This window comes from Bufo bufo, chromosome 2 (genome assembly GCF_905171765.1).
Source record: "Bufo bufo chromosome 2, aBufBuf1.1, whole genome shotgun sequence".
NCBI lineage: Eukaryota > Metazoa > Chordata > Amphibia > Anura > Bufonidae > Bufo > Bufo bufo.
In genome coordinates this window covers 330,857,055-331,107,793 of record NC_053390.1, presented here as the reverse complement: position 1 = coordinate 331,107,793, position 250,739 = coordinate 330,857,055, and the positions used below count along the sequence as shown (strand labels likewise).

Here is a 250,739-nt window from a genome sequence, read left to right as displayed (position 1 = left end):
CCACTTCCCACAGGGGCAGGTAAGCTGGTAGACCACGTAGGATGAATCACAGGTCAGAAATTGGGTGATTTTCATCATCCCATTTGATGCCGGATTAAAAAATGTGTCTCCCTTGATCATTAAATTTGCAATTTATGCAATGATAACAAGGGTAGCAGCCAGTGCGAGTGGAGCCACACATTGCTCTCACACTTGCCCTGGCACTACCCACGTCAGCCCTCACCACTCTGTCACCCAAATTCCTCCCTCTCCGGTAGGAAAACAAAGGGGGCGTTTGGAATTCTGCAACATGGGGGAAACTATTCCCAATCAACCTCCAATGTCTCCGAATGACACCCGCTATTTGCGAACTGTCAGTAGAAAAACTGGAGATGAAGGGAATGCGTGGATTTGGAGGATCACTCTGATTAATGATAGTGGGTTGAGTCTCCACTCTCGTGATGGTATCCCTAATCAGTTTTTTAGGATATCTACGTGTGGCAAATTTGTGGCCCATTTCCTCAAGTCTAGTATGTCTGACTTGTCTGTCTTTGACTATCCGTTGTACACGTAGAAACTGGCTGTAAGGTAGAGATCGGATCATGGAACGAGGATGATGGCTATCATAACGTAGCAAGGTATTCCTGTCAGTGGGTTTCACAAACAGATCTGTACTCAAACCCCGTCCCATGATCCGGACCTCCGTGTCAAGGAACTGAAGCTTATCCGTGGACTGAACCATGGTAAATTTCACAGTAGGATCAATCTCGTTGAGAAATTGATTGATCCTACTGTGAAATTTACCATGGTTCAGTCCACGGATAAGCTTCAGTTCCTTGACACGGAGGTCCGGATCATGGGACGGGGTTTGAGTACAGATCTGTTTGTGAAACCCACTGACAGGAATACCTTGCTACGTTATGATAGCCATCATCCTCGTTCCATGATCCGATCTCTACCTTACAGCCAGTTTCTACGTGTACAACGGATAGTCAAAGACAGACAAGTCAGACATACTAGACTTGAGGAAATGGGCCACAAATTTGCCACACGTAGATATCCTAAAAAACTGATTAGGGATACCATCACGAGAGTGGAGACTCAACCCACTATCATTAATCAGAGTGATCCTCCAAATCCACGCATTCCCTTCATCTTGTCGGTGGGTAATAATTCAATTAAGAATTATTAATTATGGTCATAAAAATTATTAATCATTAAAAAATTAAATTTATAAAATTTGTCATAAATTCTTAAAATCATGACCTGGTGAATTGTAGACAACCTAATTGATACAATTCACATCTGAGTCCGACTATTTCCTCAGATAAATAAGTTCTTTTTGACGTGAGATGATGTTAATGATAAAATGTAGTTTTGCATTATACAATAATACACAGGTATTATAAAAATATGCAGATTTATTGGTTACAAGGTTATACATATATAAGTAAATAAACACAAAGATACATGCAAATAAATATATATAGCGTTAATATAAAGCATTACAAGCTTAACAATACATGTGAGTTGAAATAACTTGTCACATTATTATCAAGCTATTATTAGGTTAGGATATCAAAGCAGGAACATAAGTTATATACATTACTTCTGTTCAGAGAAAACGTCATGATATCAAGATGGGCATGTCTAATCCTAGACATCAATATAGAATGCTAAATACATTCTGCCCCCCCTAACCAACTACACATCACATGACTTCAAGATGGGCAAATCCATCCAAGGATATAATTTAGAAGAGATAACTTTATCCTTCCGCCCCATCCTGGACTATTTTCACATACGTAACTTTGGTAAGACTATTAAGACAAATAACTGGGATCTAGGATCTTAAATGGGAAGGATTTCACTTAGCTTGGCGAAGAATGTTCTATCAATATAATATATATATATATATATATATATATATATATATATATATATATATAAGCAATTATTTAATGCTTTGTTAGATTATGAGTCTAGATTCTTCTGCAGGTAGAATGAAGCCTCACAATATCCTAAGACTACATCTCAATATGGAGATGATCAATTAATTTAATCATTTATTTATTCGCCAATCTAGATGGTATAATTTCACCCACACTATCAAATTAGTCTTAATAAAATGAAATATCATTTTTTGTGTCTCTTACCAAGTCCTAGTAGGAATCTCACTTCTGCTCCTAGGAAAGCTGGGTGGTCCATCATAGCACATCTCACCATGGCTTTCATCTTGATAGACCTCAACTTCTCCTCTCCTCTCTCTCTTTTTTTCTCTTACTTTCTCTCTATGGCTTATGATCCCAAACTTATCAGTTAGACACACCTTCCTAGTTTGGGAACTTTCCAATCATTGTCGGATGGGTGTGACCATTGATAAAATGTGACATCATAACCCTACCCAGAATGCATTTTTGCTACTGTTGTAATGTCACCTACTGACACATAGGTGGCACTGCTGTATAATCTATTTGCATCATAGTATAAAGGGTTAACTTATGTAAGTCTGAATATACATCTTGACCTCAGAAGCTTTAATTCAAAGCTATAGGGATTAATTCTGACACTTGTAGCAATTAGAGACAGACCTCTAGGCGTCTCTTTTGAATGTTTCTCACACTTAATTTATGGCTCGTAAATGGCTTGTTTTCTCACAGAGATATCAGTACCTCCTCTGTCATACCAAAGATGTGATTAATTGTTACAAAATACACATCTTCACAGACACTCTTCTAATGAGAAATATATACAATATACTGGATACATGTTGTCTTCGTAACATATAACAATATAATATAAAGTAATATATATATGTCCTACTGATTGTCTTATGCTAAGGACTAACTAAGGCTCAATAAATGAATACACACATATTATGTATTTTGCTTCATTTATAAATGCCTAATTGTATAGGTAATTATCACCAGCTGCATAAAGCTTATCTTTTACTCCCGTCATAAATTTAAGTAAGTAAACAAGGATGCCTCTTCTCAGACTGGTATACTCATGGGAAGGATAACACTGAAAAGTATAAACCTTTGTGTGACCTTAAATTGGCCTACTCAAGACATACAAAATTGTAACTATAGTCGAGCATGGCTCTTAAAGGAAATGAACATCCATTTTGACAATAATGAATTGGATATCAATGCATTTACCTATAAAAAGGCCCAACAATCTCCAGTTTTTCTACTGACAGTTCGCAAATAGCGGGTGTCATTCGGAGACATTGGAGGTTGATTGGGAATAGTTTCCCCCATGTTGCAGAATTCCAAACGCCCCCTTTGTTTTCCTACCGGAGAGGGAGGAATTTGGGTGACAGAGTGGTGAGGGCTGACGTGGGTAGTGCCAGGGCAAGTGTGAGAGCAATGTGTGGCTCCACTCACACTGGCTGCTACCCTTGTTATCATTGCATAAATTGCAAATTAATGATCAAGGGAGACACATTTTTTAATCCGGCATCAAATGGGATGATGAAAATCACCCAATTTCTGACCTGTGATTCATCCTACGTGGTCTACCAGCTTACCTGCCCCTGTGGGAAGTGGTATGTTGGGGAGACCACGTGGGATGTAAAGACACGGCTGAATCAGCACCGTTATTCCATCAGGAAAGAAAAATTGGATCTACCCGTGTCTAAACATTTTAAAGAGGCGGGACACACACAGAATGACTTGAGATTCCGTATTTTGGAGCAGATCGAATTAGGGAAACGGGGGGGGAGACAGGCAAGCTCTCCTTAAAAAACGAGAACTGTATTGGATTTATAAGTTGAAAACCTTGAGACCCAATGGGTTAAACGTGGACTTTAAGGTGTGATTAGTTTGCTTTATATTGTTCACGTCTTGTGTCTCTCTCTTGTGATTGTTGGATCCATATTTCTTGCTGTGGGTCAAATGCACATGTTTATATATACATACACTAGTATATTTAATCAAGTGTAAACTCTATATGAGAATTATGTTAAAATATTCTTTGTTTTTAGATTCGTCTTCTTCTCACTACCGTGATTGGGGCGCTGTGTGATACGTCGCATACCGTGGTTGCAGTGGGCTCCTCAAGCTTTATCCATTCTACCCCCATATAATATATTTTGTTTATTCACATATTATTTATGCAGTTTTTTGTCCAATGTGTACTGGATGCCTACCCATTTAGTCTATACATATACTTATTTTTTCTATGACACCTGGATTTTTATTGTCAGTCTTTTTGATTTTGATATTGAAATGTATGGGCGAGATAGTGATACACCCCTATGAGGGATTGATGGCGGTTCGTGAGGATATCCTGGCGACGCTTATCTCCCCCTGGAATTCATACTGATGGCCCTTTAACTTGTTCCATCATTATTGGGTGACCCACTATCTCGCTACATTTTTGCATTTTGTATACAGTCAAAATAATACATGGCACTGCCCATGGGTCACACATGCTCTGTCAGGTGGACCGGTGGGTGGCAGCGCCGATATACCTTTTTGATTATATATTTGTTGACAGTATTAGGATCCGCGGTTTTGTTGTTATCTTGCTCCATGACTACGTCTACGTAGTGACTGCTGGGCGGCATCGATTACCTCTAGGACATGCGCACAACACATGTGAGACCGCCGCGGCCATCTGTGTTTTGGCTGCTATTCAGTCTTTGGCTGTTGCGGTAATCGCAAGACTTGTTTTTCTCGCGCATGCGCAGTTTGTGAATGGAGACGCCACTGCACACGATCTATGCCACATACGGTTCCCCACCGGACAGTGAGTTTTTAATTCACTTCATTAATATAAACACCTGCACTCATTATGTTTTTTTCACAGTAAGCACGATATGCTGCATTAATGTTTTATAATACTGTATACACTATATTCGCCGGATCTTGGCAGTTTATCACATGTAATTTTTGTAACCACTAATAATTTCTATGGCTTGTATTTTTATTATAATTTATTCAATTGATGCTAATACATTGTGGATTGATATCCTTATTTAAACCATGCTTGTATCACATGTGCACTATGCTTGATAAAGACAGCAACAAGCTGTTGAAACGTCGCTTGACTTTGGGTCTAATAAACCACCGTTTGCTTTTGACATCCTGGAGTGCTGCTGGCTATTTTTTACCTGTATGTGTGTGTGTGTGTGTATGTATATATATATATATATATATATATATATATATATATATATATATATATATATAAATTTTTTTTTTTATATAAATTTTATTTTTATATAAATGTGTGGGGGTTTTTTTTTTTGGGTTTTTTTACCACTTAATAGTCCCACAAGGAGATTATAACAGACAACATTTTGATTAATTTTAAAATACAATGCACTATCCCTATAGTGCTTTACCAACCTGCTGTAAAATACTCAAGGCTGGTTTGGGGCCTATATCAGACCCCAGCTAGCCTTTACACACATCGGTACCCCGCGATTGCATTTGTGCGGTGATGATGGGAGACAAGGGAGTCCACTTCAAGGCCTATAGTATGTTGAATATTGGTATATAGGGATATAATGTCTAACAATAAAATCATTATCTCATCTGAGACATTGGTGGCATAACGAGAAGATGCCCGCCTCTGGGACCTGCCCCTATCTTCAGAATGAGCCTCTAAAAATGAGGGTGCACTACGCATGCATGGGTTACTATCTATTTATTTCTAGGGGAGTTCCTAGAATAGCCGAGCAAGTGTGCTCAGCTATTTTCAGAAGTCCCATAGAAATGAATGGAAAATGCACAGCACAAGCGCAGCAACCACTCCATTCACTTTTATTGGGCTGCCAGTCCCATTGAAATAAATAGAGGGCGGCTGTGCATGTGCGGCTGTTCTCCACTAATTTCTGAGGGGGGGGGGGGGGGGGGGGTTTGTTCTTGAGATAGATGTGGGTCCCAGAGGATAACCCCTTTAAGTGAAAGTTCGCAAGCTATGGATAAGGATGAGTTCACACTTTAGATATTTGGTCAGTTATTTCAATCAGTTATTGTGAGCCAAAACTAGTAGTGAAGCCTACGCAGAGATAAGGTATAATGCAAATTTTTCCACCTGTTTTGTGTTTTTGACCCAGATCTGGTATTGGCTCACAATAACTGATGGAAATAACTGATCAAATAACTGAAGTGTGAACTCACCCTAAGGGGAGTATGGCCGTTTCTGAACGTCCATTCAGAGATCGCAGCTGCACGCTAATTGTGCAGCTGCAGAGCGGGTTGCCCGCTGTCAGTGTCAGCAGGGCAACCCAAAGAGAAGGCTGGCACAGTTCCCAGGTGTCCCTGCCTTCTAGATCTCTGTATACACAGAGCTGGGAGAGTGCAGGAGCTGTCCGGTCTTCCACAGACCTCGATCAGCCCTGCACTGAGGCTGTACAGCGTTGTATTCTGCTGTACAGCCTCTCTGGGGGTGTATTTCCCCTGTAACTGGGGCTACTATGTCAGCCCCAGTTACAGGAGAAATCAATAGTGAAAAAAAAAAAAAGTGAAGTTAAATGTCCCCCCGCTGTAAAAATAAATAAATAAAAACTGTGCTAAAACAACCAATGTTTTGGTCACCTTGCCCCATAAAGTTTTATAATGAATGATCAAAAAATCATATGTACCCAAGAATAGTACCAATAAAACTGGCACCTTATCCCCTAGTTTCCAAAGTGGGGTAACTTTTTGGGAGTTTCTACTGTAAGGATGCATCAGTGGGGCTTCAAATGGGACATGGCATCTAAAAACCAGTTTAGCAAAATCTGCCTTCGAAAAACCACGTGGCGCTCCTTTTCTTCTGCTCCCTGCCGTGTGCCCTTACATCAGTTTACAACCACATATGGTGTGTTTCTGTAAACCGCAGAATCAGGGTAATAAATATTGAGTTTTGTTTGGCTGTTAACCCTCGATGTGTTAAAGAATTTTTTTTATTAAAATGGAAAATATGCCAAAAAAGTGAAATTTTAAAATTGTTTTACTGTTTTAAGTAACTTGAAGGGTGTAGTTTTTTACAATGGGGTGATTTATTGGGGTATCCACTATGTAAGCCCCACAAAGTGACTTCAGACCTGAACTGGTCCTTAAAAAGTGGGTTTTGGCAATTTTCTTAAACATTTTAGTAGAAATTGCTTCTAAAATTCTAAGCTTTCTAACATCCTAAAAAAATAAAATGACATTTACAAAATGATGCCAGCATAAAGTAGACATATGGAGAATGTTAAGTAATAAATATTTTATGAGGTGTCACTTTCTGTTTTAAAAGCAGAGAAATTGAAATTTAGAAAATTGCTAATTTTTTCAATTTTTTGGGTAAATTTGGGATTTTTTCATAAATAAAGGTGGAATATATTGACTCAAATTTATGACTATCATGAAGTACAATGTGTCACGAGAAAACAATCTCAGAATGGCTTGGATAAATAAAAGTGTTTGAAAGATATCAGCACATAAAGTGACACATGTCAGATTTGCTAAAAATGGCCTGGTCCTTAAGGTGTTAATAACTACTTTATGATGAATCACTATGCATCTTAAAAGCAGAGAAATTCAAATTTAGAAAATAGTACATGTTTACACTTTAGGTAAACTTGGAATTTTCTTTATAAATAAAGGTAAAACATATGGACTGAAATTTACCTTTAACATAAAGTACATTGTGTCACGAGAAAACAATCTCAGAATGGCTTGGATAAGTAAAAGCGTTCCAAAGTTATTACCACATAAAGTGACACATGTCAGATTAGCACAATTAGGCCTGGTCAGGAAGGGGGTAAATGGCCCGGATGTAATGTGGATAGTCCTGCAAATATGAAAGCAACACTAGGACATATAATGGGACAAGTTAAAAGTTAGAGAATTGATTCCAGATAATATCCGTTGACCAGGTGGGTTTGTTAGTGATTTATGTATTTAGGTAGGTAATAGAATATATGTGTCTGACAATTTGACATTGTAAGGAGCTCACATTCTTTTTTATTCAGTAAATGGTTCGATATACTGATGAGGTTAACTGTAAGGATCAAACTCTGTCCTCTTAAAAATTCTCAGACAAGATTCTGAGTGCCTCTTGAATATTTGATGTTCTATCCAATATTACTGTAGCGCCTCCTTTGTCAGCAGGGCGAACTACAATCTCCTGGTTGGCTTTCCCTCACCTTTGGTTGAATTTTTTTAATTCAGGAGTTCGAATACTGATCTAAAGCTCTGAAATCTTGTAGGACTAAAAATGCTTTGAGAACGGGTTCAATTCAGTAGCTTGGTGAATGCACTATCATGATTGCTACACTATGCCTAAGGTATTTGAAGTTTTGGAAATCGGGGACAAGTGTGCATTCATCCTCATTAAGGGTATGGCGACAATGGTGATGCCCCTGTGATCAAGGCTGTGTCCATTGTAGCCATACCCTAACAGTGGTATTTACTTGGGAGGGGATAGAGGCCAACTGTATGGTATCAGATCTTATACTCATACTTTCTTTTCCGTTCTCTGTTATTTGTAAAACAGGAACACTTTTTATCCACTGTACTATATATAGTCTTTAATATAACCTCCTGCTCTGTCAGGTTATATTATCTCTTCTCTGAAATTTAATTCTGTGTTGAGACATGAATAACTAAACTCTTAATGTCCTGGGGAATATGCTGGCTGTCTTCCCAGAGTACAGAACCATATGTAAGGTGACCATATCAACCTGGATGTCAGGCTCACTACTTCTCGGGCTCTACCTAAACCTGTACACCTTTTAAGGACACTTTCTATGGCTCAAATTGTTTAGGATTTACCTTCTGTAAATATTATAACACTTAATGTATGATGCATGGTCCTTGGCTTTAAACCTGCATTATTGTAAATGTACAGCGTGGGTTTACAGCTCCTGTTCCTGTCATCTAGCAGAAGTAGGTCAGGTCCTCAGAGAAGACAGAACAACCTGATGGTAGTTGGGGTGCTCTTGGTGTTATGAGTGTTGCATGGGTACAAGGAGATGTAGGTACTGTGGCCGGCATATGGTGTATGAGTCAGAAACCAGACCAGTTGTAGAAAATGAACTTCTCTCTTTACTAAAGTGCAAAATGGGAGTTGTAGTACATCCAACAATATCAAAACACAGTTTCAAACAATTCACAGTGCAAATCTTCCATTATAGTAATTAGCAATGTATGGATACAGGAAAGATGTTCTAGTACTCCTTTCCTGTATCTCTCCAAAGTCTCTCGCTGCAGAATCTAAGGTTGGCAATGTGGTTTTTGAAAACTTGTCTATAATTTCCAGCTGAGGGAAGGGGGTAACTACCATAGCGGCAGACCATGCGACTGCTATTGGGCCCAGGGCAAGAGGGGGCCCAGTCTTAGTTGGGATCATTTCCTCTTCTACTGGGGGAGAAAACTTGGTCAGGACTCTACCCTCTAAAGGAACAACTTTTAGCAAATGAGGCAGTGGAAAAAAAAACGGCCCAAGGGTCAGATATTTAGGTGGAAACCCTTCCGTCCTGTGGGGGGCCTGGTTTGATCCTTGCTATCGGGCCCTTACTTCTCTATGTACGCCACTAGCTGAAGGGTACAGGGTTAAGATATGGCTGACCAGGACAGTATCAAAGTGTGTAAAGGCGTATTAGAAATGTGCCTCTCACTGCTGTAAAGTCTTTATCAGCGTTAGGGCTCATGCACACGAACGTATGTATTTTGCAGTCCGCAAAAAACAGATTCGCAAAAAATACATCTGTGTGCATTCTGTATTTTGTGGAACGGGACAGCTGGCCCCTAATAGAACAGTACTATCCTTGTCCGTAATGCGGACAATAACAGCACATGTTCTATTTTTTTTGCGGAATGGAAATATGGAAATAGAATGAACACAGAGTAACTTCCGTTTTTTTTGCAGACCCATTGAAATGAATGGGTTTGCATACAGTCCACAAAAAAACGGAACGGACACGGAAAGAAAGTACGTTGGTGTGCATGAGCGCTTAAACAGTGAATACTTTACTGACTGAATCTAATTCTCGGCCATGAAGATTCTGGACCTTCTACAGTAGTTCTTTCTCTCTCTTTCTTGAGTACTGTAAAGTAGAGATGGCTTTCTAAACCCATTAGTGACAAGCCTGTTTTGGGCCTAAATGACCAAGTGATTTTATTTCATTTTTTTATCGTTACTTTCCAAGAGCTACAAATTTTTATTTTTCTGTCAATGTAGTATAAGGGCTTGTTTTTTGTAGGATAAGTTCTAGTTTTTAATGGTGCCCTTTTGGGATACACATAATTTACTGGTTAACATTTATTAACTCTTTCTGGAAGGTGGGATGGGAAAAAATTGAAATACTGGCACTGAGTTTTTACGTTATGAAATTTGCTACATTCATTTTTTGGCATAAATATAATTCTCTGGGTCAGTACGATTACAACAATACCAAATATATATAGTTACGTTTTACTACTTTTGCACAATAAAAGACCCCTTTTTTAAAAAGAAGAAAATGTTTTTGCATCAGCTCATCCCACACATAACTTTTTTTCTTTTTCTTTCTACGGAGCTGTTTGGGGACTTGATTTTTGCGAGACTCCTTGTAGTTTTCATTTCTATCATTTTGGGGTATATAACACTTTTTGATCACCTTTTATTTTTTGTTTGTGGCGGATAAGCAAAATGCAGCAATTTTTATTTATTTTTTTCACAACGTTCACAGTACCAGATAAATTACAGCTGTGTAATGTGGGTTATTACGGCTGTGGCAATACCTAATATGTTTAGGAGATTTATCTTTGCAATTTTTTCCATTGAAAAGCATTTTTTTTAATGGAAAAAATGTGTACTTTTTACCTGGAATTTTTTTTAATCTAATAAAACGCAAATTTTCACATAGCGACTATAATAGTTAATCGGTTTTGATTGCTTCTAAAATACATTGCACTAGTCATATAGCGCAATGTATTTTATATGTAATTGACATCGGCACTCTGCAATCTCATTTGCGGGTCCTGATGGGAGACAGAGAGAGTTTTCTCCCTCTGTAACTGCTAACATGCCGCGGGCACTATTGCCCATGGCACGTAAAGAGTTAAACGGCCCATATTGGGGCTTCTGCCAAGCGGGGCCATTAGGGAGACCTGTGCAGTGCTTAGACACTTGGGCACTTGGCACAATTTTGCCAAGGTATTTTGGGTTTTGTTATTATAGCATTCACTGTTCGCTTATTCTTGAACCTTATTCTGCGGGTCAGTACAATTACAGTGATACCAAATTTGTGGTTTCTCTTATGTTTTACTACTTAAATAAATAAAAACTTAGAATTTTAATTAAAAAATTTCTTTGCACCACCACAATCTGACACCCATAATAACATTTCTGTCTAAAGACCTGTGTGAGAGCTTGGTTTTTTTGTTTGTGGGCAAGCTGTAGTTTTTATTGGTACCATTTTGGCATAACAATGACTTTTTTTTTTATCATTAAAGGGGTTCTCTGGGAATGATTTAAAATAACTGAGCTTCCTAGGGGGAGGGTCCTAACTACACACTACGGTTAGACACTTACATATACAACACATTGATGAACCTTTTTTTCAGGCTATTCAGCCATGATGCCATATCGTAGGTAGGATCACAACAAGGTATGTATTCATACGCAAAATGTATTGTCTCCAAGTAGGCAAACTTTGTATCACCCGAAGTTGCGTAAAACTGCGGTGAATTAGTACGGTATTCCTATCTGCATAATTTAAAAACATTTTTAAATAGGAATCCAAAGTGGGCATTGATACCAAAGTACCAGCCACTACTAAAGCCCACTTCACATATGGTTCTCAGAAAAAATGTCTGTACTTGGTACCCCAGAGGCTGTGCGACAGCAACATGGTACTCTTAAACCAATCCATCAAAATCTGTGCTGCAAAAGTCAAAAGTTGCTCTTTCCCTTCTAAACCCTGCAGTGTACTCAAACAGCAGTTTTTGTCCATATTTATAGCATTTCTGTACCCAGAAGAACCAGCCTAATAATTTAAGGGGTGTGGTGTGTCTCAGATGGGAAGATCTGGACACAGCATATTGGGGACTGAAAAGCCATATCTGTGAAAAACTTTAAATTTTTATTCTGCACAGTACTCTGCTCATTAATTTCTGCAAAATACATGTTGTGTCAAAATGCTCACTCAACCCCTTTATAAATAACGGGGTGTAGTTTCCAAAATGATGTCACTTATTAGGGGTTTTCACTGTACGGGTACCTCAAGGTCTCTTCAAATGTGATTTAGTGCTAGAAACCAGCAGCAAAATTCAAATGGCACTCCTTCCCTTCTGAACCCTTCTGTCTGCCCATGTAGCAGTTTTACAAAATCATATGGGTTGTTGCTGTATTCAGGAATAAATGCTTAACAAATTTTGAGGTGCCTTGTGAGGAGCACCCATTGTGAAAAAAAAAAATATGGGGCTAAAGCAACATTTTCCTGGAAGAAATTACATTTTCACATCCAAGTGTCTCTAAATTGTATGAAATGCCTGTTGGGTCAAAAAATTCCTTGAGGGGTGTAGTTTCCAAAATGAGGCCACTTTTGGGGTGTTTCTGCAGCAAGTCCCTGAGGAGCTGGAGTGGAGGACGGTTGTGGTAGTGGCTCTGGCTGTTGCAGTCAATCACATTAGCTTTAGTCAGATGTATGGTACAGGAGTCAGTAACCAGGTCAGATTTAACAGAATAAACATCTCTTTTTACTTAACTGCAAAATGGGAGTTGTAGTTCATCCAATGATAATAAAACACAGTTCCAACTGAACACAGTGCAATTGTTCCCAGATAACAATTAATGAATTTAAGGAAGGATGGGAGTTATGGCCCCCTTCCCTCTCGATCTGTCTCAAGTCTCCTCCTGTAGAATCTATGGCGGGCAATAGTACTCTTGTGATGGTGGCTGTAATGTCCATTGAGGAATACAGGGTTTTAGTGATACGGCCAAGTCATGTCCAGGGGTGAAGGGTGTTTCCTAATATGTAAGCCAGGCATGCCCAACCTGCGGACCTCCAGCTGTTTCAAAACTACAACTCCCAGCATGCCTGGACAGCCTACAGCTATTAGGGCATGCTGGGAGTTGTAGTTTTGCAACAGCTGGAGGGCCGCAGGTTGAGCATCCCTGATGTAAGCCCTTCAAAGCCTTCTAAAGCTATAATAAAAAATTAAGTGACATTTACAAGATGATGCCAACATAAAGTAGACATATGGGGAATGTTAATTAATAACTATTTTGAGAGGTATCACTCTTTATGAAATTGCTAATTTTTCCAAATTTTCCATATATTTTTGATTTTTTTAAATATAGATAAAGGTAAAACATAGCGACCCAAATTTACCACTAACATGAAGTACAATGTGTCCCGAGAAAACAGTCTCATTGTTTACTTGAATAAGTAAAAGCATTCCAAAGCTATTACCACATAAAGTGGCGCGTGTCAGATTTGTAAAATGATGCTCTGTCCATAAGATGAAAACTGGCTGTGTCCTGAAGGGGTTTCGGCCCTTGGTCAGTGATGCGCTGCATATGCTTCCAGGTGTATTTGTGAGAATCATTCCTCCTTCTGAACTGTAAAGTAGTGCATAAAGGGTGACTGCAACCAGTTTGTAAAGAGGGTCATACACAGCAGATGTTGGGGGAGAGAAGGATCAGGCATGCTGTTTGGCATTTGCCTTTTGGCCGCACCAAGTATGTATGTGTATGGTGGGGGTCAGGAGGAATAGGTGTTGGCTGAATCAACATTCACCCAGGGGAGATTTACTTAGCAAAATATTAGCAGAATTTTATGGAGCATAAGCCGTGCCACGTGTTATTTCTTTTCAGCACCCTACCATGATAGTGTAGAAACATGTTGAAAGAAAGTGGTGTGACACAAATATTTGTGTCCGTGTACAAGATGGCTTCAGGAGGACAATTCCAGCATGTTACTCCAAGTGTTTTATGCCAAAAGTTATCTGTAGTATCTGTAAGTTAGCATGTTACACACAATACTTACCTTGTGAATCCTAGGTTCTGAACCTGTAGGACGTGTACCCTGGGATTCCAAGCGTTGATTTTAGCAAGTGTTTGCCCAGTGCTTTTTATATGCTTTTTATGAGCAGCACAGTATATGATCATAGCCTTCAATGTGTTTGTTTGAGTACAGGGTACTTGTCATATAAGAGTTGAGAAACACGGCTGTAGAAAAATAAATGGTACAAACATTTCATTAATTACGGTTGGATGAGTAAAATAGTTAAAATGACGCACCGTATTATATCCTGTAGTTAGTCAATAGTACAGTATAGTTTATAGATAAAGCAGAGCAGTTCTCCGGTGCCAGGAAAGGTTTAACCCCTTAAAGACCAGGCCTATTTTCCTATTTTGGATTTTTCCTCACCACATTCCAGTAACCATAACGTTTTTATTTTTCCGTTCACATAGCTATATGAGGGCTTATTTTTGTATTTTTAATGGCACCATTTAATTTACCATGTCTTGTATTGGAAAACGGAAAAAAAAATCTTTGTGGCAAAATTACACCAAGGTTATGTCCTAAAAATTACCTGACATCCTTATTCTGCAGCTCAATACGAATGCGGCAATAACAAACTTGTAGTTTTTTTAATACTAAAAATTAACCTTTGGAAAAAAAAAACTTTTAATATTTCGGTCTACAGAGGGCTTGTTTTTTGCGGAACCAACTGTATTTTTATTGGTACCATTTTTGTGGTATTTGCAACTTTTTAATCACCGTTATTAAATTTTTAGGGGGGGAAAAGATGAAAAAAAAATGGCAAATAGTGTGTTTTATTTTTGTTTATGGCGTTCACTGTACAGGAATTATTTTTTTATGTTTTTAATAGTTCAAACATTTTCAGACGCAGCGATATCTAATATGTTTTTTTTTTATTGTTTATATATTTTTATATGTAAGATTGGAAAGGGGGCGATTTAAAATTTTAATATATTGGTGTTTTTTTATTTATTTAACTTTTTTCACTATTAGCCCCCATCAGGGCCCGGTACATGGAATCTTTTGATCCCCTCTCCTATTCACCCTAATAGATCTCTATTGGGGTGAAAAGGATTTCTAAAGTCTCCATTCCGAGCGATGCCTCGTGCATAGCTCAGTATGGAGAAAACCATGGCAGGCCTGGAAGGCTTCAGCAGCATCCAGGGTGCTATGGCAACTGATTAGAGCCCCACAATTTCACTGCGGGGGCTCCGATCGGAAGGCAGAGGGAACCGCATCCCTCTGCCTTCACTCACAGATGCCGTGATCAGCATTGATATTATATTAAACACAGCGCTGTACATTTTATAGCGGCTGTGCTTGTCATTGCTGCAAAAAGGCCATGTGAACAATGAACGTGATGTCACAGGCCAAAAAAGAGGCTGTAATGCTCGCCCAAGCACAGGGGCCCCTTTCATCAGCTTATTGGCAGAGGACCCCTAATGATTAGATATTAAAGGTATTTGCGATGGTTTTTGGCAGATATGCTCATGTAGTTGATTATCTCATGTACATCTTAGCTGTGTTTTTTATTTAATTTTTTTAACCCTCCTGACTCATTTTTCTCATGTAGACCAATTACTCTGGTTGGTTTACATCCTGTATGTAGCACTTCCTGTTGCTGTATCCAACCAAACCCATGATGCACTTCTCCTTCCTTAGCCACAGCTCCAGCACCACCCCTAACAACGCCCATTTAGTTTATAGCTCCTCCCACCCAGGTAGTTACATAGGCACTCCTCTATCACTGTTTAAGAATATGTCTATAAAAGAACTACAATCTAATAAATTTAAAAAACACCATCCTCAACTCAGATACAGGAGGAGTGGTGGTGGTATTAAGCAGTGAAGATTATGAACAAGCTATTATCAACATTTTACAGGACAAGGAAACCTATCGCCAACTTAATAGAGACCCAACAAAGGATCTTAGTGAAGCACTCATACAAATCCTAGAGGAAGGATCGTCTATGGGAGCTATTAGCAATAAGGAAAGGGAATCTCTATATGTTGCCAACCCTTGCATTCCAGTAATGTAGCGTCTTCCTTAACCCCTTAGTGACCAAGACTGTTTGGGCCTTTATGACCAAGCGTTTTTTTCATGGTCTCGTTCCAAGAGCTATAACTTTTTTATTTTTTCGTCTATATAGCTTTATGAGGGCTTGTTTTTTACGGGACAAGTTGTAGTTTTTAATGGCGCCATTTTGGGGTACACATAACTTTCTGATTAACTTTTCTTAACTCTTTCTGGGAGGGAAATGGGGAAAAATAGCAATACTGCCACTGCGTTTTTACATTATAAATTTTACGGCGTCCATTTTTCGGTACAAATAACATAATATCTTTATTCTCTGGGTCAGTACGATTAAAGTGATACTAAATACTTATTTTTTTTACGTTTTACTACTTTTTTTTGCAATAAAACCCCTTTTATTAACCAAAAAAATAATTTTGCATTGCCACTTCACAAGACCCATAACTTTTTTTTTTTCTATGGAGTTGTGTGAGGGCTTGATTTTTGAGGGACGACTTGTATTTTTCATTGGTATCATTTTGGAGTAAATGCCGCTTTTTGATCGCTTGCTATTAAGTTTTTTTCAGTGGAAACTAAGAATAAATTAGAAATTCTGTCTTTTTTTTATTTAATTTTTTACGGCGTTCACCATAGGGGATAATTTATGTAATATTTATGTAGTCCGGGTCGTTACGGACGCGGCAATACCAAACATATGGGGGATATTTCCTTTTTGCAATTTCTTTCATTGAAAAGCGTATTTTCAAGGGAAAAAAATGCATTTTTTTTTTTATGGAATTTTTTTTATTTAATAAATGTGTATTTTTTAAAAAAATTTTATACTACTAAACAGTCCCACAAGGGGACTATAATATACAGTATTTTGATTGCTTTTAAAATGTAATGCATTATCTCTATTATACATTACATTTCAATAGCAATGCTATTCAAACATAGACCAGCAGGCTGCGCCAGAGAGGCACAGCCTGCTGGAGGTAACGGAAGACAGGCTCGGGGCCCTGATCGGAAGCAAGGTAAGCTTCCCAACACATCAGCACCCCGCCATCGCATTTTTGGGGTACTGAGGGGAGACAGAGGGAGTCCGCTTCCTCTGTCACCACTTTACATGCAGCGGGCGCCATTGCGCCCAGCATGTAAAGGGTTAAACAGCCCGGATCGGCACTCCTGCCGGTCCGGGCTGTTAGAGCAGGGCCCCGGCTCTCATGTGAGCCGTGCAGCGCTTAGACTGGGCCGCCGTAAAAATGCGGTGGCCCAGCCTAAGGCCCCTTAGTGACCGCTGTAAAAAGACGTATGGGTGGTCACTAAGGGGTTAAACTCATAAAAATGACCCTGTACTGTCATACCGCACCATTGTATCTTGTTCAGGGTCGTTATTTGAGAAGCTCTGCTAATGGCTGGAGTGTCACCTTCAGCCCTTGGCTGCACAGTGCGACAGGCGCAGCACAATGAAGTGCCTTTTGCGCTGTGGCATTAGAAGAATTTGATATCTCAAACTTTTTAGTCCAACCAGACTGTCTGTTACTCTGCTTTAACCCCTTAGAGACCACCCATACATGATTTTACGGCGGTCACTAAGGGGCCTTAGGCTGGCCCGCCGCTTTTTTACGGCTGCCCAGTCTAAGCGCTGCATGGGGCCCCCGTGCAGCGGGGAGCAGGGACCTGGCTCTCACATGTGAGCCGCGGCCCTGCTCTAACAGCCCGGACCGGCAGGAGTGCCGATCCAGGCTGTTTAACACTTTACATGCCGTGTGCAATGGCGCCCGCCGCATGTAAAGCAGTGAAAGAGGAAGCGGACTCCCTCTGTCTCCCATCGGCACCCCGCAAATGCGATCGCCGATGTGTGTGAATCCTACCTGGCTTCCGATTTAGGCCCCGGTCTGGGCTGTAGTACTTTCCAGCAGCCACATTTTAGTAAGCATTCCGTATTAAGAATGCTATTATTTTCCATTATAACCATGTTATAAGGGATAATAATAAAATGAATAGAACACCTAACCCGAACTTCAGTGAAGAAGTCCAGGTTCGGGTCTGGGTACCACATTCAGTTCTTTCTCACGCGCGTGCAAAACGCATTGCACTCGCGCAGAAACGACTGAACATCGGAACGCAATCAAAACTGACTGCAATTGCGTGCCTACTTGCGCGGGTTTCCCGCAATGCACACCAGACACATCTGGAGCAAATCCGGAACGCCCGTGTGAAAGGGGCCTTAGAGAAAAGTGTCTGTCCTGGTCCCACATTCGCACATTTATTATCCACAGCCTGAGCCCCTGTAATAAACCTGGTGCAGGTCTAGACAGCCTGTCTAAGCTTATGCCATCTATATAATAAGCAAATCTGGGCAAAAGTGCGCCCTGTAAGGGTACCGCCTGATGGTGCTAGATGCATGTGACCAAATCACGTCCACTTGTGGCAGCCAATAGCCACGCAATTTTTTGGTATAATCATGTTTCCATTGGCTGTCACAGGTGGACGTGACTTGGCTGCATGTTGCCAGCTGCACCGTTGCGCCATACCCTAACAATTGGTAAAAAACCATTTTGTTTGTAGAAACAATCAGGAAGTTTAGTTGCTTAATTTATTTGCGAATCCTGTTTCTTCTATATAAATAAATTTATTCCTGTAACGCAGTGGTGGCGATCCTATGGCACGGGTGCCAGTGGCGGCACTCAGAGACCTCTCTGTGGGCACTCACACCCTGGAAAAAGTCTATGGTGTACCAATATGCCTTAGACTTTTCCTGCCATTCATCAGCACAGGGCGCTGAATGCAGGCAGGCTATTATAGCTAAATGATAAAGTACATGGAAGATATACTATATTGGACTGTAGTATTCAGGTTAGATTGCCGTGTTGGCACTTTGCGATAAATAATGGGTTTTGGGTTGCAGTTTGGGCACTCAGTCTGTAAAAGGTTCACCATCACTGCCCTAACGTGTTCATTTTTCTCACTTAATAACTTGGATTTTATGTAACATTGTGGGGGAAATTTATCAGAACTGGTGTAAAGGAAAACTGGCTTAGTTGCCTATAGCAACCAATCAGCTTCCACCTTTCATTTTTCAGAGCTCCTTTTGAAAATGAAAGGTGGAGTCTGATTGGTTGTTAGGTGGAAGTAAGCCAGTTTCCCTTTGCACCACTCTTGATAAATCTCCCCCTGTGAATTCGATTCCTTTTCATGCTTTAATTATTGACATAGTGATTACAACAGCAGGGCAGGAGGGGAATGACTAAGCACTGGTCATTGGAGTACGTGTTATTCACTTCCCCATCGTCTGGCATTGCTGTGTGGCCTACAAAGCTCGGTATACAGGAGCTGGGGAAGGATTCCACTGTGTCTTCCTGGTGGCAGCTAGGTCCTAGGAGAAGTTATGATAATCGTGGTGATGGGAGTGAGCGGCTCTGGGAAGTGAGTATGATCTCTCTGTACATAGCATTACACAGGCAATGAAGAGGTTACACAGACATCTGACACTGCAAATCCTGCTTTGTTCTGGAGACTGAGGACAAAGGCTACTCCCATGTATACTCTGGGAGGAGGCAGCTCATGTGAGCAGTGGAGCTGGTTCATAGCTGGCCTGCAGCTAGGCTGGGCTCACACAGGATCATGTGTTTTACTGTAAAAGTTGCTTCATGAATTCCCAAGGACACACAGCGTTTATTAAAGAACCAGTGCTAGGAAACCGTCCTAGAATGGTTGCTCTAGAAAAGTGAACCTGCGTCCAAAAATATGTTAATTCACTGCAAAATGTATATTTTTCCATTGACTCACATGACACAATCTGAATCATTCAGTCTTACATGTTTGAGTTGCAAAGCCCACACTCCCTGCTGTTCAGATTAGATCACCCTAGAACCCACTTTATGGCCATCGGAATAAAGTCTTAAAATGTACAAGTATACAATATGTCGAAAGCATGACTTCAACATGGGCAACAGTATGGCAAATACTACAGAGTTTCGGTGGAATCGTAGGCAATTATGCTTTCCAACACAGTGAAAAAGAAAAAAATATATAATAATGGCTAAGCTTTTTATACAGTGTCAAGATATTCCATAGTGCTTTACAAATCAGAGCAAATACACACAAACAAAATCATAAATTACATTGGTAACAAACTAATCAACAATTCAATCTATGAGAAGAGCTTAACCCCTTAACCCCTAAGGCTACTTTCACACTAGCGTTTCACGGATCCGTTTGAAGGGCATTTCAAACGGATCCGTCAATAAACTGACTAAACGGAGCCAAACGGAAGACATTCAGACGGATCCGTTTGTACGGATCCGTATGTTTTACGGATGCGTTTGTCACGTTGGTTTCCGTTTTGTCATCCGTTTAGCGGATCCGTTTTGGTAGGAAAAGCATCTCTAGGTTCCATCTTCATGTATTCAGATCTATAGGGTTGTAATGCTCCTATATTTCTCCAGGGCTATCTTGTTGAAGTTCCAAAGCTGGTCCGGCTTTGATAATGGACCACACCTTTCGGACTCTTGTACATGACTACATGCACTTAAAGATGTATAGTGTTCGTTAGAGGGCCATATGTCCCTGATCGTCCTTGAGCGTGCATACGCGAGTACAGAGCATCATGATGCTGACCATGTTGTGCCGCAAACTGGGCTATTGTCCCGCACTCATATGATCTATTAGTGCAAGACTATATCCCCGCGGGCAGCTCGACTTGCACAGAATCATTGTACACTATGATGCTGTGTGCTCTCGTGCGCACGATCAATGCCACTACGGGACATATGGCCCGCTCACGGACCGTATGTCTCTTGGGGCATACAGTCGTGTGCAAGAGGCCTTAAAGGGGTTTTCTCATCTAATACAATGGGGGCATACCACTTTAAGATATACCTACATTGTCTTATAGGTGCGGGTCCCACGGCTGGTACCCTCACATATATTGAGAACGAAGCCAAGAAAGTAGACTAGGTCGCACTGTGCTGCCGCCCTCCATTCACTTCTATGTGAGAGGCGGGGATTAGCGCTTGGTGGTGGACATACCATGGGAAATGTGTCCTACAGCAACAGTGCTCCCCGCTCCGTTCTCGATATAGGTGCGGGTCCTACCAATGTTTACCCACACCTATCAGACAATGGGGACATATTCAAGTGAAATCCCCCCATTGTCTATGTGAATACCCCTTTAAAAACTGTATGTCCCTTGCGTGTCCCTTGTGGTAATCACACTAGTTATATTAGCGTCATCGGGAAATCATTAAACGTTAAAATCACAATTTATTAATGAATTCCTGATGATGCTGATGGACCGTGACTCCCACAATGGCTCATATGAAAGGGCACAAGATTGAACAATGAACAAGCATTTGCTTGTTCATGTGCCAATCATAGGGTCTACGATCAATAAAGAGCCAAAAGATAGCTCATTATTGATGGTCCGGTTTTAATGGATCTTACGACATTGGCACTAATGCTGTTTTGATATAAAAACTACCAAGGGTGTTGTAATAAACGCACAGTAGTGAGACTAGGGTAGTTTTAATTTCAACACAGCTGTAGTGCCAAGGTTCCCTGTACAGGACAATAAAAACACAGACACAGTGCAGTAAAGTATAAACATTTTTTTTTTTTTATACAGAAAATAAATAAAATAAATATAAACAAAATTTTTATTTCCAACTGTTCATAACGGTGAGGGGAGGTGGACTGTCGTGGGGTTGATGGTCTGGGGCTGGCAATGGTAGCCCCCCTGTCCTGGCGATCCACTGAGGTAAAACTACGGGCCACAGGAAAGGATGCAGGGCGTAATTGCGGGGTGTGGAGAAAGGAAGGGTCTGAGGAGGAGGGGACCCGAGCACGTGTAGAGGTGGAGGGAGTTTGAAAAGAAGTAGGAGGAAAATACGGGGTCAGGAGAAGAAAAAGAAGCAGAAGGAAACACATGCTCGGGGGGTGGGAAGGGAAAGGTTGGCGGTACTGGCCACTCGTGTGGGATGGGGGGTAGGTGTGGGTTGGGGGTGGGATTTGGGGGCGGTGCATAATTTCCCATGCCCCGTTCTCTTGCATGATCTTGAACTCATGCAACTGCTCGGGCGTCATTGAGTCCATCAAACTGATCATGCTTAGCCCATAATGGTAGTTTGGGCTGCGTTGAAACGCCGACTCCGCCCCCTCCCAGCGGCGAATCAAGTCAGCACCAAACTCCATCTGATGTTGGGCAAAACCTTCTAGAGCGTCGGAAACGACCTCTACAAGGTTCGCATAATCAGCTCGATTTGGCCTACCGGATCTCTGCCTGCTCACCAGGGCTCTCAAATTTTGACGAAAACCTAAGAGCCTCTGTTGAGCGGAGGGACCCGGTAGGGGACTCGGATTATCCTGAGCCGATGCATGAGGGACAGGAGGGCTGGCGCTGGCGATCTGTTCCGGTTCCGCCTCAGGAGGTTGGTCAGGCTCCCGAGTGCTGCTGGCACTTCTGTAGAAAAAAAAAAGGAAAGTTAGGAATTGTTCTTTAAATAAAACATCCATGTTCTATGCTATGTCTACCGTATACCATAGGGGGCTGGCCAAAACAGGGGAGCCAAACGCTCCACTGTCTCAGACAGCCCCTTACAGTCAGACGGAGAGAACAGTTGTCCATCTGACTGTGGGGGGCTGGCCAAAACAGGGGAGCCAAACGCTACCCTGTCTCAGACAGCCCCTCAGACGGAGAGAACAGTTGTCCATCTGACTGTGGGGGGCTGGCCAAAACAGGGGAGCCAAACGCTACCCTGTCTCAGACAGCCCCTTAAACTCAGACGGAGAGAACAGTTGTCCATCTGACTGTGGGGGGCTGGCCAAAACAGAGGAGCCAAACGCTACCCTGTCTCAGACAGCCCCTTAAACTCACACGGAGAGAACAGTTGTCCATCTGACTGTGGGGGGCTGGCCAAAACAGAGGAGCCAAACGCTACCCTGTCTCAGACAGCCCCTTTACAATTTATTTTTTGAACAGTTGTTATAAATATTTACCTTTTAGGTGCCATTGCCTTTCGTAGGAACCCCAGGGCCGCCGTATGGATGTAGGTGACCCCTGAGGTTCCTCCGGAGCCACTCGGGGCCTGAACCTCCTTGTTGTAATCCCTCCTGAAGCGGTCCCGGATAGATCGCCAACGCGTTGTAACCAGTTTGACTATCGAAAAAAAAAACTATAAAAAATAAAATCAGCATGATGAAAGGAAAAGAACAATATTTTAAAGTACTAAAATACATATTGTTTTACTTACCATATTTCTCCTGAGCCGCCGCATCGAGATCCCCCCAGGTCTCAAAAACTTCAGCACAGATGTCCCTCCAGAGCCGCTGGGTACGATGATGATCGGCGTGGTGGCGGTCGGAGTGGTCCCATAGTGCTGGACGCGCCTCCACCAGTTGGATGAGGAGCAGGTTATCTATGCTCGGAACCCCGAACTCCTCATCTTCCCTGGTGGAGCCTACGGAACCCTGAAAAAAAGGAAATACAAAATTTAATGTAAATCCTAATACAAAATGCTAATTAAAACTACTTAATTCAATACTTACACGTCTACGACCGCCACGCTCATTCCCGCGGACTCTGGCGGCGACTGGGGGATCCTCGCTGGCGGCTCTAGGTGCAGATTGCTAAAAACAAATTTTATTTTTTTTAGAAGACTGTACTTAAAAAAATATATAAAATTACGATATATATATATATATATATATATATATATATACTTACTTCTTGACAGCCCCGGTCCGGGCTTGGTCCACCTCCCCTGGACGCTGGCGATTCGGCAGGTGAGCTGGCCATTGCTGGAGAGCCCTCCGCAGATGATGATGATGAAATCTATAATAAGAGCACATACTGAATAATGCAAGGAATCAAACAGTAAAAACTCCAAGTGTTGATTTTATACTTACTGGCCACTGAATACGGCGGCGCCTTCTGGGTGGGTCACTCCAGTCAATGGTTGTCTTCTTTGATGACATCTGTACGCAACAGAATACCAGACAAAATGCAGATAACGTTAAAGGAACTTGTAGAGCACTATTTACTCATATATCAACAATTTTTTTTTTTCAATACTTACTTTTTAAAATATAGATCTGGGCTTGCCCACCGCAGATATTTCCTATTCGTTTTTTTCTTTTTTTGGGAACGACCCTAATAATAAAATGATTAAAAAAATGAATCCGACAGGAGCCATAATTCCCCCCCCCCAACTGCCATAAACACCCCCAGAGACAGCAGCCCCGCACAGTGCCCTCAGCCCCCCCAATGCCAGCAGCCCCCACAGTTCCAGCCACAAACACCCCAGCAATGTCAGAAGCACCGCACAGTTCCAGCCACAAACACCCCCGCAATGTCAGAAGCACCGCACAGTTCCAGCCACAAACCCCCCTGCAGTGCCAGAAGCACCGCACAGTTCCAGCCACAAACACCCCCGCAATGTCAGAAGCACCGCACAGTTCCAGCCACAAACACCCCCGCAATGTCAGAAGCACCGCACAGTTCCAGCCACAAACACCACCACAATGTCAGAAGCACCGCACAGTTCCAGCCACAAACACCCCCGCAGTGCCAGAAGCACCGCACAGTTCCAGCCACAAACACCCCCGCAATGTCAGAAGCACTGCGCAGTTCCAGCCACACACACCCCTTCCCAAGTGCCAGCAGCCCCCCCACCCTAGAAATATAGAGATAGATAGATAGTAAAAAAAGAAAGATCGACAAACAGACAAAACTTCATACTTACCAGTCTCACCAAGTCGATAATCCAAAATGGCCGACTATGAGGGGGAGGGACAGGAAGTTACTGGGCATGCGCAGAGACGTGAACGGTTTCAAACGGATCCGTGTCAAAGCGGAGCCAGGACAGACGGATCCGTCCCCATTGACTTCCATTGTAAATCTGAACGGATCCGCACGGCCAGGCGGACATCAAAACGCTGCAAGCTGCGTTCGGGTGTCCGCCTGCTGAGCGGAACGGAGGCTGAACGCTGGCAGGCAGGTGCATTCTCAGTGGATCCGCCTCCACTGAGAATGCATTAGGGCCAGACGGATGCGTTCGGGGCCGCTCGTGAGCCCCTTCAAACGGAGCGCACGAGCGGACACCCGAACGCTAGTGTGAAAGTAGCCTTAAGGACTCAGCCCTATTTCACCTTAAGGACTTGGCCATTTTTTGCAAATCTGACCAGTGTCACTTTAAGTGCTGATAACTTTAAAATGCTTTGACTTAATCCAGGCCGTTCTGAGATAGTTTTTTCGTCACATATTGTACTTCATGACACTGCTAAAATTGGGTCAAAAAAGTTAATTTTTTTTGCATAAAATACCATATTTATCAAAAATTTGGAAAAATTAGCAAATTTCAAAGTTTCAGTTTCTCTACTTCTGTAATACATAGTAATACCCTCAAAAATTGTGATGACTTTTCATTCCCCATATGTCTACTTCATGTTTGTAGCATTTTGGGAATGATATTAAATTTTTTGGGGATGTTACAAGGCTTGGAAGTTTAGATGCAAATTTTGAAATTTTCCAGAAATCTTCAAAATCCCACTTTTTATGGACCAGTTCAGGTTTGAAGTCACTTTGTGAGGCTTACATAATAGAAACCACCCATTCTAGAAACTACACCCCTCAAGGTTTTCAAAACTGTTTTTACAAACTTTGTTAACCCTTTAGGTCTTCCACAAGACTTCATGGCAAATGGACATAAATTTTAAGATTTTAGATTTTTTGAAGAATTTTCTAATATAATCAATTTTTTCCTGGAAAAAAACAAGGGTTAACTGCCAAACAAAACTCAAAATGGGTTGCCCTGATTCTGTAGTTTGCAGAAACACCCCATATGTGGTAGTAAACTACTGTTTGGCCAAACGGGAGGACATAGAAGGAGGGGAACACCATATGGGTTTTGCAAGGCAGATTTTGCAGGACTGGTTTGTTTATACCATGTCCCATTTGACCAAACCCCTCGGATGAACAGCGTTAAAAATATAAAATAAAAACGGTGCCAAAACACCAATTTTTGGGCAAAATTTCCATTTGAATCCTTTTTTTTCCGGTAATAAAGCAAGGGTTAACAGCCAAACAAAACTCAATATTTATGGCCCTGATTCTGTAGTTTACAGAAACACCCCATATGTGGTCGTAAATGGCTATATAGCCACACGGCAGGGCATAGAACAAAGGGAACTCCATATGGTTTCTGGAAGGCAGATTTTGATGGACAGTTTTTTTTTACACCATGTCCCATTAGAAGCCCCCCTGATGTAGCCTAGACTAGAAACTCCAAAAAAGTGACCCCATCTAAGAAACTACACCCCTCAAGGTATTCAAAAGTTACTTTACAAACTTTGTTAACCCTTTAGGTGTTTCACAAAACTAAATAGCGAATGTAGAAACAATTTTAGAATTAAAAATTTTTGTTACCTTGCCTCAAAAAAGTGTAATATAGAGCAACCAAAAATCATATTTACCCCTAAAATAGTCCCAAAACAACAACCACCTTATCCCGTAGTTTCCTAGATGGGGTCACTTTTATGGAGGTTCTACTCTAGGGGTGCATCAGGGGGCTTGAAAGGGTACATGGTGTAAATAAACCAGTCCAGCAAAATCTGCCTTCCAAAAACCATATGGCGTTCCCCTTCTTCTATGTCCTGCCGTTTAGCCAAATAGTAGTTTACGACCACATATGGGGTGTTTCTGCAAACTACAGAATCGGGGCAACCGATTTTGAGTTTTGTTTGGCTGTTAACCCATTTTTTTCAGTAATAAAGTAAGTGTTAAAATGGAAAAATTTTCAAAAAATAGAAAATTCTAAATTGTTTCTCCATCTGCCATTAACTCTTGTGGAACACCTAAAGGGTTAACAAAGTTTGTAAACCCAGTTTTGAATACCTTGAGGGGTGTACTTTCTTAGATGGAGTCACTTTTTTGAAATTTCTATTCTAGGGGTGCAACGGGGGGCTTCAAATGGGACATGGTATAAACAAAACCAGTCCTGCAAAATCTGCCTTCCAAAACCCATATGGCGTTCCCCTCTTTCTATGTGCTCCCATTTGGCCAAACAGTAGTTGCACCCCTAGAATAGAAATTTCAAAAAAGTGACTCCATCTAAGAAAGTACACCCCTTAAGGTATTCAAAACTGGGTTTACAAACTTTGTTAACCCTTTAGGTGTTCCACAAGAGTTAATGGCAGATGGAGAAACAATTTAGAAATTTCAATTTTTTGGAAAATTTTCAATTTTAACCCATTTTTTCCAGCAATAAAGTAATGGTTAACAGCCAAACAAAACTCAATATGGGTTGCCCTGATTCTGTAGTTTGCAAAAACACCCCATATGTGGTCGTAAACTACTGTTTGGCCAAACGGGAGCACATAGAAAGAGGGGAACGCCATATGGGTTTTGGAAGGCAGATTTTGCAGGACTGGTTTTGTTTATACCATGTCCCATTTGAAGCCCCCCGTTGCACCCCTAGAATAGAAATTTCAAAAAAGTGACTCCATCTAAGAAAGTACACCCCTCAAGGTATTCAAAACTGGGTTTACAAACTTTGTTAACCCTTTAGGTGTTCCACAAGAGTTAATGGCAGATGGAGAAACAATTTAGAATTTTCTATTTTTTGAAAATTTTTCCATTTTAACACTTACTTTATTACTGAAAAAAATGGGTTAACAGCCAAACAAAACTTAATCGGTTGCCCTGATTCTGTAGTTTGCAGAAACACCCCATATGTGGTCGTAAACTACTATTTGGCTAAACGGCAGGACATAGAAGAAGGGAAACGCCATATGGTTTTTGGAAGGCAGATTTTGCTGGACTGGTTTATTTACACCATGTACCCTTTCAAGCCCCCTGATGCACCCCTAGAGTAGAAACTCCATAAAAGTGACCCCATCTAGGAAACTACGGGATAAGGTGGTTGTTGTTTTGGGACTATTTTAGGGGTAAATATGATTTTTGGTTGCTCTATATTACACTTTTTTGAGGCAAGGTAACAAAATTTTTTAATTCTAAAATTGTTTCTACATTCGCTATTTAGTTTTGTGAAACACCTAAAGGGTTAACAAAGTTTGTAAAGTAACTTTTGAATACCTTGAGGGGTGTAGTTTCTTAGATGGGGTAACTTTTTTGGAGTTTCTAGTCTAGGCTACATCAGGGGGGCTTCTAATGGGACATGGTGTAAAAAAAAACTGTCCATCAAAATCTGCCTTCCAGAAACCATATGGAGTTCCCTTTGTTCTATGCCCTGCCGTGTGGCTATATAGCCATTTACGACCACATATGGGGTGTTTCTGCAAACTACAGAATCAGGGCCAAAAATATTGAGTTTTGTTTGGCTGTTAACCCTTGCTTTATTACCGGAAAAAAAGGATTCAAATGGAAATTTTGCCCAAAAATTGGTGTTTTGGCACCGTTTTTATTTTATATTTTTAACGCTGTTCATCCGAGGGGTTTGGTCAAATGTTATTTGTATAGGGCAGATTCTTACGAACGCGGCGATACCTAATATGTCTACATTTTAGAATTTATTTAGATTTTACACTACATTATCATTTTTGGAAACCAAAAAAATTATTTTAGTATCTCCATAGCCGCCTGGGAGCTAAACTTTTTTTTTTTTTTAGTTGGGCGACTATCTAATGTAGGGGCTCATTTTTTGCGCGATGAGATGGCGGTTTTATTGGCACTAATTGGGGGTGCATATGACATTTTGTTCGCTCGCTATTACACTTTTTCTGATGTTATGTGACAAAAAAAATGGCTTTTTTTACATGGTTTTTTTTTTAACGCTGTTCATCCGGGGGGGTTGGGTTAAATGTTATTTTCATAGAGACGATTTTTACGGACGCGATGATGCCCAATATGTATGGCTGTCAGACTTTGGAGACACTAAGCAGGCATCCTAAAACTGCGGCCCTCCAGATGTTGTAAAACTACAATTCCCACCATGCCCTGCTGATGGCTGTAGGTTGTCTGGGCATGCTGGGAGTTATAGTTTTACAACATCTGGAGGGCCGCAGTTTGAGGATGCCTGCACTAAAATGAATATTTTTTGGGGAAAAAAAAATTGTTTCCGTGTCTCCAGTCTGAGAGCCATAGTTTTTTATGTTCTCTAGGGGACTGTTGGGGATTATAAAATTTTTGTACTCCATGGAAGTGTGATACTCCCTGAAGCAATCGATAACCCAGAGGCCCGGATGATCGGGGCACGTGTCGCACTGAGTGGTGGTGTCCTTGCGTATCCCCCTCCTGCGACACACTCTGCACTTTTTTTGGGTTCGTCCCTTCTTTCCAGTATGGGGGACCACACCTGGAAAGTGTTGGCCAGGGATGATCCGGGCGCCTCCAATTCCCAAGGTACTCCGGCCTGCTCTTTCCCGGTCTGAAAAAATCAGGTCCTTGAGGCCTGCCTCATAGAATTGGAGGAATGTCCCTGTGCTGCCAGCGCTTCGGAATAATAGAAAAGAGTTGTACAAGGCAACCTGTACCAAGTAGACCGCAACTTTTTTGTACCATGCCCGGGTTTTGCGCATGGCATTATATGGCTTGAGGACTTGATCAGAGAGATCAACTCCTCCCATATACCGATTGTAGTCGACGGTGGTGGGGGGCAAGTGGCAGGGGCGGTCTGGGGTCTGAAAGATGGAACAAAGAAAGTTTAGATAAAAGTTATTTTTATTTACTGTATTCCTAAACTAACTTTTCCCTTCTATCCCTGCCTAACGGTGTCTCTCCCTCACTGACCCTAACCTACCTGGAGGGCGATGGGTGCAGGAGGGTGATGGATGCCGATTAGGGGGACTCAGGAGCTGGTGCTGCAGGGTGCTCGTGCAGAACAGGAAGAGGAGGGGAGAGAGGAGCGCAGGAAGTTTGAATCTCGCGCCTCTCTCCCCTGCACCAATCAGCACCCTGGACAGCAGCATTCAGCACCAGGGCCAGCACCGCCTCTCCAAATCTTCGGACTGTGATTGGTGGTGTATAATCACGCCACCGATCGCAGTCTTTTTCCGGTTCATCGGGTCACCGGAGACCCGAATGGACCGGAAACGCAGCAAACCGCAGGTCTGAATTGACCTGCAGTTTTCTGCGATCGCCGATACGGGGGGGTCAAACCCCCCCCCTGCGTTGTTACAGGATGCCGGCTGAATGATTTCAGCCGGCATCCCGTTCCGATTAACCCCCGCGGCGCCGGAATCGCGATTTAAAGTTAGGACGTACCGGTACACCCTGAGTCCTTAAGGATTCGGGAAATAGAGCATACCGGTACGCCCTACATCCTTAAGGAGCTAAAGGGGTTCTCCAGGAATTAAGAAAATAGAATTACTGAAAATATTTAAATATTACTTTATTATAAATATATTCCCATATACCTTTCATTAGTTATAATGGCTTGTTTTGTCTAGGGAGCAATCATCATGAGAAATAAAATGGCTGCCGTCCTATTAGTGCACACAAAACCTGTCCTAATTACACAGCAGGACAAGTTACTTCACAACATTCAGGTAAAGAGATGCCTTATCCTCCCCTCTGCTCTACTTGTCAGGAATTATGATCCTGAATACAGCTAAATCTCTGTATGAATGAAGTACAGAGAGGAGAGTAGGGACGGCTAATGAGAAGCAGCATTTGTCTCCAGGGGTGCACCTAGCCTTTCTGCTGCCAAAAACTGAAACTGCATCCCCCCTCAAATGCCAATTTTTTAATCTAAACCCATTTGCCACAATGAAAGCGCTCATTACCCATGGTCCTTCCGCTTCCCCCCTATTGCCCCTACCTGGTGCTGCCTGAGGAGATCGCCTCACCTGGCCTCATTGGTGGTGCACCCCACTTGTCTCCATTACCGCAGCCTGTCCTGTTTGTCCTCTCTATACTTAATGTCTCCTTAATTATTTTATTTCTCTTAATGATTGCTCCCTAGACAAAACAAATCATTATAACTAATGAAAGGTGTTTGGGAATATATATTTATAATAAAGTAATATTCAAGAATTTTCTTAATTCCTGGAGAACCCCTTTAAAAGAGGTTGTCCCATGTGGGTAGCTGTCTAATTGGCGGGGTCTGACCGCTAGGCTATCTCTGACAGTCCTATGAATGTATGTTGCTCCGTTCTAGTGATTGGCAGGGACCCCAACAGTCGAAACCCTGCCGATCAGACACCTCCATTATGGATAGGGGATAAGTTGTTATTGTTGTTATTGGACAATGCCATTAAAGGTATAGCGACTCATATCCCCCAAACATATGTCAAAAGGTTATTTTTTGGCAAACATCTGGCCCAATATATCCTATGGATACATTCAAGGTATATGTCAGATGTGTTTCCTGATGTATGCCCGTAATGTGCACAAAAAGGATTGAAAAGAGCATAAACGCCAAAAATAGCCAATGTGCACCCAGCCGTTCACTTTCAGCAGCATGTATATTGTGATCATTCTCTTGTTTGTGTCTTTACACAGAACAGCAGTAGGATCTCATCTGGCAGATCAGGTACGTTTATTACTGTATGGCAAAATAATTTGACTATATACCCCACACTGGTATAAATACTGGTAGGATAGTGAAAAAGGAGTCTCCATATTTGTCAGGTATTCATTCAGCGGCGGTCTCATTTATCAAGGGACTTGCAACTATTTTAGTCGTTAAAAAAACCGGCCGTGCAACAATATTTAGTCACGGACTATTTTACGCTGTGCACTGTAGATGCACCTAGTTTTTGATGAGTGTCACAGGAGAAGTGTTCAGCATGGAAAATACCTCTGACACACAAAGTGTATTTTAAGGACTTCATACACTTGTGTGAAATTAGCCTAAGGGCTCATGCACACGAATGTATTTTCTTTCCGTGTCCGTTTCGGGTTTTTTTGCAGACCGTATGCAGAACCATTAACTTTAATGGGTCCGCAAAAAAACGGAAGTTACTCGGTGTGCATTCCGTTTCCGTATGTCCGTATTTCCCTGCCACAAAAAATAGAACATGCCCTATTGTCCGCATTATGGACAAGGATAGTACTGTTCTATGAAGGGCCAGCTGTTCCGTTCCGCAAAATACGGAATGCACACGGATTTCATCCATATATTTTGCGGATATGATTTTTGCGGACCGCAAAATACATACGGTCGTGTGCATGAGCCCTAAGGCAGGTTCACATCACTGTCTATTTTCCATTCTTCTGATCCTCCAGAAGAACATAAAAATAAAAAAAAGGATCCTGTATTTTAAAGGGAACCTGTCAGCGGCAAAACCCATCCCAAACCGCCAGCAGTACCTTCAAGTAGCCGGCAGTGAGTTTCCAATGAGGATTTTCTTACTGCATTCTGATGAGGCAGAAGTATGAAAAACGATCTTTTATCCTCCATCCGCGCTATTTTCCAGTCAGGCTTGAAGTCAAGGGGGCAGCAGCCTCTTTGCTTCAAGTCAAGGTAACCACGCCCCCTTTCCTGCCCCGTTCCTGCCCGGCCAGTAGTGTGGCATCAGAGTGGGTGTTTAATGCAGCAGGGGCCATAGTCACCCCAAGAAGAACTTGCCTGTCCACCAAAAATGTGGAGAGACTGACCTTTGTCAAGATGAATCAGGCGTGGATCAGCCAGGATTTCCACCCACCAATTCCTGATGCATCAGACCAGATCATCCATGGTGCCACACCAACATTTTGACAAAAGAGACTTGTTTATTCTGGCTACTTGCCTAAGCTACTATTCTGATGCTGACACCCGCCTGATGCCACACATCTGGTGCCAAGTGCTCCTTTCACCCACCATTTTCAGCGGGTACTGGTATTGCCACCCACCTCCACACTATGTTGCCTTGCCACTCTGTGGTTGCCTGATGCTGCTGCCACCTCTACATTATGTCTCCTTGCCACTCTGTGGTCTTCTGATGCTGCCGCCACTTCCACACTGTCATTGTGCCACTCTGCGGCCTCCTGATGCTGCAGCCACTTACAGACTCTGGTCTCCTCATGCTGCTTCCACCTCACCACTATGTCATCTTGCCACTCTGTGGCCTCCTCATGCTGCCACCACTTCCACACTATGTCACCTTTCCACTCTGTGGCCTCCTGATGCTGCTGCTGCCACCTCCACACTATGTCAACTTGCCTTTCTGTGGCCTCCTGATGCTGCCACCACTTCCACACTATGTCACCTTGCCACTCTGAGGCCTCCTGGTGCTGCCGCCACCTACAGACTTTGTGAGTGGGCCACTCTGTGGTCTCCTCATGCTGCCGCCACCTCCACACTATGCCACCTTGCCACTCTGTGGTCTCCTCATGCTGCTGCCACCTCTACACTATGTCACCTTGCCACTCTGTTGCCTCCTGATGCTGCCGCCACCTCCACACTATGTCACCTTGATACTCTCTGGCTGTCACGGACGTTCCCGTGGCAGGTACCAGGAGATCGGTGAGACTGGCAACTCGTGGGTTGAATTGACAAGTTCACTGTGGATCTTATTGTGTCCGTGTTTTGGTGAATGCCACACCCCTTGCTTCAGGTGTTGCTTGTTGGTAATTGACTTTTCCCATAGGTATCTGCTTCTCAATCTTGGAGGTGCAGTTTATAGATTTTCTTTCTGCCTTCTAACTAGCTGGTCGGTTGTACTCTGTGGTGCTTCTGGAGTTGCCAGTTTTCTACTTTCATATAAGTCTTGTCTTTTCTTATTTTTATGTGTTTGTTATATTCCCTGTTGTTTGTATCTGGGCCTGATACAGAGACTTCCATTCGTCCGTCTGGGGAGGAATGGGTTGTCTCTGGTCCTAACCTCATTCCAGGGCCTTATAGGGATATAAGGGCCTAGGTATACAGCATATGAATATTCCTACCTTCAAGGTCTATTCATATTGATAGGTAGTTAGGGCCTGGATTAGGGTTGTTTAGGAGGTGACCTGTTCCTTCCCTAGTTTCTAGGCCCAGTTACTGTTCCCCTTCCCTCCTGTGTTTAGTGTGGAGTTTTTCCCCCACACTGATCGTGACATTATAAACCGTCGAATAATCGTCATTTTGTTGTCTGTATCAGTTCAGCCATGGATGTTATCGCTGCACTGACAAGACAGTTACAGGGGCTGTCTCTGGAGGTGGATGACTCACAGATGCAGAGACCACTGTTGGCTGATCCTAGTAGTGGTTACCTGACCTGTCCTGAACCTAAAGTTGCTCTCCTGGATAGATTCTCGGGGGAAAGTGATAATTTTATTTGGTTCAGGGAAGCATGCAAATGGTACTTTAAGTTGTGTCCACACTCATCTGGGGACGAGAGCCAGAGAGTGGCTGTGATTATTTTGTTGCTTAAAGGGGACACCCAGTCTTGGTCTTTTTCTCTGCCGACCGGATCACAGTCTCTCCGATCAGTAGATGCATTTTTCGGAGCTTTAATTCTCATCTATGATGACCCGGACCGAACCTCCCATGCCGAGACTAAATTACGCGGCCTGCGTCAGGAAGAGCGTTCGGCGGAGATCTTTTGTTCCGATTTTAGGAGGTGGGCTACGGATACTGAGTGGAACGATCCAGCTCTCCATAGCCAGTTTTGTCAGGGATTCTCTGAGAGGCTGAAGGACGCTTTGGCCTTTCATGAGAATCCTGAGTCTTTGGAAGCCGCTATGTCTTTAGCTGTATGTATTGATAGATGCCTGAGAGAGAGATCTAAGGGCCCACTCTCTTAGGACGTTACATAACATATCGTATTCCTTTGACTCTTTGGGTGAAGAGACTCCTGAGCTTATACCTGGGGATGAACCCATGCAATTAGGGGGACCGACTCGGGATCTGCTTGCAAAAGTAGGAGTCGCAAGCAGGGAGTATGTTTTTTCTGCGGTCAAAGGGGACATTTTGTCAATATAAGTCCAAGCATTCAGCGGCAAAAAGAGAAACAAAAAGGAGCGTCTAAATCCCATCTGACTATCGGAGGTGTGAGTGGGGAGTCAGAGAATGTGCATTTGTCTTTTGCTGGTAGTACCCGATTTCTCCTGACTGCCGAAGTGGCGCTAGAGTAAAAAACTGTGGGAATTAAAGTATTTATTGACAGCAGGGCCGAGTTTGCCAATGTGTTTTCTGAGAGTGGATGTCAGGATTTACCTTCCCATCGGGAATATGATTGCCCTGTCAATCTTATTCCCGGGGCCAAATTGCCTAAATCTAGGTTGTATAATCTAATCTGAACCTGAAAGGCAGGCCATGAGAGAATATATTGCCAAGAGTTTGAAGAAAGGGCACAGAAGACCTTCCAAGTCTCCAGTGGCTGCAGTTTTTTTTTTTTGTAAAACAAAAAAAAAGATGGATGTCTTCGGCCAGGTCTGGATTTTCGTGAACTCAATCAGATTACTATCCGTGATCCTTACCCTCTTCCTTTGATTCCCGATTTGTTTAACCAGTTTATTGGTGCCAAGGTGTTCTCCAAGTTCGACTTCAGGGGGGCATATAATCTGGTTAGGATCAAGGAAGGGGATGAATGGAAGACGGCTTTTATTACTCCTGAGGGGCACTTTGAGAACCTGGTCATGCCTTTCGGGTTGACCAATGCCCCGGCGGTCTTCCAACATTTTGTGAATAACATCTTTCATCACCTGGTGGGGAGTTTTGTGATCATGTATTTGGATGACATTCTTATTTATTCTCCTGACATGGAGACACATCAGAATCATGTGAGACAGGTGTTACAGATTCTAAGGGATAATAAATTGTTTGCAAAATTAGAGAAATGTGTTTTTGAGGTGCACAAGGTGTAGTTCTTGGGCTACCTGCTGTCATCTTCGGATTTTCGAATGGATCCTGAGAGTCTGTGCTGTATTGGACTGGGATCAACCCGAAAATCTGAAGGCTCTTAGGCGTTTTTTAGGATTCACCAAGTATTACCGAAAATGTATTAAGAATTATTCGACAATAGTAAAACCCTTAACGGACATGACTAAGAAAGGGACGGGTGTCTCTGTATGGTCTGATTCGGCGTTGCAAGCTTTTTCTGCGATTAAGGAATGCTTCTCTTCTGCTCCCATATTGGTGCAGCCAGATGTGTCACAACCGTTTATTTTGGAAGTGGATGCATCCAAGGTGGGGGTAGGAGCAGTTTTCGTCACAGTGCCCATCACCTGGTAAATGGCGACCATGTGCATTTTTCTCGAAAAAACAATCACCTTGTCACGTAGTTTTCCTGGAGGTGGTGATTTTGAAAACCCGAGTCCCATACTGTCTAAAGGGGTGGTGATATCCGCCTTCTACCCTGACCTTGAGGTGAAGGTATTAAAGGCTCAGGGAGACGTACCGGACTCGTGTCCCTCTGGGAAACTATTTGTGCCACCGGAATTGCGTCACAAGGTGTTGGAGGAACATCATTGTACGGTTCTTACAGGACATCCTGGTAGTAGGTCCACTGCCAACCTCATATCTTGTAGATTCTGGTGGCCGGGGTGGCGTAAGTGTGTGAAGGACTGTGTCAGCCTGTACTACCTGTGCACGTGCCAAGGTGACACATACTCGACCTTCTAGATCTTTACTTCCGTTACCCATTCCGTCCAGACCATGGACTCATGTATCCATGGACTTTATCACTGATCTACCTAATTCTTCAGGAAAGACAGTTATTCTGGTGGTAGTTGATCGCTTTAGTAAAATGGTACATTTTATTGCATTATCAGGCCTACCTAATGCTAAAACCCTTGCACAGGTATTTGTTGACAACATTGTGAAACTTCATGGCATTCCCTCTGACGTGGTCTCAGATCGAGGGACTCAGTTTGTTTCCAGATTCTGGAAGGCGTTCTGTACTCGTCTGGGAATTCAACTGTCTTTTTCTTAGTTTTTTTCATCCTCAGTCAAACGGACAGATGGAGCACACTAATCAGAGTCTGGAGACTTACTTGAGATGTTTTGTATCTGAGAACCAGGAGGAGTGGTCTTCCTTTTTGTCTTTGGCAGAGTTTGCCATAAACAATCGTAGTCAGGAGTCCACTGGTGAGTTGCCGCTTTTTGGGGCCTATGGATTTCACCCGCAGTTTGGCACATTTTCTGGTTCTAATACTTCTGGCATCCCTGAGGAAGAACGTTTTTCATCATCATTGTCATCGATATGGCAAAAAATTCAAAATAACTTGAATAATATGGGTAACAAATATAAACGTGTGGCTGACAGGAAACGTATGAATGGTCCGGACCTAAGTGTGGGTGATTCTGTGTGGCTGTCCACAAGAAACATTAAGTTGAAGGAACCTTCCTGGAAGTTGGGTCCAAGGTTTATCGGCCCATATAAGATCGCGGCCATTATTAATCCTGTAGCTTTTCGTCTTGAGCTTCCTCAGGCCCTGAAAATTTATAATGTGTTCCATAGGTCTTTGTTGAAAAAATATGTGGAACCTTTACAACCATCTTCCTTGCCACCCACTCCAGTCATGGTGGATGGTAATTTGGAATTCGAGATCGCGAAAATAGTTGACTCTATAGTTCTCCGTGTATCCCTTCAATATCTTGTCCACTGGAAAGGTTATGGACCGGAGGAGAGGATGTGGGTGCCGGCATCCGACGTTAATGCCAATCGTTTAGTGAATGCGTTTCATAGATCTCACCCAGATAAGGTCGGTCCTGAGTGCCCAGAGGTCACCCGTAGAAGGAGGGGGAGGGGGGTACTGTCATGGACGTTCCAGTGGCAGGTACCAGGAAATCAGAGAGACTGGCAACTCGTGGGTTAAATTGACAAGTTCACTGTAGATCTTATTGTGTCTGTGTTTTGGTGAATGCCACACCCCTTGCTTCAGGTGTTGCTTGTTGGTAATTTAGTTTTCCCATAAGTAGCTGCTTCTCACTCTTGGAGGTGTGGCTCATAGATTTTCTTCCTGCTTTCTAACTAGCTGGTCGGTTGTACTCTGTGGTGCTTCTGGAGTTGCCAGTTTTCTACTTTCAGATAAGTCTAGTCTTTTCTTATTGTTATGTGTTTGTTATATTCCCTGTTGTTTGTATCTGGGCCTGATACAGAGACTTCCATTCGTCCGTCTGGGGAGGAATGGGTTGTCTCTGGTCCCAACCTCATTTCAGGGCCTTATAGGGATATAAGGGCCTAGGTATACAGCATATGAATATTCCTACCTTCAAGGTCTATTCATATTGATAGGTAGTTAGGGCCTGGATAAGGGTTGTTTAGGAGGTGACCTGTTCCTTCCCTAGTTTCCAGGCCTAGTTACTGTTCCCCTTCCCTCCTGTGTTTAGTGTGGAGTTTTTCTCCCACACTGATCATGACAGTGGCCTCCTGATGCTGCTGCCACCTACACACTCTGTCATTGGGCAACTCTGTGGTCTCCTCATGCTGCTTTCACCTCTACACTATGTCACCTTGTCACTCTGTGATCTCCTCATGCTGCTGCCACCTCCACACTATGTCACCTTGCCACTCAGTGGCCTCCTGATGCTGCCGCCACCTCCACACTATGTCACCTTGCCACTCAGTGGCCTCCTGATGCTGCCGCCACCTCCACACTATGTCACCTTGCCACTCTGTGGTCTCCTGATAATGCCGCCACCTCCACACTATGTCACTTTACCACTCTGTGGCCTCCTGTTGCTGCCGCCACTTCCACACTATGTCATTGTGCCACTCTGTGGCCTCCTAATGCTGCCACCACCTACAGACTATGTCACCTTGCCACTCTGTGGCGGCCTCCTGCTGCTGCCGCCACCTCCACACTCTGTCATTGGGCTACTCTGTGGTCTCCTCATGCTGCTTTCACCTCACGACTATGTCATAGGGCCACTCTGTGGACTTCTCATGCTGTTCCCACCCTCCCCACTTCATGACTGGGCCACTATTTAGCTTTTTTGGCTTGGCTGACCATCATTTATTTGACCCTTCCTCTGATCTGTCAGAAGGAAGGTAAAATGAGACGCACAACGGATCCTGTCTGTGAAGCAGCTGTAAAGCCTGTATGGTCCCATCAGAATTGGCTTGTAATTTGGTAGCCAAAAGCAGGAGTGGGTACAAAACACAGAAGACTTGCGAATATTCTGTTCACGTGTCATCTGTTTTGGATCCACTCCTGGTTTTTTTGGTATTAGCAATACTGATGGATTACTGACCAAATGCTGACTGAGTGAAGGCGGATGCTCCACAGACTGGATCCGTTTTTGTGGGTTATTGTTTTGACGGATCAGAGGAAGGGCAAAATAATCAGTGACGCCAACACAAACTTACTGCTGACGTCTTCTCCACTCTGTCCGGGGGGCTCTACTTTTCTAAGCGTTTAATAGAACAGGTTCTGTAGACATCTACACTCACCTAAAGAATTATTAGGAACACCATACTAATACGGTGTTGGACCCCCTTTTGCCTTCAGAACTGCCTTAATTCTACGTGGCATTGATTCCACAAGGTGCTGATAGCATTCTTTAGAAATGTTGGCCCATATTGATAGGATAGCATCTTGCAGTTGATGGAGATTTGAGCGATGCACATCCAGGGCACGAAGCTCCCTTTCCACCACATCCCAAAGATGCTCTATTGGGTTGAGATCTGGTGACTGTGGGGGCCATTTTAGTACAGTGAACTCATTGTCATGTTCAAGAAACCAATTTGAAATGATTTGTGACATGGTGCATTATCCTGCTGGAAGTAGCCATCAGAGGATGGGCACATGGTGGTCATGAAGGGATGGACATGGTCAGAAACAATGCTCAGGTAGCCCGTGGCATTTAAACGATGCCCAATTGGCACTAAGGGGCCTAAAGTGTGCCTAGAAAACATCCCCCACACCATTACACCACCACCACCAGCCTGCACAGTGGTAACAAGGCATGATGGATACATGTTCTCATTCTGTTTACGCCAAATTTGGACTCTACCATTTGAATGTCTCAACAGAAATCGAGACTCATCAGACCAGGCAACATTTTTCCAGTCTTCAACAGTCCAATTTTGGTGAGCTCGTGCAAATTGTAGCCTCTTTTTCCTACCCGGTGGGGTCTTCTGCTGTTGTAGCCTCTTTTTCCTATTTGTAGTGGAGATGAGTGGTACCCGGTGGGGTCTTCTGCTGTTGTAGCCCATCCGCCTCAAGGTTGTGCGTGTTGTGGCTTCACAAATGCTTTGCTGCATACCTCGGTTGTAACGAGTGGTTATTTCAGTCAACGTTGCTCTTCTATCAGCTTGAATCAGTCGGCCCATTCTCCTGTGACCTCTAGCATCCACAAGGCATTCTCGCCCACGGGACTGCCGTATACTGGATGTTTTTCCCTTTTCACACCATTCTTTGTAAACCCTAGAAATGGTTGTGCGTGAAAATCCCAGTAACTGAGCAGATTGTGAAATACTCAGATCGGCCCGTCTGGCACCAACAACCATGCCACGCTTAAAATTGCTTAAATCACCTTTCTTTCCCATTCTGACATTCAGTTTGGCGTTCAGGAGATTGTCTTGACCAGGACCACCCCCCTAAATGCATTGAAGCAACTGCCATGTGATTGGTTGACTAGATAATTGCATTAATGAGAAATAGAACAGGTGTTCCTAATAATTCTTTAGGTGAGTGTATGTGGAATCAGCTGACGATGGTGTAAAAGGAGTGCGTTTCTTCTTGGCGCTAACATCGACCTGTAAGGCTAAGTTCATACTTGAGTTATTTAGTCAGTTTTGGCACCGTGACTGCCCAAACAAGTGAAGTGTGCAGTGATTCTAAGAGTGACGCCTACACCACTATAAAGGCCCTCTGCAGCCAGGAAATAGCCATTTTTTTACGTAATTTGCCGCAAATAAATTTGGATAGAACTGAATTTTTCCCCAAAAATTGTGAAAAATTCGCTCATCTCTAGTATCAAGCAAAAAACTGCACTGTAGGATTTTTTTTACAAAATGTTTAGCTTTTGGTGGCAAATGCTTGTCGTTATGCATACATACACACACACTGCCTGGGGTCATGTGATCTTCCTTCTTCATCTTTCCTGTCTGATGCCATTTTGATGAAAATCACCCAAATCGAATTGTCAACAATTTGAATTCAAATCTTACTAAAAAATTTTGAAAATGTGAGTTGAATTCAATTTGTTTTTGCATCGATTTGCTCACCTCAAAGGTGCATGTATTCGGTTGATGAAGCAGACTTGTGAAATTTGTTTTTACCTTAGGTAATAGCAGTACTATAGGCTTAGAAGTAAAATACACATAGGAAATTAGACAGGTTTCATATGTAATTATATGCTATAGTTCACTGGCATAATCTGACATTAAATATCACAATACACGCTATCATAAAACAATCTGCTTGGCAGACTGACAAATACACATCTCTGTTTCAGTACAAGTGTACTCGTACACTATAGAACTACCAGGATGAGACTAGGATATGTCTAGGGGATTTCAGAATTTATGTGTTGAGAATCCACACTGAAATCCTCAGGTGTTCGCAGGGAAATCCGTGCGGACAATCCACATGAATTGGTGCGGATTTGGTGAGGATTTTCCACATGCAGAATTTAAGTGAATAGAGAAAATCCGGTCAGGAAAAATAAAATAAATTGACATGCTGGAGATTTTTAAATCCGCACCGCAGGTCAAAATCCGCATGGAAAAAAATCAGCATCCTGTACATGAGAATTTCAAGTTCTCACAGATTACAGCATACATGACCTACGGTGCGGATCTTCCGCACGCAATCTTGATCGTGTGCATTTAGCCTAGAGCTCCAGCAGAAAAGCGGTCAGACAAGTGAGGGAAAAAGTGTAAAGAATTAACCTGAAATCTGATAGATTATTTAGGGCTGGTCTAGAGATAGCATTAGAAATCCACTGCAGATTTCGCCACAATACTGCAGCAAATCCACGATAATATCCAAGCAGATTTTGCAAAGCATTGCAAGGGTGAAATCCATGATGAAAATCTGCAGGTTTTTCACACAAGATGAGCATGATATAGATTTGAATATATGCAGCATGCTCTGCTTTTCGTGCAGATTTTTTTCACTATGTGCGGATGCGGTTTGGAGAACCGTACTGTAAGTTGCAGAATGTGCATCGCAAACCTGCAGCAAATACATCACGTCTGGTCATATGGTTAATAGTATATCTGTATCTACAGGGATCACTTTGGATTCTCTTCACCCGTTTCTCTTGTTTTATTGCAGTTAGGATGTAAATTCTATGATGCAGATGATTATCATCCCATGGAAAATAAAAAGAAGATGTCTCAAGGGATACCACTAAATGACCAGGTATTGCAATAAACTAACATTATATTTGTCTTATGCAAATTTAGCAAGACTGCATGGCAAAACAGGTTTGTACTGTGGAGTGTGAGTTCTTGCCTTCCCTTTCACATCTCTCGATCCCAAGTACGTGATGTTGAGGACATTACCTGTAAGGTAGTCAGTGTTTGTTTACATACTTCTCTACTAGGAGGCAGCAAAGTGGGCAGTTGCCCAGGGTTGCTCCTTGTCCTATGTGACCCCTTTGAAGTGGACACTTAGAACAATCTAAGGCCTCTTTCACACGGGAGTCATGGTTTGGGGCCGGATAAGATGCGGGTGCGTCGCGGGAAAATGCGCAATTTTTCCGTGCGAGTGCAAAACATTTTAATGCGTTTTGCATGTGCGTGAGAAAAATCGGCATGTTTGGTACCCAAACCAGAACTTCTTCACAGAAGTTCGGGTTTGGGTTAGGTGTTGTGTAGATTGTATTATTTAGGGAAAATAATAGCATTCTTAATACAGAATGCTTAGTAAAATAGGGCTGGAGGGGTTAAAAAAATAAAATAATTTAACTCCCCTTAATCCACTTGTTCGCGCAGCCCGGCTTCTCTTCTTTCTTCAGGACCTGGGTAAAGGACCTTTAATGACATCACTGCGCTCATCACATGGTCCATCACATGATCCATCACCATGGTGATGGATCGTGTGTGACGGACCATGTGATGATCGCAGTGACGTCACCACAGGTCCTTTTCCTACTGCACAGCAAAGATGAAGACAGAAGAGAAGCCGGGCTGCGCGAACAAGTGGATTAAGGTGAGTAAATTTTTATTTTATTTTTATTAACCCCTCCAGCACTATTTTACTAAGCATTCTGTATTAAGAATGCTATTATTTTACTTTATAACCATGTTATAAGGGAAAATAATAATGATGATCGGGTCCCCATCCCGATTGTCTCCTAGCAACCGTGCGTGAAAATCGCACTGCATCCGCACTTGCTTGCGGATGCTTGCGATTTTCAAGCAGCCCCATTCACTTCTATGGGGCCTGCGTTGCGTGAAAAACGCACAAAGTAGAGCTTGCTGCGATTTTCACGCAATGCACAAGTGATGCGAGAAAATCACCGCTCATGTGCACAGCCCCATAGAAATGAATGGGTCGGTATGCAGTGCGGGTGCAATGCGTTCAACTCAAAGAGGCCTAAGAGTGGAGAAATATTCTCTTATGTCAACCAAAAGTCTACAGTAGTCACTGTTCACGACTATAGAGTAGAGAGAACTGTGAAGCTGTGAGATCACAACCACATAGTCCTCTCTGTCTCTGCTCTGCAGAGGTCTGCATATTGATGTAATATAGGGTACTTTCACACTTGCGGCAGAGGATTCCGGCGTAGAACCTATGATAAAGATCTATTAGCAAGTTGACTATATTCGGGTTTCTAACACATTTGACAAGATCTTCTGTAAATCAGCCAACCCCTTATGAGAACAAGTAGAAGAATGGTTCCTCACATCACAGTGAAAAAATGCCGCTTTAATAGGGCTTTAGCTCCTTTCTTTTCTAAATAGTCTGAAATTGGAAGCAAAGCGACTTTACCGCATGTGGGTGGGACACTTGAAGTAATTGTTCAAAGCCCGAAAAGTATCATTCTATTAACCACAACAGGACATGTGTGCAATGGTCACCTTGAATGTGGCTCACAGCCATCTCTCAGGTCTTAATGTGGCTCTCTGGGCATGGAAGGTTGGGGACCACTGCCCTAGATTACTGTAAAAGGAAATATGAATTATTAATATTTTGGATTAATAATTAATATTAATAAATAGTCGGATACAGCTTTTGCTGAATCCGCCTATTTATTTTTCTACCTGTTGCTCTAACTGTTTCCTGAACTGGTTGCGCTGAATTACGGCGGCTACAAAAGACGATATGCTATATTTGAATAATAAAGTATTTATTAAACAATTACAAGTCTACAGTGATTATTTCTGCTATATCTATATGTATTTATATCAATGGTTATATAAATATATATACATATAGACGCACACGGTAATACACTAACAGCACAATAATAATCCTAATTACACTAACACTATACAATCCCAACTATAATTCCACCCCAAAATCTAGCTAGACATACACTCACACATACACGTAACCACAGCAGCACCCTCCCAACTGACGCTAGACTGTCCCTACAAGGGGTTACACAATACAAGGGTTACTGTCACGGCTGAGGATGGGGGAAATCCTCAGCCGTGCGGTGACTGAAGATGTCCAGTCGCTACTCGCCAGGAACACAGAATTAGGGAGCAGGTCACCTCCTTTTGTGTCCCTAACGCTGACCCTGTCTCCTACCTGCATGGGCCGACCTTGATGGTAGGAGGACCCATGCGCAGGAACCTCGGATCCCTGACTTACCCTCCGACCGGTCCCTGGGCTAAGGAGCAGGGTAAGACAACCCACTCCTCCTAGGCACGGAGGAGCAGGAGTCTCACTGGCCAAGCAGCATGAAGAAGGGGGTACATAAACAGGACTATGGATAAGACAGGTGAACCAAACAGTTCCACACAAACCTGTCTCAGCCTTGCTGACTGGAACCCGTGCTAAGAAAAGGCTGTCCACACAGACAAAGGTAAACAGCACACACATGAAGACACACAGGGACCAGGACATCCATAGCTGCACAAAAACCAAAGACACAAGACATAAACAACACATCACGGTATTAGAACTTATGACCGGAAGGGTGGCCCTTACAAGAAGATGGAAATCACAGGAGGCTGCTACAGCAAAGCATGACTGAAGCAACCTACTGAGCCATGCCAAAGTGAGAGGCTATATAGCCCTAAGAGGCCACACCCAACGGTCAGACACACCCAGTGACATCACACACACTGGGAAGGGAGTTAACCCTTCCAGCACCACAGGAAAGGGAAAACACCAACCTAAAGGAACAGTGTCCAACACAACAAACACACTGTGGTTGTTGCCGCAGGCAACGACATGGGTGGCAACCGTGTCCTGGGAGTCAGCCCCAAGGCCGGGACACTGCCACCACATGTACACAACGACAAACGTTGCCACGGGCAACCACAGTGCAGGAAAGGTGTCCGTGCACACCACACACTACACAGAGTGCACACAGACAAAGACAGTGCATACATACACGCAAACTCCAAAGGGACCGCACACATACCTGTTGTCCGCGGCAACCGCACTTGAGGCAAACAACATCAAGCCTCAAGCTGTGGTTGAAACAACAACCCAAACCGCGGGCAACTGTATGCGGCTCCCAAGGAGTCACGGCCAAACCGTGGCCGTGACAGTTACAGGGTCCAATGCAGTGATAATGGCACTGCAGGGGTAAATGCAGGCACCGTGTAATGCAGTGATAATGGCACTGCAGGGGTAAATGCAGGGAACGGGTATTGAAAGGGGGTTAATGGGCGTTGGTGGAATATGGCAGGTTGGGGGGAAATGATAATGCAGGGGTAAAATTGCAGGGAGTAGGGATATATATTGTAGGGGTTAATGCAGGAGTAATATTGCAGGGAGAAGGGATATATATTGTAGGGGTACAAGGCAGGGTGATGCAGGGGTTAATATATATATATATATCTATATACACTGCTCAAAAAAATAAAGAAAACACTTAAACAACACAATGTAACTCCAAGTCAATCACGCTTCTATGAAATCAAACTGTCCACTTAGGAAGCAACACTGAGTGACAATCAATTTCACATGCTGTTGTGCAAATGGGATAGACAACAGGTGGAAATTATAGGCAATTAGCAAGAAACCCCCAATAAAGGAGTGGTTCTGCAGGTGGTGACCACAGACACTTCTCAGTTCCTATGCTTCCTGGCTGATGTTTTGGTCACTTTTGAATGCTGGCGGTGCTTTCACTCTAGTGGTAGCATGAGACTGAGTCTACAACCCACACAAGTGGCTCAGGTAGTGCAGCTTATCCAGGATGGCACATCAATGCGAGCTGTGGCAAGAAGGTTTGCTGTGTCTGTCAGCGTAGTGTCCAGAGCATGGAGGCGCTACCAGGAGACAGGCCAGTACATCAGGAGACGTGGAGGAGGCCGTAGGAGGGCAGCAACCCAGCAGCAGGACCGCTACCTCCGCCTTTGTGCAAGGAGGAACAGGAGGAGCACTGCCAGAGCCCTGCAAAATGACCTCCAGCAGGCCACAAATGTGCATGTGTCTGCTCAAACGGTCAGGAACAGACTCCATGAGGGTGATATGAGGGCCCGACGTCCACAGGTGGGGGTTGTGCTTACAGCCCAACACCGTGCAGGACGTTTGGCATTTGCCAGAGAACACTAAGATTGGCAAATTCGCCACTGGCGCCCTGTGCTCTTCACAGATGAAAGCAGGTTCACACTGAGCACATGTGACGAGTCTTGAGACACCGTGGAGAACGTTCTGCTGCCTGCAACATCCTCCAGCATGACCGGTTTGGCATTGGGTCAGTGATGGTGTGGGGTGGCATTTCTTTGGAGGGCCGCACAGCCCTCCATGTGCTCGCCAGAGGTAGCCTGACTGCCATTAGGTACCGAGATGAGATCCTCAGACCCCTTGTGAGACCATATGCTGGTGCGGTTGGCCCTGGTTTCCTCCTAATGCAAGACAATGCTAGACCTCATGTGGCTGGAGTGTGTCAGCAGTTCCGAAGGCATTGATGCTATGGACTGGCCCGCCCGTTCCCCAGACCTGAATCCAATTGAGCACATCTGGGACATCTTGTCTCGCTCTATCCACCAACGTCACGTTGCACCACAGACTGTCCATGGGGTTGGCAGATGCTTTAGTCCAGGTCTGGGAGGAGATCCCTCAGGAGACCGTCCGCCACCTCATCAGGAGCATGCACAGGCGTTGTAGGGAGGTCATACAGGCACGTGGAGGCCACACACACTACTGAGCCTCATTTTGACTTGTTTTAAGGACATTACATCAAAGTTGGATCAGCCTGTAGTGTGTTTTTCCACTTTAATTTTGAGTGTGACTCCAAATCCAGACCTCCATGGGTTGAAAAATTTGATTTCCTTTTTTTTTTTTTTTGTTGTCAGCACATTCAACTATGTAAAGAACAAAGTATTTCAGAAGAATATTTAATTCATTCAGATCTAGGATGTGTTATTTTTGTGTTCCCTTTATTTTTTTGAGTAGTGTGTGTGTGTATATATATATATATATATATATATGTGGTAGTGGGAAAGGGTTAATAATGTAGGGGTTAATATTGCTGGGCGTATGGATATATTGGTGGCAGTGGGAAAGAGTTCATATATAGGGGTACAGGGGTTAATGATACCCAGCGAGCCTTTAAGGGGTTAATGCTTGTTCCTAGGGGATGATCCTCACTTAGGCTCGTTTTCCAGGGGTTAATTCTCCCTTGTGGATGCTCGTTTTCCAGGGGATGATTCTTGCTTGGGCTGCATGGCTTAACTGACATGGGCTGGCGCGGTGATATGACTTCACACCACCAGCCCGCGCATACCAAGGCGGAGGATCACTTTGATCCACCTGCCTTTGAAGTGACCACGTACCTCTGGCGTTGTAATTACAATGCCGGAAGTATGTGGCATACAAGGGCAGGGGAGCCCTTTGTTCCCTTGTCCTTGTTATGCAAAACATCTCCGGCCCTGACGGAGGTGTTTAGCAAAAGGCAGAGGATCTCTTTGATCCTATGTCTTTTTATATGCCCGCAACTGGACAAATGTCCAGTTATCCGGGCGGCATCTCCCCACTGGCACCTGCAGGAGGATTCAGTAGCTGGGGGGGCACCCGCGATATATAGCATTAAATATATATATATATATATATATATATATATAGTACAGACCAAAAGTTTGGACACCACCTCATTCAAAGAGTTTTTATTTTCATGACTATGAAAATTGTAGATTCACACTGAAGGCATAAAAACTATGAATTAACACATGTGGAATTATATACATAACAAACAAGTGTGAAACAACTGAAAATATGTCATATTCTAGGTTCTTCAAAGTAGCCACCTTTTGCTTTGATTACTGCTTTGCACACTCTTGGCATTCTCTTGATGAGCTTCAAGAGGTAGTCCCCTGAAATGGTTTTCACTTCACAGGTGTGCCCTGTCAGGTTTAATAAGTGGGATTTCTTGCCTTATAAATGGGGTTGGGACCATCAGTTTCGTTGAGGAGAAGTCATGTGGATACACAGCTGATAGTCCTACTGAATAGACTGTTAGAATTTGTATTATGGCAAGAAAAAAGCAGCTAAGTAAAGAAAAACTAGTGGCCATCATTACTTTAAGAAATGAAGGTCAGTCAGTCAGCCGAAAAATTGGGAAAACTTTGAAAGTAAGGGCTATTTGACCATGAAGGAGAGTGATGGGTGCTGCGCCAGATGACCTGGCCTCCACAGTCACCGGACCTTAACCCAATCGAGATGGTTTGGGGTGAGCTGGACCGCAGAGTGAAGGCAAAAGGGCCAACAAGTGCTAAGCATCTCTGAAAACTCCTTCAAGACTGTTGGAAGACCATTTCAGGGGACTACCTCTTGAAGCTCATCAAGAGAATGCCAAGAGTGTGCAAAGCAGTAATCAAAGCAAAAGGTGGCTACTTTGAAGAACCTAGAATATTACATATTTTTTGTTGTTTCACACTTGTTTGTTATGTATATAATTCCACATGTGTTAATTCATAGTTTTGATGCCTTCATAGCCATGAAAATAAAGAAAACTCTTTGAATGAGAAGGTGTGTCCAAACTTTTGGTCTGTACTGTGTATGTGTGTGTGTGTGTATATATATACACAGCTGCAAGAAAAAGTATGTGAACACTTTGGAATGATATGGATTTCTGGACAAATTGGTCATAAAATGTGATCTGATCTTCATCTAAATATACAAACTGAAAAGACTAGCGTGGTATTAACCAAGCAGGACTTGCTCAAACCCACATGCAGTTGTGCATATATATAGGGGAGCAGATCCTGCACTTGTGGCCCGTGGCTAATGGCGATCCCCAGCAAAAATGCATACGGTGGAGGATGCCTGCAGCGAACCACAAGTACATATATCAAGATTCCTGGAGGTGTATAAACTCCAATTTAAATGTGCCTGTTTTCCATCTACAGGTCACATCTAGGTGCACCTGTGAGGCCTGGGCTATATCAGCCAGTCTTGAGTGGGACTCGCAGACTCCTCCCTCCTCCCATTGCAAGCATGGCCACATGCTGGAGGTAACTGGTGAGTTGTTTGTGAGTCGGCCTCATGCTCCTGTAATTTGCCCACTGGCTCCTGGTATTGCCCATACGGCTCAGTTAGGAGAGTGTTAGGTCCCGGGCTACTTGAGAAACCTTGGCGTGGTGCCCGGGCTTAGACATGTTCTACACCATAGGACATGTTGACTAATCTCTCAATTTTAAAATCAGTTTGAGGGTTTAGTAAGACTGCAGAGTGCACCTGTCTTTGCTATTATTTTGTTATATTGTGATCTTCATCTAAGTCACAACAATAGACAATCACAGTCTGCTTAGGGCTCTTTCACACCTGCGTTATTGTCTTCCGGCATAGAGTTCCGTCGTCGGGGCTCTATGCCGGAAGAATCCTGATCAGGATTATCCTAATGCATTCTGAATGGAGAGTAATCCGTTCAGGATGCATCAGGATGTCTTCAGTTCCGGTACGGAACGTTTGTTGGCCGGAGAAAATACCGCAGCATGCTGCGCTTTTTGCTCCGGCCAAAAATCCGGAACACTTGCCGCAAGGCCGGATCCGGAATTAATGCCCATTGGAAGGCATTGATCCGGATCCGGCCTTAAGCTAAACGTCGTTTCGGCGCATTCCCGGAGCCGACATTTAGCTTTTTCAGAGTGGTTACCATGGCTGCCGGGACGCTAAAGTCCTGACAGCCATGGTAAGTGTAGCGGGGAGCGGGGGAGCAGTGTACTTACCGTCCGTGCGGCTCCCCGGGCGCTCCAGAGTGACGTCAGGGCGCCCCAAGCGCATGGATCACGTGATCGCATGGATCACGTCATCCATGCGCATGGGGCGCTCTGACGTCATTCTGGAGCGCCCCGGGAGCCGCACGGACTGTAAGTATACCGCTCCCCCGCTCCCCGCTCCTACTATGGCAACCAGGACTTTAATAGCGTCCTGGGTGCCATAGTAACACTGAAAGCATTTGGAAGACGGTTCCGTCTTCAAATGCTTTCAGTACACTTGCGTTTTTCCGGATCCGGAGTGTAATTCCGGCAAGTGGAGTACACGCCGGATCCGGACAACGCAAGTGTGAAAGAGGCCTTAAACTAATAACACACAAAGAATTAAATGTTACCATGTTTTTATTGAACACACCATGTAAACATTCACAGTGCAGCTGGAAAAGGTTTGTGAACCCTTGGATTTAATAACTGCTTGAACCTCCTTTGGCAGCAATAACTTCAACCAAACGTTTCCTGTAGTTGCAGATCAGACGTGCACAACGGTCAGGAGTAATTCTTGACCATTCCTCTTTACAGAACTGTTTCAGTTCAGCAATATTCTTGGGATGTCTGGTGTGAATCGCTTTCTTGAGGTCATGCCACAGCATCTCAATCGGGTTGAGGTCAGGACTCTGACTGGGCCACTCCAGAAGGCGTATTTTCTTCTGTTTAAGCCATTCTGTTGTTGATTTACTTCTATGCTTTGGGTTGTTGTCCTGTTGCAACAGCCATCTTCTGTTGAGCTTCAGCTGGTGGACAGATGGCCTTAAGTTATCCTGCAAAATGTCTTGATAAACTTGAATTCATTTTTCCTTCGATGACAGCAATCCGTCCAGGCCCTGACGCAGCAAAGCAGCCCTAAACCATGATGCCCCCACCACCATACTTCACAGTTGGGATGAGGTTTTGATGTTGGTGTGCTGTGCCTCTTTTTCTCCACACATAGTGTTGTGTGTTTCTTTCCAAACAACTTAACTTTGGTTTCATCTGTCCACAGAATATTTTGCTTGTACAGCTGTGGAACATCCAGGTGCTCTTGTGCAAACTGTAGACGTGCAGCAATGTTTTTTTTGGACAGCAGTGGCTTCCTCTGTGGTATCCTCCCATGAAATCCATTCTTGTTTAGTGTTTTACGTATCGTAGATTCGCTAACAGGGATGTTAACATATGCCAGAGACTTTTGTAAGTCTTTAGCTGACACTCTAGGATTCTTCTTTACCTCATTGAGCAGTCTGCGCTGTGCTCTTGCAGTCATCTTTACAGGACGGCCACTCCTAGGGAGAGTAGCAGCAGTGCTGAACTTTCTCCATTTATAGACAATTTGTCTTACCGTGGACTGATGAACAGCAAGGCTTTTGTAGATACTTTTATAACCCCTTCCAGCTTTATGCAAGTCAACAATTCTTAATCGTAGGTCTTCTGAGAGCTCTTTTGTGCAAGGCATCATTCACATCAGGCAATGCTTCTTGTGAAAAGCAAACCCAGAACTGGAGTGTGTTTTTTATAGGGCAGGGCAGCTGTAACCAACACCTCCAATCTCATCTTATTGATTGGATTCCAGTTGGCTGACGCCTCACTCCAATTAGCTCTTGGAGATGTCTAGGGGTTCACATACTTTTTCCACCTGCACTGTGAATGTTTACATGGTGTGTTCAATAAAAACATGGTAACATTTAATTCTTTGTGTGTTATTAGTTTAAGCAGACTGTGATTGTCTATTGTTGTGACTTAAATGAAGATCAGATCACATTTTATGACCAATTTGTGCAGAAATCCATATAATTCCAAAGGTTTCACATACTTTTTCTTGCATTATATATTCCCCTGCCTAGACTGCGTCAATTGCCGCTATATGTGTAAGGGTAGATCCTTTGTGCATCCTGGCACTGGGGAAATATATCCGATTCGTTTCCATCTCACTTGTAGTTCAGAATATGTACAGCAGGCTGGATTTCCAGCCTGCATTTGTGGGAGGGGAATAGGGTATTTACCTGCCGCACGGCCTCTCCAGGCTGTCGGAATCTCGTGGTGCGGTGACGTCATCCTCGTGCGACTTCCGGTTCCGGCCTTCCCAGCGTCTACGGGCAGCGGCGGCACTCCTCTCCTGCGCGGAGGTCTCGGTAAGCGAATCCCGGTCCAACTCGCTTCTCCACCTGTCTGATATCAAGGGCGGCCGCCGCCAGCCGCGCGGTCCGCTCAGCCCTTACCCTCGCTTGCTGCGCTCCCTCCGCACGTCACATATGGGGCACGTGTATAGCGGCTCCCTGTTGCTTTTCTGTCAGGTCCGGAACACGATCGCATCACCGCAACTCCCCCAGGTTTCTTGGTGCAATTTTAATCCCCTGCATATAGAGTCCGCCCATGTAGGTTGGGTACCTGGTGGAAACATATCAGCATGCAATTGGGCATTACTTAATCAGCCCTCTGTATCAGAGCAATGGTGGGAAGAGCTTGTCTCAAACAGTCAGTGGAGCAGGTCAGGGTCCATCACTAGCTCACGGCTGGCAGCATCACTCAGCACCCCCCCCCCCCCCCCCCCTGTTTGCAGTGCTCCCAGGTTTCTCTCAATTGCCCCTGTGTTTTGCTATCCAGGTTCACCATTTCCATGATACACTCCGCCGTTTCATGAGTCTCAGCATCCTCAAATGGCCTGGGTTCCATCTTCCCACGCCAAGGGACCTCCACCGGGTCAAAGTCCCACGGATCAGCGGGTCTGGCCTCCTCTGTCATCCGTATGCTGCGTCTCATCAAGCAGCACTTACACTGCCGCAGGTGTCAAAAAACCCCAAAAAAAACCCCATCAAACTTTCTCCACCTTTTCAGTCTAGCTCTGTCGTACGTTCAGGTCCTATTGCCTGATACGTTCAGGTTTTCTCCTGTCCTCCTGCCTGATACGTTCAGGTTTTCTTCGTGTCCTGTTGCCTGATAAGTTCAGGTTTCTTCGTGTCCTCTTGCCTGATTCGTTCAGGTTTTTCTTCGTGTCCTCCTGCCTGATACGTTCAGGTTTTCTTTGTGTCCTCTTGCCTGTTACGTCCAGGGTTACTCCGTGTCCTCTTGCCTGTTACGTTCAAGATTTTCATCATGTCCTCTTGCCTGATACGTTCAGGGTGTCGTCATGTCCTCTTGCCTGTTACGTTCAGGTTTTCGTCATGTCCTCTTGCCTGATACGTTCAGGTTGTCGTCATGTCCTGATACGTTCAGGTCTTCTTCGTGTCCTTTGTCCTGATACATTCAGGTCCTCTTTTTTGTCCTGTTGCCTGATCTGCTCGTTTTGTTTCATCAATCCAAGTCCTTGTCCTTTGTCTACTTACGTCGCACACGTCAACCCCCTCCTACTGTCCTGTCACACTTCATGTCTTGTTGCCTGATACGTTCAAGTCCTCTCCATGTCCTTTTGCCTGATCCGTTCAGGTCATATCGTTGCTCTCTATGCATCATACTAAGTCACGCCACTGTCTGTTTTGTGCTCGACTAACGTCACCCAGGTCTTGCCTCCTCCCACTGTCCCGTCGCCTTCAATTTTCCACTGTGCTCATGTCAACTCTTACTGCCTATCACGCCAGCCATGTCTTGCCCATCAGCACCCGCGTCACGTCTTTTCTATTTTTCAGTCACGCCCAGTCTTGTACCTATCAGGATCAGTTCATGCTTTTCTTTACCTGTTACGCTCGGGTCCTGTTGCTCTCCGTTGCCATCACGCGCGGGTCATGTCGCCTCACTGCCTGCCACATTTGTAAGTCCCGCGTTGGCATCCAGTAGAGGTTTCGTCACCAGATGCGTCTCGGCCCACGGTCATGTCACAGGGCCTAACGCTTCTAAATCACCTGATACGCCAGGTTATGTTTATTTCCTACCTGATACGCTCAGGACACGTTTGTTTCTCCTGATTCCTTCAGGTCTTGTCTTTCAGTCGCCTGATAGCCTTCAGGTTATACCACGTTCTTCTGCCCGATACATTCGGGTCGTTTGTGTTCGGTCCACCTGATACGTTCAGGTTGGTTTTGTTGGTCCACTGCCTGTCACGTCATGTCACGTCGTCTCGTTCACCGGCCCCTGGTGCGTCCTTGGTCTCCAACCCGGTCATCCTGCACCGTCTAAATTTTTCGTGAATTGCCTGACACGCTCAGGTTGTCATTTCTTTTCTCCTCATCCAGGTTTCGTCTTTTCCTGATCGTCATTTACGTAAGTTCCCTTATCAGAATGTTATGGGTGTACCTCTTCACGCAGGTACAAGTTAAGCTTCTTCCTCACTTACCGATCCCAGGTTCGCGGGGTGTGAAGTTTTCACCCTCTTCGCGGCCATACCCGGGCATTTCGACTGCGGTCAGTGTTTCATTAAAATTCCGTCCTAACCCTTCCTTGGCTCCAGGTAAGTTCCAAAATTTTTTTTTATTGTATGGGGTTTTGTCATTTCATTTCAGGTCCTCCCAACAGGGTCCGGCTCGAACGGTGTGCCCATACTCAGCGGTATCATGTCCCACGTGTCCGACATAGAAGACTCGATGTCTATCCCGGAATCAGCAATCTCCGAAACAGCCAGCCGCGCTTCATACAGACATTGGACCATCCCCAAGTTGATCACTGAACTCAAAAAGGGAATCCGCCACTCTGCTTCAGCGCGAAAGGCCGAGCTGTACCGTTTGCTTTTTCCCGAATCACCCAGGGCTCCTGAACCACCCAGGGCCTCCGACGATCAGGTGTCCATGTCTACCATTCTATTATCCCTGACCCAACTCCACGCGACCATCAACAATTTAGCATCATCAATTTCTGACATTGATTCCAGGCTCCAGGCCATCGAGAATAAGGGTTCCACGTCTCCTCCTCTCCCAGAACCCAAAGCCGTTCCTTCCACTTCCCGGTCCAACACCCCAGGTACAAGTCTTGGCACTCCCGACATCGCCCCCGCCTTCTTCGTGCCAGAAAATATCAGGCGTGATATTCTGGCAGGAAAGGACATTAATTTAGCCGCCATCCTGATCTCCACCCACGACACAGTCGAAAACCGAACAATCGCCTGCGGTGATGTATCGGTAGTGCTCAGATCTAAAGATGTCCGCCTCAATAGGAAACTTACCATCCCCGAATTCATGCTGACCTTCAGCCTATACCGAGATATCGTGTGCTCCATGCATCCCCACCGCAGGGAAGAACTAGATACATACCTGTATAGAGTCACCGAGTTAGGTTACAAATACGGCGGCTCCGCTTTCTATGAATATCACCGGTCATTTTCTGCAAAGGCAGCAGCAGCGTTCCTCCAATATCAGCATGTCACTAATTGGGCTGTCCTTGACATGGAACTCTTTTGCAGGCCTTTTGCCGGCCAGAAAGCCCCAGCTTGTTCCAACTGCCAATCAGTCCTTCATTCTTCCGATTGGTGCCCCCACGTCTCCAACCCCCCCCCCCCCTTCCAGGCCAATCATCAACACCGGAGCACCTAAATCTAACCCTTTTTCGGATAAACTTGGTCGTCCCATCACCTTCTTAGGGAAAAATCAAATCTGCAATAATTTCAACATAGGCTTCTGCAGTTACGACAAGTGCAAAGCACTACACATTTGCTCCATCTGTTTCAGGGCCCACCCTCAGTCCTCCTGTTCCCAGCAAACGGCTTAACGCTCCTGACTAGGCGGCGTCAACATCGACCTGTTACTCTCCCTCCTTCAACATCACCATGACCCCAATTTCGTCCTGTTCCTCAAAAAAGGTTTTTCCGAAGGTTTTCACACAGGGTTAATCATCCTTCCGCAGGTCACTTGTGAATGCCCCAACCTTCTTTCATCCTTGGCGGACTCTATGGCGGTGGACGAACTGTTGGAGGCAGAATTGCTGAAAGGCTTCATGATTGGCCCATTTGCCGAATCCCCCTTCCTCGTGTACCGGGTCAGCCCCATAGGCTTAGTTGTAAAGGAATCGTCAAATAAAAAAAGATTAATTTACGATCTGTCTGCTCCTCATGCATCCAGCACCCCCAGCCTCAATTCTCTGGTCCCGTCGGAAGAGTTCTCCATGCAGTATTCTTCTCTGGACGAAGCCATACAACTAATCCTACAGGTCAGAGCAGGAGCTTGGTTGTCAAAGGCAGACATTTCAGATGCCTTTAAGCTGCTGCCAATCCTGCCTTACCTGTGGAAGTTTTATGGCATTAAATGGAGAGCAAAGTATTATTTTGCCACCCGCTTGACGTTCGGGTCAAAGAGCAGCCCCTGGCTTTTTGATCAATTCGCCCAAGCGCTTCACTGGATCCTGGTCAATCATGCCCATTGTCCGAGGGTGATCCATTACTTGGACGATTTCTTGCTCATTGAGCAGGCTGAACACGTTCCGGACAGGTTGGACAACCTTCTTAACCATGTTCAGCAACCTGAACGTCCCAGTGGCCCCCTCAAAGGTCGAGGGCCCTTCCAGGGTAATCACCTTTTTAGGTATCACCCTAGACACCATCAAAATGGAGGCCAGACTCCCCCTGGACAAGTTAATTAGGCTAAAGGACTCAGTGGCCAGGCTCGTGGGTATCCGCACGGTGTCAAGGCTGGAACTCCAATCGTTGTTGGGGTCTTTCAGCTTTGCCGCCAGGATCATGCCGCAGGGCAGATCATTCACCTCCGGCCTACTCAGACTCCTTCCAACGGCCTCAGATCAGCATGCCCTCATCCATCTCGAACGCGATGCGTTGGCTGATCTGGCCATGTGGTCAGTTTTCTTGTCCAGCTGGAACGGCATCTCTCTCTTTGTTCCCCGGTGGAACGACGCCTCCCCCTTGGTGTTTTCCGATGCTGCCGCGTCCCTCGGTTTTGGAGCCATTTGCGGGGACTAGTGGTTTGCGGGTCCTTGGCCCGCGCAGGTCTCTTCAGATCAAGAGGCCGCCAAATCCTCTCCCCTGCTCGAAATGTACCCCATCGTAGCAGAAGCTCTTGTCTGGGGGCAATCATGGAGAAATAGGCCAGTATGCTTCATGACGGATAATCAAGCGGTTGTCGACATCCTCGCTAGGGGTAGGTCCAGCTCCCCCAAGGTCATGCGTCTAGTTCGCAAACTCACCTGGCTGTCTTTGCAACAAAATTTCCACGTCATCTGTAGGCACATAGAGGGCAAAAAGAACACTTTCTGATGCCCTCTCCCGATTAAACTTCAATTTATTCTTTCCGATCATGCCAGGAGCTCGGAGAATCGGAATCACCCCTCCAGGGTTCGAAGCCATGGATTAGATAAGTACATTTCAGCAGCCCACGGTCTCATCCGCAAGTCACTCTCGGCCAATTCAGCCCGGAACTATCAAACGGGGTGGAACACCTTCAAACGGTTTTCACGCCTTCATCCTAGGGGGGACAGGGACAAGGTCTCCTTCGTCCTGGCCTTCTTGGCGTACTGCCATAAGGAGCTCAGGTTATCTCACAACACCATCAGACTCTACCTAGCGGGCATCCAGCATCACTACATGATCAATCATCCCAGTCATATCTCCTTCTTTTCTTCCCAGGCGGTCAAGGCAGTCTTGAGAGGCATCCAGAAGCTCTCCTCTCCGTCCACTCCCACCAGACAACCAGTCACAGGGGATTTATTTCAAAAGTTTTCTGCCACCCTAGATGGTAATCCTTTCGGGCCATTCAAAGGTTTGATCCTCAAAGCTACCCTCTACCTCAGCTTCTATGGGTTCCTCAGGCCAGGGGAGTTCTGCTGCACCTCAGCCCAAAACTCAGGGCCAGTAATTAGTCAGCTCCACCATAGTCTCGACCATTTCATTTTCCTCCTACCTTCTTCTAAAACCTCCCAAGTCGGTCCACCGGTTCAGATCGAGTATTTCAATTCCTTCAATCCTTGGTGCCCAGTGGCAGTGCTCAACCAACTGCTCTCCACTCTCCGTGACAGAAATCCCGACAGTCCCTTACTGCTATTTCCCGTGCTCTCACTGACTTCTGCGCAGTTTATCAAACATATTCGCACTCTAGCTTCAGGTCTAGGGTTTCACGCTGCCTCCATATCCGGGCACTCCTTCCGGATCGGGGCCGCGTCCGCGGCATCCAAACATGGCGTCCCAGCTCACATCATACGCAAAATGGGACGGTGGCAATCTTCATGTTTTTCCCGTTACATTCCACATCCACAGGTCGAGATCGCCAAAGCTTTTTCTAATTTGGTTCTGTAAATTTCTCAATCAATAAACTGCCTAAATTCATGTTTTGCCCCCTTTTCTTGGCTTACCCGCGTACATGGCTAAAGGCACACCACTAGCCAAGTTAGGTTCAACCGTATCCAGTTCTCTCACCTTCGTCCAGTACTCCTCCCGGAGCCTTGATTACAAGTACAGCAGGCTGGATTTCCAGCCTGCATTTGTGGGAGGGGCATAGGGTATTTACCTGCCGCACGGCCTCTCCAGGCTGTCGGCATCTCGTGGTGCCCCACCCTACCCTCCCTCATTTCCAGTCTCACTTCAAGCTCAGACTTCTTAGGGTTTGCCCCCTTTTCTTGGCTTACCCGCGTACATGGCTAAAGGCACACCACGAGCCAAGTTAGGTTCAACCGTATCCAGTTCTCTCACCTTCGTCCAGTGCTCCTCCCGGAGCCTTGACCACAAGTAATATATGTTCTATCATGTCCATGCAACATGTTATATGTTGGAGAAACCTCCACAGACTTTAAAACCAGATTGAATAATCGCCGTACCGTAACACGATTAGGAAAAAACGTCTTGACCTGCCAGTCTCCAAACATTTTTCTGAACAGAAACACCAGGAAAGAGACTTAAAATGTTGGGTCATAGATCAAGTACCTATGCCCAGGAGAGGGGGCAATAGAATAAACATACTTAAAAAGAAAGAATTACAGTGGATCTTCATACTCAACACATTGAGACCAAATGGACTCAATATGGATTATAGGATTGTGAACATTTAGGGTGGGTGGCTTGCCCTTTATTTTCCTGTTTTTAGGAATCCTGAGGCCATGTGTGTTATGTAGTAAATGTTTGTGTGGGACAAATTAATTATTTATCCTATTTTTATTTTTTTCATTATTTTCAAATATGTATTCTTTTTTCATAGATATCTATACACAAGCTTCGCTGGGATTTAGTGACATGAAGCCGTATCTGGTATATTCTCACCTGGTGTTGGCGCGGACCTGGTTATCATTAATAATTGTTTTTGCAAAAAATAATTGTATGCATCTGGATTGCAATACGGAGACATAGATGGTTCTGTTTATAGGATGTGGAGTAGTATGTATGTAATGGAGGAGATCCCTCCTCGACTGTAATTTTGGATCCGGAGGATAATGTGGATGGATATGGCATTCAGTTGTCGAGGTCGGTCCACTTTTTTCTTCCGTATGTTGGTGACAGGATGCACTTGACAGTGATCCGCATACAGAACGGTCGACAGATGTGCACGAATTGAATGATATTTGCCTATGGGTTTCTGCTGTGATACATTGTTGCCCGAAGGTTTGGGTGTAATAAGTATGGGCACGGACCACAATCAAAATGGCCGATGAATGCAAGAACTAGTCTGCGCAGTCTCTGAAGTTCAGTATCGTCATCATGACGTTGATGACATGTATGCAATCCGGAGCATGCGCAATAAGAATTCCAACACGCCAAGGACGCCATTGCTGCCTGGCAGGATCGCGCTTCCACCATGTCAGTGAGTCTGTACACAGTTGGCTGGTTACTTAACCCCAGCGAATAATAATTAACAGCACCTTGCACTTTTTTGGGTTTTTAACCTATTATGTACCGATGCACATAAGTACTTTTTATGATAATTGTATTGTCACACAGTATTTGATGAATTGTGCATATATGTATATTTATGAACAAGTTATAATAATGGATTTATGACACGTAGATATTTTCTTTTTCTGTAATCATAATACATCAGATGGTTAAAAGTTTTATGTATTGTAATGATCATGTGACACTTTGTTAATGATGTGGGTGTATATTTTCTGTTCACTGAGTCCCTTTTTATTGCTTGAAAAAGGCTTAATTGTAGAGCCGAAACGTAGCTACACCATGGGTGAATACATTTTCTTGAATTTTATTTTATCCTGCATTGGAGTGCTGCTCTTTTTTTGCACATTATATTTGGGTAAGCTTCAGTCCCCAGAGCGGGCACCTGGCTACTTCATACCTACATCGGTGCTGCCTCCCATTTTGCCTTTACCATATATATATTTGAAAAACAAACTGAAATCTTTTAGGTAGAGGGAAGAAAAAATATAGAAATAAAATAATTTGGTTGCATAAGTGTGCACACCCTTAAACTAATACTTTGTTGAAGCACCTTTTGATTTTATTACAGCACTCAGTCTTTTTGGGTATGAGTCTATCAGTATGGCACATTTTGACTTGGCAAGATTTGTCCACTCTTTGCAAAAACACTCCAAATCTGTCAGATTGTGAGGGCATCTCCTGTGCATAGCCCTCTTCAGATCACCCCACAGAATTTCAACCGGATTTAGGTCTGGGCTCTGGCTGGGCCATTCCAAAACTTTAATCTTCTTCTGGTGAAGCCATTTCTTTGTTGATTTGGATTTATGCTTTGGGTCGTTGTCATGCTGAAAGATGAAGTTCCTCTTCATGTTCAGCTTTCTAGCAGAAGCCTGAAGGTTTGGTGCCAATATTGACTGATATTTGGAACTGTTCATAAGTCCCTCTAGCTTAACTAAGGCCCCAGTTCCAGCTGAAGAAAAACAGCCCCAAAGCATGATGTTGCCACCACCATGCTTCACTGTGGGTATGGTGTTCTTTTGGCGATGTGCAGTGTTTTGCGCCAAACATATCTTTTGGAATTATGGCCAAAAAGTTTCATCAGACCATAACACCTTTTCCCACATGCTTTTGGGAGACTTCAGATGTATTTTTGCAAAATGTAGCCTGGCTTGGATGTTTTTCTTCGTAAGAAAAGGCTTTCGTCTTGCCACTCTACCCCATAGCCCAGACATATGAAGAATACGGGAGATTGTTGTCACATGTACCACACAGCCAGTACTTGCCAGATATTCCTGCAGCTCTTTTAATGTTGCTGTAGGCCTCTTGGTAGCCTCCCAGACCAGTTTTCTTCTCGTCTTTTCATCAATTTTGGAGGGACGCCCAGCTCTTGGTAATGTTACTGTTGTGCCATATGTTCTCCACTTGATGATGACTGTCTTCACTGTGTTCCATGGTATATCTAATGCCTTGGAAATTCTTTTGTACCCTTCTCCTGACTGATACCTTTTAACAATGAGATCCCTCTGATGCTTTGGAAGCTCTCTGTGGACCATTGCTTTTGGTGTGGGATTTCAGGAAAGACCAACTAGAGCAGCTGAACTTTATTTGGGGTTAATCAGAGGCACTTTAAATGATGGCAGGTGTATGCTGACTCCTATTTAACATGATTTTGAATGTGATTGCTTAATTCTGAACACAGTTACATCCCCAGTTATAAGGGGGTGTGCACACTTATCCAACCAGATTATTTTAGTTTTTTTTTGTTTTCTTCCCTCCACCTAAAAGATTTCAGTTTGTTTTTCAATTGAGTGGTACAGTTTATAGGTCACATTAAAGGTGGAAAAAGTTCTGAAATGATTTATCTTTGTCTCATTGTTTCATAGCACAGAAACCTGACATTTTAACAGGGGTGTGTAGACTTTTTATATCCACTGTATGTGTGTATATACACTCACCTAAAGAATTATTAGGAACACCATACTAATACGGTGTTGGACCCCCTTTTGCCTTCAGAACTGCCTTAATTCTACGTGGCATTGATTCAACAAGGTGCTGATAGCATTCTTTAGAAATGTTGGCCCATATTGATAGGATAGCATCTTGCAGTTGATGGAGATTTGAGGGATGCACATCCAGGGCACGAAGCTCCCGTCTCACCACATCCCAAAGATGCTCTATTGGGTTGAGATCTAGAGACTGTGGGGGCCATTTTAGTACAGTGAACTCATTGTCATGTTCAAGAAACCAATTTGAAATTATTCGAGCTTTGTGACATGGTGCATTATCCTGCTGGAAGTAGCCATCAGAGGATGGGTACATGGTGGTCATGAAGGGATGGACATGGTCAGAAACAATGCTCAGGTAGCCCGTGGCATTTAAACGATGCCCAATTGGCACTAAGGGGCCTAAAGTGTGCCTAGAAAACATCCCCCACACCATTACACCACCACCAGCCTGCACAGTGGTAACAAGGCATGATAAATACATGTTCTCATTCAGTTTACGCCGAATTCGGACTCTACCATTTGAATGTCTCAACAGAAATCGAGACTCATCAGAGCAGGCAACATTTTTCCAGTCTTCGACAGTCCAATTTTGGTGAGCTTGTGCAAATTGTAGCCTCTTTTTCCTATTTGTAGTGGAGATGAGTGGTACCCGGTGGGGTCTTCTGCTGTTGTAGCCCATCCGCCTCAAGGTTGTGCGTGTTGTGGCTTCACAAATGCTTTGCTGCATACCTCGGTTGTAACGAGTGGTTATTTCAGTCAACGTTGCTCTTCTATCAGCTTGAATCAGTCGGCCCATTCTCCTCTGACCTCTAGCATCCACAAGGCATTTTCGCCCACAGGACTGCCGCATACTGGATGTTTTTCCCTTTTCACACCATTCTTTGTAAACCCTAGAAATGGTTGTGCGTGAAAATCCCAGTAACTGAGCAGATTGTGAAATACTCAGACCGGCCCGTCTGGCACCAACAACCATGCCACGCTCAAAATTGCTTAAATCACCTTTCTTTCCCATTCTGACATTCAGTTTGGAGTTCAGGAGATTGTCTTGACCAGGACAACCCCCCTAAATGCATTGAAGCAACTGCCATGTGATTGGTTGACTAGATAATTGCATTAATGAGAAATAGAACAGGTGTTCCTAATAATTCTTTAGGCGAGTGTGTGTGTGTGTGTATATATATATATATATATATATATATATATATATATATATATATATATACACACACAACCTGGAGGCATAAATATACTGGGACCCCCCCCCCCCTCTGGTCATTCATGGGGCAAATATACATATATAGATATTGTAGGGATTCGCTCTGGTAGGCAGGGTAAGCGGACGCAGTACAGAGGCAAAAACCAGTTTGTAAAGCAAAACTTCAGTGTTTATTCACACATAAGGTATAGCACAAAACGCAAGTCCCTTTGCAGTCTTGGTGTTTGTTCACACACACGAAAAGTTCATAAAGCAAGAAAGTCACCTTATCTCCTGGGTGTTAGTTCACACCCTGCTGATAGTTCTGCCTCGTCAAGTCCATAAGCAGGCTTTAGGAGGCCTGTTTCCCCTACACCCGGGTCTCAGCCCTCCAATTCAGCACAAGCCTCAGATCCCAACACAGAGAGATCCCCTCTGCTGATCGCAGCTGTCTTTTAAAGGCAGCTAGGTGTTGCCAAAACCCTGGACCGGCACCTGAGATCCAGTCCGGTGTTTGACCCCACCTGGCTGCCAATCAGTCCAGCAGCACACACTGGGAGGAAAATACCTATTTTCCCAGACAATACCCTTCACTGTGTCACAATATATATATATCAATTATGGGGCATATATATATACACATACCAGCTGAGAAGCCAATTGTCCCATTACTTTTGGTCCCTTAACAAGTGGGAGGCACATATGCAAACTGTTGTAATTCCTACACCGTTCACCTGATTTGGATGTAAATACCCTCAAATTAAAGCTGGCAGTCTGCAGTTAAAGCACATCTTGTTCGTTTCATTTCATATCCATTGTGGTGGTGTATAGAGCCAAAAATGTTAGAATTGTGTCGATGTCCCAATATTTATGGACCTGACTGTATTTAGGCTAAGTGCTATTATATGGAAACTGTTAAGTAGGCATTGTACGGAATAATTATTTGTCATCGTATGGTAATATTTCGGTGGAAGTGCCAATGTATGTGTGCTATTTGTATATCTAGAGAAAGAAAGTGAAGAGAAAAAGAGAAGAGATCCATTTTCTATAGAGCTTTAGTATATGTTCACATACTTTCTTTCAATTTAGGTGGCTCTATGGATGTTTTACATGGCGCATTCATACAAACTGGTATCATAGATAACAACCACCCTCTGACATCTAAGAATAACTTTTAAAGTGCAGCACATGCTAATATTCCCCATCATTTTAAAATGGTTTCTATAACTACGAATCCAAGACTGTTCACAAAAACATATAGAAACATTTATGTAACTGTCCATTTTTATATCTGTGGAATGATATGCCACGAATTAAGCTTCCTTCTGTCAGCTTTGACAAGCTTAGTAAAAAAAACTAAAAACTTGATGGATCCCAAGTCAATCAGATCTGTTAAAATCTATTCCATTTCTGCTTCAATGGAGTAATAGCTCAGTTATCTATTTTTCAAAAACATAAGCCTTGAAGCTGATGTGAACAGAGCCTTAAAGGGGTTATATACCTCGTCCCATTTTTAGTATACCCTGCTTACAAGATGACTGGCACTTGTTTAAAGGGCCTTTTAAACGTCTCGATGTAAAGTGAAAGCGAGGATGATGATCATTATTATGAATGTTTACATTGCATAATGTCCGCAGCACGCCGCTGACAAATGACTTTGGGTGCCACATCACAGATTTCATCACCTGAGAATAGCGCATTTCGCTTATTTCTCGGGTGATCGGGGCACCTTTTACACAGGACAGGTATGGGTAACGAATGACCTCCAGTCCTCCACTGGTGTAATAGGGCCCTTAGCTGTCCACTGATTTGCTAAGAAAACCATAATAAAAGATAATTGGTGGGAATCAACAAAAAACTGTGTTCATGCAAGTTGTAGAGACAATTAAGAAAGGATTTTTTTTTTAACCCTAGCAGACTTGCACTACATGAAAGTAGTTGTCAAGTTTCATAGTCTTCTGAAATATTTAATAATAGTAGAATATCACATCATGGCACTCTGGGATCTAGATACATTAAACTGGCCAACAGCATATCCGCTGAAATGGACCATTTTGATTATTGCACCCAATTGTTGTTTTAAAATGATACCCTCATGATCAATGGTCAAAGCCTACTGAATATTTTCAGCCATTGGCTGCCAAAACCAGGCATGTACCGTATGGCATAATTAGCCAGTTGTGGCTGATCATTCAGCACTTTGCCCAAGTCCACTCTGTTGTTTTACACTTGTTCCTGATCTGCCACTTTCGTCTGGTATGCTGATTGTCAGATTGTTCATATGAACTACCTGGCATATCATTGATTGGCAGATCATATTCTTAAGTGCATGCCTACCTTTATGGTAAATTCTCACGCAGCAGATATGTTGCAACCATTTCTGTGACGATTTCATTTAGGCTGGGTTCACATCACGTTTTTACCCTACATTTAACATATACGTTGGCAAAAAAAGGATGCATAATTTTCCATACCGCACAGTCCAGTAAAAAAAGTATACGTTAACGTATGGAACTCTATATATAACTTATGTACAATTTGTAGAAGGAAGGCATTATCCAAAGCGTTGCTCTGCCCTATTATTCAAGTACCCTGTTAGTAATAAAGGGTAATACAAGTACATTCAAAGAGTTTTCCAATGACACCACTTACTTAGGGTACTTTCACACTAGGGTTTTTCCGGCACTGAGTTCCGTCCCAGGGGCTCAATACCAGAATGCCGGAATGCTGGATCCGGCATTAATTTACATTAAAAATACCACAATGCTGGATCCGTCCTTCCGGTCTGTGCATGTGCAGACCAGTAAAAATGTAAAAGAAAATATATATAACGTATGCGTTTCTCCGGATGATGTCTGGAGTGACAGATCCGTTCTTGCAATGCATTTGCATCCGGATCCGTCTGTTTGCATGCAGATTGCCGGATCCGGCAGGCAGTTACGGCGATGGATCACTCTGCCGCAAGTGTGAAAGTAGCCTTAGGCCTCTTTCACACGGGCGTCATGTTTTTTGCCCGGATAAGATGCGGGTGTGTTGCGGGAAAATGCGCGATTTTTTTCCGCGTGAGTGCAAAACATTGTAATGCGTTTTGCACACGCGTAGAAAAAAATCGGCATGTTTGGTACCCAAAAGTTTGGGTTTGGGCTAGGTGTTCTGTAGATTGTATTATTTCCCCTTATAACCATGTTATAAGGGAAAATATTAGCATTCTTAATACAGAATGCTTAGTACAATAGGGCTGGAGGGGTTAAAAAAAAAATATATATAATTTAACTCGCCTTAATCCATTGTTCGCGCAGCTCGGCTTCTCTTCTGTCTTCTTTCTTCAGGACCTGGGTAAAGGACCTGTGGTGACGTCACTGCGCTCATCACATGGTCAATCACATTATCTTTTACCATGGTGATGGATCATGTGATGGGCCATGTGATGAGTGCAGTGACATCATCACAGGTCCTTTACCCAGGTCCTGAAGAAAGAAGACAGAAGAGAAGCCGTGCTGCGCGAACAAGTGGATTAAGGTGAGTTTAATAAAAAAAAATAAAAAATTTTAACCCCTCCAGCCCTATTGTACTATGCATTTTGTATTCAGAATGCTATTATTTTCCCCTATAACCATGTTATAAGGGAAAATAATAATGATCGGGTCTCCATCCTGATCGTCTCCTAGCAACCGTGCGTGAAAATCGCACCGCTTGCGATTTTCACGCAGTCCCATTCACTTCAATGGGGCCTGCGTTGCATGAAAAACGCACAAAATAGAGCTTGCTGCGATTTTCACACAACGCACAAGTGATGCGTTTAAATCACCGCTCATGTGCACAGCCCCATTGAAATGAATGGGTCCGGATTCAGTGCGGTTGCTATGCGTTCACCTCACGCATTGCACCCGCGCGGAAAACTCGCCCTTGTGAAAAGGGCCTTAGCTGTTAAATGCTTTGTACACCTTCACAGCCATTATTTATTACTATGAATATAAAATTCAAAAAGGAAGAAACTTTGCAATAGGACTTGATTAAAAATGTCCTACAATTCCGTGTCTAGAGCTTCTAAGCATATCTGTGCGTCCTCGTGGCAGCAGACCACAAGCTAACCTTATGTGGTCTGATCCTGTGGGCCCACTCCCCTCCAGGTTTAACCTTCTGTCCACTAGATTCATGTTTGATGTCCTCCTACTCAAGACTACTTGTAGTTTATCTCTTGCTACGAAGACACATAGCTACGCTTAGTAGTTGTAGACACAAAATGGTAGAAATGCTTAATCAAGTTGATGAAACTATTGCAAAGTTATATTTTTAGACGCACTGGAGTAATAAAACTATTGGTTGTGTAGATGTACACCCATGTGATTGATATGATGGCATAACTAGTCATAGGAAAGTCTATAGTTATGCCATATTGACAGCTAGGGATTAAATAAATGAGGTATATAATATTAAGACATATAACTGAATTTGCTTTTGCAAGAGTAGACCAACCATGGGTTTATTAGAATACAGAACTTTGCTGTGTAGAAATTTTATAATTAGTACACAAAGACAAAAATACTTTGAATGCTGGTATATGTGTCTGTAAGTGGCCATGTTCTTATCAACCGTTATGAGGACGAAGGGCAAGAATCTCTGTTGCTGCACCAAACTGACATTTGTGAACAAGAAATGGCAGTATGATAAATGAGTGGCATATAAACCAATCTAAAACAAAGAAGCATCACCATAGTGAGACAGAGAGAAGGTAGACCAATGTCCACCAAATTTCTTGTGACCAATGTGCATGTTCTTACAAAGTGTAACTCCACTCACTTCCAATGTAGTCCTCCAGATGTTGGATTAAGCATATGTCATATCATGTCATGTCACCCTTCTCTGAAGTAGGAACACCTCTAAAGTGGATCAACATCTTACCAGCTGATATAGTACACCATCAAAGGCGGACGGGATTAATAATTCTCATATAACTATCAAATATCATGAAATATGAGCTGTTGACACAGCTTGCTACACATCAGATGAAACAACACTATTGTCTTGCCACTAGTTGTTCTGATCAGAAGATAGGGTTACCTGACCTCATGTACTCCTCGTGTAAATATATGTGAGCTCACAAACTATTGTTCAGTTGGAAGGGCAGATGAAAAGAACATGAACAGAATTTATAACTTTATAAATGCTCTTCACTGCAGACTGCCTTGAAATATTATTACTCCTGTGACCTGCCGTATACTCTTGTGCTATTTTTACAGAAGGGAACTCATTTTTTAATGTCATTTATAAATTATTTAAAAAAATTGCATGAAATCAATATGCTAATTTATATATCCATGAAAATGAGCTGTGTCCATGTAAATCAGATTTACTATACCTACATCATGTATTACTTCATAGCGATGGGTTAAGGGGGTTTATTTATGGTTATTATATGGAAAATAGTTTATTTTGGTGTGGGCAAATTATGCAATGGGAACAGACAAATGCCTACTTTCCATATGTGTCTATTGTGGCATCTATTCAGGGAATGTATTTCACACTGTATTTTAATGAGTAATATATACACCATGTGAGATACCTTATTAGCTGGGCTGGCATCAGCACTATGCAAACGTGGACGATGCCTGGGCCCACTGAGATTTGTGGCCTATGCTAAGCCGAGTGAGCATTTACTACTTGTCAAGTTCAGGAGGGGGGATAAACCGAGGGTCTATGACTCTATTACTACTGGAGCTGGCCATGATTAGGAGAGCCCTCTTAATAAAAGCTTAGGACCTAAATTCAGCAAGGGGTAGAAAAAAGAGGTGATGAAATTAAAGAGGTTTTCCCAGGATCAATGATTATCACATCTCCACGTACTGATCACTCAGTCTCCCACTGCTAGGACCCCCACTGATCCTGAGAACCAGGGTGCCCCCGTTTCAATAGAGTAGTGGTCGAGCATGTGTGCTGCTGCTCCATTCAAACTCTATTTGACTGATGAAGATAGCCAGGAGACATAGGATCACTGTTCTTGTGATTGTGGGGGTCCCAGCAGTGGTTTTCTATCCTGAGTATAGGTTTTTAAGTGTTGATTCTGGAACAACCCTTTTATTATGTCCTATAGAGGCTGAGCACATAATATATTAGTGTGTGCCAATGCTCTACTAGATCCAAAAAGGTATTAGGATAATGGTTATGCATATATGCTGTATGTGAGAAGTGAAACTATTGAAAGCAATGACTGTAAGTCAAAACTCCCCAATCTATGGGGACTGTGATCAGATGCCCACAAGCCAACTGTAGGGCGCAGTAAGCTCTCTAAAGACATTGGGGTACTGCCCTGTCACCATTCAGTCCTGCTAACAGTAATAAGATGGCCAAGTTTCTTAAACATAGAGAATGTACTATGCAACAGTAGCATACATAAATATTCGGTAGGGGATCCCACCTCTGGACCAGCGGCTGCCTCAGATAGGGGATGGTGGAGAAGAAAGGTGGGCATGCAGGTGAACCGCTCGCTATACTAGGAGATACTGAAGCAGCCAAGTGAATTTAGTTGTCCATTGTGCAGCTTTTCCGTTGTATTTTCCTGTTGTTTTGTGACCGAACATTCTCCTTTTGAACTAGTGTGAAGATACATGGCAGGATTCTCTGCTGTCAGCCAGCAGCTTCCCAGCTTGTCATCCTTGGAATACATCTTGACTAAACTGTTAGCTGAGGTGATAGCTGGGCACTGATAAATGCTGACTGATAGTGACATCTCCCCCGGGGGTCCCAGTGCATATTAGATTGAACTGGCAAACCTATCACTCATTTTTATCATATCTGACATGTTCTGCTATCCTCCAAAGAAACATAGTTAGAAGGGAATCTATTTCAGCAGAATGTTGGCCCAAAATCAATCCCTGTGAGGAGTCGTATGTATATGTAGTACGATGCAAAAGTTTTAGGCAGGTGTGGAAAAAAAACTGCAATTTTGGGAAATGGTCCTAAGTGGTAGATCTAAATTGTTCTTAAAGAGGATTGGTCAACACAAAATGCAATTTTTGATCCTTGCTATGGGGCCCTTACTTGTCTATGTATGCCACTGGTGCCAGCCAAAATCTCTGCTACTTTTGAGCTCAAGATGACTTCCCAATCATTTTCCTGTCTAATGGGGGTGCCAACACTCAATGAACAAGCAAGCGCTCATTCAATGGGTGAAAACATTGTTGGTGCAATCACCTAAATGATTGTCACTGGGCAGCAGATTGTGCAGTCTAAACAATGACCCACTGCCCAGAAACAATCCCTCTTCTCCATATAACATATGTAACATATATACAGTTGCAAGAAAAAGTATGTGAACCCTTTGGAATTGTATGGATTTATGCACAAATTGATCATAAAATGTGATCTGATCTTCATCTAAGTCACAACAATAGACAATCTGCTTAAACTAATAACACACAAAGAATTAATCATTACCATGTTTTTATTGAACACCCCATGTAAACATTCACAGTGCAGGTGGAAAAAGTATGTGAACCCCTAGACTAATGACATCTCCAAAAGCTAATTGGAGTGAGGTGTCAGCCAACTGGAGTCCAATCAATGAGATGAGATTAGAGGTGTTTGTTACAGCTGTCCTGCCCTATAAAAAACACATACCAGTTCTGGGTTTGCTTTCACAAGAATCATTTCCTGATGTGAATGATGCCTCGCACAAAAGAGCTCTCAGAAGACCTACGATTAAGAATTGTTGACTTGCATAAAGCTGGAAAGGGTTATAAAAGTATCTCCAAAAGCCTTGCTGTTCATCAGTCCACGGTAAGACAAATTGTCTATAAATGGAGAAAGTTCAGCACTGCTGCTACTCTCCCTAGGAGTGGCGGTTCTGTAAAGATGACTGCAAGAGCACAGCACAGACTGCTTCATGAGGTGAAGAAGAATCCTAGAGTGTCAGCTAAAGACTTACAAATGTCTCGGGCATATACTAACATCCCTGCTAGCGAATCTACGATACGTAAAACACTAAACAAGAATGCATTTCTTGGGGGGATACCACAGAGGAAACCACTGCTGTCCAAAAAAAGCATTGCTGCATGTTTACAGTTTGCACAAGAGAACAGGATGTTCCACAGCAGTACTAGCAAAATATTCTGTGGACAGATGAAACCAAAGTTGAGTTGTTTGGAAGAAACACAAAACACTGTGTGGAGAAAAAGAGGCACAGCACACCAACATCAAAACCTCATCCCAACTGTGAAATATGGTGGTGGAGGCATCATGGTTTGGGGCCGCTTTGCTGCGTCAGGGCCTGGACGGATTGCTATCATCGAAGGAAAAATGAATTCCCAAGTTTATCAAGACATTTAGCAGGAGAACTTAAGGCCATCTGTCAGCCTGCTGAAGCTCAACAGAAGATGGATGTTACAACAGGACAACGACCCAAAGCATAGAAATAAATCAACAACAGAATGGCTTAAACAGAAGAAAATACGCCTTCTGGAGTGGCCCAGTCAGAGTCCTGACCTCAACCCGATTGAGATGCTGTGGCATGACCTCAAGAAAGCAATTCACACCAGACATCCCAAGAATATTGCTTAACTAAAACAGTTCTGTAAAGAGGAATGGTCAAGAATTACTCCTGACCGTTGTGCACTTCTGATCTGCAACTACAGGAAATGTTTGGTTGAAGTTATTGCTGTCAAAGGAGGTTCAACCAGTTATTAAATCCAAGGGTTCACATACTTTTTCCACCTGCACTGTGAATGTTTACATGGTGTGTTCAATAAAAACATGGTAACATTTAATTCTTTGTGTGTTATTAGTTTAAGCAGACTGTGATTGTCTATTGTTGTGACTTAGGTGAAGATCAGATCACATTTTATGACCAATTTGTGCAGAAATCCATATCATTCCAAAGGGTTCACATACTTTTTCTTGCAACTGCAAATGTAATTGATTTTTTTCTACAATACTATCAATCTGCTAAGCTCTTCCTGCTCTATAACATGCTGCCTGCAGATTGCACTGAATTTTGTGGCAACAGGTTCTCTTTAAATGCAGCCTGTTAGATGTTTAACTCATTGGGGGACATTTATCAATAATGGCATAATTTGCACCAAAAAAATACTAACATTACAAATCAAAAGTGGTGATTTGTTTCACCTCATATATCAAAAGGTCCACACCACTTTTAAAATCTAACTTTATAAAATATAAATTTGATTATTCGCCTATTTATCTTGATTTGTGACATTTTAACGCCAAATAGTACGATTATTTTTTTTTTAACAGAAATGCGCCATTTCAGCTAACTCTGCCAGACCACAGTTGCAACTTTTGAAACATATTTGTGACATTTCCACTGGTAAATTGCGACTTTTGTCTCAGACTCGGGACGTTTTTGTTCTTTTTTTTTTTTGTTGTTCTTGAATGACAATTTACTGACAACCCTATTTTTTAGCTCATTTATATTAGATAAAAATAAATGCATTCTTCTCCTCTGGTCCTGAGGTTATGACCGGTTTAATACCCTCACCGGCCTCAAAACACACCTCATCCCACTCCGGGGGACTCTTGGCCTCTACAGATCTATTCAATGAAAACGCCAGACCACCAACAATGGCAGACTTGCGTGCATTTATCTGCTCACTGCCCTCTACGGCAGACCTATCTAATTTTGCCACCAACATATTGCAAGAATGCCAGCGGGAATTCACACAGGTCTGCTCTGAACTGACTGTGCTCGACTCAAGAATTGCTTCTGTCGTCCAAGACCAAACATCTCTGTCTGCTACTGTTATGGCCCTTCAAGATAAGGTCCAGTCTAATGATGCTCAATTATACACCTTACACCAGCACCTTGATGATATTGAAAACCGCAGCCGCCGTAACAATATACGGATTAGGGCCCTCCCAGAATCAATTACGACACCTGATCTACTGTACACAATTGTGGGAATATAAAAAAAAAAAAACTGGGCCGCCCGCCGAACTCTCATATAGAAATTGACAGAGCTCACAGAGCCCTACGGCGCCCTAACCCAGATGGATCCAAAACGAGAGATGTCATCTGCAGAATCCACTTTAATGTCATCAAGGAGCAAATCCTGAACAAATCTCGGCAGTCTTCTCTCCTGTCTCATGAAGGGTCTCCAATCACGTTGTTGCAGGACCTCTCACATCACACTTTGTCACAGCGAGCTGCCTTGCATCCTCTACTGGACCTTCTCAGGGACCAGGGTATTCCCTATCGGTGGGGCTATCCATTTGTCCTTTTTGCAGGCCCCAAGGGACATGTTGCTGTGATCTGCCGCCAGTTGATCTAGGTCCCTGGCCGTCTATACTCAACCTAGTCGTCCTTAATCCTCCCAGACCACCAGCTCCGGCGCTCCTGGAATAACCGTCTCACCTCCTCGTGGAAGAAGACAAGCGACGATCTGCCGGCCAGCGACGTGGATCCCCATCCAATTCCATCACCTGAAGAGTGGCCTGCTGTTCCTGTTTGGGACTACTAACCTATGGGGCAACATGTTTCGCTGCCTCTCTTTCCTGTAGCAGTTGGTAATCATACTAATGTCATTTTTCTTTAACAGGGAATGTAGTTGGCTCACTTTCTCCTGGTTATTACTTCCCCCCAATAGTTTGAGGCATTCCCTTGGGATCGGTTAGTCTCTAGTGACTGCTTCATCAGACCTTTTTGGTCTCGCTAGATATTTACCCCTTTTTCCTTTCTTACTTTTTTTTTTTCTGTTTGTTCTGTATGTCTTCTCCCCCCCACTTCCCCCCCACCTTGCTCCTTGTGTTCTTTCCTCTGTCAAAGGTATGACATCACTCAAGATAGCATCTTTCAACACAATCCACCGCCAAAAGGTACAGATTGCCTGTTTCCAAGAAACACACTTCAAAGAAGGTCCCTGATATCCCACATGGCACTATACCACCTGGCACTTTGCAAACAACCCGGTGAATAAAGCAAAGGGGGTCCCCATAGCGATTCATAAATCTTTGCCTCATCAGGTACTAGGCTGTATTGCTGATCCCGGGGCTAGATACTTGATCTTCTCGCTACTGATTGGCAGATGAGAATTCACACTTCTCAACGCCTACGCTCCTAAACAAAATCAGGTTTCATTTATCTTAGAGCTAGTTGACAAGGCCCTACCTCTAATCTGCAGAACTGTCATACTCTGTGGTGACCTTAACCTCACCCTCGACCCTACACTTGATAACTCCACTGGACGCGCTTCCCTTTCCTACTCGGCCATTAAAAAAGTTAAAAAAGCATTGCTTCAACTACAATTATACGACCCATGGCGTTTGCAGCATCCTGCAGACAAAGACTATACTTTTTACTCAATCCCACATTCCTCATATAGTCGAATTGATTATATTCTTCTCCAACAACCTGCTCTCTCATGGCTAGACTATACATAAATAGGCAACATCTTGTGGTCAGACCATGCCCCGGTATTTTGCTCCTTAAACCTCCCTTTCCTGTCCAAGCGGGAGTTGACTTGGCGATTAAATGAATCTCTCCTCCTAGACACAGTATGTGCCTTGGACCTCAATAACACGGTAACCAATTTCCTCTCTGATCATAATGCAGACCTCACCTTTCTCCCAACACAATGGGAGGCCCTGAAATGCATCCTGTGCGGGGTTCTCATTAAACATGGTTCCAGTCTCAAAAAGGAGAAAGCAAATACCCTTAAAATTGCATTACAAAAGGTTGCCTCCTTTAAACTCGCCCACAAGCGAGCACTTTCTATATCGACCCTCAGTGATTTCCAGAATGCACGTCTGGATGCTCGACGTCTTATAAGCGAATGATTCAAACCTGCCGTAGTAAATTCTACGAATACGGAAACAAGAGTGGTCGCTTCTTGGCGAGGGCTCTCAGGGGGAAAATACCCGCTTCTCACATCCCTGCGGTAAAAAACCCTGCAGACCGTATGGTGCACACCACAGGGGATATTGACTCATCCTTCCAATCCTTTTATTCAGAACTATATAACCTTCCCTGTTCCTCTCGAACGCATGAGGACTAGGTCCCTGACCCCGTCCCTCACATCCCCAAGCTATCTGAAGTACAGTCTGCTAGCTTAGAAACTCCATTTGCCGAAGCGGAATTGCAAGCAGTTCTCAAATCCTTACAGGGGGGTAAGAGCCCCTGACCTGACGGATTCACAGCCAGGTTTTAGAAATCCTTCTTGGCTTCCCTCACCCCCTTCCTACTTCGAGTCTTTAATGCGGTGTCCTCTGAGCATCCCTTCCCAGTGCAATCCACCGAGGCCCATATTGGAGTCATCCCTAAGCCTGGTAAGGACCCGCACGTGTGTGCCAGTGAAATGTGTATTTCAAAATATTTGCCAAATTTCTGGCTAACAGATTCAATGCTTTTCTACCCTCAATCATTCATCCTGACCAGGTAGGGTTTGTACCGGGACAGGAGGCTCGTGACAATACTCTGAAAACATTAGATATCATTCATTATGCAAAAACAAACAACATCACCCTCAGGATTTTGTCTTTTGATTCTGAGAAAGCCTTTGATCGCATCTCATGGCGCTCTATTTGTACTGTCCTTTTCGCGTTTGGGAATAGGGCCGGGATTCATGGGAAAAGTCCTTAGCTTATACCATCAACCCTCAGCGCGCGTCAAGATCAATGGCACCCTCTCTTCCCCCTTCTCCATCCACAACGGCACGCGACAGGGATGTCCACTGTCTCCCTTACTCTATGCTTTGGTTATGAAGCACCTTATGTCCTCCATATGCACCAACCCGGACATATCTGATCAGGGATCAGGATTGGAGACTGAGCACAAATGTGCGGCCTTCGCGGATGATCTCCTGCTCTACATAACTAACCCCCACATTTCCTTACCGTCTTTGCTCCGTGAGATAGCCAGTTTTGGTGAGTGGACCAATTTTAAAATCAACATGACTAAGTCTGAGGCCCTAAATATCTCCCTGCCCTGTACCTTGGTCTCTTTTCTCAAAACTTCTTTCCCATTTGCCTGGCCATCCACTGGGATAACATACTAGGGAATGAAGATCTCTGCCGATCTGTCACATCTCTTTAGAATGAACTTTACCCCTCTCCTTCAAAAATTCCAGAAGGAACTAGAGTCCTAGAGTCGACGGGACTTCTCTTGGTTTGGCAGAATCAGTATATTAAAAATGAACTTATTTCCAAATCTGCTTTATCTCCTGCAGACCATCCCCATCCGTATACCGTCAGAATTCTGGTAGCGAATACGTCATTGCTTTACACATTTTGTCTGGTCTCCTGGTAAACCATGGATCAGGTGGGAAATAATGACTCGCTCTAAGGAGTTGGGTGGGGTTTGCCTGCCGGACTGCAGATTGTACTATCACTCCAATGCATATGCTAGGCTTCTGGATATGCTGCGAGTTGATTCTTCCAACTTCTGGGTTCATATAACGCAAGACTCTTCCACCTGCTTGTTGTCGGTACTCCCCTGGTTAACAGGCACATCACGCTCTAACGCCCCTAACTTATCCTTTACGGCTCATCACACGCTTGCAACAATAGCGTCCATAAGCCATCACACTTCTCTAATCGACACTAAGGGCCCCCTGACTCCAATCACTGACCATCCGTGTTTCCTGCCGGGACACTTATCTTGTCCTTTTCTTAAAGGGCTTCTGTCACCCCACTAAACTCTTTTTTTTTGGGGGGGTATAATATAATCCCTATACTGCGATATATCTATACATTATGCTATTAATCATTTTCGTTCCGTAGATAATGCAAAAAACGTACTTTTATAATGTGCAAATTACCTGTCTACAAGCAAGTAGGGCGGCTACTTGCTGGTAGCAGCAGCAAAAAAACGCCCCTCAGCACTCCCTCAGTGCGCCTACGCCGATGACGTCTTCTCTTTCGGTGACATCATCGGCGCAGGCGCACTGAGGGAGTGCTGAGGAGAAGAGCCTCCTTCTCTCAGAGCGCCTGCGCCGAATCAAGACAGGCGCGCGATTTTTGAAATGCAGACAGGACCAGCCGGAGGAGGAGATCGCTGCTGGCCCTGTCAATCAACAAGAGGAGGGGGCAGTTTTTTGCGGCTGCTACCAGCAAGTAGCCGCCCTACTTGCTGGTAGACAGGTAATTTGCATATTATAAAAGTACGTTTTTTGCATTATCTACTGAACGAAAATGATTAATAGCATAATGTATAGATATATCGCAGTATAGGGATTATAAGTACCCAAAAAAAAAAAGAGTTTAGTGGGGTGACAGAATCCCTTTAAGGGGACAAAAACCCGCCCTCTCAGATTTTGTCATGTCCTCGGGGCCTTCCCTCAAACCTCTAGCCCAACTGTTAGAATCCACGCACCCTCAACCCAGACATTTTTCTGAATACTTACAACTCCAACACTTCTACTCATCAACACACAAGACTCATACACTAAGTAGACACCTCTCAACATTCAAACAAATGTGCATAGCCCTGTCAGCGATATTCAGGGATATCTCAACTATTTATAAATGACTTGCCCTCCAACGCTCCTCACACACCCCTCCTTTTTGCCAAGCTTGGGAACGAGACCTGGGCATACAGCTCACTACCTCTCAATGGAACAGAAGTTTCCTTCTCTCCCACAAAGCGCTGATTTCCACTGAGGTGCAGGAAACAAGTTATAAAATCCTCTCCAGATGGTACAGGGTGCCCGTACTTCTTCACAACTGGTTCCCAACAGTGTCAGATCGCTGCTGGAGATGTCACACAGAAGAGGGTACGATGATCCACATTTGGTGGCATTGTGCTGTCCTGCGCCCATTTTGGAACTTTGTACATAAGACTATACGGGAGGTATTGGGCATTCCTATACCAAATTTACCTGAATCCCTCCTACCATTTGTATTTGACTTGAATATCCCAGCTTATAAAAACTCACTTCTAAAATACATGGTTCAGGCATCAAAAACATTTATCCCAAGACACTGGAAATCCCCCTCTCCCCGTACACTGGAGGAATGGTTTGAAGAGATCGCTCTCCACCAGAGAATGGAGGATCTCATCAGCGTGACACCCTCAGACTCATCACATGATTCATAAAAACCTGGGGTCCATGAGAAACATTTTGTGCCTCAGAGGCGTTCCGAAACGTTCAATTGTGATTTAACATACCTGAAAACAAGCCCCCTCCTTCCCTCCCCCACTTTCCCTCCCCCTTCCCTTTTTACTTTATTATTTATTTTTCATTTTTCTTCTATTGCTTTGTTTTTTCTTCTTTTTTTCCTTCTTGAGTGCTATAGCTAACCGACATGTTTCATGTTTATCACGTTGACACATCCACGTTGTTATGTATTCTATCGTACTCCTGTGTACAAGATGCACTTTGAACATCAACATATGTCATTTTAAAGAAATAAAATTCTTGAAAATCTCAATAAAAAGTTGAATGAGAAAAAAAAAAAAAATGCATCCTGTTTTAATACTTACCTATCACTTGCTCCCATGACGAGTTGTTTTTCTGCCATAAATGCGACTTTTTACACAAAACACCACCACATAAGCTGGCTTAATTGTCTGCAACAATTTGAGCCATTTCTCCTGATAGAAGGATGATAAATGAGGCGTAATATGCGCCAATTTGATAGACCCGCCCACTTTGAAAATTATAACTCAATTCTGGAGTGATGCATTCTTTATAGTGGACATTCTGGAGAAAACAGTTAATATATTTAGCGCAAATCAAAATGCCATTCTTTTTGGCGCATTTTACCCCTTATTCTGATGCAACATGCTTAGTAAATATCCCACCTTGAGTATCATAACATTAAATAGGGAGAGATTTATCAAACTGGTGTAAAGGAAATGTGGTTTAGCTGCCCCCAGCAACCAATCAGATTCCACCTCCAAAGGAGCTCTGAAAAATGAAAGGTAAAATCAGATTGGATGCTAGTAGGGATGAGTGAATCGACTTCGGATGCTTCTTTCGAAGTCGATTCACATAAAACTTTGTTTTAATACTGCACGGAGCAGGCACTCCGAACAGTATAATGTATTGGCTCCAATGAGCCAAAGTTATTACTTCGTGAAGTCTCGCGAGACTTCGTGTAATAACTTTGGAAATTAATTTCTACTGTAAAAAAACCTTTGTATCGAACTCGGGTTTGGTTTCAAGGTACCACTGTTTTTTACAGTAGAAATTTATTTTTAAAGTTATTACACGAAGTCTTGTGAGACTTCACGAAGTAATAACTTCAGCTCATCGGAGTCAATACATTCTAATACTGTACGGAGCACCCGCTCCGTACAGTATTAAAACAAGGTTTTATGTGATTCAACTTTAGATGCTTCACCCGCTCATCCCTAGTTGGTAGGAGCAACTAAGCCTAGGTTTTTGCTAAATCTCCCCCATAGTATTTTTTACAACACTAAAAATGTGTGGGGAGTAAAAGAGTTTTATACATAGTAAATATGGTTCATCTTAATAAAAGGTTTTCTCACCTTCTAAGAGTATCTGTGCTCTGCTACAATCAAGTCCTAAATGCTGGTTTAGTGGATTTGGCTCTGGTTTGAGCATGTATGGCTGGAAGGGGTACTGTGTCTACAATTCATGGACAAGATGGCCATACCTGCAGGACAGCTGTTGGGTGTACACTTGTTTGGGCAACAGCTACCTCACCAGACCACTCCATAAACATGCACGCTTAGCTTAGCTGAGCATGTATGTTTATTTCAATGGCAAAAATTGAAGCAAATTGCTGCCAGTATCCTCTGGCATTGAAATCCAACACCCCTTATTATTGATTCCTTCAAAGTCTTCTGTTGAGGGACAGTTGAGAGGTCCCCATACAATTCTACAGATATATCCTAAGTGGAAACATGAGGTTCAGGTTTAGATCCCTGGATTCCAAGCTGGTAGAATGGGTGGCACAGTAGTTTTTAAACAGCTGAATTAGATTTGTCAAATTAGATTTCATGGGGGTTGCTCACAACATGAACCTGTCTTAGGACATATGGATGTTAAGGGGGGTCCTGAGCAGAGGACCCCTTCCATAAGTGCCAGAGAACAACTGGGTACGAGCACCTCCTGCTCTGGTGTGTCTATGCATTACATGACAATCAGGGCAATTATTTATATAATGATATATTTCTCCTGCAGCTACAGGGCAAATGTCAGCCTAGACATGACCGAGAGAAGGTGAACCTGTGCTGATCACTGTGTTGGCTTCGTTGTAAAAGATCTGTCTTTGTGAGAAAACCCGTTTAAAAACAAGGTTTATCTTAATCCTAGAAAACAAAAAGATGGCCCAGCATACTCAACTGAATCTTTGCCATAGAGAGGAAGTGCCTGTTTATAGTAAAGACCAAACCAAGTGAGATAGGTATTGACATTTTAAAGGTACTTCATACTAAAGCCATTAAAAGGAAGAATAGTTCTGATGCAACATAGATTGTAAGACATCTGTCCATCCAGTTCAGCCTGTTATCCTGCAAATTTGATCCAGAGGAAGTCAAAACCCCTCATGAGGTAAAAGCCAATTTTTCTCATTTTAGGGAAAAATTCCTTCCCGACTCCAATCAGGCAATCAGAATAACTCCCTGGAACAACGACCCATCTCTACTAGCTATAGCCTCTAATACAGTCCTGATCAAAAGTTTAAGACCACTTGAAAAATGGCAGAAAATCATATTTTACATTGTTGGATCTTAACAAGGTTCAAAGTAGAGCTTCAACATGCAACAAGAAGAAATGAGAGTGAGACAAAACATTTTTTGAGCATTCAATTAATTGAAAATAATGAATAAACTGAAACAGGCTGTTTTTCAGCTGATCAAAATTTTAGGACCACATGCCTTTAAAAGGCCAAATCTGTGCAAAGATGTGGATTCATTGTCATTTTCTGTCAGGCAGTCACACGTTGTGATGGCAAAGGCAAAAAAACTCTCCCTTTGAACGTGGTCGGGTTGTTGAACTGCATAAGCAGGGTCTCTCACAGCGCGCCATCGCTGCAGAGGTGGGACGCAGTAAGACAGTCATTTGGCATTTCTTAAATGATCCTGAGGGTTATGGAACAAAAAAGTCAAGTGGAAGACCCAAAAAAATTTCATCAGCACTGAGCCGGAGGATTTAATTGGCTGTCCGTCACGACACTGGACGATCCTCGACCCAAATTAAGGCCCTTAATGGTGCTGACTGCAGCCTCATAACCATCAGACGGCATCTGAGACTGAAGGGCTTCAAAAACTAAAAACGTCTTCAAAGACCTCGTCTCCTTTAACGCCACAGAACTGCTCGTTTGGACTTTGCAAGAGAGCACCAAACATGGGACATTCAAAGGTGGAAAAAAATTTTATTCTCTGATGAGAAAAAATTTATCCTTGATGGTCCTGATGGTTTCCAACGTTACTGGCATGATAAGCAGATCCCACCTGAGATATTTTCTACGCGCCACAGTGGAGGAGGCGCCATAATGGTCTGGGGTGCTTTTTCCTTCAGTGGAACAATGGAGCTTCAGGAAGTGCAGGGGTGTCAAACGGCTGCTGGCTATGTCCAGATGTTGCAGAGAGCATTCCTCATGACTGAGGGCCCTCGTCTGTGTGGTAACAACTGGGTTTTTCAACAGGACAATGCTACAGTACACAATGCCCACAGGACAAGTGACTTCTTCCAGGAGAATAACATCACTCTTTTGGCCCATCCTGTGTGTTCCCCTGATCTAAATCCAATTGAGAACCTTTGGGGATGGATGGCAAGGGAAGTTTACAAAAATGGACAACAGTTCCAGACAGTAGATGGCCTTTGTGCGGGGAAATGTTCCCACTCACCTCATGGAAACGCTTGCATCAAGCATGCCGAAACAAATTTTTGAAGTGATAAACAATAACGGCGGAGCTACTCATTACTGAGTTCATGTTTGGAAGTTGGATTTCTGTTTTGGGGGGGTTTAGTTTTTTTTGGAGGTGTGGTCCTAAACATTTGATCAGCTGAAAAACAGCCTGTTTCGGTTTATTCGTTGTTTTCATTAAATTGAATGCTCAAAAAATGTTTTCTCACTCCTATTTCTTCTTGTTGCATGTTGAAGCTCTACTTGGAACCTTGTTAAGATCCAGCCATGCTAAATATGATTTTTTGCCATTTTTCATGTGGTCTTAAACTTTTGATCAGGACTGTATTATTACACTCTAGAAATACATCCAGGCACCTCTTGAACTCTTTTAGTGAACTCACCATCACCACCTCCTCAGGCAGAGAGTTCCATAGTCTCATTGCTCTTACCGTAAAGAATCCTCTTCTATGTTTGTGTACAAAGCTTCTTTCCTCCAGACACAGAGGATGTCCCCTCGTCACAGTCCCGGGGATAAATAGATGATGGGAGAGATCTCTGTACTGACCCCTGATATATTAATACATAGTTATTAGATCTCCCCTTAGTCATCTTTTTTCTAAAGGGAATAACCCTAATTTTGATAATCTTTCAGGGTACTGTAGTCCACCCATTCCAGTTATTACTTTAGTTGCCCTCCTCTGAACCCTCTCCAGCTCTGCTATGTCTGCCTTGCTCACAGGAGCCCAGAACTGTACACAGTACTCCATGTGTAGTCTGACTAGTAATTTGTAAAGTGGCAGGACTGTGGGGGAGATTTACCAAACTGGTGTAAAGTAGAACTGTCTTAGTTGCCCTTAGCAACCAATCAGATTCCACCTTTCATTTTTCACAGCTCCTTTGGAAAATAAAAGGTGGAATCTGATTGGTTGCTATGGGCAACTAAGACAGTTCTACTTTACACCAGTTTGATAAATCTCCCCTATGTTCTCATTATGGGCACCTATGCCCCTTTGGATGCAACCCATAATCTTGTAATAATTAACTGTTATTGACAAATAGGAATACTAATTACTATTTTTCTCTTGACAGGACAGACATCCTTGGTTGTGCTCACTCCATGAATTAATAAAGAGGTGAGCATATATCCTGCACCCAGATTAAAAACACCTTTATCATTTATATGGAGATTAATGGTAAGTTAAATATTAGGCTTGAGTGAATCAAGCTACAGGGGATCAATTAACAAGTGGGTGGTATATGGATTTGAACTAGACCCACTTAGTAAATAACCTAATATATGACCCTCTAATCAAACTTAATGCAAACTTAGTATTCAGGTCTGCACTCAGATATACTTTCCACCCAGGTCTATAATATTTTGTAAATAGACCTGCAGTGAATCTTTAGTCCCTAACCGGCTTGTGTAGTAACCAGGTAGCGCCGGGTGCCCCGGTCACATAAGCACCCAGCCTAAAGCCTCATTCACACATCAGTGTTTCAAAGACGTGTGCTGTCCGTGTTCTCCATGGATAGCACCCATCCCCATTCATTTTAATGTGTGTATTCAGACATCAGGGTTTTAGCTTGGACCGTGGGTCAGAGTTTTTAGCACGGATGCATGCTCTATTTTGTCTGTTATAGTCTATGGGTCCGTGAAAACCATGGATGCAACATGGATGCCATCCATGTTGCATCTTTGTTTCATGGATATTTAAGCAGAGATGTTTTGAAAATTATTTTTCAGCTGTTTAGTGTCAGCTTATCGGACATCAGGAAGGCAAGTGATACACCAATAGCTCGCCACGTAATGGACCATCATGATGGAAGAACGGAAGTTTTCAGGGAATTGAGCAAATTGTTAGGTCCCCAAGGGGTGGTGACACAGATGCGATTTTACTACGAAAGGAGGCCCAATGGATCTTCAGGTTGAATGCAACTAAACCATGGGCCTCAATGATGCGATTTCATTTGCACCTTTCATTTGATATGCCATCTACCTATATATCCCTGTTCTGCTCAATATGGTTATGCATCATAGTGTGCACTTTCTCTCCTGACGTCCGGACAGAGATAACTATACTTTATGATACACTGTGCCGATACTTTACAATTTGTTATGTTGTTACTTTGCGCCGGTATTGATCAATTAGCTAGCGCATTGTTTGAATCTTCCTATCGAGGGTCACCAGCCTATATTCCTTTTTAACATCTCCCGTTATCTTTTATTTTAGCCGCTTTTATTATTCTCCATTGTTCGCGCTTTCCCCTATGTGTATACATGCGATCCTATGCCGTACCAGCTGACCGATGTGTCTGGAGGCCGCTCCCCCATTTAGATTTGCTGCGGCGCTGTGACACACCTCCAGGGGGAGGGGTATCGGCCTTTTAACTCCGGCGTTTTCCCGGCCATCACAGCACCGGTCCATGTAGTATAGGCGTGCTGCTGCACTGAAGCAGATCTTATTAGTTTGGACCATGTCCAGTTAGCTCTTTGTTTGCTCCTGATGAATTGCGGGGGTCTACCCGCAAGGAAACGCGTCGAGCCTTTCATCTAAGAGCATTAGGCTGGGTGCTTATGTGACCGGGGCACCCGGCGCTAGCTGGCTCCTACACAAGCCGGTTAGGGACTAAAGATTCACTGCAGCTCTACTTACAAAATATTATAGACCTGGGTGGAAAGTATATCTGAGTGCAGATCTGAATACTAAGTTTGCACCCAGATGCTCTGATTAAGGGGGTGTATATGCAGATTAGAGGGTCATATATTAGGTTATTTACGTAGCAGATGAACGCGCATTAACCTGTACCTTTTCTAATATGCTACGAGACTAAGTGGGTCTGGTTCAAATCCATATTCCACCCACTTGTTAATTGATCCCCCATAGCCTGATTTTGAAGATACTTCTGGGTTGTATACCCCATAGGTTTTATAGCTGAAATACCTGATTAAATTTTTTTTTTCTTTTTTTTTTTTTTAACATTCCATTCAGGCTTTTGGTTAGATTTATTGATTCATTGGAAACATATACCCTTGTATACTCTATCTACTCCTTTGTTTGAGTGAATCAAACTTTGGATCATAGATCATAGATCCAAAGTCGATTCGTTCAAAAACTTCTATTAAAATGCTGTTTCCGAACAGCGTTAAAATGTATTGGCTCCGTGGAGGAAAACTTCTTCTCTGCCGAAGTTGCGAGACTGCGGTGAATAACTTTGGTATTCCTATATGCTTATTTAAAAACATTTTAAAATAGGAATCCGAAGTGAGCTTTGGTAGCGAGGTACCAGCCAGTACCAAACCCGACTTCAGATTCCTATTGTTCCTAATGTTTTTAAATACGCAGATAGGAATACCAAAGTTATTCATTGACTGAAGTCTCGCGCAACTTCGGGCAATACGAAGTTTGCCTACACGGACACAATACATTTTAATGCTGTACGGAAACAGCATATTCAAACAAATGAATCTATGATCTGAAGTTTGATTCGCTGTAGCCTAGTAAATACACTCACCTAAAGAATTATTAGGAACACCTGTTCTATTTCTCATTAATGCAATTATCTAGTCAACCAATCACATGGCAGTTGCTTCAATGCATTTAGGGGGGTGGTCCTGGTCAAGACAATCTCCTGAACTCCAAACTGAATGTCAGAATGGGAAAGAAAGGTGATTTAAGCAATTTTGAGCGTGGCATGGTTGTTGGTGCCAGACGGGCCGGTCTGAGTATTTCACAATCTGCTCAGTTACTGGGATTTTCATGCACAACCATTTCTAGGGTTTACAAAGAATGGTGTGAAAAGGGAAAAACATCCAGTATGCGGCAGTCCTGTGGGCAAAAATGCCTTGTGGATGCTAGAGGTCAGAGGAGAATGGGCCGACTGATTCAAGCTGATAGAAGAGCAACGTTGACTGAAATAACCACTCGTTACAACCAAGGTATGCAGCAAAGCATTTGTGAAGCCACAACACACACAACCTTGAGGCGGATGGGCTACAACAGCAGAAGATCCCACCGGGTACCACTCATCTCCACTACAAATAGGAAAAAGAGGCTACAATTTGCACAAGCTCACCAAAATTGGACTGTTGAAGACTGGAAAAATGTTGCCTGGTCTGATGAGTCTCGATTTCTGTTGAGACATTCAAATGGTAGAGTCCGAATTTGGCGTAAACAGAATGAGAACATGTATCCATCCTCTGATGGCTACTTCCAGCAGGATAATGCACCATGTCACAAAGCTCCAATCATTTCAAATTGGTTTCTTGAACATGACAATGAGTTCACTGTACTAAAATGGCCCCCACAGTCACCATATCTCAACCCAATAGAGCATCTTTGGGATGTGGTGGAATGGGAGCTTCGTGCCCTGGATGTGCATCCCTCAAATCTCCAACTGCAAGATGCTATCCTATCAATATGGGCCAACATTTCTAAAGAATGCTATCAGCACCTTGTTGAATCAATGCCACGTAGAATTAAGGCAGTTCTGAAGGCAAAAGGGGGTCCAACACCGTATTAGTATGGTGTTCCTAATAATTCTTTAGGTGAGTGTATCTGTCTGTGTACAGTTACCTGCTTATCTGGTACTTTTACCTTCAGTACTTGGAGTTGTAATTTCTATTTACTTGGCATTTATCATGCAGATAAAGTTACTACAAGGCACCTACTGATGTATTGTGATTGACCATATTGCTTCATTTGCTGGCTTCATTCATCATTACATTATACAGGGTGGGCCATTTATATGGATACACCTTAATAAAATGGGAATGGTTGGTGATATTAACTTCCTGTTTGTGGCACATTAGTAAATGTGAGGGGGGAAACTTTTCAAGATGGGTGGTGACCATGGTGGCCATTTTGAAGTCGGCCATTTTGAATCCAACTTTTGTTTTTTCAATAGGAAGAGGGTCATGTGACATATCAAACTTATTGGGAATTTCACAAGAAAAACAATGTTGTGCTTGGTTTTAACGTAACTTTATTCTTTCATGAGTTATTTACAAGTTTCTGACCACTTATAAAATGTGTTCAATGTGCTGCCCATTGTGTTGGATTGTCAATGCAACCCTCTTCTCCAACTCTTCACACACTGATAGCAACACCGCAGGAGAAATGCTAGCACAGGCTTCCAGTATCCGTAGTTTCAGGTGCTGCACATCTCGTATCTTCACAGCATAGACAATTGCCTTCAGATGACCCCAAAGATAAAAGTACCATGTGGTAGCTGGGGTTACTCACTGTTAGTGCCAACAAGAAGCTTATCCTCCCATGATGGATGATAGTGGCTTCTCCCAGGGTCCAACAATTTGCCATGGGGGGCCACCCCCTCTTATAGTAAACCCCTCCCAATCAAAGATAATGAATAACCCCATGTGACGGCTAAGCTGTACTCTAGTCAGCTAGTAATGATCGTGTGCGTTCCACTGTGGAAAGCACGCCGCACATGGGACTTCCGGTTACGGCGCCCGGATGTGACGTCAGGGAACCTGCGCTACAGGGTGAAGCGCAGCTCAGCACTGAGATGATGGAAACTGTGTGTGGCGTCCAATTTAGACGTCATCACCGGTGGACATGCGTTCCAGAGTGGAGCGCACGTCAGGCCGGACCTTTGAAAAAGATGCATCTGGAATAAAATTCAGAGATATATACCATAATATAATAAGTATGGCACAAAGACAGCCCCTCATGATAGAGAGGAGATAAGGCATCTCTAAACGAGCAGTAATTATCCAGATTATTATGCCTATAAAATGAGAGTTATAAGAGATACCTAATGGGGAGTGGCTGAACCAAGAATATAACATAGGACAAATGTAAATTCGCAGTCATTGATACGATAATAGATATATAAAAAATAACTAGATAAGTGAGAATGATAACAACGTATAGGTGCTTCACGCACCAGGCCAAGTCTATAGGGACGAAACGATCAGCCGAACCCATGGGTAGCAAGGGAATAGAAGGAGGGGGTAGGGGTAAGGGAAGAGGGAGACAAGAGAATATACCAGGGATATGCCATAGGGCCAGAAAGCAAAATAGGTCACAGGAAACATGAGAATGTGAGTCTTTCATTGAGCCCTAGGGGGGATTGGGACCGGAGTCTATGGATCCATTCGCTTTCTTTTTGTAGAATTCTCCTATCCCAATCACCCCCACGGGGAGATGGATGAACCACGTCAAGAACAGTAAAACGGAGGGACCTCGGGTCTCCATCATGGACCTCATTCACATGTGTCGCAATCGGGGTCACCTCCTTATTCTTCACGTCATTCACATGTTCAAGAATTCGCCTTCTGAATTCTCTGACTGTCTTGCCGACATAGTCCAGGGGGCAACTGCACTGACACAGGTATACTAGTCCCTTTGATCTGCAATTAATAAAATCACGTATCAAGAAGGTCTGACCCGTTGTTGATCCAGTGATAATCTTAGCTGTATTTACAAATTCATATGCTTTGCACCCGCCGCATCTATAGACACCTGACGGCCGTCGGTCCAGCCATGTACCCTCTTTAATAGGTGCTGTAAAATGACTAGCCACCAGCCGATCCCTAAGACTTTTACCCCGTCTATAAGAGACGGACGGGCGATCGGACACAACTTCAGAAAGATCAGGGTCCATCTTTAGGATGGCCCAGTATTTATTTAAAATTTCCTTCACTTCTTGATTAGCAGTGTCGAAATTAGAAATAATTCTCAACGGCTGGGGGCTGTCTATTTTTATTTTTGGGGTAAGTAAATCACTGCGTACCTTGGACCGTGCGTGTTTAAAGGCATCGTTAAGCACTCCTTGTGGGTAGCCTCTAGCAGCAAATCTGGCCTGGAGGGCCCTCGCTTCCCTATAAAAGGCTTCGTCACTGGAACAGTTCCTCCGAGCCCGGAGGTACTGTCCTCTTGGAATACCCTGTTTGAGGGAGGTGGGGTGATAGCTGCTCCAATGAAGGAGAGAGTTTGTGGCTGTTGTCTTCCTGAATAAATTGGTGGATAAATGATCCCCTGTTATTGTTACCTTAACGTCCAGAAATGTGATACTGGACGGATCATGTTCATAGGTAAAATGAAGTCCAATTTCATTGCTATTCAGATCAGAGACAAAGGGCCAGATTTATCATTAGCTCAGGTCAGAATAATGGAGTGAAAAAGTCCCAAAAAAAGTCCCAAACGCTAAAACTGCGCACAAATTTGCGACTTTTTCCTGCTCTGCACTATGCTCGCCAGTTTTTTGAAAGTGGGCGTGTTTTCTTATGTAAATCAATCTCTAGACAGATTTACTATTGGAACTATTTAAAAAGTCGCAAAAAAGTCGCAATTTCACTCCAGTGAGGACCATGCTTATCTTATGAGACTTTTTAATAGAACATGCGACTTTTTCATAAAAACGTGCGACTTTTTCGTAAAGATGTGCGACTTTTGTAAAGCTGCTTACTGACGGATAAACTGCTACCATCAAACCACATTTATTACAGTCTTAAAGGGCCGATCATAAATCTGACTTGGCTAAAACTGACTTTAGCCATATGTGAAAGTGGAGTGAGCTGTCAGAGTCATGATAAATCTGGCCCAAAGTGTTTAAGTTCCATCGAATCATGGTTATGACCACCTTGCAATCCAGCAGTGGTGGCCGTGCTTGTAGATTATAGGGAAAAGAGCCATCCTATGCGTACTGGTGCTTTTTCCTATAGTGTATGAGCCCGGCCACCACTGCTGGATTGCAGGGTGGTCATAACCATGGAAACGAGCAGTGTATAATGTAATGAAAAAATGAATCCAGCCAGCAAAGGAAGCAATATGGAAAATCACAATACATTAGTAAGTGCCTTGTATTAACTTTCTCTACATGATAAATGCCATTTGCTGAAGTGAGACAGCCCCTTGAATTCATTTCTCTTTGGGCGATCACAATACATTAGCAAGTGCCTTGTGAGACAACCCCTTTAAGTAGACCATGGGCCCTGGGCTGTTCCCAAAACTTGACTCTCCCGTTCCTGACTGCCACACTTCCATGCTGTGTTTGTTAGGGCATGCTCACATGTCATAATTACGCCCCAATTGTTCAATTAGAAAATCCATGCATTAATTCACATACTAGCAGATTTTTCTGGCATGGGGAAAAAAGAACTGCCATGTGAATTCTTGCTGTGGATCCCACAAGCAAACCTTGGTGGGTGACCACATACAAATTAATGGCAACTAAATGGGGCTAAATCTGGGGCTAATCGTCTAGGTCCCTGCTATCTTCATCACCATTAAATGCTTTAGATTATTTGGATTATGTGTCATAGAGAAGTATGCAAGCCCTCAACCTTCAACCCTAAATAAAGTCTTAACACAAACTGTCCTAAAGTCCTTGTGGGAGCTTTATCAACCAATAGCAACCAATCAGATTCCACCTTGCATTTTCAGAGCTGCTTTGGAAAATGAAAGGTGGAATCTGATTGGTTAATATAGGCAACTAAGCCAGTTTTCCTTTACATCAGTTTAGAAAAATCAGGGCCCTTGTGGTTTTGATAAGAGGAATGTTCTAATTAGTTACATATCCAATTCTAAATTATTAGATGTCAGATTAATGGAATTTACTGCATATATTCTCTCATTGTAACTTCTCATGCCCACTACCGTATTACAGCTCCATACATCTGCTGAGTTATACAGAGCTGTAAATTAGCTTGCTAGAATAGAACTCACCCATAGGCTTATAATTTCATATCAAGACACATGGGGCCAGATTGATCATAGCTCTGCGGCGTACCCAGGCGTGCTGCTGGATGCTGCACCTGATTTAGACTTATGCCTCATCATACACTAGGCACAGCATCCAGCAGTCCATGCGCCTGAACTGAGATCTACACCAGATTTCAATGTTCTTCTATGCCCCCTCCCTGCCCTTGCCGCCCCATATTGGGAAAGTGGCAAAGCCGGTTGTGTAAGGGCACATGCACAAATATTTTTGCATAAGTCCCATAACTTTATCACAAAAGTGGTGAATAATAATGATAAATTTGGGCCATGGTATTTTTCTATTGGCTCTGCCATGTGCACGAAGCCCGAGAGAGGTAAATTTATACATACATACTATCTATGCAAACATTTCCTTTGTAATATACAGTATTTCATACAGTGATTTCTGATGTTTTGATCACTAGAGCATCCTATGAAAGATTAATGAAGCACTCATGTCTAAACGCTGTATAAAGCAATCACCAGTGACCATGAAGGAAAGAGAGTTTCAGCCGCAGTGTAGGCCTCCCACCGCATTCACATCTGGGGATTACTTATCTGTGATAATTCTACTATGCTCCTCTTTCATATAACACATAACTATGGCTGTATAAAAAAAATGTACTGAGGGTGACTGTACGGTAGTGAATAATGATTTCACAATGACACCTGGAACTACAAGAAAATATTGCATATCCAATAGGGAATAGAGAGGGACATTTCTGAAGCCGTTTACACCACTATTTGTCATAAAAAAGTTGCAGATTATGGTGCACGCCATGTGTGCTCCATAATTTGTGACTTTTTGGGCTTCTTGGCACTTCAGAAACGGAGCTGTGTCATAGTGGGAGGTGCGTGGCTCGGTGCGGCCCACTCGCCAGAAAGTGGTGGAAGTTCTAGCCTGTAGCTGGTGTAGGCTTCAGTTTCTGGCGCACAGCAGGGTAGACATACGCCTAATTTGTTAAGAAGTATCCGCCTCTCAATAAATTACAAACTAAGAAGACAGGTTGGCATCAGCAGGAGCTGCTCAAACCCACATGCAGTTGTGCATATATATAGGGGAGCAAATCCTGCACTTGTGGCCCGTTGCTAATGGCAATCCCCAGCAAAATGCATACAATGGAGGATGCCCGCGGCGAACCACAAGTACCACAATAGACATCCTACACAAGGTAACAAGTGCGGATGTGATAATTAATATAACAATATAACAAAACAATAACAAACATAGGTGCACTCTGCAGTCTCACTAATTCTCAAACTGATTTTAAAATTGAGAGATTAGTCAACATGTCCTACGGTGTAGAACATGTCTTAAGCCCGGACACCACGACAAGGTTTCTCAAATAGCCCGGGACCCTACACTCTCCTACCTGAGCCATATGGGCAATACCAGGAGCCAGTGGGCAAATTACAGGAGCATAGGGCCGACTCGCAAACAACTCACCAGTTACCTCCAGCATGTGGCCATGCTTGCAATGGGAGGAGGGAGGAGTCTGTGAGTCCCACTCAAGACTTGCTGATATAGCCCAGGCTTCACAGGTGCACCTAAATGTGACCTGTAGATGGAAAACAGGCACATTTAAATAGGAGTTTATACACCTCCAGGAATCTATATATACAAACTAAGAAGACAGGTTGGCATCAGCAGGAGCTGCTCAAACCCACATGCAGTTGTGCATATATATAGGGGAGCAAATCCTGCACTTGTGGCCCGTTGCTAATGGCAATCCCCAGCAAAATGCATACAATGGAGGATGCCCGCGGCGAACCACAAGTACCACAATAGACATCCTACACAAGGTAACAAGTGCGGATGTGATAATTAATATAACAATATAACAAAACAATAACAAACATAGGTGCACTCTGCAGTCTCACTAATTCTCAAACTGATTTTAAAATTGAGAGATTAGTCAACATGTCCTACGGTGTAGAACATGTCTTAAGCCCGGACACCACGACAAGGTTTCTCAAGTAGCCCGGGACCCTACACTCTCCTACCTGAGCCATATGCTGATGCCAACCTGTCTTCTTAGTTTGTATATATAGATTCCTGGAGGTGTATAAACTCCTATTTAAATGTGCCTGTTTTCCATCTACAGGTCACATTTAGGTGCACCTGTGAAGCCTGGGCTATATCAGCAAGTCTTGAGTGGGACTCACAGACTCCTCCCTCCTCCCATTGCAAGCATGGCCACATGCTGGAGGTAACTGGTGAGTTGTTTGCGAGTCGGCCCTATGCTCCTGTAATTTGCCCACTGGCTCCTGGTATTGCCCATATGGCTCAGGTAGGAGAGTGTAGGGTCCCGGGCTACTTGAGAAACCTTGTCGTGGTGTCCGGGCTTAAGACATGTTCTACACCGTAGGACATGTTGACTAATCTCTCAATTTTAAAATCAGTTTGAGAATTAGTGAGACTGCAGAGTGCACCTATGTTTGTTATTGTTTTGTTATACTCTCAATAAATTAGTCTCATCTCACGCCAGCGCAGGTAGATCAAGACTGGCGGATGGAAGTGCCAGTCTTAATATACACTCACCTAAAGAATTATTAGGAACACCATACTAATACGGTGTTGGACCCCCTTTTGCCTTCAGAACTGCCTTAATTCTACGTGGCATTGATTTAACAAGGTGCTGATAGCATTCTTTAGAAATGTTGGCCCATATTGATAGGATAGCATCTTGCAGTTGATGGAGATTTGAGGGATGCACATCCAGGGCACAAAGCTCCCGTTCCACCACATCCCAAAGATGCTCTATTGGGTTGAGATCTGGTGACTGTGGGGGCCATTTTAGTACAATGAACTCATTGTCATGTTCAAGAAACCAATTTGAAATGATTCGAGCTTTGTGACATGGTGCATTATCCTGCTGGAAGTAGCCATCAGAGGATGGATACATGTTCTCATTCTGTTTACGCCAAATTCGGACTCTACCATTTGAATGTCTAAACAGAAATCGAGACTCATCAGACCAGGCAACATTTTTCCAGTCTTCAACAGTCCAATTTTGGTGAGCTTGTGCATATTGTAGCCTCTTTTTCCTATTTGTAGTGGAAATGAGTGGTACTAGGTGGGGTCTTCTGCTGTTGTAGCCCATCCGCCTCAAGGTTGTGCGTGTTGTGGCTTCACAAATGCTTTGCTGCATACCTTGGTTGTAACGAGTGGTTATTTCAGTCAATGTTGCTCTTCTATCAGCTTGAATCAGTCGGCCCATTCTCCTCTGACCTCTAGCATCCACAAGGCATTTTTGCCCACAGGACTGCCGCATACTGGATGTTTTTCCCTTTTCACACCATTCTTTGTAAACCCTAGAAATGGTTGTGCGTGAAAATCCCAGTAACTGAGCAGATTGTGAAATACTCAGACCGGCCCGTCTGGCACCAACAACCATGCCACGCTCAAAATTGCTTAAATCACCTTTCTTTCCCATTCTGACATTCAGTTTGGAGTTCAGGAGATTGTCTTGACCAGGACCACACCCCGAAATGCATTGAAGCAACTGCCATATGATTGGTTGACTAGATAATTGCATTAATGAGAAATAGAACAGGTGTTCCTAATAATTCTTTAGGTGAGTGTATCTCCGCCATTGTTTTTGTTTCACGGTCTGTGACATCTACGTTGATGAGATCCCTTTGAAAGTTCATTGGGTGAAAGCTTAAATGGCTTGTCCAGAATGCTGTAAAAATGTTTGAATTAGTCATACTCATATTTCCAATCCCCTGACGCTCCCATGCCATGGTTCCTGGTCACTCTCAACAATGCAAATGGAAGTTCAACCAGTCCCTGAAGCTGCAGTCCTCTGAGTGGGATAGAGGCTTACATTCAGTATTCTGAAGTGTTAACTAATACAGGGAGTGCAGAATTATTAGGCAAGTTGTATTTTTGAGGATTAATTTTATTATTGAACAACAACTATGTTCTCAATGAACCCAAAAAACTCATTAATATCAAAGCTGAATATTTTTGGAAGTAGTTTTTAGTTTGAGCTATTTTAGGGGGATATCTGTGTGTGCAGGTGACTATTACTGTGCATAATTATTAGGCAACTTAACAAAAAACAAATATATACCCATTTCAATTATTTATTTTTACCAGTGAAACCAATATAACATCTCAACATTCACAAATATACATTTCTGACATTCAAAAACAAAAACAAATCAGTGACCAATATAGCCACCTTTCTTTGCAAGGACACTCAAAAGCCTGCCATCCATGGATTCTGTCAGTGTTTTGATCTGTTCACCATCAACATTGCGTGCAGCAGCAACCACAGCCTCCCAGACACTGTTCAGAGAGGTGTACTGTTTTCCCTCCTTGTAAATCGCACATTTGATGATGGACCACAGGTTCTCAATGGGGTTCAGATCAGGTGAACAAGGAGGCCATGTCATTAGATTTTCTTCTTTTATACCCTTTCTTGCCAGCAACGCTGTGGAGTACTTGGACGCGTGTGATGGAGCATTGTCCTGCATGAAAATCATGTTTTTCTTGAAGGATGCAGACTTCTTCCTGTGCCACTGCTTGAAGAAGGTGTCTTCCAGAAACTGGCAGTAGGACTGGGAGTTGAGCTTGACTCCATCCTCAACCCGAAAAGGCCCCACAAGCTCATCTTTGATGATACCAGCCCAAACCAGTACTCCACCTCCACCTTGCTGGCGTCTGTGTCGGACTGGAGCTCTCTGCCCTTTACCAATCCAGCCACGGGCCCATCCATCTGGCCCATCAAGACTCACTCTCATTTCATCAGTCCATAAAACCTTAGAAAAATCAGTCTTGAGATATTTCTTGGCCCAGTCTTGACGTTTCAGCTTGTGTGTCTTGTTCAGTGGTGGTCGTCTTTCAGCCTTTCTTACCTTGGCCATGTCTCTGAGTATTGCACACCTTGTGCTTTTGGGCACTCCAGTGATGTTGCAGCTCTGAAATATGGCCAAACTGGTGGCAAGTGGCATCTTGGCAGCTGCACGCTTGACTTTTCTCAGTTCATGGGCAGTTATTTTGCGCCTTGGTTTTTCCACACGCTTCTTGCGACCCTGTTGACTATTTTGAATGAAACGCTTGATTGTTCGATGATCACGCTTCAGAAGCTTTGCAATTTTAAGAGTGCTGCATCCCTCTGCAAGATATCTCACTATTTTTGACTTTTCTGAGCCTGTCAAGTCCTTCTTTTGACCCATTTTGCCAAAGGAAAGGAAGTTGCCTAATAATTATGCACACCTAATATAGGGTGTTGATGTCATTAGACCACACCCCTTCTCATTACAGAGATGCACATCAGCTAATATGCTTAATTGGTAGTAGGCTTTCGAGCCTATACAGCTTGGAGTAAGACAACATGCATAAAGAGGATGATGTGGTCAAAATACTCATTTGCCTAATAATTCTGCACTCCCTGTAGTGAGGATAAGGGTGTCAGAAACTTTCTTCTTCAAAGGGGTTAAATAATAAGGTCCATAGCCTTTAAATCTCTACGCTTAGGAGGTATGTGGGTGTTCCTACTTAGTGATTGACAGCTAAATATGTATGACTAAACACAGAGAGTTAGCTGTCAACCAATAAGTACAACCCTAATTCCAAATAAATTTAGGACACGGTGTAAAATGTAATTAAATGTAAATAAAATCAGAATGCAAAGATTTACAAACCTCATAGACAATTGTATTGTCAATAGATCATAGAACACACAGCAGATGTAGAAAGTGAGACATTTTACCATTTCATTAAAAAAATGTAACTCATTTAGAACTTGATGGCAGCAACACATCTCAAAAAGTTGGGACAGGGCCATGTCTACCATTGTGTAGCATCTCTTCTTTCAACAACAGTATGTGAATGTCTGGGAAGTGAGGAGTTCAGTTGCTGGAGTTTTGGGCGAGGAATGTTGTCCCATTCTTGTCTGATGAGGATTCTAGCTGCTCAACAGTCTTTGAATCTTCTTTGCCATATTTCTTGTTTCACGATGGGCCAAATGTTTTCTATTGATGAAAGCTCTGGATTGCAGGCAGGCCAGTTCAGTACCCGGACTCTTCTTCTGTGAACCCATGCTGTTCTAATGTCTGCAGGATGTGGCTTGGCATTTTCTTGTTGAAATAAGTAAGGCCTTCCCTGAAAGAGAAGGGATACTTGAAGTATTCACAATTTTAAATTGAGGAATATTTTTCTGAAATTGTTCCACAATTTTTAGACACAGTTTTTCGCAAATTGGTTAACCTCTGACTGTCTTTGCCTCTGAGACATTGTGCCTCTCTTAAGCTACTTTCACACTAGCGTTTTTGCTGGATCCGTCAGGGTTCAGCAAAAACGCTTCCGTTACTGATAATACAACCATCTGCATCCGTTATGGACGGAACTGATTGTATTATCTTTAGCATAGCCAAGACGGATCCGTCATGAACTCCATGGAATGTCAATAGGGGACGGATCAGTTTTCTATTGTGTCAGAGAAAACGGACACGTCCCCATTGACTTGAATTGTGGGTCATGACGGATCCGTCTTGCTCCGCATCCCATGACGGAAAGCATGCTGCAGTTTTTTCTCCAGTATGAGAACGGAACTGAATACATTTTAGAGCATTCCGTTCTGTTCAGTTACTTTCTGTCCCCATTGACAATGAATGGGAACAAAACGTATGACTGATCTCGATACTGGAAACTATTAACGCTAGTGTGAAAGTAGACTAACATGCTCTTTTTATACCCAGTCCTGTAATTTAGCTGCAAATTGCTCCTCCAGCTGATTTTATTAGTACCACTTACATTTTCAGCCTTTTTTTTTTTTGCTCCTTTTCCAACTTTTTTTGACATGTGTTGCTATCATCTAAATGAGTTAATGTTTTTATGAACTGGTAAAATGTCTCCATTTCAACATCTGCCATGTGTTCTGTATTCTATTGTGAATAAACTATGGATCTAGGAGAATTTTTATTTACATTTACACAACTTTTTTGAATTGGGGTTGTAGAACCACCTACAACATTTAAGCATAGAAAAAGCATAAGGCCCCTTTCACACGGGCGAGTATTCCGCACGGATGCGATGCGTAAGTTGAACGCATTGCAACCGCACTGAATCCCGACCCATTCATTTCTATGGGGCTGTTCACATGAGCGGTGATTTTCACGCATCACTTGTGCGTTGCGTGAAAATCGCAGCATGCTCTATATTGTGCGTTTTTCACGTAACGCAGGTCCCATAGAAATGAATGGGGTTGCGTGAAAATCACAAGCATCCGCAAGCAAGTGCGGATGCGGTGCGATTTTCACGCACGGTTGCTAGGAGACGATCGGGATGGAGACCCGATCATTATTATTTTCCCTTATAACATGGTTATAAGGGAAAATAATAGCATTCTGAATACAGAATGCATAGTAAAATAGCGCTGGAGGGGTTAATAAAAAAATAAAAAATCATTTAATCCACTTGATCGCGTAGCCGGCATCTGCTTCTGTCCCCTTGAGCATTCATTATAGTTCAAGGACCTGTGATGACGTCACTCCGGTCATCACATGATCTTTTACCATGGTGAATCACCATGGTAAAAGATCATGTGACGTACCATGTGATGACCGGAATGACGTCACCACAGGTCCTGTTGCTGCACAGAGATCAGATGAAGCCAGAAGGAGATGCCGGGCCGCGATCAAGTGGACTTTAGGTGAGTTAAAAATATATTTTTTTTTTTTAACCCCTCCAGTGATGTTTTACTATGCATTCTGTATTCAGAATGCTATTATTTTCCTTTATAACCATGTTATAAGGGAAAATAATACAATCTACACAATACCGATCCCAAGCCCGAACTTCTGTGAAGAAGTTCGGGTTTGGGTACCAAACACGCGCGATTTTTCTCACGCGAGTGCAAAACGCATTACAATGTTTTGCACTCGCGCGGAAAAATCGCGGGTGTTCCCGCAACGCACCTGCACATTTTCCCACAACGCCCCGTGTGAAAGAGGCCTAAGGCTGGGTTTACACGAGCGGATGCCGTGCGTGGCATCCGCTCCGTGAAAGAGTGCCAAGACCCGATGCAGACTGCAGAGGCACGGAGCATTAACATGACTGATAATGTTCCGTGCCTCTCAGTAATCTCGTAGTAAAGAGGTCACAGAGAGGCACGGAGCATTATCAGTCATGTTAATGCTCCGTGCCTCTGCAGTCTGCATCGGGTCTTGGCACTCTTTCACGGAGCGGATGCCACGCACGGCATCCGCTCGTGTGAACCCAGCCTAAGTGTTTCAGGTTTTGCTGAATATTTTCTCATAAAACTATAAATCAATCTGCTCAACTCCTTCTGCTCTATACCTGTCAGATTGCGCTGCATGGCGACAGGTTTCCTTCAAATTCACATGTCAAAATGTTTGTTTTTTCAAAATGTATGAAAAGCTTAAAGAAAACTTGCTGAACAGAACTAAAGCTGGCAGCATACTTTTACAGCCACCTCTTCACTGGTTTCAGGACTTTATTTGTCCTTCTACCTCCAGCAGTTCGTCCACCATCAGTGCCATTAGTTTCAGCACCCAGTATGAGTGAATTGTCAAGTCAGTGGTCACTACTGCCCAACTGATGATTTGCTGGTATCTGGCAAGAAACTAATGCCAACGACTGTGGACAAACAGGAGAGTGAAGAGCCAGCTGTAACGGTCTGCCACCAGTTTTAACTCTGTGAGGACGAGACAAATCCTCTTTAATTCACTCTTCTATACCTCTAAGAAGCGTTACACAGAACTGTGGAGCTCTACAGCCTTTCTGAGCTGCTGTAGAGGTTCTGTCAGGTGCTGTATGTACAGAGATATTTTCCCCGAGAAACAATGATTCTTGTGGAGAATACCATATCTCTCCAGGTCAGCATCTGCTTTGACACTGGTCACGTTGCTGCTGCAGCCAACAAGTGGCCACTGCGGGGACATGTCCACCATGCTTCAAGTCACTGGTCACATGACACATGGGGCACACATCACCACTGCAGCCAATGACTGCACATGGCACATGTCAAACCTGATGTTGATGGCGATCTGACTGGCTATCTGTACCAGAGGTGGAGGAGCAAAGGAGCCAGATCCCAGAGGCAGGGATCAAGTAAGTATGATTCCCTCCATAGGGCTGGCCACACTGGGGGGGTCTGCCAGAAAGGCCCCTGGGGGTGAACAACCCTTTTAATCAAATATTATATTTAAGAAAAATATTCAGAGTAACAAGCAATAACGGGATATTGGAAGGAGTGGAAATATTTTCTCTTTCGTTGTTAGAGGAACACGTTTTTTTGTCACATTAAAGGGTTTTCTGGTAAAATTGATCAAGTTCCCTCAGCATGGCCCCTGAAACAGAAGATTCATACTTACCGGTCCTCTGCACTGCCTCCATCTTCTGGTCCTGGCACTGGCCATGGTCACATGCACTGCTCCAGCCAATGACTGGCTTCATCAGTGATGTGCTGCTAGTGGCCGCATCACTGCTACAGTCGGTCATAGACCATAGTCAACCGGATGTAAACAGTGCAGGGATCGGAAGATGGAGAGCGCAGAGGTAGCGTAAGACCACAGGAAAAGGTTACTATAAAAGTATATGATTATACCAGTGTATGTGACTTTCCCACAGCAACTGTATGTCTGAAGGGTGTTTGTTCATAGGAAATAAAGAATGTAATTCTGCAGCTTTTATAGACTAATATAGCCGCCAGCTGTCTTTAATGATCTTGAATCATTGGTGGTGTCTGTGTAGTTTGCTTTCAATAAGGGTATGGCTACACAGCGACTCCGCTCGCGTGACAGCTGAAGCAGCCAAGATCTCAGGGGCATTGCAGTGTAGTGGTGATCCCATTGAAAGGGATGGGGTTGCAGTGACAGTTGTACGTATGCCGCAACTGTGACCCTTAAATCCCAAAAATCCAGTAGAGTTGGATTTTTTTAAGATTCAGAGGTTGCTCGAGCTGTGACACCATTCCTTTCAATAGGATCACCGCTACACTGCATTGCCCCTGCGATCTTGGCCACCTTATCTGTCACCTAGTAGCTGTATCCTAGAAGTGCTGCCAAAGTCTTTCTTAGGCCTCATGCACACCACCGTTGTTCTGGTCCGCATCCGAGCCGCACCCATTCACTTCAATGGGGCCGCAAAAGATGCGGACAGCACTCCGTGTGTTGTCCGCATCCGTTGCTCCGTTCCGTGGCCCCACAAAAAAAATATAACCTGTCCTATTCACGTCCCTTTTTCCGGACAAGAATAGGCATTTCTACAATGGGCCGCCTGTTCCGTTCTTCAAATTGCAGAAGGCACACGGGTGGCTTCCGTGTTTTGCGGATCCGCAATTTGCGGGCCACCAAAAACGGAACGGTTGTGTGCATGAGGCCTTAGAGAGACTGACACAAAAAAGGTGTTTTATGATATCAGACACATTATTATACATTGGATCTAATGATAATAATCAGGTGTTGAATGAGATTACAAAAGGGACTGCTGGAATTACAGTTCCTCCCCATTCAACCTCATTCATTATTCCATGGAAAGTGTTGAAGGAGAGATGTAGAGCAGCATACGATATGATGCAAGTACTGAGAAGGTGATGACCATTATGTTCTCTCCTAGAGAGAAAGCCTGTGGCCAGCATGTGGTGCTGGCATGTTCAGCTCTGAAGAAGGCCTACAGGAAAACCCTGACAACTGGACAAGATGCACTGATTCCTGAGGAACAGCGTCAACACAGTGAAGATGACATTTCTTCGCATACAATCTTCATCCATTTGCAAGGTTCAATGGAACTGATCTCTGAACGGATGCAGAAAAGAAGAGGACATTTCATGCCACTAACATTATTACAGTCCCAGTTTGACACACTGGAGCCTCCAGCAGCACCTGAGCTTTTCATGGCTGTTAACATTGAGAAGGATATCTCAGAAATAGTATCTGAAATAAAGGCTGAGCTGGACTGTAAGATACCTAGGTAGTCTTAAGACAGAAAAGTGCATAGACTATGACACAGCTTCTCAGTCTTTTTCTACTGGGGACTCCACAGCTAGAACGAGGAGATACCTTGGCCTCACCATTGGTCTTAGCTTAAAATTGTCTTCTGAACAAATGATCATTGACGGCTCTCCCCCTATCAGTGTGTACATGTAAAGCTGATCGACAGCATTCCCTGCACCAGTGTTGATATAGAGAAGGCTGTAAATTATCCTGTGGGGGCAGCCTAATCAGCATTGCCACCTCTCCTGTTAGGTTGTACCCGATTTCCTCATGAAATCCTGCTCCAAACCATATAAACCTATATATCACAGAGCTCAGCTTCCCTCTCTCTATCATATCCAATTTAATTAAATAAAAAAATTACATCACCCTGTTTTAGCACAATTTTTTTTTTCTTAAACAGGTTGTCCCATGAATAACGTAAAACATGAAAATCAGATATCATATGGTGAACGGCAGTCTCTTTCTAACAAAGCCCTGTAACTCACATGGATCCAGAGGTCTCCTCATTCATTGCTCCAATTGTTCTGCTAGATTTATTTCAAGCTGGCAGTTTAGGGGGAATGTCCTTTCTCAGGGTGTGCCCTTTTCACTGCAGCTGGTGGCAACTGGAGGATGAAACTGATCATGTGCTTCCATCTAAGTGAGCAGGACAAGGAATTTTGAAAATGAGCAAACAGAAGGCACTATACAAATAGATTTCAGTTAATAACTCAGCGGCTATACAAAATTTTTAATTACATGTTATTACAAAAGTATTCAGATCCAGGTACGGCTTGAAAAATGTAGAATATTTTTTGTGGGACAACCCCTTTAACATAACAGTTGGAAATCCGCTTTGCAGATACTGAGCTTCATATACCCTTTGTAGTTTTAAATAACAAAATTCTGACTTCCTACAGCTGCCACTAGGGGGAGTTTCTGTATACAGATTTACTAGTTCAATAGAAGTCGTACAAATTGGTATGTACCAGGGATTATTCACATGATGGATTTTGTGTTTGGTTTCTGTGATGAAATCTGCGCTAAATACAGCCGTGGATTATTTCCACAAGGATTTTCAAACCCCGTCACAAAGGGATATGCCCCTTCTTAGAGCAGTTTCCTCATAAAAAATGCAGGCTACATTGAACAAGGCTGTATCCTGAGGCAAATCTGCAAAACCACAGCAGAATTCCAAAGATCAGCCAGAGATTTGGATAAGATTCTTCATTGCTGGTGGTCCCACTGTTAGGACCACCTGAGATCACAAAAGCAGGAATCCCCAAGTGCCCCATGAAAATGGAGTGGGAGTGCACATGTATGACCACCTTTCCATTCAATTCTATGGGATTGTGATTGTTGGGGGTCTCAGCGATGGGGCTTCCAGAAGTCAGACACTTATCCCCTGTCCACAGGACCAGGAATAAGTATTGTTAGTGCGAAAACCCTTTTAAGGCCCCCATACTCACCAATATTTCAGAGGGCCCACTTAACTATCCCCCAGCAGATGATGATTTTGGCATACTGTAAATTGTACCAAAATGTGGTACAATTTGGCACATCTAGGTTTAGAGAAATGATCTGTGTTTATCCCAAGGGGACGTGGCTTAGTATGCAACATTTTGGCGTACCACAGTTCTGACGTAAAATTCGGTCTCAAAGTAAGCTGACCAATAGTTTGTATAGAGTCAGAGAGAAGTGTCTATCCCTGCACCAGATTTATCCTCCGCCTGAGCCCCTGTGATAAATTTGGTGCATCTGTAGACAGCTTGCAAAAGTTTACATAATCTATGGGATTACTAAATCTGCCCCAAAATGTTCCAGTTAATGGGATTTCATTTGAGGCTTTACATTTTTCTTAGTGGAGCTGCGATACTTGCATGGAATCAGTTATAACACTGCAAATACTGGAAAAAAAAATCTGCAGCAAATCTGATAGTTATCTGGAGGCCAGCAAACAATTCTCCACCTTGCAATTAGTTTGTAGTCTATGTCCTTTTAACCCTTAAGCTACCTTCCACACCAAATCCACGTTACATGTGGAATTTATTGCGGATTTACCACAGATTTCAACTTTGTCATTGCATAGAATGCCATCTGTACTGCAGGTCAATTTTTTACTTCCATAAATGTATTTTTTTTTTTACCAAAACACAATTTTTCTTTTACTACATTTTTTTGTATGCTGCCCTAGGTGACCTGAACATGTAATCCTCTGATATACAATAGGCATAGCAGACCTGGGGGCGATTGTTCGTCCCTCTAACCACTTTCCCTGACCTCTGGTTGAAGAGGCTTGTAGTCTCTCCCAAGGTGAGGTTTAGAAGGCTGGCAAAACCCTGAGTACAGCATTTCTTTAATATAATAATGTCTCCAGAGCATGCAGCGGCAAAGCTGCATTTCCAGAAACATATTTCACAGACCTTTAGGCAAATAAACAACGAACAAAAGTGCAACTCGGATGAACGGTGTAATGAAGACACTACTACTGAGAGCGGCAATTACTGGAAGATGGAACTACGGTCATGACCAGTAAGGCTTATTGCACACAAAGATTTGTGCTCCGTGGCCGTATTGCGGACCGCATTTGCAGATCCGCAATACACGGGCACCGTTCCGTGTGCATTCCGCATCACGGATGCGGACCCATTCACTCTAATCGGTCCGCAAATCCGGAGATGCGGAACGGAAGCACAGAATGGAACCCTACGGAAGCACTACTGAGTGCTTCCGTGGGGTTTTGTCCCGTACCGCAAAAAGATATAATATGTCCCATCTTTTTGCAGAACGGCCGGATCGCGGACCCATTAAAGTGAATGGGTCCGCGATCCGCTGCAGCTGCCCCACGGTGGGTGTTCGTTCATTGCGGCCCGCAATGTGCACGCCGTAGCAAGGCCACGGGGCGCGCACAATCGTGTGCAAGAGGCCTAAGGCCTCTTTCACATGAGCGTGACGGATTAGGTCCGGATGCGTTCAGTAAAACTTGCACCATTTTACAAGCAAGTTCAGTCAGTTTTGTCTGCGATTGCGTTCAGTTTTTTCCATGCGAGTGCAATGCGTTTTTAACGCGCGTGATAAAAAAATTGAAGGTTTACAAACAACATCTCTTAGCGATCATCAGTGAAAAACGCATCGCACCCGCACTTGCTTCCGGATGCAATGCGTTTTTCACTAAAGCCCCATTTACTTCTATGGGGTCAGAGCTGCGTGAAAAACGCAGAATATAGAACATGCTGCATTTTCCACACAACGCAGAACTGATGCGTGAAAAAAACGCTCATGTACACAGACCCATTGAAATGAATGGGTGAGGATTCAGTGCGGGTGCTATGTGTTCACGTCACGCATTGCACCCGCACGGAAAACTCGCTCGTGTGAAAGAGGCCTAACTGTTGACAATGAGGGTTCAGTTTTGTGTATGTACAAGATCTGACACCCTTATGCCTCATTCACACGTCAGTGTTCAGTCAGTGATTTCCATCAGTGATTTTGAGCCAAAACCAGGTGCAGCTCTATACACAGAACAGGTGCAGATCTTTCCCTTATACCTCATGTCTGTGGAGGCTCCAATCCTGGTTTTGGCTCCCAATTGCTTAATGGAAATTACTTACCAAATCACTGACGTGTGAATGAGGCTTTACAGTAGCATTTAAAGCGTCTCTACACTTGTAGTTCAATTTGCTGGTGACAATTCTGCCAGGTGGGTCATACAGGCAGATTCATTTTTCCTGTTCAGACAACATTCAATGCAGTGACAAGTGAGGGCCAAACTTTCTGTTGTGCTTGTTTTCTTATACAGATCCGCAAGTGCCATCTTAACTCAACCGTATTTTTGGTCCACATCTGATCAGCATTTTTTGCATATCGGATGTGGACCCATTCATTTCAACACCACTTGTCTCCATTCATATGTCCGTTCCACGGCCCCACAAGAAAGGTTTCACTTGTCCTAATCTTAAGAATAGGCATTTCTAACAAAGGGCAGGACGTGCTGCTCTGCAAAATGTGAAACGCACACGGCCGATAACCGTGTTTTGTGGATCTGCAGTTTTCAGACCCCAAAGTGAATACAGTAATGTGAATGCCTCCTAATTCAGGGGAACAAGCAATAATAAGGGTCCATTCACACGTCCGTATGTGTTTTGCAGATCCGCACATCGCTGGCACTCTCATAGAAAATGCCTTTCAGACCCCAAAGTGAATACAGTAGTATTATTGCTTGTTTCCCTGAATTAGGAGGCATTCACACTACTGTATTCACTTTGGGGTCTGAAAGGCATTTTCTATGAGAGTGCCGGCGATGTGCGGTCTGCAAAATGCAGAATGCGCATTGCTGGTGTACGTGTTTTGCGGATCTGCAAAACACATACGGACGTGTGAATGGACCCTTATTATTGCTTGTTTCCCTGAATTAGGAGGCATTCACAAGGGTCCATTCACACATCCGTATGTGTTTCGCAGATTCGCAAAATACGTACACCAGCAATGCTCTCATAGAAAATGCCTTTTCTTGTCCGCAATTGCAGACAAGAATAGGACATGTTCTATTTTTTTGCGGAATGGAAGTGCGGATCCGCAAATGCGGATAGCACATTCCGGCCCTATTGAAAATGAATGGGTCTGCAACTGTTCCGCAAAATTGCGTAACGGATGCGGACGTGTGAATGGACCCTAAGACTTGTCAGGTGATGATGGGCAGTTATCAAACATTGGTTCACAATGCCCCCTTGTGGCCATTAATGGTATTTGATTCTACTTTTTAGCTTGATTTCACAGCCATAATATGGTAGAAACACCTGGGAACCTGTGGTTTCACTAAATCAGGCCTCATGCACACAAACGTATTTGGTCCCCATTCATTTCCATAACATCTGTGCAGCCATTCCACAAATTATAGACCATGTCCTTGTCGATTTTGTGGACAAGAACAAGCATTTGTAAAATAGAGTCAGAGGAAAGTGCGGGACGCACACAGCCAGTATCTGTGTTTATGTGTATGAGGCCTCAAATTAAGACCACTATAAAAACCTATAGTGATCTAGTTTATGTTCAGTAGAAACACAGGGGATTTAATGGGATTACGAATAATTCTTCTGCATGTGCATCCTGGAGTCCATCAAATCAAAATCACACCACAAAAAAAAAAAAGTAGAGGGCACTAACACTCATTTTTTACTTATGGCTCCATAGGCAACTTTCTAGTGAAAGTAATAATTTTAATAGGATATTTGTTATCGCAGTGGCTACAAAGTTTTATTTTAAGTTCACAACTTTTTTTTTTTATGGGACAGAGGGACTGTCATAGAAAAATTGGAAGGTCCATGCAACACAATAGGGGTCATTTACTAAAGACCAGCATTTCACATGCCAGTTTAAAAAAAACAAAAATAAAAAGGCACCGTTAGGATAAGATGCAGCCAATTTTTTTTTTTATCTAGGAGGTGGTGTAGATGTCAGTTATAATTTACACAAGTTTTCTGGCATAAAATTAAAAACAAGGGGTTGTCCAATTTTTTTAAGGGCTCATGCCCATGAACATATTTTTTGTCCGTGTCGGTTCCGTTTTTTTGCAGCCCGTATGCGGAACCATTCACTTTAATAGGATCGCAAAAAAACTCAGTGTGCATATGTCCGCATGTCCATTCTGTAAAAAAAATTGAAAATGTCCCATTATTGTCTGCATTACGGACAAGGATAGGACTGTTCTATTAGGGGCCGGTTGTTCTATTCCACAAAATGAATGCACACGGCCGGTATCCGCAATTTGCGGAACGCAAAACAGTGGTCATGTGCATGATCCTTAAGGGCTGATGCACACGAACGTATTTTCTTTCCGTGTCAGTTACTTTTGTTTGCGGAACCATTAATTTCAATGGGTCCGCCCAAAAATCCAAAGGTACTTCGTGTGCCTTCCGTTTCCATATGTCCGTTCCGCGAAAAAATATAACGTCCTAATATTGTCCGCATTACGGACAAGGATAGTACTGTTCTGTTAGGGGCCAGCTGTTCCGTTCCGCAAAATACAGAATGCACATGGAGGTCATCCATATTTTTTGCGGATGGCAAAATACATACGGTCGTGTGCATGAGACCTAATACTGAAAACCTCTCCCCAGGAGGGCCATGATGCCCTTCACCCCCACCAATCAGCTCTTTGGTGAGCACTGCAGTCTCTTCGCAGCTTACCATGAATAGCAGCTGTACCTGGTATTGCAGCTCAGCATCATTCACTAAGGGTACTTTCACACTAGCGGCAGGACGGATCAGACAGGCCGCCAGACTTAAAGTACTCTATGTCCGACTTTTTAGTCTGGCGGCCTCTCGCCGTGCACTGCAGTGCTGCGCCGGAGCTCCGCCCTGACCCCATTATAGTCAATGGGGACGGAGCAGCAGTCCGGCGGCATAGCGGCAGGACGGATCCGACAGGTCACAATGGTTCAAAGAACAGAAATTTTTTGCACCTATTTGTATTGTTGCAATATGAAATATCTCAAGTGAGGTGGAAAATGAAAAGTGACCAAGAAACAGGCTAGTTGGCATTTATTTATTACCTGTGCACAGGAGAGAACTACTGATAAAAACGCAGGAGAATCTGTTTGTACAATGTGGTTAAAAATTATTAGAGCACATGACACTTTCTCACATCCTGAAATCAAGTCGCATGAAACCAGACTATGGTGCTACCTGCTGTGTCAGCACAAACCCGTGTTACAAACAGGGCCTGGTAGGATTGTGAGTTAAAGAAGCACTCCGGGATTTATTTGTATTTTTTTATTTTACATATATTAGTAACTCACCAGCAGTATTCTAGCAGCGTTATTTGTTAACCCTAACTCAGTTGCATCCATTATCAGAACCTGGTCCTGTGATCAAGTCTGACACTTTGCTCTAATGTATAAACAGGAAGTCTGTCTCTCCCGTGAGGCTGTCATCTCCACCAATTAAATCCCTCCTGGCAGCTCTCAGCCCCGCACCTCTCCATGTTCCTCTGTATTCTCTAACAGATAAAATGTCTCCCCATCTAAAAAAATCAGGAGTGGAGCTATATAGTAGGTAAGTGTATATGATGATTAGCTGCAGAGATGTAAACCTCCAGATTCACACCGCCTGTACGGTCTCTGTGTGCCGACTCTCCAGTATAGTTCTGCGATATGTAGCTTCACACTGGTCTTTCTGCCTTCTACATAAAAGAGCTGACAGAAAAGAGATATGACAGGGAAGAGAGGCTCAAACTGCATCACATTGGAGAACATGGAGACCCTGCAGTGTAAGGGGACAGCAGCTGTGTCATTGAGCCACTGTTATGGCTGCCCTCATAGAAGACAGAGCAGTGCAGTGAAACGCCACTCAGTCTCTCTCTGCAAAGTCAGACATGGTTAGAAATGTAGGATTTATTAGGAGGGGAGAATGAATCAAGATGGCAAACAGCCCACAAATAGGGCATACATAGTCTATCTTATTCTTTGATAATGGCCCATCCAGCCCTATGTAAGCAAAGAAATAAAATCCCAGAGTGCTTCTTTAAATTTTGGCTTGACATTAAAGAATAGAAGCCACCACAAAAAGGCCTTGCTATCAGCAAAGACCCATGCATTCTCCTCTACAATGTATCTACGAAAATCTACATTCTGTGTCCATGGTCATACTGCTGTTACAGTGTCTTTCACCTCGACAGCTCTTTTTGACACACTTGCAACTTCACAATTTACTAAATACAATGGATTACTTTATCTGTGTGTGGGTGCACAGTCCTGACTATTTTAAACATATTGCAGAAAAATGATAATGTTAAGTAAAAGAGGCCGAGAAAAAGGATAATGATAAATGAAAACCAAGCAGTATGAATCATACAGCGTAATGCTAGCGAAAATACATGCTGAAGTCACGAGAGCGATATTGGATCACTAATTATAACCTTATTCTTTTTAACGTCGGTATAGATTCTTTGTATTCTATATAAATTACTACCAAAGGCTACAATTTGAAAGCAGATACCTCTCGACAGAAGAAACAGTTAATTGAAGCCTGTTTACTAACTGCATGGATACAGAAAAGAAAAAGAAAGGGGGGGGGGGGGGGTTGGACAAAAAAAATATATCACAAGCAAGAAAGCATAGGGTGGCCTGTGATGCATGCAACATGTTCAAATAAAAAAGCTTGGATTCCCACGGTTCAGATAACTACTGCACTTCATCCAAACGTAAATGATTCATTAGTTTGTAAGGACAATGAATTCCAAGAGTCAAACTGAAATAAAGCCGGTGTTTTATCGGGACATTATCAAAAATAAATTACACTTTTTTCTGTGCTGGGAATGGTCGCTATGATGGTTGGGATCCCAGTAGTCGTTCAATAGCTGCATTGATGTCTCCTCCAGTTGCTATTAAAGCCTGTAAATTTGCTTCTCTGTTTAGGAACCCCATTGCACTGAGCTGGTCCAGCTGCTGTTGGAATCTCACTTCTGGATTCTGAAGCTGCGAGGAGAAAAAAAAATAAAAAGAATACGTTATAACAGCCGCAAGTAGTTCTTGATCTTTTCCCATTATATTAAAGTGTTTCCTATAGATTTATTAAAGGAATATAACATTACTAACAACCAAAACATATTAAGCCAATAAAGCAAATCATGTATCAAGGTCCCCCTATCATTCACAAAAACACAACAATAATCCAACCTGTTCTCTCTGGCATCGTAGCAGAGCACAATAGTGCAGGGGTCTGGCCACATCACCTGCGGTATGCAGCCTCACTTTACTCAAACTTGTGGTGGACTCCCACAGACATTTGTATGGACAATTCTTAACTATGAAGCACTTGTACATATTACCTGAGTATTAGAACCAGAAAGGGCCTGTAGCATTTGCTGTACAAACTGCTGGTGACCTGGTTCAGATATTCCAGATATTGGACTTGTGTTCTCAGCTGACGCTGGAGTGGCCACTGGTGCAGGATTTGGGTTGGCAGTGCCTCCAATACCACCAAGGCCACCACTCCTAGATGTTACAAGGAAAAAAGAAAAAAAAAACAACAATTTTTTGAAGTCTTTGAGACTTTCTGACGCCAGTTTTCTGGGGTTAATAAAAAAGTCAAACTTTGGCACATACTCTACTTGCGTGAAATGTTTTGACTTTTTTTTTTTTAGGTGTTTGCGGGCCCACTTACCACTTGTCTAAAATTGTTGGTGGTGCGGGGCCCTGCATAGCTGGTCCAACATATTCATTATAATTTAGGCCAGGAAACCGGCATAGATTTCAGGTATAATGAATACCATCTACTTTGCTGAAGATTTCAGTTCTGGGGCTTTTTAGAGACATGTACATAGTAATAATTGTGGCGCATCTGACAGCAGAGGGGTATAGACTGAAACCAACATGTAATGCAATAAGTGTCCCCCTTTATTTTTTGATTGACGTAAGCTACAGAAGAGTTCTTTGACATGTCTGCACAATGTTACCGGCTGTTATACAGCCCGCGTCTCACATAATGCAGTCAGTGTAATTCAATAGATTCTAGGTCTGACAGGGTCCCACAGCATTATAAATCATTATAATGCCGTACGATACTGTCAGAGGAGCAGAGGTCAGAACAGGAACTCAATCCCCCACGCTGCCAGTTTCTCGCATTGAACTCGCTTGTCTGTGTCTGCCCTAAGAAGTATAGTTGTAACTTACCCTGGAACGAGTGAAGGAGCTTCTCTAGCCAGAGTCTGCAACCCCTGCTGGATCTGCATTAACGCCTGCATTGCTCTGGGGTTTGACATAGCAGATAATGTATCAGGATTTTGCATCTAGAAGAAAAAAGAAAGAGGGAACCAATGACAGACTACAAGTTAAATATCAAGCATATAATTTAGGATGACTGCAGCGGCCAAATGTATGTATAAAACGCATAGAAATCTATTTAGGAAAAAAAAAAATTAATAAATGAGGTCATGTTCACCATCATGGTCACATTTGTATTGCTTAAATGCACCCAAACTGACAATTGAAGCAACATTGCAAACAGTCTTGATTAAAGTGGGTTTCCTTGAATTAAATTGTGAGGATCTAGCCTCAGGATGGGTCATCAATATCTGATCGAGCACTCCCGAGAACACCGCCTATAAGCCGCTTGAAGGGGCCACTGCGCTTGGACAATGCTGCGCATTCTCCTTAGTACACTGCTCAAAAAAATAAAGGGAACACTTAAACAACACAATGTAACTCAAAGTCAATCACACTTCTGTGAAATCAAACTGTCCCCTTAGGAAGCAACACTGAGTGACAATCAATTTCACATGCTGTTGTGCAAATGGGATAGACAACAGGTGGAAATTATAGGCAATTAGCAAGACACCCCCAATAAAGGAGTGGATCTGCAGGTGGTGAGCACAGACCATTTCTCAGTTCCTATGCTTCCTGGCTGATGTTTTGGTCACTTTTGAATGCTGGTGGTGCTTTCACTCTAGTGGTAGCATGAGACGGAGTCTACAACCCACACAAGTGGCTCAGGTAGTGCAACTTATCCAGGATGGCACATCAATGCGAGCTGTGGCAAGAAGGTTTGCTGTGTCTGTCAGCGCAGTGTCCAGAGCATGGAGGCGCTACCAGGAGACAGGCCAGTACATCAGGAGACGTGGAGGAGGCCGTAGGAGGGCAACAACCCAGCAGCAGGACCGCTACCTCCGCCTTTGTGCAAGGAGGAACAGGAGGAGCACTGCCAGAGCCCTGCAAAATGACCTCAGCAGGCCACAAATGTGCATGTGTCTGCTCAAACGGTCAGAAACAAACTCCATGAGGGTGATATGAGGGCCCGACGTCCACAGGTGGGGGTTGTGCTTACAGCCCAACACCGTGCATGGGTTGAAAAATTTGATTTCCATTTTTTTATTTTTGTGTGATTTTGTTGTCAGCACATTCAACTATGTAAAGAACAAAGTATTTCAGAAGAATATTTAATTAATTCAGATCTAGGATGTGTTATTTTTGTGTTCCCTTTATTTTTTTGAGCAGTGTATATACCAAGCACTGCACTGTACATTGTATAGTAGCTGTACTTGGTATTGCAGCTCAATCCCATTTACTTGAATGGGACTTACCTGCACAAAGACCATGTAATGTCACAGGACAAAGAAGAGGCAGAACTAGCTCCTTAAAGCAGCTGATTGCATGGGAGTCAGACCCCACTGATCACATATGGATGACCTATCCTGAGGATAGGTTTTTAATATTTAAGCCCCAGAAAACCCCTTTGAACTATTTCCTATAGTTTATGACAGTTCCTTTGCAGTCCTATGTGTCTCTGTGATATAAGACTACAAACAAAGCCTGAGCGTAGTCACATCTAGCAGTTTCCTAATGTAAGTTTGGTTGGTTAGAAAAATGTAGATAATAGATGGAAAAGCATAATGGCAGGAAGATATAGGTTATTTTACTTCTCCCTTTAAGTGCAAAATGGTTGCAAAGGTGGACAGAGACATTCAGTTAAAGTTTTTAGCAAATTTGAATCATCTCCCATACATCAAATTTTTCATTGGTTTTGATGACTTTATTCCATTTTCTTGGAGGAGAGGTGACATTAAAAAATATATATATATATATATATATACGCCATTCTCGGGACTTGGACAAGTGATTATCTGATCAGTGATATAATACACTTCAATACTTCTGTATTACAGTGTATTATGTTAGCAGCATAATCCTGGCAAGCACTCTATTAGGCCACGTCTCTAACAGGTGCGCAAACACAGCTGACTTAATGAACCAAGTGCACCCAATGGAAGCATTGCCAGGGCAATGAGATATATGAGGATTTTGCTGAAGATCTGCCATGGATTTCATCCTATGCATTGCAAAGGGTGAAATCTGCAGCATGAAGTGACATGCTAAGATTTAAAAATCCATACTGCCAGTCAACTTTTACTGCAGATTTGGTTAGCAGTGTGTGGATAACATTTGCTAAAATTTCATCCACTTTGCTGGAACAGTAATACACGGTGGATTTACCACACACAAATCTGCACCGTATAAGTCCCCTGCGAACTTACCCAGATTGTCCAAACAGTCAAAGCTTTATGAACGGATGCTGTGGAAACATTCAGTTACAACGGTGCTGCGTCCGCTCTAAAAAGTCTGGTTGGAGGAAACTGGCCACCAAATGGGTAGTGAAGGAAACTTAAGCTCAATGCTTCACTGCCTTTCAACATGGACGTGTTATGTGGTGATCCACTAAACATACCTGCTGAAGAAAAACGGGCAACTGTTGTCGCATCTGATCTTGAAGCTGAGGATTCCCTGCAAAGAGTGGATTATTCTGCATCATCTAGAAAACAAAATATAAATGATGTCAGCATGTCACGACTCATGTAGTCAAAGACTAAAAGGTGGCCACACAGTCTAAAGTTGATCAAAATGGATGATTTCAACCCAAACAAATAGTTCTTTGGGTGAAATGTAAAGGGGTTCTGCAGTTTGTTTTAACTGATGATCTATCCTCTGGATAGATCATCAGCATCTGATCGGCGGGGGTCCGACACCTAGGACCTCCGTCGATCAGCTGTTCGAGAAGGCAGCGGCGCTGGCAGTAGTGCCGCGGCCTTCTCGCTGTTTACCGCAGGCCCAGTGACGTCACGACTAGTATCACTGGCCTGGGCGTGGCTAAGTTCTGTTCCCTTAAATGGAGCTTAGCCACGTGATACCAGTGATACTAGTCGTGACGTCACTGGGCCTGCGGTAAACCGTGAGAAGGCCGTGGCACTGCTGGAGCGCCACTGCCTTCTCAAACAGTTGATCGGCGGGGGTCCTGGGTGTCGGACCCCAGCCGGTCCGATGATCTATCTAGAGGATAGATCATCAGTTTAAACAAACTGTAGAACCCCTTTAACTATGAGCGAACATTTTAGCCAAGAGATGACAGGCCAATATCGACAGAAAAGAAGTTGGCTGTATTTAATACTCGAATGATAGATTAAAGATTTTTCTTTACCAGAGAAATATTGTTCGAGGACGAAAGTTCTTTCTTTGAAAAAACATTGCCAAAAAGTGTATGGCTGTGTCTGCAAACAGATAATTCACCAGATGATTGCTTGTTCAACCGATGTTCAACCATCAGCCCACTTCTAATTCTAAATTCTAGGGGGAATCAATACCCATACACTCAATCCCAGAGACAATGGGAACAACCGAATGGGATGAGAAACGTAAGGGATCTTCCTCCTCAAACAGATCATTTGAGAGAGGATTGTTTATGGTCATCATCTGCACCCTCCTCAGCTGCACTATCACCCACTCAGAATCTAACAGAGAATTCAACTTTTTTTTTTAAGGTCAAACTATTCAACAAAATCCCTATGTATTAGGCCTCTTGCACATGAAAGTGTGCGCCCCGTGGCCGTGCTGCGGGCCGCAATGCACCAACACCCACCGTGGGGCAGCCGCAGCGGATCGCAGACCCATTCACTTTAATGGGACCGTGATCCGGCCGTTCTGCAAAAAGATGGGACAAGATTGGAAGGGAATGGGTCCGCATCAGTAATGCAGAATGCACACGGAACGGGGCCAGAGTATTGCAGATCTGCAAATGCGGTCCGCAATACGGCCACAGAGCACACACGTTCGTGTGAAAGAGGCCTTAAGAGAACGAACACAGATACAAAAGAAATGACAAGGATATCAACCACTGGTTTTAAATCTTTCAGGGTTGAGATTATCTGAGGCAGAATTATCCATTATTTCTAAGGGTTTGACTTTTGTCCCTACAAACCGGTTGAATTGCTTTGAATGGATTAAAAGACATCCATCTGTTTGTGCGAAAAGTAAAGTGGCGTGAGGCATTTGCACAGACCGATAAACAGAGATGTGCTGAAATGGGATTAGATCTGATGATCTTATGGAACTCCTTAATGATAATGAGAAACCAAGAGGAGAGGGACCATTTACAAACCTCAGCAATAAGAGTACCAAGAACCCACCCAAGGGTGGAGAATCACATATAGAGCTATTTTTGAACTCTGTTATTAGAGACCTCTGTAATCTGACAAAGATACCCATGCACAAAAACTATACATATGAGGAAATGGAAGGCCTTAAAAATCTAGGCGGGAATAACAACTTAATAATTAAACCCTCTGATAAAGGGGGGGGAATACTGTTATCCTCATTTATCAGCAGTATAGGAATATGTGCATGGCTCTTCTATCAGATCAGACTAACTATGAGGAACTGAAACATGATCCAACTAAGCAGTACAAATCAGAATTGCTTATATTACAGGAGGCATTGGAAGATAAATGGATTAAAATCGGAGAGAGATGGAATATTTATTACCGATGCACCCTAGAATAGCAACATTTTACTGCTTACCAAAAATTCATGAAGGTCTGGACCCCCTCAAGGGTCGCCCTATTGTCTCAGGAATTAGTAATCTTACTCAACATATAGGGACATACATGGACCATATATTACGCCCCTTTCTTTTCACATTGCCATCATACCTCCGTGACACAACTGATTTATTTAAAAGACTATCAGTATTGAGGCGAACACCTTTTTAGCATCAATAGATGTTGAAGCTTTGTATACATCTATACCTCATACTAAGGGTCTGGCTGCGGTAAAATAGTACCTTGACTAACAACTTTGTGCTGCGTCTTCTCAGTTATATACTTACACACAATTATTTTCTTTTTTTACTCTAAATTCTACCACCAGCTCAGTGGCACCGCTATGGGGAGCCCTTGTGCGCCTACCTATGCGAATTTGCTCCTGGGCTGGTGGGAGGATACTATCGTTTCTTTGGAGGAGATGTCACCATGGACCCAGTTTATTCCACTATGGGCCCGTTATATAGACGATATCCTGCTCTTCTGGACGGGATCTGTCAATGACTTTGAACAGCTTATGGCTAAGCTTAATGTAAACCACAATCATTAAGGGAGAACAGCAACAGTTCAAGGGGTTGTCCGGGTTCAGAGCTGAACCCGGACATACCCTTATTTTCAACCCGGGAGCCCCCCTGATGTTGGCATCGGAGCATCTCATGCTCATCAGAGCCGGTGACGTCACCGAACTCACTGCCGGGCGAAAGTTTCCGCCCGGCAGTGTGTTATTAAAAATAAGAGACCTTGCCCTGCGCGATTTAGGCACTATGGTGATGGGATTCTTTTCTGTGTCAGGGACTAAATAGGGTTACCAGGAGGTTCCTGACAGGAGGTTCCTAAAAACAGGCCATTCTGTTTTTAGGCAGGGACTCAATAGGAATAGGGAGAGGATTAGGGATATAGATTTCCTCTTCTACATAGTACTGAATTTCCTATGAGCTACAGGAGGTGATACCAAGTTACTTTTTTAGAATTAATATTAAAAGTTATGTTTTAGTGGCGTTTGCCTGCGATACCTTCAGGTTCAATGAAGTCAGGGGATGGACAAAAGATCTTTCTGTGATTGGTCCTTCAAAGAAGTAGCTTTTGTTCATGAATGATCTTTCTTTGAACAAAAGATGTTTTGCCCAACTATCTAATGAAAATATTTAATGTGGAAGACTTCTTTTATGACAATAATTGTTTGACATTGGTTGGCTAAAACGATTGATCACAGTTAAATTTCACTATCATTTGATCAACTTTCTACTAAAATGTATGGATACTTTAATAGAAGTAAGTCTTTTACGGCAAGGTACCAGCTAGATAACAATTACAGGAGGAGCAAAAAACTAAACCATGAACATGTTCAAAAATCCAATGCAAGAGTAAAGGCCCATTCAGCAGGTAATCAGGACGAACCTGTCCCTGATAATTGCCTTCTCGCCATTGGAGGCGAGAGCTGCATTTACATGCAGCAATCATCATCTCCATGTGGGAACAAGTGACTACTCTTTTAATTGGGTGATCAGCAGCACCTTAATGCCTCAACATCAGTGTTTTGGTCAGTAATTTCCATCAATGGTTGTGAGCCAAGACTAGATGCGGCTCTAAACACAGAACAGGTGCAGATCTTTCCCTTATGTCTGTGGAGGCTCCAATCCTAGTTTTGGCTCACAATCACTGACGGAAATCACTGACCAAAACACTGACATGTGATTGAGGCTTTACACAGGGAAATTATCTGGAAAGAGTGTTCCTAGGATCATTGGCCCATGTAAGGGGATCTTTAAAAAGGTAATATCAAACAAATATATTACCACCATAGTAGCAAAACAGGACTCCAACCTGTGGCTTTGCAGCAGGCCGTCAGGGCATCATGGGAGCTGTAGTTTTGTAACGGCTGAAAAGCCACAAGTCGGGTAACACTAGATCTTGGCCTGCTATATTCCTTGACATGGGATATGCATAAGGTGCGTTATTCTGTTATAAGGGGGACTTCACATCAGTTATTTTTCTGTTCTTCTGATCCGTCAGAACAGAAAAATAAAGAAAACAAACAGATCCTGTGCATCAGTTATGTACACTTGGCATCCGTTTGAGCCATTTCCGCCCGAGGTCCATTTTTTTTGTTTCGTTTTTTTGCACACCTCATGACCATACCCAAAGAACAGTCACCAACACCGAAGTAAAAAGGAAATTTAGGGGTGCTGTCATGGACTCTTGAAAATCAAATTACCGGTAAGTGTAATTTGCATTTTTCACTATCGTCCATGACAGCACCATGAGATATCCCAGAGAAAAACTAGGGTGGGACCACGGCCTGGAGAACCTTACGACCAAAGGACAAGTCAGAAGAAGAAGAAATATCCAACCTATAGTGCTTAAAGAAGGTCAAGGGAGATGACCAAGTTGTGGCTTTGCAGATGTCTGGATTAAAGCTTCTGCTCTCTCTGCCCAAGAGGTTGCCACCGCTCTTGTTGAGTGTGCCGACCATCCCCAGGGAGTCGGCTTTAGTAGGCAAACATAAGCTAAAACAGATAGCCTGCATTATCCACCAAGCTATAGAAATCTTGCTAGCTGATTTTGCTTTATTAGGGCCTGCAAATTGTATAAACAAAGAGGTTGTCTTCCTCCACCCCTTGGTGGCCTCTAAATAAGTCAGCACACATCTCCTAACATCCAAATGATAGAGCTCAGCTTCCTTAGGGTGATCACAAAAGGAAGGGAGAAACACTTCCTGGCCCTTGTGAAAATACGAGACTACCTTGGGGAGAAAAGCTGGATCGGGGTTAAGAGTAATCCTGTCCTCCTGAATAGACATATAAGGAGGGTTGATCTCACCTAATCTCCTGGCTGATGTGATGGCCACTAAAGACATATTTTAATGTTAGAATCCTAATGGGGACTTCAGAGAGGGGTTCAAAGGGCGCCTTAACCAAAGCCTGAAGGACCAGGCCAAGGTCCCAAGGAGGGACCCTAGCGATCCTAGCCGGGGTGTTCCTAGCAACGGCCTTACAAAATCTAACAATCAAACGATGAGCAGCTAGACTTGAATCAAACAAAACACTTAGGGCTGAAATCTAAAAACTTTTAAAGGTACTTAAATCCAATCCCTTATCTAATCCCTTCTGGATAAACTCTAAAATCCTAAGGATGCTAAGCTGACAAGAAGGTGAAGGAGGTATCCCTAAAAACTTAAAGAAAACAGACCATACACTAGCGTATATGCCTGTAGTCACTTCCTTCCTACTCTTTTATAAGGTAAAGACTACTGACCCCGATAGCCACCTTTCAAAAACCAAGCCGTCAATTGAAGGCCCTTGACTGGGGGGGGGGGGATGTATAACTGGGCCTTGACACAAGAGATCCGGAATTTCCGGAAGGACCCATGGCTCCCTGACCAACAGTAGTCTTAACCAGGTGAACCATACTCGATGGGGCCAAAATGGGGCTATCAAGATCACAGAAGCTCTGTCTTTCCTTATTTTGTTCAACACCCTGGGAATCAATTGTAATGTAGGGAAAGCATACAGAAGGGGCTAAAGGAAGGCATCCACTGCTGTGGGAGAATCCCCTGGACAAAGGGAAAATAACCTTTTCACCTTCCTGTTGCTTCTTGTAGCAAAGAGGTCTATGTCTGGCAACCCCCACAGGCTTACTATCTTTGCAAATATGTCCTGATTCAAGGACCACTCCCTCTTGTCCATTCTGTTTCGACTTAAGTAGTCTGCTTTCCAGTTGTCTATACCTCTGATATGAAGGGCTGATAGTGACAACACCTTCCCTTCCAACAAGGGACATATTTGATTCGTAATTCCCATCAACTCCGTGGATCGGGTTCCCCCTTGATGATTTAAGTAGGCCACCACGGAACCATTGTCGGCCAAAATCCTTAAATGCCGGTTCTGAAGCCATGGCAGGATTTTCTGCAGTCTTCAGAACTGCTGTCAATTCCATTGCATTGGAAGAAATCTCCCAATGTGCACTGTCCCAGGATCCCTGAAAAACTCTGTCCAGAACATGGACCCCCCACCCAGACGGACTGGCATCTGTAGTGACTAATAAAGGGTTTACCACCTTACACGTGACCCCCTGATCTAGATTTTCCTGTATCAGCCACCATTCTAGTGACAGAGGGGTCTTCCTGGAGATTAGAATCTTGCTGTTCTGCTCCTCTGGCCTTCCTGACCATGACTGGAGAATTTCCCACTGGAGTTCCCTGGAATGAGCCTGAGCCCACAGAACTGCTGGAATGCATGATGTCAAGGTACCGAGGACAGACATAGCTTTCCTGACTGAAACGCAAGGGCATAGAATTAGATCTCACTTACTTTGTTCACTTTGTCCAAGGTCAGAAAGGATCTCTGGGAAGTCGAGTCAAGCAAAATCCCCAGGAACCTCTGCGACTGTAGGGGGATCATCCTGGATTTCTCCATGTGTAACATACCAGAGTATGTCAATAAACTCTGTGTCCCCGCTACAATATGTCAGGTGTGCATGTATTTGCATCTGGTGTAATTTAACTGTGCATTTCCATTATATGTATTTTCCAGGCCTGTTTGATATATCATGCTGTGATTTCCATGTACACCAGTAGGTGGCAGCAGTATGTAGCAGACCATAGTTAGGTAGTATCTCTAGCCTGGAATAGTTCATTCCAGTCTAGTCTCCCCTGGGTGAGCAGAAGTGGGTTGTTCCCATGTCCTGTCTCATGAGGAGGAGAATGAAGTTAGTTAGTAAGGGCTCTTTCACACTTGCGTTGTTCTTTTCCGGCATAGAGTTCCGTCGTCGGGGCTCTATGCCGGAAGAATCCTTATCAGGATTATCCCCATGCATTCTGAATGGAGAGAAATCCGTTCAGGATGTCTTCAGTTCCGGAACGGAACGTTTTTTGGCCGGAGAAAATACCGCAGCATGCTGCGCTTTTTTCTCCGGTCAAAAATCCTGAACACTTGCCGCAAGGCCGGATCCGGAATTAATGCCCATTAACCACCTCCGGACCGCCTAACGCAGATTCGCGTTCCGGAGGTGGCAGCCCTGCGCTCAGCGACGCATATACGCGTCATCTCGCGTGAGCCAAGATTTCCTGTGAGCGGGTGAGCCGAGATTTCCTGTGAAACGAAGGTAAGAGAGTGGATCTCCAGCCTGCCAGTGGCGATCGTTCGCTGGCAGGCTGGAGATGTGATTTTTTTAACCCCTAACAGGTATATTAGACGCTGTTTTGATAACAGCGTCTAATATACCCGCTACCTGGTCCTCTGGTGGTCCCCTTTGTTTGGATCGACCACCAGAGGACACAGGTAGCTCAGTAATATGTTGCACCAAGCACCACTACACTACACCCCCCCCCCCCCCGTCACTTATTAACCCCTTATTCACCCTTGATCACCCCTGATCACCCCATATAGACTCCCTAATCACCCCCCTGTCATTGATCACCCCCCTGTCATGCTGCATTCAGATGTCCGTATGATTTTTACGGATCCACTGATGCATGGATCGGATCCGCAAAACACATACGGACATCTGAATGGAGCCTTATAGGGGGGTGATCAATGACAGGGGGGTGATCACCCCATATAGACTCCCTGATCACCCCCCTGTCATTGATCACCCCCCTGTAAGGCTCCATTCAGACATTTTTTTGGCCCAAGTTAGCGGAAATTATTTTTTTTTTTCTTACAAAGTCTCATATTCCACTAACTTGTGTCAAAAAATAAAATCTCACATGAACTCACCATACCCCTCACGGAATCCAAATGCGTAAAATTTTTTAGACATTTATATTCCAGACTTCTTCTCACGCTTTAGGGCCCCTAGAATGCCAGGGCAGTATAAATACCCCACATGTGACCCCATTTCGGAAAGAAGACACCCCAAGGTATTCACTGAGGGGCATATTGAGTCCATGAAAGATTGAAATTTTTGTCCCAAGTTAGCGGAAAGGGAGACTTTGTGAGAAAAAAAAAAATATATATCAATTTCCGCTAACTTGTGCCAAAAAAAAAATAAAAAATTCTATGAACTCGCCATGCCCCTCATTGAATACCTTGGGGTGTCTTCTTTCCAAAATGGGGTCACATGTGGGGTATTTATACTGCCCTGGCATTCTAGGGGCCCTAAAGCGTGAGAAGAAGTCTGGGATCCAAATGTCTAAAAATGCCCTCATAAAATGAATGTGGGCCCCTTTGCGCATCAAGGCTGCAAAAAAGTGTCACACATGTGGTATCTCCGTACTCAGGAGAAGTTGGGCAATGTGTTTTGGGGTGTCATTTTACATATACCCATGCTGGGTGAGAGAAATATCTTGGTCAAATGCCAACTTTGTATAAAAAAAAAAAATGGAAAAAGTTGTCTTTTGCCAAGATATTTCTCTCACCCAGCATGAGTATATGTAAAAAGACACCCCAAAACACATTGCCCAACTTCTCCTGAGTACGGAGATACCACATGTGTGACACTTTTTTGCAGCCTAGGTGGGCAAAGGGGCCCACATTCCAAAGAGCACCTTTCGGATTTCACAGGTCATTTACCTACTTACCACACATTAGGGCCCCTGGGAAATGCCAGGGCAGTATAACTACCCCACAAGTGACCCCATTTTGGAAAGAAGACACCCCAAGGTATTCTGTGAGGGGCATGGCGAGTTCCTAGATTTTTATATTTTTTGTCACAAGTTAGCGGAAAATGTTTTTTTTTTTTTGTTTTTTTTTCCCTTACAAAGTCTCATATTCCACTAACTTGTGACAAAAAATAAAAACTTCCATGAACTCACTATGCCCATCACAAAATACCTTGGCGGTGTCTTCTTTCCAAAATGGGGTCACTTGTGGGGTAGTTATACTGCCCTGGCATTCTAGGGGCCCAAATGTGTGGTAAGAAGTTTGAAATCAAAATGTGTAAAAAATGACCGGTGAAATCCGAAAGGTGCTCTTTGGAATATGGGCCCCTTTGCCCACCTAGGCTGCAAAAAAGTGTCACACATGTGGTATCTCCGTACTCAGGAGAAGTTGGGGAATGTGTTTTGGGGTGTCATTTTACATATACTCATGCTGGGTGAGAGAAATATCTCGGCAAAAGACAACTTTGTATAAAAAAAAATGGGAAAAGTTGTCTTTTGCCAAGATATTTCTCTCACCCAGCATGGGTATATGTAAAATGACACCCCAAAACACATTCCCCAACTTCTCCTGAGTACGGAGATACCACATGTGTGACACTTTTTTGCAGCCTAGGTGGGCAATGTGTTTTGGGGTGTCATTTTACATATACCCATGCTGGGTGAGAGAAATATCTTGGCAAAAGACAACTTTTCCCATTTTTTTTATACAAAGTTGTCTTTTGCCGAGATATTTCTCTCACCCAGCATGAGTATATGTAAAATGACACCCCAAAACACATTCCCCAAATTCTCTTGAGTACGGCGATACCACATGTGTGGCACTTTTTTGCAGCCTAGGTGGGCAAAGGGGCCCACATTCCAAAGAGCACCTTTCAGGTTTCACATATCATTTTTTACACATTTTGATTTCAAACTACTTACCACACATTTGGGCCCCTAGAATGCCAGGGCAGTATAACTACCCCACAAGTGACCCCATTTTGGAAAGAAGACACCCCAAGGTATTCGCTGATGGGCATAGTGAGTTCATAGAAGTTTTTATTTTTTGTCACAAGTTAGTGTAATATGAGACTTTGTAAGAAAAAAATAAAAATAAAAAAAATAATCATTTTCCACTAACTTGTGACAAAAAATAAAAAGTTCTATGAACTCACTATGCCCATCAGCGAATACCTTAGGGTGTCTACTTTCCGAAATGGGGTCATTTGTGGGGTGTTTGTACTGTCTGGGCATTGTAGAACCTCAGGAAACATGACAGGTGCTCAGAAAGTCAGAGCTGCTTCAAAAAGCGGAAATTCACATTTTTGTACCATAGTTTGTAAACGCTATAACTTTTACCCAAACCAAAGTGTCATTTTTTTGCAAAAAAAATCGTTAAATTTCGATTAATAACAAAAAAAGTAAAAAATGTCAGCAGCAATGAAATACCACCAAATGAAAGCTCTATTAGTGAGAAGAAAAGGAGGTAAAATTCATTTGGGTGGTAAGTTGCATGACCGAGCAATAAACGGTGAAAGTAGGGTAGGTCAGAAGTGTAAAAAGTGGCCTGGTCTTTAAGGGTGTTTAAGCCATAGGGGCTGAGGTGGTTAAAAGGCATTAATCCGGATCCGGCCTTAAGCTAAACGTCGTTTCGGTGCATTACCGGATCAGACGTTTAGCTTTTTCTGAATGGTTACCATGGCTCCCAGGACACTAAAGTCCTGTTTGCCATGGTAAAGTGTAGTGGGGGAGCAGCATACTTACCGTCCGTGCGGCTCCCAGGGCGCTTCAGAGTGACGTCAGGGCGCCCCACGCGCATGGGTGACGTGATCACATGGATCACGTCATCCATGCGCATGGGGCGCTCTGACGTCATTCTGGAGCGCCCTGGGAGCCGCACGGACGGTAAGTATACTGCTCCCCCACTCCCCACTACTACTATGGCAGCCAGGACTTTAATAGCGTCCTGGGTGCCATAGTAACACTGAACGCATTTTGAAGACGGATCCGTCTTCAAATGCTTTCAGTTCACTTGCGTTGTTACGAATCCGGCGGGCACCTCCGGCAAATGGAGTGCACGACGGATCCGGACAACGCAAGTGTGAAAGAGCCCTTAGTGTGTACCAGCCCCCCTATTGGGGAAGGCTGTGTTGGTAGGAGCTCCCAGTTACAGGGATCCCAACCAAGGATCCAGCCTCGGCTGAGGCCAAGGATCACTCTTCCCAGCCTGAGTCACCTACCTCAGCTGGTGACAAAGCAAGCAACACCTCCAGAACTATAGATCTCCAGGACAACATCATACCCTGCAAGCAGTCCTGTGAGTACTAATCCAGAGTCCAGAAGAAGCTAAATACCTCCTCAGCTAGTCCGGCCCAAACCAAGCAGAACTCAGACAGAGCAGAAGATAGATACCTGCCAGATTCCTAGGCATATGACAAGAAGCAGAATATATATAGATTCCTGCCACATATTGCCAATACCTGCTGGAACCCAAGACTATTGCTGTAACTCGTATGGATTCAAGTTGCCATCTCTTCAGTAAAGACAAGTTGGATTATATTTCCTGTCTGGATCTCAATCATTCCTCAATTACTCCTACTGACCACACTCATTTTATTGCAAGTGAGCCAGGATCCAGGAGTCCAGCCGTACCAAGGTAGGAGACACTACCATACCTACTATACAGAGACCTTATCCCCCTCTGGCATTCCTCACCTGGTACGTGAGTTATAACATCTTAAAGGGCCCTGCTACAGTCCCTGCGCAAGCTGCAATTGGCGTCACAAACTACTACACATATATCCTGACCCACTGCATAGCTGACCCACTTTACCAGTGTCCTGCTCATTGCACATGTTCACTATCCAACCCAATGATTCCAGGATCTGAATTACTTGGTCTGCCTGTGAAAAACAATTCACCCTGGATGGGGCTACTATAAAAAAAAATCGTCCAGGTAGGGAACAAACAAGATGTCCTTTTCCCTTATGTGAGCAGCCATTTCCACCTCCAACTTGGTAAATATACGGGGAGCCATAGAAATTTCAAACGGAAGTACCTGGAACTGAAATAGTCTTACTCTCCCCTTAAGATGCAGTATCAGTGCAGGTAATACACATCCTTTATATCCAGGACTACCATAAAACAATCTTTGTAAAGGTGGTCTACAACAGATCTGAACGTCTCCAACTTGAACTTTCTGTATTTCAGAAATCTGTTCAACCCTTTTAAATTTATAATTGTCCTATAATCCCCGTTTGGTTTCTTCACTAGAAAGGAGATTGGAATAATACCCTAAACCATCTTCTCCAGGAGGGCAAGGAATAAGAGCACCTTTTCTTAATAACGTATCCACCTTTCTTTCTAGCGCCCCTTGCAAATTCTTATTTCTGAAACAAATAATTTTTCTTGCGGAGAAGAGCTTTACTCCAACCTGAACCCCTCTTTTAGAGAGGTTAAGATTTAATTGCTGTTTGAAATTTTGGTCCAGGCAGGGAGGACGTTTGACAATCTTCCTACCACCCTGGCGTCATTGTGTATTATCCTTCCTGGGAGCAGAGCCCTGACCCCTGAACATGAAGCCCTATGATTTAGAAGAGGAGAATTTCCAGCTGTTATCCTTTCTAACCGTGTTCTTATCTTTACTGGGAAATCTGTTATTCTCACGAAAGGGGTTATATTGCCTGCAGAACCCTTTTTCCTATCACCAGCCTTTTCTAAAATGTCATCTAAGGTGGAGACAAATAAATACTTTCCTTCGCAAGGGATGTTACATAGGCGGTTCTTGGATGCCACATTGCCCAACCAATTTTTTAACCATAAGGGCAGAGTTAGATAATGAAGCGGCTATTGCAGATAATCTAAAAGCGTCTACAGAGGCAACTGCTAAAAAGTCCGCTGCCTTAGCAATAACGTGAATATTCTCCAATAATTGTTCTCTGGGGACTCTATCTTTAATCTGAGACTCAAGCTGTTTGATCCATAAAATCAGGGCTCTGGCTGTGCAAGTAGCGGCAATATTAGGCTTAAAGGAGGCCCCCAGTGATTCCCATGTGAGTCTCAAAAAGCTGTCTGCCTTCCTACCCATAGGGTCTTTTAACTGACCCAAATCATCAAAGGGGAGGGAGGATCTATGGGATACCTTTGCGGCCCGATCCCAAGATTGACAATCTGACTCCTCAAAGAGATACTTCCGCTTCGGAATAAAACTGTTTATCTGGATTTTTCCATTCATTTGATATTAAGATACATTTTTATGAATGAAAAAATTTGGCTTGTTTTTCCCTTCTAGACCTTCAAACATTACATCCTGAATGGAAAGGACCTCTTTTTGGTCTTCAATGTTCATGGTCACTCTTATTGCTTTTAACAGCTGATCTGTATCCTGAATAGGAAACAGGGATTTATCACCTCTGTCCCCCTCAGAAGAAGAATCCGAGCCCAGCTCCCCACTTTCTTCTGAACTAGAGATATCAGAATAAACTGGAGATTTATCCTGAGATTTAAGATGAACCTTCTTGGATTTAAGCACGTTCCCCACTTCCTCTCTAATTAACTTCTTCATGCATTTCATCAAGGAAGGTGATTCTTACGCAATTGTAGACTCAATACAAGGACGACAAAGTAGCTTAGTGTAGGTGGGAGCTAACTTTGCTTTACACAATCCACATTCTTTGTATTTTGTTTTAGAGGATGCCTTTTTGGGTTTATCCTGAAAAACAACAAGACTGTCATAAGCCCGTATTCATAGAACGTCATATACCACATGACATACCCTCCATCCATACCACAGGCGCAGAGGTAGACAGTTCCTTCTGGACACCAGCACTCTCCATGACCTTCAACAGCCTGGATCCGGATCTTCCCGACAAGGATCTCGGCTTGTAGCTGGGTATCCGAATTTAAAAAATCGCTTTTTTCCTGCACTTCCTGGTCTGCAGGAACAAATCTCGCGGGATTTCACACTCCCACGTTTCGTGCGCACGTGACCCATCCGGCTCATCCTCTGCTCACAAACGGAAAGCCAAAACACCAGTGTAAAAGTAGCCTTAGCGTGCCGCATGGTGAGCCTGTCTGGACTGCCGGAGATACCCGCAACAGTGGGAGGCATTTCCACCCGGTTAGTACACAGGGTGAGGGAAGAGTGAGGCAGAGGTGGAGATAGGAAGCTCATCGCGCGTCTCCTCAGCACGTACTGAAGACAGGCTACAAGCGGGAAGATGAAGGCACAACCGCTCAGTACAGATGCCCCGCTTCCCGTGTGTGGAGCGGAGAACTCACCCAGCGTGCAACCCCCCCAAAGCTAATAAAAAACCTCTCTCAGATGCCCAGGAAGAAACTATGGCCATACTTGTAGGATCCACTTCCTAAGACACGAAACCACTAAGGAAGAGAGAGGCTCCTCCTTTTTTATACCTGTGGGTTTCCTGTCCTGGGAGGCGGACCCTCTCTCATGGTGCTGTCATGGACGATAGGGGAAAAAACGGATCTCAGATGGAAATGGCTCAAACAGATGCCAAATGTGCATAACAAGCACAGGATCAGAATCTTTTCTTTATTTTTCTGTTCTTCTGACGGATCAGAACACCACAAAAATAATGGTGATGTAAACTCCCCCTTAGGTGTGTTTCATTGTATCCCTACTAAATGAAAGGTCTTCTGGTAGATGGACCATTTTGTTGCTCTGCACCAATTTATGCAATGACAAATTTTTCACTACACCACAATGCTATACAATGTAAGGCTACTTTAACATCAGCGTTTTGAATTTCCGGTTTTAAGATCCGGCAGAAGAGCTCAAAACCAAGCCCAAATGGTTCAGTGTTGTCCCCATTCATTGTCAATGGGGACAAAACTGATCAGGATGCATAAGTATACATCTGTTCCGTTTTGTGTTGGTCTGCGAAACAGAACAAACCAGATCTGGTATGGAATTTTTTTTTTATAATAAATCAATGTAAGTCAAATGGTACCGGATCCTGTTTTTTGTTACCGAAAAAAACGGATCTGTCACCCACTGACTTACGATTTGAATGCCAGAGCAGGAATGTTACATTTCGATTTAATACAACCACATACTAACGTTACGGATGCATGTTGTATTAAATGAAACAGATCCGTTTTATTCAGATTTTAAGATCCTCTGCTAGATCTCAAAACCTCAAAATGATGAAGTGCAAACCTCATTATAAATAAGGTGCATATTCTGGCTGTCCATGCGCCAGAGTGAAAACCTATGACAGATCAGAGCTGCTGTACATTTCTGTCTTCGTTTGAAAACAGGCGCAAAAAAAAAAAAAAAAAAAAAAGATTAAAAAAGGTGGAGGACCCAATGGCCCCACCCTCGCAACTCCTCCATTTCAGAGAGTGGCATAGAAACGTTTTCTTGCAATCTTTCACCTGATCTGGCACTGGACATGAATATACTGTAGTTAGTACACACAGAGCAGTTATTGAGGCAACTGTATGCATCCAGGATCTATTCATTAGAAAACGTGAGGACATAATTAAAGGAACAATAAAGCGTAACTGTTTATTATTCCAATTCCAGGGCGTCCGAATCAAGCTATTAGTGCGAAAACATTTTTATAAACGCCTCAAATAAAAACCTTCTCCTAATATAAAAGGAAAGAAAGATTAAGACTCCTGTACTCCACTGAATTGCTTCAAGTGTTGTATTTAATTAAGCAAGCGGATTTCCAGTTCAAAAGAGAATGGCGCCATTCCCACAGGGCAGTTACCCAATTTAAACAAAGCGCTGAACAGGGCCACAGAGCCCAGCACAATAGGACCACTATTGGTTCCTCTACTTCAATTGCCATAGGCTGCGGGTCTTCTACCCCTCTTCCATATCCGTTATCTAGTGCGGCTCATCCAGTGTTCTGAAGAAAGCTAAATGCCAAAAACATTCTATAATTCTGAACTGGAAATCCGCTTGCTTAATAAAATACAACACTTGAAGCAATTCAGTGGAGTACAGGAGTCTTAATCTTTCTATTGCAACTCGGCCTAGGAACCGTCTCCTGATACCTGCATATCCACCCAATCTGATACCAATAAAAGGAAAGAAGCTCACCTGGGCTGCAAGCTCTGGATTCTGACCAAGTGCCTGCATCATATTTCTCATGTAGGGAGCGGACACCATGTTCTGCATTAGCTGAGGGTTCTCGGATATCTGCTGCAGCAGGCTCTGCATTCCCGGTGTATTAAACATCCCTGCTATAAGACACAAAAGGTAACGCTCCATCAACCGTCTGTCACTGCACGCAGCTCTATATAAAGTTCATGGAGTGACGCTATATGTGGTTGTATCCAAACAAATACTGCGAGTGCACTTCAACACGAGCTTCATGAGCTTTTGCCTAAAACTTGTTTACAAAGTGCCACAATTTAGCACAAGGTTTTCTACACTTTGAGGGGAAAGGGGCATGGCCTAACATGCACCTTAAAGGGGGTATTCAAGTTATAACAAGTTATTTCCTATCCTACTGGGACCCTCAACGATCACGAGAATGGGGGCCCTGTACCTTGTGGAGGACCTCTGAAATGGACGAAACAGCTGGTTGGAAATGCGCTTTGCCGCTCCATTCATCACTATGGGAGCGCCGGAGATAGCCGAGTACAGAACTCGGCTATCTCGGTCTCAAAGTAAGCTGACCAATAGTTGGTATAGAGTCAGAGAGAAGTCTCTATCTTTGCACCAGATTTATCACCCAGCCTGAGCCCCCGTGATAGATCTGGTGCAGGGCTACACAACCTGTCTCAGTTAATGCCATCTACAGAATTGGTAAATCTGGGCCCTTGAGTGGCATGTTTCACCAACAGTCCAATATAATACCTCTTGCAGTATTCTCTTCTGCCCGATTCATAAGCTTCCATCCATGAACAAAGAAATTCAACATTTTAATATTAATTAATATCTGTGCAGAGCCCTGGCCACCAAGACTGCCCTATAATCATTTAGAAGCATGAAGACTGTACCTGTTGTACCTCCTAGTCCAGAGGACAAGTTTGGTAAAGAGGAGCTTGTTGTTGAAGCGGTGCTGTTAGCAGTTGAGGTAGCGCCGCTTCCGCCTGTTGATGTGGATGCTGTAGAGCCAGACTGTGGAGCCCAAGGATTAGGTAAAGGATCTCTGTTTTCTGTTCGCAAGGGCTGATTTTCTGCATTTGGCGATGCATTACTCATTAATGACGCAAATGGATTGCCTCCAAACTGGAAAGAAAATTGTAAGCACACAAAATTAATGACATTTCTCTGTTATAAGAGCTCCACCCGGTTTGCATTCAAAACGTTCACCGGGAAGGAGACATACAGGAATGGTCAATAGAAAAAAAAAGCAAGCCAGTGCATTGTCCCCAGGTACATCAGAAAAATACATGGAGCAAATGACAGTGACCAAGAAAAAAAACTAATGTGTGAATGATTAATATTCAGAGTGACAGACAACATGTCTAGTATCAAAGACCGGGCTTTTTAATCATATCCTCAACACCATCCAGTACAAGGGGATTATTCAATTTATATTAAAATGTGCCTAATGAACCCGACAGATTCATGCCGATTAAAAATACCTGTTCCTGGGCGGCGTTAAGCATTGGCTCCTGGATGTCAGTGTACATTCTGCGCAAGGCATTGTAACCTCCAGGAATGCTTTCGAGATTGCTCAAGGCTCTGTCTTGGTTCCTCATCATCTCCTGCATCATTGCCGGGTTTCTTGCCAGTTCTAACGTCTAGAAAAGAAGTGATAAGACTGAAGTGGCTAAGCAACAAGATGAATGTTAAGACAGAGCGTTACGACTGAGGAATTGGAAGGGAGATGGTGTTTTTTGCATCACTAGAGAAAAGTGTATTTAACTATTTTTTGGATAAAAATCGATAAAGCAAAAAAATAAAAAAATTAATCTTCAAAGTAAGGTTGTTGCGATACCAAAATTTTGATTCCATAAAAAAGTATTGCGATACTTGATACCAAGCAAAAAAATAAATAAAACACCAAACAAGCAGAGTGCATTCCGCATTTTATGGAACGTCCTGCCCATAATCAGATCCTATTTTTTGGGGGGACAAGGTGACTAAAAAAAATTAAAAAAAAATAAATTGCGAAACGCACGGTTTTCATTATTATTATTTTTTTCTGTTACAGCGTTCACTGTAGGGCTGCAGTAAACGATTATTTTAGTAATCGAGTATTCGATCGATTATTTTTTACGATTAATCGAGTAATCTAATAAGAAAAAAATAATAGACTGTTTTCCTTTATAAAAACTCATCAGACCCCCTGCCATTAGTCCCCAACACCCTTGTTCCCCACTGTGCGATCAGCCCAAGTGCATCAGTTCCCCCCCAGTGCCATCAGCTCTGCCCCCCTTGTGCCATCAGCTCTGCCCCCCTTGTGCCATCAGCTCTGCCCCCCTTGTGCCATCAGCTCTGCCCCCCTTGTGCCATCAGCTCTGCTGCCATGCTCCTCCTGACACCCGGATTGCACAGCGTCACTGGTTTCTATGACGCTGTGCACTCCAGGCGCCTGGCCTTAGTCGCGCCCCACCCCCTCGGTTTCACCAACTTACCTTTCCAGCAGGGGCGCTGCCGACACTCCATCGTTCTGCGCTGCTCTACGCCAGACGTCACACAGTGTGTCAGGTCATGGCGTCTGTACGTCAGAGCAGCGCGGGACCATGGACGTACTGTGAAGTGTCCGGAGGCCCCCTGCTGGAAAGGAGAGTATTCCAAGCGCAGCGGGAGACCACGGAGCGGGAGTAATAGCAAGCGCTTCACTCCCGCTCCGTGGTCACATGACACAAATGAATCTTCGATGCAAAAAATTTGCATCGAGGATTTTTTTGTGTCGAATTACTCGATTTAATCGAGTAATCGTTTCAGCCCTAGTTCACTGCATAGGAGATTTTTTTTTATATTTTAATACTTCACACTTTTTTGGGCGTTGCAATATGTAATATCTTTATTGCTTATATATTTCATATGTAAAATTGTGAAAGGGGTTGATTTAAACTTAATATTTTTAGTATATATATTTTTTATTATTTAATAACTATTAGCCCCCTTAGGGGCTATAACCTGGGATCTTTTCATCCCTTGTCCTATTCACCAATGAAGATAAGTAACCTTAAGTGTCACACCTGAGGGGTTAACTGCCACGGATCGCAGCTCCCTGTCATAGAGGTTGGGTGACGGCTATGTGATTCTGCCGCCGGCACCCGCCTCATGTATTTGTATTAATGAGTTACTTATCTTCATTGGTGGCGCAGTGGCCACAGTACCTCCCCTCCTCCGCCCCTCTCTCTTCTCATTGGTGGCAGCGGCACAGGGGGGAGGGAGAGAGAGACTCCTTCTACCCTGTGCTGCTGAGGAGAACTTTGAGCGTGCTGAGAGCAGCGCATGTCATGTTCTCTGATACTAGGCTGCGCAGTCTAGTATCGGTAAATGTCAATTCCCGGTATCGAATCGGTACAAAAGTATTGATTGGGTATCGATAATTCGATACCCGCTACAACCCTACTTCAAAGTATGCTGGACAGCATTCATAATCTAGCGCTGGGTTATGGTGGTCTACTTCCTCTCACTGGCAGCTGAAACCAAAAAGGCACATCTAGCCAGTCACCACTATGGGAGTGGCAGGAGAACAGTGTGCAGATTCAGTCGGTTTGCAGCCACATTGGCAGTTACTGTGGCCCAGTCAGGAGCGGATTGGCCATAGACTCTACAGGGAAATATCCTGGTTGGCCGATGTCCAGGAGGCCGCGTCAGCTCTCCTTACAACCACCAGTCAGGTAGATAATGATCTGTCACTCCTAGAGATAAATTAATGCTTGGGGCATCAAGTAGTTATGTGCCTGGCCGGCAACCACAGATGCCCTCCTGATTCCTGAATTCAACTGTACTGTATTGCTATCCTGAGGCATCTGGAGTAGGAGGACAGAACCTGGCCAGAGCCAGATGCCCTAACAGAGGGGCAGCTTCTGAGGTGGTAAGTTGTGCTGCTGGGGCATTCATTTCTGTAGCACTGTGGTTTTTAAGGCTGCCAGGGCAGTTTGTGTTGCACTGAGGTATTTGGCTCTGCTGGGGCGGTATTTTGTGCTGCAATATGGAATTGCTGCCTTCTGTCAACTTGGACCCGCCTACAACATGGTGCCACTTTTATTTTTTATTTTTTTTCCAGGACCCCTAAGTTCCATTATAGACTACTACAGACTATATACTGAAAATATATAGAATATAGAAAAATGGTGTTGCCCCCCAAAAATATATAAAACAACATACTTGTCGCATGATATCTGGATTATTAAGCATGTGACTGATCTCAGGATTTCTCTGGATTAATTGCTGCATTTGTGGATTGGCCATAATCAATTGTCTCATCAAGTCAGGGTTAGACAGCATGCTCTGGACAAAGGGGTTTTCCATGATCTGAACCATCATCTCAGGATTGGACATAAGTTGTCTCTGCATTTGGCTCTGCAGCTCGGAGAAGTTTGACGCATCCATGCCTAAGCTGCTGAGCCCAGGTAAGCCCCCAAGTCCTCCTATAAAACGAAGACAAAGAGAGGAAAAGTCAACATCAGTGTGTGGCAGCCATGGTTTCATCTACCTACAGATTAAGGGTCCATTAACACGTCCTTAGCGTATTGCGGATCCGCAATACACCTGGCAGCACCCCCATATAACTGCCTATTCTTGTCCGCAATTGCGGACAAGAATAGGACATGTTCTATTTTATTCGGGAGCCACGCTCTAGAAATGCAGATGCAGAGAGCACATAGTGTGCTCTCCGCATCCATTCCATCCCCATAGAGAATAAATGGGTCAGCACTTGCGGACGTGTGAATGGAGCCTAAGCGTAAACCACCACTAATGTTAATGCTGGATAGACACCAACAATCTTACTTAAGTAAAGCTGGTCATATGCAAGATAGCAATCGGCTGACAGCCATCTCTCCAGCTCCTACCATACATATGCCCGTTTAGCCGAGAATACATGTGTCCATATAGGGGGGGCGGGGGGGGGGGGGAGAAGAAAGACACTGCCAGACACTTCTGGCAAAAGGAACAGGCAGCGGAAATCCAACATGCACAATCCTCATCTCCCTTGACCTCTGCAGTCAGGGGTTCAATGAAGAGGCCATACATACATTAGATGGTTGTCTGAACTCAACAAAACCAGAGGTCTAATGTGGATGGCCAGTTTTAGAGACCTATACAAGCCAAGTATTAAAAGGGATGTTCCGAGTTTTAAACACTGATGACCTATCCTCTGGATAAGTCATCAGTATCTGATCTGAGGGGGTCCAACACCCGGGATCCCGCCGATCAGCTGTTTGAAAAGGCAGTGGCACTTGCAGTAGCCCTGCGACCTTCTCTACGCTTTCCTTAGGCCAGTGATGCTATGTTCTTTGGTTATGTGGCCTAGGAGCAGCTCAGCCCCATAGAAGTGAAGAGGGCTGAGCTGTGATACCTAGCACAGCCACTATACAATGTATGGTGCTATGCATGATGAGCTGCAAGAAGGCTGCAGTGCTCACAGGAGTGCCAATACCTTCTTAAAAAGCCGATTGGCAGAGGCCCCGGGTGTCAGATCCCAACAACCAGATGCTGATGACCTTTGTTTTAAGTTCTGCGTCCAAAGTTCGGGTTATCGAAGAATCCCGTTATGGATTCCAAATTCCGTTATGGTCCGTGGTAGTGGAATCCATAACGGGATTCTTCGGTAACCCGAACTTTGGACGCAGAACTTAAAACACAAGTTTGCTCAACACTAGTCATCAGTATTTAAATCTCAGAAAACCCTTTTAACATATAGTGGCCTCCACATACATAAGAGTATTGTTGGCCAAACCTGCCATTTTTGGTCGGGCCAGATAAGAAACTATTATGCATGCAGATCTTTCACCTACCAATAGTTGATATCAGGGTAGATGATTGGGTGCTTTGAATTGTAAAACCCAATCCTTTTGTTCTCCTGGCAATTAAGCTGCCACCTCTCTCCTCATTGAAAACTAGCACATGCTAGGCCGAACCAAACATGCATGGGTATGTCGGAGACAGGAGAGATGGCTGTCACCTGAAGGTGTATGGGCACCTCTGAATTCTACCGATCACGCCTATATCATTACAGAATGACCTTACCTAAGCCGAAAGGGGTACTTGTGGCAGACGTGGTGGTAGTGGTACTGCTGGATGTGGTAGAGGTGGATGACGGACTGCTCGGGCTGTTTGGCTGAGAAGTGGCAGCTGCAGTTTGGGATCTACATAAAGGAAATAAGATGTAACTATAAATCGCCAGCAATCACAGTGTGGGAACCCCCACCAATCTAACGTGCATACCTGTTCTGCGTCTTTATGACAAGATGCACTGTGAGCCCGTCATGGATGCCATGCTGACTGAGGGTGTCCTGGTCTTTTAAAATCTTTCCAGCAAATATAAGCACAAGTTGGTCTGTGTTGGATTTAAACCGTTTTGCGATATCCTCCTTGAACTAATAGGAGACAAATACAACTGTCAATATTCAAGGGCTAAAAATCATCCAGATCTACAAACAGTGTGTTCATTACACGGACAAGTGCTGGAGGTGTTAAATAAAAACATTTAGTGTGTATGTCCATTATAGATAATAATGGCGTAGCACATTGTGCACATAGATGTAACTGTACGTGACAGGTGTGTCAGGAGTCTGCTCCATACATGGTGGGTGTAAGCTGTGTTATACAGGTGATAGCCGCCTGCAGCATCAGGATAACACCAATCCCCGCAGATGCCATAGTCAGAAGCCACCATGACATCTGTGCAGTCAGGCAGGGGAAGAATGGGTGTTCCCTCATAAGATGCTAGTAAAAGCACCATACACTGTAATACATAGCTACTGCAGTCTATGGTGCAAGCAATTACATAAAAGTCCTGCTAAACAAAAATATTAAAAAAATAATCTATAAAAAAAAAAAAATATCTAAAAACCAAACACTCCCCGCCCCCCAAAAAATGTAAGCATAATTAGTATAGCTGCATCCAAAAATGTCCCAACTATTGAAATATCATGTTATTTATGCCACCGAGTGAATGTCATAAAATAACAAATCCCATTGCCCAAAAAAAGCTTTCCGGTGGGTATTTTATTAACGTCAAAAGGCCCCGTGCACCAGAATATTTTTTTTACTGTATATGAAAGCGTGGTCCAATATGTTCTTGTACAGAGGGAGAAAGGTAAACCGTGTATATTTAGGCAATGTATGCCACTGTATGAGGCAGGGAACACATCAGATGGAAACTGGCTTATTAACGCTTTGCGTGCGTATATATTAGAGATGAGCGAATTTCAGGTTATGAAATTTGTGAACGCTTCGTTTGTTGGTAAAAGCAGAATTGCGCTATAGATTCCGTTACCATGGACCATGACGGAATGCATCTAAAAGCATCATTCCATTATAATAGAAGTCTATGGGCTGCAAAACAGATCAGTCCCGTTTCCGCTATGGTAACGGAATCCATAACGCAATTCTGCTTTGACCACCAAACGAAGCATGAATTTCAAAATATGATATTCACTATATATATATAATTATATTCTCATATGTGTCAATTATTACAAGACATTTGTATGTGTATATATAGTGTGTAATGTAAAATATTATATATATATATATATATATATATATATATATATATATATAATATTTTACATTACACACTATATATACACATACAAATGTCTTGTAATAATTGAGAGATAGAGATTATATATATATAAATATATATATATATTATCTCTATCTCTCAATTATTACAAGACATTTGTATGTGTGTATATATAGTGTGTAATGTTATATATATATATATATATATATATATATATATATAATATTTTACATTACACACTATATATACACATACAAATGTCTTGTAATAATTGAGAGATAGAGATAATATATATATATAAATATATATATATATATAATATATATATCTCATGTGAATTATTATTACAGGAAATTTCATCATTCTGTCATGAGAAAATGGAAGCAATCTGTCAGTATCACTCTCCTGCAGTAAATGTAATAAGAAGGAAAGAAGCCCCACAAGGTTTCCTAACCTTAGGGATTACTTCCTTTAAAGGGGTTCTACAGTTTGTGTAAACTGATGATCTAGCCTCTGGATAGATCATCAGCATCTGACCGGCGGGGGTCCGACACCAGGGACCCCCGACGATCAGTTGTTTGAGAAGGCAGCAGCGCTCCGATCAGAAGCTGATCTATCCAGAGGATAGATCATCAGTTTAAACAAACTGCAGAACCCCTTTAACAATCACCAACCCAAGCCAAGCCCTGACTACTTCCAGAAAGGTGCATTACGCTACTGAGGACTAGGTGTACGACATTCCTACATACAAAGATCACTGGTTTTAGCTTCATGGCAGGAAGTCAGTTTCTGGACAGACATAGCTCATCACAAGCTCATCTCGCTTACTATTGATGACCTATCCCCAGGATAGGTCATCAATATCAGATCGGCACCCCCGCTGATCAGCTGTTTGTGCACACGTCCCGTCTCTCTGCCTGTCTGCTGCTGTTGTGCCATAGACATACAGCTGAGAGCAGGAAGAGAGACAGAATGTGCGCACTGCACGCGCAGTCTCCTCATACAGCCGATTCCTGGGGGCGTCGGATGTCGGACCCCCGCCAATCTGATGAGCTATCCTGAGGAAAGGTCATTAATAGTAAAAGCCCGGACAACACCTTCAAGGACACAAGAACCGCATCCAAAAAGTCTTTTTAGGTGGATTTTGGTGCGGATTTTATGATTCCATTAACAACCACATTGAAGTCTATGGGGAAAACCCCTCTACATTTCTGTACCGAAGAAAAAAGCTAAGTGTACATGAGATGTCACATCTTACTCACTTCGCTGCCACTGTATGTTCAGGTAGCCTAAAAGACTAATAAAGCAATTGCCATGACATATAGGCTAGGCTCACTTGTCTTGTGCCCATGCGCAGTAGATTCCTTGCACCAATGTGCAATTGCCCAGCAGTTGCCCGAGAAGGCAGGGCATGATGCCATGTCTAATGCCTGCCAATAAACGTTTACAGGAAGGGGCTGGGTGGCTGGTGAAGGGGATCTTTCTGCACCAAGGGTAGCATCTGAGCGCTGAAAACATGGAAGAGCTGCGCCACCAGGCCTGGAACAGCTTCCCCAAGTGGCAATCAGGGACTCGTCCATTTACACAATTGCACTGGTCTCTCTGAGGAAGCCCTGAGTACCAGAACTGTGGTTTGCATCCAGGATTTTTGTGTGTCGAGTTACTCGATTGAATTGAGTAATCCCTGCAGACCTACTTTACACCAGTTTGACCCCCTTACTTTATAATTCTAATAGACTCCAATGCTAATGCATTAGAGTTTATGAGAGAAGCAATCTAACCGCTTGTTATAGTTCCCCAGGGAAACTTTTAAAAAGTGTAAATAAAGTCAAAATGGCTTAGTTGCCGTTTTTTGGTTGCTTCACCTCCCACAAAAAATTTTTTCCATAAAAAAGTGACCAAAAAGGCGCACAATCCAAAACAGTAGCAATAAAAACTACAGATTGGCCTACAAAATAAAGTTAGCCCCCACACAGCTCCGTCCACATAAAAATAAAGTTATGGGGGTCTAAATATGGCGATAAAAAGTTTTGTTTTTTATTCAGTATTAAAACACATGAAAAACTATATATGTGGAATTGTTGCAATCGTACTGAAATTATTATTATTTTTTTTTAATAATTCCACCACATCTGGTATTTTTCCCCCCGCTACATTGTATGCAACCATAAATGGTGCCATTGGAAAGGACAACTTGTTCTACAAAAAAAAAAAAACTTATAAAACTCCCAGAAAACCCCTTTAACCACTTCAGCCCCCAGTGCTTAAACACCCTGAAAGACCAGGCCACTTTTTACACTTCTGACCTACACTACTTTCACCGTTTATTGCTCGGTCATGCAACTTACCACCCAAATGAATTTTACCTCCTTTTCTTCTCACTAATAGAGCTTTCATTTGGTGGTATTTCATTGCTGCTGACATTTTTACTTTTTTTGTTATTAATCGAAATTTAACGATTTTTTTTGCAAAAAAATGACATTTTTCACTTTCAGTTGTAAAATTTTGCAAAAAAAACGAGATCCATATAGAAATTTTGCTCTAAATTTATAGTTCTACATGTCTTTGATAAAAAAAAAATGTTTGGGTAAAAAAAAAATGGTTTGGGTAAAAGTTATAGCGTTTACAAACTATGGTACAAAAATGTGAATTTCCGCTTTTTGAAGCAGCTCTGACTTTGAGCACCTGTCATGTTTCCTGAGGTTCTACAATGGCCAGACAGTACAAACACCCCACAAATGACCCCATTTCGGAAAGTACACACCCTAAGGTATTCGCTGATGGGCATAGTGAGTTCATCGAACTTTTTATTTTTTGTCACAAGTTAGCGGAAAATGATGATTTTTTTTTTTTTTTTTTTTTTCTTACAAAGTCTCATATTCCACTAACTTGTGACAAAAAATAAAAAAACTTCTATGAACTCACTATGCCCATCACGAAATACCTTGGGGTCTCTTCTTTCCAAAATGGGGTCACTTGTGGGGTAGTTATACTGCCCTGGCATTCTAGGGGCCCAAATGTGTGGTAAGGAGTTTGAAATCAAATTCTGAAAAAAATGACCTATGAAATCCGAAAGGTGCTCTTTGGAATATGGGCCCCTTTGCCCACCTAGGCTGCAAAAAAGTGTCACACATCTGGTATCTCCGTACTCAGGAGAAGGTGGGGAATGTGTTTTGGGGTGTCATTTTACATATACCCATGCTGGGTGAGAGAAATATCTTGGCAAAAGACAACTTTTCCCATTTTTTTATACAAAGTTGGCATTTGACCAAGATATTTCTCTCACCCAGCATGGGTATATATAAAATGACACCCCAAAACACATTCCCCACCTTCTCCTGAGTACGGAGATACCAGATGTGTGACACTTTTTTGCAGCCTAGGTGGGCAAAGGGGCCCATATTCCAAAGAGCACCTTTCGGATTTGACAGGTCATTTTTTTCAGAATTTGATTTCAAACTCCTTACCACACATTTGGGCCCCTAGAATGCCAGGGCAGTATAACTACCCCACAAGTGACCCCATTTTGGAAAGAAGACACCCCAAGGTATTCCGTGAGGGGCATGGCGAGTTCCTAGAATTTTTTATTTTTTGTCACAAGTTAGTGGAAAATGATGATTTATTTATTTTTTATTTTTTTCATACAAAGTCTCATATTCCACTAACTTGTGACAAAAAATAAAAAATTCTAGGAACTTGCCATGCCCCTCACGGAATACCTTGGGGTGTCTTCTTTCCAAAATGGGGTCACTTGTGGGGTAGTTATACTGCCCTGGCATTCTAGGGGCCCAAATGTGTGGTAAGGAGTTTGAAATCAAATTCTGAAAAAAATGACCTGTCAAATCCGAAAGGTGCTCTTTGGAATATGGGCCCCTTTGCCCACCTAGGCTGCAAAAAAGTGTCACACATCTGGTATCTCCGTACTCAGGAGAAGGTGGGGAATGTGTTTTGGGGTGTCATTTTACATATACCCATGCTGGGTGAGAGAAATATCTTGGCAAAAGACAACTTTTCCCATTTTTTTTATACAAAGTTGGCATTTGACCAAGATATTTATCTCACCCAGCATGGGTATATGTAAAATGACACCCCAAAACATATTCCCCAACTTCTGCTGAATACGGAGATACCACATGTGTGACACTTTTTTGCAGCCTAGGTGGGCAAAGGTGCCCAAATTCCTTTTAGGAGGGTATTTTTAGACATTTGGATACCAGACTTCTTCTCACGCTTTGGGGCCCCTAAAATGCCAGGGCAGTATAAATACCCCACATGTGACCCCATTTTGGAAAGAAGACACCCCAAGGTATTCAATGAGGGGCATGGCGAGTTCATTGAAAAAAAAAATTTTGGCACAAGTTAGCGGAAATAGATTTTTTTGATTTTGTTCTCACAAAGTCTCCCTTTCCGCTAACTTGGGACAAAAATTTCAATCTTTCATGGACTCAATATGCCCCTCAGCGAATACCTTGGGGTGTCTTCTTTCCAAAATGGTGTTATTTGTGGGGTGTTTGTACTGCCCTGGCATTTGAGGGTCTCCGCAATCATTACATGTATGCCCAGCATTAGGAGTTTCTGCTATTCTCCTTATATTGAGCATACGGGTAATGAGATTTTTTTTTTCCGTTCAGCCTCTGGGCTGAAAGAAAAAAATGAACGGCACAGATTTCTTCATTCGCATCGATCAATGTGGATGAAAAAATCTCTGCCAAAAAAAGAAAAAGGAGGGGAAAGGCGTCTGCCAGGACATAGGAGCTCCGCCCAACATCCATACCCACTTCAGCTCGTATGCCCTGGCAAACCAGATTTCTCCATTCACATCAATCGATGTGGATGAATAAATCATTGCCGGGATTTTTTTTTATATATATACAAAGTGTTTGCCAAAGTATATGAACACCGCCACCTCCTCAGCTCATATGCCTCGGCAAACGTATATTTTACTGCAGAGGAGAAATCTCGTCTTGCAGCGCCGCATACACCGACTTGCGTGTAATCTGACAGCAGCACAATGCTTCTGTCCGAATGCACATCAGTGCTGCAGCTAGTCGATCGGTTGGTCCACCTGGAAGGTAAAAAAAACAAAACAAAAAAGAAAAAACCAGGCCGCAAAGCAATAACTTTATTAACTGTTGAACAGAACATAGAAACTTTTTTTAAACTTTTTTAACTGAACATTTAACTTTTTTACTTACCGGTATTTTTTTTTTTTTGTTTAGTTTTTTTTACCTTTTATAGAACAAACCTCTCCTTCCCCATGGGACAATGTGCAAAGCGCAAATCGCCCAAAGATGTGGCGAAGTACGTTATGCACTTTATCCCAGGTGAAAGGAGAGGTTTGCAGCAGCTGTGAGTGAATGGGCCCTAATAGCCCTGTGTGCCTGTCCTGGTGAGATGTGATCCCTATGCTAGGTGTACCTGTGTGTGGTACTTCCGGAAACACTCTCCATAGCATAGGGCAGGGTGGTCAGCACAGTCAGGACAGAAATAGCGGGTGTCACGCCTTATTCCACTCCTGCTACAGACACGACATCTTTTTCGGGGTGACGGTTGGGTTGAGGTACCAGGAACGACACTGGGGAAATGTCGCTCGTGTAGACGGCTAACTACACTGGTGGATGGGGCCACGGAACCTCCTGGGTAAAGGAGGTTCTCGATGATCTCTTCCTGGAATTTGAGGAAGGATCCTGTTCTCCCAGCCTTACTGTAGAGAACAAAACTATTGTAGAGCGCCAATTGAATTAAATATACAGACACCTTCTTATACCAGCGTCTGGTTCTGCGGGAAACTAAATACGGAGACAACATCTGGTCATTGAAGTCCACCCCTCCCATGAGCGCATTATAGTCGTGGACACAGAGGGGCTTTTCAATGACACGGGTTGCTCGCTCAATTTGGATTGTCGTGTCTGCGTGAATGGAGGAGAGCATGTAAACGTCACGCTTGTCTCTCCATTTCACCGCGAGCAGTTCTTCGTTACACAAGGCAGCCCTCTGCCCCCTTGCAAGACGGGTGGTTACAAGCCGTTGGGGGAAGCCCACGCGACTAGTTCGCGCGGTGCCACAGGCGCAAATCCGTTCTATAAACAAATGCCTAAAGAGGGCCACACTTGTGTAGAAATTGTCCACATAAAGATGGTACCCCTTGCCGAATAAGGGTGACACCAAGTCCCAGACTGTCTTCCCACTGCTCCCCAGGTAGTCAGGGCAACCGACCGGCTCCAGGGTCTGATATTTTCCCTCATAGATCCGAAATTTGTGGGTATAGCCTGTGGCCCTTTCACAGAGCTTATACAATTTGACCCCATACCGGGCACGCTTGCTTGGGATGTATTGTTTGAAGCCAAGGCGCCCGGTAAAATGTATTAGGGACTCGTCTACGCAGATGTTTTGCTCAGGGGTATACAAATCTGCAAATTTCAGGTTGAAATGGTCTATGAGGGGCCGAATTTTGTGGAGCCGGTCAAAAGCAGGGTGGCCTCTGGGACGGGAGGTGGTATTGTCGCTAAAATGCAGAAAACGTAGGATGGTCTCAAATCGTGTCCTGGACATAGCAGCAGAGAACATGGGCATGTGATGAATTGGGTGCGTTGACCAATATGACCGCAATTCATGCTTTTTTGTCAGGCCCATGTTGAGGAGAAGGCCCAAAAAAATTTTAAGTTCGGAAACTTGGACTGGTTTCCACCGGAAAGGCTGGGCATAATAGCTTCCCGGGTTAGCGGTTATAAATTGTGTGGCATACTGGTTGGTCTCTGCCACGACTAAGTCCAAGAGCTCCGCAGTCAAGAACAGCTCAAAAAATCCCAGGGCCGAACCGATTTGAGCCGTCTCAACCCGAACTCCAGACTGGGCGGTGAAAGGGGGAACTACTGGTGCGGCTGAAGTTGGTGACTGCCAATCAGGATTTGCCAGCACCTCAGGGACTCTAGGGGCTCTACGGGCCTGTCTTTGCGGTGGCTGCGACGGGGTAACTATTGCACGTGCCACCGTACCAGCTTCAACTGCCCTTCTGGTGCTCGCTACTTCACCATGTTGTACGGCAGTGCTGGTACTAGGTCCAGGAAGGGCTGCGCTGCTGGTGTATGCCTCACCACGTGATCCGGCAGCGACAGCCCCACTCTGCTGCTCTTGAAGCAGATCCTGCGTAACCTGTGGTCTAGCGACATGGGGCCGGGTACGCCTGGTGCTGCCAGGGACCTCCACCTCCTCGTCCGAACTTTGGGTCAGAGAGCCACTGCTTTGCACAGGTTCATATTCTGACCCGCTAGATTCGTCAGATGAGGGTTCCCACTCCTCATCCGACTGGGTCAGAATCCTGTAGGCCTCTTCAGAAGAATACCCCCTGTTTGACATTTTGGACTACTAAATTTAGGGGTATTCCCTGAGACTACCCAAGAAAAAAAGCAAACCTGTCTTACAAAGGGGAGGCTAGCGAAGTACCGGAGGCTGCTGCGGTTGATAAAAAATATCAAAACTGATTTTTTTATCGCCGCAGTGCGTGTAAAATGAATGTGCAGTGATCAAAAAATAATAATTTTTTGTCACTGCGGTGGGGCGGGCGTGGGTGAACGCACGTGTGGGCGACCGATCAGGCCTGATCGGGCAAACACTGCGTTTTGGGTGGAGGGCAAACTAAAGTGACACTAATACTATTATAGATCTGACCGTGATCAGTTTTGATCACTTACAGATACTATAAAAGTACAAATGCTGATTAGCGATACGCTAAACAGCGAATAAAAGTGACTGCGGTGCGGTGGGGTGGGCGCTAACTGACGCTAACTACCTAACCAAGGGGCCTAAACTATCCCTAAAACCTAACAGCCAATACCAGTGAAAAAAAAAAAGTGACAGTTTACACTGATCACTTTTTTTCCTTTCACTAGTGATTGACAGGGGCGATCAAAAGGGGTGATCAAAGGGTTAATTGGGGTGCAGGTGGGTGATCTGGGGCTAAGGTGTAGTGTTGGTGCTACTCACAGTTCAGTCTGCTCCTGTGCTGGATCCAACCGACGAAAAGGACCAGCACAGGAGCAGAGAAGCCATATAACAGATCATATTTACTAATATGATCTGTTATATGACTTTGGATTGGATTTTTTGAAAATCGCCAGCCTGCCAGCCAATGATCGTTGCTGGCAGGCTGGTGACGAAATACTTCTTTTAATTTTGCCGGCCCGCGATGCGCATGCGCGGGCCGGCTTTGAGCGAAATCTCGCGTCTCGCGAGATGACGCGTATATGCGTGACTCTGCGCAGCGCTGCCACCTCCGGAACGCAATCCTGCGTTAGGCGGTCCGGAGGTGGTTAAGCTGCATATACACATTACAGGGGTTTTCCAGTATTTGGTCCCTTTAATCAGTCCCCGTAGCGTGAGGTATCTGATGGAAGAATCGTAATCGCCTGCTGCTGATCTTCCAGTCCATGGCTTGTTCACTTTCAGCTGGGGTCACGTGCACCACTGCAGCCAATGACTGGGCCCCAGTGGTGACATGTCCCCAAGTAGCACGGGACCCAACAACACATCAGCACTGAGGCCAGTCATTGGCTGCAGCAGTGCACATGACCCCATCTATACCCTGGCTGGAAGCAGAAGATAACTGAATGGAGCCAGGGATAACTGAATGGAGCCCGCCCTTCCCCCCCGAACCCTTCTTTCCCAACTGCACCCAACCCCGTGAACACTCGTCTGAAATTATGGTCATCTCTTCTCCTTATTAGTACAGGTTATATCCTTTCTTAAAAGGGAACCTGTCACCGGGATTTTGGGTATAGAGCTGAGGACGTGGGTTGCTAGATCACCGCTAGCACATCCGCAATACCCAGTCCCCATAGCTCTGTGTGCTTTTATTGTATAAAAAAACCCGATTTGATACATATGGAAATTAACCTGAGATGAGTCAGAGCTTGAAAATATAACTCTTCTCTGGTCACACAAGTAAGATATGACTCTTATGTTAATTTGCATAAAAGGCAGGAAGTACAAAAATGCATAATACTTATTGAATTTGTCTGCAAATGAAATTAAAAGTGTAATTTATTTGTTTAGGGTAACACAATGAACATTTAGAAATGCTCAGTGAGGGTAGCATAGTAGAGGTGACAGGTTCCCTTTAAGCTTAGATCCCTCCTATGCTGCCAACTTCCCCAATCTGTTCGCCAATTGCGCCTCTAGGTACCACTTAGTCAACTTGAAGGGGGCCATAAGTTCCTGGATTTCGCAACTAGACAATTGCTTTTCGATGAATTCCCTCCATTTCTTGATGTATTTTTCAATCAATCCTTCCTTGTCCTGCTCTACCTCCAATCTTTCCAGATATAGCACATTCCTCATAGTCCCTACTACCTCCTCCCAAGATGGTACTTCTGCTTGCAGCCAGTGTCGTAAAAGGGATTTTTTCACTGACATCAATATGTGTACTCCCCTTTTTGCCACTATTGTCCCTAATTCCTCTTCTTGATTTTTAGGTATGTAGTGAAAAATACACTGCTGTGGTGTTAGCCCAACTACCTCTCCCCAAATCTCCTTTATTGCCTCCACCGACTGTTGCCATAGCGGTTGTACCTTTGGGCACTCCCACAAAGCATGAAGAAGTCCAGCTTTCGAGAGGTCGCACTTGGGGCATTGCTGTAGGTAATGGGCCGGGGCATCTCGGTATGACAAATTAAAAGCATACGTCGCCCTATGGATAATCCTTAGTTGTGTCTCCCTCCATTGCTCGCTATAAACTGCTCGTCTTACTAATTCAAGGCCTTCCCTCATTTTTTTGGCTATGTTTTGATCACTCAGTTCCCTTTCCCAGGGCGTAAAAGCTCCTTTTACCAAGCCTATCGTCTGTATGCTATGTAACTTTTGGTACATTTCTGAGAGGGACATGTGCGTGCCATCCTTGCCCAGTATAGCAAGCTTTTCCGGGTCACCCAAAGAGCCTGCCTGGGCTTTGCAGTAGCTCCTAATCTGCTGGAAAGGGAGATAGTGTGCGTCAGTTAGCTCATATTTTCCTTTCAGCTGTTCCCATGACATCAACTGTTGGCCATTGGTTCCCAGCAAATCCCTAAGCCTAGTAATGCCTTTATTCTTCCATCCCTGAAACAATTTATTTTCTCTACCTTGCGGGAATGCAGGTAGCGTCCATAACGGCGTGATGGGTGATATATAGTAAGGGAGTCGATATATCTTCCTAACCGACTTCCACGCCATTATGGTGTCTTTTAGTAGAATGGATCGTCTGATTGGTATGGGAATATCTCTTAATTTTGTATGCAGCAAAGCCTCTAGATTCCACAAGCCCGCTAATTCCTGAATAAGGTCTCGCCCCCCCACATCCAATCCCTTACATGACGAAATAGGGCCGCTAGGTTATAATGGCGAATGTTTGGCAGTTGTATCCCCCCCTTCCCCTTTCAGCATCGTCAGTTTCGCATATGCGATGCAGGGTCTTCTAGCTTTCCACAAGAAGCGGTTAAACGCCCTCTGCATCCACGTAGTATCGGTGTGTTTTAATAGTAAAGGAATAGTTTGTAGCGGGTAAAGCAATTTCGGGAAGCTTACCATTTTTATTAGGTGTGCTCTACCGCACAAGGACAAGGGCATATCCTGCCATTTTTCCAATTCTCTCTCTATCTTTAGGAAAAGAGTGAGATAGTTCAGCGTCCTATTTTGATAGCCAGATAAGTTAGGTAATATTTCCGGATTTCAACCCTAGATTGCAGTTGACTTTCCTGATAGGTCCTCTGTCCCAAGAGCAACAATTTGCTTTTGTCTACGTTAATCTTGTAACCTGTCACCTTCCCATACGAGAGCAGGAGTCTTATCAGGTACCACATGCTACAGGGGAGAAATAAAAAGGCACCAAATCCTGAGTGAAAGATTGGGACAATTATCAGGAATGAAGGTTTCTAATGATGCTCATTCCCAATAATTGACCCTTGTAAATATGCCACAGATTCCCGGACAAACGGTCATTTGTGGGGTGAGCCGATCATTTATGTTGCAGATAAAATTGATTGCTCATCCTCATACAGAGGGTTAAACTGTAGCACATAATGCAGCTCACACGGGCGAGCAATGAGTGGCAACGAATGGTCCGTTCACCATCATGTACGTGCAAGTCAGTGTAACTGCCAATTTCAGCAGAATCTCTGCTGCCCCAGATGGCAGATATCTGGGGAAAGGAGGATCGGGCATGTTGGATTTCACCAAAACCCCTGTGAAAACTGCATTCCCTTGCCTGCAACGGGAATCTACTCTGCCGCTCACACGGCTGCAGATTTTTTTTTTGCATGGATTTGAAATCCGCATGAAGAAGTGACGTCATTCTTGATGTAGAATCCAATGTTAAAGTGTAGCCAGACATGATAGGCCCCGCTGGATGGAGCTTAGGCTTCCTTCACATCACCGTTGTGTTTTCCGTTCTTCTGATCCATCAGTAGAACAGCTATAAGATGGATCCTTTATTTTCCACATCCGTTTTTGTCAGTTCCGTTGGAGATCAGTTATTTTTGACAGGAGAAAACGTCCTGCATGCAACAAGATAGTGATGTGAACGGGGCCGTTGTCGATCAGTGGCATCACATATGGCATATCTGTTGGTCAGGCCATGAAGAAAGCGGCCAGAATACGGCCATAATTCAGGGATTACTGATAGTACCCTTACAATGAGGATCTCTGACTGTATTCTGTTCGGGGGTCTTAGAAGAATGACGATAGAAAGCATCAGACATCAGTATGAGGCAATATAAAAGAAATGTTCTCAACAATGGACGTCCCCACTTCTTTACCATCTGGTGTCATCAGATGCTGGGTAACCATGCCCGCCTGTGCATGGACAGCTATGTAATCAGTCACATGGTCCATATCACACACCGTAATTGTGCGGAGTGACACCCAACGGTATGTGCTACACTTGCCTGAAGCCGGACAACCCCTTAAAGAGCTTTTCCAGGAGTACAATACTGAAGACATAACGTCAGTCACAGGTCATCAATATCTGATGGGTGGGGTTCCGCCTCTTGGTATCCCCGACGATCAGAGGTTGTGGCACTTGCAGCACAGCGGCGTTCATTATATAGCGGCTGTGCTTGATATTGCAACCCAGGTCTATTCCCTTGAATAGGCCATGTGAAAGATGAACATAACCTGCCTGGCCTGGGAAGAAGCAGCTGATCGGCGGGGTGTCAGGAGTCAGACCCTGAGGATAGGACATCAATCTATTCCAAGAAAACCCCTATCTGATTGGTGGGAGTCCGACACCCGGGACCCCCAGCGATCAGCTGCTTGAGGAGGCACCAGCACTCCGTTGAGCGCCATGGCTTTCTCCGTGATCACCAAGCACTGCACCGTACATTGTATAGCGGCTGTGCTTGGTATCGCAGCTCAGCCCCATTCACTTGCTGCTCCTAGGCCATAGGATTGATGATTGCAATGTCACTGGCCTAGTGAAAGCTGAGAAGGCGGTGGGAAGCACCACTGCCTTCTCCAACAGCTGATCGGCTGGGGATCAGATAGGGGTGACCTATCCTGAGGTTGGTCATCAGTAGAAAAATCTCAGAAAACTCCTTTAAAGTGGACAAAAAGAGGCGCTCACCTGAGAGCTGTAACTCTGACTAGGATGGCCTCTGGTCTCATGTCCACCATTTGAATGAAGCAGTGGTCAGGCATGCTCAACACTACTCCATTCACAGTTGTATATCAGAAGCATAGGTATGAGGATGTGCGATTTAGAGATTCTCTCTACATATCCACTACTCCATTCACTGTCTTTGGCTGGGATCAGCAACCTTCGGCACTCCAGCTGATGTCAAACTACAACTGCCAGCATGCACACTTGTTGCTGTTCTTGTAACTCCCACAGAAGTGAAAGGTGGATTCTGGGAATTGTAGTTTCAGAACAGCTGGAGTGCCGAAGGCTGCTGATCCCCAGTCTATGGGACTGACACAGATTAAGTGATAAGAGGCTACGATGAGTTAACCCCTTTAACACAGAGTGCTTTACATGGGCGCCCCTATATATATGGGAGGGTGACCATCTAGCACCAGTGCCGACCGGGCAGAACTAATACAAGCATATCTGAAGGGTCTTATTCCAGGACTCCGCTCATACAATAAGACGTGAGAGTGAACTATGACATTTCTATACATTTACCCACTTTCTGTCTACGGTCCAGCTGTTGACATCCCCATGACGGGCATATCTTACCGTGGCTGCCAGCCTGGGCAGGCCCCTTTAGTCGTCAGCAGATTAGTCTTTGAGGCACTCCGCAATTACATAAATGAGGTGAAAGCTCAAAGGGCACAAATGCAGCTGAGCCATGCGCGTTACCAGCCACCACTGCAATGGTGCCCAGCTGATCTGACTGCCCCATACATATGCCAACTGCTCCCCACCAACACCATATGACAGGGGACTACACCACTAAGGGATCAGCCAATCAGATGCTGGTACCAGAGACCTGAGCGGATCCCATGATCCTCCTGTGACCCCCATTCGCTCACCTCTCGGACACTGCTGGTCTCGGGGACAGCAAACTCTTCCTTCTCCTTAGGAGTCTTCACTGTCACTTTAATAATCCCGGGGGAGTCGGAGGAACTGGAGGAGGGGGTACTGGAAGAAGTTGGGGGGTCCGACATGACGTCAATAGGACTGCAGGGCGGCGGGGGTGTCAGGAGCGGGGAGCTGTGCGTTCTGGGTGAGACGGGAATGTGGCGCTCCGGCTCAGCAGCTGGACATGTGTGAGGATCCTGGCCGGCTCTCGGGCGGTGCTGGCGCAACTAGGGCCGCACTAAGAGAGCTTCCTCATACCACAGCGTCACGGTGACGTCACCGCCGGGGACTCTGGGAAGTAGTCAGCAGCCGGCCGTTCTTCCCCGCGGTCCAGCCTCTCAGCGGACCCTGTCACCGGTATAACGTGAGGGGAGCCGGGAACTGCAGCAGCCCTGACAACGCATCCGCGTTACACTGCTATGTATTCCCAGTAAAAGAGCGGAATGCTCGATGTCGCGCTTTGATGACGTAGGCCGTGCCTTAGAAACTGCTAGAACAGAACGCAGCAGTTCCAGGAACACTAGGGTTCGCTGTCGCGCTGCCGGATGTGTCGCCGCTCAGTGATGTCGCGGCCATTTTGGCGGTTAGAAAAAAAAAATGCCAAGTGCAGATTTTTCTTTTGGATAAAATCTTCCGCACTAAATGTCTTCACAGTTTATCCTTAGGGTCCTAGTAGAGGAGAAGATATCTCTTCATTACCAAGCTGTGATTGCCTATTTATTGAGTTGTGTTCAGATAATGTTAAATGACACAAAACAATCACTTCTAAATATGTTTCACTGTTTGCTTGTTACTGCGATCGCATTTGCATTAGGCCTGATTCAATCATACGACCACACTCAGTCCGGTAAACATGGCCCATGAGTCGGACGCATCTCCAGGACCAACCGCTGGGTCCCCTGATTAATTATACAGTCAGTTCCTATCTGATCCCAGGTCTATTGTACTGTACTGACCTGGTGACGTGAGCAGTGCTAGGGTGACCACGTGTCCCGGTTTGCCCGGGATCGTCCCGTAATTTACGTTTTTGTCCCGTGTCCCGGGAGCCTTCAAACCGGGACAATAGAGAGTCCCGGAATCAACTGCCTGCCAGTCTGCAACATTCACTGCCGCTGCTGCCGCAGTGCTGTTGTAATTAATTCATCCTAAATCACTGGTTGCTACGGCTGCCCCGCTTGGCGTGTAGCAACCAGTGACGTCACCATGTCCCGCTCTCTCTGCGGCTCCGACTCCACCCCCACCTCCCAGTGCAGCCCCTACAGATGCAGGTAGCTGTGCAGATAGGGAGTTGCAGTATAACGGGGGAATTGCCATGTGAGCCGTTCCCTCCTCACCCAGGCCGGAGAGGTATTTCAGCAGTCCACAGACTACATGAGGCGTTTACAGGCTGTCTGCTCCCGGCCCATCGTCAGGCAGCGGTTACCAGGCCGGGCTGCTCTCACTGGCGGCCCCGGGTGATTACTTTCGAAAAGAACTTTTACTATTCGCCGCCTCTGGAGTTTGAATGGAATGCGCATGCGCAGTGCCGCCACTCTCCACACTGACGTTACAAGCAGCCCGGTTCTGTCACCCGACTCTGTCATCCACACTGCACGGCAGAAAGACGCTGCGGCCCCGAGGTAAGGACCTTGTGTTCTGATACTGAGCCCACCGAGAAGACAGTGCTGCTCCAGTGTCCTAATACTACCGGAGAGAAACTTCTATCTATAGACTCCATGTGCAGTGCCAGCAATGATACATGGACTCCAGCTGTTGTGGAACTACAACCCCCAGCAGGATGCGGGCTGTATTGGGCACACTGGCATTTGATGGCGCACAGTAGCGACAATTTATGGGCACACTGGCATTTGATGGGGCACAATAGCGACAATTCATGGGCACACTGGCAGCATCTGATGGGGGCACAGTAGCGACAATTCATGGGCACACTGGCATTTGATGGACTGTGCCCCATCAAATGCCAGTGTGCCCATGAATTGTCGCTACTGTGCCCCCATCAGATGCTGCCAGTGTGCCCATGAATTGTCGCAAACTGTGCCTCATCAGATGCTGCCAGTGTGCCTATCAATTGCCGCTACTGTGCCCATCAGATCAGATGCTGCCAGTGTGTAAATTAATTGTCACTACTGTGCCCCATCAAATGCTGCCAGTGTGCTAATGAATTGTCGCTACTGTGCCCCCATCAGATGCTGCCAGTGTTCCCATGAATTGTCGCTACTGTGCCCCATCAAATGCCAGTGTGCACGTAAATTGTCACTACTGTGCCCCATCAAATGCCAGTGTGCCCATGAATTGTCGCTACTGTGCCCCCCATCAGATGCTGCCAGTGTGCTAATGAATTGTCGCTACTGTGCCCCCATCAGATGCTGCCAGTGTTCCCATGAATTGTCGCTACTGTGCCCCATCAAATGCCAGTGTGCACGTAAATTGTCACTACTGTGCCCCATCAAATGCCAGTGTGCCCATGAATTGTTGCTACTGTGCCTAGCAACAATTTATGGGCACACTGGCATTTGATGGGGCACAGTAGCGACAATTCATGGGCACACTGGCAGCATCTGATGGGGGCACAGTAGCGACAATTCATTAGCACACTGGCAGCATTTGATGGGGCACAGTAGTGACAATTAATTGACACACTAGCAGCATCTGATCTGATGGGCACAGTAGCGGCAATTGATAGGCACACTGGCAGCATCTGATTAGGCACAGTTTGCGACAAATCATGGGCACACTGGCAGCATCTGATGGGGCACAGTAGCATCAATTGATCGGCACACTGGCAGCATCTGATGGGGCACAGTAGCATCAATTGATCGGCACACTGGCAGCATCTGATGGGGCACAGTAGCATCAATTGATCGGCACACTGGCAGCATCTGATGGGGCACAGTAGCATCAACTGATTGGCACACTGGCAGCATCTGATGGGGCACAGTAGCATCAACTGATCACTAAGTGACTTAATTTTTTTTAAAAAGTATCAAAAATCATATTTTTTGGGGAGTGGACATGGGTGCGGGGGGGCCGGGGCGGGTGTCCCTGAATGGCAGTTTGGAAATGTGGTCACCCTAGTGAGCACACAGGTATAGCCTCACAACCAGAAAGGGGTTTCTTACGCAAAGTGGCATTGTCCCTAAGTGTCTTGCGGTTAAGGCTACTTTCACACTTGCGTTTGGTGCGGATCCGTCCTCATTGACTTACATTGTGTACCAGGACGGATCCGTTTGGCTCAGTTTCATCAGACAAGCAGCGTTTTGGTGTCCGTCTCCAAAGCGGAATGGAGACTGAACTGATGCATTCTGAGCGGATCGTTATCCATTCAGAATGCATTAGGGCAAAACTGATCCGTTTTGGACCGCTTGTGAGATCCCTGAACGCAGGGATCTCAAGTCTCCCGGAGGTTCAGGGAGTCTCCCGCTATTAGATAGCGGCTCCCTGACACCCGCATGTGAGACAATATCTCCTGGAAAGGTTTATCTCAGTCAGATAGCAGAGAGATAAGAGAAGTGACAGGACAGAGTTTAGATTACAGGTTGAATTAACCCTTTAGTGTCAAATTGGCTTCTCAAGGAGATCTATATGTTAAAGGCATCTTCTTCTGTCTCATTCAGTAGCTATAGAACTATTGAGAGAGATGCATTTTTTTGAAAATACATTTACACATTTAACCCTCCATTTTAATTATATTAGTTACCCCAGTGTTAAATTCACCCCCCCTGGATGCTTTAATCATATACATAAATATGATCATTTGGGGCAGGGTAATGAGCCCAGTCCTCCACACCATAGAGCAAAGTGTGCAGATACTTCATATGTTTGGAAAATGTAATAAAAAGTTTCGTGAAAAAAAAAAAAAAAGAAAACCTCCCTGAAATGAGAAGTGCACCTCCCTGAAATGAGTTTTTGCAGGTTGGGATGTCTGTGAACGGATCTCAGAAACTGAAAGCCAAAACGCCAGTGTGAAAGTGGCCTAAATAGACGGCGATGGATATGCAAGATACACATCACTTACTGTTCACTGTATCCATGTCCATCCTACTACGGGCTCCTTTCCTCCACACTCATCGCCCTGTTACCCCTCCATTTCGCTCTCTCCACATCAGTCCCTCTCTCCTTCCGTCACCCATGTACAGCTCTCATGCTTTATTCATGTCCGGGTCACGACATAGACTCAGAATGTACGGGCCCACCAGAGCGATTCGCTTGGGGGATACATGGGGGCAATGAGCCCCTTTTTTATTGTTTTTATATTAGGTAGCTCTTGCTCTTTCTATCCCCCCCCCCCTTTTTTCTCTCTTTTCCCCTTGTTTTCCCGCCTTTATTTTTCAGGTAAAATTACCTCAGTCAAGGTGTTGAAGAAGCAGAATCTGGTTGGAGCTGGTACTTGTTTACACAGAGGAACTTGGATGGCAACTAAAGCTGCGCTCCTGATTGGTTACCGCCTGTTGCTGGGGGAGATTTCCGGCTCTGTGATTTGTCCTTGCCCGCACGGCGGGAATTTTGTCCCCTTTATATTTGCAGGTTCGGCGCTACTTCAGGGCAGTCGGCGTCCCTTAATTTTAAGTTATTTTGTCGCTGTGCTTTATTAGAGGGGCTGTATCGCTCAGCTGATGCTGAGTGGATCTTGGTCTATATATGGATGGTTTTAATTGTTATGGTTTTAATTATTAATTAATTTAAATTATTTATTGGTTTTAATTATGGTTACCCTTAATAAAGCACTGCGGCCATTTCTATTCCAATAAAAGTTGTCAGTGTTGTTATTTATTTTAGTCACATAAGGTTGAGGCGGAGTGGTGTCATTTGCCTCTATGGGAGCTTAAAGGGTCATCCAGATTTTAGCGTCGGCTTTCCACTCCGCTTTCAGCAACAAGCTTACACTAAATCTTCCCCTTTTAGCTATCTGACATCCACATCTAAGGGACTTGTATATGGTGGACAAGACGCCTTGAACAAGGTAACTCACAATTACCCATTCAAACCCACTATGCTCTCTAGTAGGCAGAGATCCGAAGTCGATTCGTTCAAACACTTTGTTTTAATGCTGTCAGACACCTGTCTCCGTACAGCATTAAAATGTATAGCTTACGTGTAGGCAAACTTTGTTTCACCTGAAGTCATGTGAGACTTCGGTGAATTAATTCGGTATTCATTTCTGCATCTTTAAAAATATTTAAAATTAGGAATCCAAAATCGGGTTTGGTACCGAGGTACCAGCCGGTACCAAACCCGACATCAGATTTCTAATTTTATGATTTTTACAATGATCCAAAGCTTGATTCACTCAACACTACTCTCTAGTATTCTCAGGGCTAACACACAAATATATGTAACACTTTTTCTAAGGTTGTGGAGCCATTTAGAACACAAGAAGGCTCTTTATTAAAATTTCACTTTAATATCGACAGGTCAGTGCATACAAAAATGCAGTTATTAAGACAATGACATACAAATACAATGCAACAAAAGAATAGTTTGAAAATAAATAGGATAAAAGAAACAGAACTTAATACATTACGAGACTGTAGAAGTTCAGTGTCACTATCGGGAGTCCACTATCCTGGCGATCTGAAATTCTAGATTACTGTCCACCATGACAGGAGCAGGAGGCAAGGAGGACGGTTCAACTGGTACAACATACTGTATCTCTTTAACAACGACTTATGGAACACATCATGAGTCTTCAAAGCCTGAGGAAGTTCAAGACTAAAGGCTACCGAGTTAATAATGGCAATGATCTTATATGGACCAATAAACCTTGAACCCAACTTCCAAGAAGGTACTTTCAATTTAATGTTTTTTGTGGACAGCCATACAGAATCACCCACTCATAGGTCTCTTGTCAACCATACGTTTATACTTTTTGCCCATTTTTTTCATATTATTTTGAATTTTCAGCCAAATAGATGACAAAGAAGAGGAAAATCATTCCTCTTCAGGTATACCAGAAGTCTCTGCACCAAAAAAAATACCAAATTGTGGGTGGAACCCATATGCCCCAAAAAACGCTGACTTATCAGTGGACTCCTGCCTACGGTTATTTATGGCAAACTCGACTAAAGACAAAAATGAAGACCACTCCTCCTGGTTCTCTGAGACAAAACATCTCAAATAAGTCTCCAAATTCTGATTAGTGTGAATCGTCTATTGATAACTGCACCCCCTAGACTGCCACCCTTAACCCTGTCCCTGCCTACTTGCACCACCCGCCCTAGGTGACGGGGCGCAACTGGGCGACGGTCCCTAACCTCCGTAAGTGCCGGGTAGGGGAGGAAGGAACAGAGAGGGTACCGGACAGCAAGGCAGAGAAAGGTACGCGAGATGCAGGCAGACAAATGGACAAGGAAGTGGACAAGAGAGAGGTATCCTGTGAAGGAGAAGGCAAAGGCGGTTCAGCTAGCCGAGGTCAGTCCGGGAGGTCACGTCAATACAAAGGGAAGAGACAGGTGGCAAATCCGAGAACGAGCCGAGGTCAGAATCCGAGATGTAGCTTCAAAACCAAAGGAGCAGGCAAAGGGAGATCAGGAAACGGTCAAGGTCAAATTCCAGAGGTCAATCAATAGAGTAGCTTACAATACACACAGCCTAAGAGACTAAAATCACAGGCAACCTGTGTCCAGCAGGTTGCTTGTTTAAATAATGGAGAAGAGGGATCATGTGACGTGGCCAGCGTCACATGATCCATCCTCCCTGACTCTAGCCGAGTGCCCAGCTCGGCGCTCAGCCCCTCCTGGTTCCATGGCAACAGGGAACGCCGACCGCTCCAGCAGAAGGAGTGCGGTCGGACGTACAGCGTCCCCCGTCACCATGGCAACGGAGTTGCCGGGAACCCTGAAGCGCAGCCGGACGCCGCGAACGTCCGGGCTGCAATGAGATAGGAAGCGCTCCGGCTCCCTCTCATGACAGTACCCCCACTTCCACGAGGGGCCTCTGGACCTAACAATCGCGGAGAGGGCTTCTCAGGGTGTTCCCGGTGAAATTTAGAAATTAACTTGGAGGCATGCATCCTAGACACAGCAACCCAGGACCTCTCCTCAGGTCCAAAACCTTTCCAGTGGACCAGGTATTGAAAGGAGTTCCTAACCTTTCTAACATCAATAATTCTAGAGATGATGAATTCCTCCTGACCTTCAACCTCCACAGGTGGGGGAGGTTTTTTGGAAGGAGCCACTGGTGACACATATCTATTGAGTAGCGATTTATGGAACACATTATGTATACGAAGGGAGTCGGGTAGTTTCACTCTAAAAGACACCGGATTAATAACCTCAATAATATTATATGGTCCTATGAAACGCAGAGAGAATTTCCTAACTTTATCGCTGAGTACAAAATTTACTCCCTTAGAGCGTTTCTTATTGGCCTGTCTTATTGGCCTGGCTGAATCTCCTGGGCCTTTTCCAGGCTCGCTTGAACCTGTGCCCAGACTGTGCACAGTCTAGAGGTAAAAGAATCTGCCTGCGGGTTGAGTGAGAACACAGAAGAATTAGAGCAAAAACTAGGATGAAAACCACCATTACAAAAAAAAGGAGATACTCCCATGGATGAATTAACCCGATTGTTGATAACAAACTCTGCCAATGGGAGGTATCTCACCCACAAGAGCTGATTGTGCGATACATAACACCTTAGAAAAAGCTCCACTGCCTGGTTTAACCGTTCCGTCTGCCCATTAGTCTCTGGATGGAAGGCAGACGAAAAGGATAAAGTGATGTCGCATCTTTGGCAAAAGGCTCTCCAAAATCCTGAGACAAACTGAACGCCCCTATCAGAGACGATAATTTCAGGAACACCATGCAGGTGTACCGCGTGTTCAAAAAACAAGGATGCTAAGGTTTTCGCACCAGGGAGCTTACTTAAGGGAACAAACTGCACCATCTTGCTAAAACGGTCAACCACCACCCAAACCACTGACCTCCCCTCAGAGGGGGGCAGGTCAGAGATAAAATCCATGGAAATGTGTGACCATGGCCTGCAGGGAATGAGTAGTTGTAGTTCACCAGCGGGATGTGACCTCGGGGTTTTAGATCTGGCACATACCTCACAAGCCAAAACATAAGATCGTACATCCTTAGATAAAGTGGGCTACCAGAAAGACCTCAAGAGTAATTCCTTAGTGGCAGCGATGCCTGGATGACCAAACAGAACGGAGTCATGACACTCACCCAATAGTCGAAAACGAAAATGCTCGGGACCGAACAACTTATCTGAAAGTGTTTGTGGCTGAGCAAGTTGCTCAGCCCGTTGAATCTCCGAGGAAAGATCCGAAGAAATCGCTGTCACAAAGATGCTTGCCGGCAAGATGGGTTCAGGAGGGGTGTCAGGAGGTTGGATGGCATTAAAACTTCGGGACAAGGCATCTGCTTTAATATTTTTACTTCCTGGTCTTAAAGTAACAGAGAAGTTAAAACGAGTAAAAAACAGGGCCTACCTGGCTTGTCTAGGATTAAGGCGTTTGGCCGCCTCAAGAAACACTAAATTCTTATGATCTGTGAGAACAGTAACACAGTGTTAAGCCCCTTCTAATTCCTCGAATGCCCATTTAATGGCCAGTAACTCACGGTTTCCAATATCGTAATTTCTCTCCGAGGGAGAGAACTTGCGAGAAAAGAAGGCACACGGTCTTAAATTTGTGAAGTTGGAAGACCCCTGGGAGAGGATGGCCCCCATGCCATCCTCCGAGGCATCCACCTCCACCACAAAAGGTTCCTCTGGATTAGGCTGAACCAAGACTGGGGCCCTTTGAAAAAATACAAAGACCAGTTGACAAGGTCAGACCCTTTCTTAGTCAAATCAGTAAGGGGTTTGGCAATGACCGAATTTTTTTTTAATGAATTTACGATAAAAGTTGGAGAATCCTAAAAAGCGTTGAAGTGCCTTTAAGGAGGATGGTCTTACCCAGTCTTGGATAGCCTGAACCTTACTGGGATCCAGTTTAAATGAATGAGGAGTAAGAATATACCCGAGATAGGGAATCTCTTGAACTCCAAATACACATTTCTCCAATTTAACAGATAGATGATTCTCTCTGAGGATTTTAAAGGGAACCTGTCACCGGGATTTTGTGTATAGAGCTGAGGACATAGGTTGCTAGATGGTCGCTAGCACATCCGCAATACCCAGTCCCCAAACCTCTGTGTGCTTTTATTGTGTATAAAAACCGATTTGATACATATGCAAATTACCATAAAAGAGTCATATCTTACTTGTGTGACCAGAGAAGAGTCATATTTTCAAGCTCTGACTCATCTCAGGTTAATTTGCATATGTATCAAATCGGTTTTTATACATAATAAAAGCACACAGAGCAATGGGGACTGGGTATTGCGGATGTGCTAGCGGCCATCTAGCAACCCATGTCCTCAGCTCTATGCACAAAATCCTGGTGACAGGTTCCCTTTAAGAACCAATCTGACGTGCGAAACATGGGTCTTCCAATCCGATGAAAAGACAAGAATATCATCAAGATAAACAATCAAAACCTTGCCGATAAGCTCTCTGAAAATGTCGTTCATAAAGTTCTGAAACACAGCTGGGGCATTGCAGAGATCGAATGGCATAACAAGATACTCAAAGTGTCCCTCTGGAGTGTTAAAGGCAGTCTTCCATTCATCACCCTCCTTAATACGAATCAGGTTATAAGCCCCCCTCAGATCGAATTTAGAAAACCAAGAAGCACCAAGACCTGGTTGAATAAATCAGGAATCAACGGGATGGAATATTGATTCCTAATAGTGATTTTATTCAAGTTTCTATAATCAATGCAGGGTCTGAGACCACTGGGGTACATACAGGGGTCGCTGTTGCGACCGGGCCCGGCACTCCAGGGGGCCGCCTGTGGACCCCCCCGGGCCGCTTGCAGGGGCGCCGCTGTACTCACATGTAATGGAGCGCTCTGATGGGGCCCAGCATGAAGTACAGTGGCAATTTCGGGCCCCATCAGAGCTCTCCATGCCTCCATTACATGTATAATATGGGGGGGCGGAGGGAGCGCGCACTCACTCACTCACACGGCCAGGCAGTTCCGTTTCCATAGTGAAGCAGGGAAACCTCTCTGCTCCCTGCTTCACTGATTTTCAGAGCTCAGGAGCTCCCCCTGCTGGCCCCACATCGCGCTGCTGGCTGTGGGAGGAGAGCTGAAAGCCCGGGAATCTGCCTCCTGTGATCAGGGAAAACGGTAAGTATGTGTTTTTTTTGTTTTTTTTCCTAACGCTGCAGACTAGGGGCAGGGAGGGGTGTTTGATGGGCACAACTAGAGTGAGGTGAGGGGGCACAAAAGTGGGCATCTCTACTCTACTGAGGGGCACCTAATCTGCTATAACTAATTTGAGGGGGCACCTAATCTGGCATAACTACTGTGAGGGGGGCACAGATGAAGGCATAACTATGAGGGGGCACATATGAAGGCATAACTACTGTGAGGGGGCACGTAATCTGGCATAACCACTGTGAGGGGCACATATGTGGGCATATAATGTGAGAGGCACATAATCTGGCATAACCACTCTGAGGGGGCACATATCTGGGCATATCTACTTTGAGGGGGCATATAACTGGGCATAAATACTGTGAAGGGGCACATAATCTGCCATAACTACTGTGAGGGGGCACATATCTGGGCATATCTACTTTGAGGGGGCAAATAACTAGGCAAAAATACTGTGAAGGGGCACATAATCTGCCATAACAACTGTGAGGGGCACATAATCTGGCATTACTACTGTGAGGGGGCACATAATCTGGCATTACTACTGTGAGAGGACACATAATCTGGCATTACTACTGTGAGGGGACACATAATCTGGCATTACTACTGTGAGGGGACACATAATCTGGCATTACTACTGTGAGGGGACACAATCTAGGCATTACTACTGTGAGGGGGCACATAGCTGGGCATTACTACTGTGAGGGGACACATAATCTGGCATTACTACTGTGAGGGAGGCGCATATCTGGACATAACTACTGTAAGGGGACATATATTTGGCATAACTACTATGAGGGGGCACATATCTGGGCATAACTACTGTGACAGGAACAAAGGTGGGCATAACTACTGTGAGGGGCCACAAGGTGGGCATTAGTACTGTGTGGTTGCACTTAGGGGAAATGTCCTAGATTACCCTGCTATACATTGGCATGGCTCAGTCTTACAGGCCGCACAGTGCGCCCTGCTGGTGATTTCACAGGGGCAGTCACTATCCCTTCCTTATGTGATTATTCTTTTTTTCTCACCACAGGGACCTTGTTCTGGATCCAGCGGACATCATGCCAACGCCAGAGACACCCTGGATGAGGTAGGACAAGATTTTATTAGGACTGAGTGTAGCCATGCATTGGGCTTAGGGCTCTTTCACACGAGCGGATCCCATGCGTGGAATCTGCTGCGTGAAAGAGTGCCAAGCACTGTTCCAGACAGCAGAGACACGGAGCATTAACATGATTGATAATGCTCCGTGCTTCTCTGTGATCTTTTTACTACAAAATCACAGTGAGATAAAGTTGTCACCGTCATTTTGTATTAAAAAGATCACAGTTGTAGAAATATTAATAGTTGTAATCCGCTCGCATCAGACTTTGTGTAAGGAAAGGTAAATCCCTATTCCCTCAACCGCAGTCAGAGTCAGACACAGGTGTTACCATCTTGAATTCTTCTCAGCAACCCCCCCCCCCCTTCCCCCTGCCCAGTCTGTTTCTTTTATTTACTCACAAAAGGTGTAAAAGGGGCTGGCCCATAACAAGGATGCAGGAAGTGATGACATACAGGAAGTCAGGAAGTAATGACATAGGAAGACAAGACACCATCATTTAGAATAACCTAGCCAACAAACACATGTATGCAATAACCACTGGAGTGAACTTTATCCAGCCTTGCTCAACAAACACACGATCCTTTCATATATTGTTCTCTTAACAAATGCATCCACGCCAAGCCAATAAATCTGCGTCTTGCGCGGGGGCCCTAGCCGGCGTCCATACATCAGCCAACAAAACACTGCTCTGCTGAACACATCAGTCTTCCCCAGGCTCACAGCCCAGTGCTTAGCACATGGACCATTCGCCGACGGAGACCTCTGCGCCCAGCAGCTGTGACAGGACATACACGGGAAGATATCCACTCCAATGGTTTACCCTGACACTGAGAGACATGATGACAATACACAATATATTAAATACACATCCTAATAAAATTTCCACAACAGTCCCTCCTCTTTGTCATATGCTCCCCAGTGTCCCTCGACGAATCTCGATCTTCTTCTTTGAAAAAAACTGTCTTGTCTACGAAAAGTCCTGAATCCATAAAACAAAACAGATGATGGAAAACAGAAAGTCAATCTTGACACGTAGCTCAAAAACAAATCTTGACTCGGAGATTCTTTTCTTCGGGAGCTGACTCAGGAGGTGGTGTTTCGCGCTGGTCGTCGGCTGGTTTGGAATCCTCTGCATCTGGTCCATGGTTTGGTCTTCAGTGCATCTTGTCTGTTCGGGCTTCGGTAACTCAGTCGATTAGACATCAGGAACATCTCACTCCGGCGTGTAGAAGGAATGGAAACAAAAAAAACTTAAGTACATATCCTATTTCCTTTCGCCCGGATCCAATGGAAAACCAGTGAGCCCCAAGACCTCCCAAAGCTTTAAAAAGGATTCCAACCCTCACTAGTCATAGCTCAGCCTCTGCCTGACCCTTGTCAATGGTGTCTGCTAGCCAGGCATAACCGTCATCTAATTCACAGAAACCCTCCTCTGGACGCTCTACTGATGTTTCTTGGTGATCTCTCTCACTGCCTCAACGGTTTCATTGAACATCTCATCCACTATGGACGAGAAATTGTTCAATCGCTTCATAAGTCCAACTCCTCATCCCGTCCAGCCAGAAAACAAATCCCTTCCAGCTCTCCCTGCCCTTCTTACCTCCTTCCACACCATCAGTTTCTCCCAATCGGCTGCAACGTAAGATACAGGGACAAGCTTCACCAGGACACATGAACCTCTGGCATTAGGGGGAATTACCTTATAAGCGGCTAAACCGCATAGGAAATAGTACGGACCCGTCAACTCCACACAAGAACTTCTGACGGTCACGGGCTTCCAGTAATAACTGAATAGACTGAGGGATCGCTCCCTGAGTCTGAATGTCACACCCTTCTTTCCAGCAGATATAATCTGGTCTATGGGTGTCATTAAAGAGATCGGGGGTTTCATTAGTAAGGTTGACCATTATACCTTCCTCACAACTGGGGGATCCCACAAACTTATGCCCTTTACCACATCTACGGGCCGCCTAGCTGCCCGGACACCCATACAGGATTAACAAGCGAGGAGCAGGAGCCAGAGCTAATATTAAACCTATAGCTACTACCCTCTAGGAATGTAAAACCAGTGCTATCAACAAATGTCTCCTTGTGGCCCTTGCTAGTTTGATGTGCGTTTCCCTCCCTAAACATTAAACTAAACAAATAAACAAAAGTGATACTCTTCATTCTTTGACGTAGTTGAGCAGCTCCTTGCAGTGACCCGTGTGGATCCAGTTGTCTTGTCCCTCTAACTTCAGAGAGGTTGGCATCATCAGCAGCACATAGAAAGTCCCAAGATATCTCGGCTCTAGTCCCGTCCTCAAATGTTTCTTTAGCACGACCCAATCACCTGGTTGACTAGAATGAACACTGGTTATTGAGTCTGGGTCCGGGAGAGACTCCCGAACCCGGTGGTGGACATTGGGTGATAACCCGTGGGGCTGCCTGTGGGCATACCTGATGGAATAAAGGGTTACAGCGGAACATTTAGGCCACGGATCGGCCGTGATTTTTACCTTCTTTGCAAAAATCTGACCCAAGTACCATCAAAGAAAAGGCAGTCGTGATGGTTCTCAACGTAATTCTCTACTAGGTTAGAAATTGATTGACATTTGAGAGGTTAGAATGGTTAGTAAAAAGTTTGAAGATCGTTTTTTTTCGGCACCACTTTCCCCCCTTTTCATCATCCTTAAAACCAGGATGAAGAGAAGCTGGATTAAACATGGTGCATTGGCCGGGAATCGAACCCAGGCCTCCTACCTGGCTTGCCAAACTGTCTTAGAAATATTAATAGTTGTAATCCGCTTGCATCAAACTTTGTGTAAGGAAAGGTAAATCCCTATTCCCTCAACCGCAGTCAGAGTCAGATACAGGTGTTACCATCTTGAATTCTTCTCAGCAACCCCCCTTCCCCCTGCCCAGTCTGTTTCTTTTATTTACTCACAAAAGGTGTAAAAGGGGCTGGCCCATAACAAGGATGCAGGAAGTGATGACATACAGGAAGTGATGACATAGGAAGACAAGACACCATCATTTAGAATAACCTAGCCAACAAACCCATGTATGCAATAACCACTGGAGCGAACTTTATCCAGCCTTGCTCAGTGATCAATGCCAGATAAAGTTACTATGATCGTCATGCATGTTTATTTACAGGACAACTTTATTATCTCCAGCTGCTGATCAGGCGCACTAGAGACAACAAACACACGTTCCTTTCATATATTGTTCTCTTAACAAATGCATCCACGCCAAGCCAATAAATCCGCGTCTTGCGCGGGGGCCCTAGCCGGCTTCCATACATCAGCCAACAAAACACTGCTCTGCTGAACACATCAGTCTTCCCCGGCCCACAGCCCAGTGCTTAGCACATGGACCATTCGCCAACGGAGACCTCCAGCAGCTGTGACAGGACATACACGGGAAGATATCCACTCCAATGGTTTACCCTGACACAGAGAGACATGATGACAATACACAATATAATAAATACACATCCTAATAAAATTTCCACAACACAGTCAATCATGTTACTTCTCCGTGTCTCTGCTGTCCAGAATAGGGCTTGGCACTCATTCACGCAGCGGATTAGCCGCATGGAAAAAGTTCTTAGTAAGAAAATCTGCTGCTTCTTTGTAAAAATGTTTGCACTGTGGCCCATAACACTATAGTTACACCACTGGTAGGGGAGGTAGTGGGGGTGGGGGGTGGATGGGGTGGAGGCAGGTTGGGTGGGGGCCAAAGGGAGGGGGCCCCATGGATCAGTTTCGCACCTGGGCCCCAAGGATTGTGTGTACGCCACTGTCTGAGACCACCATCCTTCTTCTTAACGAAAAAGAACCCTGCTCCCAGAGGAGAGGTGGAGGGCCTAATATGCCTCTTTTTAAGACTTTCCTAGATATAATCTCTCATGGCACTGCTTTCAGGGCCAGAAAGATTGTAAATCCGGCCCTTAGGAAATTTAGACTCAGGAACCAACTCAGCGCAGTCATAAGACCTATGGGAGGGAGAATGTCTGTCTCAGTAGTGGAAAAAACATCATGAAAGTCAGCAATAAAGTGAGGAATGACATCTAAAGAAACCCCAGCTTGAATTACAGTTAAGCAAGAACTACAGTTGGAACCCCATTTCTCTAACTCACCCGAATTCCAGTTGATGACCGGGTTATGTTGCTGAAGCCAGGGCATGCCTAGTACTACCTGAACAGGAAGATTCTCTAGAACAAAAAAGGAACATTTCTCTGAGTGGCAGACCCCAACAGACAGGATTATCTTGGGAGTACGGAGCTTTACCCTGCCCCCCAGCAGGGGGGTAGAGTCGATGGCGACCACCTGAATATGGGGGGACAATTTTAGTATTGGGATCCCTACCCGTTCAACAAATTTGAGATCAATAAAACTAAATGCTGACCCTGAATCCACAAAAGCACTTCCTGACCCCTTTAAGACCCCAAAGGCAATTGAGACAGGTAGCAATAGTTTGCTTCTTACCACCTCCGGGAGTACCTTGCCCTTGGATCCCTCTGACTTGGAAGATCTTCCGGAAGGAGGAGCCTTGGGACACTGACGGATCCAGTGGTCGGAATCGCCACAAAAAAAACAAGAGCCCCGGCGACTGCGTAGTTCTCTTCGTGTCATCCCGAGCTGCATTGGTTCATCCATCTGAGTCTCTACCTTGGGTTCGATAGAAGAAACCTCAGACCTTGGAAGGCTATGAGGAGAAAACAAATGCTCCCGCTGTCTCTCTCTAATCTGTCTAGTCTGATAGCTAACGTCATGGTTTCCTCTAAAGAGTCAGGACTAGGGTAACAGACCAGCATATCCTTTAACCTCTCTGTCAACCCTGCCCTAAACTGGCATTTAAGGGCTGGTTCGTTCCAACCCGAAGGAACGCACCACTTGCGGAACTGGGTACAATAATCTTCCACGGGACGATCCCCCTGGGTAAGGGCCTTTAGATTAGATTCAGCCACAGATGCTCGGTCAGGCTCATCAAAAAGGACGCCTAGGGCCTGGAAAAAGAGGTCAACAGAATTAAGACACTGGGAATCTGGCGGCAAGGAAAAGGCCCATTCCTGGGGGTCCCCTTGAAGTAGAGAGATGAGGTCGTAGTCGGAAATAGAGCTTGCAACTTTCTTTGAAAGCTAAAAAACTCCTGCGGTCACCCGAGAACCGATCGGGTAATTTAATATGCGGTTCCATCTGAATGGCGGTGGGAGCGAGAATGGGGGGTGTTCGGGTGGTCTCCTGTGCCTGTAACCTTTCCCCTAATTCTTGAACAATTTGAGCAAGACCCTGCACATGCTCAGTAAGACTCTGTAGAGGGTCCATGCTAATTAGGCCTGTGATTCTGTCACGGGAAGGGAAGGTAGAAGGAAGTACACCCCCCTAGACTGCCACCCTCAACCCTGTCCCTGCCTACTTGCAACACCCGCCCTAGGTGACGGGGCGCAACTGGACGACGGTCCCTAACCTCCGTAAGTGCCGGGTAGGGGAGGAGGGAACAGCAAGGCAGAGAACGGTACGCGAGATGCAGGCAGACAAATGGACAAGGAAGTGGACAAGAGAGAGGTACCCTGTAAAGGAGAAGGCAAAGGCGGGTCAGCTAGCCGAGGTCAGTCCGGGAGGTCACGTCAATGCAAAGGAAAGAGGCAGGTGGCAAATCCGAGAACGAGCCGAGGTCAGAATCCGAGATGTAGTGTCAAAACCAAGGGAGCAGGCAAAGGGAGGTCAGGAAACGATCAAGGTCAAATTCCAGAGGTCAATCAATAGAGTAGCTTACAATACACACAACCTAAGAGACTAAAATCACAGGCAACCTGAGGCCAGCAGGTTGCCTGTTTAAATAATGGAGGAGAGGGATCATGTGACGTGGCCAGCATCACATGACCCATCCTCCCTGACTCTAGCTGAGCGCCGAGTGCCCAGCTCGGCGCTCAGCCCCTCCTGGTTCCCATGGCGACAGGGAACGCCGACCGCTCCCACAGAAGGCGTGCGGTCGGACGTACAGCGTTCCCCATCACCATGGCAACGGAGACGCCGGGAACCCTGAAGCGCAGCCGGACGCCGCGAACGTCCGGGCTGCAATGAGATAGGAGAGCGCCGGCAGCGCAGAGGAACGGAAGCTCTCCGGCTGCCTCTCATGACACTTACTTGTTGCACTTACTTTGAACTACGTGCAAATTACTACTACCTCAGCGACTACAAATAACTATAAACTGAGTATAACCAATAAAATATTTATTACAAGTTTACAGTCAATTATTTACGCTATAACTATATATGTTTATATCAATGGACATATAAATATATATACTTATAGTCGCACACAGTAATATATTAACACTACAATACACCTAACTACACTAAACACAATACCATATCTTACACAATTCCACCCCAAACTCTACCTAAAAATACACTTACACACACATTATTTAGCAGTGCCCACCCACCTGGCTCTATACTGTCCCTACGGATGGTGGCACTGCAAGGGTTAATACATGCAGGCCAAGGATATAGGCAGGGATCTAAAGGGTTAATACTGGGGCTGAATGCAGGGGTTAATGGTATTGTGGCAATGAAAGGCAGAGATTGCAGGGGTTAATTGATATATGTTCTAGGGGTAAATGCTACAGCAGGGGTATATGGGTTAATGAATGCTGGGATCAGGGGATATTGGTGAATATAATGCATGGGTTCTAGGAGGTAGGGAAGGGTTAATGCAGGGGTTAATGTGGCAATGGGAATAATACAGGGGTATAAGGTCCTTGGTGGTATAGGGTAAAGGGTTAAGCAGGGGTTAATGTGTTGGTGGTATAGGGTTCTCAGCCATCCAGGGGTTAATTGTTTGTCACCAGGGGTTGCTCGTCGTCCTGGGGATGATTCAATTCATGGCATGTTCCTACTGCTTCCTCCTCCTTCCCCTTATTCCTTTCTTCCTCCTTGAGCACAGCCTGCGCTTTCCTTTCTTCTGGGGCTGCTCGGGTTAACTCGTCTGCCTGAGCGCAGTGCTGCCGGGTTATTTAAAGCCCGCGGCACTCGCCTGCAGTCAAGTCCGCGTGGGCTGGCACGGTGATATGATATCACCACACCAGCCCGCGCGACCTGGCTCGTGCTTCCAGGAAGGGGGATGTGAGGTTAATGCAAAGTGTGCCGAATGTGACAGCACAGATCATAACACATCTCTAAACCCTGGGTCACCATCGTGGACTTCACCCAAAACCCAAGAGCATAGGGGGATGCTGAAGGACACAAATACTGACACTCTGGACGTTACTTAATGTACAGAGGTTTGAGAGTTTACCCAGCAGACGACCGAGGCAAAGCCATCAAAGTATATGCAATTCTAGACGATCAAAGTAAGAAGTCGTTAGCGAAGTCTGCCTTCTTTGATAGCTTTTACATCAGAGGACCCAGTGCCCCCTACTCTCTAAAAACTTGAGCCGGTACTGTGGAGACAGCTGAAGGAGGGCAAACAGCTACATAGTTGAGTCCAGAGATGGTCAATTGCATCTGCCTTTACCAATTATACTGGAATGTAACCAGATTCCTGACAACAGGTCTGAGATACCTACACCAGAAGTAGCAGAGCATCAGCCTCACCTGAAGCGTATAAGACACCTGATCCCGAACCTTGATCCAGAGGCTCAGATAGTCTTACTCCTCGGGAGAGATATCTTACAGGTCCACAAGGTAAGGCAGAAGATCAGTGGTCCTCACAACGCTCCATACGCCCAGAGACTTGACCTAGGATGGGTAATTGTAGGAGAAGTCTGTTTGGGAGGTGTACACAAGCTGACAACAGTCAACAGCATGCTTACCAGTACACTTGAGAATGAACGCCCATCTCTTCTCCAACCATGTGAAAATAACTTCTTCATTAAGGAACTGCCTCAAAGGACTTCATCACCAGGTACCCTTGCAGGTCCTGCCTACGATGACTTAATCTGGGATGGCAATCAAGGCCACCTGGGATCCACAGTCTTCCACAAGACGAAAGAGGACAATCGTATGGCGATGTCATTCGAAGATAGACTGTTCCTAGATATAATGGAGCAGGGAATGGTGCAGGACGAAACAAAGAGCTGGGTTGCACCTCTGCCCTTTAAGCCTCAAAGACAACGCTTACCCAACAATAGAGAACAAGTTTTCAAACGATTCGGCTCTCTCAGGCACAGCCTACCATGTAAACCTGAGATGAGAGATCACTTCTTTACCTTTATGGAAAAGATATTCCAGAACGATCATGCAGAGCTAGCACCTATACTTTGAGACTCGGAAGAGCGCTGGTACCTGCCCATGTTTGGGGTGTATCACTCGAAGTAGCCAGGTCAGATCAGGGTAGTGTTTGACTCAAGTGCCAAGTATGAAAGCATATCATTGAATGACGTTTTGCTGTGAGGCCCGGATCTAAACAACAAGCTCATAGGAGTGCTTCTCCGTTTTCGCAGAGACTCAGTTGCTTTCACGGCTGATATCCAACAGATGTTCTATTGCTTCCTAGTTAAAAAGAAACATATCAATTTCTTGAGATTCCTATGGTACAAGGACAACGATCCCTCTTAAGATGTTACACAGTATCGTATGAAAGTTCACATCTTCGGTAATAGTCCTTCTCCTGCAGTTGCCATCTATGGATTGAGACGTGCGGCTCAGAAAGTAGAAGAGAAGTACGAAGCGGATGTCAGACTCTTTGTAGAGAAGGATTTCTATGTGGATGACTTGCTAAAATCAATGCCCTCAGATGAGACTGCAGTCTTCTTAAAAGAACCCAGGAGATACTCTCTCTATCTAACCTGAGGCTACACAAGATCGCTTCTAACAGCCAGAAATTGATGGAAGCCTTTCCTTCTCAGGACCATTCAGATGACTTAAAGGATTTAGATCTAGGCTTTGACTTACCTCCAATGCAACGGAGCCTTGGCCCACTCTGGGACATAAAAGCTGATACCTTCACCTTCCAGGTTAGGCCTCTTTCACACTTGCGTTGTTGGGATCCGGCATGCACTTCCGTTGCCGGAGGTGCCCGCCGGATCCGGAAAAACGCAAGTGTACTGAAAGCATTTGAAGACGGAACCGTCTTCCAAATGCTTTCAGTGTTACTATGGCACCCAGGACGCTATTAAAGTCCTGGCTGCCATAGTAGGAGCGGGGAGCGGGGGAGCGGTATACTTACAGTCCGTGCGGCTCCCGGGGCGCTCCAGAATGACGTCAGAGCGCCCCATGCGCATGGATGACGTGATCCATGCGATCACGTGATCCATGCGCTTGGGGCGCCCTGACGTCACTGTGGAGCGCCCGGGGAGCCGCACAGACGGTAAGTATACTGCTCCCCGCTCCCCACTGCACTTTACCATGGCTGCCAGGACTTTAGCGTCCCGGCAGCCATGGTAACCATTCAGAAAAAGCTAAATGTCGGCTCCGGCAATGCGCCGAAACGACGTTTAGCTTAAGGCCGGATCCGGATCAATGCCTTCCAATGGGCATTAATTCCGGATCCGGCCTTGCGGCAAGTGTTCCGGATTTTTGGCCGGAGCAAAAAGCGCAGCATGCTGCGGTATTTTCTCCGGCCAAAAAACGTTCCGTTCCGGAACTGAAGACATCCTGATGCATCCTGAACGGATTTCTCTCCATTCAGAATGCATTAGGATAATCCTGATCAGGATTCTTCCGGCATAGAGCCCCGACGACAGAACTCTATGCCGGAAGACAATAACGCAGGTGTGAAAGAGCCCTTAGCAATGAAGAAAAAGCCTTTACTCGCAGAGGAGTACTGTCGGCCATCAGCAGTTTATATGACCCACTGGAATTTGCAGCTCCTATAATAATCGAAGGGAAAGCTATGTTAAGAGACTTCACCAGAGAAGCATCAAACTGGGAAACTCCCCTTCCCATGAAGGAAAGAGCCGGTGGGGGCATGGCTTGATTCTACAGCTACATTACCTATCTGAAAGCGAATCCTTCTCCTCACAGGCAGCCCAAACGCCTCCAAATAGTCTACCTACCTCTCCAGGAGACTCCGCAATGACAAGGACCAAGAAAACAGTCCCCCAGCAAAACTCACCTCCTTCTTCTCCTCGGCGCAGATCCAAGATGGCGCCCGCTCCTCACATGAAGAAGCTGCAGACACTCCTAGCTCCCAGCCAAAGTGTGCCACAAGGCAGCACATAACTACAGGAGCCTCAGACAACTCTCCTCCAGCAAGTCAACCTAACTCTCCTTATGGGGGATCTCCCTCAAATTCCTCTACTGAGACCAATCCAGGCAGCAATGTCAGGCCTGTAAGGGAAGACATTATTACTGTATCTGTTATGCAGGAGCTTATGACAGACCTCAAAAGCTCCATACATTTAGATATACAATCAGCCTTAAACACCATTAGGTCTGATATTACAGCGATTGGAGATCGCACTGCCCACTTAGAAGAAAAGATGGAAGAGTTTAACCACCTCAGCCCCCTTAGCTTAAACACCCTTAATGACCAGGCCACTTTTTACACTTCTGACCTACACTACTTTGACCGTTTATTGCTCGGTCATGCAACTTACCACCCAAATAAATTTTACCTCCTTTTCTTCTCACTAATAGAGCTTTCATTTGGTGGTATTTCATTGCTGCTGACATTTTAACTTTTTTTGTTATTAATCGAAATTTAACGATTTTTTTGCAAAAAAATGACATTTTTCACTTTCAGTTGTAAAATTTTGCAAAAAAAACGACATCCATATATAAATTTTTCTCTAAATTTATTGTTTCACATGTCTTTGATAAAAAGAAAATGTTTGGGTAAAAAAAATAAATGGTTTGGGTAAAAGTTATAGCGTTTACAAACTATGGTACAAAAATGTGAATTTCCGCTTTTTGAAGCAGCTCTGACTTTCTGAGCACCTGTCATGTTTCCTGAGGTTCTACAATGGCCAAACAGTACAAACACCCCACAAATGACCCCATTTCGGAAAGTAGACACCCTAAGGTATTCGCTGATGGGCATAGTGAGTTCATAGAACTTTTTATTTTTTGTCACAAGTTAGCAAAAAATGATGATTTTTTTTATTTTATTTTTTTCTTACAAAGTCTCATATTCCACTAACTTGTGACAAAAAATAAAAACTTCCATGAACTCACTATGCCCATCACGAAATACCTTGGGGTGTCTTCTTTCCAAAATGGGGTCACTTGTGGGGTAGTTATACTGCCCTGGCATTCTAGGGGCCCAAATGCGTGCAAAGTAGTTTGAAATCAAAATCTGTAAAAAATGTCCGGTGAAATCCGAAAGGTGCTCTTTGGAATGTGGGCCCCTTTGCCCACCTAGGCTGCAAAAAAGTGTCACACATGTGGTATTGCTGTACTCAGGAGAAGTTGGGCAATGTGTTTTGGGGTGTCATTTTACATATACCCATGCTGGGTGAGAGAAATATCTTGGCAAAAGACAACTTTTCCCATTTTTTTATACAAAGTTGGCATTTGACCAAGATATTTATCTCACCCAGCATGGGTATATGTAAAATGACACCCCAAAACACATTGCCCAACTTCTCCTGAGTACGGCGATACCACATGTGTGACACTTTTTTGCAGCTTAGGTGGGCAAAGGGGCCCACATTCCAAAGAGCACCTTTAGGATTTCACCAGCCATTTTTTACAGATTCTGATTTCAAACTACTTACCACACATTAGGGCCCCTAGAATGCCAGGGCAGTATAACTACCCCACAAGTGACCCCATTTTGGAAAGAAGACACCCCAAGGTATTCCGTGAGGGGCATGGCGAGTTCCTAGAACTTTTTAATTTTTGTCACAAGTTAGCGGAAAATTATGATTATTTTTTTTTTGTTACAAAGTCTCATATTCCACTAACTTGTGACAAAAAATAAAAACTTCCATGAACTCACTATGCCCATCACGAAATACCTGGGGGTGTCTTCTTTCCAAAATGGGGTCACTTGTGGGGTAGTTATACTGCCCTGGCATTTTAGGGGCCCGAATGCGTGAGAAGTAGTTTGAAATCAAAATCTGTAAAAAATGGCTGGTGAAATCCGAAAGATGCTCTTTGGAATGTGGGCCCCTTTGCACACCTAGGCTGCAAAAAAGTGTCACACATGTGGTATTGCCGTACTCAGGAGAAGTTGGGCAATGTGTTTTGGGGTGTCATTTTACATATACCCATGCTGGGTGAGATAAATATCTCGGTCAAATGCCAACTTTGTATAAAAAAATGGGAAAAGTTGTCTTTTGCCAAGATATTTCTCTCACCCAGCATGGGTATATGTAAAAAGACACCCCAAAACACATTGCCCAACTTCTCCTGAGTACAATGATACCAGATGTGTGACACTTTTTTGCAGCCTAGGTGGGCAAAGGGGCCCACATTCCAAAGAGCACCTTTCGGATTTCACCGGCCATTTTTTACAGATTTTGATTTTAAACCACTTCTCATGCATTCGGGCACCTAAAATGCCAGGGCAGTATAACTACCCCACAAGTGACCCCATTTTGGAAAGAAGACACCCCCAGGTATTTCGTGATGGGCATAGTGAGTTCATGGAAGTTTTTATTTTTTGTCACAAGTTAGTGGAATATGAGACTTTGTAAGACAACTTTTCCCATTTTTTATACAAAGTTGGCATTTGACCAAGATATTTATCTCACCCAGCATGGGTATATGTAAAATGACACCCCAAAACACATTGCCCAACTTTTCCTGAGTACGGCGATACCAGATGTGTGCCACTTTTTTGCAGCCTAGATGCGCAAAGGGGCCCACATTCCTTTTAGGAGGGCATTTTTAGACATTTGGATCCCAGGCTTCTTCTCACGCTTTAGGGCCCCTAAAATCCCAGGGCAGTATAAATACCCCACATGTGACCCTATTTTGGAAAGAAGACACCCCAAGGTATTCAATGAGGGGCATGGCGAGTTCATAGAATTTTATTTTTTTTGGCACAAGTTAGCGGAAATTGATATATATTTTTTTTCTCACAAAGTCTCCCTTTCCGCTAACTTGGGACAAAAATTTCAATCTTTCATGGACTCAATATGCCCCTCACGGAATACCTTGGGGTGTCTTCTTTCCGAAATGGGGTCACATGTGGGGTATTTATACTGCCCTGGCATTCTAGGGGCCCTAAAGTGTGAGAAGAAGTCTGGAATATAAATGTAAAAAATTTTTTACGCATTTGGATTCCGTGAGGGGTATGGTGAGTTCATGTGAGATTTTATTTTTTGACACAAGTTAGTGGAATATGAGACTTTGTAAGAAAAAAAAAAAAATTCCGCTAACTTGGGCCAAAAAAATGTCTGAATGGAGCCTTACAGGGGGGTGATCAATGACAGGGGGGTGATCAATGACAGGGGGGTGATCAATGACAGGGGGGTGATCAGGGAGTCTATATGGGGTGATCACCCCCCTGTCATTGATCACCCCCCTATAAGGCTCCATTCAGATGTCCGTATGTGTTTTGCGGATCCGATCCATGTATCCGTGGATCTGTAAAAAACATACGGACATCTGAATGCAGCCTTACAGGGGGTGATCAATGACAGGGGGGTGATCAGGGAGTCTATATGGGGTGATCACCCCCCTGTCATTGATCACCCCCTATAAGGCTCCATTCAGATGTCCGTATGTGTTTTGCGGATCCTATCCATGTATCCGTGGATCCGTAAAAAACATACGGACATCTGAATGCAGCCTTACAGGGGGGTGATCAATGACAGGGGGGTGATCAATGACAGGGGGGTGATCAGGGAGTCTATATGGGGTGATCACCCCCCTGTCATTGATCACCCCCCTTTAAGGCTCCATTCAGATATCCGTATGTGTTTTGCGGATCCCATCCATGTATCCGTGGATCCGTAAAAAACATACGGACATCTAAATGCAGCCTTACAGGGGGGTGATCAATGACAGGGGGGTGATCAATGACAGGGGGGTGATCAGGGAGTCTATATGGGGTGATCACCCCCCTGTCATTGATCACCCCCCTTTAAGGCTCCATTCAGATGTCTGTATGTGTTTTGCGGATCCGATCCATGTATCCGTGGATCCGTAAAAAACATACGGACATCTGAATGCAGCCTTACAGGGAGGTGATCAATGACAGGGGGGTGATCAATGACAGGGGGGTGATCAGGGATTCTATATGGGGTGATCACCCTCCTGTCCTTGATCACCCCCCTATAAGGCTCCATTCAGATGTCCGTATGTGTTTTGCGGATCCGATCCATGTATCCGTGGATCCGTAAAAAACATACGGACATCTGAATGCAGCCTTACAGGGGGGTGATCAATGACAGGGGGGTGATCAATGACAGGGGGGTGATCAGGGAGTCTATATGGGGTGATCACCCCCTGTCATTGATCACCCCTCTATAAGGCTCCATTCAGATGTCCGTATGTGTTTTGCGGATCCGAAAAAAACATACGGACATCTGAATGGAGCCTTACAGGGGGGTGATCAATGACAGGGGGGTGATCAGGGAGTCTATATGGGGTGATCACCCCCCTGTAAGGCTCCATTCAGACATCTGTATGTGTTTTGCGGATCCGATCCATGTATCCGTGGATCCGTAAAAAACATACGGACGTCTGAATGGAGCCTTACAGGGGAGTTATCAATGACAGGGGGGTGATCAGGGAGTCTATATGGGGTGATCACCTCCGTCATTGATCACCCCCCTGTAAGGCTCCATTCAGATGTCCGTACGTGTTTTGCGGATCCGATCCATGTATCAGTGGATCCGTAAAAATCATACGGACGTCTGAAAGGAGCCTTACAGGAGGGTAATCAATGACAGGGGGGTGATCAATGACAGGGGGGTGATCAGGGAGTCTATATGGGGTGATCAGGGGTGATCAGTGGTTCATAAGGGGTTAATAAGTGACAGGGGGGGGGTGTAGTGTAGTGTGGTGGTGTTTGGTGCTACTTTACTGAGCTGCCTGTGTCCTCTGGTGGTCGATCCAAACAAAAGGGACCACAAGAGGACCAGGTAGCAGGTATATTAGACGCTGTTATCAAAACAGCGTCTAATATACCTGTTAGGGGATAAAAAAATCACATCTCCAGCCTGCCAGCGAACGATCGCCGCTGGCAGGCTGGAGATCCACTCGCTTACCTTCAGATCCTATGAACGCGCGCGCCTGTGTGCGCGCGTTCACAGGAAATCTCGCGTCTCGCGAGATGACGCACGGATGCGTCCAGGAGGAATGAATCAACCACCTTCCGGACGCATCCGTGCGTTAGGCGGTCGGGAGGTGGTTAAAGAGGCTTATAACTCTACGGTGGACTCATATAATGAAACACAACATGATGTAGCTGCCATCAAATTAAAACTAGCAGACTTGGAAGACGATTCCAGAAGGAACAATATTAGACTTAGAAACATTCCTGAAACTGTCACAAATGATCTGCTTCAAGATTTCTTGATAGACTTATTCACTGCAATCCTCCCAAGCACCCCGGAAAGGGATCTCCTCATCAACAGAGCCCACCAGGTTCCTAAACCCAGATCAATGCCTCCAAATGTACCGAGAGACGTTCTGTTGAGACTGCATTTTTTTCACTTCAAAAATAACTTGCTAAGGGAAGCAGGACGCAAAAAAGATATACCTGAGAGGTTTAAACAAATCTCACTCTATGCTGACCTGTCTCCTGCAACTTTAGCGAGAAGGAGAGAATTTGCTAAATACACCGCCATACTCAGAGAAAATAACATCCCATATCGGTGGGGTTTTCCAGTCAAATTGATAGCAAAAATGATTCTAACCATGTGCTATTATCTCCCGCACAAGCTGCAGAATTGCTGAAGAAATTATTTCCTCATTTACCACAAGAGGGAGACAGATCTCCAGCAAAGCAGAAACCTCCAACCCTGATGCAGGAATGGACTGTAGTGAAAAGATAAAGGTGGAACTTTTGATTTTCCTTGAAGTACCTCCTCCTCTACCCCAACTTAGAGTCTCTCACCCCTGCGTTTATTCCGGGTTCTATTATTCTTTCTCCCACTTATATATTTCTCCCTCCGCAGCTGAGTTATCATTTTCTTCCAAAATAAGGGAAACATCCGTTTTAGACTATATGGCTGTTGGCTAGCCGGAGCCAACCAAACCTGTCTAGCCGAACCGTTCGTAAATTACTTTAGTATTGTTCTGATACTATAATTGATTGAACTCTGTTCACAACTAGTTGCCACACCTCTGCACAACCTCTCCAGCCCTAAACATGGCAAATGTAAGGGGGATTGGCGACTATTTGGAAATCCTTAGAAACCCTGCAATTCTTAGTTTAATTGTTATTGGTTTTATATGTTATGAGGGCATTATGTCTATTGTACCAATTGAGGGCACGACACAGTATGACACTCTTGAATCCAGTCGGTTATCATCAATTTGGTTTATACCTTACACTCATTTAGATCTACAAGAGCACACGAATATATTTTCAACATGACGCTCAAAATATCCTCCCTAAATTCAAAGGGCTAAATTCCCCCTTTAAAAGATCCAGTTTATGGAAAGAAGCAGGTAAACTGCAATGTGACATTGTCTGCATTCAAGAAACACATCTTCTAGCTAAAGACAACTTTAGAATTCATAACAAAAGATTCGCCCATATTTTCCACTGACATCCTATCCAAAAGAAAACTGGTGTCATGATAGCGGTTAAAGACACAATCTCATTTAACCTTATCTCATCCCATGCGGACACTCATGGCAGATATATTATTATAATCTGCTCAATTGATAACCAAATCTATACTATTGCCTCTATATATGCTCCTAATAAATCTCAAACCCGGTTTCTTAAAAAATTTCTCACTACCTTAAGTCCCCTGAAACGTGGCCTATTAGTGTTATGTGGTGATTACAATACAGTTATACACTCACCTAAAGAATTATTAGGAACACCTGTTCTATTTCTCATTAATGCAATTATCAACCAATCACATGGCAGTTGCTTCAATGCATTTAGGGGTGTGGTCCTGGTCAAGACAATCTCCTGAACTCCAAACTGAATGTCAGAATGGGAAAGAAAAGTTATTTTAGCAATTTTGAGCGTGGCATGGTTGTTGGTGCCAGACGGGCCGGTCTGAGTATTTCACAATCTGCTCAGTTACTGGGATTTTCAAGCACAACCATTTCTAGGGTTTACAAAGAATGGTGTGAAAAGGGAAAAACATCCAGTATGCGGCAGTCCTGTGGACAAAAATGCCTTGTGGATGCTAGAGGTCAGAGGAGAATGGGACGACTGATTCAAGCTGATAGAAGAGCAACCTAGACTGAAATAACCACTCGTTACAACCGAGGTATGCAGCAAAGCATTTGTGAAGCCACAACACGCACAACCTTGAGGCGGATGGGCTACAACAGCAGAAGACCCCACCGGGTACCACTCATCTCCACTACAAATAGGAAAAAGAGGCTACAATTTGCACGAGCTCACTAAAGTTGGACTGTTGAAGACTGGAAAAATGTTGCCTGGTCTGATGAGTCTCGATTTCTGTTGAGACATTCAAATGGTAGAGTCCGAATTTGGCGTAAACAGAATGAGAACATGTATCCATCCTCTGATGGCTACTTCCAGCAGGATAATGCACCATGTCACAAAGCTCCAATCATTTCAAATTGGTTTCTTGAACATGACAATGAGTTCACTGTACTAAAATGGCCCCCACAGTCACCAGATCTCAACCCAATAGAGCATCTTTGGGATGTGGTGGAACGGGAGCTTCGTGCCCTGAATGTGCATCCCTCAAATCTCCATCAACTGCAAGATGCTATCCTATCAATATGGGCCAATATTTCTAAAGAATGCTATTAGCACCTTGTTGAATCAATGCCACGTAGAATTAAGGCAGTTCTGAAGGCAAAAGGGGGTCCAACACCGTATTAGTATGGTGTTCCTAAAAATTCTTTAGGTGAGTGTAGATCCTACATCGGATAAATCTCCTCCAGACACTCGAGACAAAGACCTTTCTTTTAGAGACCTTCTACACAAAGAAGGATTATTTGACCCCTGGCGTATCCTACACACATCTGAAAAAGACTTTACCTTTTTCTCCATTCCACATAGCTCATATTCTCGCATAGACATGATACTGGTAGATAAAATACTTCTCCAAAATATTACCGCTGCAAATATAGGAACTATATCCTGGTCGGATTACACTCCAACATCTATTAATATCAAAACACAATTCTCCAAATCACACTTTGCACCTTAGAGACTAAATAACTCAATTCTCAACAACCCAGAATACTCAAAGATATTTCATGAATCTTTAAGCCTCATGCACACGACCGTTGTTGTGTTCCGTTCCGCAAAATGGGCTTCTGTTGTTCCGTGATCCGTTTCCGTTTTTGTTTCCGTGTGTCTTCCTTTATTTTTGGAGGATCAGACATGAAGGAAAGTAAAAAAAAGTCTAAGTCAAGTTTGCCGCGCGGACGGGGATGACAATCTTGTGTGCCTCCGCATTTTTTCACGGTCCCATTGACTTGAATGGGTCCTCAAACCGTTTTCCGTGAAAAAAATAGGACAGGTTATATTTTTTTGACGGACTGGAACCACGGATCACGGACGCGGATGACAAACGGTGCATTAGCCGAGTTTTCAATGGACCCATTGAAAGTCAATGGGCCTGCAGAAAATCACGAAAAACGGAACAACGGACACGGAATAAAACAACGGTCGTGTGCATGAGGCCTTACAGGAATACTTTAAAATAAACTCAACACCAGATATTTCCTCGACAACCTTATGGTGTGCACATAAGGCAGTAATGTGTGTGTGCCCTTGAAAATAAAAAACGCATTCATGGCTAGGCAGAGTCGCTACCTCTAAAATGATGATACTTCCTAAAATATTATATACCTTTAGAAATGTGGCAATCCATGTTCCAGCTTCCTATATCAAAACCCTCCAGGCAATCATTACGAAGTTTGTTTGGAATGGTAAGAGGGCCAGAGTGAAAGCCAACATTTTGTTTGCTCACACTCTTGATGGAGGAGTGAATTGTCCTTACCTTTCACTATATTATAAATCTGTGATTCTTTCTCATCTTAAATCTTTATGGATAAAAGACATCTCTAAGAGATGGGTCCAGATTGAATTGGGGTATACGGAAAAACCACGACATCTCACATTTTTTAAACGCGCATTTTAACTTTATACCTCTCAGTAAATCTCCTCCTCTATCCTCCACAATATCAGCTATAGTACGAATGTGGCTAGACCCAACGACCCGCGATCGCTTTAATACTCCGGAAGTACTAGATATACCATTATCTGTCTTTAAGTTGTTCATTCCCAACTTTTCGGTACAAGGCAGGAATGCCAAAGGGATCAAGTGTTTGAGAGATATTGGAGGTATTAATATGTATCAATTTTCTAGCTTAGCAGAGAAATATGACCTAACAGAACTAGACCAATTTATATAACTACAATTGAGACATTTGCTTCAAGTCAGAACCCCCATCCCTTCTACTACACCTCGTTCACCAATATTATCACTATGGATATCTAACCCCAATTCCAGTCCACGCAACATCTCCTTTTGTTATAGAAACCTGTTGTTGGAGGGAGAGGACTGGACTGAAAGGATCAAGAATCAATGGCACAATGATTTAACTTAAACACAACCGCCAAATCGTCAAAATAGCACTGTGAGAAAGTATAAAGACTAAATCCACATTTTGACACCTTCCTGCATATACAATTTAACTTTTAATAAATACCTCTAAAAGCTGAGAACACATAAAAAACAGGCCCTACAATTTCTCAGGCACAGGTCAAAAAAATATATATACATTTGATAAATCTGATGCAAACGATAAACTGTCAACACATAAATCATATGTTAGATATAAATAAGCACATGAACTTGAGGGCTCATAAGTTCTCTGTGTTATTCACGGTTTGTAGAACCATGGATGAGTCTACGGATGTTGATCACCAAGGGTAGTCTATAGATCTTTAAAGATGACAAATACGGGGGTTGGTATGAAGGGTGAGTATAGGAATCACTACTCTCTCCCTATTCCATCCTAACTAACCCTCAGCCCAGGGACACCCTCTAATGGTGGAGGTTCCCTGTCCTCGTACCTGTTCTAGTAATCACCTATACAAACCCTACAATGAGGTAATACATAAATAAATATAGGATCATACAAAAAAGAGTATGTTTTTCTAGATAAGTGTGACAGTTATGCAAAAAAATAATTAAGCGTGCTATAAGAAAAAACACGTCCTTAACACGTCCTGACGCAGCGTTTCCCCCGCAATCAAATACTGGTTCGTCAGGGGACAAAAACAATATCAAGTGCAAGCTTAAACAGGATCCTCAGATATAGATCCTGATCCAGATGGATAGACATCCAAAAATCAGGATATCTGTAGTCCCTGAGATAGGGACCCTCAAGGAGATCTGGGCTTTGATGTAGGCTCTAAGATGAAAGGCGTCTCAGTGTTTGATTCAAAACTGGCGCCTTATATGCAACATATCAAGTACACACGCCCCCTCACTTCCCCTTGCTCATCCCAGATAAGTTTTGTAATAAACTTGTTATACATGCCTCCTATCGCTCCCAATATTCCCAATACTCCCTTAGGTTGGGGTTCAGAATCGCTGCTTAGTGACTCCTTTATTATCCCTTTTTATAATATAAAAAATGGCTCTATACGCCTCTGTGGAACGCATATGCGCTCCACAGACCAAACCGGAAGTGCATTCCATAGTATCGCACGTGCGTTCCACAGACCGGAAATAGATGATACCGAAAGTCCACCGTGGAACGCAAATGTGCTCCACTGGACAACCTGATATTCAATGAATGTAAGGTGCGATGATAGAGCGCCACAATGCGCTTTACTAGCACATATGTCACTAGGGCTCAGCTCTTATTATTGAAGAGGTTCTAATTGCTCTAGAAAAGAGACAATATAATGAAGGGGGAAAAAAAACATACTGTTAGGGTGCTGATAAACCTTGTCAAAGAGTAAACCACATATAGCAATCAAGCAGAGAATAGGAGTGGAGGTGGGAAATCACATAACATATGGGGACAGTACTTTGAAGGGATATATATACTATGCATTTTTGTATTATCCCTATTTTAATAAATACTCAAAATTGGCCCACATCCTACAAAAGAGCGAGGGGGTAATCCATGTTGATTAGGACCCTTCCGTGAGACTTATCAGTTGATACAATTCATAATGGACCTTTATAATCCGATAATCCTGATTACAGCCTATATTTAGATATCTAAGACCTCCATGACAGTAAGACCAGAGCAAGAAAAAAAAGAAAAGAAAAGAAGGTAACCCAAGGAGGGTGCATCTGTGAAAAAAATTCGAATCATGATAAATAATTGACAAGAAACCAAAGAAAACAAACATAAATGGGAAATAATACTGACTATAAAAAACAACCAAATGACAATTGTTCATTGAGACCCCCTATAAATCCATTGACTCTCCCTCTGTAGTATCTTTCTATCCCAATCTCCCTTTCGTGGAGAGGGATGAATCACTTCAATAACTTGGAATCTGAGGGATCTCAGGTCCCCCTCATGGAACTCCTGAACATGATTTGCCACTGGTGTGTCCGTCTTATGTCTGATGTCTCCAATGTGTTCACCAATTCTCCTTCTCAGTTCTCTTTTAGTTTTTCCTACATAATTAAGAGGGCACTGACATGTGATAAGATATACAACTCCACATGTTCTACAGTTTGAGAAATCCCTCATGTCAAAAGTTCTTCCCGTAGAGACACTCCTGAATGTCTTTGATATTAAAATAAAGGGACAGGTTATACAGCCACCGTATTTAAAGGCCCCCAGAGGTCTTCGGTCAAGGCAAGTGCCTGAGGGCCTAGGTTTCACATACATACAATGTACCAGGCGATCCTTAATGGACCTACCCCTCCTAAATGTAACAGCTGGTCTAGCAGGTAGTACGTCCACCAGATCTTGATCTGTCTGCAAAATTCCCCAGTGCTTTCTCAATATCTCATAGATCTTCTCATGAGCATTATCATATGTACCTATTATCCTCATTATGCCTCTCTGTTGTTCCTTTACTTGGGGCCTTAACAACTCCTTCCTATCAGTAGAAATGGAGTGTTTAAATGCCTCCTTGAGTGTCTCATCAGGGTACCCCCTCTGTAAAAATCTATTCCTCAAATCTCTTGATTTCTGATCAAAAGTAGAGATATTTGTACAATTTCTTCTCTTATGGATATATTGTCCCTTTGGTATTCCCTTAAGGGGTTGAGGATGAAAACTCCCCCAATGGAGTAGGCTATTGGTAGCTGTGGCTTTTCTGAAGGTTTCCGTGTGAAGCATCCCCTTTTTTTGAAATTTTTACATCAAGGAAGGAGATCTCAGGTTTGCTGATTTCACAAGTAAACCAAAGGCCTATAGAATTATGGTTCCAAGACTTCACAAAGGAATTAAAGGCATCCACTGGACCATCCCATATGATGAAGATCTCATCAATATATCTCCCCAGAAGAGGATATGGGTGGTCCAGGGATCCTCCACCTCTCCAAAGACAATACAGTCTTCCCACCAGCCCATGAGCAGGTTAGCATAGATAGGTGCACAAGGACTACCCATGGCCGTGAGCTGGTGGTAGAACTTAGACTCAAAAAGGTAAAAATTATGAGTCAAGATATAGTCCAGAAGGGAGAGAACAAAACAAATTTGCGGCCTCAATTGTATTCCTTTTTGTTTCCAGAAAGGATTGTACAGCTTTAATGCCACAATCATGTGGTATACTACTATAGAGGGCCTCCACATCAATGGAGGCTAACATAACATGATCCTCTACAGCAGTGTCCTGAATTTCAGGAGGAGGTCAGTCGTGTCCCTTATATGAGAGGGTAAAGATAAAACAAACGATCTTAAGATCTTATCGACAAACATACTTCCATTCTGAGAGAGAGCGTCCACTCCCGATACAATTGGCTCCCCTTTAGCGGATACCTCCCTTTATGAATTTTAGGGAGGGCATAAAATGTTGGAATCTGTGGATTGCTAGGGGTCATAAACTTTAATTCCTCAGGGGAAATTAGTTATTTTTCTTTTTTTACTGTAATACGCCCCTATACCCTTTAACAGAAATAACTGCAGAAGTGAACTGAGAATATATTTTTCTTGTTGGACTGATATATGCTACTATAAGCTTTCACCAGAATTAACTGCAGAAATGCACTGAGAATATATTTTTCTTGTTGTACTGGAATACGACCCTATACGCTTTGACCATAAAAAACTTAGAGTGAAGTGCGTATATATTTTTCTTGTAGTACTGAAATACGCCCCTATACGCTTTCACCAGAAATAACTGCAACAGTGCAGTGAGTATATATTTTCTTTTTTTTACTGAAATACGCTCCTATATGCTTTCAACAGAAATAACTGCAAAAGTGCAGTGCGTATATATTTTTCTTGTTGTACTGAAATACGCCCCTATACGCTTTCAACAGAAATGACTGCAGAAGTAAACTGAGAATATATTTTTCTTGTTGTACTGAACTACGCACCTTTACGCTTTCACCAGAAATAACTGCTGAAGTAACCTGAGAATATATTTTTCTTGTTGGACTGAAATAGGCCACTATACGCTTTGACTAGAAAACAATTAAAGAGTGAAGTGCGTATATATTTTTCTTGTAGTACTGAACTACGCCCCTATACGATTTCAACTGAAATAACTGCAATTGTGCAGTGCTTATCTATTTTTCTTGTTGTACTGAAATACGCCCCTATACGCTTTCAACAGAAATAACTGCAGAAGTGAAATGCGTATATATTTTTCTTGTCGTACTGAATAAGATATAAGCCACCAAAGGCTTTTCAATATAACACTTGCAGCCCAATAACAAAAAGCTGGAATGACAGAGCTGTCTAATAACTATTTGGATCCCCAAATAATGTTTCCCTGCACTTGTAAATCACTTTCCTATCAATGTCCCTAGCGCCTTCTGATGTCTCTCCCTGCACTAAGATGCTGTGAAATGATTCCTATTCTCTCCCTGCCCTTATAAATCATTTTTCCACTTGCTGTCCCTAGCGCCTTCACACGTCTGTCCCTGCACTCTGAACGCTGGAAAATGGCAGAATCTAAAATGGCTCCCGTATTTATAGGGATGTGACATCACAGGGCTGGCTGGCTGCTGATAGGCTGTCAATCTGGGTGATCCCGCCTTCCCAGAGTTCCTTGCCCCATGTCCTCAGTCCTCCCACGTGTAGCCGCCATTTTAGGAAAATTGCGATTCGCTACCACGAAGCGCGAGGAAATTCGCATTCGTTGCAAATCGAATTTTTCCTGAAATTCATATCGAATTACACTTCGTCAGCTTTGATTCGCTCATCTCTACTGAACACATTAGATAAATTACCGTATATGTACACAGTATATCTCTCATGATAGTTATTATTTGGGACCCTTTATTTTTTTTATGCATATGGTGGCCAACCCCTTTAAACATCGGCCAGATTATCAAACGAGTTGTCCCCCAAAGAAATGACAATTTGCTAAAGGGACACACACCTTAAGAAGGTCTGCAGATTCCACCATTATCCTCCTTCCTCTGATGTCATGGAGAGGCTTGTGTTTATGCTTAGAATTTCCTTGAAAAGTTAAGGTGGTTGTCCGGGTTCGGAGCTGAACCCGGACATCCCTCCATTTTTCCCCCGGCAGCATCCCTAACTTGAGCATCGGAGCAGTTCATGCTCCGATGCTCTCCTTTGCCCTGTGCTAAATCGCACAGGGCAAAGGCATTTTTTGGAGATCCGGTGACGTACCGGGGCTCTCCATGGGGCTGCCAGGAACCCCGGTGACGTCACCAGCACTGATGGGCGGTATTTAGCGCTGTTCTAGCCAGTAAAACGGCTAGGGCAGCGTTAAAGCCCTCCCATCAGAGCCGGTGACGTCGCCGAACACACTGCCGGGCGGAAGTTTCTGCCCGGCAGTGTGTTATTGAAAACAAAATAACCCGTGCACTGCGCGATTTAGTGCAGGGCAAGGGAGCGCATCAGAGCATGAGATGCTCCGATGTTAGCCTCAGGGGGGCTGCCTGGTTGAAAAAAAAGGTATGTCTGGGTTCAGAGCTGTAATGTATTTCAGTAATTCAATAAAAAAAATGAAACTATGTTATATAGAATCATTACACACAGAGTGATCTATTTCAAGCGTTCATTTCTTTTAAATGTTGATGATGGCTAATGAAAACCCAATAGTAAATGTCTCAGAAAATTTGAATATTATATAAGACCAATTAAAAAATGATTGTACAGTAAATGCACTCACTACTTGGACGGGGCTCCCTCTTCATGAATTACGGTATCAGTGCGGCGTGACCTTGGGGTGATCAGAGTGTTATGGAAGCCCAGTTTTGATAGCGGCCCTCAGCTCATCTGCATTGTTGTGTCTGGTGTCTTATCTTAATCTTGAAAATACCCCACAGATTCTTTGTGAGGTTTAGATCAGGAGAGTTTGCTGGCCATTCAAGCACAGTGATACCATGGTTATTAAACTAGATATTGGTACTTTTGGCAGTGGGGCAGGTGCCAAGGCCTGCTAGAAAATGAAATCAGCATCTCCATAAAGCTGGTCAGCAGAGGGATGCATGAAGTGCTATTAAATTACCTGCTAGACGGCTGCACTGACTTTGGATATTACACAGTGGACCAACACCAGCAGATGACATGGCTCCCCAGACCATCACTTACTGTGAAAACTTCATACTGGGCCTCAAGCAACTTAGATTGTGTGCTTGTCCACTTTTCCTCCAGACTCTGGGATCTTGATTTCCAAATGAAATGCAAAATTAACTTTTATCTGAAAATAGGTCTTTGAACCACTGAGCAACAGTCCTGTCCTTTTTCTCCTTAGCCCAGGTAAGACGCTTCTGACATCTCTGGGTCATGAGTGGCTTGACACAAGGAATGTGACAGTTGTGGTCCATGTCCTGGACACGTCTGTGTTTGGTGGCTCTTGTAGCGCTGACTCCAGCTGCTGCCCAGTCCTTGTGAATCTCCCCCAAATTATTGAATGGCCTTTTCTTGACAATCCAACTCAATTTTCTAATAATATGCTTGGATCCAGCACTCTGTGAACAGCCAGCTTCTTTAAAAATTACTTTTTGTGGCTTACCCTCCTTGTGGAGGGTGTCAATGACTGTCTTCTGGACAGCCGTCAAATCAGCAGTCTTCCGCATGATTTTATGAGGGTAATCTGTCTACAGTATGTGAAGTTGTTCTGCTTCCCTGGTTTTGCTTAGACAAACCTTGTGTTCTTGATTTGGGGATAAGACATTGATGATGTTATGGCCAGCCACAATAATTTTTTTTGGGTTGGGTAAAGGAAGGTGTTCTACTATTCTGCTATCTAAAAAACATGTTGATATCTATAACACCACATTCAGCTTCCTAAATCAACTTAAATAAAAGAAATTAAACTTATACAGAATGTTTTCCCATAAAACTATTGTCTGTCTGCTGCCTTCAGATTGCATTGCATTTCATGGTGACAGGTTCCCTTTAATGGTGTTCACATCTTCATTCACTTCTGGTTTTGGCCTTCAAAACTGCATGCAGAAGCCTTACCATGTGTCCGCACCCTTAGAGCAGTAATAATGAATGAAGCAGTCTATGTCCTTTATAACTCACTGGCTCAGTTAGAATAATAAAAGGCATGTGGACTCGATGAAAAGTCCAAAAATTGTTGAAAATAGGTTGGAAGACTATTTCTGAGACAATTCTTCAGTAACAGATTTCTTGTACTCCTTACAACAGTCCTCCTCCCAGTCCCAACAGCAACATAGATGGGTTCTGCAACTTTTACCGTCATGCTGTGCTGCGTGCCCAGGGCCATGTTGCAGGAAACCACTTGTCGAGTTGATGGTTCTTCTGCATTAACTTAATGGCTTTAACCCATGTTTTCCAACTGGACGATCTGGTGGGTAACAATGGCAAAAGTACTGTTGCTGTCTGATGAAGCTAATGAAAGTTCACTTTATTCAACATGATGCTGCAGACATTTGTTAGGGTGTGCTGGGTGATACAAATATACTGCCCATGTCTAAGGCTGGGTTCACACCTGAGCGTTTTACAGCGCGTTCCTACGCGCTGTAAAACGCTCAACAGGCAAGAACCAATGCTTCCCTATGGGAATTGTTCTCACCTGAGCGTTTTACAGCGCGTACGAACGCGCTGTAAAACGCCATATGCCCCAAGAAGTACAGGAGCTTCTTTGGGGCGTATGGTCGCGCGTTCCCGCACATAGACTTCCGGGAACGCGCGACTATGGGCGTTGCTTGTTGTCGGAGCCGCGTCTGTAAACGCGCGATACAATCGCGCATACAGAGCGCTCCTTCGGTACGCTCAGGTCTGAACCCAGCGTTAGGCTACTTTCACACCTGCGTTAGGTGCGGATCCGTCTGGTATCTGCACAGACAGATCCGCACCTATAATGCAAACGTTTGTATCCGTTCAGAACGGATCAGTTTGCATTACCATGAACAAAAAAAATAATAATAATGCAAATGACTTACACTGAAAGTCAATGGGAGGCGGATCCGTTTTCAATTGCACTATATTGTGTCAGTGAAAACGGATCCGTCCCCATTGACTTACATTGTAAGTCAGGACGGATCCGTTTGGCTCCGCATCGTCAGGCGGACATCAAAACGCTGCAAGCAGCGTTTTGGTGTCCGCCTCCACAGCAGAATGGAGGCTGAACGGAGCCAAACTGATGCATTCTGAACGGATCCTTATCCATTCAGAATGCATTGGGTCTAAACTGATGTTTTGGGCCGCTTGTGAGGGCCCTGAAACGGATCTCACAAGCGGACCCAGAAACGCCAGTGTGAAAGTAGCCTAAGGGTCCATTCACACGTCCGCAATTTTGTTCCGCATTTTGCAGAACGGAATTGCAGACCCATTAATTTCTATGGGGCAGCACGATGTGCTGCCCGGATCCAGAATTGCGGATCCGCACTTCCGGGTCCGCAATTCCGATCCTGAAAAAAATAGAACATGTCCTATTCTTGTCCGCAATTAGCGGACAAGAATAGGCATTTTCTATTAAGTGCCGGTGATGTGCGGTCCGCAAAATGCGGAACGCACATCGCCGATGTCCGTGTTTTGCGGATCCGCAAAACACACACGGACGTGTGAATGGACCCTTAGAGAGTATGCTCACTGATTGTACACTGCGTGCAGAATTATTAGGCAAATGAGTATTTTGACCACATCATCCTCTTTATGCATGTTGTCTTACTCCAAGCTGTATAGGCTCGAAAGCCTACTACCAATTAAGCATATTAGGTGATGTGCATCTCTGTAATGAGAAGGGGTGTGGTCTAATGACATCAACACCCTATATTAGGTGTGCATAATTATTAGGCAACTTCCTTTCCTTTGGCAAAATGGGTCAAAAGAAGGACTTGACAGGCTCAGAAAAGTCAAAAATAGTGAGATATCTTGCAGAGGGATGCAGCACTCTTAAAATTGCAAAGCTTCTGAAGCGTGATCATCGAACAATCAAGCGTTTCATTCAAAATAGTCAACAGGGTCGCAAGAAGCGTGTGGAAAAACCAAGGCGCAAAATAACTGCCCATGAACTGAGAAAAGTCAAGCGTGCAGCTGCCAAGATGCCACTTGCCACCAGTTTGGCCATATTTCAGAGCTGCAACATCACTGGAGTGCCCAAAAGCACAAGGTGTGCAATACTCAGAGACATGGCCAAGGTAAGAAAGGCTGAAAGACGACCACCACTGAACAAGACACACAAGCTGAAACGTCAAGACTGGGCCAAGAAATATCTCAAGACTGATTTTTCTAAGGTTTTATGGACTGATGAAATGAGAGTGAGTCTTGATGGGCCAGATGGATGGGCCCGTGGCTGGATTGGTAAAGGGCAGAGAGCTCCAGTCCGACTCAGACGCCAGCAAGGTGGAGGTGGAGTACTGGTTTGGGCTGGTATCATCAAAGATGAGCTTGTGGGGCCTTTTCGGGTTGAGGATGGAGTCAAGCTCAACTCCCAGTCCTACTGCCAGTTTATGGAAGACACCTTCTTCAAGCAGTGGTACAGGAAGAAGTCTGCATCCTTCAAGAAAAACATGATTTTCATGCAGGACAATGCTCCATCACACGCGTCCAAGTACTCCACAGCGTGGCTGGCAAGAAAGGGTATAAAAGAAGAAAATCTAATGACATGGCCTCCTTGTTCACCTGATCTGAACCCCATTGAGAACCTGTGGTCCATCATCAAATGTGAGATTTACAAGGAGGGAAACAGTACACCTCTCTGAACAGTGTCTGGGAGGCTGTGGTTGCTGCTGCACGCAATGTTGATGGTGAACAGATCAAAACACTGACAGAATCCATGGATGGCAGGCTTTTGAGTGTCCTTGCAAAGAAAGGTGGCTATATTGGTCACTGATTTGTTTTTGTTTTGTTTTTGAATGTCAGAAATGTATATTTGTGAATGTTGAGATGTTATATTGGTTTCACTGGTAAAAATAAATAATTGAAATGGGTATATATTTGTTTTTTGTTAAGTTGCCTAATAATTATGCACAGTAATAGTCACCTGCACACACAGATACCCCCTAAAATAGCTAAAACTAAAAACAAACTAAAAACTACTTCCAAAAATATTCAGCTTTGATATTAATGAGTTTTTTGGGTTCATTGAGAACATGGTTGTTGTTCAATAATAAAATTAATCCTCAAAAATACAACTTGCCTAATAATTCTGCACTCCCTGTATAAGCAGAGCACAGCTGCCGACTGTTACTTCATTCAGTTCAGCAACAAAGTAGGGCACTGGCAATTCATCACGGATGCCTATTGAGCCTGTAGAGCAGGGGTCTCCAAACCCCGGCCCGCGGGCCAGAACCGGCCCGCTTGTGCGTTCGATCCGGCCCGCCCGCAGCTGGCAGGTTGCAGGAACCAAATCCGCACAACCGCCCATGCTGTCACGCTGTGCTTTTTGATTGGCTGCTGGGACCGCCGATGTCCCGGCAACCAGTGACGTCACAGGTGCGGCACCTCCCCTCTTCCCGCCCGCTGTTTGAAATAACAAATCCACGTGTGTAGCAGCGGGCGGGAGTCGGGACTCAGGAGTCCAAGAAGAAAAAAAAAAGAAGAGGAGCAGAAGCCGGCTACAGCGGAGGCAAGTGTTGCACAACGCTGATGGGGACACAATGGGGAACGCTGACATTGCTGTGCTGCGCTGATGGGGACACAAGCTGCTGAGGACACATACTGATGGGGATATTGCTGTGCTGCTGGGGACACTGCTGATGGGGACTTTGCTGTGCTGATGGGGACATTGCTGTTCTGATGGGGACACCGTTGATGAGGACACGGGTGTCCCCATCAATGGTGTCCCCATCAGCACAGCAATGTCCCCATCAGAGGTGTCCCCATCAGCGATGATGGGCACACTGCTGATGGGGACAATTCTGTTCTGATGGGGACATTGCTGGGGACACCGCTGTTTGGCACACTGCTGATGGGGACATGGGTGTCCACATCAATGGTGTCCCCATCAGGATAGCAATGTCCCCATCAGCGGTAACCCCATAATCGATGTCCCCATCAGCACAGCAATGTCCCCATCAGAGGTGTCCCCATCAGCGGTGATGGGGACACATGCTGCTGGGGACACCGCTGACAGGGACATTGCTGTGCTGATGGGGATGTTGCGGTGGACACTGCTGATGGGGACATTGCTGTTCTGATGGGACATTGCTGGGGACACCGCTAATGGGGACATGGGTATCCCCATCAGCGGTGACCCATCATCGGTTTCCACATCAGCACAGCGGCGTCCCCATCAGCAATGATGGGGACGCTGCTAATGTGGAAACTGCTGATGTGAACATTGCTGTGCTGATGGGGACATTGCTGAGGACACCGCTGATTGGCACACTGCTGATGGGGACAAAGGTGTCCCCATCAATGGTGTCCCCATCAGTACAGCAATGTCCCCATCAGCGTCCCCATTCTGATGGGGACATTGCTGTTCTGATGGGGACACCACTGATAGGGACACAGGTGTCCCCATCAACCGCGTCCCCAAAGGCAGTGTCCCCATCAGTGGTGTCCCCATCAGCTGCTAATGGGGACTCCGCTGATGGGGACATTGCTGTTCTGATGGGGACATCATTAATGGGGACATTGCTGTGCTGATGCTGACATTGCTGTTCTGATGGGGACATTGCTGTGCTGATGGGGACACCGCTGATGGGGACATTGCTGTGCTGATGGGGACACCGCTGATGGGGACATTGCTGTGCTGATGGGGACAACGCTGATAGGGACACGGGTGTCCCCATCAATGGTGTCCCCATCAGTGGTGTCCCCATCAGCACAGCAATGTCCCCAACAGCAGCGTCCCCATCAGTGGTGTCCCCATCAGCACAGCAATGTCCCCAACAGCAGCGTCCCCATCAGTGGGTGTCCCCATGATGGGAATATTGTTTTTCTGATGGGAATATTGTTTTTTTGATGGGAATATTGTTTTTTTTATGGGAATATTGCTTTTCTGATGGGGACATTGCTGTTCTGATTTGGCCATTGCTGTTCTGATGGGGACACCGCTGATAGGGACACGGGTGTCCCCATCAATGGTGTCCCCATCAGCCGCGTCCCCAACAGCAGTGTCCCCATCAGTGGTGGCCCCTATCAGCTGCTAATGGGGACTCCGCTGATGGGGACATTGCTGTTCTGATGGGGACATCGTTGATGGGGACATTGCTGTGCTTAAGGGTGACACGGCTGATGGGGACATTGCTGTGCTGATGCTGACATTGCTGTGCTGATGCTGACATTGCTGTGCTGATGCTGACATTGCTGTGCTGATGGGGACATTGCTGTGCTGATGGGGACATTGTTGTGCTGATGCTGACATTGCTGTGCTGATGCTGACATTGCTGTGCTGATGCTGACATTGCTGTGCTGATGGGGACATTGCTGTGCTGATGGGGACATTGCTGTGCTGATGGGGACATTGCTGTGCTGATGGGGACATTGTTGTGCTGATGCTGACATTGCTGTGCTGATGCTGACATTGCTGTGCTGATGGGGACATTGCTGTGCTGATGGGGACATTGCTGTGCTGATGGGGACATTGTTGTGCTGATGCTGACATTGCTGTGCTGATGGGGACATTGCTGTGCTGATGGGGACATTGCTGTGCTGATGGGGACATTGCTGTGCTGATGGGGACATTGTTGTGCTGATGCTGACATTGCTGTGCTGATGCTGACATTGCTGTGCTGATGCTGACATTGCTGTGCTGATGGGGACATTGCTGTGCTGATGGGGACATTGCTGTGCTGATGGGGACATTGCTGTGCTGATGGGGACATTGCTGTGCTGATGGGGACATTGTTGTGCTGATGCTGACATTGCTGTGCTGATGCTGACATTGCTGTGCTGATGGGGACATTGCTGTGCTGATGGGGACATTGTTGTGCTGATGCTGACATTGCTGTGCTGATGGGGACATTGCTGTGCTGATGGGGACATTGCTGTGCTGATGGGGACATTGTTGTGCTGATGCTGACATTGCTGTGCTGATGCTGACATTGCTGTGCTGATGGGGACATTGCTGTGCTGATGGGGACATTGTTGTGCTGATGCTGACATTGCTGTGCTGATGGGGACATTGCTGTGCTGATGGGGACATTGCTGTGCTGATGGGGACATTGCTGTGCTGATGGGGACATTGTTGTGCTGATGCTGACATTGCTGTGCTGATGCTGACATTGCTGTGCTGATGCTGACATTGCTGTGCTGATGGGGACATTGCTGTGCTGATGGGGACATTGCTGTGCTGATGGGGACATTGCTGTGCTGATGGGGACATTGCTGTGCTGATGGGGACATTGCTGTGCTGATGGGGACATTGCTGTGCTGATGGGGACATTGTTGTGCTGATGCTGACATTGCTGTGCTGATGCTGACATTGCTGTGCTGATGCTGACATTGCTGTGCTGATGGGGACATTGCTGTGCTGATGGGGACATTGCTGTGCTGATGGGGACATTGCTGTGCTGATGGGGACATTGCTGTGCTGATGGGGACATTGCTGTGCTGATGGGGACATTTTTGTGCTGATGGGGACACCGCTGATAGGGACACGGGTGTCTTTGCGTTGTTTTGCTAAAGTTTTTTCTCTTTTGTTCTCAGTCATATCATGCTGATTACAAAAACGATCCATGTAAAATATATACATTTAATTTAATACATAACTGATTTTTTTTTCCGGCCCCCGAATACTTGTAAAATCTTCAATGTGGCCCTCCTGTTGAAAAGTTTGGAGACCCCTGCTGTAGAGGATGCCACTAATTTTAGGAGAAGGACCAACACAACCACCAACAATGTGGAATAAGTCTAGGAATGCCTTTCCATTTGGCTACATCAAGATGAGCATTTGCTTCAAAATAAACAGCATGGGAGATGGGTGGTCTCGTTGGGTGTCTTGCATTGAAATCTGCTGCAATGACCCGGTTACTGCATTCACCAGACATCAACAGAATTTCTATCCGCTCCTCACGTGTTAACCTCGGCGACATGTCAATGGCTGTAAACAAAGAGAAACTTGTAAATAACTCATGAAAGAATAAAGCACACCATTGTTTTTCTTGTGAAATTCCCAATAAGTTTGATGTGTCACATGACCCTCTTCCTATTGAAAAAACAAAAGTTGGATTCAAAATGGCCGACTTCAAAATGGCCGCCATTGAAAAGTTTCCCCCCTCACATATACTAATGTGCCACAAACAGGAAGTTAATATCACCAACCATTCCCATTTTATTAAGGTGTATCCATATAAATGGCCCACCCTGTATATTGAATAACATGAGAATGATGAAGGAACGTATAAAGAATTAAGCAGTAAACAAAAGTGCTTAACCAGAATATGTTTTATATTTTAGATTCTTCAGAGTTTGTCCCCTTTTGCTTTCATGAGAGCTTTGCATACTTTTGGCATTCTCCCAATGTGCTTCATCAGGGAGTCACCTTTTAGGTTTTTCAGTTAGCAGGTATGCCTTGTGAAAAGTTAATTTGTTGTATTTCTTTCCTTCATAATGTCTTTGAGATCATCAGTTGTGTTGTGCAGAAATAGGATTGATACACAGTTCCACATAGTCCTATTCTACTAATGTTCTAATCCACATTTGATAAGAACCACTCAACTAGGTAAAGAGAAACAACAGGTCATCATTAGTTTAAAGCATGAAGGTCAGTTAATCTGGAAAATTCTGATTATGATGAAACTGGCTGTCAGTAAGACCGTCCCAGGAACAGAAGACCAAGAATTACTTATGCTGCAGAGGATAAGCTTATTTAAATCACTAAAACAGGAGGGCAGTGAGGAAGCATTGAAAAACTATAAGGAAAAAAATAAATGAAAAAGACAAATAAAAGCAGTCAAACTAGAGACAGAGAGATTCATTACCAAAGAGATTAAAAAACCCTATAATGTCTTCAATTATATAAATGGTAAAAAGTATAAAGTGTCGGCCCTTTACAGAGTGATGAGGGGGGAGTTTCAGACAGCGATGAGGAGAAAGCAACGCTATTAAATATTTTTTATATATTTTATATTCACTGTGGAAAATGAAATGCAGGATGTAAAAGTTAATTTCCCATCAGAAGTGGCCTGTGTGACCTAGGAAGAAGTACAGCGGCGCCGGGACCAGCTAGCATACACCCCCGTCTCCTAAGAGAATTAAGTAATGTCATAGCCAGACCCTTATTTTTGATATTTAAGGACTCTATATTGACAGGGAGTGTTCCACAGGATTGCTATTTTGAGTGACCCTTCACAACGTGTTGAGACACGATTAAATTGTTATTTTCAAATGGTCACTAGGACCAATAGTTGTCTCTTGGTTGACACGTGTGATAGTTGAAACTAAAACGTAACATTTATTATTTATTGTAAATAAAACATTACACTAAACTGACATTTAAAATTATCAGCTATGCCTGCATATAAATCATGAGTTTTATTATCAGTTATGGAGCCCTGGGATAGATATGGAGGTGCTACTGGTCGCTCTGCTCCCTTATTCTGCTAGGCTGCTTTATATTTAGCAGGCAAAACAGCTTGATTCTATTGCCAGCTCTGTTACTGCACAGTGCTGGGTCTCACGCGATGACTGCTGTGCACTCAACTCCACATTATCTGCCTATCTGGCTACCACTGTCTTGGCAGTTATCAGTGTTGAAACGCAGGCATACACTGTCTAAAATCACATGCTCTACAGGACACTGCCCTCCGACATGTTTCGCCAAATTAACTTGGCGTCTTCAGGGATATCGGCAGTCTGCTGTAGAGGGGGGCGTGACCGGAGCTTATAAGACCTTCCTTCACTGATGTCACAACGTTTGTAACCACTGTGGTTACATATTGTTACTTGTATATTCTGTGGCCTATCAGGGATCTGCTTGTTTCTAATTGTCTCCTCCCCCTTATTTTCCCCCTTCCTCCAATAACCTCCTCCGTACCTATTGTATTGCGCATGCGTCAGAACCCCAGTTTATGTCGTTGCCGGCGGTTAATACTGCGCATGCTCCTATACTTATATTCGGCCCTCGCTTCTCAGCACTAGATGCGCCGCGTCCTTAGTCCATTCTGCGCCTGCGCCTGCGCCCCACACTTAGGATCGCTCGTATCCACTATGCGCTTGCGCTCCGTCCTGAGCTTGGACCGTTCCGTCAGTTTCACTGTAATTAGTGGGTATCTGCCTGTTCGGTATTTCTACCCATTTGATTCTTATGTATTGTGTATTGTGTACTATTTCTGGAGATACTGAGATAGCAGTTACTCGACTTTAGACATCTCAGCATTTTATTTTATTATATTCCTCTGGCAGTGACGATGTTATAATTATTCCTCCTCTATGAGGATGTTGATTTTTTTCTCATATGCTTATTATACAGTCATTTGATCTGCATTGCCTAAACTCCAGGCTGCATACCATCACCAGGGCTTTATATTGTGTTTACCTACTGCTGACTGGTCTATTCGTCCATACATTTAGAATGCCATCTCTACATCACTATTTTGATAGTTATAAATAGCATACACAATATTTATTCATTCATAAGTGCTAATTTCTACCTTTTATTTCATTACAGATGACACCCTCCATGTGTGTGCCATCCGCCAGGCTACTCCTAACATGGTAAGTATACGTCTGTTGTATAGGGTTATAAGGGTGGGGGGGGGGGAATTGACACTATTCAGCCGTACCTCTCCTCTTTTTGGAGTTATGGATGTCCCTGAATTTTAAAGCTCCTGTTGGTCTTGCCCTATTTTCATATTATACTGCATTTTGTTTATTTATGTTATAGTGCAAATATTCTTTTAGTTGTCATAGTTTATTAATAGTTATACATGTGATCTCCTCCGTGGGTTCCTTATTAGAGGAAGGATACATATGTAAAGCCCTCATTTAAACCATATGGGGCTAGGCTTTTAAGACGGTATATCCATCTTGTTTCCTCTTGCTGCAGCTTTTTGTCTAAATCTCCCATGCGTGGGCCCATCATCATTTTCTGAATACCCCACACTGTCAGGGTGTCAGTATTGCCGTTATGAATGGTTCTTATATGTCTCGAGAGAGAGAGGTGTCAGACTCAGTATTTATGGTGCTTAGATGTTTAGATATGCGCCTCCTTAATTCCTGTATAGTTTTGCCTATGTATAACTTGGGACAACCACATTGTATGGCGTAAATTACCCCAGTGGATTTACAGTTGATATATTCCCTAATTACGTATTTTTTATTATCTACGGGATTAGTAAATTCCTTTTTTGGTAACATTTTGTTGCAGAAGGTGCACCCGCCACATGGATACGACCCTTTGGTGCTCAGCCATGTCTGTATACGTGGCGTTTTATCTATTGTGAAATGGCTATGCACCAGTTTTTCCTTTAGATTTTGTCCCCTTCTGTACGTGATGGCAGGATGGGGAGGAAGGATTTCTTTTAACTCTTCATCTGCGAGTAAGATGTGCCAGTGTTTTCTGAGTATATTCCGGATTTTATCATGTTGGCTGTCATAGTTACCTATACATCGGACAATCTTCTTGTCCTGTTGTTGTTTTTTAGAATTAGAAAGTAATGAAATTCTGTCACTTTTTTTAGCTTTATTGTACGCTTTATGTAGTGTTTTTTTCGGGTATCCCCTCGCCATAAATCGATTGTACAGCAGGTTGCACTCATTTTCAAATCCTTCTTCAGTAGAGCAGTTCCGCCTTGCCCGAAGGTATTGCCCAACAGGGATGCCTTTTTTTAAGGTGGTTGGATGGTGGCTATTCCAGTGGAGTAAGTTGTTTGTAGACGTGGGCTTTCTATATATTGTGGTATTAATGTTGCCATTCATATCTAAAACAATGGTAAGGTCCAAGAAGTTTAGCCTTTTGGTATCTATTTCTGCAGTGAATTTGAGGCCCAAAGTGTTGTTATTGAGTGTTTCTACAAAATTAAAAAACAGCGTTTCAGTGCCCTCCCACAAAATTAAAATGTCGTCTATAAAACGACCCCAATATAGTATGTGCTTAGTGAAGTTAAGGTGTTCATCTGTGAAAACTATTCTTTCTTCCCACCACCCTAAAAATAAATTAGCAAAACTTGGTGCACAAATCGTCCCCATTGCGGTTCCGGTGGTCTGTAAATAATATTTATTATTAAAAATAAAATAATTGTGCGTCAACAAAAAGTGAAGAATAGATAGTACAAAATTATTGTGCTCATAATATTGTGTGCCTTTAGTTTGTATATAGTATTTTATGGCCTCAAGTCCCAGATCATGCCTAATGCTCGTGTAGAGAGCTTCTACATCAAGGCTAGCAATCATTGTTGTTGTACTTACCTGAATGTCTTGAAGTTTGGTCAAGGCATCTTTAGTATCCTTCAAGTACGATGAAAGGCTTGATACAAAAGGAGAAATTATTTGATCAACATAATTGCTAATCCCCTCACAAAGGCTCTGGTTGCCTGATACTATAGGTCTTCCCGGTATGGGGTCGCGATTCTTATGTATTTTGGGGATTGCATAGAATGTTGCTATAGTTGGAAGAGAACTCTAAGTTCCTCTTTAGTTATTAGATTTTTTTCCTTGGCTGCTTCTAAGATTTTTTTCAACTCTATCTTAAAGGATTCTGTTGGATTTTCTTTTAGTGCTTGATACGTGTTTTTATCATTCAGAAGGATCATCACCATCTCATGGTAATATTCTTTTGTAAGGAGCACAATATTTCCGCCCTTATCTGAGGGCTTGATTTCCAAATTTTTTTCTTTCATAAGGTGGTCCAAGGCTGCCGATATCCCTGAAGACGCCAAGTTAATTTGGCGAAACATGTCGGAGGGCAGTGTCCTGTAGAGCATGTGATTTTAGACAGTGTATGCCTGCGTTTCAACACTGATAACTGCCAAGACAGTGGTAGCCAGATAGACAGATAATGTGGAGTTGAGTGCACAGCAGTCATCGCGTGAGACCCAGCACTGTGCAGTAACAGAGCTGGCAATAGAATCAAGCTGTTTTGGCTGCTAAATATAAAGCAGCCTAGCAGAATAAGGGAGCAGAGCGACCAGTAGCACCTCCATATCTATCCCAGGGCTCCATAACTGATAATAAAACTCATGATTTATATGCAGGCATAGCTGATAATTTTAAATGTCAGTTTAGTGTAATGTTTTATTTACAATAAATAATAAATGTTACGTTTTAGTTTCAACTATCACACGTGTCAACCAAGAGACAACTATTGGTCCTAGTGACCATTTGAAAATAACAATTCCACAGGATTGGCGCATAGCAAATGTGGTGTCAATATTCAAAAGAGGTCCAAAAACAGAGCCTGGAAACTATAGGCCGGTAAGTTTAACCCCTTCAACACCCGGACAGTTTTCGACTTTCTGCCCAGGCCATTTTTTGCAAATCTGACGTGTCACTTTATGTGGTAATAGCTTTGAAACACTTTTATTTATCCAAGCCATTCTGAGAAACTTTTCTCGGGACACATTGTACTTCATGATAGTCATAAATTTGAGTCAATATATTTCACCTTTATGAAAAAATCACAAATTTACAAAAAAAAAAATCAATTTTCAAAATTTAAATTTCTCTGCCTTTAAAACAGAAAGTGATACCTCATTAAATATTACTTAACATTCCCCATATGTCTACTTTATGTTGGCATCATTTTGTAAATGTCCTTTTATTTTTTTAGGACGTTAGAAGGCTTAGAATTTTAGAAGCAATTCTTAAAATTTTTAAGAAAATTTAAAAAACCCACTTTTTAAGGACCAGTTCAGGTCTGAAGTCACTTTGTGGGGCTTACATAGTGGAAACCACCCAATAAATGACCCCATTGTAGAAACTACACCCTCATGTTACTCAAAACTGATTTTACAAACTTTGTTAACCCTTTAGGTGTGCCACAAGAATTAAAGGAAAATGGAGATGAAATTTCTAAATTTCACTTTTTTGGCAGATTTTCGATTGTAATCCATTTTTTTCTTTAACACATCGAGGGTTAACAGCGAAACAAAACTCAATATTTATTACCCGGATTCTGCGGTTTACAGAAACTCCCCATATTTGGTCGTAAACTGATGTAAGGGCACACAGCAAGGCGCAGAAGAAAAGGAGCGCCATATGGTTTTTGGAAGGCAGATTTTGCTGGACTGGTTTTTAGATGCCATGTCCCATTTGAAGCCCCCCTGATGCACCCTACAGTAGAAACTCCTAAAAAGTTACCCCATTTTGGAAACTAGGAAATAAGGTGCCAGTTTTATTGCTACTATTTTTGGGTACATATAATTTTTAATTGGTCTATATTAAATTTTTTGTGATACAAGGTAACCAAAAAATGGCTGTTTTGGGACCGTTTTTATTTTTTACAACATTCATCTGACAGGGTAGATCAAGTGCTATTTTATAGAGCAGGTTGTGACAGACACAATGATAACAAATATGTCTACTTTCTTTGTTTGTTTGTTTCAGTTTTACATAATAAAGCATTTTATTTTTTTTATAATGTTTTTATGAACGCCTTATTTTTTTTATTTCTCTGCCAATCCTCTTGTGCAGGGGCTCGTTTTTATTGGTACCATTTTTGGGTACATATGATTTTTTCAGCATTCATTATTACATTTTATGGGGCAAGGTGACCAAAAAATTGGTTGTTTTGGCACAGTTTTTATTTATTTATTTTAACAGAGTTCACTTGAGGGTTTAGGTCACGTGACATTTTTATAGAGCAGATCGTTACAGACGTGGCAATACCTAATATTTTTTGGAAAAAAAAAATGATGTTTTAGTGTACCATAGTCTGAGAGCCATAGCTTTTTTATTTTTGACCGATTGTCTTAGGTAGGATCTACTTTTTTGTGGGATGAGGTGACGGTTTGATTGGTACTATTTTGGGGGGCATATGCCTTTTTGATCGCTTGGTGTTGCACTTTATGTGATGTTAGGTGACAAAAAATAGCTTTTTGGCACCGTTTCTATTAAATTTTTTTACAGTATTCACCTGAGGGGTTAGGTCATGTGATTGAGCCATAGTTTTTTATTTGGAGCTATTTTCTTTTATGTAGGGGCTCATTTTTGCAGGATGAGGTGACGGTTTTATTGGTACCATTTTGTGGGACATATGCCCTTTTGATCGCTTGGTGATGTAAGGTGACAAAAATTGCTTTTTTTGACAGTTTATTTATTTATTTTTTATGGTGTTTATTGGACGGGGTGGATGTGATATATTTATAGAGCCGGTCATTACACATGCGGTCATACCTAAAATGTGTGTGTTTTTTCCTTTTTTTTTTTCTATTTTTTATTGTGAAATCAAGAGAAAGGGGCGTTTTTTTCTTTTTTTACTTGAATTTTTTTTTTTTTATTGAAAACTTTTTTTTGCTATTTTTTATTAACTTTATTTCTGTCTCACTCTGGGACTTCAACTTTTAAGGGTCTGATCCTGTCACGAGGGTGTCGAGGACCACGCCTGACTCCGTTATACCCGGGGTCAGGAAGTCACAGCGGTTGGCTGCACACTCTATTTAAGATAGGGCTGTTTTCCTTATGGTAGCTTTCTGGGTTTGCTTAGCAAACCCTTTTGGCTCACTCAGGGATCCGTAGCTCCTTCTCCTCAGCTGTTCCTTGTCCAGCACTCCCAGACCTCCTTATATTTCTCTCTCACACTTCTCTGGTTGCCAGAGATAGAGCTTCCTGCCTGGACATCTATTCTGACCTTCTGGAGCTGTGTTGCTGCGTTCGCTGGTAGTTGGTCCAGTACGCTACCCTCCAGATCCCTGTTGGACCTTTTTGGTTTATTGTGGTCGCCCACCTGGGTGTATGTGTTTGTATGTTTTGTCTGTCCTCTCCCTGGTGTTTCCCTCTTAGTGATAGTGGTGTGGACTAGCGATCCCACCGGCCTGTTCACTATCCAGGGCTCATATTAGGGAAAGCCAGGGTTTAGGCACGTGATCGCCGCACGGGTGAGGAACCCGTCTAGGGACGTCAGGGCAGTCAGGTGCCAGCCGCAAGGTGAGTTAGGGGTCACCACCTTTCCCTCTCCCTTGGGCAGGGCTTTCCCTGTTTTCCTCCCTGTGCGTGATGTCGGTCATTACAGATCCCCTCTGCAATGCATTACAATACATCTGTATTATAATGCATTGCCTGTTAGTGTATTACACTGAGTAATACACTAACAGGTTACCTAGGAGACCCAGCCTGGGGCTGGATCTCCTAAGCCCCCATAGAAGGCAGGTCCCGTTGCCGTGCAAGGCATTGGACAGCCTGTGCATGGCATAGGGCTGCCTTGTCACCCATCGAGTCCCCGCCATAGCAGCGCGGGGACCCGATGGGCTACCTCACCCACCGCATGCATCTTTTATGTCGCGGTCAGCGCTGACCATGGCATAGAAGGGTTAATCAGGGACTGCCGGACCCCTGCAGTGATCGGGCGCGCACCACTCCGGTGCCCGCCCGTTCACCGTAACATAATAGTACATCAAAATGCGGCAAGTCACTGGCCGCCATGACGTACTATTATGTCATTTGTCGGGAAGGGGCTAACATCTGTCGTGGGTAAACTGTTTGAAGGTTTTCTAAGAGATGCTATCTTAGAGTACCTCAATCAAAATAAGCAAATAACACCATATCAGCATGGCTTTATGAGGGATCGGTCATGTCTAACTAATTTATCAGTTAAATTTAAAACTAAATAATCAGTTTCTATGAGGAGGTAAGTTCTAGACTTGACACCGGCGAATCAATGGATGTCGTGTATCTGGACTTCTCCACATAAAAGGTTAGTATATAAAATGAGAATGCTTGGACTGGGAGAAAATGTCTGTAAGTGGGTAAGTAACTGGCTCAATGATAGAAAACAGAGGGTGGTTATTAACGGTACATACTCAGATTGGGTCACTGTCACTAGTGGAGTACCTCAGGGGTCAGTATTGGGCCCTATTCTCTTCAATATATTTATTAATGATCTTGTAGAAGGCTGGCACAGTAAAATATACATTTTTGCAGATGACACTAAACTGTGTAAAGTAATTGACACGGAAGAGGACAGTATACTGCTACAGAGGGATCTGGATAGATTGGAGGCTTGGGCAGATAAGTGACAGATAAGGTTTAACACTGACAAATGTAAGGTTATGCACATGGGAAGGAATAATGCAAGTCACCAGTACATACTAAATGGTAAAACACTAGGTAACACTGACATGGAAAAGGATCTAGGAATTTTAGTAAACTAAGGGCTCTTTCATACTTGCGTTGTCCAGATCCGGCGTGTACTCCATTTGCCGGAATTACACGCCGGATCCGGAAAAACGCAAGTGAACTGAAAGCATTTGAAGACGGATCCGTCTTCAAAATGCGTTCAGTGTTACTATGGTAGCCAGGACGCTATTAAAGTCCTGGTTGCCATAGTAGTAGTAGTAGGGAGCGGGGGAGCAGTATACTTACAGTCCGTGCGGCTCCCGGGGCGCTTCAGAATGACGTCAGAGCGCCACATGCGCATGGATGACATGTCCATGCGATCACGTCATCCATGCGCGTGGGGCGCCCTGACGTCACTCTGGAGCGCCCGGGGAGCCGCACGGACGGTAAGTATACTGCTCCCCCGCTCCCCACTACACTTTACCATGGCTGCCAGGACTTTAGCGTCCTGGCAGCCATGGTAACCATTCAGAAAAAGCTAAATGTCGGATCCGGCAATGCGCCGAAACGATGTTTAGCTTAAGACCAAAGGCGCAGCATGCTGCAGTATTTTCCTCCGGCCAAAAAACGTTCCGGTCCGGAACTGAAGACATCCTGATGCATCCTGAACGGATTTCTCTCCATTCAGAATGCATTAGGATAAAACTGATCAGGATTCTTCCGGCATAGAGCCCCGACGACGGAACTCTATGCCGGAAGAAAAGAACGCAAGTGTGAAAGAGCCCTTAGCTGTAAAAACCAGTGTCAGGGAGCTGCTGCCAAGGCCAATAAGATAATGGGCGGCATCAAAAGGGGCATAGATTCCGGCGATGAGAACATAGTCCTGCCACTTTACAAATCACTAGTCAGACTACACATGGAGTACTGTTAACAGTTCTGGGCTCCTGTGAACAAGGCAGACATAGCAGAGCTGGAGAGGGTCCAGAGGAGGGCAACTAAAGTAATAACTGGAATGGGGGGACTACAGTCCCAAGAAAGATTATCAAAATTAGGGTTATTCACTTTAGAAAAAAGACAACTAAGGAGAGATCCTCATAACTATGTAAAAATATAATCAGGGGTCAGTACAGAGATCTCTACCATCATCTATTTATCCCCAGAACTGTGACTGTGACGAGGGGACATCCTCTGCGTCTGGAGGAATGAAGGTTTGTACACAAACATAGAAAAGGATTCTTTACGGTAAGAGCAGTGAGACTATGGAACTCTGTGCCTGAGGAGGTGGTGATGGTGAGTACAATAAAGGAATTCAAGAGGGGCCTGGATGTATTTCTGGAGGGTAATAATATTACAGATTCAAAAATGGTGGCTCACTTCAAGCAGGGTTCTGGAACAGGTGCTTCTAGCCCCAAAAGAGGAACACCCAACCTCTAATAGTAATAGTGATTGTAACAAAATTCAAAGTTAGGGCGAGCACTCAACACCTGGACCGTAATAGTTTGATACATAAAATTTAATTAAATCACAATAACAATAGTACACCGCGTATGTAATCAATAAAATCCACAAATACCTAAAAAGTACATAGACATAAAATACTGAATGCCATAAATGAAGTGGGGGTCCCTTAGTATCCGAAATCCTTAATGTACATATATCTAAACCACAATTGCAATATAAAACCTGGGGCTGCTAAGGATAGCAGATAGTGGCGCACTGGTAGTATACTTCCAAGTCCTATGCGTGTGTAGATATAGCAATCAGGTTGTAGATCTCAGATGGCTGCACTAAAGTCCAGTGCGCACACTGAGGTTGCTGGAAGTAACAAATACTAGTACGCTATTGATATCTTCCCAAGTTCAATATATATTAAATAACAATGAAATTGTACACTGTTGCGCACTGGTAGTTGGCGGTAGATTCAAACACGTTTCTACTTGCGCACACTGAGGTTGCTGGAAATAACAAATACTTGTACGCTATTGATATCTTCCCAAGTTCAATATGTATTAAATACCAGTGAGATTGTACATTGTTGCGCACTGATAGTTGGCGGTAGATTCAAACACGTTTCTATTTGCGTGACAGTTCGTACCCTCAAGTACAGGTTTGTGCAATAGATATTTGCTTGTTCACATAGATTGCCCGTTACATAAGAGATCTCGACCTGAGTCTTCCTACCTTCCCATCGGTACGCCTCGGAAATACCTCTATGGATGTACACGGTAGATGGGCGGCGTGGGACGCTCTCAGGCTCTCGCTTGTGGTTCCTGTCGTTTGTTAGTCCCAAATCTCGCGGTATCTCAAACGTGATCTCTATCCGGGCGTCGGGGAGCAAAATTGGTAGATTCTATGCTCTGCGTGTTAGAAATCCAACTTCATCTGTTAAGATATAGTTTGCATGGCCATGCTTAAAGTGCGGAGGTGCTGTTTCAACAGGTGTGCGGCCCAGACGCGTTTCGGGAACCCTATTCCCTTCGTCAGTGGTGCGGCATCACCTGTAAGCCTCCGTCTTTTATATCGTGGATAAGCACCAAAACCTGGATCGCTGGATTCATTTGGAACATTGAAAAATCGCATGCGTTTTTGTTATGCGTTTTCAGTGCGGTTTTTTTGAAGGATATGCGTTTTTTCATGATATAGATTCCTTTTTGCAGTCTATAAAGCTGGTATGCACCCAATTACTTATTATTCATTCTATATATGAATCATTGGCAATTTTCTAACTATCCAATAAACAAACCTATAAATATATAAATATCTATAAATATATAATAATATCATTTATCAAAGTGGTATTGATCATCTATGGCTTCATTATTATACATATAAAATCCACTAAAATACTTTAATATAACACATAAATTAATAAGAAAATATAAAATATATAAAAGTCACCAATTTGGTGGCAGTATGGAATGATCAGAACGAGATAAAAAATCAAATACAATTGGTAAAATTGCTATTTATTAATAAAAGATAAAATATGAGGTTGAGAGACTGATTCAAAAATGCACGATCTGGTATATTGAAGATGTACAGATGTGGGGATGCTAGCTGTGTTAGGTCTGGGCCGCACACCTGTTGAAACAGCACCTCCGCACTTTAAGCATGGCCATGCAAACTATATCTTAACAGATGAAGTTGGATTTCTAACACGCAGAGCATAGAATCTACCAATTTTGCTCCCCGACGCCCGGATAGAGATCACGTTTGAGATACCGCGAGATTTGGGACTAACAAACGACAGGAACCACAAGCGAGAGCCTGAGAGCGTCCCACGCCGCCCATCTACCGTGTACATCCATAGAGGTATTTCCGAGGCGTACCGATGGGAAGGTAGGAAGACTCAGGTCGAGATCTCTTATGTAACGGGCAATCTATGTGAACAAGCAAATATCTATTGCACAAACCTGTACTTGAGGGTACGAACTGTCACGCAAATAGAAACGTGTTTGAATCTACCGCCAACTATCAGTGCGCAACAATGTACAATCTCACTGGTATTTAATACATATTGAACTTGGGAAGATATCAATAGCGTACAAGTATTTGTTATTTCCAGCAACCTCAGTGTGCGCAAGTAGAAACGTGTTTGAATCTACCGCCAACTACCAGTGCGCAACAGTGTACAATTTCATTGTTATTTAATATATATTGAACTTGGGAAGATATCAATAGCGTACTAGTATTTGTTACTTCCAGCAACCTCAGTGTGCGCACTGGACTTTAGTGCAGCCATCTGAGATCTACAACCTGATTGCTATATCTACACACGCATAGGACTTGGAAGTATACTACCAGTGCGCCACTATCTGCTATCCTTAGCAGCCCCAGGTTTTATATTGCAATTGTGGTTTAGATATATGTACATTAAGGATTTCGGATACTAAGGGACCCCCACTTCGTTTATGGCATTCAGTATTTTATGTCTATGTACTTTTTAGGTATTTGTGGATTTTATTGATTACATACGCGGTGTACTATTGTTATTGTGATTTAATTAAATTTTATGTATCAAACTATTACGGTCCAGGTGTTGAGTGCTCGCCCTAACTTTGAATTTTGTAATAATATTACAGGCTATAGTTACTAGAGATGGATTGTGGATCCAGGGAGTTATTCTGATTGCCTGATTGGAGTTGGGAAGGAATTTTTTTCCTCCTAAAATGAGGAAAAATTTGCTTCTACCTCACAGGAGGTTTTTTTTGCCTTCCTCTGGATCAACTTGCAGGATAACAGGCTGAACTGGATGGACAGATATCTTTTTTCAGTCTTTTAGACTATGTTACTATTAAAGTTACCAGCCTCAGAAACCACAATTTAACAGCAGCTCAAATTAGAGCCTACATAAATTTTACAGAGATCAAATACCAGACACCAACTGTTCAGAGGATAGTGCGAGAATTAGGCCTTTGTGGTTGAATTTCTGCAAAGTGGCCACTGCTGTGGAACAACAAGAAGATAATTGCGGCGGCGTTCAGTGTGTAAGTGCCCAGTCTGCTCTGCCTTCTTCTCACTTTACTCCTCCCAGGTCCCTGCCTTTGCCCGCCCTCCAAGTCTGGACCAATCGATGAGGCAAGAGACTTGGAGGGCGGGCAAAGGCAGAGACTGGGGAGGAGTAAAGTGAGAAGAAGGCAGAGCAGCCTGGGCACCTACACAGTGAACGCCGCCCCTGGGCACTTGCGAGTGCTCATTTGCATATGAATTAAACTTTGTTTTTCCTGCTGGTGCTAGTCCAAAGACAAAGGTACCATTACAATCCTGTATAGGTGTGCTATAGAGCCATGTAAGCACTGTAAATGGCCATATGGAGGTGACTGACTCCCTTTAAGCACAAATGAGGTCTTAAACTCTTAACCACAAATTTTAGGCACATCTAACCACTGTGACTCAACGAATCTTGATAACGAGGAGATGGGGGGGGGGAGCAAACAGTCCTGTCCCTGCGCTCATTCTGCTAAAAGCCTACACCAATGCTTTTGCAAAGCAAGTGAACGCAGGCAGGACTTTTGTATAGCACATCTCTGCTCCTGCCTGTGCTCTCTCCAATAAAGCCTGGCATATCACAGCTATGCCACACTTTAACAGAGCAGACATGTAGGCAGAGCAATGTGTTCTCCTGCCTGTGCATTGCGCACTGAACCCCGCAATGGAATCCGTACTCCCATGAATAGTGATGTATAAATGTATGGACTACAATGCGGATCACATAGAAAATATATTATCCAACCCATATAATGCTTCCCAAAATGCCCGGGCACCTCATACAGGTATACTTACCCTGCTCCCCAGCACCCATATCGCTCCTGATGCCCGCATGGTTGGCGCTGCATCTCCCAGTCGTGCAGATCAAAACATCCGGCGACAGGGGTGGGCAGCCAATAGCAGGCAGTGACGGGAACGAGCCTCCCTAGCATTGCGGGTGACGCTAAGGAGGCTTGTCCCCGTCGCGCCCTGCTATTGGCTGCTCCCCCCCGTCACAGGATGTTTTGAGCCATGAGACAAGGAGATGCAGCGGCGGCTGTGCGAGCATCAGGAGCGACAAGGGTGCCGGGGTAGGTATAACCTATATTAGGTGCCCGGGCATTTTGGGGGAGGGAAGGGGGGCATTATAGGGATTGGATAACCCCTCTAATTTTAGGACATTTAGAATAGGTTTTTAATACAGGATTCCAAAGTTTAGGTACACTTTAAGGGTAAGAACACAGGTGACCAAAATCACACCCACATTTGGCAGACAGGGTTTTCAAATATCTCGCTATTTGGCCACACGGTTTTGCCAGTAATGCTGAAGTATTACTCACAAGACTATACCCCCATTAACAATCATGTTACTGGCCGCCCCGGGTGAAAACGCCATTGAAACAGCTTGCATTTTTTTTGCATACCACATTTGATTTTTATGTCAGTTTTAGTTCAGATGGTATTTTTTGTTCAGATATTGTTCAGGGGATGAAAAAACACCAAAAGCTTCAACTGCACGTTGCACGCTTTATATAAAAAAACTAAAAAAACAACACCAATTAGACATATACACCACTAGGCAAAAAACATTTGTTTGCCCTGCATTTCATATTTCCCATAGACATTTAACACAAACACTTCACCATAAGCACCATGTGCATTTTCAGCCTAAATCAGTCCTACACATCTGCTGTTTTCTGGGCTACTGAAGAAATCTAAGCTGTTGTTGGCAATGCTGCTTTTGTCATTTAGTTTAGTAAGCCAGTTGATTACCACAAACTTCAATTTTCAGACGGCCCCGAGTGGTTTGATGTGTAAAGACCAAGTATCCAAATGGAAGAATAAGTTTTATTAAGTCATGAAAAACTAACAACGTATGGCGTTAAACAGCAGTAATTAAACTCTGCAGAAAAAAGTTAGTGCTTTTTATAAACTGTTCCATCTCCTCCAGCGATCATCGGCCATGGTCAGACTCAGAGTTCCTTTTCCCTTTCTTACCACCCTGGAGAAGGAAAATAAAGAAAAAAACTGAAGCACTTCTACAACATAGTGGGCAGGTTAGAAGCAAAATAGATCATTATGGGTCATTTATAATATCACAACTTAAATGTAACACAGAGGAAGGAGAAGGTTTTGTTCCATACATTTGAGAGTCTGTTCTAAAGCCAGCCACTGTTACTGGAGATTTTTGCAGGTAGCCAAATGTAGAACAGAAAGATAGAATTCCTGAAATTCTGAATCTATAATGTGGTCCAGTTTCTGGCCCTGTATTGGATATCAAACCTCCCAACTTCCCAAGATCCGGTTGGACAGTCCCAGATTTTGGAGGCAGCCCTGCAGTCTTAGGGGGGCTATGGCATGTCTCAATTTCAACTGTATCTGCCTTCTGGAGGACGCAGATACAGTTGAATGCAATGGTGAAGCAGGAAGCCCTCAGCTCCCCAGCAGCAGGTGCAATGTGATGACATCATCTCACCTGCTGAGCTGATCGGGACAGTGCACAAAAAACAAAAAAAATGTCCCACTGGAACTACAGTGGTCACATCCATTCATCATTCCTGTGACCTCTGCAGCCAATCACTGGCCTCATCGGTCAAGTGCAGTTCATGAACACATGACCACTGAGGCCAGTGACTGTCTGCTTTGCTCACAGGAACAATGAATGTGATGTCATTAATACAGTCCATGCAAGGAACGGAGCGGCAAAGACCAGAGCTGTGGCACCGAACTACTGGGATATTTTAAAAGGGAGCAACGTATTTTTTTTATATATTTTTTTACTATTTTACAAAGCTTGGAGAACCCCTTAAAGAAGCACTCACACAAAAACTTTTATTCTCTGACCTGTTAGAAAGGTACATGATGTAAACTGTAGTGAAGGTAATCTTCTTACCAGTTACTGTATTTGTGAGGTACAACCTCCCTCCTGATCCTCAGCTGTGTCATGTGACCAGCACTGACTGTTCAAATAACATGGCATATTGTGTGTAGACAGGAAGCCAGTTTCTCTGTGTATTCCTATAGAAGCCTTCGTGTCAGTCTCATAGGAATGAACAGAGATGTAACTGTCCTGTGTCAGTTGGAGAGTCAGTGTTGGTCACATGACACAGCTCAGGATCAGAAGGGAGGTTATAACTCACAAATACAGTCACTTGTAAGATTACCTTCACTACAGTTTGCATTGTGTACCTTTCTAATAGGTTAGAGAAAAAAATACTTGTGGGAATGCTTCTTTAAAGAGGGTTTTCAGGATTATTAACAGTCAGCATGATCAACCCTATTAAACAAGGCATATTGCCTGTTAGGATTGATCATGCCAAGTTAAATGATCCCTTAGTAGTTCAAATCTCTGGCCCCATTTTAGAGAAATATGCACTTTATTCAGCACAGTAGCTCAATGGTTAGGACAACATTTTTGTATGTTCTCCCCGTCTTTATGTGGGTTTTCCCCCGGGTACTCCGGTTTCCTCCCACACTCCAAAGATCTACTGATAGGGAACTTAGATTGTGAGCTCCACTGGAGACAGCTTAATGCTAATGTGAGTAAAGCACTGCGGAATATAGCAGCACTATATAAGTACATAAAATAAAAGAAAAATATGCTAACTTGGTTTTCAGAGCACCAAGGGGTGGGCCTAGCCCCTCGAACCACCACCATTCCCCCTTAGTCACTTTCCTTTCCCCTTGTAATCCCAGCGTATTCGCAGTTTGCATCTCAACATCAGAGTAAAGCCGAATGCACACGGCCGAGAGCGGTCCGTGGTAACACGGCCTGGATTCCTGCTGAGAGCAGGAGCGGACGGCGTCATTGGTTGCTATGACGCCGTGCGCTTCATGCCGCCGCTGCACTACAGTAATACACTCGTGTGCCATGTGCATTCGGCTTAAGGCTAGTTTCACACTAGCGTTAGTGAGATCTGGCAGGGAAAAGACTGCCGGGTCACTCTGGAACCGGCAATGCTGGAAACTACATGATTGCTGTCCGGCCCCATTAACTATAATGTGGACCAACAGAGATTTGGCCACAACCCGGCAAATATGCTAAGAATGGGCCGGACTAAAACCACTGCATGTAGCTATATCTCTGGCAGTCCCTTTATACTTAATGTGGCTGAACGGCAATCATGTAGATTCCAGCAATGCCAGATCCAGAGAGACCCGGCACGCTGTACCCTGTCAGATCTCATTGACGGATGTGTGAAAACAAGCCCGAGTATACTTTCTCTGATGCAGAGATCCAGTCTGCTCACGTGATGGCGAATGCACCAGGATTACAGGACCAGAAAGGAAGCCAGTGCCTGGCCCTATCACTGAAGGGGAGGGGGAATTTGCTAATGGCGGTGATGAAGCAATGCTCTGAGAAGCTACAACAGTCTTTGGTGCTGCAAACACCTAATGAGCATATTGAAAAGGGCATTTTACTCTAAAACAGGGCCACTAATTTGAACTAAGGGGTCATTTACCTCTGCTTGATAAAGCCTAACAGGCAGTATGCCTAAATTTAATAGGGTTGATCATGCTGAAGGCTGCATTTTAAAAAGGATTTGTCAGCACAAAACAAAGTGCTGTCTGCAGGCAGCATGTTATAGAACAGGAGGAGCTGAGCAGAGTGATATCTAGTTTTGTAGGAAAAGATTCAGTAAAACGTGTAATTTATATCTGCTTTTTCTAATTTAACCTCTCAATCACATTAAAATCGGAAATACACTACTGAAAATGTCATGTTTTTAATGTAGCTTTTGTATTTATGTCTGAAATAAATCTAGTTGGTGGACAACTCAGGAGACAAGTGCATTTTTAACCCCTTAGTGACATGACTAATTTTAACTTTAAAGGGGTTCTTCACTTTCATTTAACTGATGATCTATCCTCTGCATAGATCATCAGCTTCTGATCGGCGGGGGTCCGACACCCGGGACCCCCACCGATCAGCTGTTTGAGAAGGCAGCGGCGCGGCCTTCTCACTGTTTACCACCGGGCCACTGACGTCACAACTAGTATCAACTAGCGTGGGCGCGGCTAAGCTCTGTTCACTTGAATGGAGCTTAGCCGCGCCCACGCTAGCTGATACTAGTCGTGACGTCAGTGGGCCGGCGGCCCGGCGGTAAACAGCGAGAAGGCCGCGGCGCTGCTGGAGCGCCGCTGCCTTCTCAAACAGCTGATTGGCGGGGTCCCGGGTGTCGGACCCCCGCCGATCAGAAGCTGATGATCTATCCAGAGGATAGATCATCAGTTAAATGAAAGTGCAGAACCCCTTTAAAGGGGTCATGCCATGATGTAAAAAAAAAAAAAAAAAGATTCTCTTCAGCCGGACAGCTCAGGGTGTGTGTCTTTTCTGCTGCTGCTCTCTTCCTGTAACTGTCCTGTAATGTTCGACCAGTTCAGTAAGGCGGACAAGAAATAAAGAAAAGAACAAACAGCAGGTGGCACTATACAGATACATTTTATTGCTTACTGGCTATACTAAAGTTTTGATTAGATGCAAATACAAAAGTATTTACATCCAGGTGCTGGTTTGTAAAATATATATTTGGTATAAATAACATGACTATTTTGTCGGTCAGTACGATTATGATGGTCAAATTTATATATTTAAAAAAAAATTTTTTTAAGTGTTTTATTTTTTCTCTCTTATACTGCAGGCTGTCAGCTCTCCCACTGCCCCCCTCCTCTTCTCCAGACTGGCTATGATCACAGCCAGCTAAAGGGGAGGGCTGCTTTAACTCTTCATCTCAGGCTTGGTAACAGCTAGAGATATGGAACTTGTGTGAAAGCTGACAGTCTAGGCTTTAAAAGATCAGTATGGCTTCATTATCTTCTCTACATCAAGAGATAAAGCTGTTAGAAATTTGGTCAGGAGTGAAAGCAGCTAAAACCTGCTTTCACTTTCAACTGCTATCACTCCCAACCGATTTCTAACAGCTATATCTCCCAACAGAGATCATGCTGCAATTCTGGTCTTGTTTTCTAGGCTGTGAGCTTTCAAACAAGACCAGTCCCATAACTTGCCAAGCCCCAGATATGAGGGGCTAAACAAGCCTATCTCTCCCTCGCTGCCTGAGCTGTGCTCGGGCTGAACTGTTAGTGCCTTTTCTCCAAGCCCAAGCAAAACTGTTAAGGGGTTAAGACCACCCCCGTGAACAGCTCTTAGTACATGAGGGAGGTGTTATCAGTGACTTATAGCACTATCTCTATAAGTGTGTATACATAGATAGCTGTTAATCAGGCATAATAACTCCCCTGTGTACTGCCAGCTATTCACGGAGCAGGTCTTAAGTTATAAAAAGCAGAGATATAAATGTATAAATTACAAGTTTTACTGAATCTTTTCTTATATAATCAATATTTCTTATATATGAATCTGCTCACATTCTTCTGCTCTACAACACGCTACTTGGAGACTTTTGTGATGAGAGGTCCTCTTTAAGCGAAGGCCCCTTCAGCATCGCCTGCTGAAAGAATCATACTTGCCTGCTCCCCAACTCCTGTTCCTCCACAGCTTGTTTTCTTCCAGGAAGGGCACATGTGCCGCTGCAGCCAATGACTGGCTTCAGTGGCGACATGTCCAAGCCCTGGCTGGAAGAAAACAAGCCAGGGACTAAAAGATGGCAGAACAGATCCAGCATGCAGGATCTGAATGGCAGGGAGCCGGTAAACATGACTCTCTCAGTAGGCGATGCAAGCTAGGGGCCTTCCTTTAACAGTTAATATTCCTGGAAAACTCCTTTAAGCTTGTAATAAAAAAAATAAAAAAAAATATATATATATATATATATATATATATATATATATATACATACACACACACATACATAATATTATATACATACATACACCCACACACTTTAGAATATTTTGTGACAACAGTATATTCTTGGCTTTTTTCCTGGATAGTCTCTACCCTTTTTACTTCATGCACATGGCTAAATACATATTTACTGCCAAGTTCTATCTGTATGACCATCCAAAAATCTTTCAAGTCTCTTACATCAGATTAAAGGAATGTTACTGCATTTTTCCCTAAAATGCTGATTGATTAGAATTGCTGTTATACCTCCTGTAAACATACCTGGTACTTTGTGAGCTCTGCTTGTAAAGCTTTCACTTTAGATCGTTCTTGTTCTAAAGCAGCATGCAGACCAGTGACCTGGTGAAAGAGTAGAAAAACATAACATTACCTCTGATAGAACAGAATGCAACTGAATACAAGCAATATTTTATATTACATATCTGTACAATTATCCTGAAGCATAGCTTGGCCCTCGCATCCAAAAGCAAAGTCTGTTTCAGAGCCTCCAGCTATCATATGATTTAGGCCAGATTCAGACACCCGTTCCGGTCTCTGCAAACACAGACTCATCTGAATGTCCGTATGGCAGGAAAATGAATGGTGCATGCTAGGAGTCTGTGCCAAAAAAAACAGCTGTGAATGGCACCGTTTACTTTAATGGTATGTGTGCTGAGCGAATGTAGTCCAGATAGCACAAGGATAAAAAGGCCTATGTAGTCAGGCCAAATTTGTATCTTCTGTCCTGTGCAATGATAAAATATGCCAGCAAACATCTGCTAGACTCCTATACAGACCTGCTGAGGTACGTAGGCTTGCGGGTCTCCATTGGACTATTATTATTTATTTGAAAGCGCCATTAATTCAATAGCGTTGTACATCTAACAGGGTATAAACTTATTAACAGACTGGTATCTATTTATACAATCTATCCATCCATCTATCATATCTAATCTACCTACTAGAGGTAGTCTCCCCCAGAAACACCACCTCCTCAACTATGGGCAGTGTCTGGTATTGCAGCTCATCCACATTCAAGTGAAGCTACCCTTTTTACCAATTCTGGACAGGCCCTTTAAAATCTTCAGAGAGCTGGCATGTAATCTACTTAGCTTCCATATTTAGCAGTCTTGTATTAGAAACAGTATTTAGACAGGAGCTACGACATACAGTATTTGTAACAAAGCTGGGTCTTCTGACTAAAGGGGTGCTCCAATCACAGACTGGATAACATTTCAAAAGAACACATATCCTAAGGCTCCATTCACACGTCCGTTGCGGATCCGCAACACACCCGCCCGGCACCCCTTTAGAAATGCCTATTCTTGTCCGCAAGCTGCGGACAAGAATAGGACATGTTCTATCTTTTGTGGAGCTGAAGATCGGGGCCGCGCTCTGCAAATGCGGATGCTGACAGCACACTATGTGCTGTCCGCATCCATTCCGTCCCCATAGAAAATTAATGGGTCCGCACCCGTTCCGCAAAATTGCGGAACGGATGCGGACCCATTTGCGAACGTGTGAATGGAGCCTTATGCTATGCACTGATCTACTGCTTCTCCGCATAATTTACATGGCTTCTCAGCACAATTACTATTATACAACCCAATAATTTATAAAGAGACCATTTGTATGTATTTTGGTGAAAATGCAAAGGTTGCCTCTTTCAAGTGGGTCATGTTCCAATATGGTGCAGCACCACGTGGTGACCACCACTGGAATGAGACAGGGCCTGTGGAGGTGCGACTGGCATATCCCCAGATGCAGATCCCACTTCTGGAACCAACACCTCTCCCCAGAACAGGAGACAACAGAAACGTGTAGGATGAGTAAACCCCTATAAGTATAAGTCCTGCCTTACTTTGTTTGTGCTGCTCAACAACAGGTACACATTCACACTTCTACAGACAAATTCATAAGAACATAAAAAACGGAAGGACCAAAAGTGAGATATAGACGGAAAATCTAGCCTATAGAACGATACAAATCTGCCTTAAAACAGAACAACAGCATCCAGTTAGTTACGGTGTTCTTATAGCTGACAGGACTAGACCAACATACCATAAAATACCCGTCTTACCTGTAATGTTAATTCATACTTAATCGTTACCAATTCGTCGACCTGCAGAAGAATTTCTGCTTTGTCTTTCACTAAATTGGAATGCAGAAATTCATAAATAATGACTGTAAAATGCAAACTTAACATAATAATTAAATGTTCCATAATCTTAAAAGATAAAAACCTAACACAATAATGCTAGTGGGCACCACAAATGAATCTAGAGTGCATGCCTACATCCAATAGCCACAGTCTAAAAGTATACACCTAAGAAGTATGGCAGCACATCTACATGGGATAGGTCATCAATATCAGCTCGGTGGGGACTGAACACCTGGCACCCCAATCAGCCAGCCAAGGGGAAGCAGAAAGCTCCGCGCTGGCGCTACGGCTGCCCGAAAGAGCTGATCGCTTCGGGGGCCAGGAGTTGAACCCTGACCTATCTGATACTGATAACCTATTCTGAGGATATGTCTTTAATATCTCAATGATGGAGAACCACTTTAAAAATTGCATTAACAAGCATATAGTACTTGTAAATAAGGCCAATATGAACTTTACCACTAAAACAAAATACACCTGTATAGACCAATAAGTATATATCATGTATACAAAAGACATATGAAATATCTAGTAATCCAGAAGCAAGAAGGATGCAAACAAGTAACATTTTAATAAATAACCCTCTTAAAATAATGAAGTATCAAATAATATGAGTAGATGGACCCCATGCAAATAATGAAAAAACTGAGTTAGGCCTCATGCACATGACCGTTGTTGTGTTCCGTTCCGCAAAATGGGGTTCCGTGATCCGTTTTTGTTTCCGTGTGTCTTCCTTTATTTTTGGAGGATCACCAGACATAAAGAAAAGTAAAAAAAAAATCTAAGACAGGTTTGCCATGCAAATGATAGGAAAAAAAAAAAAAAACGGACGCGGACAACAATCTTGTGTGCCTCCGTGTTTTTTAGCGGTCCCATTGACTTGAATGGGTCCGCGAACCGTTTTCAGCGAAAATAATAGGACAGGTTATATTTTTTTGACGGACTGGAACCACGGACGACAAACGGTGCATTAGCCGAGTTTTCAACGGACCCATTGAAAGTCAATGGGTCCGCGGAAAATCACGAAAAACGGAACAACGGACACAGAATAAAACAACGGTCGTGTGCATGAGGCCTTAACCAAATATAAAGGGTTGCCTCTGTAGATTTCTAGGTTTCATCCATCTTGTTTCTGGATAACTGGATATTGCAAGAGTAAAATCTTGAGTATAGCTCAGTGATTTGGTTGTAAAGCTTAGATTGTCAGCTTTACAACACATCTCTAGCCTGAAATAGACCCGGATGAAGCAGCCTCTCCTCCCACTCCTCCTCCTCCTCCTCAGCCATCCTAGAGGAGAGGAGAAAGCTAGTAGAGGACATGCTGGCCGACTGTAGGGAGAGGAGGAGAGACCAGGTCAATGTGCCAGTGTACACTTCCAGAAAATGTATGTCAATAAATGTGAAAATTGTCCTGCCAACCAGACGTGAAAAAAGTAAAAACAGAATAAACAGAAACAAACACATGAAGTCATACTCCCCTTAGCCTGTCGCTGCCACTCCTGATCCCCCAGTGGTCTTTCTATTCCATTCATCTAGCTACTGGCCACAGAGGTGAGCCGCATCAGTCAGCCATTGGCTGAGCAAGGATTGCATGAGAGGCTACGAAACGGAGACCGCCGGTGGACTCTAAAGTTTCTGGCAGCAACAGCGGGAAATTGGTGAACACATAACTTCATTTCTTTTTAAAAGCTTAGAGTTACATTTAAAGGGAAACTGTCATCAACTTTATGCTGCCCATACTAACGGCAGTATAAAGTAGAGACAGGTTAGGGTCCATTCACACGTCTGCAAAATGGGTCCGCATCCGTTCCGCAATTTTGCAGAACAGGTGCAGATCCATTCATTTTCAATGGGGCCGGAATGTGCTGTCCGCATCCGCATTTGTGGAACCGCACTTCCATTCCGCAAAAAAAATAGAACATGTCCTATTCTTGTCCGCAATTGTATTTTCTATGAGAGTGCCGGCGATGTGCAGTCCACAAAATGCGGAACGCACATAACCGGTGTCCGTGTTTTGCGTTCATACGAACGTGTGAATGGACCCTTAGTTGATTTCAGCGGTCTGTCATTTATAAGTTAAAAGTAAGTGGTTGCCGAGAACCAACATCACAATCATTGCAGACTGGGTCTGGAAAAGAGTATCGGCCACCTGAGAAGAGTCCTGGTTATTGATGAAGTCCTGCCCACCTGCTGATGACTGACAGGCTTCTACCTAGTTTTCTCCCTTTCTCTCTAGGAGCGAACTGCCAATCATCAGCAGATGGGTGGGAGTGCAGGAGATTATGGATAACCAGGACTCTTTTTAAGTAGATTTGACTCTTTTCAAGGGCTGGGCTGCAATGATTATGAAGCTGGTTCTCAGCAACCACTTCCTTTTAGCTCATGAGTGACACACCGCTGAAATCAGCATTTCTGTCACTACTTTATGCTACCCTCAGTGAGAGCTGGACAACCGCTCTAAATAATTTAAATTTTGAAAGAGTTACTACTTAATGGAAAGTAGAACTAGACCAAGTAGCAAAAAAATACACTTACTTTCACCTTCCTGTAACATTTTAAGAACTTGTGTATTCCTGACTTTAACTTCTTTGTATTTTGCCTTTATGAAAAGAAAGTAAAGAGCAAAATGTAACATCAAAATGGCATGTCATTCTAGGGGTAAAAGCACTTCAATTCTGTACCTCCCATTGTGAAATGATGCTTTTCAGAAGCTGGATCTGCGTGTCTTTCTTTTCTAATTCCAGCTTCAATACCTCTGTTCTTCCATCTTTCAGGACAGGTTCCTGGTGTACAAAAACCACATTTACAATCAGGATTTATTTCACACTTTTTATTTTTTTGCCTTCATTTTGACAGTTTAAGTAGGACTATAAAATCCTTCACACATTTCTTGTGTAAGGTGATTTTCTTGTTCCCTGATATCAAGATTAATTTTGCAATGGAAATCCAACATAAAAATAGCCACACACTTAGAATTGTCCCCTTAGGTTGCCCCAAACCAAGTCAGGGTTGCAGATTAAATTCTTTGGGTAATCTGGATTTCTTTTACTTTTATAAACTGCATATTAATAAAATAAAATAAAATTTCTTGCAATGGAAAGTGACATTTGGTAGAGTCAGATGATTTTCTCACTTAGCGCTTCTTCAAATGAGAACAATCTTGTGCCCGAGACTAAAGTCTGTATTGGACAGGCAGATTATGCAGGCGATTGTTGGGAAGGAAGCGTTCCTTCCTGGCAATCGCCTGCTCGTTAGTGGAGGAGAGCACTGCTATTACATGCAGCGATCTCCTCCACAGTATGGGAGGAGCGTACGTTATACCATTGTTCGTTCCCCTAACTGAAATCAGTTTGCCGGCAGAAGATCGTGATTAGACACCACAATCTTCTGCTGGCAAACGATTTTTAAGCCTGTTGAAAGATTGGAATTGGCTGACAAGCGTTTGCAGGTTATCGGCAGCAATATTACACTGCCTGTTCATAGAGTCACTACGATCACTCGTTAGCCATGATCTGGCAGATTATCTGCCACTGTAATACAGCCTTAAAACCAGTCAACTGGTAAGGGTTTCATTGGACCCCTGTCAATTCCTTTTTTTATGACAGGTCAGGAAAAACCCTTTTAAAATCGGTACATACCATATTGTTGTTCGAGGACACAACGCCATCCATTACTTCAGGAACAGAGTTTTGTTCCTTTCTTTTTTCTTTAAGAATTATTTTGGTCACGTCATCCTCCAGTTTATTGAAAAAGCCACTGTCATGAGGTAACAGAGGGGATTTTGTATCCTGCTGAAATAGAATAAAAGTGCTTAGAATAAAAATAAGCAGCAAAAAAATTAAATAAAAAATACCCTTTTACATTTTAGACAAACTAAAAACAAATTATTGTCCACTAAAATAATTTTCAGGAAAAAGATCAAAAAAAATGTTTTCCTAAAATTTCTTGCAAAATGTCTTTATATATTTTTTTAATTTGTCATTCCAGAGCAAAGTTACCGGTGAACTTTACTACAAATAAGTAGTGTGAACTGAGACATATAATACACTGCTCAACCTATTACCTAGCACAGTGATAGGCAAACTGCGGCTCTCCAGCTTTTGCAGAACTACAACTCCCAGCATGCAAAGACTGCCTACAGCAGGGCATGGTGGGAGTTGTAGTTTTGCAACAGCTGGAGAGCCGCAGTTTTGCCTATCACTGCCTATCACTGACCTAGCACACCATCACCGCGGTGATGTACCATGTGATTGGAGCATGTGATCTGACGTCACCAAAGGTCCTTTAGCCCATGGTTCATCTTTTTAAAGAACTAAAGACCGGGAGAACTACGCGAACAAGAGGACAAGGTGAGTTATTTATTTTATTTTTTTAACCCTCAATTGATCACCTACTAAGCATTCTGTATTCAGAATGCTATTATTTTCCCTTATAACCATGTTATAAGGGAAAAAGGAGATTTTTGTGAAACTCACCTGTAAAATCTTTTTCTCGTAATTTCCATTGGAGGACACAGACCATGGGTATAGCTTAGAGATATTACTAGGAGGGACACTATGCAAAAAAAGAAGCTCCTCCTCCTCGGGCTATACCCCCAGGCACCTCCAGGAGAACTTCAGTCGTTGCAAAAGCAGTAGGAGAAGGAGAACGGAAACAAAACACTATGGAAACCATCACACAGCACACCATAAAGGCGTAAACCAAAAAAGGGGCGGGAGCTGTGTCCCCCAATGGAAATTACGAGAAAAAGATTTTACAGGTGAGTTTCACAAAAATCTCCTTTTCTCGTTCATTCCATTGGGGGACACAGACCATGGGACGTCCCAAAGCAGTCCATGGGGTGGGAAAAAAGAACAAATCCAACACCGCCAGGAATAAACGTCCAGTAGTCAAACCGGAACCACAGCCTGCAATACCCTGCGCCCAAGAGCAGCATCAGCCGAGGCCAGAGAGTGTAACTGATAAAACTTTGTGAAAGTATGTAAGGACGACCAAGTGGCCGCCTTACACAACTGGGAAACGGATGCGCGATTGCGTCTAGCCCAGGAAGCTCCCACTGCCCTTGTGGAGTGAGCGGTAATCCGCGACGGCGGAACATGGCCACGAGCGCGATATGCCGCAGCAATAGCGGAACGGATCCACCGCGCCACGGTGACCTTGGAAGCCGCCAGGCCCTTACGGGACCCTTCAGGAATCACAAAGAGAGAGTCTGAACGCCGGAAGGAAGCGGTAGCCCCCAGGTACACCTTCAGGGCCCTGACGACGTCCAGGGAGTGGAGAGCGCATTCCTTGGGGTTCGCCGGAGAAGGACAAAAAGAGGGCAGGACAAGATCCTCGTTAAGGTGGAAGGGAGAAACCACCTTGGGCAAAAAAGAAGGCACCGGTCTGAGCACCACCTTATCCTGGTGAAAGACCAGAAAAGGTTCCCGGCAGGAAAGTGCGGCCAGCTCCGAAACTCGCCTGATGGAGGTTATGGCCACCAGAAAAACTACCTTCCAGGTGAGTAAAACCAGAGAGACCTCCCTCAGAGGTTCAAAAGGCGCCGCCTGAAGGGCGCGCAGAACCAAGTTGAGATCCCAGGGGGGCAAGGGAGGCACATACGGGGGAACAGAATGCGCCACCCCCTGCAGGAAGGTTTTTACAGGTCTCAAAAAGGCAATGGACCTCTGAAAAAAGATAGCCAAAGCAGAAACCTGACCCTTCAAAGAACTGAGCGACAGACCCATGTCGAGGCCGGACTGGAGAAAGGACAGCACCACTGGGACAGAGAAACGTAGGGGCGAGTAGCCCGATTTCTCACAAAAAACCAGGAAGGCCTTCCAGGTGCGATAATAGATTCGTGAAGAAGCCGGCTTCCGAGCCCTGATCATGGTTCTCACCACCGCATCAGAGAAGCCTCTCTTCCTCAGGATGGCAGTCTCAACAGCCACGCCGTTAAACGCAGCTGCCGTGAATTCTGGTGGAAGAGCGGCCCCTGAGACAAGAGATCCTCTCTGTCGGTCAGAGGCCACGGAACGTCCGCCAACATACGAGCGACGCTGGAGAACCAGGGGCGGCGAGGCCAATCCGGAGCGACGAGAATGGTTGGTATCCCCTCCGCCTCGATCTTGCGCAGCACCTTCGGCAACAGAGGAATCGGAGGGAAGACGTAAAGGAGGCTGAACCGCTGCCATGGAAATACCAGCGCGTCCACCCCGCCCGCCCGTGGGTCTCGAGCGCGGGCAAGATACACCGGCACCTTGTGGTTGAGCCGGGAAGCCATCAAATCTACGTCCGGACGGCCCCATCGGTGGCAGATGTCCTCGAACACCTCCGGATGGAGAGACCACTCTCCCGGATCCACCTTGGTGCGACTCAGAAAATCCGCCGTCCAATTGTCGACTCCCGGGATGTACACTGCCGACAATACTGGAACATGAGACTCCGCCCATAAGAGGATCCTCGCTACTTCCCGCATTACTGCCCGACTGCGAGTCCCGCCCTGATGGTTGACATAAGCCACAGCCGTGGCATTGTCCGACTGAACCCGCACCGGGCGAGACGCAAGGAGAGGAGTCCAATGGGAGAGGGAGTGGAAAATCGCCCTCAACTCCAAAACGTTTATCGGGAGACGGGATTCCTCCGTCGACCAGACACCCTGAACTGTGAGGTTCCGGAGAACACCTCCCCAACCGATGAGGCTGGCGTCGGTGGTGACTATCGTCCAGGAGAACGGAAGGAAGGACTTTCCTGACGATAGGTTCAGGGGAGACTGCCACCAAGGGAGAGACGCTCGAACTTGCCGGGACAGACCAACAGGAGTGTCTAGACCCCGAGGGTTCTTGTTCCAGAGGGCAAGGATCATCTGTTGTAGCGGACGAGTGTGAAATTAGGCGTACGGAATCGCCTCGAAAGAGGAGACCATAAGGCCCAGCACCCGCATGCACTCCCGAATGGTGGGACGTGGAGAGCGTAGAAGGAGCACCACCGCCAGACGAATCTGGGAAGCCTTGGAATCTGGAAGAAACACCCGAGAAATCGAGGTGTCCAAGATCATCCCCAGGAACGAGAGTCTCTGGGAGGGGTGCAGAGAGGACTTGGGGAGATTGATCAGCCATCTGAACCGTTCCAGGGATTGAACCGTGATTCGGACGCTGTCCTCGGCCTGTGGAAGAGACGGAGCTTTTATCAAGATGTCGTCTAGGTATGGTAACAAAGAGATGCCCCTGGTGCGAAGAAGCGCCATGAGAGGCGCCAGAATCTTCGTAAAAACTCGAGGGGCGGTTGCCAACCCAAAAGGTAGGGCGACGAACTGGTAATGACGCCCCCCTATGGCAAAGCGCAGAAAGCGATGGTGGGACTCTGCAATAGGGACGTGCAAGTAGGCGTCTTGAATGTCCACAGACGCGAGAAATTCTCCTGGAAGCAGAGAAGCAATCACGGAGCGAAGGGACTCCATGCGAAACTTCCGCACCCGTAGAAACTTGTTGAGAAGTTTTAGATCCAAGATTGGACGTACTGACCCCTCTTTCTTTGGAACAACGAACAGGTTTGAGTAAAAACCTGTCCCTTGCTCTTCTGGGGGAACGGGGGAAATGACACCACGGTCCAGAAGAGAGGAGACCGCAAAAGAGAGGTCCGAGGCCCTGGCTGGATCCCCCGGAACGCGAGAAGGGAAAAAACGTTCCGGCGGGCTGGACGCGAACTCCAACTTGTAGCCGGACGTCACCACTTCCAGAGCCCAGGCGTCCTGAACGTGAGCCCTCCAGACCTGTTGAAAGGAGAGCAGACGGCCCCCCACCACGAGGGATGGGGGCACTCCTTCATGCGGAGGGTTGCTTGGGAGCAGGAGGACGGGCTGACTGCGCCCGAGGCCGCCAAGAGGGCTGGGGCTTGAAGAAAGGCTTCTTGCGGGAGTCCTGGGATCCCCCTGCTGATGAGGACGACGGCGTCCTGGCAGTGGAGAAGCGACGAAAGGACTGGCCCCGGAAACCTGAAGGCCGAGACCGAAAGGGACGCTTGGTCCTGGGCTGGGGTAGATGAGTGCTCTTGCCCCCTGTTGCGGCAGAAATGAATTCATCTAGTTGAGCCCCAAAGAGCCTGGACCCTTCAAAGGGAAGGTTAGCGAGGGAACGCTTGGATGAGGCATCAGCATCCCACACCTTCAGCCAGACCTCCCTGCGCTGAATGACAGAGAGGGCCGAAATACGGGCAAAGAGGGAGCCGATGTCCATTGAAGCCTCACAGAGATATTTAGACGCTTGAGACATCTGGATGATAAAATCCAGAGTATCTGCAGAGGCGTCCTGCTCTGACAGATCCTGGTGGTGGCGCTGCAACCACGTTGTAAGGGCTCTGGCGACCCAAGCCGACGCAAAGGCCGGTCGCAGGGAAGCGCCCGCCAGCGAGAAGATGGACTTGGAAAGTGAATCCAAACGTCTGTCCACCGCATCCTGCAGAGAGGAACCATCTAGGACGGGAAGGGCCGTGTTCTTGGCTAACCTGGCCACCGGAGGATCTACCTTAGGGGAAGAAGTCCACTTTTTCACTGTGTCAGCTGGAAAAGGATAAAGCGTATCCATACGCTTGGTGGCCGAAAATTTTTGATTAGGTCGATCCCAAGCTTTTGATAGGACCGCAGTGAATTCCTCATGAATAGGGAACACGGCGGACTCCTGTTTCTTGGGTGGAAAAAGGGAGAACTCCCGACTAGTGGAGGGAGGAGAATCCCCTTGTATATTAAAAGTGTCACGAACAGCTGCCACCAACTCGGTTACCATGGTGGAAAGCTTAGGCAGGGGTTCCCGCTCCGTGACTTCGTCCGATCCGGACAATTCCCCATCGGATTTGCGCTCCCTGCGAGGGGGAGAGTCAACCGGGCATGCCTCAAGGCGAGGGGGAGAAGCGGAGTCATCCGAGGAGGAATGCTGCCGCTCACGCTGCCTTTTAGAAGTCAGACGCCCTCTGTGAGAGTCACTGAGAGGGGATGGAGTGGTGGATGCCACTGGAGTAGTAGCCGCCATGCGCTCCATGAAGGACATGGCTGTCTTGGCAACTAAGGCCAGATCAGCTGCCGCATTAGACATGGCGGAGGCCCAGGCGGGTACCGCTGGATCCGCAGGGGCAGAGGGAGGACCGGGCTGAGCAAGAGAAGGAGGCTGATCCTGTCCAGGAGCAGGGCATGAGTCACAGGAACCAGTGACAGAAAAAGACCTAAGGCATATTTTACATGACTCCAGTGGAGCCCGAGAGGAAGCCTTGGAAGGCTTAGGGGCCCCAGGTTTAGGCATGATGGTATTCCAAAAAAGATTTCCTACCAGGTTGCTGCAATTCCTACCACCCAGGCAACAGCAGAAGTCTCCGGTCACCGAGAACTGAGGAGCTGCACGGCCGCAATCCAGCAGAGTCTCCGGCGTAGGGAGAGACAGAGCTGGACGCCGAGGCTCCGCCCCCTTGGACGCGTCATTGCGGCGCGAAATAAGCGCGCGCATTTCAAAATACACCCCTTCGCCAGATACGGCGCAACGGGGGTTAATATCGGGAGGAGCAGGCCGGCGGGAGCTGCAGAGAGCGCAGTGGCCATAAGATAAAATAAAATACACTCCTTCAGTGCCAAGATTGCTGCCGATGCGGCCATAGTCTGAGCTGCAGGCAGGTAGGGAAACGCAACCTGTTCCCAGAGTCAGTGGAATCACCAGCCCTCCCCAGAAGGCCCCCTCCCAACGGGAAAAAATGCCCCCAGCCGGTCCTTCTCTAGCTCACCTCAGGTCACAGAGCGCCAGACAGACGACATGAAGGGGTGGGGGGAGGGGGGGGAAGGAGGGAGATTGAAGCAGGCAATACTTATCTGCACAGCATGCTCCCTCGATGTCCAGACCAGCAGGGATTCACCTCTTCAGACGTCTGACTCCAATCAAGGAGAGCAGTGCTCTGGTGGAGGGTAGGCAGCAGGTGTCCCAGCAGCTGGTGGGATGCCAGAGCTAACATGTCGAGCCTGGATCCACTTTTCTTCTGTGGGGGAATGGGAGGTAGCCAGGAACCTTCAGAAGACCGTGGCAGACCCTCCACAGGGGCCAGGAAAGCGCAATGCTGACCTGCGTCCCCATCTGAAACCAGAAAAAAAATAACAAACAGGAGAAGAATAAATGTCAACCTCCTTGAACGGACACTAAGCAAAGACTGAAGTTCTCCTGGAGGTGCCTGGGGGTATAGCCCGAGGAGGAGGAGCTTCTTTTTTTGCATAGTGTCCCTCCTAGTAATATCTCTAAGCTATACCCATGGTCTGTGTCCCCCAATGGAATGAACGAGAAATAATAACATCTACACAACACCGAACCCAAACCTGAACTTCAGTGAAGAAGTTCGGGTCTGGGTACCACAGTCGTTTTTTTATCACGCGCGTGCAAAACACATTGCACACGCGCGATAAAAACTGAACATCGGAACGCAATCGCAGTCAAAACTAACTGCAATTGCATTCCTACTCGCGCGGGTTTGCCGCAACACACCGGGACGCATCCGGAACTAATCCGGACACGCTCGTGTGAACCCATCCTAAAGAGACTGCACAGCTACATAGGAGATTTAGATCTTAGCCAAATTCATAACCATAACAGGCTGGCATCTCTGTGTAATATCCTCCATTATCCTGTGGCATACTTATGAATGAGTAAGAAAAGCTTAAGAAGCAGCTTCTCCTCTACTTTAAGTACAGTGCAAGGAATCCAGTCTCTGGGAGAACGGCAAACTAGATATTCCTGATACACAGATGAAAACCCCTAAAATGGCAGATACAGATCTCTGGTCATTTTATCACTTTTATCTGGCAATTTTAGCAGTTTTCCTGTGTGCACAGGGAACGTCTAGTTTGCAGTAGAGGAATAACACCATGGTCATTAATGCAGAGTTTGTTAGGTACATTTAAGTATGAAGCGGGCAACCCCTTTAAGGCTACTTTCACACCTGCGTTCGGGTGTCCGCTCGTGAGCTCCGTTTGAAGGGGCTCACAAGCGGCCCCGAACGCATCCTTCCAGCTCTAATGCATTCTGAGTGGACGCGGATCCGCTCAGAATGCATCAGTCTAGCGGCGTTCAGCCCCCGCTCCGCTCAGCAAGCGGACACCTGAACGCTGCTTGCAGCGTTCGGGTGTCCGCCTGGCCGTGCGGAGGCAAGCGGATCCGTCCAGACTTACAATGTAAGTCAATGGGGACGGATCCGTTTGAAGATGACACAATATGGCTCAATCTTCAAACGGATCCGCCCCCATTGACTTTCAATGTAAAGTCTGGACGGATCCGTTCAGGCTACTTTCACACTTAGAATTTTTTCTAAGTTATAATGCAGACGGATCCGTTCTGAACGGATACAAACGTCTGCATTATAGGAGCGGATCCGTCTGAGCAGACATCAGACGGACCCGCTCTGAACGCTAGTGTGAAAGTAGCCTAATCTCCATGTGGCACTGGTTTCCAGATGATGTATATGTTACAAAACGCCTGTTCTGCTTAAGAACATTTAAATGAAAACCTACTGTAAAATTAAATGAAAAAATAAAGATACCGTAGCAAAACCGGTCATCTGTAAATTCTGGTACAAGAATGTGTATTATTACACTTCGCCTCATGCAATAAACATACCTCAGTTTTTTTCACTGACTGTTCTGGAAACAAAAAAAAGAACAATGAATTTCAAACTGTGCCATAGAAGGCTCATGTAGGTAATTTATTAGTATCTTACACATCATTGTTGATTAGACCCTTCTCTTACTGTCACTCAGTACTGTTACAATGCTACCTGAGGAAGAATAGGTATTTTATATCATTAAAGGGGCAGGCCAATTTCTTAAAATATTTTCCAGCAGCCTCTAATCTATTTTTTTTGTGTGACAAATCTGTAAATCACATCATAACTTACACCTGCCGCGCCCCTGAAGGCCCCTGGGTCTCCATCTGTGGGCTAGGTAGTCACCTTCGCTCCTTGGCCGCTGCATCCCTAGGGCACAAGATAGTGACAGTGGCAAGATACACCCACTTCACCACTTTCTGTGCTGATCCTCTTCGGTGCTTGCGCTTGTGCTTAGCACAGAAAAGTATTAGTCCAGGGACAGCACATGGGTGAATCATGTCACTGCTGCCATCTTGATCCCTACAAATGCAGCAGCTGAGGAGTGAAGGTGGTTACATAGCTCACAGATAAGGACAAAAGGCCTTCTGCTGCGTGGTGGGATTAAGTTTTAGGCCTCATGCACACGACCGCTGTTTTGGTCCGCATCCGAGCCGCAGTTTTTGCGGCTTGGATGCGGACCCATTTACTTCAATGGGGCCACAAAAGATGCAGACAGCACTCTGTGTGCTGTCCGCATCCGTTGCTCCGTTCCGTAGTCCGCAAAAAAAAATAAATTATATAATTATAACCTGTCCTATTCTTGTCCTTTTTGCAGACAAGAATAGGAAGTTATATCATTGGCTGTCTGTGCAGTTCCGCAAATAGTGGAACGCACACGGACGCCAACCGTGGTCTGTGTTAATAAAAAAAAATTGAACTTCTAAAATGTGGGTAATTTTTACATGTTTTAAGTGTGGTTATGTCATATTAATCATTTTGCTATAAATTCAGGACATATAACCAAGCTGTAAGATCAAAAACCTCCGCTATGCAGTAAACCAGGGTGGTGCATCACAAATGTGACATTGAAGCCTAGGTGTATGTTATGGTCTCTAACCCAAATCCAATCCCCTAACATTTCCGGTAACAACCATGTTGTGAAGTACTTACCTTCTGATTGGAAGTCTTTCAGAGGCACTGTGAGAGGCTTGTCTTTCCCTTGATGGTTCTTTCGTTTATCCTTTTTATTTGCTCTTTTTGATTGAGGTGATACATTTTCTCCACTGTCATTTTCCTTAAAACAGTGAGATAGTCTATGATTAAACATATCCTTAAGTGGAAATAGGAGCTAGATGTCTACATGTCATAGGGCACCCGATTTATTCAGAGAAAGGGATTTTTGGCTTCTTATGCAAAGGTTACTACTTCTATTTGGCAAGCTATGAGGATATGTAGGTCTTTGCTTTACACATAGTGCAACGATATTGGATGAACTGTAATTGTAGATTGTAAGGCGCAAGTTACTGTTTTTTTTTACTATCAAATAAACTTCTGGGTTTTGCTTAAAAGAGGACTTAAATACCACCAAGAGTCATGTCTTCTCTGGCTAGGAACATTCTCTTATGTACCATTCACATTGCCTGATGTTCGTACGGATGCTCTTTAGCGATAATCTGCCAGTGTAAAGAATGCCGAAGAATCAGGCGATAGGACCTTTGGGGCTAAACAGCCTCTGCTGCCAGCAAACAATGATTCAGTATGGGGACGAGTGATGGCATTAGCGATCTCTTCTCCCCATACTGTGGAGGAGATTGCTGCATGTATATGTAGTGGTCACATCCACTGACGAGCAGGCGATTGTTGGGAAGGAATGCATCCTTCCCAACAATTTCTTGCTACAAGGGGTCAGGTGAAGGGACCTTTACACCAAGAGGGAACCTCAAGATTTGGAGCATCACAGACAATAGGCGAGACCCCTTTGTTTAGGGATCTACCTGAATTCTACCTTTACACCATTATGACGCAACTGTTACCTGCTGCTCATAAACAGCCAACTTTATTATTAGTCATTAGCAGTCCAGCAGTTAAAGGGGTACTCCCATCTCAGACAACGTGGGCATATAGCTAGGAGGTGGGTCCTGCACCTATCTCGTAAATGCAGCTGAAAATGAAACCGGCAAAGTGGTGGCCGGTAGTGACAGGTCCGGAAACCACCAAGCGTTCCTATTGGCCTGCCGAAAGTAGCTAAACGGCGTGCTCGGCTATTTTTGGAATCGCCATAGAAATTAATGGGGGCGCACTGAGTTTGCGCGGCCACCGATTCCGTTTACTTCTATGGGGCCCGACGGAAATAGCCAAGCCAGCACTTGGCTATTTTCCGTGCCCCATAGAAATAAATTCACTTTCACTACGAGATAGGTGGGGGTCCTAGCGATATGCCCCCATTGTCTGAGATGGGAAAACCCCTTTAATTCCTAATTGATCACTGCTGAGCATGATAAAAACATGTTTCTGCTATTTGTATGCATTTGGCTGGCACGAAGACCAGCACCTACACTGGCTGCTTTAAATCAGCACTTTAGTAGGATTATGGGGTGTTTTTGGAGCCCAAAAGTGATCAAGTGATCGATCTCTGTCACCCTAATATGTTGTACTTGGTTCACACTAGTACTAAAATCTTCTGACAGGCTGTTGCGGCAGAGAAACAGGCTGCCAGAGTTAATCGTATCCAACATTGCCGGAAAGTTCTGGAGCACTGCCAGACCCCATTGTCTATAATGGGACTCGGCAGGGAACCAGCTTGTTTCCGGCATTAGTCCCGCGATTCGGCCAGAAAAATACCGCTGCAAACTCTGTATTTTTCTCTGGCCAAACCTCGGCATTAATGCCGAAACAGGCCGGGTCCCATTATAGCCAATGGGCTCTGGCAGGGAAAGGTAGCATCTGGCTATGCCAAATATGATGAACTACAGCGGGCTGTTCCTCTGCCAGGACAGTCCGCTGGAAGATTTTGGCGCTAGGGTGAAGCTAGCCTAAGCTAGTAGAAATCAAGTCTTATTTGGGTCTGCAATGGGGAATCTGAAACTACATGCGCTTCATTTTTGTGAATAATATAATGTGATGCTTACTGCTCTACATTACCTCACATACATAGAAATAAGGTACCTTTTTCTGTTCTTCATATTCCAGCTTACTTAGCATTAATGCCTTCTGAAGATCTGCTTCATACATATCAGATGTAATCTGAAGCAAAGAAAATAAATTAATAAGACAAGCTGAGGTAGCAGACATCCTCAGTTATGGATAGACTCTACAATCTATTACATCGCGTTTACCATACTCAATGTAACTGCCATCTTCTATATGAGCCCTGTCAGATATGGGCATTAATGAAATGCCATGTGTTATATGGTGTCCCTACAGTACAAAAAGCTATTCCAGTATAATAACTGATATTTAAGCATGGTGCATCTTATAAAGCCGTTAGTATGATTCTGTAGCAATAGGGTCATGCAGAGACACACAGCATTATAAATCATGATAATGCTGTGCGCTACTGCCAGACAAGCACGCTCACACATGGAGCGTGATTTCCGGACTGCACACGCTTGTGTGAAACAGCCCTAAGGGTGCAACTGTATATGAACCAATAGCAGTCTGCAAAAGTGACCAGTCTTGCGAGTGACGCTAGGGAAGCTGGTCAGCGTCGCGGCCTGCTATTGGCTGCTCCCCTCCTCCTTATGTTTTGATCGGCACGACGGGGAGATACAGTGGTGCCAGTGTAGGGATACAGAGGGACGCGAGTGCCAGGGACTGGAACCGGGTTGGCATGTGCTGGAGCTGTTAGAACCTAGCCTCATAAAACTGGTGACAGATTCCCTTTAAGGGCTCATTCAGACGACCATATGTGTTTTGTGGTCCACACCCCCCTACCATTTGTTTGAAGAGGCCTTGGCATCCCATGAACATCATGGCTTCTTCCAAAGCCAGTGAACATATTGCTCACATGGCCTAACTGCAGCTCAAGAATGAAGCTGAGCTGCAATACCAAGTACAGGCACCATTCAGTGGACTGAGCTGTGCTTGGTAGGCTGCGAGGAGGCCACGGCACTCCTCAGACAGCCACAGCCTCTTCAAATAGCTGATTGGAGGGGGGGCCAGCTGTCGGACCCTCATCGATTAGGTATTGATGACCTATCCCAAGGATAAGTCATTAATATTAAACGCCTGAAAAACCCTTTTAGCTCAAGGACAACCATTATATTTATATAAAAACCTACATTCAGTATTTGTACACTTTTATGTCACTTTAACTGTATTAGGTGCAGGAGAAATAATGTGTCACCTAAATGCCTTTGTTGGCCTGGGCACACGTATACTAAGGTACCTGTTGGTCTTTCTGCTGCCACTGCTGCCAATCATCTCCTTGAACATTTTTAGTCACACTGTGTACTGCAGAGTCCTGCTGAGACCCACCACTGGTGTGCGAAGATTTTTGGGGAATTTTCTTAAAGGCAAGATTCCTGAGCTGTGGAAAAAATAAAAAGCAAAATATCAGGCTTTTCTCAACAGAACCTCGCCAAAAGACCACCTCTTTGAGAAGACCGTTATCCAAACCAGAATTCCTGTGTCAGATTTTAAATTTTATCATATACTATGCATATTGCCCATCTTCTTCGAGAAGACCACCCTCCTAGACTATGCAATTTTGGGTGTTAATAGTGCGACTATTAATAATTTGTACACTGCTATCCCCTTCCACAACACTGCACATTGTTAAACTATAGTTAAAAGGGCATTTTAAAATATTGTGACGTAATTGCACTACAAACATGCCAACTGTTACGATCAGCAGGAATTCTCCTGTTGTTTTGTCTTCTTCTTTCTATTAGTTTGCGATAGTAACTACGCAACTGTCTCACAACTGATCCATTAGTGTGGGTCAGCTGATCTCTCTAGTGCAGCTCAGTCTTGTACGAGTTCCTGACTGGTTAGCCTTTCTTTAAAAGGGACACTGACAGGCCAAATCAGCATATATAGTTATATATATATATATATATATATATATATATATATATATATATATATATATGACATTACAGGTCTTATACAGTCTATTAAAAGCATCTAAGTATCCCCCCTGTCCACCTTCTAAATACCGAAATATAAAGTTTTATAACCTGCCTGTCTCGTCACCAATCTGCCCAAGGGGCGGCGTTTCATCTTAAAATGAGCCCAGCCAGCCGCTCCCAACTGCCGTTCTGAAGCCCCGCCCAGCTCATCAATATTCACTTCACTGGACGGCGGCTACAACTCTCCCCAGTCACGATCCTGCGCATGGGCAGATTTGACATGAACAATGCCAGGAGGATTCAATTGCCCATGCGCAGGACGGATCCTTTTTCGCTGACACAATAGAAAACGGATCCGTCTCCCATTGACTTTCAATGGAGTTTGTGACGGATCCGTCTTGTCTATGTTACAGATAATACAAACGGATCTGTTCATGACAGATGCATGCAGTTGTATTATTGTACCGGATCCGTTTTTACGGATCCGCCCAAAACGTGAGTGTGTGAAAGTAGCCCAAGCTCTGGGCTTTTAAAGGGGTTTTCCGAGATTTTACTACTGATGACCTTACCTCAAGATAGGTCATCAGTATCTGATCTGTGGAGGTCCAACACCCGGGACCCCCACAGATATGTTTGAGAAGGCAGCAGCTCTCTTGTGAGCTTCTCCTAAGCTAATGACGGCATGTTCATCGGTTACGCAGCCTAGGCGCAGCTCAACCCAATAGAAGTGAATGCGGCGAGTGAGTGCGTTACCAAGCACAAGCGCAATACAATGAACGGCGCTGTGCTTGGCGAGCTGCAAGAAGGACAGTGGAGCTACTGCGAGTGCTGGTGCTTCTCAAACAGCTCATCAGCAGGGGTCCTGGGTGTCACTACAGTGGTCAGAGAAGGGCACTCACATGTGTAAAGAGGGTTCTGAATGCTCCAGACAGATGCCCGCCAAGGTCACCATATAAGATCTGTTGTATCTCAAAGGACAGCCACAGCATCACAGAATTGTTCTGCAGTAGTCCCTGCGGTGACCACGCAGACCATAAGAAACCGTCTGTATGAAGCAGGACTGCGTTCATGTACTCCATTCATGCGCTCGTTTGCCACCAATCTCTCATCATCATCATCGCCTGCACTGGTGCAGTGAGAGTGCCCATTGGAGGAATGAATGGCAAATAATAGAAAGCATATTCTGCCTTGGTAAAAATGATAGCCGCATTAGAGTTTGCAGGAGGGCGGGAGAGTGCCTACTGCCATCATGCATAGTGCAGTGACCCACAGGACTAACACCAGGTGTCATGGTGCGCCATTAGCTTCCATGCCCGTTCACGTCCGGTAATCATGAGGAAACATTGACCAGCCTTTGGTATTTCCAGGACATTGTGGAACCAGTCCTACTGCCTTTTTATGAATTCCATGCTGATTTATTCTATTATATGTAGAAGGGGCTTTGAAAACCCAATTCACATGTATAATGTACTGTCATTTGCAAATCCCCAAGTCAATCAGCATTCCCATGAGAAATACTCTAAAGAGGAGGACAACACCCGGGACCCCCACCGATCAGCTGTTTGAGAAGGCAACGACACTTCTGTGAGCACCGCAGCCTTGTCCGTGCTTACCAAGCACAGCATTGCAGCTCAGCCCGATTTACTTCTATGGGGCTGAGCTGTGCCTAGGCCACGGGACCAATAAATGTGTTGTGAATGGCCTAGGAAAAGTTGTGAGAGCGCCACTGCCTTCTCAACCAGCTGATTGACAGGGGTCCCACCAATCAGATACTGATGAACTATCCTGAGGATAGGTCATCAGTAATAAAATCTTGGAAAACCCCTTTCAGAGAAGTTATCAAGATAAAAAAAAAATAATCAGAAAATATGGGCTAATAAAAAGTTTTTTCTGCCATCGACCATTACCTCATTAGCCTCACTCTGTTGCTGTTCCTTCTTTTTCTTCCTCTTCTCCTTCTTTTTCTCATTTGTATTGTTTTTCCCCGCTGCGGCAGATCCGCGCAGTTTTCCTGCACTGCGGCCGCCCTTTGTCTTCTCAGAATCAGAATCACTGCTGCTGTCTACTTTCAGCAAAGCAAAGCGAGAAGCAGTGGTGGGGACCATGCTCACCACAGCCGAAGCCATTACTAAACAGAGACTTCCTGAAAAACAAATGTGATCCAAACGGTTACATTACACCGTACCTAAAAGTGCCCGGTCCCATTCCATGGCAATAGAGGCCTGCATGTGGGAGAGAGGAGAAAGCCGCTGTCAGACACCTCTAGACACAGCTCATCTCCCGGAAGAACCATCCTGCTTTACAGGGAGAGTAGGGAGGCCCACATTCGTCAGCTGGCACCACCGCATTTGGTGGGTTTGGCTGCCCATAATATAATATGCATGAGGACCTTACATCTCACACCTTAAAGGGTTATTCCAGACTTTGGTAAGTTTTTACTTTTGGCCAGTACTGTGCTGTACCTAAAGAAAGAAATCCGCTCACCTGCTCCCTGCCACTCCTCTCAAGGATGACTGGTGGCGCAGCAGCCAATCACTGGCCTCAAGAGTGACATATCCCCAAGTGGCCTGTCACTGCCGAGTCACTTGCCACCCCCCAAGGCCAGTCGTAAGCAGCACTGGAGCAAGTGACCGTTGCAAGCCGGAAGTAAACAAGACGGGAACTGGAAGACGGACGCACAGAACCCAGCATACAGGACCAGAGTGGCAGGGAGCAGGTGAGTAGGAATTCTTAACAACAGAGGAAGGCTGTGGGCATCGCAGACTGGAGCCTCCTTTGCTGCTTGATTCATTCATTCATTCATTCATTCATGATTCGCTTGTTTCCAGGGGCAGGACAGATACAAGATGACTGGGATAGAAGCTGTGCGCATGCGCGATCCCTTGGTCCCGGCCACCAGAGAGGGCAGCACTTTTTCCTATAGTGTTCAAGCATGGCCAACACTGCTGGAATGCAGGGTGGTCATAATCCCCGGATATGAGCAGTGATGTGATTGAAAGATATATGAAGCCAGCAAATTAGGCAATATGGACAATCACAATACATTAGTAAGTGCCTTGTATTAACTTTCTCTACATGATAAATGCCATTTGCTAAAGAGAGACAATACCAGATTTGAGCTCACTGCATCATAAAGTACTATGATGCAGTGAGTTCAGGTCAGAGGAGCCGCCGTTGGTCCAGGAGATGAGGCCGACACACGGGCTGTGTATCCTGGACCTCACATGGTCATGTGCATAAGCCCTAAGATCCTGCAGCTGGAAAGAAAGGCAATAGTTGGTGGTCACACTACAACCTGATACTTACCCTGAGAAGAGAGCTGAACAGTAAGTTCTTGGGTCTTGGTGGAGACTCAAAGGCTCAGTGACCAGTTTCCAATCTGAAGAAAGAAACAAAAGCAGGTGAAGTTTAACATAAGACATGACTTTAGTTGCCTTGAGGCAACGCCATTGTCGCCCCATAGAGCTGCATTACTCATAGGCTTGAGAGCCACGGGGGCAACAAGGGAGGTCAGAACATGACTTGGTACTAGGGTCAAGGCCAGTGACTAGTCATATCTTTAAGAGGCATTTTTCCTCTAAATAGTTACGGTGGCTCACCACTACCTGTTGTATTTGAAAGTGACTTGAGGCTTACAAAAATGTTGGGGACCTGCGTCACAGTAACAGGCTTGGCACCATCAACATTGCTGCGTGTATATAGATCAGTGCTTGAAGATATACCTATTTCTGAATGCCAGAATATGGAGGTGACCAAAATTCAGGTTGTCCTTTCCACTACCCGGTGGGGCACTGCTGGAGGTCAGATACGCTAGACGTCAAATCTTCCTTAAGTATTGTCCTCAGCATCTCAGCACACCTGACCAAAAATGCTTCTTTGGGATTTGCACATAGATGGCCTTTCATCAATATGAGATCAGCGAGGGTCCAACACCCGGTACCCCCTGCTGATCAGCTGTTTGAGGAAGCTCCAATGAGAGCTGTAGCCTCCCTGCAGCTCACCGAGCACGGTGCCGTCCATTGTATAGCGGCTGTGCTTGGCATTGTAGTTCAGCCCAATTCACTTGAATGGGACTGAGCTGCGCCCAGGCCATGTAACCTAGGAAGAGGCCCAAGCACTCATGGAGCACCGTGGCCTCTTTGTGCTGCTGACCAGAGAGGGTCCGGAGAGTCAGACCCCCGTTGATCTGATATTGCTTACCCATCCTGAGGATAGGCCATAGATATGAAAATCCCAGACCACCCCTTTCAAAGGGTCGTCCATGATGGACCTTTTTATTTTTAAACTCATCTCGCCAATGGACCTGTGAAGAGTAATATACTTACCTGCTCCCTTCCACTCTGTGGGTCCAGAGCCAGTCACTGCACTTCCTAAACTTCTTGCACAGATGGGGTGACTTGTGCTGCTGCCAATGACTGGCCTCAGCAGTGACGTGTCTCTCAAGCAGCAAATGACGACTGAGGACACATCATAGCTGGAGTCAGTCACACGTGACCCCGTCCACGCAGGAAGTTTAGATGCAAGGGCTGGAAAGCAGTGAAAACAGCCCTGGACCCACAGAGTGGAAGGGAGCAGGTAAGGCTACTTTCACATATACATTTTTGCCTGATCCGGCAGGCTGCTTTATGCCTAAAATGATCAAGACGGATCAGGCACTAAAATCATTGTAAGGGTACTTTCACACTAGTGTTAGAAGAATCTGGCAGGCAGTTCTGATCCGGAAATCCGTATGCAAACGGATATCTTTTTTTTTTCCGGATCAGTTAGACTTTTGCATTGAAATACCAGATCCGTCTTACCTCTATCATCCGGAATAACGGATCCGGTATTTTTTTTTTTCACATCTAGAAAGCACTGCGCATACCAGAAAACCGGATCCGGTGATGGGTAATTTCCGGAACACTTGGTACCGGATCCGGCATCAATACATTTCAATGGAAATTAATGGCAGATCCAGCAAGTGTGGTAGTGTTCCGGGATTTTGGCAAAAAATAATAAAAAAATAAAACGCAACATGCGGTTCATCAAATACCGTAAAAGGGACTGAACGGAAGACATCCTGATGCATACTGAACGGATTGTTTTCCATTCAGAATGCATTAGAACAAACCGGATGCGTTCTTTTGCGGTATTGAGACCCTTTACCGGATTTCAATACCAGAAAAGAATAACGCTAGTGTGAAAGTACCCTAAGACAATGGGCGCCGGATCAGTTTTATTTTGTGCCCGAGAAAATGGATCCCCTCCCTATTGACTTACATTGCGTTTCATGCCAGATCCGTCTTGCTCTGCATCCCATGCCAGTAAGAAAAACGCTGCTTGAAGTTGTTTTTTGTCCGGCATGGGAGCGCAAACCAAACGGAACGGAATTCATTTTGGTGCACTTCGTTCTGTTCAGTTTTGTCCCCAATGACAATGAATGGGGACAAAACGGAAGCGTTTTCCTCCGGTATTAAGATCCTATGATGGATCTCAATACTGGAAAGGAAAAACGCAGATTTGAAAGTAGCCCAAGTATATTCCCTTTTTCCCTTAACAGGTCCAGCTGGGGGGGGGGGGGGGGGGGGGCAGAAAGTTTAGAAAATAAATAAGGTAAATTGTAGACAACCCCTTTAAGGGCTCATGCACAGAACTGTATTTTCTTCATTGTGCTGCACATACAATTCAATGGGACCATGGACACATCCATTTCTTCGAAGATCCACGTATCCATCTCACTGCACGCCGTATTCTTGTACGTTTTGCAAAAAAAATTAAAATGGAACGTGCAGGAGGGCCAGGCAGATTCGTCGCACTTTAGGAAATACTGGAGGAAACCCCATGTTATCGCTGAAGGCTGTCACCCAGCTTTCCCAGAGTCTGGTGTGTGACTAGGCAGATTCCCAGTGCTGGACCACAACCTCTCCAGTGGCCAGGACCTATACTGGTTGTCACCCAGCTTTCCCAGAAGCCTGATCACTTAGTCTGGTGTGTGACTAGGGAGATTCCCAGTGCTGGACCACAACCTCTCCAGTGGCCAGGACCTATACTGGTTGTCACCCAGCTTTCCTAGAACCCTGATCACTTAGTCTGGTGTGTGACTAGGCAGATTCCCAGTGCTGGACCACAACCTCTCCAGTGGCCAGGACCTATACTGGTTGTCACCCAGCTTTCCCAGAAGCCTGATCACTTAGTCTGGTGTGTGACTAGGCAGATTCCCAGTGCTGGACCACAACCTCTCCAGTGGCCGGGACCTATACTGGTTGTCACCCAGCTTTCCCAGTATCTTGCTGGTTTAGGTGGGCATTGTCTTATTGACCAGGACTTATCTGCTGGATCTCGGCCCGGGCACAATCTCAGCCCCTCACTAGTCCACGGCCGCATATTCCGGGGGCACCAGAAAGTCCCCAGTAACTGAGCACAGGCCGCACACACGGTGGTCCTGCCCGACCCGGGCACTGGAGCTGCCCTCACGTACACAGATAACGGGCCTCAGCCACCTACCTGACACTCCGCTCCGGTATGACGTCAGCGCCGGCGGGTGACCCTGTGATGAGGCAATGGCCGGAGACGTAATAACTTACAGCGTCCACAACACCTGCTGTCCACAGCTACTCTCTCTACGGAAGCCTGGCAGGGGCAGAATGCAGCCGGCAAGCTCCGCCCACTGGATACGCAGGCGCTGGGCGGGATCAGGAGATGGGACGCCACTATACTGTCCTGTGCACCTAATGTCCCCATGACAAGGGCACCAAAGTGGGTGTGGCTAAATAGACAAAATGCATTGACGTCACATCTGCGCCTGTGATGTCATGTGTCCACAGTAAGGCTGAGGCTACTGTTGCACCACGTTAGATCTAATGCTTGTCAAGTGTGACTCAGGACATGCTGCCATTGTGATGCCACAGATCTGATGGATGTTTCATGTTCCACAGCCTGTGCCATGTGACTGCGACTATTCTATGACTCCATTGTATTTTTACAGCCAAATCACAGCTCAGAAATAGTTGTGGACAAGTCGCACTTTTTTTTTTCGTGCCACACATGTCGCCGTGGACTTCTAGCCTTGTGGACTGCTTTGTTTGTAACCCATTTTTTCATTAAAAGGGGATATATGGTAAATTATATGGATGACCTATCCTCAGGAATGGTCATCAATAGCAGATCAGTTGAGGTCCCCCACCAATCAGCTGTTAGAAGAGGTTGGGGCTCTGTGACATCAGCGTACGTCCAGGGCCGGTTCTAGGTGAAATGGGGCCCTGGGGCGAAAAACAATAAGGCCCCCCCCCCCCCCCCCCCCACATGCACATTTCTCCAGTCCAACTGACTCCAAACAGAACCAGGGCCGCAGGGCGGGCTAGTACACTGGCACTGGCACGGGTGAGATGGTGCCTGGGATGGATCCGATCCAGTTTAATCAACCAACATACCAGACTGGGATGGATCCGATCCAGTTTAATCAACCAACCTACCAGACTGGGATGGATCCGATGCAGTTTAATCAACCAACATACCAGACTGGGATGGATCCCGATCCAGTTTAATCAACCAACCTACCAGACTGGTAGGTTGGTTGATTAACCTGGATTGGGATCCATCCCAGGCACCATCTCACCCGTCCCAGTGCCAGTGTACTACTAGCCCGCCCTGGTTCTGTTTGGACAGTTGGACTGGAGAAATGTGCATTTGGGGGGGGGGGGGGGCAGTTACTGGTAGTACCAGTAACTGCCCCCCCCCTCCCCAAATGCACATTTCTCCAGTCCAACTACTGACTCCAAACAGAACCAGGGCCGCAGGGCGGGCTAGTACACTGATGGACTAAGTGAGTGGGATTTGGGAAACTGGGAATGGATGGATCCGATCCAGTTTAATGAACAATAAGTTTAACCAACCAACCTACCAGACAGTAACTGGTCTGTAGACTGTACTTAGTTGGAAGTGGAACTTGGCTGGCTGCCTGTCTTCTGTGGGCGGCGGGCCGCAGGACTTCCCTGGCGCTGGCAGAGTCAGACTGTGGGCTGTGGCTGGCTGGCAATGGCGCTTGCTCCTTCTTCAAGTTCTCTGCTCTGGGGGGCAGAGCCTGTGGCAACGTCAGCCAGACGCGAGACGTGCCTGCCTGTGCCGTGCATGCCGCTCCAGTCGTCTCGAATCTCTTAAAGAGACAGGCAGCACAGCGCAGGTAGAGCGGCGGGGGGGCCCCTCCGGTCCAGACAGTTTAATTACATTACTCAGCGCCGCTGTGCCGCCACACTGTCCTGTCCGTCCCAGTCCCACACAGAAAAGAATTATAGAATAGTAGTTGCGGGCCGGGACTGGGGGCCCCTAAGGAGTCGGGGGCAATTGCCCCCCTTGCCTCTATGGAAGCGCCCGCCATGCGTACGTCGGTCACATGGGCTACTTGCCCATTGAAGTGAATAGGGAAGAGATGCAATACCAAGCACTGCCACTGTGCTATGTATGGCACTGTGCTTGGGGAGCTGGCGGCTCTTTGGAAGAGCTGATTGGCGGGGGTGCCGTGACTCGGATCCCTGCGGATGAAATAATGATGAGCTAACCTGAGGATAGGTCCTCATTATTATTTACCGGATGACCCCTTTAAGACTACATCCACAAGTGCTTGAAAATTCAGCTGAAAAGATCGCTGCGGTGCCACAGAAATCCCAGTGGCTTTCACCCTCTCCACTGGAATCTGTGGTGAACATCCACAGCATAAATGGACATGCCGTAGATTTCAGATTTCTGCTGCGGTTTTTCTACAAAGCGCGCGGACAACATTTCTTAAAATCTCGTCCACTTTGCTGGTACTGTACCATGCATTTCAGTCACGTGTAAAAACAGTAAAAATAACAGGAGATACAGCACATGACTGACAGGACGGGGGTGAACATACTCCATGGATTACAATACAGTCTGTTCAGTTTCCACTCAGATTCAGGTTATTTTTGTGGCAGGGACATAGCTAAAGGCTCATGGGCCCTGGTGCAAGGGTTCAACTGGAGCCCCCTCCCCCCCCCCCCCCCTCTATGTCACGGATGATATTGCAGATAGCTGGAAGTTATGGATAAACATCAGACTGGCTTGATCCCAAACTAAGGAGCATAAAGGTGACCCCTGCCAAACCCTAAGAGCTCACCCTGACTGCTAAGCTCATACAAAGGTCTCAGAGGTAGACGATTGCATGCCCTCGTACCTAGACTGTGTGACACCTGAAAACCCTATAATAGTGAGGGGACATGACCACCGGCTCCCTGCACTTAATACGGAGGGAGTCAGGGTCACCTAGAATCAAGCCAGCAAGGAAACACAATACATGAAAACACTTATCTGAACAAGCAGTAACAGAAGTCTCCAGCAGTGAAACTTCAATCCAGGAAGTAGTATAAACCGAAAAGTGAGGCAGTATGGGAGGGAATATAAAGGGAGGCAATTAGTGTGAATAGGTGACAGCTGGGAGAAGGAAAGGAGAAGACAAAGTGAAACCAAAACAAAGAACATCATGCAAGAGGTACAGAAGAACGTCTGCCAGACCTTCTCAGAGAGCTGGCGGTGACACTCTAGTGTTGAGCGAACGTGTGGTTTCAAGTCCGGTGTACAAGGTTCGGGTTATCAAAGAATTCCGTTATGGATTTCGCTACCGTGGACCATAACTTATAGTCCGTGGTAGTGCAATCCATAACGGAATTCTTAATCCTGTACTCCGAACCTAAAACCACAAGTTCGCCCAACACAACCCCCCTCTCTCAGTGCTTTGTGGCAAGGGGCAGGGGTGCACCTAGCCCTTCTACTGCCTGAGGTAAAAATTGAAGTGCTCTACTGGGCTTGCTGCACTAAGTGGGCTTCTGAATAAGTGGAGTTTAACCCCTTCAGGACATTTTTTGCTTTCAGGACCCAGCCTAATTTTGCAAATCTGACACGTGTCCCTTTATGTGGTAATAATTTAAAAAACGCTTTTACTTATAAAGGCCATTCTGAGATTGTTTTCTTGTCACGTATTGTACTTCATGACAGTGGTAAAATTGAGTCAAAATGTTTCATTTTTATTTATAAAAAAATACCAAATTTACCAAAAATTTGGAAAAATTAGCAATTTTAAAAATTTCGATTTCTCTGCTTTTAAAACAGATAGCGATACCTCCTAAAATAGTTATTGCTTTACATTCCCCATATGTCTACTTCATGTTTGGATCATTTTGTAAATTACATTTTCTTTTTTTGGGGACGTTAGAAGGCTAAGAATTTTAGAAGCAAATCTTGAAATTCTTCAGAAAATTTCCAAAACCCAATTTTTAAGGACCAGTTCAGGTCTGAAGTCACTTTGTGGAGCTTGCATAATAGAAACCACCCATAAATGGCCCCATTTTAGAAACGACACCTCTCAAGGTATTCAAAACTGATTTTACAAACTTTGTTAACCCTTTAAGTGTTCCACAAGAATTAAAGGAAAATGTAGATGACATTTCAGAATTTCACTTTTTTGGAAGATTTTCCATTTTAATCCATTTTTTTCCAGCAACAAAGCAAGGGTTAACAGCCAATAAAACCTCATTATTCATTGTCCTGATTCTGTAGTATACAGAAACCCCCCATATGTAGTCGTAAACTGCTGTACGGGCAAACGGCAGGGCGCAGAAGGAAAGGAACACCATATGGTTTTTGGAGAGCAGATTTCACTGGGATAATTTTACGGTTCAATCATTATTTTATTGAAGCATATAAATGAATGATACAACAAGCATATCAAGTATACATATAAAGGAAAAGAAATGGCCAACTGTTGGCTCCATAAGCGATTCATAGGTAGTACAATCCAGATACACCCATACAAAATAGAGCTGACAAATAATAAGCCGATGGGAACCACCAGAATTGAGTAGAAAAGTAAGTATGGCATACATTTCCCAATTTTGGACAGACAATCACATGACACGAGAATGGACAAGACGAGACTCGACAGACCAAGACATGACATGAACAAGAGGTAGGGGAGGAAGGGGACAGAAAAATGGGTTGGCCCTACCGTATACATCACTTTAGGAACCGCTATCCGGAATGGTACCAGTCATCAACCACCCAGGAAAAGACGTGGAAGTGCGGAATTGGTTCTATGGATCCCACACCCTCCAGAAAGCCGAAGCAGACTCTGTGTCCGAGGCACTCAGCTCCTCCATATGCACCAGTGCATCCAAAGCGCCAGACCAGGTTACTCTCAAAAGACTTTCGGTAGACCTCCACTGGTGGGGGATTATCTGTCTCATAGCTAAAATGAATAGGCGTTGAGCCCCTTTCTTAATCTGAGAGATCCGCCCTGAGAGCATGGATAGGAGAGCTATCGCGGGGGAAGGAATAACAGTAGCTTTGTTATAGGTGATTATATAAAATAAAAACATCTCGCCACAGGGGGGCTACACCTGGGCAATCCCACCATATATGTGTCATTGTGCCCTTCGCTGCGAGACACCTCCAGCATACATCCGTTACCTGGGGATAAAACTGGTGTAATCGAACTGGGGTCCTATACCATCTGGTAAGGATTTTGTAGTTAAGCTCCTGTAAATTACAGGACACAGTTAACTTATGAGTAAAGAGGAGAGATCGAGACCATTGGTCAGTCGAGAAGGTGGATCCCACTTCCGATTCCCAGTCAGACATAAATTTAGGTTTAGCTCTGTGGGTACCCGTGGAGGGGTCCTCACTCTCCCCAGAGTTCAACATGGCATATAGCAAAGATATAGCATGATCGGGAGCTGAGCTAGCCGTACACATTTTTTCAAATTCAGTTAAGGGAGGACATGACTGCAATCCAGGTATCAGGGAATTAATAAAGCTCCGTAGCTGGAAATAAAGGAACCAGCGTCCAGGGCTCGATGGTATGATATGGGAGAGGTCTTCAAGAGGGAGTAGGCCAGTCTGCTTATAAATGTCCATCAACTTAATTGGATGTCTGTTTCGGTGTCCAAGGGCCGGAATTTGGCTCAAACCTACGGGGAGATCTAAGTGGCCCGTGAGTACTGTGAGAGGACCAGGAGACTGCATAAGATTGAGTTTGACAGCAAATTTAATCCAAAGTCTAGCTAAAGTATAGAGAAGCATCGAAGATTGCGAGTCAGGTAATGCTTTTAAGGAGGTAGGAGATAACCAAAAAATTCTGGTAGCTAAGTGTGGAGCCATTTCATGCTCAATTTCCACCCAAAGTTCAGCAGAGCGGTTGTGACACATGTCGAGAACACAGTTCATGACTGTCGCTTTATAATACGAGAGGAAATTTGGCAATCCCGTACCTCCCGAGGATTTAGAGCGGGATATCAGACTGTAGCTAGGTCTAGCCCTGGGCGCCTTCCAAACAAAGACTGAGACCAATCTCCTGAGCCTGGCAAAATAAGTTAAGGGAATTTTACATGGGATCGTCTGGAACAAATAGAGAAGACGCGGTAAAATGTCAATTTTTACCGCATTGATCCGCCCAAACCAGGAGATCTGAACTGAAGACCATTTATGGATACTGTCACGGCTGTATGTGAGCAACAAGAGCATACACAGTGAATTAGCTACTGACCGGACCCAAACTAGGGAGGATAAAGGGTGACCCCTGTCAGACCCTAAAAGCTTTCCCTATGCTGCTAAGCACATGTCCAGATCCAGATGGTGGATCGAGACATGCCCGCGTACGTAAGGCTGATGACCACTGTAACCCCTACAATAGTGGAAGGGGCACGGCCACCGGTGCCCTGCTCAGAATATGGACGGAACCGGGGTCGCCTCGGATCCAGTTCAGCAAACAAACAGAAACACACAATGTCTGCACACTTAACTGAAGGAGCTGCAGCAGCAGTGAAAACAGATCCAAAGTCAGCAGACAATATCCGAAGTACTTGCTTCAGCAGAACTCAGGTCCATAGAAAGATGTCACACAAGTGAAGATACTCAAGCGAGAGATACAGCTCAAATGAAAAGTATAATCCACACCCTACAAAGGAGGAGGGGTGATTTAAAGGCATAGAAATCAAACACAGGAGGGACAGCTGGGAGGAAGGAAACAGAAAGTAAAGACCTCAACACAGGGGCGGAGAAACAGAGCAGAGAGAACTCCTCCAAGCTCTAGTAGTGACATCATGACAGGGGTGGAGAAACAGAGCTGTGAGAACGTCTCAAAGCTCTGGTAGTGACAGATACTGGATTCAATGGATCTAAGCAGGGGTAAGTAATTAAGCTTAAACACGTAAATCAGGTTCGCTGGGATGTACACCCCTAAATATTTAATGTGGTGAGAGGCCCATCTAAAGGAGAAAGATCCCTTAAGATAGTCCGCTTCCCGTTGGGGTATGTTAATATTCAATATCTCTGATTTCTGCACGTTAACTTTAAAGTTGCTAAGGTGACCAAAAAGGTCAAATTCACGGATAATCAAAGGCAAGCCTATTCTGGGAGAGGTTAAATAAATAAGCAGGTCGTCCACGAATAGAGATAGTTTGTGTTCCGTAGTACCAAGCCTAAGACCCGAGATAGAGGGGTTTGCACGAAGGGCATTCGCCAGAGATTCCATCACTAGAGTGTATAGAAAAGGTGACAGGGGGCACCCCTGGCGTGTACCGTTTTGAATATCAAAAGGGGCAGATAGAAGCCCATTAACACGGACACAAGCCGAAGGGGAGGAGTAAAGAGCTAAAATCCTATGGATCATTCTGTTACCTAAGCCGATATGACGCAGGGTTTCCTCTAAGAACCGCCAGTTTACCCTATCAAATGCCTTCTCTGCGTCTACAGTGAGAAGGCATAACGGTATTTTGAGTTGTTGTGATCTCGCAGTCCTAACGTTTTAAGTGTATTGTCGTGAGCTTCCCATCCCGGGACAAATCCAACTTGCTCCTTGTTGATACAACCTGGGATGTGGGTGTGAAGCCTCAGGGCCGAAAGCTTGGCATACGTCTTGAGATCCACATTGAGCAAGGAGATAGGCCTGTAATTTGAACAGGTTGCAGGGTCCCTACCCGGCTTAGGGATAACCGTGATATGGGCCTGGAGAGCTTGACGTGTAAATGGGCAATCTGGTGAGATGGAGTTAAAGGTCTCAACAAGTAAAGGGGTAAGTTCCTCCCAAAGGATTTTATAAAATCGAGAGGTCATCCCATCTGGGCCTGGGGACTTCCCATTCTTCAGATTCTTGATCACTGATTCCAACTCAGGAGGGGTGAAATCATCTTCCAGAGTGGTCGTATCTGTGGCGGGTATGGGGGTGGGGCCAAATTGGGCCAGATAATTACGGGCTTCATCTCCATGCGAAGATTCCTGCGGGAAATCTAGCGCTGGAAGGTTATACAAGGAGGCATAGTAGGACCTGAACTCTGCAGTGATGTCTACAGGGTTATATACGGAGTCTCCTGCCCGCGTGTTAATTGAGGGAACATGAGTTAGTGTCGTTCGGGGATGCAAGGCTTGGGCTAACCAACTACCGCATTTATCGCCATATTTAAAGAACCCGTGTCTAATTTTGTCTCTAAAGCACAGGGATTTTTGATTCAAAATCTTTAATATTTGTTGTTGTACTAAGGAAATGTCCGATTTTAGAACATCAGAAGGGGAGGTTTTGTTTTGATTTTCCTTCAGGGTGAGATCAGATAAGAGGGATTTCAATTTGTGGGAGCGTTCCCTTTTTAGTCTGGTACCATGGGAAATAAACACCCCTCGAAGCACGCATTTTAGGGCTTCCCATTTGATAGGGGGAGCAGTCAAATCCGTTTGATGGTCACTAATAAAATAAGATATAGCTTTCCGGATGTCTGCTAAGCAGGTTATGTCCGAGAGCAAGTTGTCGTTCAATCTCCATGAGAAGGGACGTGGGCAAGAGGGCTGGGAAGAGATAAGGCCAAACACAGGCGCATGGTCAGACCATAGACGAGTGTCAATTGAGCTCCTAGGCCCAGAGTCTAGCAGTTGTTGAGAGACGAAAATGTGATCAAGTCTACCATAGCTATTGTGTATTGGGGAATGGAAGCTATAATCCCTGACACCTGGATGCAGAATACGCCACAGATCTACTAAACGAAGTGCTATGAGATCAGATTTGAATCTGTGTAGAGAACTCGGGGAGATTGAGGACCTACCAGAGGAGGAGTCCATCATCGGGTCCATCACCAGGTTAAAGTCACCTCCAAGGATGATTGGGGAGCCGTCAGCAAACTTGGACAGTTTTTTCAAGATCTTGGATCCAAAAGTAGTCTGCCCCTGGTTCGGGAAATAAACATTAGCGACAGTTACAACAGAGCGATCTACCGAGAGCTTAATGAACATAAACCTGCCTTTCAAGTCGATGATAGGACCGTATGACTGAATGATTTGTGAAACCCTATAGACACTCCCCCCGACCTACCGTCAGGGTTAGGACCATGGAACCATGACCGGTAATAACGGTTAGTATATTTGGGCACGGCTCCTGTCTTAAAGTGAGTTTCCTGGATCATAGCAATCATAATTCTCTTCTTATGAAGACTATACAGAATCTGACTGCGCTTCTCGGGTTTGTTGAAACCCCGGACATTAAAAGTGCAAAACGATATAGGTGCCATTTTGAGGGACAGTAGTGAGAAAGAGGCATAATCCCTGAGATCCTTTCAGAAACAGTAGGAATGCAGTGGAGGTACAGCAAGGGAGACATAAGGGAGGGGAGACAAAAAGACAAACATTCAAACACATATTAGTGCATATAGAACAAATGTAAACCTATTGGGAGAACCAACAATGTCAGTTCAAAAGGTACTAAGTGACAAACGAGGTCGCTCGCGGTGGTGTGTGCCGCGGTCCCTAAGTGGGGTAGGGAGAAGACAAGGACTGAGCCGTCTCCCTACTGGACTCCAGCTAACAATAAAGTAGAAATATCATTGCAAAATATAACAGGACAAGTGCGTGCGTAGATCCAAAGGACCCATCCATGAGATAACACTATGCATAGATAGCTATAACAGTGCAAAACAATAAAGTGAACAAGAGGGTGAAATCCCCTCAGGTGTGTAAGCAAAAATGGAGGGATATTGCCGACAGTCAGTCGTCAGGATCAGGTGCGCACCTAGAGGCCCTCCTTTGTTTAGGTGAGGTTGTCTGCC

At 44.4% G+C, this 250,739-nt stretch overlaps 3 protein-coding genes across 6 annotated transcripts; 1 reads left to right on the top strand and 2 right to left on the bottom strand.

Annotated features, from left to right (window-relative positions):
* The first annotated feature begins 18,992 nt into the window (after positions 1 to 18,992).
* Positions 18,993 to 101,833, top strand: IDNK (IDNK gluconokinase). Of its 2 annotated transcripts, none has more exons than XM_040417036.1 (5): positions 18,993 to 19,379; positions 31,411 to 31,441; positions 42,044 to 42,126; positions 82,864 to 82,907; positions 101,089 to 101,833. In XM_040417036.1, the coding sequence occupies exons 1-5, from the start codon at positions 19,197 to 19,199 to the stop codon at positions 101,444 to 101,446; spliced, it is 699 nt and encodes a 232-aa protein (XP_040272970.1). In that variant the 5' UTR covers positions 18,993 to 19,196; the 3' UTR covers positions 101,447 to 101,833. The 2 variants fall into 2 exon arrangements, with proteins under 2 accessions (XP_040272970.1, XP_040272971.1); XM_040417037.1 differs by having other exon boundaries at positions 19,267 to 19,379; positions 42,040 to 42,126.
* A 6,144-nt stretch (positions 101,834 to 107,977) lies between these two features.
* On the bottom strand, positions 107,978 to 150,666 carry UBQLN1 (ubiquilin 1). 2 transcript variants are annotated; one of them, XM_040417034.1, is made up of 11 exons: positions 150,532 to 150,666; positions 135,729 to 135,880; positions 135,531 to 135,649; positions 133,668 to 133,930; positions 130,961 to 131,119; positions 130,370 to 130,601; positions 129,465 to 129,607; positions 113,667 to 113,750; positions 111,119 to 111,234; positions 110,275 to 110,440; positions 107,978 to 109,921 (listed from the first exon to the last, which is right to left on the bottom strand). In XM_040417034.1, exons 1-11 carry the CDS (start codon positions 150,664 to 150,666, stop codon positions 109,769 to 109,771), a joined length of 1,722 nt encoding a protein of 573 aa, XP_040272968.1. In that variant the 3' UTR covers positions 107,978 to 109,768. The 2 variants fall into 2 exon arrangements, with proteins under 2 accessions (XP_040272968.1, XP_040272969.1); XM_040417035.1 differs by having other exon boundaries at positions 109,769 to 109,921; positions 129,465 to 129,604.
* Positions 150,667 to 210,893: 60,227 nt separating this feature from the next.
* On the bottom strand, positions 210,894 to 241,304 carry GKAP1 (G kinase anchoring protein 1). 2 transcript variants are annotated; one of them, XM_040417031.1, is made up of 13 exons: positions 241,150 to 241,304; positions 237,973 to 238,045; positions 236,574 to 236,809; positions 233,982 to 234,122; positions 232,760 to 232,837; positions 230,765 to 230,888; positions 229,627 to 229,649; positions 221,650 to 221,802; positions 220,693 to 220,794; positions 220,547 to 220,610; positions 217,931 to 218,001; positions 216,133 to 216,210; positions 210,894 to 211,065 (listed from the first exon to the last, which is right to left on the bottom strand). In XM_040417031.1, exons 3-13 carry the CDS (start codon positions 236,790 to 236,792, stop codon positions 211,018 to 211,020), a joined length of 1,101 nt encoding a protein of 366 aa, XP_040272965.1. In that variant the 5' UTR covers positions 236,793 to 236,809; positions 237,973 to 238,045; positions 241,150 to 241,304; the 3' UTR covers positions 210,894 to 211,017. The 2 variants fall into 2 exon arrangements, with proteins under 2 accessions (XP_040272965.1, XP_040272967.1); XM_040417033.1 differs by having other exon boundaries at positions 221,650 to 221,799.
* Between the last annotated feature and the right edge of the window lie 9,435 nt (positions 241,305 to 250,739).

Excerpts from the sequence above, each read along its gene's own strand:
- IDNK (XM_040417036.1), top strand. The coding sequence starts at position 19,197 with ATGACTAAGCACTGGTCATTGGAGTACGTGTTATTCACTTCCCCATCG. Across the intron at positions 42,127-82,863 it reads GGATACCACTAAATGACCAG|GACAGACATCCTTGGTTGTG; the intron begins GTATTGCAATAA and ends TTCTCTTGACAG. Across the intron at positions 82,908-101,088 it reads CTCCATGAATTAATAAAGAG|AGAGAAAGCCTGTGGCCAGC; the intron begins GTGAGCATATAT and ends GTTCTCTCCTAG.
- UBQLN1 (XM_040417034.1), bottom strand. The coding sequence starts at position 150,666 with ATGTCGGACCCCCCAACTTCTTCCAGTACCCCCTCCTCCAGTTCCTCC. Across the intron at positions 129,608-130,369 it reads TGGACTAGGAGGTACAACAG|CAGGGATGTTTAATACACCG; the intron begins GTACAGTCTTCA and ends TGTGTCTTATAG. Across the intron at positions 110,441-111,118 it reads GCTCCTTCACTCGTTCCAGG|GAGTGGTGGCCTTGGTGGTA; the intron begins GTAAGTTACAAC and ends TGTAACATCTAG.
- GKAP1 (XM_040417031.1), bottom strand. The coding sequence starts at position 236,792 with ATGGCTTCGGCTGTGGTGAGCATGGTCCCCACCACTGCTTCTCGCTTT. Across the intron at positions 221,803-229,626 it reads AGTCAGTGAAAAAAACTGAG|CAGGATACAAAATCCCCTCT; the intron begins GTATGTTTATTG and ends ATTCTATTTCAG. Across the intron at positions 220,795-221,649 it reads TGTCCTCGAACAACAATATG|GAACCTGTCCTGAAAGATGG; the intron begins GTATGTACCGAT and ends TTTGTACACCAG.